General features: G+C 39.0%; 3 protein-coding genes across 3 annotated transcripts; 2 read left to right on the forward strand and 1 right to left on the reverse strand.

The window, feature by feature from the left end:
- Positions 1–17,921: 17,921 nt before the first annotated feature.
- Positions 17,922–83,286, forward strand: LOC121318560 (von Willebrand factor-like). Its single transcript, XM_041255356.1, has 52 exons — positions 17,922–18,089; positions 23,279–23,333; positions 24,028–24,201; positions 24,441–24,543; positions 25,860–26,068; positions 26,891–27,012; positions 27,958–28,174; positions 28,847–28,969; positions 31,150–31,261; positions 31,403–31,449; positions 32,871–33,007; positions 34,311–34,449; positions 36,812–36,912; positions 37,679–37,874; positions 38,813–39,025; positions 39,651–39,891; positions 41,207–41,301; positions 44,282–44,436; positions 45,466–45,569; positions 46,167–46,305; positions 47,204–47,338; positions 48,472–48,618; positions 49,368–49,508; positions 50,938–51,036; positions 52,038–52,194; positions 53,100–53,258; positions 53,359–53,494; positions 53,827–55,280; positions 56,559–56,678; positions 58,093–58,236; positions 58,905–59,048; positions 60,125–60,289; positions 60,506–60,552; positions 63,663–63,840; positions 64,708–64,928; positions 68,297–68,489; positions 70,018–70,362; positions 70,545–70,750; positions 71,917–72,019; positions 72,663–72,737; positions 73,394–73,498; positions 73,993–74,198; positions 76,023–76,172; positions 76,800–76,919; positions 77,384–77,567; positions 78,518–78,558; positions 79,808–79,924; positions 80,225–80,323; positions 81,701–81,829; positions 82,079–82,118; positions 82,553–82,650; positions 82,847–83,286. Exons 2-52 carry the CDS (start codon positions 23,279–23,281, stop codon positions 83,036–83,038), a joined length of 8,532 nt encoding a protein of 2,843 aa, XP_041111290.1. The 5' UTR covers positions 17,922–18,089; the 3' UTR covers positions 83,039–83,286.
- Positions 83,287–98,817: 15,531 nt separating this feature from the next.
- Positions 98,818–190,710, forward strand: LOC121318572 (anoctamin-2-like). Its single transcript, XM_041255389.1, has 28 exons — positions 98,818–98,965; positions 100,940–101,127; positions 107,219–107,557; positions 113,652–113,750; positions 114,460–114,614; positions 116,653–116,707; positions 117,243–117,297; positions 117,614–117,669; positions 121,032–121,067; positions 122,246–122,310; positions 122,987–123,121; positions 124,152–124,306; positions 126,093–126,175; positions 128,110–128,121; positions 129,117–129,210; positions 130,021–130,089; positions 133,252–133,271; positions 147,527–147,592; positions 148,234–148,435; positions 155,005–155,116; positions 158,203–158,260; positions 158,352–158,452; positions 166,987–167,135; positions 173,564–173,716; positions 175,650–175,702; positions 177,110–177,291; positions 187,467–187,572; positions 189,874–190,710. Exons 1-28 carry the CDS (start codon positions 98,818–98,820, stop codon positions 190,153–190,155), a joined length of 3,228 nt encoding a protein of 1,075 aa, XP_041111323.1. The 3' UTR covers positions 190,156–190,710.
- Positions 190,711–221,303: 30,593 nt separating this feature from the next.
- Positions 221,304–256,873, reverse strand: LOC121317838 (uncharacterized protein At1g10890-like). The gene is made up of 5 exons (XM_041253940.1): positions 256,825–256,873; positions 254,402–254,527; positions 253,679–253,738; positions 251,227–251,322; positions 221,304–221,363 (listed from the first exon to the last, which is right to left on the reverse strand). The coding sequence occupies exons 1-5, from the start codon at positions 256,864–256,866 to the stop codon at positions 221,304–221,306; spliced, it is 384 nt and encodes a 127-aa protein (XP_041109874.1). The 5' UTR covers positions 256,867–256,873.
- Positions 256,874–263,814: the final 6,941 nt, after the last annotated feature.

Below are 263,814 nucleotides of genomic sequence, written 5' to 3' on the forward strand. Positions count from 1 at the left end.
AAATAAAAAATATGATTTTGACCAATTCAGATTTGCTGCTAATGTATTTATTTTCAAAAGGTTACCCTTAGGTTGTGCTGTAGCAGTGCTGTTCGTATTTCTTTTCTTTTTTTTTAGGGGGGGGGGGGGGGGGGGGGGGGGGGGGGGGGGGGGGGGGGGGGGGGGGGGTGTCCTACTTCAGCCTTGCACCACGGCCCAGTAAATCCTAGTGCTGGCACTGAGCAGAGTTAAATAGAACACTGACTGTTGAGCTTTCTGTGGAATCAGGAAGTACTCAAAATGAGCTGGCAGCTAGGATTCTACTGGCACTGACACTTTAATGCCAGATGGTCTACAAAAACAACATCTACAGTCCTGGCACTACAATGGCAATGCAATATCCTGAACTTCATAGCTCCCATGTTTCTTCAACTGGGGGGGAGGGGGGGGGGTTCTGCCAGGGTTTACTTTGTGGTGCTACACTGGGATTATTATGGGATCCCTCTCAGGTTTTTAAAATGCATCTGTTTGATTACAGAGAACTCGTTAGCTGTAATAGCTAATAGAGTTAGAGTTTTCTCAGCATCTGAGCATGATCCCCAGGTTTCCACTTTGGGCTGTAATCACATCATCATTGACTGTACTGACTGTTTCTGTGAAAGACATCCTGTCAACTAGATACTATTCAGAATCCAACAAGTAGTAATTAACATTTTAACAAAGCAAGAAGCCAAACAAATCTGTAGACTCATCACAAGAGTCTTGAAAACATACATGTTATATATATATATATCTATATCTATATCTATATCTATATCTATATATATATATATATATATATATATATATATAATTATGATTTCCATTACATACTGATTTGAACTCGGCACCCGCCAAGATAAGCACCAACTAAGACGTAGCTTTACAGTAAACTAATGTGATCCATCTGCATCTCCTTCCATTTGCGTTGCTTTCCATCTGATGATGTAGATATCCTTCTGTCTGGTGTTGACGACTGATGTGTAATGTTGGCTCCAGGGATCAGCTTATTTTGCCTCCCCAGAGCATCAGCACACACAACGGCTGTGATGCTGGCTCTGGGGATCAACCCAGTCTGGTCTCCCCAGCGCATCAGCATGACAACCATTTGTATTGAGCTAAGTAGGGTACATCTCTGGGGTCTTCAAGTGGGCACCTTCTATCCTCGGTGTTTCGTTGACTAGCCCACGGCACCTCAAGAGGGCTCAACAGTGATTCTGGCCTCCCAGCATCCCCCCCCTCCATCCCCCACTCAGCTCAGCCCAGCTTACTTACCTGTACATCAGCATTGCTTTCTTTCTATTGTGCTTGAGATCCCCAGCCAGAATCTTTCCGTCTCAACCACAACCAGTTGCTGCTCCTTTCTGCTGCTTCAGATAAGTTATTCACTGTGCGACGCAACTCTTGGCCACTGAAACCGAGTTGTAGAGTGTGCCACAAATCCTTGACAACCCACCTCCACTGGGCAAACTCGGACTCTCCATCCTCGCAGTTTCACTTCATCAGCTAGTTGAGCATATCGAAGATTCTTCCTCTCATACGACTCATCCACAGCATCCTTCCATGACACTGTTAACTCTACCAGATGAAAAAGGCATGCTGATCCAGACCACAAGACAATGTCTGGACGAAGGTTAGTGGTGGCAATCTCAGATGGAAAAATAAGCCGTTGACCACCATCTGCCAGCATCTTCCAGTCTGTAGCAGTTTCCAGTTGTCCTGGGCGAGGCTTGGTTTTAACACATTTTCATAGAGGTTGCTCTCCTGGGCGGAGGAATATTGTCTTTTGTGTGTAATGCTTTGATGGAACTGGTGGCAACTTATTGGTCAGGTTACGCTTGCCTTCCAATGCTAAGGCCAAACATCGCATCACTTGGTCATGGCGCCAAGTAAACCATCCTTGGCTAAGACCCACCTTACATCCTGTCAAAATGTGCCTTAATGTTGCAGGTGATGAACACAAAGGACATGAAGGATCCTCACCCACCCACAGGTTTAGGTTCTGTGGTGATGGGAGAACATCTTATGTTGATCTGATGAGGAAACCGATCCTGCTCTGTTCCATTGTCCATAGGTCTTGGCAGCCGATCTTGCGTTGTTCCACACTCTCTCATCTCATCCATTCTCCCTGCTTGGCCAGGGAAATGGCCTTTACACACCTGATCCTTTCCTCCTGCTTTTGTACCTTGTTGACTACCATCTTCCTCCGTTGAGCTGGGGTTGCCTTGTGCCATGTAGGAGGAGCTGAACTGAGACCAAAACCTCCTTTTCCACGCTGAACTTGCCCCATAATATCTCCACTTTGAAGGGCAGCCTTAGCATCTTCCACAGCTTTCTTTACCATCCATTTTCTTCCAGTTTTCAACACAAGTGCTGCCTCCCTTACGCATTTGTCACGTGAATCTACTAATGTCATTTCCAGTCTGACTTTGGCGCACATAAACTCCTCGGTTAGAGCATAGAGTGGTAGCTTCAGTATTCCTTTACCATAAAGTCCCACTCTGCTGAGGCAGCATGGAACTCCCAACCATTTTCTGATGTATGAACCGATTAAAGAGTCCAGCTTCTCAACTGTTATCAAGGAAACCTCGTACACAGTCAGTGGCCACAGCAGTGTTGGCAGTAGACCAAACTAAAAGCACCAGAGTTTCAGTTTGTCCAGTAAAGTGCTGCTGTCTATGCTCTTCAAGCCTTCCACTGCTTGTTGCCTAACTTCTCCCACACGAACTGTGTCCTTTAGATCCCATCGTACCATCTCCCTAAACTTTTCACTGGCTTCTCGAACACTGTTGGTATTGCCTCACTGTTAATGTAGAACCTTTTATCTACTACTTTACCATTAAATATAGAGATGCTCCTTGATTTAGTGGGCTTGAATTGCATTTGTGCCCATTCAATGTTATTGGTTAAATTGCCCAATAAATGAATCATGCAGGCTACTGTTGTAGTCACTGTTGTCATGTCATCCATGTATGCTCGAATTGGTGGTAGTCACATTCCAGAAGCCAAGCGCTCTCCTCCCACTACCCATTTTGATGCCCTAATAATTACTTCCATTGCCATGGTAAAAGCCAGTGGAGAAATGGTACATCCTGCCATTATTCCAATTACTAGTCATTGCCATGTAGTGCTGAATTCTGAAGTTGAAAAACTAAATTGCAAATCTCCAAAGTAGGCTTTCACTAAATTTGTTATTGTCATCAGTACGTGTGACGGTGCGGTGGGTGTGGTGATGAAACAGATGTCACAGAGTCACAGGTCCAGGGGCAAATAACCCTAATACCAGCAATGGTAGAGGGTGTGTTTTAATCACCAAAGCAACAAAACAAACCAAATCATAAATCCCAATAGAGCGAGTCCCTCTCAGCTCTATTGTGCACTTGTGGGGTGGTGGAAAGTGCAGGTGCTCAGGTGATGACATGTCCAGTTCAGTTGTACGGGGTGTGTTGTGTCCAAGGTGAAAGTGCTGGCAGTAATGTGGCAGCTCCTTGCCCCGGTCCTGACAATAAACAAATCAAAAACATGTGGCAAAGAAACAAATGGCTCAGCAAACCAGGTTTCATGTTACCTCCAAAAGCCCTGCACTTGCAAAATGACAGCCCTTATATACCAAAAGACTCCGCCCCATGATCAGCGCAACTCAGCACACCTGCCAGTTGTCTAATGCAGCACAGCTGATCTCAATAATCTTGTCCCCTAATATGGTCATTCCGCCCTGCACCAAGATGGCTGACTACCTTTTCCACCCCTCTCTCTAAGCCGGCCTGTCTCAGTACAGGCATGCAAGTACCTCTGCTTAGTGTCCTCTTGGGTCGGGAGGGAGATTTACAGCTCAGATCCTCTCGCTCTCTGTCACAGTATGCTAAAAAAGTGTGAGGCCCTTGTCCCTTCTCCCTCAAGCATTTCATTCTCCCTTGATGAATTTTCAAACCCCTGACCGTTGTTGCCTTGCTCCAGCCGCAGACACAAACCTGGAGTTCCATGTCTTTGTTAACTGCAGATCTTGAACAAGTCTTTTGTTTCGATTCTCATATCCGTTTCCATTCCTAAGTCATTAACCGTGTTGTCCAACATTGAGTCATCTTCCACCCTGGCTCTTGCAGACTCTAGCGGTATTTTTTTCTTTAATTTCTTAGAAGCCTTGGGCGGGTGTCTCCAGCATCCTGTTTACCTTTGAAAACAAAGAGCTGAATACTGCCGACAAGGGTAGCTAACCCTTGGCAGCCCCAATGGGGTCTCTTTCCTCCTGTCAGCTGTCTCTCCATGCTGTCACAAGGTCTTTCTCTTGTTGCCAGCTGTACTATTCACAGCAGTCACTAGATATCTCCAGATCTTCATGATTTCCATTACATGAGAATAGATGTTAAACTTCATGCTGATTTGAACTCGGCTCTCACCAAGATAAGCACCAACTAAGATGTAGTTTTACAGTAAACTAATGTGATCCATCTGCATCTCCATCCATTTGCGTTGCTTTCCATCTGATGATGTAGATATCTCTGTCTGGTGTTGATGGCTGAAGTGTAATGCTGGCTCCATGGATCTGGATATTGGCGGGAACTGGAACAGGCTGTCGTACACATTGATCCAGAGCATCTCAAACATGCTCAATGTCTGGTGAGTATGCAGGCCATGGAAGAACTGGGACATTTTCAGCTTCCAGGAATTGTGTACAGGTCCTTGCGCTATGGGGCCGTACATTATCATGCTGAAACATGAGGTGATGGCGATGGATGAATGGCACGACAATGGGCTTCAGGATCTCGTCAAGGTATCTCTGTGCATTCAAAGTGCCATGGATAAAATACAATTGTGTTCATTGTCCATAGCTTATGCCTGCCCATACCATAACCCCACCGCCACCATGGGGCACTCTGTTCACAATGTTGACATCAACAACCGCTCGCCCACACAATGCCATACATGCTGTCTGCCATCTGCCTGGTATAGTTGAAACCGGGATTCACCCGTGAAGAACACACTTCTCCAGTGTGCCAGTGGCCATCGAAGGTGAACATTTGCCCACTGAAGTCGGTTATGACGCTGAACTGCAGTCAGGTCAAGACCCTGGTGAGGACGACGAGCACGCAGGTGAGCTTCCCTGAGATGGTTTCTGACAGTTTGTGCAGAAATTCTTTGGTTGTGCAAACACACCGAGTGACTGGTCTCAGATGATCCCGCAGGTGAAGAAGCCGGATGTGGAGGTCCTGGGTTGGTGTGGTTACACGTGGTCTGCGGTTATGAGGCCAGTTGGACGTACTGCCAAATTTTCTAAAACGATGTTGGAGGTGGCTTATGTTAGAGAAATGAACATTCAATTCTCTGGCAACAGCTCTGGTGGAAATTCCTGCAGTCAGTATGCCAATTGCACGCTCCCTCAAAACGAGACATCTGTGGCATTGTGTTGTGTGACAAAACTGCACATTTTAGAGTGGCCTTTTATTGTCCCCAGCACAAGGCGCACCCATGTAATGATCATGCTGTTTAATCAGCTTCTTGATATGCCATACCTGTCAGGTGGATGGATTATCTTGGCAAAGGAGAAATGCTCACTAACAGGGATGTAAACAAATTTGTGAACAAAATTTTAGAGAAATAGGCTTTTCGTGCATATGGAAAATTTCTCAGCTCAGCTCATGTTACAGCAGTACTAAAACTTGTATTTCTCAATAATTTATTAGTATAATCACTTGTCAGTATACTGTTCTCCACAAGGACCCAGCAGAAATGTTAAGTGCACAATGCAGGCAATTTCAAGGAGAGAGGAGAAAATAACTGTTTCTGCAAGTTTTCTGTTCATTGTGAAATTTCTCAATCATGATACCATTTTAGGTGGATTTACTACCTTGGGGGATTTTGATGGTTTATGATTTACCATTTTTCACTTAGCACAGTCACAAAGAAAAATGCAACACGGTTTTGCATTTACACTTTTAATTCCAAAATGATTCAAATAAATGTTTACTTAAGGAAATAAAACAATACAACAATCTGCTAAAACAATATCTCATTTCCAGTAACTTGATATACCAGCATCTACAATGTCACAGCAGCAACTTGGAGAACAACAAGAATGCCTTCTAATCAGTTGGACTAGGAAGCACTGGTAAAGTGATCTATACATATAATATAAATATAATTTATTTTAACGTTTTTTGTTTTGTTTATGGATTTTGCTATACCTGCACAGTGGGTGTCTTTAATAATATCTACAACATATCGACATAGCAATCAACATTTTTTTACAGACTTTCTAAAAGGTCTGGCATAAAAAAAAATTGTGGCTGTTAATTAAACCCTTGTAAAAAAAAAAAAAAAAAAAAAAAATGCTTAACTTAAAGAACAGTCCTACTACAGTAACAGTTGACTCTGGGTTTCTGATCGCATCAGATCCATATTTTTTTAATGCTTTGATGGAAGTATTCGGTTTACTTTTTATATTTTCTGCATACCAGTCTGCCAGAGGTATATGTACTGCGTGAAACAAATGCAAAGAATATCTAGATTTATCATTGACAATTTGACTGTAATACCGTCTGCAGAAAATGCATGTCTTGACCTATAGCATGGAAAGACCTCTTTTTTGTCCATTAACTCGAGTTCTGGGAGAATTCTAACCAATTTGAACGCACTCGAGTCAACTTGAGTTGGTTGTCCATGGTTTAGTTAAAGCACAAAGTGGTCTAACGTTTTCACAGGAGTGCCTATTGTTTCTATATCACTGATTACCAACACCCGATTACTGATTACTGAAATTCTCACAACCAGGGGGTTTTCATGCAGGTAGGTATATAAGGGAAATAAGAAACAAATCTTGAGATGTTCTAACAAATGTGCACATTACTGTATACATGAAGATTTTATATAGCATCCATTTACAACCAATGCTGAATACCACCTGGCTAGGATATTTACATTTCATCCCAAAATAAGAGTTTCTGCAATGGTGATGGCCAAGACTGCTACAAGAATCAAGCACACTATATCACACCGAGACTGTTGTCACAGTATTGGCAGAATCATTGAACATATGAAATGGTTGCTCATTAACATTTTCAGCATGCATAGTATTTAAAGAAGTGATGTGTGGCAAAGTGGTCTGCAGTGTGCAGGTGTAGAAGTGATGCAGTATTTAAAGAGATGACAGACAACAAAGCTCATGGTCCAAAAAATTCTTGATTGGTTTCCATTTGTGGTCCCAGTGGTTGCGACCGTAAATAAATATCCCAGGCAATACAAAGCAATGTGTATTGCATTGTTTTAACCCACAGGTTACAGTCCCAAAATAATAAGCACAGTATAAACACACACAAAGACACAAACACTATCACAAGGCAATAACGTGCAAGTGGTGTAATACAATTTATTAGTGCACAGTGGTGAAGTGTTGTCTGGATTGGTGCTGGCCTTAAGCGACAGCTCCTGGTACATGTTAACCATCCAACAAGAACAAATGAGTACAATTAACAATGACAAAACAAACAAAAACTAAACACTCACGGTTATTTTATTTTCCTTCAGCGGTCCTGAGTTTATTTATCTCGTGATCTTAACGTGACACATTTTCGTAACACTTTACATAAGGTGTCTCTCGTTACTGTGTTATTACATAGCAGTTAGTTTATAAATGCATGTATAATTACAATGTTACTATGTATAATTACAATGTGCTACATTGTTTGCATGATATAACCCTAATCCTAGCCTTTTCCCTAACTCTAACCCTAACTGTAAACCTAACCCTAACCCTTATCTGATCCAATTGTGTACGTTCACATATTGTGCAAAAATATTGACATATTAAGTACAGTGTAACTAATGATAACCTTGTAGTTACGTATAAGTACACATGTATTTACTAAGTAATTACTATGAAAATCCACAGGAAAGAAATCCATTAGAGACACTTAATGTAAAGTGTTAACCACATTTCTATTATATTTTTTCCACTCTTCTGAATGAGCAACTGTAGTTAAATGTGGAATCAAGCATAGAAGGCAATTACCACATTAGAGACCCCCCACCCCACACAAACACACTGCACAGCACATAAGCTTGTACTAATACAGCAAACAGATTTCCCTGGAGTCAAAGTGAAAAAACAAACCTTGACAATCAAAATCATAAGGCTTAGTGGACTTCCCCCTGATTAACACTCAACCCTTCCTCAACATTCATTCATTGCAGCATGTTTAAATGAGACTGTCCTGCTACTAACCTGCTACTAATATACCACTCCCCCAGCTCATCCACAGGGGCTAAACAGAAGATTCAGAGTGGATTAAGGAAGGTTAATGATATACACGGCACAAATAGCCTTGTACCTGTAATGACATACAGAACACGACACAAACAGCCTTGTACCTGCTAATGACATACAGAACACAGCACAAATAGCCTTGCTCAGTTGTATTGGTAAACAAGTGAGTGCAAACATTTTTTGATGTTTGAGGCCAAAGATTCCTCAACTTTAATTACACAATTGTTATTTTTCAGTATGTTGGGGTTTTGTTCTAAAAGTATAGTATAATTTAAAGCAGCATTAAAGAATTTAAAGGGGGTGTCATTTTGTTTTTACCAAGAAATGTGCCTGTTTTTCCTATCTCCCCCTCGTACATCACATGGACAGCCTGCGGATGAACAATAAGCCTCTTGTTTTATTGTCAGAGGCACCACTCAGGGCTTGAAAGAGCATTGTGCACAACACTATTTGGCTGTTTTGCAAGCTTCAGTGCTGTCATTTACAGTGGTGAAGTTTTCCGTTCTTTGGAATACAGTGAGGGACACTTCTGAGCATAAATTTTTTTTGTAGTTGAATCTTCCAAAGCACTCAAATTCACCAGACAACAGGCCTTGTAAAATTGCAGTTGGTGTATATCTGTTTATCCCCAAAACGTGCGAAAAGCCAATCAGCTTCCAGATCTAGCGGGCTTCTATTTTGCATAGATGCCCCCTGGAATATTGTAGTGCTTAACGGCAAATTTAATTTTAAATCAATTTGCCCATGAATACTGGCTTTTCCCCTTAACATTCTAATCAGATTACATAAAAAGCTACTTAAACATACTTTCTGACGCTGGTCTAGAGACAAGCAAAATCATATCTGTGACAGGACACTGTAATGAAGGCTCAATTTGCAGTTACCGGACAGCAAATCAACAGGAAAGACAAGATTGATCCACAATCCTGTCATCAGCTGGATCCAAACAACACCCTTCCTCAAAATCAGCCAGTCAAACGGCCGACCCTGTTTCAGTTCTTTGCTGGGAAAAAAATGCAACACACCACAAACACATTTTAAAAAGCATGTGCTGTACATGACTGACACACAACTTGAATGTTTCCTTTGCAATGGGCTTGTCTGCTTGCTGTCTGTTATGATCTGGTTATGTTTTTAAAGGGCTTTTGTCATGCGCAGTTGGTGACATCATGCTTGGATGACATCATGATTGTCTGTCGGCTTATGTCATCTGTTAGTGTCTGTGCTGGCAGATTAACAAATGATAATTTTACATCAGCTGGTGATTGCCAGGCTATTTTTGATCGGGCACTGAAGAGAGATAAACACACACTCTGATATCATACCATATGATTTGGTCTCACAGCTCCTAACCTTTTCACTGCCAATTTAAATATTGCAAAATGGTGCCAATAGACTTTGACCTAACCTTTATGCATGTATTGTTGTGGAGCTGGAAACACAGATGTGGCATCGCATTCATCACAACAGAGGTTAATACAATCTCTTTTCAATATAAGATCTACTATACTGTGCATGCATAACATTGTAATAACACAAACACAAAGAATCTTGAAACATACACACGTTAGTGTTCTGCGTGCTACTTTATACTAGGAACCATTATTTGCCATTGTCCTAATCTGATGACAGGCTACTTTGTAATTTTCTGTAGCATTTTTAACTGTTGTTTTAATTTTCTCTTTAACTATGTTATGATAACCTACTTTAATTCTGTTAACAGCAAAAGTTAAATCTAAATGTTACTGTTTATTCTGCAAATACAACCCTTCAGATGCTTTTATGAGCCTCAATATAAAATCAGAAACCGAAGCCTAAAATGTATACATTTCTTCTAGTTTTTGCTCTCCACAGTGATGCTAAAGCTTGTTTTCTGTGTTGAGCATCATGGCCGGCATGAAATTGTTCTGATTTGATTACGGGCACGTCTTACTTGAATGCCCTCAAAACAGGAAGCAGCAGTTTGTAGCCAAAACGAAGGATTTACATTTTTTTCTGTGGAGAAATATTGATTTAGGATGTAACAAATTCCATGAATACCGCTTGTGATTTTTTCCAAGTCATTTTTTTGATAGGTAATGTGTGAAGTGGGGTGAAAACCAGATGAATAAAGGATAAATGTGGGCGATCCTCATTGACTCTCATTATAATCTGTTCTGGACCTTTCAATGTGCTCATAATGAGTACAGGGAGTGACATTAAGAGGGTTTGACTTCACACTGTTCTGATAAAAGCTTTGTTTCAAATTACTATCAAATTATTGATGGAATCTAAAATGAAACACGTCAGTAGTTTACTAATAAATATATAGATTACATCGTAATCATGTGTTATACACGTGCTTTACACTTCTAAGTGTATTCCAAAGAAGAATGCTGAAAAATGATCTCCAGATCAGGTATTATTTTCAATATGCAAATTGTTCATATTTATTAGAAACAACAATTTCAGATTCCACCAGGGGTACAATACAATAATAGCAAAATCTGTGTACGTATGCACAATTCTGACTTTCATCCTTATCATTTTCTTAAACATAGATACATTTTGTGCCAGACCACAGACTCACATTTGTACAGAACAGTTTTTCCCCAGAAACCTAAGTAAAAGGTTTGTGTCCTTTAATTTAAATATTTGGTAACTGCTTTTAGAGGCATTCCTGGAGCACAAAGCTGAGAAAAATGATAAACACAAAGAGATGGTCCTCATAAGAGTACTCATGCAATCCAAAATGCATTGGAGGCTAGAAGTGTATGATAAATGTCTGGTGAAGACTGATGCAAAATCAGACCTAGTTATCATATTCACCAGTTATAGTGTGACAGACAGACAGACGGACAGAGAGCCCAGCAACAGAACACAGAGGAACAGTTTGAAATCAATTACCTCCAGCCAGCATGTATAGACTTCTTTTTTTTTTCCATGACATTGTTGTGACACATGGGTTTTGGTTTATTTTGCACATGCCTAACTGAATGTTCACAAAAACCTGGAGACATTGAACTAGTTGTTAGTTATTATACAGGTCTACTGTGTATGTAACACTTCATTATATATTTATTAAGCTTTTAAAATTAAAATAGTACTCCATAACCCAATACACAATGTGTTTAATTGTTTGGTGAATTCCTCTACTCATGTGGAATGCATTTTCTGTTGCAGGTTACTCTTTGCTTGCCTCCGTGATAAATAAACTCAACATGATTAGAAGTAGCCACCGAACACTTACAGTAATATAATAACATTTCACATGCATACAGAGGTGTGGAAGTGAAAGTGTACACATTACATAAAGTCTGGGGGGAGTCTGACAACATTACAAAATACGTTTAGGCAAAATCCATGTCAATGATCTGTTGTCTGTAAGGAAACTTTATTGTAATATCTAGTATGCCATTTTCTATACCAAGATTTCATTATTTATGCTTGGTATTGTTGGGAGTTGGGATTGTTGTATAATTCAAATAAAATGTACAGTACAGGTCAGTTGTTATATAATGTATGTTACAGTGGCAATGATAATTTCTGTAACAATGCAACAGGTGCAAATAACGGTATATAATTTCAGCAATAAAACAAACATTCCATAAGGTTACACATTATTTAAACAAGTGAATTCATCTCACTGATAACAATAAGTATAGAAAAGTCTTAAATATTTTCATATTTTTCATATCTAGGTAGTCTGTAAGAAATTAACCAAGATCCTCTCTCTCTCTCTCTCTCTCTCTCTCTCTCTCTCTCTCTCTCTGTATTCGGCGTCGCAGTTACGGTCTGTTTTATATCTGTTTCAAGGTGAGTTATATACTATTTCCTTAATTAAAACCCTCTTTTTCCAAATAAAAATGAACTCCTGATAAATTATGACAACACAGATTTCCTTTTAAATTCCCACACAAACCAAAGAAATAGTCGCTAGAAGCACTCCTCGTAAACATACTAACATAATTTCGTAAATCAACAATTTTGGAAATCACAAAAGCATGATTATTTAATAACAAAATAGCCATAACAAGCACTTGAAAATCTCCAAATCATACCCCAGATAACAAGTATACGTCGGGCCAACGTTGGCTAATGTTGGCATGGTCGCGGTGGAACTCTGATGTTCTCTCAACGTTGGCCCATATGCTAATGTTGGTCGGGATATTGTTGCAGTTTAAATGTCGCTCCAGCGTCGAGAAACGCTGTATTTGCCAACTTCCATATGATTATATTTACATAGGCTACTACAAATAAATAATTAAAATGTTATTTATTTTACAAAACTGAAAACCTTTCATACAATATTCACCAAATGATTACAAAAAAGAATCTCCGATTTGTTCATTAACACTGGACTTTTGAAAATACTGCCTGTTGTGTCTTACCGACACAAGTTAATTTATGTAACTTTATTAACTTAAAGCTGGCTATTTTTTGTTATGTATGTTTTGTAAAAATACTTATTTTGTTTACAGAGTAGCCTCTTTCTGCCTCTCCAAATGAGCTACCTGGGACTTAATGGGTTAAAACCTGAACATTTAGTCAAAACACATTTTACCGATTATATCGACTTACTAAAGTTCAATTAGTTCTGTTGAAGGGGTTAAAAGAAGGCTGTAAAAATATGACTTGCCAAAGATATTGTGTTGTTTTTTGTTTGGGTGCTTAAAAAAAGAAGTTGTGAAAGTGTCTCCAGAGCCATAGCTGTATATATAGTACAGCTGTATTTTGTTATACTATATTTTTGTAAATAAGCTTAGAATTGTTTTATTTTCTGCATTGTTTTCTTTATATTAATATAATAAAGGTCAAGGATGTGAAAATTGTTAGAATTTTGTGTTTATGAGTGTGTCAGTTAAGTGTACTGTACCACGGTTTGCCATTTGCTTCAAATCGTCAGAAACTCAGGCATAAACATTCTCATTTTTGACTCATGACTCCAGATCTTCCTGAGTACTTCTATCAGCCCACAGAGAAACTAGAGCTTGCATTTCCTCAGCATTCCAAGGCTGTACTTTTCTCTCATCACACTCGCTGCCTGCCATCTTTGTTGTTTTTCTTTCTGGACTGTACTGACTGATGCAACATAGGGAAGAAAATCCTTAACCTTGCCCCTGGCTCAGCTCGGCTCACAGCTGGATTCAGATGTCTTCCGAGGCCAGAGTTTCACAGTTTGGGTCTCGATCGGCTTGACAAACAGCCAGTGTAGAACCACCCATACCCATACCGTTATAAGCCCTCATGGTTTGGATGTGCCAGTGGAGAAGGGTTCATATAACTCACTGACTCAGGAGCTGTGGAGCTCGTCAACGCAAGACAGTGGCATCTACAACAAGCGTGACACTGTAAATAGCAATGTTTCCTTCTGGATAGTAATACAGAAGAAAAGATACAGATCATGAGGAATAGCCTATTTTCACTCACAATTCTTCATAAAATTTATAATAAAATTGTTATTTTGAATGCATTTAAAACCTTATTGTCCATCTTCATTCAACAAAGCGTTCCCGACTACCCAGAAGCGTTGACCTTTCAGTGACATTTTGTTTGAAAAAACAGAGGATGAGTTTAGATATGCTGCCTCACCAAGACCCTAGAGATGGGTTAACTGTGGACTGAGAAAGGAAATTACCTGCAAATTGCTGTGTGTAGATTGCCAGCCATGAAGAGTGCTGATTGGGCTGACATTTCTTTAGATAATTTACTGTGCGCTGTATAAAAGCCAGGTAAAGTAACAGGGGGTTGAATTGCTCAGAGCTTGAGAGTCACTGCAGAGAGGTAGAAGAAGGAGGCTTCCTGGCTGTTACAAGAGTAACCTGCTCTGCAATGCCTAGTCCTTTCAAAGGAGGGAACACAAAGCCACTCTGTGGCTTGGAACTTGGTTTCAGGAAACCAGGTTTCAGACCACTGCATGCCACACCAGGGGAGACTTGGGGTTTGATACAGCAAAGTTGCCTCAAACTAGGTCTCCTGGAACCAGTTTTCAAGTCACTGTTCCTAAAAAAAGTGGCTTTGTGTTCCATTGGCTTTACAGTAAAAAACTGCTTTCTTTAAAGAGTGTCTTTGAGGTCTGGAGAGTATGACCATAGTTGCAGATTAATGTTATCATATACTCCTACAAATGGGACACATTGCATATTTGTGCAGCTTCCATGAGCAGAGGAATATGGCATATGAGTATTACAATGTCTCCAAGCAGCACAAGTTTGTTTAGGTTCTGCATTCTTGTGAGGGGAAAGACACATCACATGATCCTGCATTGAAAATCAATGTACAGTATAACATGTCAAGATAACTGAAGGCCTTTTAATTTGGAGCTTATCGTATATAATACATAATAAATAATAAATCTCAATTTCTACTGGGAGATACCAATTTATTTTACTAATAACAGTATTATCAGCATTAATAGTATTCCTGATGGTTATCTAAGGTCCACTGGTCATATAATTAAAAACAAAGGCTTATCAATATATTTGGAAGACTGCAGGGATGGAAATAAGATTTATAACAGAGGTTTTAACACAAGCTTGATTAGAAACAGTGTATATGTAACAAGCTCAGTAAACTCCTAGTAAAACCACTAATGGATCAAACTGCTATGCAGTGGAAGTCTTTCTTCCATCCCTAAACAGTAATGCGACAAGGTGTCCAATCACTGACAAAGTTAAAACATCACTTTTACAGTATTTAAAGAGTCAAGAATTCAAAGAAATTTGAAAAATCCATTCCAGAACCTCTGCATACTGTACCTCCCCGCCAATCACAAGACCAGCATTTTGAGTGTCAAAGGTTGTTTGGCAAAAGTTACTCAGATTAAACAGCCCTTTCATTCAGACAAGGACAGACGAGCATTATAATGCGATAACAGAATGCTGTGTTTGTGCTGCGCTGTGTTGTTCCTCAGCTGGGGGGAGAGACAGAATCGCCTGGCTCTGCCTAGCTGTACTGTGCCCTCCAGATATCCAAAATCTCAACTAGGAGGGACGGGGGCACACTGTCAAAAACCACTCTCCATCTCTGCACATTTTGCAAATGCCTGCCCTTGACAAACAACAAATAAATAAATGTCAGCTTCGTTGTGATCTGAATGCATTTCCAACAGCCAAACCCAAAGCACTGAAAGCAAAACTTTGTATTTGTCTCAGTCAACAGAAATATTATATAGACTATGGGCTTGTTATTGTGAACTATGGGGCTGAGCTTGGGTTACACTATGAAGGAATGCAAACTAACACTTTACATTGTGTCTCTAATTACATTTAGAAATAGAAGAAGCTTAATACATTCAGTGACACATGTTTCGATTTGAATTGTTTTTTAATGTCTTTGACTTCTGGTCGAAATATTTGTTATTAAATTTAAGTTTCTTTTAGCATTTTTTTAAACAAATTCAATGAGAAAAGTTTAAATTTTAATTACTTTTCAATGCCTTCATAAAGACTACTAGTCGAAACATTTATCATTTAAGCTTTATTTATTAAGCTTCTTTAACAATGACACACTGCCTGTTTGTGAATTTGTCTGCCATTTTTTTTGTCCTTTAAACCGTTAACTGTTGTTTTTATTAAAATAATCCCAAGCACTGAAAGTGTCCCGTTTTGAAATCCACACACTAGAAGCTAGAGAATTATTCATCAAAGACCACGAAAACAAAAACACGGCAAAGAAAAAGGACTTCGACATTAACCTTTAAAGTCGTGGAATTATAGATTACAGACAATAACTAATGGGGCTGCAGTGAATCACTTTAGATTCTAATTGCATCTCTGGGTTCTGGTGAATTCATCATGAAGCACTCAAGCTTCGTTCTTGAGGTTTATGGTGTCACCAGAACCAAGAGATGCAATTACAGCTTTGTAATTCACTGCAGCCTCTATTGTATATGTGCATGTGTGAAAATAAAGCCTTTTATAACCAAACTGGAAAACAGTACATTAAAAAAAGCCCTGATTTGTACTGATTCAAAACTAAAAGGTTTGTGTCTGGCTTTCCCTTTGGGCTCTAGTGGGTTTTAAGAGTGTTTACAGAACACGCCTACTGTAAGATATCTTTATTCTATGTGCTCCCTTCAAAAAACAAACAGACCTGGTTTACTGGAACCCTTTTTCAAACCGCCCACACATGCAAGAGTCCTGCAAGCTTTGTTGTTGCAGTAACATTTTTAAAGGGCAGGACATTTGGCAAAGTGCTAAAGACGGCATCCCGTCAACACTGTACAAAGAGATCCTGTATCTGAAAGCACTGTGCAGACATCCTAGGCTAATTAATGAGTGTGAGTTCACTGAAACAATTGATTTGTGATCCTCAGACCTCTATGAGCACATGCAAAGTGTGAAAATATATCTGTAAAGATAAAAGTGAAATTGCAAATAGAGAAAATAAATATTCAGTCAAAAGAAACTAGCAACCTTGTTTAAGGTATATTTTGCTAAACATTTAACAAAATAAAATATGTAGTAGAGACAGGTACATCATTGTATAAAATAAAACAGAATCACCTCTCAAAGATAAGAAATTTAAAAAGAAAGTAATTGAACCAATAATTCAACACTTTACAAAAAATGAGCACAACATGAATGGCCTACAGTTTTTAGTTTAAGAAATAAAATAAGATAATATACAATACGTAGATGGGAATAGTAGATCGTTACATCATTAACTCTAGTAAATTACATCACAACACATTAATAGATTTAAATATAAATAAGTGAGTGTAGTTACCATGGCAACAAAAACCTATAAGTACCTCCACTGTTTGTTTTCAAACACTCGTTCACTGGACAAAGATATTTTTAACATACAGAAACATTAGAAGTTCGCTCTTTTGGGAAAAAAAGAGTGTACACAAGAGACTATGTTAGGGACTGGTGTCGCTGGATTGTATACTTTTTAATTAGAAACAAAAAACAATGAAACTGATACTTACTAAAGATTTCCACTTTATATTGAGAACCTGTTTCCCTGAGGTATTCATTGTCAAGTTCAAGAAAACTGTTTTCAACAGTTTTAACCCTGTAGTGCCCATTTCTGTATCACTTATAATATTTAGCCACCTCTCTACATATTATTATTATTATCTTAAATCCAGCCTCACAACCAGAATTGTTCATATGCAGCACATTATGTGTTGCCAGAAAGGAAAAAAAAGGTGTTTTATACAAGAAACCGAATCTAGTTACAGAAATAAAGTAAGATGTTCATTCTCATTTTTTCAACACTATAGAATTCTTATAAATACTCTTCAAAAACATTCCTTAAAAAACATTCCTCAAAACAGTTCTTAAAGTTCTGTGTTATAGGGCCACATACATTGAATATGATTTGTAGCAGCAACAGTACAGTAGCAATGGAAATCCTAATGAGAATGACCTTGTTGCAGCTCTAGACGGTCGGTACAGATTAAAGTATGATTATTCTGTATTTCACATGCTATTGGGGACCGCCCTGCTGTTTTTTAAAAACGTATTATCGTGCTAGGAATTGAAAATATTTCCCTTTTCTTTTTCAGCAAAGAGAAATCTGTCAGTCTGTTTTTGTTGTCTCATTTCCTTCCATTGTTTTGCTTCTAGCAATTAACTAGCCAGGGTCCTCGTCACCTCCAGGATCTAATGCTGCAATCATATCTCTTCCCAACTATTAAGCAGAACTTCCTGGCTTATATAAACTGACTCAAAGCCAGTCTGGTTCTATTCGTGCCCATTCTACTGGCAGGGAGAGCCATGGCCTACTCAGATTGAAGCTGTCTGTCAGTGGGACTGGACTACTACAGCATCTTAAAGAAAAGCTGTACTGCAGACCTGAACACATTTCACTGAAGTTTAAGGTAAGCTTTGATTCTTAAAAAGCCTGCCTCGTGGTTCCCTAAATGCTCCTATGAGAAGGTATTCTACCCTGAGAGACAGTGACTGCAGACGATTCCTTCTGCCAGTTCAGAACCTGTGGAATATCTGAGTCTCCAGTGAATCTATTGCATGGATGCTCGGTTCTATTTAACCCGAAACATATATGCTTTAGGAGTAACCAGGTTTAAATGTCACATCTTTATCATTGCAATTCCTTGTTTACTGGTATACCTGCCACTAAACAAACAATGTTGATCGCATGCACTGTATAAGACAGGCATTCATGCATTAGTTAACCCTTCTCACAATCCCCTGGTGGATGAGTGAGAGTGTATTCATTTAAAGTGCTTAAATAAATCCTTTTGTTCTTTTTTTCATTAATGATCCCATAGCCTACACATATAAGGGGAAAATATTTATATTACAAATATCAACACATGGTTTAGGTAGGTGGCTAGAAAGATGTGAAATAAAAAATGCATACAGGTTAGGATGAGAAACTAAAGTACATGCATTCATAATCTCTGGTCTTGATTATTGTAATTCCTTGTTTGTTGGTGTAGCTGCCTATAAACTCAGAGGCTTCAGCTAGTCCAAAATGCAGCTGCCACACTGCTTTCTCACACTCGTCTTTCTCAACATATTACTCCAGTGCTCAGGTCCTTGTATTGGTTTCCAGTGAGTTACGGAATTGATTATAAAGTTGTAATAATTGGGTCCATGACAATTCATCCCTGACAATTCGCCCTATCGACAATTCGTCCGTATTACTAGATGTACACAATATAAGAAAAATGTGTGTGCACTTTTAATAATAATAATCTTTATTTTTATATAGCGCCTTTCATAGTGGACCACCATCACAAAGCACTTTACAAGATATGAGACTAGGATCTGTGAACAATGCATCAACTGCAGAATCACTTACATGAATGCTTCGCCCAAAAGAAGGAGCACAAGGAGGTTAAGTGACTTCCTCGGGGTCACACAATGAGTCAATGGCTGAGACTGTTTTTAATGGGGGGGGGGGGGGGGGGGGGGGATATTTATGAATATTACACTTCAGTTATTAATGCAAGAGCAACTTCATGTCATTTTTTTTTTGTATAGTATTCTTGTTTTGTGATGTTAACTAGAGTGAGATGCAACAAGTGACAGTAGTAAATGTATGAGATTGAGACTGCAATGTAAAATGTAGGTCAGATTGTCAAACTGTATCACAATTTTTATGCAGCATCTGTTGGGCATGATTAGATTAGGGTTTCATTAACCTGTAGAATAATGTAACCATATACAACCCCTGTGGGTACGAATGAGGTGGAGCAGATCAGATCTTTTTCACAAGTCTCAAGCCAAGTTTATTAAATTAATAAGAAAAAGGGAAAGGGAACAGGGAGGTAATAAAATAAAAGGCTATGGTTAAGGCTAAGGTTAATGAACAAAGTTATTCGTAAACCCCCAGCGGCAACATACAAAGCCCAGTAAACACCCTAGATAACCCCCACAATCACACTCCACACATGCTCACAACATCCAGCCATTCAGTATTTGCTCCTCATTAAGACCCCTCTCTCCCACCTGCACATAACTGACATGTACCCCCCTCCCTCCCTCCCTCCCTCACCCGAACAACCAACAATACGCCCGCACAACAGGTCCCCCTACCCAAAACATCTCCCCTCCTACCCTCCTCCTGTTACATTAGTAATTGTGTTAGCTCTGTGCACAAAATCTTAAGTAGGCTACAGTGTAATTATCGGAAATTACGAAATACTGCAAAAACAGAGATCATTGTTATTTTAATCACAATAAATAAAAAGATACAATGACACAGAACAACATATCTTTCCTAAAAATGCAGTATTTACTAAAGTATAAATTATATAATTTATCAATTATATACTTTTACAAATGCTGATAGCTAGCTGTAATTTCTTCTACTGATATTTACTGAACAAAACATTGAAATAGTAATGTAAATACATGACTTAAACGAGTTTTTATTGATTTGTTACTATACGCATTAAGAAAATCAGAAAACTTTAAAAATGACACATACGCAATTCAGAATGTTTCAGACTGGCAGCTGACAGTGAAAGGTGCAGTTTTCAGTCTACTCCAGAAACAGTCTATGCCATTCTTATTATGGTTACCTAATAATGAAATCCACTCTGGTTAACTTCACAAAACAAATAAAAAATACCTGCTGTATGGATATATATATATATATAATATATATATATATATATATATATATATATATATATATATATATATATATATATATATATATATATTATAGAATATCTTTGGTATGGGCCCCAGCAGAGGCTGGGCCCAGGTGCAGTCACATGCCTCTGCTGGCTGCAGCTGTGAACCAAAGTTAGGATGCAAAGATCAGGAGTGACCTGCTAATTGTAATGCAAATAACTGCTGCCACCTTGTTAGCGGAGGCGAAGGACATTTTATCATCATACTGAAGCTGTGTAACAGCCTTATCAACGCTATATTAAATAAAGAAATCTATAAATAAATTATAATGAATCATAATGTACTAAATCCATGATAAGTGATGCATAATTTTACAATAAAGTTAATGTTAATCAATTACATTGAACTGACTGTTGATAATCCAGACAAATGTAAACATAGGACGTTGAAAATGTATTCTGCGCTGCAAGGTTTGGAGAAGGCATTTCTCTAAAAACTGCGTGTGAAAGACAGCAGCCAAGAGCCGCTGGTGCAGCAAGCTCTGGATAACAACATAACGCAGCATTTGAAACGTGTATTTTGTGCAGTTGACAGTTTCCTCAAAATATAGTATAGTTCAGAAAAAGACATTCCTCAGACATTTTGCTAAGGCTGCAAGTACCATCGCTTGATTTAGAAGAAGCGTGTTTGCAGTTGAAAAATGTGTTAACCGTTGTATAAAGCAATTACGACAATTGCTGTGTAGAATAAAAGGAACGGTATTAATACCATAATGTACCGAAACCGCAGTAAACCGAAAAACCGGTATACCTTACCGACCCAGCCCTATCTTTAAAACCACGTTCGATCTGGGCGGTGTCTGGAAAAGGCACTTGAGCGAAGCAAAATAAATAGGATTGAATCCTATTTTTTGGCGATTTGACACCAATCAACTAGGGCATTGATCAATCAGAGAACAGCTTCAACAATAGAAACAATAATACTTGCTGTTGAAAAAATACCCACAGCTTTATGATAAAGGGCATCGCAATTATATAGATACAGATTTGAAAGACAATAAATGGAAGCTGGATAAGCCTGGTTTGTATGATTTGTTACCAGATGTGTTGAAATACCGTCAGAGAAGACACTCGTAATTTCTACATCATGTTGACGAATATGTACCGGTCTTGTTCACAGTTTTGTCAATAGCAATTTTTAATAGTGTATAGATCTGGCAGTTTTCAAACGTGCCGCATCGCCTTTGTGTCGCTTCTGGTGGTTATGGTCATGTAGCTGAGAAAGTGCCTCGTCACCAGTAAAAAAATTACGTTCAGGTTTTATTACAAATCACAGGCAGTTGCAGTGGTTGGTGGCCGCCACTAGGGTACCTGCGATCCTAGTGTGGAAGGAAATACACATATGTGTTCATCATTACAAAAACACAAAACAATATAACAAACAAAAGTTTGCCATCCAGTGGCTCAGCACTGCTCCCACTAAAAGGAAGGTCCCACACCAGAAAACTTCTCCCTAACACACTCTAAATAAACTGGGACAGGATTACAATCCCCTAAATGAATCCCTATGCTGAGCACTCGGATCCAGTTAACACTCAGTAGCTTGTAGCTCACGCTGGTTCCACGCACAGTGGCGAAGGTTCTTCTCCCTCCCCTCCAGGCTGGTCAAAAGCGCCAAGCAAAAGAAGACCAAACAAAAGAACCAAGAGCTGGCTCTCTAGTCCCTTTTTAAAGGCAGGTGACCAGGGTTAATTGATGATCAATTCCTCAACTGAAACCTGATCACCTGCTGAACATTCCTTTCAGCTGTATAAATGAAACACATTTCTTTTAGTTACAAACAAAACCATACTATTTACAGGGGTAGGCCTCAGCCCTGTGACAAGAAGGCTTTACACTCTAATTACTGCAAATTTACATAGTAGTCACTTAGTAAATAGATTTGTAAGTACACATAATTACAATGCTATTATGCATAGTTGCAATGTATGTAAATCGCTTTGCATATATATATATATATATATATATATATATATATATATATATATATATATATATATATATATATATATATATATATATATATATATATATATATATATATATATATATATATATATACACATACACTGAATGTACAAAACATTAGGAACACCTGCTCTTTCCATGAAATAGATTGACGAGGTGAATCCAGGTGAAAGCTATGATCCCTTATTGATGTAACCTGTTAAATCCACTTCAATCAGTGTAGATGAAGGGGAGACAGGTTAAAGAAGGATTTTTAAGCCTTGACACAATTGAGACATGGATTGTGTATGTTTGCCATTCAGAGGGTAAATGGACAAGACAAAAGATTTAAGTGCCTTTGAACGGGATATGGTCGTAGGTGCGAGGCACGCAGGTTTGAGTGTGTTTTGAACTGCAACGCTGCTGGGTTTTTTATGCTCAACAGTTTCCCGTGTCTATCAAGGATGGTCCACCACCCAAAGGACATCTAGCCAACGGCAAGCTGGTGTTTGAAAACAGCTCATTGATGAAAGAGGCCAAAGGAGGCTGACACGAATTGATCAGAGCAACAGACGGGCTACAGTTAGTCAACTGAGAGTTCAGTACAACATTGTTGCCGAAAGACCCATAAAAGAATGCACAAGAAGTACAGTTGCAGTACCCAATTTTATGAGACAAGTTAGGTTTAGGGTTAAAGTTACAGTTAGCGTTAGGGTTATATCATGCAAAGTATTTTACACATTAAGTACATTATAACTGCTTAATAACATTGTAATTAGGTGTCAGTGTTGGGTGTCAGGAGTCACATGTGTTTACTAAGTAATTACTATGTAAATACACAGTAATTAGAGACACTTGATGTAAAGTGCTACCATCATATTTGTATTATTATAAAGTCAAATGAATTTACCTGCATTTATTTTGTGTGTTTTGTTTCCTATGCCTTACCTCAGATGGAATTCTACATGGAGAGGGTACTGGTGTGGGCTTTGGTCTTGCAGATAATAGGTAGGTGATTAACTTCATTATATACATTATAAGCCGCGCCCCCATTGGAACATATTAACATGAGCTACTCTTATAATGTTGCTGAGAAAGTAGATCTCGCACTCAGAATGTCAATGACAAAGCATTTGAAACATTAAAACCTCAAAAGAATCTATCTGAACAGATTAAATATGTTAATATCAGCTTTTCATCTGTTTTTTTATTTAGATTTAATGACTTATAATATGTTTCGAAGTGTTTGGTGGCTGCCTGTAATCAAGTGAAGAGTGTATTTTCTCTTGCACTCTTTGTGTCACAGCCTGACACATCAAAGAGTGTGTGAGAAATTCCTTCTCAGCTTGATTAGAGACAGCCACCGAACACTCAGAGGCACACATTACACAGCAGAGCAGGGCCTCTACACTGTTTTAAAAGGGATGTCATTTCACCCAGAGTTTAACTGCGCCATATCTGCATATGAATTTCTCTCCCCTAGCCCTCAGTTATAACTCTTTCACAACAGCAAAGAGGACTCCATTGGAATTAATTTGTCAGGAAAAACACACTGATCTCATAGGCCGCAATCAGCACGACGCTGCTTTAGGTAGTCCAAGATTAGTGCTATCCAACATATTTGTTACCCCAGGGTAGTTCTCCTGTAAACTTGTGTGCTAGACTAGTTTTCTTTTGATTTAACGATGCTTCCTCTATACAGACTGGCCCAGCTCAGCCCTGGTTTCTGGGAAGGGTAACGACGCCCTTACAGGCCGGTGCAGTCTCTTCGGAAAGGACCACATCCAGACTTTCGACGGGAATTTCTACGACTTCCGTGGAGACTGCAGCTACAAGCTGGCAGGGGACTGTCAGAAACGCTCCTTCTCGCTGCTGGGTCAGTGTGCATTATCACAGACTGTACCGCATGTGACAAGGCAGGGATCATTGTTCTGTTTCAATGTCTCAGTACACCTACAACCTGTGACTGGATTCTGAACGGGAGATGGCCTGGACTGTAAACCAAGAGCCTTGATGTTAAAACCAATATTTACTGCATGTCATGGGAGCACATTGAGACTGTCAATACTTGAGCATGAACTGCTGGTAGGTTATTTATTTTTCTCCTCTTTGTAGGTGACTTCCAAAAGGGGCAAAGAAAAAGCGTGTCTGTCTATCTGGGAGAGTTCTTTGAAATCCACCTGTTTTTGGACGGTACTGTCACTCAGGGGGAGAAAAGGTGAAACTAAACAGGAACAAAATCAAGAGATTTCTGTGATAGAACTAACTGGCTTTGAGATGCTTTGAGTTGCTGTAAGCTGCTTTGAGTTGCTGTAAGCTGCTTTGAGTTGCTGTGAGCTGCTTTGTGCTGCTTTGAGTTGCTTTGAGCTGCTTTGAGCTGCTTTGAGTTTGCTGTAAGCCACTTTGAGTTGCTGTAAGCTGCTTTGAATTACTGTGAGCTGCTTTGAGCTGCTGTAAGCTGCTTTGAGCTGCTTTGAGTTGCTGTAAGCTGCTTTGAGTTACTGTGAGCTGCTTTGAGCTGATTTGAGCAGCTGTGAGCTACTTTGAGCTGCTTTCATCTGCTTTTAGTTGTTTTGAGCTGCTTTGAGCTGATTTTAGTTGTTTTGAGCTGCTTTGAGTTGCTTTAAGCTGCTTTGAGTTGCTTTGAGCTGCTTTGAGTTACTGTGAGCTGCTTTGAGCTGCTTTGAGCTGCTTTGAGTTTGCTGTAAGCTGCTTTGAGTGGCTGTGAGCTGCTTTGAGTTTGCTGTAAGCTGCTTTAAGTGGCTGTGAGCTGCTTTGAATTGTTTGAGCTGCTTTGAGCTGCTTTGAGTTTGCTGTAAGCTGCTTAGAGTGGCTGTGAGCTGCTTTGAGTTTGCTGTAAGCTGCTTTGAGTGGCTGTGAGCTGCTTTGAATTGTTTGAGCTGCTTTGAGTTTTCTTGAGTTTTTTTTGAGCTGCTTTGAGCTGCTTTGAGTTGTTCTGAGTTGCTTTGAGCTGCTTTGAGTTGCTATGAGCTGCTTTGATTTACTTTGAGTTGTTTGAGCTGCTTTGAGCTGCTTTGAGTTGCTTTGAGCTGAGAGAATGATACTAACTCAATGTGGGAGCAGCCCAGAAGTTTGTAGGCTTGTGTTTCATCTCTTATAATTACAACATTAATTAAGTTAAATATAGGTCAGTACACATTATTTCTCTTGTCGAAACCATGTCTTTGAACTTATCTTTTGTACACAGACATTTCCACTTATCATTTTTATTTTCTATACATAGTTCACTGAGCACATAACTCCAACTTATCATCCTCCTAGAGCTAGAAAACTCCACTTACTGGTCCACTTGGTACACATGATCATCACAGACGGATTGCTATTGTAAAATATTAAAGGAAATGCAAAATACATAAACAAATAAATACAATTACATTTGAAACTAGTTATTCTTTAATAATTACAATGCGCAATACGATTTTAGATGTTCCTAGTCACGCTATAATAAAAGTAAAATCAAGTTGTTAATAATATTCAATGAATGAATTCCCTTGTCATGTTTTTATTCCCCAGGCTGTCACTTCCCTATGCCTCCAGTGGTATCTTCATAGAGATGGAGGCAGGATACTACAAGGTGTCCAGCGAGGAGTATGGCTTCCAGATGAAGATTGACAACAACGGGAATATTCACACGCTGCTCTCCACAAAACATTCCAACAGGACGTGTGGCCTCTGTGGGAACTTCAACGATGTCCCTGAGGATGACTACATGGCTCAGGAGGGTACGCTCTAGAGTTTGATGACATGTTATTTATTGACATAACTCACGGGAATATAGCCACATACTGTAATTGTTATGACTATCATTACTGTGTGATACATGAAATACATTACTTAATAAGACGTCAGGGGAAATGCAACTCAGAAAGAAAAGGTTGGTCTATTGTGGAGAATAATATGAACCAAAAGCATGATGATAGCACAGAGGAATATCTCTCTCTGTGATGTTTACAGCGAGGGTTACCAGATGTCATGAGAAAACCAGGATTGTCCCAGTTACAGCCTTAATTCTTTGCCCTGGTCAGAAAGTGTAAAATCGTTAAATCGTCCCAGTTTTGCTATTTTGTATTCACATTTTTTATAAGTGTAAAACTGTAGCAGTGTGTTCAGCAAGTTGACAGCACAGTCATTTATTATACACAAATAAAACAAAGACACTTATGGATTACTTGTTTAAAATTTCTGAATTAATATTATGCTTAACTTCCTGGACCGTGGCTATTTTTTATTTATTTTTTTATCTTGGAAGTACCACCAAAATCTAAATTACATTTAGTATCAATAAAAGAAAAAGAAAACAACAAGACTGATTCACTTCAAATGATATAATTTGCAACTTGAATTAAGAATCAATGAATGGAGTGTACATAAAACCATACGTTGATAATGACAAACTTCAGCTTTTTAAATCACCCAAAAAGTGACCTTACATAGAAGTTTTATTTCGTGGGCTGTACAATGCCTGTCGCGGTTCTGTGGGTCACTTACGTGCAACAATGACTCCTAATCATCTTTTAATCCATGATTTTTATGTTATTTTCCAGGCTTTTTAACAGAGAACAGCTACGACTTTGCTAATTCCTGGGCCCTTCATGGTGATGGAGCACCCTGCAAAAGGGTGCTGCCCCCAAGCCAAACCTGCAATGTTTCTACTGAGACACAAGAGGTACTGTGAGCACAGGGAACAGATGGCGTGTTAATCACTGAACTTCAAAATAGAAGTGCAAATAGCAAGGCGGTCACAAATGTAACATTTAAGTTAGCTTTAATACCATTAAAATGACTCATCTTGAGCAGTCTTGGGTTTGTTTTTGCAGTTATTTTGGCTCTCCACTGTGGATTACGATTGAATGTAAGTGGAGTCCAAAATGTGCCAATAAAAACACGCCTCCCCTGCACTGTGATTGATCCCCGGAGCCAGCATAGCAGCCATTGTGTGTGCGGTGCGCTGGGGAGGCAAAATAAGCTGATCCCTGGAGCCAGCATTACACTTCAGCCATCAACAGCAGGCAGAAGAATATCAACATCATCGGATGGAAAGAAACGCAAATGGATGGGGATGCAAGTGGATCACATTAGTTTACTGTAAAACGACATCTTAGTTGGTGCTTATCTTGGCGAGAGCCGAGTTCAAATCAGCACGAATCTGTAAATCTGGCTCGACCCACCACACTGTATATATTAGATTTCAAAAGCACATGTTAGTGTACAAGTTCAGGGTAGTACTCATGGTTAGGTTTCTGTCAACCCTAGATCAGTGTTTTGACTAGATGTATGCTATTTGGCAGATTTAAAATTTTATCTACCATGTTCCGATCCTTTAGATTTGTGACATTTACACCAGTTAAAATTGACATATACTACACCAGGTTACATCAGGTTAGTTGTCTAGTTTGAATTCTGGACCTTTTAATATTGAGGTAATATATATATATATATATATATATATATATATATATATATATATATATATATATATATATATATATATATGGCTTCTTTCTTTCACCCTCTCCATCTCCTCTTCACTCCCTCCCTCCCTTCCCCTCTCCTCCTTTTATCCCTTCTCTCCCTCTCTCCCCCCTACCCACCCTCTACCCGTCTCTCACAGGATCCTATGTCAAGGTGTCAGATCCTCTCCAGCTCTTCTGTATTTCTGAAGTGCGCTCACATTGTGGACCCCGAGCCCTTTGTCAGCATGTGCGAGGACGACACCTGCCACTGCCACGAGGGTCCAGAGTGCCAGTGCCACGCCTTCCTGGAGTACGCTAGAACTTGCGCCCAGAGAGGCGTGATCCTGAAGGGCTGGCCCGCAGAGAGCCACTGCCGTGAGTATGGGGGTGGTAATAAAACATTGTGACTGGAGCCTGAAGAAAATCAAGAGGGGTGTCTTATTACAGTGGCTCGAAGTGCAAAGAGGAAGCAAATCTACATAGAGCAGAGATCTAGCAACAACCAGGGGACTGAAGCAGGTGGTGACATCAAAGAAAGGGGTGGAGACATCAGAGAAAGGGGTGTGGACATCAGAGAAAGGGGTGGGGACATCTAAAAAACTGCAATCTGCTGTAACACTTTACATGTGTCTTATGACTGTTTATTTACATAGTAGTTACATAGGAAATACATGTGTACTTACACATAATTCCAATGTTATTATGCATAGTTACAATGTACTTAATGTTTGCATCTTTTTGCACAATATATGTAATACACAATTGTATCACGAAAGAGTTAGGGTTTAGGTTAGGGTTAGGGTTAGGGTTAGGGATAGGGTTAGAGTTATGATTAGGGTTAGGGTTAAGATTAGGGTTAGGGATAGGGTTAGAGTTATGATTAGCGTTAGGGATAATGTTAGGGTTAGGGTTAGGGTTAGAGTTATAAATGGGTTTAGGGTTAGTGTTAGGTTTAGGGTTAAGCTTTTCATGTAGGTAGGTGTATAAAGGATATAAATGACGACTCAAGGTGTTCTGATAGATGTACACAATCCTGTTCTGTTTCAGGTCCGCAGTGTCCCTTTGGTATGGAATACAATGAGTGCATCAGTCCCTGCAGCCACACTTGCCAGAGTCTCCACATCAATGAAGTGTGCAAGGAGGGCTGTAGCGATGGCTGCAGCTGCCCAGGTGAGTTCAGGATCCTAGCATGCCAGGGGCCGTTCCATTGAGAAAAACAAGTACACTCACTGGGTAGACTAGCAATGGGTGAGCTCGGATTGACAGTCAATCCCTGCTCATGGAAACTATTATTCACTGAGAACCCCAAAGCTGGCTTTCTTAAGCACACTGAGCTGTATTCCTATGATCTAAGCTGTGCTGATCTCAATTTCTTCACTCTTTAGTTATTATTTCATCCATCGTTTTACCTCTGGATTAATCTACAGCCCACTTAATGCAATTAAAATCCAGTGAAATAGGGTTTGCCCTTATAGTAATTCACCACAGTATTCCTGTATGGCATTTTGTAGTTTCACCCCTTGCTTTTCCCATGGTTATGCTATACATTTCCCATAGTTTCCCCTGATTTGCCATGTTTATAAATATGCTTTACCGTACCTTGTTATTCTTTACAATGCTTACCCAAGCCCCATTGCTTCTGTATGTTGTGTTCTGAACGACATGTTCACTGAGAAACTTCTGAAGCTGAATAGTTGCTATACTATAAAATATGATTTTGAGTAAACTATCCTTTTTTGTTTGTGATATATGTTTTGTTTATGTCTCTATACAAACTCACTGGTAATCAGTTAGGCTCTTTGTTGGACAGTAGCTCAACATGGTCCACTGATAATAAGAGTGCAATCTCTTGCTGTAAGTCATTACTGCAATGAATTGCATCAATTTATTGGGACAAAATCCATCATTGTTTCAAAATATTAATTCCAAGATCAAGTCACTTGAAAATGTGATTTTAATTGATTCTTTACCTTCCTAATGCTTTGTTATGATGAATGTATAGGTTTGATAGAAGGTATAACTGCAGTGTACAAAAATGAAAACAATGAAATTTAAAAGTTTTTTTTTTCCTTAGGTGAAGGTTTAAATGATTAAAAAATGTGTGTATATATATATATATATATATATATATATATATATATATATATATATATATATATATATATATATATATATATATGTATATGTATATATATATATATATATATATATATATATATATATATATATATATATATAATATATAATAGATATATATATTATACTTATATTTGTGTCAACATTTGTGATGGAAATGAAATTCCAATATAACTTCTAAGGAGAGTCTTCCTCCTAGTGGCCAGTACTGGAATAACATGATTCTGTAATTCCATTCATAGTGAAGCCCTGAAGTTCTAGTTCATTCCTTAGCTCTGTGGCACCTCCTCTCCCTAAATGATCAAGTTTCCATACCAACTCACAAATGACAGACTTGAATATTCTCCAAAGAGGGAGAGAAATAAAAGCCTTCTTGAATTGGAGGCTTATCATTCTATCATTTTGTTTTACCTAAGGGCTGACCTAGTATCAATTTACATGAAATGCCCCAAAATAGAATTAAGATTGATCATTCTGAACTCCAAAAACCTATTATCAAATAAATTAATACATAGATAAAAGATGACACACTCTCCTAAAGTGTAATTCCAATAGTCTCTGTAAGTTGCCTTGGATAAAGTCATTTGCTAAATAAACAAATAATCCATCCACTATCAATAACTGCTTAATCCTTTATAGGTTTGTGATAAGCCAGAGGCAGACCTGGCATACACAGGGTGTAAGGCAGGCCTATACCCTGGATGAGATACCAGTCCATTGCAGGACACCACACACACAATGAGAGCAATTTAGAGTGATCAATCAACCTGACCAGCAGGTCTTTGGACTGTGTGAGGAAACCAGAGTACCCAGAGAAAACCTACACAAGCACAGGGAGAACATGCAAACTCCACACAGACAGCACCCTAGGCCAGATTTGAATGCAGAATCCTGGTGCTGTGAGGCAACAGTGCAAACCACTACGCCACCTTGCTGCCAATAATAATAATAATAATAATAATAATAATAATAATAATAAAAATAATAATAATAATAATAATAATACAAAAAGATGACAGAAAGACTGACATGAACAAGGCCCTTTCTGTGCAGGAAAGAGCTCTAAACCCTATGAGGGTTTCAGCTCTGGTGCACAAGATTTCAGTCCCTGATCTGTCACAGTGTCTGTGGTGCTGTATCTGTCACAGTGGTACTGGATCAGTTACTGTCTCTCTGTTTTACTGGATCTCTCACTGTCGCTCTGTATTTGGCAGCGGGGAAGGTTCTGGATGGAGAGCGCTGTGTCGACTCCTCTCAGTGCTCCTGCATCCACACGGGCCGCCGCTACCCCCCCGGCTCCAGCATCGCCCAGGACTGCAACACCTGGTCAGTACACACAGCACTCTCAACACAGAGCAGGAAAAACAGCAGCATTCTTTAAATAGTGGCCCGTCACTTTTTTACTATTGTAATAGAACTATCATGAGACTTACTTGTTAAGGATGGAAATGTGCTTCTGTTTTACAGCATATGCAGACATGGACTGTGGGAGTGCAGCAATGAAGAGTGCCCTGGTAAGATTTCATAACAAAAGCTCATGATGGTTTCACCGCTCTGACTACACCCTACCTTTAAAGTGTGTGAGCGCTGCATCACCGCCTTGTGGTTGAAGCTCGCTTGCACCATCCCTGAGCGGCTGGACTAGCGTGGGTGCGAAAACTAACAAATGGCAGATCTGAAACTCCAACACATAATAAAGTTCAAAGCTGCAGGGCGTGGTCACGTGGTTCAAACAGCTGACCTGCAGAAAAGTGAGTGAACAGGACCAGGCAAGAACTGGGAATTAGAACAGCCATTTACTGGCTTCTTGTTGGTTACCCAGCTGGTAAATACAGTCGAACCCAAGCACAGGTTTACAGCAATTAGATTTTTTTACACAACAAATCAACCAACCTTTTCAGTATTGAAGCAATATAATGACAATACTTCAACAGCACGCATGGCAGTTTCTGTGTCATGGGGCATATAGTAATATTTAGTGAATGGCTAAACGTTTAATAGCAGTAAGCTAACCTACAGTGTACATTAATTATATGTATTTAAAACCTTGGTCAATAAACCTTTAAATTGAGTGTTTTTGTTTGAGCAGCAAATACAAAAGGCTTTGTGTTCATTGACTATGATTCCACCCTTCTCTATGCGTCTCTGCTATTCAGATGTAATATATAGCTCACTTTGTTCCTTACTGTTTTTGCTGACATAGAGATTAGATTTCAAGGGATCTCTGTTCATTGTACTAAAACCAATAGAATTCTGAGACCTGACCAGGTAAAATATCTTGCTAATGACTCAACACAGCACAGGTTTCAGGTTTCTCTACCCTTTGTACCTTAATTATGAAGGCACCGTTGAATATTGAAAAGGCACTTATACCATGCTGCACCTTTATTTCACATTCAACACTATGAAAAATGGACCTCCTAATTGTTTTATAAAAGGAAAGGCTCGTGTTACCTGGAACACAAAGCTGGGTTGATTAGCTTTCCCTTTAAACAGAAAATGTCATGACTAACTCTGTCCTACCTGTAGGGTTTTAATATTAGCTCTGTGGGAAAAACAGCTTGACTTTGAACAACACAAATGTGTGTGTGTTTCCTGTGGAAGTGTCTGTTAGAACATGACAGAAAATGTGTGCTATCCATTGTGTTCAAATCTCAGCTCAAAGTTCCCTTTCACTTGTCTACTTTTTTATGTTTTCAATGAAGTTTAGTGATTCTGTGCTCTGTTGATCCAATATTGAGGTATTGTTTTCTCACTCGATCTGTCTTTATCTGTCTGTGAGCTTATCTGAAAAACTCGCACTGCCAAGGACTAAACAGCCTTCCTCTCAAATCAAGTCACTCTTTGAAACTCAGACTGGATTATGCACATGGTTTCCATGAAAGCTGTGTGTTTATGAGCTGCAGACTTGCCTAACTCTGGGTTTTCCTTGCAGGAGAATGCTTCGTCACTGGGCAGTCCCACTTCAAGAGCTTCGATAACAAGTTCTTCACTTTCAGTGGTGTCTGTCAGTACCTGTTTGCGAAGGACTGCCAGGACAATGAATTTGCTGTCGTCATTGAAACAGTCCAGGTAATTAAAACCTCTTATTTCTGCCGGTGAGGCACGATCCTAACTGGGGCTGGCAGAGTCCCTTTTCAAACTGGGCTTATCTCGCTTTGCAGCCCATGGAAACAGACTGGGCTTGGTATCAGACTGATTTAAAAGCACAAGACGGCAGGTTTTTTTTTAAGCATGCTGCTATTTTAAGTTGAGCAGTTTTAACATGTAAAACAGCAGAGTACAGCATGTAGAACGCCACCGTATAAATAGTCCCATTTTGTATGTGAAGTTCTCCAGATATTTTCTCAGTCCCATTATAGTTATATTAAAAGGGTTTGCTCTTAAGCTGAGGGAACACAAAACCACTTTGTAGCTTAGAACTTGGTTTTAGGAGATTAGATTTCAGGCCACTGTATGACACATCAGGAGAGACTTGGGGTTTGATATAGGCAAGTTGCCTCATGCTAGGTCTCTTGGCCTCCTGGAACCAGGTTTCAAACCACTGTTCCTGAAAAAGTATATTTGTGTTCCTTCAGCTTTAGCAGATGTACAAAATACATCAGAAAGAAATACAAGACATTTCTATATCAACTTGGGGCAGACTGTTGCAGGGGGACAGATCCATACCTCTCTGTGCTTTATCACACTGCTATACTTTTACTATTGGAGACTTTATAAGGGATCAGCTGAACAGAGAGATCATGTTTGGGAGCACTTTTTAGTCCATAGAGGTGCTTTTTAAAAAAAAAAAAAAAAAAATGTCCCCAGGACATGATAAACAAAACAGAAAATGCTACAAAGTAATTAAATTAGAAAACTCACATGATACATTATTTATTAAAACATAGACTACACAACACTACCACATTATACATATTTTGCACTAGATTTTTTGGCCTTTGGCCTCACTGTTCGAGGTACCCCTGCCCATAAATTAGCTCAGATAAATGGAGAGGCTGACTGCAGAGTAGCCATGGGCAGGGGAGCAGGATAGCTGCCCTCCCCATTAGATAAAGTCAAGAAGCAGGTGGAGGCTGGGGAGGAGGCGGTGAACTCTGGCACAGAGCGGGGTCGTAATGGAATGAGGTAAGATATCCTTTCCTTGCTGATCACTGGCCGTATTGTTTATCGAAGGACAAATACTATTCGACTGACGATTTGATCTGGTATTAGAAGAGCCTATAATATGCTTGATGTTGACGTGATTTGACCCAAGTGAGTTGCCTGGCAGAACCGCTGCTTTGCTTGATTACTAAACAAGAAGAAGAGAGTACATTAGTTCAGATACATGAGTCTGTCCGGTGTATTAAAATGCTGAAATGTTTTCTCGTAGTGTGCCGATGACCAGGACGCAGTGTGTACCAGGTCAGCCACTTTGCGTTTCCACAAGCTGTCCAATGTCACCATTAAGATGAAGCACGGGGGAGCGGTGTCGGTAAATGGCCTGGATATTCAGACTCCTTTAATACAAGGTATGTAACAGAACCTGCTACTGTACCCCTGGGCTCATATGGCAATGCAGCGACCCTACACCAGCACTCTAATGGATCTGTAAAATGATAGCACAAAGATGGCTACAATGGGCTGAGTCCTTGTTAGAACATTTTCAGATTTTGACATACAAATAGTATCACATGGTGTGAACAAGCAATACACTCCTCAAATACTGCTTTAGTTTAATACTTTATTAGACTTACAGAATGCAGTATGCAATACAAAAAAGACATTTTATGTGCATAATTACCAGTTTCAGGGATGACAGTCCTTATTCGTTCCTCTGGTCCAACAGTGAAAACCAGTGGTTTTCAGCCTTTCCATCTCAAGTACCAGTGTTTCCAGCAGGGACCACCAGGTGTACTAGTAACTATGTGCAATCTTAAACGGCTGTTGTAAAACCGAGACCTATCCCATTATAGCCAGGTTTGTTGTGTCTGCACTCGTGTGTTTGTTGCCTCATTCTGCTGAATGGTTAATCTATGATGGCAATTAAAGCAGCATGTTTATATTTTAAATATTCTGTAAGTGTTGTGTATTGAATTGGTGACCGCACTTTTAATTGTGTCCAGTTGTTAGTGTGATGTGACAGCATGTAACACAGACAGCTCTTATTATTGCATTTATTTTTCAGTAAAAACAAGTTTAAATTGCAGTGAATTTATTCTGTTATATATATTTTTTTATATTAAATATACCACAGCAAGCACATTGTCATATATATTTTTAGATATTTTCATCACCACAAGCTGAGCGCTAAATTTAGTGATTATTTATTTATTTATTACTGCAATCAAGTAAACTGCAGTAAATGATTTTTTTTATTACCTTACATTTTCAGCAGTACACCTTCTAATTACAGTTCCAAGTATTTCTGGTCAACTTGAGAAAGATACTTTGTTTTCCCTGCAACAGCTGACACTGCTTTTGTACAAAACTCACGCTACTGTTTTTCATTATGGTAACGGTACTTGTGCCTGCTTCTTTGGCTGAAGAACTATCATCTTATCATCTAACCGAAAAACAAAACAAAACAAAAAAAAAACTGCTGCACAGTAAAATCGTCCTTAAACCCCTGGTGGTAAACAATGTAACTACACCTATTATATCTGGGATGCAAGATAACAGACGAGAAAAACTGTTCGTGTTGACTCAAAGCTGGCGCTCTGCGATATGACTGGCGAAACATAACGTTGGTTTATTGGAGTTCACAAAGATAACCTTCTTCAGCTCGGTATGGTAACCTTTATTTAGTTTAATTGTTGAGCTGTTTGCTGCATTTCAGCTCTCCATTAATTATTTTAAGTTTCCAGGACATGTTTGTTAATGGCACGTGTGCATTTTTAGTTTTTTAGTTTTTCGCTGTTCTTGTTCTACATTTCTTAAATATCAAGTTTAAGAAGTTAAACAGAGTTCCCGTATTCTGCTGGTGTTAATACAATACCTCTCTGCACTTACAAGCAAGTATTGTGACCTTCCTTCTGGCGCTTCAGTTCATTAAAACGTGATATGCGGTTTTTTTTTTTTTTTTTAATATAAACAGACTGACGTAATGTCGCATCCATAAGCATTGACACAGGCGTTTAAAGTGAGAGACAGCATTTGTGTGCCTAACCCAGAAAAAATAAAATAAAATGATGTCGTATTTGCAACCATTTATTCGCAGTTTGGAGGCCTGCATGATAATTTCTCATATCTCTGATTCAGTGGTACAAACAGATACACTGCTGTGATTGAGGGAGTATTCTGGTTGAGGAATCATATGGTCATAAACAACAATGCCGTTGCGTACCAGTTGCAAGCCCATCGCACCAGTACTGGTACACGCATCACCGTTTGAAAACCACTGTATTCTAAACAACCCCTTTTATACCTAACCTGTGGTTACAGCATTTCTTTCTTTTGTAACTGTTGTCAAGTGTAGTTTGGTACCCTTATGATCCTTCTAATAAACATCACTCACAATACACACACACATTACTAATAAGATCCATCACTACAAGAGATTACAACAGAAGACTACCAGACACCGACACCCTGTGCAAATGTGTCCTTACCAGTAACTTTCCACAAGCTTGCCTTTACATTGATTTTAAGAAGATACACAGACAAAGCACAACAGCAGATACAATAGAAAAACATTATACCACAGTACATTTTTCTCATAACGCTATGGAATTTGTTTGAACTTCACTCAAGGATCAGGAGGGTATACTGCATAGACAGATCCTGGTAATAAAGTGTGCAAGCTGTGCATACCAGCAGTGTCTTGCAGAAGATGGAGCACCAGGTATACGCAGCAGGTTCATTCTCACAGTAAGCGTGCTTCTTGCATTACAGGACCCCTTCGGATCCAGCAAACCGTCATGTCATCTGTGCGGCTGACTTACAATGAGGACTTTCAGCTGGACTGGGACGGCCGTGGCAAACTGCTGCTGAAGGTATCTTCACCACCTTTCAACTTGTAATCCACGCATATTTATTACTATACTTTTCAGAACATTACTCAAGTCACATTTATTACCATACTTTTCAGAACATTGCATGCACGCTATACACATTTTAGAAGCTGTACGCAGGATCCTGCCCGTATTAATGGACAGGCTTACGTGGCCCAGGCAAGGGCCCTCAGAAGGCTAGGGCCCCTTAATTATGAGCTTACATCTTTCATTGTCCATTTTTTTATTTATGGGGCCTTAAAACACACACACACACACACACACACATATATATATATATATATATATATATATATATATATATATATATATATATATATATATATATATATATATCTCCCACTATAAGTGCAGGAAATACGAGTCACAATTTTACATTTTTATTTACTACGCTTGACACCCCTTCCTTTAAAATGGTTTGAGTGTTTTTGACATGTGACCTGACATTTTTAGACAGAAAATGTCAGGATATTCTGTGCCCAGGGCCCTGACAGTTCTTAATCCGGTCTTATGCAGGCTTTCATATTGGGACTGCCTGACTACAAATTATTATTCCTTACTTAACCCCTCCTCTTTTAACACACTGGAGAAGCACGTTTTATGTGACAAGCACATTAAAAGTGGGGAGTGTTATATTAGGAGTGCACATTATACAAGGAATGTTATATGGTGAAATTATGGTGTAGAATTCACCTGTAACAGGAATCTGTATAATATGTTCACCTTGTTGAGTGTTCCATGTTGACAGCTAAGCCCAGCGTACTCTGGTAAAATGTGCGGCCTGTGTGGAAACTACAACGGTAACCAGGGCGATGACTTCCTGACCCCGGCTGGCCTGGCCGAGGCGCAAGTTGGGGGCTTCGGCAACTCCTGGAAGATAAACGGGGAGTGCGAGGATGTGACCAAACAGGATTTGGACCCCTGCAGCCTGAACCCTAAGCGAGGTGAGAGATGTGTTTACAAGCAACTGCAAGGTTGCTGATTTCAGTTCTTACATTGATAAATTAATAAAGTAGAAGCAAGACCGACTCCTGATTTAACTTAAACAGCATTACATGTCTCCAAGCACACATGCATAAGAAGAGATTAACATTAGACATGTTAAAATGGTCAGTAGCTTTAAGCAATAGTTAGGCAGCCGGACATATTACCTTCCCATTGGGAGTCAATTTGAGCATACCCCTGCACAATGTTCTGGGAGGAGAAAGCTCTCAGATGTATGACTCCCAATTTATACAGACAGATAAACAAGCTTGCAAGCTGTGTTAAACTTACCTCCTATGTCTACATTCTACTTTTTATTTTCTCATCATAGTTGTTTCCATAAAACTTTACTTTCATCACACTCTTACCACCTGTTATTCCATTTCCTGCTCGCTCAAGATTTTGCAGTTTGCTTACAGCTTAATTCTTTGTACTTTGCAACAGCTGAGCTAATGCACCAGCGTTGACCTTACACAATACACTCAGCTACACCAGAGGACAAGCAACGTACGCCCTTGTTTCCTTTAATATTGCTTTGTTTTATTTGTGTTCATTTATTCACACTTATTCTTGTATTGTATATTGTATTTGCAGCTGTGGTGAGAGGTGTGGATTAATAACACACTTGTTTAACCCATGAAATACCAAATACAATTTTCTTTAAAAAAAATCAGAACACAAGCTGTATTTATGTAATTTGATTACATACATTACATTTAGACTTAACTTTTACAGTAAACAAAGTTAGAGTAAGTTATCATAACAACACAATTAAAGAGAAAATTAAAATAACAGGTAGATGCCAGTTAAAAATGCTCCAAAAAATTACAAAGTAGCCTGTCCTCAAATGAAGACAATGGCACTTAATGGGTTAAGTCTGTATCGCTTTTCGTTTCAGTGCGGTACGCAGAGGCCTGCTCTGTGCTCATGTCCCCGGATTTTGAACCCTGCCACTACGAGGTGAACCCCGCTCCATTCGTGAAGAACTGCCGCTACGACGTCTGCTCCTGCTCGGACGGGAAGGAGTGCCTGTGCTCTGCTGTCTCCAGCTACGCTACCGCCTGTGCCAGGAAGGGGGTCTTGATTAACTGGAGAACGCCTGATTTCTGCGGTAAGGGAGCCATCACTCTGTAACCAGGCTTAAAAAAAAGCTGTTTTTCCATAAAAAGACAATAGAAGTTTCACTCTGAGACCAAACACATAACAGTGGCACCAAAAATGTTCTATTTTATTAGCCATAGTTCTTTAAGCTACAGTATGGTTAAACTGTGTAACAATACAACTTGTTAATGTTTCTATAAACTGCAAATACATGCAAATTCAGGGTGTATTTTTTATTAGAGGACACATATATACATTTGAGTGGTTTCTTAGCAGCTGTATTTAATAATAACAGTAAATCTGGCATTAGCGGCAGTTGAAAAATCTGTCAAAGTATGTTTCACGGGTGTAGGAGTCATTGTCAGTTCATGGTCTCGTTGTCAATTTACAGCCTCGTTTAGACAATTCAGAGTACAGTTAAGAGTATCAGCACACGAAATTCAAATATACCCCCTATGGCAGATCAATTAAAGGCGAAACAACATAGTATAATATTTCATTTTTGCCCATCACTACAGACCTTTATCCTTGAATTGTCTGAATAAGGTGTTGGCGCCACCATACCTCTGAGGCAGCCAGTTGAGAGGAACCTCTTGGCTCCCGTGTTTTCACTCATGAGTGGTTTTATCCCGCAGAGATGAGCTGTGCTGAGGACCATGTGTACCAGCAGTGTGGGAGCCCCTGCAACCAGACCTGCCGCTCGCTGTCTTTCCCTGACACAGCCTGCAGGGAGCTGTGTATGGAGGGTTGCTACTGCCCCCCGGGGCTCTACGCTGACGACCATGGGGAGTGTGTGCCCAGGGCCCAGTGTGCTTGCCATTATGACGGAGATGTTTTCCAGCCCGGTGATGTCTTCTCCAGCCACTTCACCATATGGTAAGAGCAAAGAGGCACACCTTTCTTAACAATGGAGAGCATACATACAGTTATGGACAACAGCTAGGCATCATCTTGAATTGTAGGATTGAGACATAATTAAAAAAAAAAAAAAACGATATGAAGATAATGTAGGTCTTTTATTGACATCATGTCAATGACATGACAACATGATATTGCAAAAGCCATTATTATAGAACAGTATTATGTACCATGCAGAGTATACCATGTAGTTCAATACAGCACGACAAGTACAGTACAAAACAGTTTACTTAAAACAATAATTCAAAATCAATACATGACCTTTCCAGAGGAACCGGATTGAATGCAATAGACACTATTTAATAACTTGTCATTTACAAGTTATTAAAGGCACAAGCTGTCATTGAAACAAACAGACACAGCACAGGCAGTAATGAAAGACCAGGAGGCTGCAGGTTAGACTTCTAAATCTGTACTTGAGGGAGGGGGGGAACAAACAGCAAAACTAAAGAGAAGCAGAGCAGTGATAACATTGCTTATTCTATTAAAAGGAGCTATAAGCAAGGCTTTAGTAGTGGCCTTCCGAAAAAATATAGCATTACACGTCCCTGTAGTTTAAATTTTTATTATTAACATCCTGACAACTTTTTACACTTATAACTTTAAAAAGTCTGTTTGAAAGCTCTTTGCAAAATATCTGCTTTAGTGCACTTATAAGGATTATCGCCCACATTGTCAAACGGGTAACACAACAATAATGATCCACTTTGTGGTACGGAACCGAAAAGCCAGAGCACTTGTTGCATTTATTTATTTATTTTTTTAGTGCTGTTCCTGCAGTGATTTTAAAGGACAGATCTCAAACCCCAGTGCACTAGAGCGGACATTTTGAAAAGAGCTTTGAAGCACATTTTAGAGTGTAAAAAGTTGTCAGGATGTTAAGAATGAAAAGAAAAATTGCAGGTTTGTTATTTAAACAGCTGTAGCAACACGTGGGGCCGTATAGAGCTATATTTTTCGGAACCTTTAAATTCTTGAAATTCCTTTTCTTTACTAACAAACTTGGCATCATCTTACTAACACTGACATTTATGAATAACCCTATTATCTTCATATTCATACTAGATTTATATTAATTCTATATAGCTCTGAATTATAATGTGTTCGAGTAAAGGGTGGACCAATATGAATTACACTGAAGGTAATATTTCATATGTGTATCCTATTGTCTATGAAATTAATAAAAAGAAGAAGCAATGCTTTAAACTGCATGTTGTTGCCTTTGCTTGGCGTGAGCGTCAGGGTTCCTACTTCTTGTACGTTTGGTTCCCAGTTCCTGTGAAGACGGTGCGATGCACTGCAGCTCCAGTGACCTCCCCAGTGCCATGCTGTCTGACCTCCTCATGAACAACTTGCCGTCCACACGAGGTATGGGGGTTTCCATATTGCATCGCTAACATTCAGTGGGCAGGATTTTCAAAAATTCGTAAATGATAACTCCATTGTTAATCAGCAAATCGTTGTGAGCATTGGTCGTGGCAATTTCAAATGGTCTCGTTATTTAATAATCATGCTAGCGTGATTTCTGAAATGATATTGATTTACGAAATCCTGTTAATATCTTAACAAGCAGGGCTTCATGTGACTATTTCCTTTGTTTGCATGGGAATTTAAAAGCAAATCCGTGCTAATTGTCATTTATCAAGAGTTAATTTGCACTTGGAAAAGGAGGCCAGACCGCGGCTGTGATGCTGACAATACAAAGATTACCTAGATAATTCAATATTTGTAGTTATAAAAATATTTTAGACTTTTATATACTTGTTGTTATGAATGAGATTTGCTCACTTGTTTTAACAATTTGTAACCTTAAGCCCGAACACACTGCCTGATGACATCGCAGGAAGGGATGCATGGATGCATAAAATGCAGTGGCAATGGGGGTGAATCAAAAGGCAAAAAGATAAGGCTATGGCAGTAATAAATATCTAAAATTTTGGCTAGAACTTGATCTACGTGATCGGGAAAACCACATATGACTGGAGACATGCATGTATTCTCTCTCTCTATTAAACACACACACACACACACACACATATAGATACCTATACTCGGTATTCCATTGGTTTGTATATATTCCCCTTGTCAATATTTTTTGAAAACAAGACTTGACAACCCACTTTGTTATTTTGTAACTGTTAGACAAAATATTGACAGAATACTTAAAAACTACTATTATAGCCAAGATTAATTTAATAGCGTTATCATTAAATTATACAAAATCACGTTTTTTATTTACATCGTTGTAAATAAAAACGTGATTTGGTATAGTTTAATTATAACGTTTGTGACAGTGTATCCGGGCGGTGACGTCAGGCCAGCAACAGACAACAATACACACAGGCAGGTACTCGAGTGCAAAGTGCACAGCGGCGCCGTGTTTATTTACAACAAAAATAAATCAAATATTGAAACAGAAAACACTGCTCACAGAGATAAAATAATTATTTAAACAAAAACAAAACCACGAACACTAAACACACACCAAAACCCCAGGTCTGGCTGATACAGGGTGAGCTGCAGGCTTTTATACTGATGACCATCTCCCGATTAGTAACAAATAAATCAATTCATTAACTCAGGAGATGGGCATCTACTACACAGGGTTTTGTGGGATAGGGCTTCCCCATCCACACTGCCAAACAATAATAAACATGGCTTCATATTTTAAATAAATACAAAATACATTGAAATCAAACAATATCAAAGAATCACTTGTTTTAACTAACACAAAATACAAACACCTATTTTAAATTAAACAATTACATTTTTGACATCACCAGTAAACACCAAACAATATATTTATTTACATGCAGGGCTTTGCCCTGCCACTTTTAATTAGGGAAGGGCTTTCTTCTCCCTGTTCAACTCTACTAACAATAAACAAATCATGCAGCATGGTCATAATAGCAGTTGTTAAATATTCTGTAAGCATTTCTTCTAATAGTTTGCTTTCAGAAGATATCGCTACGGACATGAATGGAATACCTAATGTGATCGAGATCATTGACATGGATTTTGCCTACAGACTGGTAATGCTGTCACACTCCCCCCACAGTGTATGTACAGTGTACACTTTCACCTTCACACATCTGTATGCACATATTATAACATCTTATAACACTGTAAGTGTTCGGTGGCACTTCATGTTGAGTGCATTTATCGCGGAGGCGAGCAAACAGTGCCAGAGAAAATGCATGATTAGAGGAATTCACTGAACAATCAATTATAAACAAATTGTGTATTGGGTTTGGGAGTTCTATCGTAATTTTAAAAGCTTAATAAATGTATAATGAAGTGTTACATACATGGTATTCATGTATAATAACTAACAGCTACAAACACAAATGACACATAAAACATATTTATTTATAGCTTACAATCGTACATGCTAAAATACATACTGTAAGTTGATGCCATGTACAAATGTACATTCTGCATGACAAAATGCACAATTTGAAATGAAGTTTACAAATTAAACACAAAATAGATATTCGCATTATTTATTTATTTATTTCATTTTCATGTGGCTGCTTCTTGCATGTGAGAGAGCCGTCTTGCTGTACTTTAGTAGTGTCTATAACAGATAATTATGCTTCCATTTGTTTTTCTTGATTTCGTTAACATGCATTTTGATTAACGAGTTCCACTTATTTAGTCGTTGAGACAGGAAGCGATGTACGTGACCTGCATCAATTAAGCTTTTTAATGAGAAATGTGTTCATTAATGACCTCATCGGCTCAATTTGTCCGCGTTAACAGATTGATTTAATTAACACAATTTGTTTGAAAATCACTTGCTGCTACAGCTCTTGTTTCTATACCACGAGTTTGATACAATAACACTGGTCTATGAAAATCCTGCCCAGTGTCTCTAATTACTGTGTGTTTTGCATCACCTGTGTGAAAAGTCCCCTTGTACTGGACAGAGCGATCTTTAGCAGAAATATTTCCAATCTTTGATGCAGCTGGTGTATTTTTTAAATGAAGTCATTTTAAAGAAATCATGCAGCTCTATGCAGTGTGTTCAATCATTTACTGGAAGCAAACTAAACCATCTGCCAGGTTCCTAAATGCAGTGTAACAGGTACTGCATCAATAAGGCACATGTTTGCTGTATTTATTTTTAAGTGATAAAAAATATGTACATGTACACTGTTCTTTCAGCAGTGGGAATTTTCACGGTGAGCTACTGTACATATTACATGGTTACAGTTGGTTATATTTCACAGAAATCGTAAAAAAAAAAATAATACATTGCAAATACAACTACTCAGAATGATTGCAAACCATATGAAAATGCCTCCTGATCTCTAACGTGGTATTGGTTGATGCGGCTGTCTGTCAGTGAGAAGATCGCTGTCCTGCAGACCCCCTATGATGAAGTCTGTGTGCAGGAGCCCTAGAGAAGAGGGGATTGAGTGCACCAAAACCTGCCAGAACTACGATCTGGAGTGTGTGAGCCAGGGCTGCATCTCAGGCTGCATGTGCCCTCCTGGATGGGTAAGGGACATTCTGCACCTGCTTCAGAGAACAGGAAGCTAGCTGTAATAGCATTTCTGCATCAGCCAAGCACATTGATTTTTGGAGCACAATTCGATGGCATCATTATATATTCTGCAAACTTTTATTCTCGGCATTTGCTAAATTAAGTTGTTGCTAGAACAGCATAGCAATGATTACCACATTTCCAGCCAAGACAAAGCAACTAAAGCCACGTCCAGACTGAGCTGATGGTGGGCAGGGGTGTCCAATCACAGTCCTGGAGGGCCATTTCACTCCAGCATTAACTACTTCAGGGTTTGAATGGAGGTTTACTTGGTTCAGTTATAAAAGTTAGAACAAGGCTGGAACAAAGCCCAGGAGCGGAAGGGCCAACTTTGGCCACCCCTGCTGTAAAGCAACCACATTGGCCAACAGAGTGTTATGATTGGACGTGCTGGTCAACAGTGTCTGCCAGCACTTTAGTGTCAGCCAACCCTGCTGGTAATAAAAGTGTGGATCCAGCTCATATTAAGAGAGAGAAGTTGGTATCACCCATACCATGATGTTAGGCAAAATAAATTAACCATTCCTTAACAAAATTTAAACAAAATGTATAGACATTAAACGTGACCTGGCAAAAAGTCATACTGGCAAAACACTAACACTTTAATGTGTTTTGGGAGCAGGTGTAACATGTTGGCATGTAGTCAGTTATATATGCTAAATATACTCTATTCACACTCCTACAGTATTCATCTTTACACAGTATTTTGTATGTTACTAACTAAAATGTTATTAGTTTATGAATTCCCTGCAGGAAAAGATGCATCTCCTTGCTGAAAGCTATTTCATGAACCTTAAATCAACAATAACATTTTATAACACAGTCCAGCTTTTGCCTTTTGAGCCTGTGCAGTACGTCATGTGACAATAGAGACATGACAAGGGGAGCTCATTGAAACCAATGATATCAGGGGACTGGGGTGGAAAGCCACTGTGTGAAAGAAAGTGGCAGCAGCACATTCTACTATATGTTTGTGTTTGTAGGTCCGACACCGGATGCGCTGTGTGGTCCCGGAGCAGTGTCCCTGCTTCCACAATGGTAGGGAATTCCGTCCCGGACAGACAGTATCCATGGACTGCAACACCTGGTAAAGCAATCAGACCCCACTGTTGTGCACTCACCCAGGCTGCTTTCACAGCTACAACCATAGGAGTGACTGTAGTTTGTTTCTGTTATCTTACTAATTACCAATGGGAATGAGCTATTCCTGTTAATTCATTCAAATGCAACCAACCACTAACTACTCTCTTTTACAATGTTACTGTGGTTAATTGCCATATTTTCCTTTCCAATACATGTCTGCACATGCGTTATCTCTCCAATTATTTTAAAGTTACCTTAGCAACTCTACTTATGCCAAACTGACCTCCAACAAACTGGTTTAACATTACCAACACATTTTCTTTCATATGCGCTTGCATACACAACACAACTACGGTGGGTGAGAAGTGCAAAGAGGTCGCAAATCTTCAAAGAGATGTAGCTCAACCAGGGTACTGAAACAGGGTTGTGACTGCAGCTGCATCAAAATAAAGGCAGCAGACGCAGCGTTTAGAACGTGTCTGCCGGAAGTTACATTTTATGCCAGAAATTACTTTTTTTTTTTTGAGAACCACTGTTAAAGACTACCCTGTTCGGATCTCCATCTGATTGTAACATGTTGTGTGTGTTCTGTGTGTGACAGCGTGTGTCGTGACAGAAAGTGGGAGTGTACAAACCAGGTCTGTGACGGGTCCTGCAAGTCCATTGGAGAGGCGAACTACCTGACCTTTGATGGAGTGATGTACACGTTCCCAGGACTCTGCCAGTACGTGCTGGTGCAGGTGAGCCAGGAGTCACATTTACACATGAGAGAGGAACACAGATCTATGGGATCAGCAGAGAGACTCCACTCACTCAAACGGGAAAAGCCTAAAACACAGTTTAGCACCAAAAAAACCTAGACCACACAAAAACATATTTCTCTTTATCGCTGTAATACGCATTTAATAATATAGCAACACCAAAAAAAAGACGCACTGGTTGAAAAACTCTTTAAGAAGTATTTACCGGCAGGTATTAAATAAATTCATTCATTAGCGTGTTTATTTCAAAACTAGAAAAGCTGTCCTTGCCTCACGTTTACAAGTGAGCACCAATCAATTTCAATTAACTTCCGCACTGAGTGTTTGAAAACAGATTGGAAGACTGTTTTCGTCTCATCTGGGGCGCTGTCATTTTTACTGTTATACTGGCACACCAAGTTTCTACACAGCCATACTGCAAACAGTTTCACCAAGTTTTTCTTACAGATATGCTTTTCTTGTAGGAGCCTAGGGGCTGCTCTTCAGTTCTAGTTGCATCTCATTTGAGTGAATTCAGGGGCATGGTCTGAATAATGTGTGCTATTATTTTATCAGCTGCGATAAACTTGACCACAGATGTAACAGTGAGATGAGATGAGGTTAAAAGCTCAAAAAGCATGAATGCAGATGAGCCCGGCTCTTGCATTGTTGTTAAGACACTCGCTTGCAGTGTGCAAGGTTATTGGTTCACACCCAGCCTCTGCCTTGTTACACAGACAAGCTATTTGAGTTACTGCAATTAGAATCACCCAGAATAATAAAAAGGTAAGGAGAAAATCCCATTAAAAGCGACTTGCTCTTTAATGATTAGACCACGTGGAAGCCATTCAACTTGCCCAGCTGTTACAGGTAACTAATGTGCATTTTGCCTCTTCAGGATTACTGCAATAGCAACGAGGGCACATTCCGCATACTGGTGGAGAACAGTGGCTGTGGCGTGCAGGGCCAGAGGTGTTCTAAAGTCACCATGGTGCTTTATGAGGGAGGAGTCATAGAGCTGGCCAATGGAGTGGTGAGGAGCGCATTACCTGTGGGGCGACTACCAGAAGTGGCCAAAAGTTTGCATCATCCTATAGAATGAGCTCATTTAGCTTCATAAAGTCAAATGAAACCAAATGTTACGTTTGCATATTAAGAAACATACTGCTTTGGAATTTTCCATATACTAAACGTTGTTTGTTGTGTTTTTGACTTTTTTACACTGTAAAGTTTTATGTTACACTTTTGTACTACTGTAGTAAACTTTTGCAATATCATTAGTAAAACATGATCAAACTAATATGTTACACTTTATTTATAATATATAATATATTTAGCTCAAAGTTTTCAGTCTGCCCAAACGGGTTTTCGATACGTTGTTAATAATATATCAATATATATATAATATATATATATATATATATATAATATATATAGATAGATATATATATATATATAATATATATATAATAACTGTTCTGACTGAATCCTGAAATTGTGATGTGATGCTAAACTTTTGGCCATATATAATACAGTATATATTTAATAGATTATTCAGTACCATTGAATTTAGTAGTTCATTTACAGAGCACCATGTCATCTAAATAAAGGGTTCAGAACCTGGGTCCAGGGTTACTGGGAGTGCACAATTAAACTTTATTTGCATTACAACTGGACTCCATGGTAATTTAAAAAAGGTTTTATCCAAGGGAATGGTCAAACTCTAGCGCAGGGACGGGCAACCAATCCAAGTCTTTGTTCCAACCATATCCTTAGTTAATTACATTGAATTAATTAAACCCCTGACTAGAACTCAAACTATTTGCAAAGAAAGATTTTTTTTAATTTTTTTTTTACAGGAGTTGACATAGTTGACAGAAATACTTTTTAAGTCCAGTACAAAAAGCAGGACACAAGGGCATTCTAGGAAATTAGGGCAGAGAAAAGGACACACTTCTTTACACAGAGAGTAGTGAGGGTATGGAATGGGCTACCTAGTTATGTTGTTGAGGCAGAATCACTGGGATCCTTTAGACCCAACTTGACAAAGTTCTGAGATCAGTCAGCTGCTAGAGATTAGACCTCCTTTCGTTTGTAAGTTTTGGTTCCACATTATTAAAACGGTTTAGCTTGTTTACAGTGTGGTTCGTTTTGTCCTGGGCTCAGGTGACGATGAAGAAGCCTGTAAAGGACGAGACGGAGGTGGAGATTATCCGATCAGGGCTGTACTTCATCCTGCTGCTGGGGAAAGGGATCTCCGTGACGTGGGATCTGGGGACAAGAGTCACGGTGCAGCTCAAAGGACAGTACCGGGTATGTGTGCTCAAACCTACCTCAACAGAGAGAAGTTAGTAAAGGTCCCATACTCTTTGAACCAAGTTAGACCGCAACGCAGCATTCGAAGCCAGGGTAAAGGTTGCGCATACGGACACCGATGGAAATTGGGAACATAGTTTTCCAGATTCTGCATTCCTCACAACCACATTCAAGCTTCCACGTAGTGGCGTTTGGCATAGAACTCCACGTAGAGGCGTGGCGTAGTTATGTTTGCGCATCGATGGAAAATCTCTTTTAGTAAGAGTGGATTTTAAAACCTTTGTTGACGCACCTATAGAGGAGGGCAGTGAAAATGTTGCTTGTGCTGATTGCAGGTAAAAAAATTGTATTTAAAGCCCTGGTTAGCAATCATTTAAAAGTGGACCAGTGACGATGTTGCTAGTGATAATAAGAATTAAACAAATAGATAAATTTGAAAGCCTTGGTTATCACTATCGGGTGGTTTCCAGACCCTAATAAGCACAAATCTTGAGCTGCCTTATGTAAGGTAACGTTATTGTCCATGATTGCTGCTAATCGGTTATGTGATGCAAGCCTTCAGGTATTTTGTAGTAGGTGCTTTCCTGTTTTCAGTGTTAGCGTTTTTTTCTATTTTTACAAACTGTTTTTTCTATTTTTAGTTTAATGGTTTATTGTTCTTGTGTGTGTGTGAAGCGCTTTGGGATCCTTGTGATGAAAGGTGCTGTAGAAATGGGAATTGTTGTAGTTGTTGTTGGTTCTTACAGAACAAAGTGTGTGGGCTGTGCGGGAACTTCGATGGAGTTCAAAACAACGATTTGCAGAGCAGCAACAACCAGGTGGAGGTGGAGCCTTTGGACTTTGGTAATTCTTGGAAAGTTAATCCCGGCTGTGCGGGCGCTATACAGGTAGGACACAATAATGACAAACTGCAGGCTAAAAAGTGGGGTGTCTGATCAACATGTCTGGACCTGCACTGAAGCTCAGGGCTGTTTCAGAGCAGAACCAGATCATAATTTTGGATTATACCCCATGAATTATGGGCCCCTATTGTGTACAGGGTTAGACACTCACACTAGCCCTGCAGCACCCAGACCTGGGTCTCAGAACTCCCCTTGTTTAGGTATATTATTGAGATGACCAGGTGGCAGGATTTTGAGCAATAATTCCCTGCTAACTGCTCTCAACTGATTGCATTTCTCGTCACAGCGTGAATAAACTCAAGAGTCTGCAGGTTTACTAATGTACTGTACTAATGTACAGCAGTGTGCACATGTATTATAACACCCCAGTGTTTCTGTTATTTTAATCTGTAACTGAATGTCTTGAAAAATTGTCAAAAACAGGCAAAGTAGTGATTGCCTAATTTAATTGATGACTTTAATAGGCCACACATGCAATTCATTTAAAATAGTAAGAGAAAGGGAACACTTAGCCACAAATGATACAAAGTGGTCGAACATTTTCACACACAAGTTGCTATTGTTTCTATATCACTGATTCGTGACAGGAAATTGAAATTCTCACATGCTGAGTTTTATTTAACAGGGGTTCACACTCCTGGCAATTTATCATTTAATTAAGGGTGCTTAATTACTAGTGCAGGACTAGTTTGAGTTTCTAACCTCAGTTGTGCAACATGTACTTTTTATATACAACTTTATCAAAAACACCATAGTGTATTAGAATATATTTCAAATAACCACAGTATACTTAAACCCTGTATTGAACACAGAGGTTATAAGAGTGCATGACATTTGTGTAGAACTACAGTAACCATAAGTTAACAAATAGTTTGAATGGACTGGAAAAGGATGTCAAGTTATGTAGAACAGCATTAACAACATTGCCATCCTTTTAATTACCTACATATGCATGTTAGATTTTGACACTGCATATCAAATTGGGTTAAACTCGATCAGGACATTCTTTAGCTCAAGTACTTGATAGTAGCCAGATTGGGCAGCATATTGAGACACCTGTCTGTCAGTCATACTTTTATAATCTCGCCAGGCTACTGTTGGAGAAGGCTGGTAAAGTCTGTTTAGGTACTGCTATTGTCCAATTGAAAAACATTTTCACTTTATACATGTTATCACAATGAGTATACAGTTGCTTTTAATAAAATACTTTATTTTACCATGTCATACAGCATACTTTTATTGTGACAGATTTAATTGGCTAGCTGGAAGTATTCATCTCGGATCAACAGTTATTTAAGGTTTCAGCACAGTGTGTAGCCTTTTGTAATCAAATTTACATTGAACATCCGAACGGTCTTATGAGGTTTATATACAAAGCAGTGTTGAGTGGTTTAATTGGAGTTGTCTTTTACAGCTGCCTTCCCAGTGCAGTGACAACACCATGAAGCTGGTTTCAGTGGAGCAGTCCTGCAATGTTCTGGTCAGCGAACTCTTCAAGGAATGCAACAAGCTGGTAAGAAACCTCACAGAGGGGGCCCCAAAGAACCCTGAACTCCGCAGTAAAATTGCTCAATAGTGACCCCACAAAAAAATATCGAATAGATCTTCTGTTTAGGTCTGCTTCTGTTTAGATCACATTATCTTTTCAATTATTAAACAGAGCAGGGCCAATAAGAGGTAAGTAGGCTCAAATGAAACTCAAAGCCAAGTGAAGGCAGATTTAGTGATCAGAGGAACAACACCCAGAACCTCTCAGAATGATTGACATAAAATAGTAAAAGTAAAAAGCGATTCCAGTGGTATTTGAAGTGACTTACTCTTTAGATAACCAGGCAGTCACACAGTAAACAGCAGGTTCCACAGCCTGATAACAGAGCATACTGCAGGAATGAAGAGAGGTGACGTTTCATTTTACACGCTACAGCTTTGACAAGCACATTGAGTTTAGTTTAGTCTAGCTGTATCATTTTTTCTCTAAATGAATTAATTTTATTTGGGTAACACTACATTAAGTGTCTCTAATTACTGTGTATTTACATAGTAGTGACATAGTAAATGCACGTGTACTTACACATAATTACAAAGTTATTGTGTATGCATAGTTACTATATACTTAACGTGTAAATCTTGTTGCACAATATATGATGAACCTAAAAAAAATCAGATTGCACTCTTCTGACTACTTCAGGGGATTTTATCATGTACAGCTATGGCCAAAATCGCAGGTGCCTCTCCTTGTGATAAGATGTGATTTCATTTGTTTTCATTTCATAGAGAATCAAAAAAGTGTGAAGTGTCCCCGTCTTTCAATTTTTGTCAGGTTTTTGTTAAGTATATGGAAAACTACAAAGCACTATGTAATTCAGTATGTTAACGTAACATTATTCAGCAGGTTTCATTCGACTTGAGGCAAAATGAGTTCATTCTATGCAAAACGTTTGATCGTAGCTGTAGATTTGAAAGACGAGGAAGCTGCTCCCATGCAATATAAAGACGAGGTTGTTTGTTTTCCAGGTGGACCCAGAACCCTACTGGGACATCTGCACCTATGACACCTGCTCCTGCCCGTCCGTCGGAGACTGTGTGTGTTTCTGTGATGCCGTGGCAGCTTACGCACAAGAGTGCGCCCAACACGGGGTCCTCATTCACTGGAGGTCCAACAGTCTGTGCCGTGAGTTTTCTCACCGACTTCATGAAAAACAGCAACAGTAGGCATATGTATTCTGTGCTTAAGCAATATGCACAACAGGGTGTGTGTCGATTTGGGATATCGTTAGCACAGATTTCATGATTTCCATGAATTAACCATTACCGTCCAATTTCGAAGTGAATTTCACTTAAAAAAATGTTTGCTTTACTGGCACACTGCCTGTTCCTTTTAGGAACCTGGCAGATGGTTTTGTTTGCTTTCAGTTAATTACTGAACTCACAGCATAGAGCTGCAAGGTTTCTTTAAAACGTCTTCACTATAAGACACCAGCTGCATCAAAGATCGGAAATATTTCTGCTAAAGATCTCTCTGTCCAGGTCGCTCTGTCCTTACTGTCAGGTAAGCATTTAAATATGTAGGATCATTTGCGTAATAACTGTAGAGAACACTGTACATTTTGAACACAGAAACACAATAAATATTATGTTTAATTGTGAAATATCGTCAAATACCAATTTTTAGACCATGAAATGCCTTGAAATAAGCCACCATAAAAAAATACATCCCAGGTAATATCCAAGAGCGATGCACACACTGGAGTGCTATATTGAGGTTATACAATGGCTATGAGGTCAAACAAAAACAGGTTTAAAAGTGAACCGATGTCCTGAGATATCTCCACAGCTATGACATCGCAAAACCTATTAAAATGAATAAGAGGACGAGCCTTACCGTTCTAGAATATAAGTAAATACCATGTGTGTAGGGTGTCTATTATTGTTATAAGATCTATTCATGTGCCTGTCATGCACCATACTTGTAGATCAGTGTGTACTGATTAAAGCAGCCAATAACTCCATTCTCCCAAGGACAGTTCCCCTAAACAATTATGCAGCTATTACTGTGCGCTCGTGTTGTGTTTGCAGCCTTGAGCTGTGACGAGCTGAATGCAGCGGAGCTGGAGTTTGCATGCGAGTGGAGGTACAATGTCTGCGCCCCAGCCTGCCCCATCACCTGCCAGCACCCAGAACCCCTGGAGTGTCCTCTGCAGTGTGTGGAGGGGTGCCATGCAAACTGTCCCCCAGGTTAGTATGGGCAGTGTTACCTCAAAACCGTCAAGTCTTACTGTATTACCTTTCTTTCAATGTCTAGTAAGTTGTTACTAAGTGTATGCTGTCCCAATAGGAAAGATTTTGGATGAGGTGGCTATGAAATGCATTGACCCCTCCCAGTGTCGCGTGTGTCTCCACGAGGGGAGAAGGATTGCCCATGGCAAGAAGATCATTCTGAACCGGGAGAATGAGAACCTGTGCCAGATCTGGTAAACTAGTCACTGTATAACTGTTCAGTTCACTGTCTTTTACGGGAGATCTTTCACAGCCAAGCAGCAGCACTTATTGGCAGATCAATCGTTCTATATGTAGGGGCACCGGGGCTGCTCCAGTTAAACATTGTAGATATACTTGTACAGTTTCTAGTAAAATATGATGCAGTTATTAGGATCAGGAGTCATTGAGTTTATTTTTAATATTTCAAAATTTGGTTTAGGATACTGTTAAGACCATTGCCCTGTTTGAAGACTACCCTAAGAAAGGTGTACTAATTTTCTGATTGAGCGTTGAGCTTTATGGTTCATTTCTCATTTCTTTGCAGTCACTGCGAAGGCAATAACCTGTCCTGTGAGTTCTGCCCATTGGAGTTAGTAACCACCCTGGCACCCACCACCTTCCCCGTCACCACTTCTTACAGAGACCTGGTCACGACTCCCGTCCCAGAGAACGTGTGCCGCCGCATGATGGACTTGGCTTTCATGGTGGATGGCTCGTCCTCACTGACAGAAGACGACTTCGAGACCGTTAAGGACTTCATCATCAATGTGGCGGAGCGGTTCCACATGGGCGCGGCCTATACCCGCATGACGGTCATGCAGTTTCACACGGGAATTAAGAGCTACGAGATGCAGGTGCAGAAACCTGTCTTCAAGAAGGTGGTGAGGGAGATGAAGTACAGTGGTGGGGAAGCAGCCTTCATCAACGAAGCCCTGAAGTACCTGGCGCTGAACATCTTCGACAAGGACAAGCGAGAAGATGCTTCCAGAGTGGCTGTTCTGCTGACGGCCAGCACCTCGCCGCGCAAGATCAAGGGTATGCTGAAGCTACTGTCCAAGAAATCCATTACCATGATCTCCATTGGCCTGGGGCCTTACATCAGCATGGACCAGATCAACCAGATCACCAGCAACTCGCCCAGTAACAAGGCTGTCATTCTCAGCAGCGTCAACGAGCTCCAGGAGAATGCTGAAGAGCTGACCAAATATTTGTGCCACCTTGGCCAGATACCTACAGTTCCCCTTCCAAAGGTGACCAAGTCTCCCAAAGCCCCTCCTACCACCACAACAACTGCTAGCTCTATTATCAGCAAAACTCTTGTCCCTTTAAACGCTGCTTCCTCTACTACCTCCTCGTCCACTGGTCCCACCACCTCTGCTTCCCAAGCGCAGATAGATGTCACCTTTGTCGTTGAGGGATCAGACAAAGTGGGTGAGGAGAACTTCAACATCACCAAAGAATTCCTGTTGAAATCCATCCAGAAGATGTCAGTTGGGGAGAAGACCTTCCACATCACCATCATCCAGTATTCCTACACCATCACCATTGAGTACTCATTCACCGAGAGCCAGAGGAAGGACGACATCCTGGAAGGAATCCGTCGCATGGAATGGCGAGGCGGGAATGCCACCAATACCGGAGCTGCTGTTTCCGAAACCACCTTAACAACTGCGCAGGGGAGCAGGGACCAGGTTCCTGATTTGGTTTTCCTGATATCAAGCAATCCCCCAAGTGATACCATCACAAAATCAGCCGAGCATTCCCAGACAAAGATCATACCCATCGGAGTGGGACCGCAAGTGAGAGAAGTGGACCTGGAACTCATCGGTCATCCTCAAAAACCCATAATAATTAAAGATTACAAAGATCTTCTTGAACTAGGGGTGACCACAGTGATTGAAACAATCAGAGCAATAGCATCACCATCGCTCCCTGCAACCCCCACAACTGCTGCCCTTCATAGCACACCAGTGCCAACCACAATGCTGCCCACTTCAGGTAATCCGCAAAGTGTTATAGTGAAATAAAAGCCCCCTTTTTATTTATAGGTATTGATCAGCATGCACAAGATGGTCTCAGTGCAAATCTGGAAATTTGCAGTGACAAGAGTACTGGACAACTCACTAGTTCGCCTTCTGTTAAGCTATGGGAACATGAAGCCACTTTGTGGTTTCAAACTTGGTTTCAGGAGACTAGGTCTCCGTCCACTGCATGGCACACCAGGGAAGACTTGGGGTTTGAGGCAGTAAAGTTGCCTCAAACTAAGTCTTTTGAAAAGTGGCTTTGTGTTTCCTCAGCTTCAGGCCCAAAACTGGACACCAAGCCTTGTACTCTACCCACTACTTGGGTGAACATGCAAGGGAGCTTAATACCAAATACAGCTCTTCAAGGAGTAGCTGTGCATGTGACAGAGGCTCATTACAGTTCACAATCAGGAACAGAAGCCGTCTGGAAATTTGAATTGAACATATTAATGGAATAAAACAAACCAAGTAAAAAAGATATGTTGCATATTTAGGTTTCCGCATTAAAATGAGCGAAGTATACTAAATTACTAAATAATCTCAAAGACCTAAGCTGTTGAATGAACAGGTTATTCATTAGCTTACTCATTATTTGAAAAGTTAATTTCAGCATTATATAACTGGCTGAAGATAATATTTACACTATTAGAAATGATTAGCTGAGAGTGGTATGATATCTGTTGCTAACTATAGATGGAACTGTGTTTAAGCAACGTAGAGCAGCATGCAGCACATGCATGTATTACGTTGACATTTTGGTTTGTTGGTTATTTTATTAAGTGGTAAATCATAGCAAAAGTAAAGTGTAAAAATGAATTACTAACGCATTATAAAGCACAAGCAAGTATGACGAGTTATTGAGAATAAGGGTGAAGCATGTTTAGCAAAGTCAAAGGTAAATGCAAATATGCAATCAAACCTCTATAGAGACAGAAACTTAACAGAGAGCAGATGTGCAAACAGCACACCCCTATGTCACATAGCTTTTACATATCCTGTTGCAGGTTCCCATTCAGCCTGAAATAGTGATTCATTATTATACGTAATCGCTATGCGGAACATAAACCTTACAAAAATCCTTATATTCCTACTGTACCGGTTACATTGGCAGTCGCATCTCTGTTATGCATTGAACTGATATTCTCTTTATGTCTGCGTATGTGTATGTGTTCTGTACATTGATTCAGTGCTTTTGGAGGTGTTGCAAGTGCACCAGTCCTGTTTCACGTCTACACTGTGCTTCAACCTCTAGTTCCCTGTGACAGACCAATGGATGTGATAATCATGCTGGAAGGGAGCGCAGGAATCCCACAACCACAGTTTGAGGAAATGAAAACGTTCGTAAAAGCCTTCATCAACAAAGCTGACATTGGTGAGTGACTAGCTGACACAGTGAGCACAGTGCCTGACCTTACCTGCCAGTTATGGAGGTAATGGTCACTGTGGAAGATGTTAACCCTTTCAGGTACAAGGGATATGTGTTCCACAAATACAATTATGCTAAGTCTGTTATTTTTGCAATAAGGTGCACAAAACAGGTTTTAAAATGTACTTCCAGGTTGGATCTGGTCATCCTAATGATCAGTTTCTCGTCGTGATACTTGAGTCACTCTCAAGTGTATTTTAAGAAGTGCCCCGGATGAGAGTAAAATAATCTTTCAATTGCCTTTTAAGTTGCTATTGATTGGTACTCAATTGAAAGACAGGTTTTTTTTGTTTTGAAATCAGCTCATTATGAATGGGTTTACTGGATACCTGGCTCATTATGAAATGGTTTATTGGATACCTGGCTCATTATGAAGGGGTTTATAAGATACTTGGCTCGTTGTGAATGGGTTTGTTGGATACCATAGATAAATACTTCTTAAAGACAACTATGAGTAACGAGTATACTGCACACCCCTAGAAATTACAGTGCAATCACAGACACTTCAGTGAAATTGTTACCTTTTTATGCTATTATAAACCAAACAAATGCTTTTGTGTATGAAGACATTATCTTATTTTGTTCATAGTTTATATCTTGGAATGGATCTCTTAGAATACTTATATCAATGTTAAAAATAGGTTAGCTTTTAGAGGCCATCTACTGCAGGATAAGACAGGATGCATTTGTTTCACGGTTATCCAGATTTCACGATTTCCATGAAATCTACCTATTGCCATGTAATGTACAATTCCTAGTTAAAATGCCAGAAGAAATTCTGAAAGAATAGTGTAAATTATACATATTTTTTTATCGCTTAAACATAAATACAGCAAATGTTTAACTTATTGACGCACTACCTGTCATGTTACACTGCATTTAGGAACCTGGCAGCCAGTTTAATTTGCTTCCGGTAAATGATTGAACACATTACAAAGAGCTACGTGATTTCTTTAAAATTTCTTCAACGATAAAGATACCAGCTGCGTCAAAGATCGGAAATATTTCTGCTAAAGATCACTTTGAATGGGGCATTTTATATATCTGTTGTTATTTTGTTCTCAAGTTTGATTGGGACAATGCTATTTTTTTCTCCTTTTAATAAATTTTATTTTTCGAAAGAAATACTTTCTAAACGGGGAAGTCAGCTATCCTGCCCCCCTGCCCATGACTTCACTGCGGTCAGCCTCTCCACTTATCTGCAAGTTCATTTATGGGCAGGGATACCTCAAAAGCCAAGGCCAAATAATGTAGTGTAAAATGTATAATGCAGTAGTGGTGTCTAGTCTAAGCTTTAATAAATAATCTGTGGCCTGAGTTTTCTGACTGAACAATGTATTTTTCTTTTGAAACATTGCAGGTGCCAATGGAACCCACTTGGCTGTCCTTCAGTATGGAAGGAGCAATAGTCTTGAAGTGTCTTGGGTGGACCGTCAGAATAAAGAGAGTCTCCTCACCAGTGTGAACTTAATGCAGCAAAGGGAAGCGGCTCCCACCAGATTAGGTAACGGAACTGAATCAGCCTCCTGCAGTTTATTTATGTTGATTACTTGAAGGGCAAGACTCAATTAAAACTTTTACTACCTTTATCAAGGAGACATAAAAAACTACTAAAGGCAATAGCCAAAATGTTTGTGTACTTGACAATCAATGGCAATTAACCACGACATTGTCATTTAAATGCAGCTGGGAAGAACATTTTGGACATTTATCACTGCAATACATGTGTTCTTATACATAATTACAATGTTATTATGCATAGTTACAGTGTACTTAATGTAATATTTTTGCATGATAGAACCCTAATCCTAACCCTAACCTTAAATCTAAACCTAACCCTAACCCTTTTTTGATACACTTGTGTACTTACATATATTGTGCAAAAAGATTTACAAGTACATTGTAACCATGCATAATTATATTGTAATTATGTGTAAGCATGCACATATTCACTTTGTAACTACTATGTAAATGCACAGTAATTAGAGACATTTAATGTAAAGTGTTACCAGACATTTAACAGAAATCGGGGAAATGAATGCTTTATGAGAGGATTACACTGTACTTTAGAAAACTCCCAGCTTATCCTTGTTCAGAATGTGTGTTTTTGTCGCTGCTCCTTCGTGGAGAGTCCATTGTTTTCACAAGCTGTTTCTTTGTGATGTGAAACAGGGGACGCCCTGCGATTCACCGTTCAGAGCGCAGTATCGGAGGTGCACGGGGGGCGTCCGGGGGTACCCAAGATCGCAGTGCTGATCGTGACACGCCCCTCCCAGGACCCTGTGGAGGAGGCTGCCAGGGAAGCACTGACTGCAGGTATGTAATCAGCACTGAAACAGACAGACACTCTTTGTATTACAGGCATGGATAGACATGGAGTTTAGTAACTGGGTAATTAACAGGAGGAAGTACTGTCCGTTTTGGTCACCTCACATTATTGCACTTGAGATGGTACAGAGAAGGGCAGCTAGGGAAAGAGGGGACTTGTTTGAAGTCTTTAAAATCATAAATAGTCTAGATAAAGTTAACCCAAGACACGACTTCAAATTTAGCAGAGAGACGAACAATAGGGCATGAATGGAAGCTGAGTAAAAAAAAGTTTAGAACCAAAGGTAGGACGCACTTTTTTACACAGAGAATTATAAATGCATGGAATAGCCTACCAAGTGAAGTAGTAGTATCTAAAACATGGGAACATTAAAAAAAAAAAAAAAAAAAAAAAAAAAAAAAGACGTGATTGTGTGCTTTTTAATATGTTCCTCTCATTAGGGGAGAATGGTGTTCTAATAAGGGACAATCCTTGATGGGCCAAATGGTTGTTTCTCGTTCCCAAACTTTTCTTATGTTCTTATGCACTATGTAATTACATGGAGATGGTCTTGTGATGTTATTAGATGGTACAGGCCATTTCTATATAATCACACACATGTTTCACCAGTAGTTACCATGTAAAAGCAGGTTTAACCACTGCTGTTTGCATTTTCATAGCTGTACTTTAATGTGATCAAAATGTTTGTATATTGAAACGTAAAGGAGTGATTTATTTTAAAAACTGGAAGAAGACATCATTGAATTTAGTATTTTTCTTTTGGTATTTTTTAGATGTAGCATTATTTTGTTATTTATCCAAAACTTCAACAGAGCACAATTTAGAAATACTCAAAAATTCTACATTCACTGACAGACTAAATTCAATGACAAACATTTTTTCAGAGTGTTTCTCATTGCCTTCAATGTTGTCAGTAACTATTGTATTGTTATGGATGTGATATGATTAATAAGAGAAAAGTCTTGAAAGGTGGTGCTATAGCTTACCAATGAATGGAAACCAAGAGCTCTTTCTGCACAAGTTATTTCTACACATTGATGTGCTGGTCTCTTGCCCTGCCTAGGAGTGGCAGTGTTTCCCATTGGAGCTGGGACACAGTTCGATGAGAACCAGCTGGTCACAATGGCAGGACACGCCATGAAAGACAACATCATCCACCTCCATCGAGTGGAAGACCTCCCCACCATGGTCACTCTTGGGAACCAGTTCATTGACAAACTCTGCAGAGGTAATCCCAGGGTCTCGATGCTACATTTCCATTCAGGACAGTGCTATATATATATATATATATATATATATATATATATATATATATATATATATATATATATATATATATATATATATATATATATTAGTTAACATATTATAGCACGCTGTTTGAGATGGTTCATAGACACTGTATGCAGTACAATGCTGATCATCGTTTTCTTTTCTCTTACAGTTGGACCACCTGGAGTGTGCGTGGATGATGAAGGAAATGAAAGGAAGGTAATATGTTCTGTGAACATGCCACTGTATAGTCAACCAATACCCCAATATGTAGCATTTCATTAAGCAGTGATTTCTTGTCAGCTCTTCCACTGAAGATTGTCTTCAACTAAAGCCCTTTGTATTAATTCAGGGGTGGCCGACCCTGGTCCTGGAGAGCCACAATCTTCCAGGCTTTCTGGGTATCTTTAAATCATCAATGGCTAAAGACCTGGAAAACAAGTCAGTGCTGACCAATTAAGAAGATGATTGGTTCACTTAAGTAGTTGGGAAATCAGATGAAACGAGCACCAGAAGACCCTGCAGGACTAGGGTTGATAACCCCTAGCTTTATTTGAAGACAATCTTCAGTGATTTTATGGTACAGATCTAACAAACAGCAGAACAATAGTTTAAACACTTACTCCTGGGTCATTCCAGCCAGGACCTGATTTAATATCTAAAAACAGTCAGGTCACTTATTAAAAATGCTCAAGCTATTTTAAAGGAAGGTGTGTAAAGTGCTATTAAATAAAAAAAAATGTTTAATTGAATTGTTACTTGTATTTCCTGTGATAATTGGAATATTATATATGTGTGTGTGTGTGTGTGTGTGTGTGTGTATGTGTGTATGTGTATGTATGTGTGTGTGTGTGTGTGTGTGTGTGTGTGTGTGTGTGTGTGTGTGTGTGTGTGTGTGTGTGTGTGTGTGTGTGTGGTGTGTGTGTGTGTGTGTGTGTGTGTGTGTTGTTTACAATAAAATAAATGCCAAAATATGTAAGCTCATAATTAAGAGGTATTTCCTGTTTGTGGCTGATCATGGTAGATGGGCAATATGTGTATATATATGTACATACACACACACACACACACACACACACACACCACACACTACCGTTCAGTAAACAGATGTTTAGTTTTAGAACATCCCCATTTTTCCAGTTTTTATTGAAATTTAAGCAGTTCAAGTCCAGCGAATAACCTGAAATGGTACACAGGTAAGCAGTAAGCTGCCAGGGGTCAAAAAAAAAGTTTAAGTTACCAAAGACTGAAAAATAATGTACATTTCAGAGTTATACAAAAAGGCCTTTTTCAGGGAACAAGTAATGGGTTAACAACTTACAGCTGTTCTGCAGCAATGGAAGTAAATTAAGCCTTGAAAGTTGATGCTAACAATTCCTACAGGTGTCCCAACTTTTGTTAATTACTTACAAACCCTCTGTCTGTATAAAAGCAGTGTTGGAACAGACTCTGTTACTACACCCTCTTAAGCATTATTTGGACAGTATTGTACTGCAGGAAGTAGTATATTGCTATCATAATGGCGAGAAAAAGGCAATTAACAAAGGAAGACAGACAGACCATTATAACCCTTAAAACTGTAGGTCTTTCCTTTAGAGAAATTGCAAAGAAAGCCAAGGTGTCAGTGAGTACAGTTTCCTACACCATCAAAATGCACTTGGAAACTGGAGGAAACTCTGACAGGAAGAGGTCTGGCAGACCCAAAGCCACAACAGAATCAGAAGACAAGTTTCTGAGAGTCAACAGCTTGCGTGATAGGTGGCTCATAGGACAACAGCTTCAAGCACAGCTTAACGCTGGTTGAAATAAGCAAGTCTCAGTTTCAACTGTGAAGATAAGACTTCGAGCTGCAGGTTTGCCTGGGCATTGAAGCACCGCCAGTGGACTGCTGAAGACTGGAAGAAGGTCTTATGGACCGATGAATCAAAATTTGAAATCTTCCGTTCATCACGTAGGCTTTTTGTACGCTGTTGAGTAGGCGAAAGGATGGTTCCTCGTGTGTGACACCAACTGTCAAACATGGAGGAGGAAGCGTGATGGTCTGGGGCTCTTTTGCTGGATCCAGAGTCGGCGATTTGCACAGAGTGAGTGGCACCCTGAACCAAAACAGCTACCACAGCATTTTGCAGCGCCATGCAATACCCTCTGGTATACGCCTAGTTGGTCAGGGGTTCATCCTACAGCAAGCTAATGACCCAAAACATACCTCCAGGCTATGTCAGAACTACCTTAGAAGAAAAGAGCAAGACGGTAGGCTTCAAATCATAGAATGGCCAGCACAGTGTCCAGACTTAAACCCCATCGAGCTGGTTTGTGATGAACTGGACAGAAGGGTGAAAGCAAAGCAACCTACAACTGCAACACATTTGTGGGAACTTCTGCAACAGTGTTGGGAAGAACTTTCCGAACAATATTTGATTTCCATTGTAGAAAGAATGCCACGAGTGTGTTCGGCTGTTATATTTGCAAACGGTGGCTACTTTGAGTCAAAAATTTAGATTAAATTTTGTTAAATAAAATGATTCCATGATTTATTTTTTATTGTTTATTTGTTCTATGCTTTAATTTCAGAGTACACTGAGACATTAAACTGCGTAAATTGCAATACAAACTGGAAAAATTGAGGTGTTCTAAAAGTTTTGACCGGTAGTGTGTGTGTGTGTGTGTGTGTGTGTGTGTGTGTATATATATATATATATATATATATATATATATATATATATATATATATATATATATATATATATATATATATATATTCACGTAAGCTGTTGATGTCGTGGTCCACTTGAACTGGAACATAAATAAATTGTTTGTTGCTAGTTTTAGAACCGCTCTCAATTGTTTACAACAGTAATACTGAACTCTGGCCCCTGAGATCCAATCCAATCCAGGTTTTTACTCCAAGCAGGTTCTAATGTAGTTAATTGTATCTGCTAAGAGGCAATTAACTAATTGAGCTGGTTGTAATAAAGACCAGGACTGGAATAGATCTCTAGGGCCAGTTTAGTCCCATGTCACTGGTTTAGAACATAAGAAAGGTTAGGAATGGTTTGTAATGTTCCCAGTGTTTCAGACCCTACTGCTTCACCTGGTAGACTATTCCATTCACTTATAACTTATAACCTTTGATTTTAAACTTATTTTTACTCAGCTTTCAGTTATGCCCTCTTGTTTTTCTCTGTGCTAAGTTTGAAGTAGAGTCTTGAGTTAATTTGATCTACACCATTCTAACATGCTTTCTTCAAACTTGCTTCAAACCGGGTCGGGCCCGTTGTAAGTTGGACTCGCCTGGTTCTGGTTAATGGTTTTGTTCCTGTGTGTTCCAGCCCGGTGAAACCTGGACTCTGTCTGACCAGTGCCACAGCCTCCTGTGCCACCCCAACGGGGCTGTCACCATCCAAAATCACAAGGTGAACTGTGAGAAGATGCAGAAGCCAGCCTGCAAGAACAACCTGCCCAGTGTGAAGATCCAGGAGACCTGTGGCTGCCGCTGGGCCTGTCCCTGTGAGTAACAATCCCCCAGGGATCGATGAAGAGGACAGGACGGGTTCTATCAGTGCGATGCAGAGCTGCACTTTATTACCGCCTAGTAGAACCAGAGCAGCATTATCACTGGTTTATTCGTTCATTCTTTAACCAAGAATAAACCCACTGAGGCCGAGGCCTCATTTACAAGGGTGTCCTGGCAAGGTGGCCAACAGCAGACAGCACTAATTGCATATTCCTAAAAATAACATCATGCATTCAATCTGGGATCAGAAACATTTATACTCGAATAGATCTTTGGAACCTGCTCATCAAAGTAAATTTAATCTAAGTCATTGTTCTACCTATCATATGCTGAGGGTGTATTTTCATACAAAGACTTGTTTGTGGGCCTAACATGGCAAAGAGTACATGAGAAATATACTTTCAGCTTGATTAGTGGTAGCCACCGAACACTTAGAAATAGAAATACTCTTCAAAATATGGCCCGTAACACTTTACATGAAGTGTCTCTAATTACTGCTTATTTACATAGTAGTTACTTAGTTAATACATTAAGGACCTTGTAACTATATGTAAATCTCTTTGCAAGATATATGTAAGCACACAATTGTATAATAAAAGGGTCAGGGTTATAGCATGCAAAACAAATTATACATTAAGTACATTGTAACTGTGCATAATAACATTGTAATGATGTGTAAGTACACATGTTTATTAAGTAACTGCTATGTTAATAAACAGCAATTAGAGTAACGTAATGTAAATTGTTAGTGCATTACCTAACTCTAATTTAAAGCACGCCTTCACCTGTATTTTATTGTAGTTTTTTTTTTAATTCCACCCGGTGTGTCCTATTCCTTCAATCGTTCATTTTTCACACAGGCATGTGTATGGGGAGCTCCACCAGTCACATTGTTACCTTTGACGGTCTTGCCTTCAAGTTGACGGGGTCCTGCTCTTACACGCTCCTCCGCGATGCGGCGCATGGCAGTGACATCATCCTGCACAACGCACCGTGCCCAGCAGACCCCAAGCAGAGCTGCATGAAGTCTATAGAGGTGAAGCACGCTGGCACCTCCATCGCACTGCGGGATGACATGAAGGTACGTTCGTCCTTTACCTAAAGCTAAGGGAACACGAAGACACACTGTGGCTTGGAACTTGGTTTCAGGAGACTAGGTTTCAGGCCACTGCATGGCACACCAGGGTAGACTCAAGGTTTGATACAGCATACTTGCCTCAAACTAGGTCTCCTGGAATCAGGTTTACGTTTTTTCTAAGAAAAACATATTTTGGTAATTAATGGGTTAATACAATAGCCAAGACACGAAGGTATTAAGCAAATCTGGTGAACTGCAAAAGCTCTTTGGCGCAATCTGCTTTGATTTATAATTAAACGCACTGCAGCATCACGCAGTACATTTTCAGTTAGCACACACTTTGACACATTCGTATCAGGTACACAATGCCCCACATAAGCTACATACTAGGTGTTTTATGCATTCAAAAAATAAAAATTACATATGATATTCCAATTTAATGCGTAATGATTACTCGTAGCAATTCTGCTGCACAGCTTGAGTTTGCATGATATCAAGCTTTTTGTACTTCGTTGGTTCCCAGCATTTCAGTGGTCAATTGTGAATATACTGCATGCTGTAGCTAGAGAATGGATCATAGGAATGCTGGGACAGCAGTTTCCAGAAACACATGACCAATAAGCCTGTTGAATCCACTCACTTGAAATGCGTGTTTGTGACTGGTGAACAAGCGACTGGATTTAGGATTTTGAATTCTGGATTTCTCAGCGCCAACACTGTGTCCCTCGACTAACCTATCAATTTGCCTATCTGTCAACTGAATTTTTGGAAAGTAAATCTATGTAATAAATACTTTATTATAGCAAGGCGATCAATAAGGAAAACAATATTATTATTTCTTTAGAAATATGTAGTATGTGCATGCAGGCTTTTAAAAATCAGTTTCTGTGTTTATTTGCTTCACAGCCATATTGTTTGTGGTCAATAAAGCAAATAGGAATAAATGTTTTTGTTTTTATTGTAAGACCAAGTTTTTGCACAGTAGTTCAAGGTAGTATTACAGTTAAAATGTAAGGCTGTAGTTAATGCAGACCCCAGAAGTTTAAAATAGGTAGAGTATTTATTGAAAGTACTCATGACTTCAAGAAATGTTGCATTTTACTCACCCAAAATACATTTTACTCACATGGTGGTCTATGCACTAAGAGCCGGCAAGTGCAAGTAGATGCGGGTGCGTATTTAATTTGAGCTGCGCAAGTGCACATCTCAAAGGTTGCGGGCTATGTAATAACTGCGAAGTGTTGAAAACTGCAGCTGTGCATCTGGATGTGGGCCGGAGTATTTAAATTAAGTGAATGCTCTGCGCATCAGAACAGTGTCGGCTCTGGATTTGGCTGAAGGGGGAATTGTGTGGCTGTTGCTTGAAGTCCTGGCACCGTGTCCAATACCCCTTTCACACACAAATGTGTTACTGAGCCCTCTAGGAGATGTTAAAAATACCCATTCAAACAGTACGGAGTTGCACAATCGATGCCGTTATAATACCGTCATAACCATTTCACCCAGGCAAAGGGATCATGACATTCAACAGATAGTTCTCATGGCTACAGAAACTTCACTTCAACAAAATCTTTTTTTTGCTTTCAACACCCTGCAACGCAAATGCATTATATTGCTTACTGCATGTCATTTAAAACAATTATGAAACACCCTTATTTAATTTACAGCTATCTATTAATTTTCATTACGATTGTTAAACCATCTCAATTACTGTACCTCATGACTATCAGGCGATGATAAAATGTAGAAAAAAAAAATCTAGCTATACATTCCTTGAACAAAGGTGTTTGCTTTCCTCTCCCTGTAAGGAAGATGTAGTGACTTCAATACTGTACACAACTTGTTTCAGAAAATAGATAAATTCTGCCTGGAGACTAACTCTTTTTAAGATTAGCAAATGACAAAAATGCAGAATTTCTGCAGTAAATGTCAACTAATACTGCCGAAAACTTAAGGTACTATTTCAGTACATCTTTCAGCACTAAGGAGTTACAGTACACTACCCTAGGATAATTAAATAAACAGTATCCATATAGTACTGGAAAAAATGAAAACAGCCGTAGATGTACACATAGTATATGAGATCAGTTTACTGCTGTGTTATGTTCCTAGACCTATATACAGGTCTGCAGTGTTGAAATAGTTAAAACATAAAATAGCTTTACATGGTCTGCCTACATCATTAAACGGCTATCTAGTGGTAAAATGCATTACACACATATTGGTTACAAGTCTGATTAGCTACTTATTTAAACAACAAGTTTAAATATAAAAAGCACAAGAACACGAAACTGTTAAAATCAAACTCATGAAAGTGCACTGATTTATATTAATTCATACCGTTGTGTCTGGTTCATTTACTTATCTACATTCCGAAGATGGAACTCTGTAGACACCTGTGCGCTGATTTTTTAAATTATTACTTCATTATTTAGCAGACACTTTTATCCAAAGTGACAAAATCAAACACAATATAAAAGTATATAAATTACAGGCAATAAAAATGCAAAAAAACCACATATACAGTATATACAAAATAAATTAAAATAAAGAAAAATGCATAGGAATTTACAAATAAAGATTGAATAAGTGGTTTTTGAGAAGACAGCAGAAAGCAATAAAAGATTGAACAGTCCTGAGGTTAACCGGTAGCTGGTTCCACCACAGAGGGACAAGGGAAGAGAACAAGTCGGCCAGTAGAGGATGAAGGGAGAGGGCGAGAGGGAAAGAAGAGGGGAGACACGAGGGATTTGAAACAAATCACAGTCCTATTAAACAATTATTGAAAAATGAAACAAATTATACAAAACAGAAGCAGTCGTCACTAATGGCTGCTGGGCTGATTTTTTCTTTGTTACTGTCAAAAAAAACATTTGGAACTGGCGAGAGTGACGAGCGACAAAGGCATGTGTTTAAAACAGAATTAAATATGTATATACAGTATATTACTGATGTATGTATTCTTGGTATAAACGAGATGTTTATGTTATTGCCACATCTGCCCATGACAGAAATTGTATGTCATGGCTTTTCATGACTTATCTCTATCTGGAGAACACACTCACACAAGCACGCCTTGTTGTAGCTCCGTCACATCGTTTACAGCAAGTCCTAAGTGGCACAAAGTTAAGCATGTTCAGGTAATGGAGCTATGAGATGCTCACTTTCGTACATATCATTATGCACAGGTGCATCAGGTCTGCATGTGTAATCGGGAGCATCTCGGCAACTTGATATTTGTGCATGCACAACGCTCAGTAGACAGGCCTCGTAGTGTCTATACTGGAGAGTAAATTACTCAGTGAACCTAACCCTTCTGTGCAGCACTGACTCATTCCCCACACTGTGGTCTATACCTGTGTGTGTTTCAGGTCACAGTGGATGGCATGGAGACTGCTGCTCCCTTCAGCTCGAGGGGTGTTGAAGTGACGCTGTACGGAGCTCTGATGCACGAGGTGAAGATTCCCAGCCTTGGCTACGTGCTGACCTTCACCCCTGGCAACAATGAGTTCACAGTGCAGCTCACACCCACGCTGCGCACAGCCAAGACATCCGGCCTGTGCGGTGAGACATCACAGACTTAGGGCTTAATATCAGCAGCTTCAGGAAGATCATACCTATATATATATATATATATATATATATATATATATATATATATATATATATATATATATATATATATATATATATATATGTGTGTGTGTGTGTGTAAATTCAGGGCCGGAAATAATGCAGAAATGGATACACACTGAAGAGACAGATAGCAGTGGGCTTTGTAACCTACCCTAAATAAATGGGTAACGGAGGATTAGAGTTATATTATATGCATTAAGTACAATGTAGTTATGTGTAAATGCACCTGTATTTACTAAGTAATTACTATATAAACACACAGTAATTAGAGACACTTACTGCAAATAGTAAATAAACTATAGTCCAAAGGCTGCCGTATCCCTTACCAAAGTCAGAAGGTCCAGTGTCAGGATTTCACAGTCCTAAATCTTTCCTCTAATACCTATATATATATATATATATATATATATATATATATATCTATATATATATATATATATATATATATATATATATATAAATTAAGAGACCACTGCAAAATTATCAGTTTCTCTGGTTTTACTATTTATAGGTATGTGTTTGGGTAAAATGAACATTTTTGTTTTATTCTATAAACTACTGACAACATTCCTCCCAAATTCCAAAAAAAAATATTGTCATTTAGAGCATTTATTTGCAGAAAATGACAACTGGTCAAAATAACAAAAAAGATGCAGTGTTGTCAGACCTCGAATAATGCAAAGAAAATAAGTTCATATTCATTTTTAAACAACACAATACTAATGTTTTAACTTAGGAAGAGTTCAGAAATCAATATTTGGTGGAATAACCCTGATTTTCAATCACAGCTTTCATGCGTCTTGGCATGCTCTCCACCAGTCTTTCACATTGATGTTGGGTGACTTTATGCCACTCCTGGCGCAAAAATTCAAGCAGCTTGGCTTTGTTTGATGGCTTGTGACCATCCATCTTCCTCTTGATCACATTCCAGAGGTTTTCAGTGGGGTTCAGGTCTGGAGATTGGGCTGGCCATGACAGGGTCTTGATCTGGTGGTCCTCCATCCACACCTTGATTGACCTGGCTGTGTGGCATGGAGCATTGTCCTGCTGGAAAAACCAATCCTCAGAGTTGGGGAACATTGTCAGAGCAGAAGGAAGCAAGTTTTCTTCCAGGACAACCTTGTACTTGTATCTATATATATATATATATATATATATATATATATATATATATATATATATATATATATATATATATATATATATATATATATAGTAGATTGTTACATCATTAACTATGTGGTAAATGACATCACAAACACATTAATATATTCAAATAGAAATAAGTGTTTTGTATTCATTAATTGCTAAAAAAAAAAAAAAAAAGAACTAAAAGTTTGCCATAATAAATGCATCTTTCATAATAAGAAGACCTACAGTAATTCATTTTAGTAAGGAATTATGTTATTCTCCCAATGCCCTTTAATAAATGGTGGTGCTTTTTTTGAGCGTGTAGGTTTCTGCGACCAGAACGACATCAATGATTTTGCTCTGAAAGACGGCTCGGTGACTCTGGAGAGCCATGTGTTCATCAAGGAGTGGACCATTCAGGACTCAAGTGGCCCAAGCTGTGAGCCCGTGGCCAGCCTGACCTGCACCCACCAGGCCAGCGACCAGTGTCTGGTCCTGCGCTCCAGCATGTTCCAGCGTTGCCACGCCGCTGTGCCCCCCGCGCCCTACATCGCCCTGTGCCAGGAGACCAGCTGCCACGGACAGGACCTCTGTCAGGTTGTGGCTGCCTACAGTCACCTGTGCCGGTTGCAGGGAGTCTGCATCAATTGGAGATCCGCAGGCTTCTGTGGTGAGCAGCAAGTCTTTATAGGGGGAAAGTGACAAAAAAACCTCAAACAATTTAATGCTTCTGTTTTGTTAATCTGGTCGGCTTGTGGTTATGCCTGTGTGTTGTTAATCAGGTCAGCGTGTAGTTATGCCTCTGTGTTGTTAATCTGGACAGTGTTTAATGCTTGTGTCTTGTCTCTGCAGCCCAGCAGTGCCCCAGCTCCATGGTGTTTGACAGCTGTAAAACTGGCTGTATCCAGCAGTGCGCCAGCCCCTTCAACAGCACCCTGTGCATGGACACACCCACTGAGGGCTGCTTCTGTCCACCAGGCAAAGTGTTAGACAACGGAGAGTGCGTCAAGGAGGAAGCCTGCTCACAGTGCCTTGATGAGAACAGAGTGGCCCACAAGGTATGCTATTATTAGTAGTGTTAGTATTAGTATTATTAGTAGCTGTAGTCATAATTCAAATAAATTGATTGGGCAGCCAATGATGATGGGGATCAATAATAATAATTCTTCTTCTTCTTCTTCTTCTTCTTAGTGGTAGTAAAAGTGCACATGGTGAACAATAATTAACGTTTTTCAGCACAGTGGTGGTGCAAGACCCGTGTATAATAAGATTGGGCAATGGCACGAGACCCATATATAATAAGACAGCTTGTGTGTAGTAAGACTGATGATAAAACTGCTCAGCTCACTTAAAGAAATGAATGTTACTAACCTGTTAATGCACTAATAGCTGTCTAATACTGCCCTTTGGACCACAGTCCAGTGGACAGTAATGCTGTTCAGTCACCAGATAACTTCAGTATTAACCTGTGTGATACAAAGGATGTTAGCCACACTGTCTAGTACTGCTATACATTGTTTTAACCAGCGCTGCACAAACCGATTATTCGGCTTGCTCTCTCCATATAGATCAGGCGCTGACAATCAGATGAGGGTCATTGCTGTTGATTCGTCTAGTTTACCATTCAAAGTGAATCAGGTGAAGAAACAGCTGCTTGGGATTGTGATGATTGCTGCTTTTCTTAGACTCTGGAGAACAGCAATCCGCAAATACCCAAGCAACTGCTTATTCACTTGCTTCACTTGAAATGGTAAATTAGCCCAGTCAACACTAATGACCCTCACTGTGGAGAGCTTGAGCCAAACAATATAATAACAAAATAACTGGTTTGAGCAGCTCTAGTTCTGAGAAATGTTTTTTAAAGGTGGAAAGCAAGAATTTTAAAGACTGTAGGTCACAACTCGCAACCCAATGCATTGTGGTTTATCCTGTCTCAGGTACCATTCTTACCTTTAAGAGACACAGGACTACACCTACCAGAATGCACTGGGTTGTGAGATGAAAAGCCTGAACTGTCCCAAACAGTCCTGCTGAACACGGAGCCATATGGTTACCTTAGTTTACGAGGATCAGGCAGTCATGTAACTGAGAACGATAGATGTCATGAATGGTGTTTTGGGATGTTTTGTGGTGTACATGACAAAGCAGACACCCTGACTGGCTGAACTATCCACAGCGACCTCTGATATTACAGTGAGTCACTCACATGCCTTGTTTCCTTCAGCATCTGGAATCCTGGATTCCAGAGCATGATCCTTGTCAGATCTGCATGTGCTTGGACAACAGGAACATCAACTGCACTGCGCGGCCATGCTCCAGCACCAGAGGTGAAGAGGGGAGGAAAATGCTGTCTTTTTAACTGGCTGTCCTTGACTTGTCCTTAACTGGCTTACAGTGCTCTCTGTCTATATCCATCACATATAGGGATCCTTATAGGCATGTAGTGGAGACGCCCATACGTATGCTTTAGAGTATTAAATATATCTAGAGAAATGCTACTCCAATTGTGATGAAACTTGGTAAGGACATTCTTTTGCACAAGTATGTATCGCAATGTATGGATTGATGAGAGTATATGGAGGAGCCTTGTATGTACGTACATAGATATAGTACATACTTTCCTTTACGCTTACATTGTTATCTGTGTTTGTAATGAATCGGCATCTCAGCCCACTGAATTGAATGGAAAGGCAAGGGCCGGTCGCAAACTGCAAACCATACAGTTCAAAGACAAATGCCTTACCATTCAATTAAAGAGCAAGCTCTGTAGTTAAGTACAGGTCTGATGCTGATATCAGTATTTACTGATTAGCTGCTCGGCGCAGATTCATTGCATGCAGTATGCACTGTGAATGTATTGTCATGGTGACCTTCTTTTTCATGAAACTCATATTTTGTATTTATACCCGCAGAGGGACTGTGTTGCTGTGCCACTTGTTTCTCTGATGTTGTGTGTATTTGTATTCCCAGCACCGGTATGTGGTGCGTGTGAAGTGCTCACCAAGAAGAAGGACTCAGACCAGTGCTGCCAGGAGTATGAGTGCGGTAAGGGTTAGGGTTGCAGTTAGACTTATGATTGCGGTTTGGGTTAGGGTTATGAGTACTGTAAGGGTTAAGGTTACAGTTAGGGTTATGAGTGCTGTATCTACCGTGACAGCTTGAATGTAACAGGGTTGAGGCTGGGGGCGTCTTAACCACTGTACAAAAGAGCCGGGCTTGTCTGCATTCGTGGTTATCTCATTTCACTAACAGGGAACAGAATCCCACAACACTGCCCGTTACACTTACTGGTAATATTGTACATGAAACACAGACAGCGTTGATCTTTTTAACATGATCTGATAATGCAGTTTAAGCTATTCTCTGAAATACACTGTTTACTCCAGTCTTTAATTAACTCCTGCTGTTTCGAAAGAGGTAAAATGCCTGTTAATTTTACAAAACTAGAACCAAACAACTAAGTAATATAGTCCTGTTAAACACCTTACAGTGGTTTTGTTTGCCATTTTTTAACATTTGCATGTTTTTTTTCCTTTTAAAAAGCAGAAAATTTGGCCCGTAGGGTACAATGTAAACTTTCAACAGCATGTTTAGGACATTACAGGAAAGTAGACTCAGAGGAGGGGCTATTTTCTGTGACACAGAGATGGTGACACACAAAGGATGCAATGATTCTGTCTTTCTCCCTCCTTCCTCTGCAGTGTGTGACCTGGTGAGCTGTGACCTGCCTCCTCTGCCCACATGTGCAGACGGGATGAGCGTTGTGCTGACCAACCCAGGGGAATGCAAACCTGTGTATGAGTGTGGTAAGTGGACATGAACAGGTCCTTCAACTGCCTGCCTGGTGATCAGCTTTCTAAATGGAACCACCACAGAATGTATTTGCTGATCTTGTCTGTTGCCACATATAGAATCCTATGTATGCCCACTTGTGAAATTTTAAGAATTTTAAGGTCTCCTTACATCACACACATTTTTTTAATATGCACTCCATCTGTAAATAACTTCAGACTTCATTATGAGCTTTGCTTAAAGATGGTGTTGCATTAAAAAAAATGTAGCAAAGTAGAAAAAAAATGTAGCAAAGGATTGGATACATATGGAAGAAATAACAATGTGTTAATAGAGAAGTTCATTTCTCCAAACACCCCCTATGTTAAACGTAAAACAACTTCCGTGATATTTCAATATCTCATTTTCGGCTGTCGCTTGTAGGAAAAATGTCCAGCCCATCTCAAAGCCCCTTGTCCTTTCCAATGATGCACACTACTATCCTGAACCTGTGCTTGTATCTATCAAGCTTGCAAGAAAGAAGTCTGTAAGCTGGAGCCCAGGCCGAGCTGCCCCCCCCACCGCAAGTTCAGCACCAGAGAGACTCAGTGCTGTGATCGATACGAGTGCACCTGCAACTGTGTCAACTCCACAGTGACCTGCCCACCAGGCTACCTCTCCACATCTGTGACCAACGACTGTGGCTGCACAGCGATCAGCTGCCTTCCTGACAGTGTAAGTGATGACTAAACACGCAAGCTGTGTATCAGAGAATGGCCATTGGGGGTCCCCGAGTGGCTCATCTGTAGTGTTCTGCAGATTGAGTTTATTTTACATATATTAAAATAGGGATAAAATCGGTAGTAAATAGTTTTTAATTGAATCATTGGTAAAAATTGGGCAAGAAAAATCTCAGTACACACACTTCACACGTGGAATATGATGCGTAGCAGTTCTGGTTTCTTATAAAGTTTACTGTCCCTGGCATGTATGTTGAAGCAGAATCTGTGCAAGTCAAGCCACATCCCAAGTTAGCTGGTACTTTGAATGTTCGGGCTGTCCGCTGTCGCTGTCCTGACGGAAATAGGATCTACAGAAGGTATGAACATGACATCAGCACAAAACAAGCCAGGTTTATTCAACATAAAAAGAAAAAAAAATTGACGGAATTGGGCAGTGCAAGCCATCGGAAGACACGTCAAAAATCACACTGGATATTTCCATCAATGCGTTCCATAAGTTTACCAACTAAAACATCACCATTGTCTGTCAAATATTTACGATTAAGATTGTTGGCGTTAGACAGTGTTTTAGCTGATGGACAGCATTGTCACACAGAGTTGCCAACATACCTCTGTCCAGCAAAGCACAACGCTCTGACAAACTCATTGACAGTCATTCTGTGCTCTCTTTTATTAAAGTGCATGTAAAAGCCGCATAAATGGATTGCTTTTCTCTCAGTTCACTTTCTTGTTTTAGTTTAATCTGTAGCTTATTTTTCAGTATTTTCTTTTATTGTCGGCGTGAACATGTACCTCAGTGCAGCAGTATTTGTAGCGCTATGCATCCTCTGTCTCATCTGACCCACTTCTGCTATTGTTGCTTTTTGTATACTTCAAAACATTAGTTCTCTTTCAAATATTCACAAACTGATTCTCCCCATTCCTCATCCACTAAACATATTATATTTTCGTGCAAGTATTTCAGTTTAGTTTTTGATCAAGGTAATAGTTACTACACCGAGCAGTTGCCACAATTATCAGGTGATAATGTGTTTGTGTAGTGACAGAGAACCACGTTTGAATGTTATTTGATCCTGTGACATCTAAATGTCTGCTGTATTCTAGGATACTGTGTTGGGCTGCTTATTACATTGTCGGAGTCAAAATAAAACAGCATTTGAATCAAAATATTGTGCATTTCCTGGAAAATAGTACTGGGAAAATATTGAGTAATAGACAAAAATTGGGTATAAATCAGTAAAAACCGACATCCAGTTAAAAGAAAATCCTGTAATTTTTCGGTAAAATTTGGAACAAACCAGAAACACGGAACACTGCTCATCTGGTAAAAGCACGGCCTTGTGGTGTGCAGGGTGGGTCATACAGTCAGGCGAGTGCAGGATCAATTCCTGGCTGTGCCAGTCATCGCTGGGGATTCTGGAAGAAGCGTTGCATTGGCTGTTTTACTCCTGCGGGTTTTGGAGGCAAAAGAGACTTTCTCCTCATCGCTCTACAATGGAATCTACCAGCCAGGTGCTAGATCTGTGCAATTAGTAAAGAAAGGTTAACAGTATTATATAGTAAGAGTAATTCCAGGGTCCGATCTTAGTACTGCAGGGATCATAGGCCAGGATATTATCCATTAGGCTACATCAGCAAGCAACTAGGGACAGACTTAGTTACTCATATCGGTGATAGTACTGCAAGTAGCAGACTGTATGCATTATGCACCAGCCCTAGTGGCGGACTACAGCTTGCTGTATACAAGCGGAGAGTCCTCCGTGCCTGAATTTCAGTACTTTCTCTTTCTCATGCTTTCTCTATGAAACTCCTCTAGGTGTGTGTCCATCATGAAGTTGTGTATCAGGTTGGAAGCGTCTGGGAAGAAGCCTGCAAGACTTGCAGCTGCACTGACAAGCAGGACAAGGTCACAGCGCTCCACATTGTCGAGTGCACAGAGAAAGTGTGCAATGAGATCTGCCCGGTGGTAAGTGTGTGTCAGTTCAGCACGGCCTGCCGTACCTGAAAGTATGGGCTATTCAATGAGAGTGTATTTCGTACACAGGACTTCTCACAATCAGAACACAGAGCAAAACCAAACAGTGCCTGCAAATTCAGAGGCACATTTATTCTCATGTTTAGTATGCCCAAATCCATACAACAACAGCAATTCACATTTCTATAGCGCCTTTCATCACAAGGATCCCAAAGCGCTTCACGCACAAATAAAGGAACAATGAAAGCATTGAATTAAAAATAATATAGAATTAGATCAAATTGAAATTTAAAAGCAGATTAAAAAAAAAAAGTGGTTTTAATTGTACAATACAAAACCGAAGATAAAAAGCTAGTTTGTAGAAAGAGTCTAAAACAATTTTATAAAAATAATTAAAAAAAATATTTTAATTTTAAAATAGAACAATTAAAACAGTCTATTAAAAAAAATGTAAAATAAAATTATTACCATATCCACGCTGACTAAGTAATGCGTGATCATTACGTGATTGCTGTTCGTTTTATTTGCAGTCGTGTTTGTGAACCGTGAGTTTTAGGAGGCGTGAGTAGGGTATATAATGTTTTGAGTACTATTTCATGTAATTGGTTTCTTTTACAGGGGACTAGTTACACCACAAAGGACGGCGAATGCTGTGGAAAGTGTAAAATATCTGCCTGCCAGGAACACTCAGTTGGGGGGCCGCTGGCCGACATGGACAGTGGGGGCCGTTTACGACATGTAAGCTTGTGTTTATTTTTATTTTCATATTTTCTTTTAAATTTAAATGAATTAAAAAGATAAATGTATTCAATTGTACTTCCTTTCCATTTCAAAGAACTGTTTTCTATTTCCTTTGCTCCTCAATTAAATAGGTAAGTCAATTTTCTTACCTCTTACATCTCTAGTGAGATTGTCAATGGTAAATTACATTTTGAAAAAAAAAAAAGAATTACAAAAAAACATAATCTGAGGATTAAACAGAACTTTATTACGAGGCAATCCTTTCAGACCAGATGAAAGGGTTAAATAATTTTCTAAAAGTAAGCTGTGCATTGACACTGTAGCCCTTTATATGGGGACGTATAGAAGACTATCAAGCAAATGCATGATAATCTCATATGAGGATACCATTTTTCGCCATATAAAGCAATGGAAAAAAAAGACACATGTTTCAATGAAAATACTATGTGTTATGTGTGCAGGTGGGTGAGAGGTGGCGCTCTGCTCAGAACCCCTGTGTTATCAGCGAGTGCGTGCAGGTGAACGACGAGGTGTTTATAAACCAGCAGAACCTCTCCTGCTCCCAGTTGGACACGCCTCACTGCCCCCCCGGGACTGCCCTGCAGTGCGACACCTTCACAGACTGCTGTCCCTCCTGCCACTGCGGTACAGTTCAAAGCACTCTTACCCAGAGTCAGGCAGGGCCCCTAGAGGATGAAAATGTAGTGGAATCATATGAGAGTGAAATGTATTAATAGAATTTAGGGTTAAAATGTGTGCAGAGATAAAGCATGCGCAGGAATGTATGGAATGAAATATGGTAAACAATTATTCACGGTAACTTTGTAAAAGAGATTGGTTAGTGTTTGGTTGCACTTGAATGGAGTAACAGCTAAAGGGCTAAATTCTATTGAGAATTAGTAAGATAACAGAATCAAACCCCTCCTGATCATCTCCTAACGAGCCTGGCAGAGCCTCCCCAGGCTTGGTAGCATCAAGACGGTCGTTTTGCTAGGCGACACATTCGAATTGGGCTAAAACAAAAAGGGGGGAAAATGTATAGAAGTTTGGTCAAATTTGTGTGAATCTGAAATTTGTGAACTCTGCTTGCACTGTGTTTTCCTAACAATATCTAAACACTATCAATTTCTTCACATGAGTTACAATGCTGTTACAGATACAGAACGTACACAAAGTCAAAAGTACCCCAGTTTATCAGTTCTTTGTCTTGAGGAGTAAACATCTCTCTGTTGAAAGCAGCACACCTTGCTTTTTAATATTTGTTTAACCTTAATTGACCCTATATACAGTACAGAGTGGGAAAAGTACTGCAAACCAGGATCAATGGATTTGTTCCATACTTCCTGTACAGACATGCATGTCGCTTGGTTTGTGGTATTGCTACTGATTGGAATTGGGTGCTAATTATCTTTTGCCATGCTTGAGTTCTTGTAAATATTTCCTTACTGTGAAGGCAGCAAGTAGAGATTGTGCATCGTTAAGAAGTGGATACAGAATTGCAGTGTCAGTAATGTTCACATGAAAGTGGCAGCTGTATAAGCAGTAGGGTGGATTCAATGTGGAGTTGCTTATTGTGCCTCTGCTCCCACTTCTAGCTCCCATGGATGGCTGTGTAATGAACAATACCGTCATTGGGGTAAGACACTCTTCCTCTATTCTATTCTATCACTCTATTATAACCCAGATTATTCTGTTAATTTGCTTCCCAGTGTCCTGTAATTTTGACATTGAGAAAATAGGCATTAAATAGGTATGGGAACATACCTAGGACAGTAAAGGGTTAACTGCCTGGCATTATTATTTCCTTATAATATATCTCGCCAACATATTTCACATGTACAAAAACAGCAGGTGAAAGGGGATCAGGCAAATAAAGATCAGGGGCATGATTTATCGACTGTGCGTACGCACAGATCTGTGCATAAACTGCGCACACTCGATTCCACGCAAACTTTGTGATTTATCAAATTTCAACTTGACGTGGAAAAGTACGTACCTCTACGCAAACTTCTGACCACCCATACGCTACTTCCAGTGGCTGAAAAGTGATATTGCACACTTGAAGCATGTTTTGTTAAGTAAAATAAGATATTGGGCGTTTGTACAATAGTTATTCAAGGGCTATTGTTTCACTGCTGTTAATGTCCGAATAAGTATATTAGCATATAAATGCATCAGCACAAGTGGATAACCAGTCTGTGATAATAGCGTATGGTTAATATAATTACGATGATGCGCATCCAAAGAATAACATGATGAACACATTTAATGACTTGGTGAAATTATCAACTCAGTTGATAATTGGTGACATTATCCACTCACAACTAGCTAGCCTTATTGACATATTATGCATTCCTGTAGTTCACACACTTGTTTTTGTAGCCACAATGCGCCTTTTACCCTCAACCTTCATGTCGGACTATTTCTTTTTTCATGGTCATGGTCTCAGAACTCACTGATTTTACAGCAGCAGTGACCTCCTGCCAAGCTACATTTTTTTGTTTGACAGGCCACTACTTAAGCTGCCGAAAAGGGAGGACTTTTTAGCCTCCTCATCGCTTAACAGAACCTCAATCTCACTGTAAAAAAAGCTGATATTTTAACACAGGTTTACAATAAACTTTGGAAATATGAAGAACTGTTTTTTCAACCCTGTGGGGTATACAGATATGGCCAAAAGTTTTGCATCTACTGAAAGTTTTAGGATTGAAACATAATAAAAAAAACTATATGAACATCATTTAGATATCTTATTTAACATCATGTAACCAAAGAAGCACTACAAAACAATAGTAGTACAGTATTTCACGTTAGATTTCAAAATGTCACATTTTAAATTTTTTGTCCATAGCTGTACAAGATTATTGCCTTTGTTCTGTGTTCAGTCAGGAGAGACCTTCTTGGTTGATGAGTGCACCCGATGCCAGTGCAGTGTGGAGACGGGCGTTATCAAGAGATATCGACTGCTGTGTGGGAAAGTGACCTGCGCCCCATGTCAGGAGGTACATCACTGTGCTGGAGTAACCTGGGCTATTAAAGGGATTGGAGCTGGATAACAGATACAAACTTATATCCTTTATATACATACCTGCATGAAAACCTCTGGGTGTGAGAGTTTCAATTTCCACGGAGTAATCAGCGATATATTTACACTTTGCAGTGCTGTTACTATGAGAAACATTTAAGAGGGATTTTATTTCTTTACAGGTACATTTTCAAGCATGCAGCAAGCAGTTGGTTGCATTCTGTGCTGTTGGTTCCTTGCTGAGAAAAGATTTACATGGCTTGTCTTTTTTACACAGGGATATAGGCTGGAGAAGGTGAACGGGTCTTGCTGTGGGAAATGTGTAGCAACCACTTGCTCTTTCTCGCTTAAAGATGGAACAGCTATTCGCCTCCAGGTGTGTATCTTTCTGTCTCCCGATCATCTACAGTATCAGATGTTCTTTCCATCTCTCTGAACGGAAGGGCGGTTCCTGCTGTCCGTGCCTTTGCATTTGTACTTGCTCATTCTAGTGGGCATAAATAATGGGATTACACACATTTTAACTAAATTATTTTAACCTAAATTATGAACTTCTACTGTATCAGTGTAATCCAGAATAAAAATATCACAGACAAAAGTATTGGCACCCCACACGTAATATAACATAATTCAAGAATACATATAAAATTCTGGAAGAAAACGATAATAAAAGTTCTGGAACCAAATCTCAATCCGATAGAAATGCTTTGGGCTGATCTTTGAAAAAAGCTGTAGCCAATCACTGTGTATCCAATCTGTCTGAGCTGAAGGAAATATGCAAGACAGAATGGGCCGAGATTTCACCACCAAGATGTAACATACTGGTTAAGAATGATCATAAACGTCTGAAAGTCATAATAAAAGCAAAAGGAGGACACACAAAACACTAAAGCAGAGGTGCCATGCTTCTGTCACGAACAAATACTTTAAATGAAAGAAGTTTGTTGGTTTTTTTTATAAAGATCGCTTGTGACACTGTGTTCAACAGCAGAAAGATGAGATGTGTGTGTTTTGATAGTTATTTTTGTGTAGCTTTGATTCATATCATTAAATACATTGAACAGCATGGAATAACACAGGGGTGTAAATTAAATGCACCTGCTATCTCGTCCCTCAATCCTTTTCAGAATCCTCAAATAGCATGTCATGTGCTTGTCATCGTTTAAACCAGGGGTTCCCAAATGTTCTTAGCTTAAGCCCCTTCATAATATCAAGCATACTGACTGAGGACCCCCCTCTATAGCAAGAACTTCTACCGACAAAACCTACATTGGCATTCATTTCTTTATTATTAATTTTTTGATGTTATAATTATAAAGTGCATTAATATAGTTTAAATGCAGAGCATCTCAAAACGCTTTACAATATAAAACACAGCAAAGCTCAATGTAAAGACACAGCAGGTACACAGACAATACATGTTTTTAGCTCAAGATATAAAACAAAGCAGTACACAATTTTGAATTACTTAAAAACCCAACTGTGATGGAATGGTGATAGATAAAAATGCATTTTTAGTTGTTTCTTGAAAATATCTTTGGTTTTAGTTCTTGATTGCCTGTGGGAGATAATTCCAGAGCCTGGGTGCATAGCAGCAAAATGCTCTACAACACATAGAACGAAGCTTAATTCTAGGAATTCTTAAGACCAGAGGTTGCAGAGTGCCCTGAAACCATTCCTCAGCTCTCAGAGGTCCTGGGCCCCAGTTTGTGAAGCCCCAGATTAAAAGTTTTCCCCCATGTCTGTTTTTCAGGCAGGTGAAATCCGGGAAGATGGGTGCACTACTTCTTTGTGTAAAGTCAACGAGAGAGGAGACTTTGTGTTGGAAACTAAAGTGACCAGCTGTCCCCCCTTCGATAAAGACAAATGTGCGGCTGATGGGGTAAGGAACTCAGGGTTCCTACTGGGTGAAACAGAAACTCCACTCTGAATAGCAGCAGTGCTTAAATTCCTTCCCTCAGGTGCTGGTGAGCTCGCCAATGCAAAATGCTGTTGTTTTAAATAACATAGTGGAACTTACTCTGTATAGGAATGGCAATTCTGGTAGTGATGCTGGTGGTAAGATTGACAGTGGAGTGTAATGTTTGATTGTAATGTGGAAATACAATAATTTCTCTTTGTTTTTATACAGGGTAAGGTTGTGCAACTGGGCAAAACCTGCTGTGAAACATGTAAGTTGGATTTTTAAACATCTTGCTGCATACTGATTCAGACAATCGTTGGAACACCAAATGTGGTGATGAACCTCAACCCCTGCGAGGGATCATTTTTACAGGGTTTTTTTTTTCTTTAATGAAGAAGCTATTGAAATGTAACTGTAGATGTCAAAATGTGCAACCTTCTCATAAATTGACACCATTGTTTATACTTTGTAGAAAAGCAGGTAGTAAATTCTGCCAAGTGTGGTGTCAGAAAATGCCACCCTTGTTTATAGAGTCACTGAACACCACTACAGTTTGTTGAAAAGTAACAAGCCAGTGCGGTTAGGGGTTGAATCACCACAATACAATGCTGGCAATGCAAAGTCTGTAAAACTATTCCACTTCTAGCACGTGTGAATGTGGCATTGCGATCCAGAAGGATGAGTGTTGTTCCTTCTTTACAGGTGCAGAGCCGGAATGCAAGCAGACTGTTGGGATTCTGAAATACATCAAGATCGATGACTGCATGTCTGAAAACCAAGTGGACATTCATTACTGTGAGGTGAGCAGATGAGAGATCCATTCCACAGTGCTGGTGGACTGGTTCATTCACCTTAACCGACAACCACTAATTTGCCTATTTTAACAATTTTCCAAGATTTTCAGTTACAGTGGTTTGATTTCATATAGAATTAAAACTACAGAAGCAACGTGGGTTTTCTAATAAATGCTAAAAGCATTTCTTCTCTTCCTATCAGGGGAAGTGTTCCAGCAAGTCCATCTACTCTTTGGAGCACCATCACGTGGAGAGTCACTGTGTGTGCTGTTCAGCCACAGACACGGAGCCCATGGTGGTTCCTCTGAGGTGTGCCAATGGGACTGTGCTGCAGCACGAGGTGCTGAATGTCAAGCAGTGTGACTGCTTATCCCACGCATGCGCAGGAGAGTGAAAAACAATCACGTCTGTATGAATAGATACAATACCAAGCATGGAATGCACTCAGACTGTATCACACTGTAAGGTAGTCACAATTCCACTGTTGCCATAGCTGCTTCATTATGCTATCTTCCATTATTGCACTAAACAGATTAGTTGTACAATATTTACACTCTTGTATACTGTGGACTTATAATAGCCAATTCCACGTTTTCCACCTGTAGTAAGACTTCTCTTAATAAATGTTCATGTTTTTTCAAACCTGTTTTATTATTGTCTCTCTCACAACAAGGGAACACGAAAACCACCTTGAATTTCCACAACATTTCTCCAGACTTTAATTATCAACTAATGATCAGGATCCTTTCTGTGTAAAGAAAATTAAAGACGTCAACGAGTATTCGAGTAGTGGACTGTCTGAAAGAGGTCTTAATAGACAAGTGGTCTTTATATTCATGTGTTTAACATTGGAAATATCATTGCCTTTGGATCAGCAACCATGAAATCTTTCAGATTCCTAACCCCCTTATTGTCCAAACTGTTGAAGAGTAAGTAGCAGGGTTTCGAGAAATATAGCATTACACGTCCCCACATGTTGCTACAACTGTTTAAATAATGCTCCTGTAATGTTTCTTTTCATCCTGACAACTTTTCTTTTTTTATTTAGTAGTCGCCAATTCATTTTGACCCTGTTTTTCTCTCAGTTTGAAATGCCCAATTGTATTTAGACTCAGCCCACCGCTACTACCCCTGCACTGACTCGGGAGCTGCAAAGACAAACACATGCTGTCCTCCGAAGTGTGTGCCGTCAGCCGACCACTTTTCATTCTGCAGACCCGCCGTGCAGCCAGCCCAGAGATACAGCATCGGAGGACAACGTAGCTCTGGGCAGCTTACAGGCAAGCCCTCAGGCGCCTGGCCAGTCTACAAGGATCGCTGGTGTGCGGTGATCCTAGGACACCCTGGCATTCGGACAATTGTGGGCCGCCCCCAGGGAGCTCCTGTCCATGGTCAGCAGTGGAATAGCCTGGACACTAACCGGCAACGTCCAGGCTATAGGGCGCATCCTTCACTCCACGTGGAGCGCCTTTACCGGGTGTGCCACTTGGGAGCCCCCCCAACTTTTTACATTTATAACTTATATAGGTATGTGTACTCTACTGTCCAAACAGTCTGTTTCAAAAGTCTGTTTCAAAGCTCTTTTCAAAATGTCCGCTCTAGTGCACTGGGGTTTGAGATCAGGGGTGTGTCAAGCAAGTAACACAGCAATAGCGATCCATGATGTGATACGGAACACACAAGCCAGAGCATTTATGTTTTTTTTTTAAAATTTTTTTATTCCTGCAGTAATTTAGAGAACAAACCTGGATACAATTTCAAGGTATGCAGTTTATTTTATAGACCAAAAGTAAAATAAATTAAATAACTGTTAAAAACATTACGATTTTATAACATAACCTAACAGGAAATTATGTTTATTTAGTGTCTATAAAATGTTAATGTAATCCTGTCATGGAGAATGTCTGCTCCGGTTTTGTTATAATGTTAAACCTGGTTTCACCCACACACCCCCCCCCCCCCACCCCCCCCCCCCCCCCCCCCCCCAAAAAAAAAAACAAAGGAGCAAGTAGCTATAACATTACCATGATCCAAGTAACGGCTTCCTTGCTTTATCAGTATAGCAGATTAAATAAAATCCTGAGGTGCATTAATTTATCTGTCTGTTTCCTTTTTATAATAGATTATAACTACCTTGCATACTTCCCCTGTTTAACTAGTAAATTGTGTGTTTTAACAAACAATGTTATACAAACTATAACTTACACACATAGCTAACTAATGTGTAATAAAACAACCCCAGCACTTTTATCCCTTATTGATATCCCTTATTACTTCTTTCTTAATTTCTTCAAAATTGCACAGCATTTAAAAATCCAGTGAAAAGGCAGGGTGTGAGCTGACATATTTGTGAACAAACCAGTGAGTATAACACATTGCATGACTCTTTTAAGTGTAATGATACCATGCTGGAATTAGCTTTCATTTTCAAAACAGCTCGATTGTGATTGTAACCTTATAATTATAATACATAAGGTCATATCAGGTCATACAATGCAGAATTCAACGATAATGTGTGTGATTTATTAGTTAACAAAATCTCAATCAAAAGGATAATTTCTTATCACTTTATTGGCACTGATGAAACTTAACCTGGTTAACCACACTGACTGCATATCATATGCTTAGATGGCAGGTATGGTTGCATTCTTTAAGGAATTTAAGGATAAAACAAAATACATTTCAACAAGGAATTGCATTAGTTCAGTTACTTAGTTGAGCACAAGGTGGTTTCAATAAATACTTTCTGATTTAAATATAGGCCTACTATGTGATAGCTTGGGATATTCAGTCTATCTAAAACAGTAGGTAGGTGTTTATTTTTTTAATTTTTATATATAATTATTAGTCGAATAAACTACCAAATAATACCATTTTACTACCTACTTTCCAAGCTGTTGATAATCCATTTTCAGTGCTATAAAGACTCAAGACTAAACAGATTATCAGTAATATCATGATAACCAATAAAACAAAAATAAAGTGAAATATTTAAGATTGTTATAACAACCTTAGGGTACACAAGGAATTGAGCGCTTGTTCAAGTGGTTTCTTTTTAAAATATATTTGAAACTGACAATTTGGATGTCAACACATTTTAAACCCTGTTTCGTGCACCTCACTGTAAAAATAAGAACGTTGGCATCATAGTATTTGTGAAACACGTATGTTCTTTTTACCTTAAGGTAAAATTAACCTAATTAATCCTAATTAACTATAATTAGCCCTGAGTGTTTAGCAGCTCTCTTTTGCAGTTTAGTGGGAAAGCTCAAGACAGGCAACCCGTCTCCCCGGCAGCTGTGCCTCTGTTAGTGGGTCAGGTTTAGGTTGTTATTTGAATAGGAAGTACTGAGCAGTGTGAAGTCTAATCAATGAAATATATTGCTCTACTTAGTCATGCCCTTGAAAGGTTTGTGAATGAAGGTAAACATGGGATTAACTTCTTTGTTATGCTATAATGACACCAGATTATGTTTCAAATTAACAATGTTTACCATTTATTAGTTCTAAATACCCACATTGCATTCTACATTTAACATTATTGTTTAGCTTCAATATGTGGCACTAGTATTAATAGAGTTAGACAATTGATCAGATTACCTGAACCCCTCAGACTGATTCACTGATGGTCCATGATGATCCTGGAGGTATTAGAGGCTTCTCTGTCTGTGTTGCCTCTATGCCTGGTATTTATACTATAGTATGCTCTGAACATATGTGACAACAGTTTATTTCTGTTATCTTACTAATTATCAATGTGAATTAGTTATTCAGCTGTTACTCCATTCAGGTGCAACCAACCACCAACTACTCTATTTTACAAGGTTACTGTGGTGAATTGTTTACCATATTTTCCTCTCCCACACATTTCTGCACATAATTTATCTCTCCAATCAATTTCAACCTAAGTTACCTTAGAAACTACTTCTGCATAAATCACCTCCAGCAAACTGGTTTAACATTGCCAATAAATTCTCTCATATCATTACTGTAGGGACCACATTTTAAATAAAGATTCTCTGAGAATTAATACGAAGCAGCAGTTTTATTAAATAGAATTCTGGAGAGACAACACGTCACAATCAGTCTGCTATTGCTTCTCTGACACGTATTTACAAGGTGCAGCTTTTTATAGCAATGCACAAACAAGACAAAATAGTATGTGCATGCAGCAGAACATATATTAATCTTAAAATGAAACAAAGTATCATAAGATGTTCCTGGTAAACACAAGATGTTCTCAGCACACAGCTAAAGTGTGATGTCCTTGTAAAGTGCTGACTTACCTATCTATATAGCTTACACAGACATACTCAAGCATTTTCATACTACTTCTTTAACTAATATTTATTTTAATGCTTCACCCCCCACTTTTGGCCCATGGCCAATACAGCCCACGAGGCCAACATGAGACCATATTCTGTGCCCCCTGTCAGAGGTTACCATCACATGACAGTAAGTGTCTTTTTACTCGATTAGGAGAGTCCATTGAGTGCGTTGATATCGACGGAGGGTGCAGCACATTCGACAGTAGAGAAAGAACACCAGAACAAGGGTGACAAGGGACCCCAAGGAGGCAACTCGACCATTGCCCCTGGTCCAAAACCCCATCCAGAGGATGAGGCATGTGACCTCAGCCATCATTGCTTCATGTTGAGTATTGTCCAACAGCTTTCATTTTCTTTATCGTTTGGAGGAGGGCTGAGTGATCAAGAGTCCACATATAAGCACGATAAAGCATATATGGTTTTAGAACCTATGCAGTATAAGATCTTGGTGGAACATCGCCTATGTTGTATCAGAAGTAATACACCAGTGAGTACAGTTCTGCTGCATGACCTGCTCAAAGCCTTTAAGAGGCCTAACAATAGCAAGCAATGGCTAATTAGTATAGTGTTAAGTTTCCCATCACAAGTACGTACAATAATGTCATTAATTATTACCCACCCAACCTACAGTGGCTAACATATGTACATGATTACCTTGTTGCATAGCTAACGGAGAGACAGCCATCATTGCCCTCGGTTGTAAGTTTGTGGTGTCATAAGGGCCCCGGAATGGATGGGTGAGTACAGCGTCCCATACTTCAGCAGCCCATTCTATCACTAAGCCACCTTCAGTGTTTGCTCGTAATAACACTCTAATAGATCCTAACGTTATATTTATTCAGCATTGCTGTTTATAGCCATAGCAGCTTCTGCTAATCCTTTAGCTGCATTTGTATGTGTGCTGTCATCGTATTGATGTTGAAACTCATTATTTAATGTATTGATTTCACAATTATCTTTTATTTCACAAACCATTCTCTGCTCTTCATGACTCAGAATACTTGACCAACCATCTTTCTCTTTAATTGCAGAGTTTTCGCTATCATGTACTCGTGTATCCCATTTTCAACCATGTTGCTACCCTGTTGTCTCTACTTAGTTTTTCTCTACCAATATATTGCTCCAATAGCATTCTACGAAAGCAAAACACACTCTTTTTCTCGACATGCACTTTAATGCAAAGTATTTTTGTTAAGTGGTTTTGTTTCCTTGCACATTAAATTTACACTTTTGTATGTGCATTTATTGGCTTTAACTGTAGTTTATGATTCAATTACTCCTTATCAGTTCCAACTGGTGTGGATAGTTACACTATCGGCTTATCCTATGCCATCCTATATACTTAATTTTGCTGTTTTATTACTCCAAAAGTACACATAGTTTAGTGCACTTGTAGCAATTCATATGCTCCATAAAATGGGTGTAAGTTTCACCCACCTGTCCCTTTTATTAAGGTCAGTAGCCTGGCCAGGTTAAAACTCAATTTCCCATAGTTCCTTGCTATCATCCTCTCCCCTCATTTGGTTCATTCAGATTTCCACTCCTCCAAACTCAGAGCTCCTTGGAAGCCAGCACCTGTATTAAAGCTGGTTGGCTAGGCCAGGAGGAATCCATTATACAAACAGCATATTACTTAACTACAGTGTAACTTTAACTTTATTTTAGATAATACATGTGCATCCATTTACTCTTTTGTTAAAATCTTGTACTTTGCCTAAACCTTTCTTTTTTGTTTACACTGTTACTTGTTTAAGTTTAGTTGCTGCTCGAGGTCTGTTTAGGAGTTGTTTTTTTTTTTGTTAGTGTGTTCAGTCTCTATTTTGTTCCTGATCCTCCTGATTTTTTTCAAATGGCTGTTCACCATTCAACCCGGTACTGCTCGACAGACTCATCATTTTCTGCGATCTTAATTTTTTCATTAACCTACATCCATCATCATCATCAGTTCAGAACTCTATTGTAGATTTCATTATTTGTTGGTGAGATTATTCCTTTTCTGCTTGCTGGCTTTTTCTACTTTACTTTGATACTTTGGTTCCTGTAATTTTGGTTTTGTTCTTTTGTTACTTTGGATTACGTGAGCTTTGCTTCACTGGACTTCACTCATCCATTGCCATCAAGACTGACTTTGTAATTGGTTTCCCTGTATAATTATTCATTCAACTTTGACTTTTTTGCCAATGAGTGTGTTGGCTTTGTATTGGTGTGGTGTTTGTGTGTGTGGGGGGGTTTACTGGAGGTCCACCGGACACTGCATTCATTTCATTTTAGTGTTATTTTGTTTGGATGTTTGTTTAGTTCACTCTACTTTCTTACTTACCTGTACCTTTCACTTAATGAACTGTTCTCTGCAGTAAGTTGTTGTCCTTGTATTTCATTTATTATTATGGTTCACAACAATAAACCGTTTGTTCATGAAACTGACACCTCTGACATCCCTGCTTTTGCTGTCTGTCACTCTTGCTGACTTAGTTAGTTATAGATATTGGGCCAGTAGTATTTCCTTAGGGAGGACAGTACAACTGCTTCTCCAGATGGGCAGAGTGATCGGGCTTTAACTAAAGTTTATGCCAATACCTTCATCTGCCCCACTATTTGGTGGCAGTTATTATAACAGGTTTATCCTATTACCTGATGGTGACAGCGAAACATATTGCAACTAACTTCAAAATATCCTTAGGTATGATGACACTGTTCTCTTTATCAATGAGTCTAATTAGTCCATTTTTAATTGGCTCAGCTGGTGTGCTCAAAACCAACCAATATTCTCAATTCATTGATCACCATTAGACACAGATTACATATACAAACATATATTCAAACAATATGAGTATTCCAGCTACTTCACATCCTTACACTACATATGTATTTAGTTCAGTGGTCCATGGGGAAACCTCTCTAGCCCACCATGATCTCTTATCCCGTACTTATGATGTGATACATGTACCCTGTACTGACGAATCTCAGTACCCTGTACTTCTGGTCCTCACTATGATCTCTGTACCCCGTACTTCTGGTCCTCACTATGATCTCTGTACCCCGTACTGACGAATCTCAGTACCCCGTACTTTGGATCCTCACTATAATCTGCGTACCCCGTACTTCTGGTCCTCACTATGATCTCTGTACCCCATACTTCTGATCCTCACTATGATCTCCGTACCCCGTACTTCTGGTCCTCACTATGATCTCCGTACCCCGTACTGATGAATCTCAGTACCCCCTACTTCTGGTCCTCACTATGATCTCCGTACCCCGTAGTTCTGATCCTCACTATGATCTCCGTACCCTATACTGACAAATCTCAGTACCCCGTAGTTCTGATCCTCACTATGATCTCAGTACCTCGTACTTCTGATCCTCACTATGATCTCCGTACCCCATAGTGTCGAATCTCAGTACCCCGTACTTCTGATCTTCACTATGATCTCCGTACCCTGTACTCATGAATCTCCGTACCCCATTCTTCTAATCCTCACTATGATTTCCATATCCTGTACTGACGAATCTCAGTACCCATTACTTCTGTTCCTCAATGGTCAATTGACACAACAAAAACACACAAAAAAAAAAACAACTATCATACAACTCAAGAGAAGTCCCACATTTAATTAGACACTGCAATACGATCAAAAAATGTGTCAAAACAATAACAGAATTGCTATTACTCAGCCTTGCAGTACTGTTCAAATGCACATCACAAGGACCAGAGACATCTCAGACCGCAGTGCAGTAATCTGCCGACAAAGCCAAATTGCAGGGAACAAATTATAAAGATTCTCAGAGAATTGATACGAAGCAGTAGTTTTATTAAGCAGAATTCTGGAGAGACAACACGTCGCAGGCAGTCTGCTAATGCTTCTCTGAAACGTAGTTACAATGTACAGCTTTTTATAGTAATGCACAAACAAGATAAAATAGTATGTGTGTGCAGTAGAATGTATATTCATCTGTAGAAGGGTGTGGATATTTACTGACACGGGACACAGAAAGGTGTATTTAGAAACACCGCACAGGTGTCCGGTTTTATTTTTTTTTTCTAATGATTAATTTAGCCCGCAGAGGGTGCTGTTGTCCATGGCCTGAATACTGCCTTCAGTAAACGAGACCATGCATTTACCAATTCAGGTACAAGGTCCTGTGCACATGCAAGTGCTGAGATAATAACGAAAACAAAAGGCGAAAGAAAAAGGGAAAATAAAATAGTAATAAAACTACAAAATAAAGGTGCTGCACTTGGCAGCGTTACCCCAACCATCGCTATCCGCATGGCCCAGGACTCCACCCTACACTACTGTGTTCCCTCTACCTATACATGTTCGGGGTCTGCCCAAAGATTCCCTGATCTCTACATTCTTTCTTTTCAATGTATTATTTATTTCGCCTGCCGGGCTCGGTCCTGCAGCCCAGCTTCCGCCAGCTGGCTCGTTACATCTTAAAGGGGCAGCCTAAGGGAACACAGGGCGTAATCTTTATAGGGCCAGCAATCTCCCAAGGCCCGCCTCTCAGCCACTCAGAGAGAGGGAGAGCCACAGAGTGACTGCCTTGACCGACAGTCGGATATTGTAAGGCTGCTGCCTTCCTCCTGCAGCACTATGAATGGGCCAGAAGAGTCAATACAGGTCTCCCTGTGTTCTAGGCACACAGCCAAAGTGTGATGTGTGCCTGTCACAGAGACGGCCGAAGTGGGCGGCGTCAGAACCAGGAAGAGGAATAAAATACACAGACAGGATGGATGAGTTGAAATGATGGGGACGCTTGCTTGCGCCGGTTTATTATAAATAAAAGGTTTAACAAACACAAACACAGGACAGGGCACTGGTAGCCAAAATAAACAGAAACAAAAACGGACTAAACTTAACAAAACGGTGCACGGACAGACACACTGACAAACATGATGAGTTTTGAACATACAAGTATCGTGCTGGTCCCACCAGCACGCAATAGCAATTGTAATTATCACTCTCCTACTCTCTCTCCCGTTCTCCACTCACCGAACACCCAACTGCGAGTATGTGAAAACGTGCATCTATATATACTGTTGTGCTGGGATTCAATTACTAATTAATTATTCACTTGAATCCCAGCACGTGAATTAATAAAGTGCAATTCCCCGTGCTCACATATTACTACATTTTACTTGCACGTGAAGTGCTGTGCAATCCTCGTGCCTAAATACACATATACATTTTTAAACACTCGTGTTACACAGACCCGTTTATATCCCGTGTACCAATGTCTATACGCCAACATTTAAACACACCACACGCAACACATAAAAAGGTAACAATAATCAGTAACAATGTACAACAGAATAAAAACAAAACATTAAAACAAGCAAGACAGGGTAAGAAAGCATTTTAAAATATACAAGCGAGATTATAAAAATGTGTTTTTGCATCTAATTTTAAAGGCAGCAACAGTGGGAGCTTTGCTTACAGGGCTAGGCCGGTCATTCCATAATGTATAGCTGAATGCTCTACCACCTGTCTTCCTGTCCTCCTGTGATTGGATTGAGCGACTAGGAACATATGGGGTTAAAAAATCATTAAAATAGGGCAAGGCCATCTAAAGCCTTATAGGTTAAAAACAGCACCTTAACATACATGCTAAACTGGACAGGAAGCCAGTGCAAATATGCCAGCATAGGGGTAATGTGTTCATGTCTCTTAGTCCCTGTTAACTCTAGCATCAACAAGTTGCAGATGAGAAATAACATGACTATGAGTACCAGAGAATAGGGCATTACAGTAATCAATCCTTGAAGATACAAAGTCATGCATCAGTTTCTCAGCCTCTGGTAAACTATGGTAGATGTATAGTATAACCATGGGGTGGGGGGACTGCAAAATTACTGTGCAAATTTACCGTGAACTTTTATAAGAGAAGTTAAAGTACCCTCTATACCATCAGGTAATGTGTTATTTCCTAGGTAATGTCACCCTCTTTCATGTCATTAACCAATCAGCTACTTCCCTTTTTCATTGACATGTTTTATAGCCAGTAACTTGCATGACCACAAAAACACTCCCGAGGTGAAATGGCTTTCTTTAAACAAGTGTAGTGCCAGACATCATTCGAGACATGTGTATCTACTCGGAGCACACAAAGGTTACGCAATGGAATTATTTTTTTGCTACAAACAAAACTACACCCTATTGACAGCCCTATGGCAGGTGAATCAGTCTCATGGTGTAAATCCTATTGACAGTGCTATGGCAGGTGAATCAGTCCCATGGTGTACACTCTATTGACAGTGATATGGTAGGTGAATTAGTCCCATGGTGTACGCCCCACAAAACTCACTTCAAGCTTATGATAAACCTCCTATTGTTCCTGTCATTGGTCTGGGTATTTGCCTGGTATATTAGCTTTCAATATATGCTGACTCTACTGAACTAACCATGCATATCATAGAGTGCACCGTCAATGTAATCGTGAAGGTCAATTGATGTGTATATGATATGGCTCAACAGGATATGTGGGATTACTGCTTTTCAAACCAAATACTAAACATTAAGTGCCATTGTCCTCATTTTTGGATCATTTTTAACTGGCATCTCTTTAACTGTATTGCTATGGTAACTTACTCTAATTGTGTTAACTGCAAAAGTTATGTTTAAATGTAATGTATCAAATTACATAAATACGCTTGTGTTTTGATTTTTTCATATAAAAAATGCATGTGGTACTTATTGGGTGACCAAGACGCCAATCAAGCAGAAACCATCAATACAAAGAGGCTCTGATTATCTCAGTCATGTGCAGAACGAGATCTTTAGAAGTGGAATACTGCTTTGTACTGGCTTTGGAAAAATACAAATAGAACAATAGTGCCTACAGGATTTGCAAACCTAGTTTTAAATATATTTTTATGTGATTTAAAAATGCATTGTGGAAAAAAAAAAAAAAAAAAACTCCAAATGAAGTAACTAGTCCCCTGGGAAGCTGTTTAAATAAACCTGCTGATACCACCAGCTGTTCTCTCAACAATAATTAGAAAGAGGCAAACTTAAATACACCAGTAGGCCTGCCTTTAGTTTATACTTCTGGCGCACTTGGGAAACGTTCTCCAAAGGTTGTTTAGCCACAATATTTCAAATTAGTTAATTAGTTTGGTTGTTATAGGTATTCGTAAAAAACATACCCCTAAATGTTATCGACATTTTGAACTACATAATGAGTAGACCAAATATATCAAATTAAGTGCTGTCAAAACCATGTAGGTATAGGGCTTGATTGTATGAGGAATGGACTCATACTGTCAGCGCACTCATTTGAGAATACTATTTAAATATGTTTTGAATCAATTAATAATAAGCAAATCCAAACACCAGCTGTTCTCTCAACAATAATAGAAAGAGGCAAACTTAAATAGTAGGCCTATATATATATATATATATATATATATATATATATATATATATATATATCGTAAAAAACATACCCCTAAATGTTATATATATATACATAATGAGTAGACCAAATATATATATATATATATATATAGTAAAAATAAATAAATGAAACCTTTGTTATTTTAATATATTTTCATGCATTAACAAAAATATGTAACGCTTCTAGACTAGGCCTACTTGTTTTTGTTATGATGCAGAATTAGCTTTTTTATACTGGTACCCTACCAGTACTATCCAGCCATGACAACTTCTTCTTGCGACTTTTTGACCACACGGGTAGTTGAGCAAATTACTCAGGAAAGGGAGAATTCGTGGACACTCCCTCAATGTAAGTGTACACTTATCTCTATTCAACATTAACAGGACCTATTTGTTATTTATCTGAAGAATTTTGTTTTTTGTTTTTTTTGTTTTTTTTTTCATTTTGTGTGGCAATTTTTATTTTTATTTTTATTTGGAATGTCGAATTATGTTTTTTCTCCTCACCACAGTGGGCCTCCACACAGCACAGATATTCTGAGGACGTGTGAGAGCCCTTCAATCTCACAGGCCTAAGGCCAGAATTTCTTTTACACAGAGCAATCCAGAGCAGAGGTGGGCTGGCTGCCGATCCCAGAGAACAGAGACCAGCCCTGCTTTTTATCCACTCTCAATGTGCTCGGTGTCTGGCCAGTAGGGTTTGCTGGTTTCTAATCGTAGGGAATTACCACACCATAATGAAGGTTTTGCATTACATTGTCTACAGTGGGAACTCGGCTAACAACACAGTGCCTCCCTCACTCTCTTATGTTATATATATATTTCTGTTGGTACGTACTTTGTTGAAATATAAGAAGAGTTAAACTTACACAGCAGGCTTATTTATTTCATTTTAAAGTAAAATAAATAACAGAATTCTATTTTTTGTTTGAAATCCCAGAAAACTAGCAACACTTAGCTACCATTATTTAATATTAATACGTTGAGTAAATTAGCGATAATACCTTGTGATAGTTCTAACTGCTAGGCACGCAACTTAGTTTATAGGAAAATTGTGATTGCTGATGAATTGAATAGCTTATTCCTGTCATAAAATGTCTTATAATCTTGTAGCTTTGTAGCATTTTTAATTGTATTTATTTTTTATTGTTATTATTTATTAATTATGGTAACAGAAACATCTAGGGAAACAGGGTTGGAGGTGCATTGCATTTTGAAAAGATTTTGCTAGTAGTAAACTGTCAAAGTAAACTCATTTTAGAACATTCTTCTGTCTTTGTAATATATTGTACTGCATACATCTCCAGTAAATGCTAATTTGGTTTACATTACTAGTGTATTGTATTCATGCATTCTAGTCACACGCAATGACACCTCATTTATCTACGGATTTCATTGTGTACATACAGTGCCTATAGAAAGTCTACACCCCCTTGAAATTTTTTCACATTTTGTTGTGTCAGAGTTTCCTGCGTTTAAATGAGGATTTTTTTTTTTCCACATATCTACACACCATACTCCACACTGTTTAGGGGGAAAAAAGTTTTTATTTAGAAAAAAATTAGATATTAAAAATACAAAACTGAAAGATCATAATTGGATAAGTCTCCACCCCCCTGAGTTAATACTTGGTGGAAGCACCTTTGGCAGAAATTACAGCTGTGAGTCTGTTGGGATAGGTCTCTACCAACTTTACACATTTAGATTTGGCAATATTTGGCCATTCTTCTTTACAAAACTGTTCAAGCTCTGTTAAGTTCCTTGGGGAACGTTGATGGGTAGCAAACTTCAAGTCATGAAATTTTTGATTGAATTTAGCTCAGGGCTCTGACTGGGCCACTCAAGGACATTTACTTTTTTGTTCCTTTGCCACTCCAATGTAGCTTTGGCTGTGTGCTTTGGGTCGTTGTCATGCTGAAAGGTGAACTTCAGTCCCAGTTTCAGCTTTCTTGCAGAGGGCAGCAGGTTTTCCTCAATGACTTCTTTGTACTTTGCTCCATTCATTTTCCCTTCTATCCTGACAAGTGCCCCAATCCCTGCCAATGAGAAACATCCCCATAACATAATGCTGTCACCACCATGCTTCACAGTAGGGAAGGTGTTCTTTGGGTGATGTGCTATGTTGGGTTTGTGCCAAACATAACACTTTACATTTAGGCCTAAAAGTTCCATTTTAATTTTGTCAGACCAAAAAACTTTTTGCCAAATTGCCACAGAATGTTTTTTTTTTTTTTTTTTTTTTTTTTTTTGCATACTTCAAACGGGATTCAAGATGGGTAGTGGCAGAGTATGGGGAGGAGAAGAGATGTAGTCCAGAATGGAGCTGCAGGACTTCATTCCCCAGAATTCCATGGGGTTAACGGAAGCCAGAGTTGAATCACCATTTTAAAGTGAAGCACCTGAGGCTGATTAAGCCATGGATAAAGGTAGGGGAAACACAGAGCTGAAGGAGGAAAAGTCACGTGTAAAGCAGACCTGTGTGGTTAAAAAAAAGGTACTGTGAGAACCTTAGAAATTCTTTTACTTGTAAACTGTGTGAGAAACAAGTGGGGTTTGATGGGTAAACAGCTTAGCTGTCTGGTGTTAGTTAGTTCATTACATGTGGAAGTCAGATCTGATATACATACAGCAAGAGCGCTTGAAATGTAAGGTGTCCGATGTTACAATTCGCCCCATGACCAGTTGTAACAGGGAGTGGGGTCAGATGTAACATTCTGTGAACAATAATAATAATAATAATAATAATAATAATAATAATATTATTATTATTATTATTATTATTATTATTATTATTATTATTGAAAAATAGAAAATTTCATATAAGGCTATGACAAAGGGTGGCTTGAGTGGCATGGTAGGTGATGTCAGCATCCAGATATGAATAGGTATTGAATTTAGTATGATGTAGTAGAAGTAGTGGTAATTATTGTAGAGGTGGGGCAGCCACATCCAGACAATGGGCAACATGGACTGAGGAGAGGGATGGGATTGTACTTTAAAATGTGAGTGACTGTGGGAGAGTGCTGTATGTGGAACGGACCAATGGTGTGGGGCATGGGTGGAGTTACAGTTATACAAATGGGCACTGCACTGCTGGCTGGTTGTTGTCTGATAAGCCGTCAAAAGAAGATCTAGAAACCATTTATCCTGAGAGAGAGCACTGAAAGAGCATTGAAAGTATAGTAAAAGTAGCAGTTGTAACTGCTTTGACTGCATGCTGTTTCCTGTGTTTCATTTGATCCCGCTGAGAACCTGTGGAAGTTCAAACACTCTATTATTATTATTTATTATTATTATTATTATTATTATTATTATTATTATTATTATTATTATTATTATTATTATACTATCCAAATTTCTGACCCCTGAGGACCTGGTCTCTGTCTTAAACTTGAACAGTCCTGGTCTCTGTCTTGGACTCGGACAGTCCTGGTCTCGGTCTTGGACTCGGACAGTCCTGGTCTTGGTCTTGGACTCGGACAGTCCTCGTCTCGGTCTTGACAAAAACTCAGATATGGTGGACTCAACACTGGTTCTCATCCTTCCAGGCCATTTTTTATTTTTGCTTGGAAAAAGTAAGAAAGTAAAAATCCTGCCACAAAAAACCCTTCACGATGGCTGAAAAAGCTTTGCTAATCAGGACCACTTGGCGGAAAAAGAGGTGTCAGTATAGAAGTATAGAAATTTGACCCCAAAAAAGCGAAAACTGATGAAAAACTGAAAATGATAATCAATTGAATTATTGTTTTTTTAGTGCCCCCATCAGGGCAGTTTTATCTTGGACCAGTTTTCACCCACCCTCTCTGTTTTTGATTCACTAATAATTTTATACTGCTGTCCTAACCACATGAGTTTTTAAAATTATTATTTTTTGCTACTACTACTACTACTACTACTAATAATAATAATAATAATAATAATAATAATAATAATAATAATAATAATAAAATAATAATAATAATAATAATTAAGCATATTACTTGTCCTAATTGCGCTACTGATTACAAGATAACTGTTTAAATATTTGAACAGGAGTGATGCATTTACATATGTTGAAAGTAACCTGAGATCCGAGGTAAGACTATAAATACTTTCCTTTCTGTTCAACTGAGGTTAGAAAAGAAAAAGCACCCGAGTTTGAAATTGTGCTCCACATTTTCTTTGGATTTAAATGGTTACTCCGTGGACTCGCAAATGTGTTTTTAACTATTTATCTGGATGCTTACACATTGTCTTTATTATTATTATTATTATTATTATTATTATTATTATTATTATTATTATTATTATTATTATTATTATTAGTAGTAGTAGTAGTAGTAGTAGTAGTAGTAGTATTATGATGCCAAGGTTATTTGTGTGTCTGTGTATATGTGTTTGATGAACGAAACAGAAGGTCAGGTTATTAGCTGAAGTTCCTGGCTTGCCAAAAACCTGTCCAAGTAAGGATGGAATTAGCAACCAGAGCCGTTAGCAAATTAAGCCACTGTACAACGAGGAGCAGATTGTACACAGTAACGACTCAGCCTCATCCTTTTATCAGCCACTCGGCTCAGAACCTTCAACACAACATGGAAGACAATTCCAGAGCCAGCGGTAAGTGGGTCATTCTTTACAAACACTCAATCAACTGTATTGGGGAAGTGGCACGGGAGAGGGTTAAACAGATATGTTGCCGCAATTATGACTCAAGTGAGGGTGATAATTTTATTTTCGCACTTGTTGTATTGGATAATAGCCATTTCACTTAATATAGGTTTCGCCAGTACTTTTTAAAAATATAGTATTTTCGGCATCGACGCTTAGGCTTTATGAATTTGTACACGTGTTGCGGTGTTGTGTTGGACGCCGCTAGTGGGTTTTAAGTTAGAATTGAGACTTAATGAAAGCATATGCTATTGCCACATAATCGCAAATGTGAGCAGGCTTGTTGATTCTTTGTTCCACGAGTGCTACCTATAGTTTATGGTGCACAGGTACAAAAGCCAAAACAAGTACAAACTTTAAAAATGAACGTGCTGAATAGTGTCCCTGTCCTAATGTCACGGTTTGGTTGATTCAAATGCTCAGATGATACTCGGGTTAATATGTATCTAATATATGTATTATATGTATATAATATGTATATATTCTGTTCTCGTATTGAAATCAGGTATGAATATAACCTAGGAAAACATACAAGTTTAAAAATGTCCACAGTGATGGCTTATGAAATGTAACTGTCGATTTAACAACGTAATGCAAAGTATCTGTTGTTTTAAAAGTGTGTATACATTGAGATCCGCAATATTACCTGCGCATCAATTCCTGGGCTCCAAACGCTAAGAAGTCAATTAACAATCAAGATGGAACAATGTATTGCAATTATTTAATTAAATGACAACCTGTATATCATTATTATTATTATTATTAGTAGTAGTAGTAGTCGTAGTAGTAATAGTAGATAGTCGTAGTACTGTAATTATTATTATTATTATTATTATTATTATTATTATTATTATTATTATTATTATTATTATGATTTTTAGTGATGTAATCACAAAACATTACCACCATATACACAGGAACATAAACAACTGTTACATGTAAAGCAAGAAACAACTAAGGTGCATTTAGAGGCTCTTAAATTAATCTCCTGAGTTTTTCACTTGAAGCTTTTTATATTAATATTTCGACTTCTTAAAAAAAAAAAAAAATAATTATATTGGTATAATCTTGGAATGAAAAAAAATGGAAAATGAAAAAAAAAAATGATGTAGAATTTATACAATTCTAAACAATAAGTCGCTTGGGAGATCTCAGAGCAGCTCCGAAATAGGAGTTTAAAAGCACACCTCGCGAGCTTTTCAGGAGCAATACCAGGCGTAAATGGAATTTTATGGCAGTGGCCTCATACTTGCTATGATCAGGATTGTGCATCACCGAGGGAAATGGACGGAGCTGTCCGCAGTACTGTGGTGCTGAACCGGGGAAACCTCCAGTTGACGGCTTAAATTTCAAACTGTCAATAATATCATTATTATTATTTTCTTGACAAATTGATTAAATGACTAAACTGATTCATTTTCTCCAAAATATTTGTTCTTTTGCTAGAGAAATGTAATTGTATTTATTTTATTTTTAAAACTATTTACTTTATGCAAATAATATGCATAGGCCTACAGTGCTCCAGATAATGTTTTGGGTCATCGAGTAATATATTCTCCAGTTTAGACACTGAGTAAAATGTATTTTGGATGAGTAATGTTATTTGAACTACTGTACAAAAACGTGTGTTTACAATAAAAACAACATATTCTTATTTGCTTTTTTGGCAACAAGCAATATGACTGTGAATCAAATCAACACAGAATCAGAACTACTTTTTAAATTCCAGAGCTGCAGATGGAATATACTTAAAAAAGGCTTATATGCACATACTATATATTTCCAATATTTATTTTTAAAACTGCAACAATACTGCACAAATGCAAATAAAGAAAAGAAAATATTACATTGCTATAGTAATATATGAATGTGTATGTGTGCATTGTGTAATTCGTTCCTGTCTATGTCCATATTGTCTCTCAGACCCCCCAATAGACACCGCGCAAGTGGAGTATCGAGAAGCGGTGGTCGTGGCTGAGAGCGAATCCTCTTCAATACACAGTGAACAGTTCAGTACAGTACCGCTACCACAAAACCTCTCTCAGGGCAACTTCAACACAACTGAGTGTTCTTTAAATGTGTCAGAATACTTTGAGGACCACCGCAGAGCAGTAAGTAACCCAACTCGGTGATAACGGGAACCAATTCACAAATGTGCACTTCACACTTTCTATGTTGCTTATTCAGCCATCATAGCAAAATACGATTTACTCAACTGTGTGGTTTGAGGGAGCACTTTGATTGGCTAGCAATATTTTGAAGGGATAGATTAATCTCTGAAGACCACCGGTTGCAGCCTCATCACACATTTAATTTAACGCAACACTCCGCACTAAGTATAATTGTTATAATGTATTACAAATAAATTAATTTTAAAACAATGCTTCCCTACTGATGTCGAATGTATTTATAAGTCTTGATATGCTGGCACAGCATACCAATTGTTTCCTGGTTTTCAGAAATGTTTACAGTGGCTTGCAAAAGTATTGACCCCCCTTGGCATTTTTCCTATTTTGTTGCCTTACAACCTGGAATTAAAATGTATTTTTTGGGGGTTTGTATCATTTGATTTACACAACATGCCTACCACTTTGAAGATTCAAAATATTTTTTATTGTGAAACAAACAAGAAATAAGACAAAAAAACAGAAAACCTGAGCGTGCATAAGTATTTACCCCCCCAAAGTCAATACTTTGTAGAGCCACCTTTTGCAGCAATTACAGCTGCAAGTCTCTTGGGGTATGTATCTATAAGCTTGGCACATCTAGCCACTGGGATTTTTGCCCATTCTGCAAGGCAAAACTGCTCCAGCTCCTTCAAGTTGGATGGGTTCCGCTGGTGTACAGCAATCTTTAGTCATACCACAGATTCTCAATTGGATTGAGGTCTGGGCTTTGACTAGGCCATTCCAAGACATTTAAATGTTTCCCCTTAAACCACTCGAGTGTTGCTTTAGCAGTATGCTTAGGGTCATTGTCCTGCTGGAAGGTGAACCTCCGTCCCAGTCTCAAATCTCTGGAAGACTGAAAAAGGTTTCCCTCAAGAATTTCCCTGTATTTAGCGCCATCCATCATTCCTTCAATTCTGACCAGTTTCCCAGTCCCTGCCGATGAAAAACATCCCCACAGCATGATGCTGCCACCACCATGCTTCACTGTGGGGATGGTGTTCTCAGGGTGATGAGAGGTGTTGGGTTTGCGCCAGACATAGCGTTTTCCTTGATGGACAAAAAGCTCAATTTTAGTCTCATCTGACCAGAGTACCTTCTTCCATATGTTTGGGGAGTCTCCCACATACCTTTTGGCGAACACCAAACGTGTTTGCTAATTTTTTTCTTTAAGCAATGGCTTTTTTCTGGCCACTCTTCCGTAAAGCCCAGCTCTGTGTTGTGTACAGCTTAAAGTGGTCCTATGGACAGATACTCCAATCTCTGCTGTGGAGATTTGCAGCTCCTTCAGAGTTATCTTTGGTCTCTTTGTTGCCTCTCTGATTAATGCCCTCCTTGCCTGGTCCGTGAGTTTTGGTGGGTGGCCCTCTCTTGCCAGGTTTGTTGTAGTGCCATATTCTTTCCATTTTTTAATAATGGTTTTAATGGTGCTCCGTGGGATGTTCAAAGTTTCGAATATTTTTTTATAACCCAACCCTGATATGTACTTCTCCACAACTTTGTCTCTGACCTGTTTGGAGAGCTCCTTGATCTTCATGGTGCCACTTGCTTGGTGGTGCCCCTTGCTTAGTGGTGTTGTAGACTGTGGGGCCTTTCAGAACAGGTGTATATATACTCATGAGATCATGTGACAGATCATGTGACACTTAGATTGCACACAGGTGGACTTTATTTAACTAATTATGTGACTACTGAAGGTAATTGGTTGCACCAGATCTCATTTAGAGGCTTAATAGCAAAGGAGGTGAATACATATGCATGCACCACTTTTCCATTATTTATTTTTTAGAATTTTTTTAAACAAGTTATTTTTTTCATTTCCCTTCACCAATTTGGACTATTTTGTGTATGTCCATTACATGAAATCCAAATAAAATCCATTTTAATTCCAGGTTGCAAGGCAACAAAATAGGAAAAATGCCAAGGGGGGTCAATATTTTCGCAAGCCACTGTACATATGAATACTATGTATAAAGTAGAATTAACACAGCGGCTCCGAGGAGTTGGGCACAGGACAAGGAGCGCTTTTAGCCTGGAAGAGCGTGTTGAGTGATTGCGAGTCAGAGCACCATTCAAACCACTGCGTTATAATATACATACTTTTATATTGTGGAGGATTCACTTGTAGTGTAAACATTATTCTGAATGAAAGAGAATGGGACTTCATTTAAAATGATCAATCCCTCATGATCTGTGCTCATGTAATGGGCAGTGTTGTGTGATACACTGTCGTTATGAATCCTGTCCTGACCCCTGTAGGTGAAAAATCCGAATGCAGACAAACCCGGCTGTATGATACGCAAGAAAGATTGAAAGTAAATGATAACACCGTGTAACAAAATTTTATTTTTTTTTGTTCCTGGGTAGTAAGTGTTATTTCCTAATTGCTTATGCCTCAAAAATATTGAAAATGGCTATTATTCCCCACAAACTTTGCTTTTGTGACCAGGACAGTGATATTTTGAAATTTACCTATTTTCCAGAACATTCCAGATAGATTCAGTGCTGAGTAAACTTGAAGTAAATTCTAGAACTTTCTAGAACTTTCCAGTAATATAAATAGTAGTATAAGTACAGGGGCCTTAAGCCCACCAGTTCAGTTTAGTTCCAGCTAAGTGGATACATATCTGCATTTTTTTGAGATGGCATCAAGAGGCTGCAAGCATCCGTCAGACGCATTTTGCTATGTCTGCGGCCAATTTATCAAGACAAGAGCGAAAAAGTACTCCGTGGAAGCATCTGCTAAGATGTGTGAGGCCTACAAGGCATATTTTGGTATGCCTGTCGGGATCAAGACAAACCCTGGGCACCTCATTTCACCTGCGAGCACTGCAAAAAACTCTGGAAGGTAAGATGGACAATTGTTGCTTGGAATTTTATGTTATAAAATTTGTTAAAATTTTTAAAATTGTAAAAGTTTTTAAAATGTTTTACAATTTTCAATGTTATTGAAAAAATATATCATATATGAAAAATGTTGCGAGAATCTCTTACACATTAGTCATGGGTGAAATAAATGTATTTTTGTAGGATAGTACAGAGGGGAAAAGAGAGCCATGAAGTTCGCTATCCCAAGAATTTGGTGGGAACCCACTGACCACTCAAGCAAATGCTACTTATGCATGGTGGACTCCTCCAAATGTCGGACTGGCAAGAATGCACCTGTTATCACGTATCTGGACCTTCCTTCATCCATCGCCCTGGTGCCACACTGCCATGAGCTCCCCGTACCCACTCCTCCGGAGAGAGAGCAGCCTTCTTTAGAAGAGAGCAGCAAGTCAGAGAGCGAGGAAGACGTTGTATATCCAGATGACAATTTCAGAGGTGGAGCTGAGGAGAGAAACCCATACTACCCCAACCAAAAAGACCTCAACGACTTGATTAGAGATCTTGGTCTCACCAAGTCCAATGCTGAGCTTTTGACGTCTAGGCTCAAGCAGTGGAACTTGTTGGATGAAAGTGTGCAAGTCGCAGATCAGAGGAAGCATCACCAACCTTTTTCCAGCTTCTTCACCGTCAAGATGGGCTCTGCTTCTGCCACAATGTGACCAGTCTGTTCGAGGCTATCGGAATCGCCTGTAACCAGAATGAGTGGCGCCTCTTCATTGACAGCTGATCCAGGAGCCTCAAAGCCGTGCTGCTCCATAATGGTAACAAGTACCCGTCTCTTCCCCTGGCTCACTCGGTGCACCTCAAAGAGGATTACAACAGCATCAAGACCTTGCTGGACACCTTGAAGTATGATGAGTACGGCTGGGAGGTCATAAGAGACTTCAAAATGGTGGCATTCCTGATGGGTCTCCAAGGCGGTTTTACCAAGTTTCCCTGCTATCTTTGCCTTTGCGACAGCAGGGACACCAAGGCGCACTACCACAGGCGGGACTGGCCACAGCGGACCGAGTTCTCTGTGGGGAGGAACAACGTCAAGTGGGAGCCACTGGTGGACCCCTGGAAGGTGCTGATGCCACCACTGCACATCAAATAGGGCCTTATGAAACAATATGTCAGACCTCTAGTTAAGGAGTCGGCAGCCTTCAAGTACCTTCAAGACTTCTTCCCTAAGCTGTCTGAGGCAAAGGTCAAAGCCAGAGTCTTCGTCGGACCACAGACAAAAAAGATCTTGGAGTGCAATGAATTCCCCAAGAAGCTCACTAGTAAGGAGAAAGTGGCTTGGAACAGCTTTGTCGCAATGGTTCGGGACTTCCTGGGCAATCACAAGGCCAAAAACTATGTGGAGCTGGTTGAGACTGGGTGAAGAACTACGGCACAATGGGCTGTAGGATGTCCCTCAAAGTCCATATCCTTGATGCTTATCTTGATAAATTCAAGGAGAACATGGGAGCGTACTCGGAGGAGCAAGGCGAGCGCTTCCACTAGGATATACTGGACTTTGAACGCCATTACCAAGGACAGTATAACGAGAACAAAATGGGAGACTACATTTGGGGGCTGATTCGTGAAAGTGATTTACAGTATAATCGTAAATCTAGAAAAACTGCTCACTTCTAAATCTTTTGTAGTCATTTTTGTATTACTTTATTATAAATACATTACACCTAATTTGGATTCATATGTTGTTTTTTTCTGACTTTATGTGAACGAAAAGACACAAATTCGCCCGTTTTCTCATTGGAAATAGGTAGGTTTCAAAATATCACTGTCCTGGTCACAAAAGCAGTTTGTGGGGAATAATAGCCATTTTCTATACTTTTGAGACATAAGCAATTAGGAAATAACACTTACTACCCAGGAACAAAAATTGTGTTACATAGTGTAATATATTCATTCTCTACACCTGCTTCAAATACCAGTTTCTCCAGCCCTAGCAACAAAAGGTGCAGTATCAGGGTCTCATTATTTATAAAATAACTACTTTCGGAGTCGCCCATTGAGAAAATAAAACCAAACAATAAAATAATATTTCTTGATTTTAGATTTTTTTAAAAAAGTTGCATAAACCAATTACAGCAGGTGTGAATAACAAGAGATAATCACACCACTTTTTGGGGTGTGATTAGTTCATGTTAATCACATCTCCTGTCTCGTTTTTGTGCTCAAGACTCACCCCTCCCCATTCAAGTGAAAAGCCTATAATGAGCAACCTGTTCAGAATAACAGGTCCCTCGTGGTACCCAGCTGCGCTCATCAGTTCAGGAACAACGCCCAAACCAGGTCCAATTGCACACAGCTCAACTGGGAGAGTACCCTAAAGCTAGCATCATATTTTTACTTCTTACACGCAGTGGACCAGTGTTGCTTTAAGGAGAGAATGCTGGAGCCAATAAAACCACCTGTAAGTTATTTACTAAATGACAAAAGTAAAGTGTTAATTTTTGTATTTATTTTATTTTATTGTTTGCATTTTTGGAGTGCTACCTTATAATATACCTTTCTTTTAAGTCAATATCATAACAGTGTAACTTTTAACTTATGTAATAGTTATCAATGATAAATATACACTTAAAGTATGTGGTGAATATTTGGGTAATACACATCCTTGGTATAGAAAGAAGGGTTTATTTTTTCATAATGGAGTGCCTAGATCAGTCTATTGACAGTAAGAGACTCCTAAACACCAGTCAGCCAGTAGGCCTGGAGAAAGAATAAAACATGTAGGCATATATTTTATTGGCCTTTGATTTAATGAAAGTTCAGCTTGGTAGTTACATAATGTTCTGTACAGCTACTGGCAGCTGCCTTAGTGTCTGCAAAACCTAGTGGTGTTAACATGTTTTGTTGAATTCTAGCAGTAATGGATAGGTCTACGTTTTTTGTTTGCAACTCAGATCATCAACTTGATCAAAAACACCTTCAGAATAAGCATGCAGAGTTTTGTAAATAAATACCACAAGGTGATTTTTGTTTTGAAAAATGTTTTTATTGCAATCAAAAAATTAACATTAGAAGAAAAGTGTTGTCATTTATAGCTACATTTTTAGGTTCTGTGTTTCATTACTTAAAAAAAAAAAGTGAGACGTGTCTTTTTTTGTATTTATTTTTCACAAACGATAACACTTTCCTACGTTATTTCTAGGTTCTTAATAATTTCATTGAAGGGAACCAGCCAAACACCAAGAACGGGTTGTACTTTAGAGATGGGAAGAGGAAAGTGGACTATGTTTTAGCATACAACTACAGGACACATGTCTCTATAAAGAGCGCCTTGGTTTCCCAGGGACTGGCGGTGATTTCGAATGGCAGCACTGTAAATCCAGAAGGGAAGGCCCAGGTGCAAACCTTACAGTCTTCACAACACGAGCTTGCCGTGGAAGTAGCTCCCCAGGACTTGCTGGAAGATGATAGGAGATGTCGTAGGGAGGCGTTTGAGCGTAACTTGATGGAGGCTGGGCTCGAGATCGAAAAGGATGAGGAGGTAAGATTAAGATCTTGTGCCTTGCATGATGATGATGATACCCAATTACAACACTTTTATAACCCTAGCATGGAAAAAAAAAACAAACAAAAAAAAAACACCAAAAAAACTTGTTGACTTGTTGAAGCAGTTTCATTATTATACTTTAGCATAAAATGAATTGAACATGACTGTGGAGCACTACCATTTTAACATGCCTTCATCCATATCTTACTGTACTGAGCAACAATATTATCTTTCTATATTAAAACTGGGCAGCAAATGTGGAACACCTCATATATCAGCCAAGTTTATGCAGATGAGCAGTGTTTCATATAACTGATTAATGATGACAGCAAACGGTAATATATACAAGCTGCATCTCCCATCACTATCTGGCCACTTTATCAGGACTTGTCTGACTGATTGGATTTGGCATAGTTGTACCATCAAGTAACCCAGATGGCAATGGCTACTTTGAAAACAATAATGTGCCCATCCACCGTGCCACAACTGTGCGTGAAAGCAGGTGTGGAAATAAGACTCCTGCTGCATAGTAGGTTTTGCTATAAGCCACAGTATACAAGTAACAAGCTCAAGTGAATCTTAGGCAACTCATAGCAAAACCAGGAATGGATTAAACTGCTATGCAATGGGAATCTTATTTCCATTCCTGGAATAGTTTGAGGAGCATGACAGATACTTCAGTCACCTGATCTCAATCCAATTGAACATGTCTGGAATGAACTTGTACAATGCATTTTTCATCATGATCCTCTACCTACCCCTTTTCACCAATTGCTTGAAATTCTAATGAATGAATGGATTAACATCCCTTGAGATATTTTCCAGCGCCTTACATTGGAGTCTGAAGATTATGACCAGGGCAAACAGTATGTAACAAGCTCAGGTGTGTCTTATTAAACTGATAGTCAAACCAGTAATAGATCAAACTGCTATACAATGGGAAGTCTCATTTACATCCTGTACTGGGTGCTCATGTGGCCAGCAATCCCCTCCCCCTGGATACATACCCTCAGCTACACTTGGCATGGAATGGCTCATTGCAGGACTGCAATGGGAAGTTATATAAGGTAGTATAAGTAAACACAGTATAATTGGAACATGACATTTAAACAAATCGGCTTTTAGGCTCGTTAATGGGTCTTAAGGCTTAATTGCCTGGGAGAGGTGACACACGTGTGATCAAATAACATCCAGTGATCTTTGTTTTTCTGGTTTCTGTGCATGGTCCTGAAGGATTTCCGGGCCCATTTAAAGCCGTGTTGTCCTGCAAACATTTTCAGTTTCAGATCTGATTGACAGCAAAGACCAACCAAATGTCATTTTAACCCTGTAAAAGCTGCCTATTTTCAATATGAGAAAAGCTACTTTATGTAACTAGATTCCCTTTATTGTACAAACACAATATTTTTTTGGCAACACATAATGTACAGCGTATGATAAATTGTGGCTTGTATCTTGTTATGCAGAAACAGGCATTACAGGGTTAATTTCTTTTTTTATGTGTTACTGTTAATGGTGTTTGCAATCACCCTGAGTATTTCTGGGTTCTTTTGCTCCAATATTGCCTCTGGATCCTTTGAGCATGACTGTAGTATCCTAGTTGCCAGGACTTGCATCCTTTCCCATTCCATTCTAATAATGTGGAAATGTATATTCTCAGTTCTTTCAACCCCCCCCCCCCCCCCCCCCCCCCCCCCCCCCGTGTATGTTAGGCCTATTATGTGGTTATCTTTCCTAATCTATTTACTTTTTGCTGTGAGAGGCTATCTCCGGGAGACGAGATGCTTCAGCTTCTCTTCAGCCCCGCTCCGGCAGTCGAACCTGGGGCAAGCCCATTTCCTCTTCCCTTCTCCCAACTCTCCTTCTCACCCTTGGTTTTCCCTTCTGTCGCTTTGAACTGAACTCCCGATCGCAGTTTAGTCAGGCTATTTATAGTTTAAAAACTGCTAATTAAAAAGATCCAAGAGTGTGAATGTTACTTTTTTTTGTTTTTGGAACAAAAATAAAGCTTTGATTACATGGTGCTTTATCCATGGTTAATTCACGGAAAGGTACATTATTTCCTTCATTATATATGCATTATAGATATTACAGGGGTTATTTTATTTTGCATTTTAGTCAGATGTGTGTTGTTATGTGTCATGCAGCACCCCCACCCCCTCCCCCGTTTATAACGCTGTTTGGTTATAATGCTCATATTGAGTGTGTCCCTACCCGCTTTATATATATATATTATATATATATATATATATATATATATATATATAATATATATATATATATATATAATATATAGATAGATAATATATATTTATATAATATATATATATATATACAATATTTTCAAATGATTTGTAGCAAAAGTTTACTAAAAATTGGTTGAAGAAAAAAAGCAAAAAAGTTGTTTTTCAACACTAAAAATTGGTTGAAGAAAAAAAGCAAAAAAAAATTTTTCAACACAAAATTGTTCCAGTTCATTAAAATTCTGAGGACTTCTCTTTGTTTTCCAAAGAGTGGCTTTTTCCTTGGCCTGCAACCATTGAGGCCTTCACCATGCAATACTCGACCAATGATTGAAATGGAAACCCCAGTCCCACTTGCAGCCAGTTCACTTTGTATGTCTTTGGCAGTCAATCTGAGATTATTATTATAATCTGTTATTAACCTTCCTCAGAATTCTTTTACTTGTTCTTGGTGAAAAAATGTTCTTTCTTCCAGACTGAGGGAGCATTGTGACAGTATCATGAGTCTTGTACTTTTTGATAATAGAAACAATAGTTGAAATTGGGATACTCAAATGCTTGGATATCTTCTTGTTTCCTTCTCCAGCATTATGATAATAAATAATTTTCTTCCTAATGTCTTCAGATAGCTGTTTACTTTTTCCCATATTGACTTATTGGTAATGACAGCAATCATCCTATGCCTAACCCTTTTATACTCTCTAAGAATCTTCACATACAATCCAGCATTTTCTAGGCTTTTCTAGAATTAGGTTCTGCATTTTCATATGAAAGTTCTAGCACCTTGTAGACAATAATATCATAGCACCAAAGGGTATGAATACTTTTGAATTTAGCATTTTTGTAAAACAACTTAAATAAATAATTATAGACATCTATTTTTTATAACTTTTTTTCCTCATCCACAAAAGCAAAACTTTTGCTAGAAAAGATTTTTCCTAAAAGTCTTTGTTTTCGAGAAATTTTCTGGAGCATTTTTTACTGACATCTAACTGTTGTTCACATTTTCTCTTTAACTATATTGTTATGACAACTTAAGTTTAGTCTAAATGTAACCTTTCATTCTGAAAACATAGCCCTTCAGTTGCTTTTATGATGCCTCAATATAAAATAAGAAACTGAAGCCTATTGTACATTTATTGGTGTTTTCCTGCCCACAGTGATGATAAAACTCCATTTAGTATGGGCTGAGCACAACATGAGACACACAGAGGTGACGTGAAGCATTTCTTGTAAACTTTGCAGGGTGTTCTGATACACTAAGTGAGCCAAATTCTGTGTTTAAAAAACACTTTTGTAAAACTTAAGATTTTAGTCTGTAAATATTGGTAAAATAAAACTGAAGTTCCTTTAATAAAGTGGTGTATAGATTAAAACTTCGGGTAACTGCCTGCCTGTACAATGTAATCTGAATAGGTCTGTAGTAAATGCTTTGATTCCCCTATACAATGTTTTTCTTCCCTTAAAATAATTTAGCGCACTGATACATGATCAGTAATCCTTTGGCGCTATAAGTACTATATCTCCATGTAGAAACAAGCTGTATGCTGTAGGCCCTATGGAGGAACCAGCTGTTGCATAACATTACCTCTTGACTACAACTTTGTACAGTCTTCCAGTCTGCAGTCTGGTGCCAATGGGACAGTGTGCTGGGTTAGGGTTACAGCTTTAGCTGCCCTGCAGTTTAAATGATGCATTTTTCATGTACAATTTGGTTGAAGAGCTGCGTGCTCGTCTGCAGCAAAGAGACTTATTTAATTAAAGGATGCACTGGGGCCTGACCTGTGAAGTTTAACTGGCAGCTGGTTCCTGGGCTGAGAAACTGGATCCCTGCAAACTGAGGATCAATGTAGTATTCACCATAAACTAAGCTGGCTGTCAACTTGGCTTGGAAAGTCAGTTTCTTTCTTATGTCTGTTCGAAAACAATAAATATCCTACAGTGTATAATTCAAGAATATAGAGCCACTGTAGTTAGGGTTGAGTAGGCACTTTAACATCAAACCCCATTTTTTTTACTTTAATAACTTTGAAACAAAAAACTTTTGCTACAAAAGATTTTTCCTAAAATTACTTGTTTTTGAGAAATTTCTAGAAACTAAAAATGTTTTCATTTGGGTATGCAAACTTTTGACTATAACTATATATAGGTTCTGGAATGGCCTGGTCAAAGTCTCAATCTAAATCTGATTGAGAATCTTTGGTATGAGTTGAAGAAGGCTGTGCACAAGAGAAGTCCTCAGAATTTGAATAAACTGGAACAATTTTGCATTGAAGAATAGTCAAAAATCACTCAAGAATCATGCCAAAAACTCATTGACAAATGTCCGAATCATTTAAATGTTTATTATTATTTCTAAAGTTGCCTTAGAAATAATAAGAGGTTATTATTGCTAGTTACCTCAACTAGATATTAATTTAATTTTCCTTATCAGGGTATGAATACTTTTGAATTAGAAAAAAACAATTGCTGAAATAAATAATTGTAGACATCTATTTCTTGTAACTTTTTTTCCTCATCCACAAAAGCAAAATGTTTGCTTCGAAAGATTTTTCCTAGAATTATTTGTTTTAGAGAAATTTTAAATTTCCATTGGGGAATGTAAACGTTTGTGTGTGTGTGTGTGTGTCTGTATAATACATGGATGAAGGTTATGTTTGCATCTTGAGTAATTTGAAAAAAAAGGCAAAATACCACAATAGTGACGTCAAAAAGTGATAATTCTTCTAGAGGAAAATATACTTGAACTTTGACCCATTTGATTCTTCAAGAACATCACTTTCAATTCAAACACAAAATGTCTCATTTTCAATCGCTCAGCAACACCCACAGTACAGAAATGTTCATTAATGATCAGCAAAATGAGAATATGTTAAAAAAAAAAAAATGATGTAAAGCTGGTCTCTCAGAGAATGGAAAATTAAAACAAGGTAAAGGCAATCATCCAAATAAAGCTGAAGCACTAACTGATAACTTTTTTCCAAGTCAATTATAGAAGCCACACACTTTGAGGTGTCTTAACAATTGATACATAGCTGTATTCTATGATTTTCTATGATCGAGTTCCATTACAGGTGTTGTCCAGTAAATGTGAACCATTTCATTGCTATGTTTTTTAATCCTTTCACCGTATTTCAGAAACATTTATACTTCTTCCGCTGCTTAACCCCTGCTAACTTTTTTTCATGTTCCCACAAACATCTCTTTCTTGTTTAAAATTATTGCTAAGGCTGTATTTACATTTTTTTCATAGTGACAACTGATTTCACAATTTCAGTGAAATGTACCCATTGCCTTGTAATATGTAGTTCCCCAGGAACATTCCCATTTCTGAAAGAATTGTGTAATTATGCATTTTTTTTTATCACTTAAAAATAAATACAGCAAATGTTTGCCTTATTGACTCACTGCCTGTTACACTGCACTTAGGAACCTAGCAGATGGTTTAGTTTGCTTCCGGTAGGTAAATAATTGAACATGGCATAAAGTTGCATAATTTGTTTAAAATGTATTCTACAAAAAGGCACCAGCTGCATCAAAGGTTGGAAATATTTCTGCTAAAGATCACTCTGTCCAGTACAAATAGAGGACATTCCACGTGTCTGCTTTTGTTTTTAAATTTATTTATGTTTAAATTTTGTTTGATAATTCACTGATGGTGAAAATAGAACGTCTTTAAAAGGTCGACATAAAAAATGTAATATTCTACAATTTAGCATTTACATATTTAGGAACATTTCTTGTATAATTTTTTTTTCTGCTTTATTACATGTCCTGTTTAATTGTGGAATATGTTGTCATACCTAATGAAATAAGTCCTAATTATTGGTGTTCTTTATTGACAGATCAAAAACCAAGGAATTGGCTTCGTCCGAATACATGCCCCTTGGCACGCTCTGAGTAGAGAAGCAGAATTCCTCAAAATAAAGGTGCCCACAAAACAGGTAAGTGCAGTAGAATGAACGAACTGACTGGTCAACTGAACACCCACTTTTCAACCAGAAATATGCAATCACTCAATCATGCGTGCAACCAGACAGGCACTCCTATAAGTGACGTGTTGGTCATGAAGAAGGCAAACTTACTGTACAAATAAATGTGTCCAGTCAGCGGTGAGGCAAATTTCTTTGGAACATTTTAGTTTTAAACAAAGCACAGGTTTTTTTTTTTTTTTTTAAAGCCAAAGGAGTGGTTGAGCAAGCTGCATGACTGCATTTTGTTTAAAATAAAATAAAAACAAGCGTTACGTTAACCCATGCTTTCCTGGACGTATAAATCTGGGTTTTTGCTACAGTTACAATTTCAGTGGTAACTTAACTTTAGCCTTTTCCCATTTATATTACTATTTTAAAGACACCATAACAATACGAGTGTTGCATCATTGTGTTGTATCCTTGTATTATTCACCAGATTAAGGGTGTAGATAGCAGGTGTACACATTCATTAAAACCATTGAAAACTCATTTTCAGAGCTACAGACATTTCAGACTAACTAACAACCTCTATTCCCAAGGTGTGCATGACTCTAAGGGTCTACTGTAATCAAATTTGTTTTTCTGTCTTGTTTTTTTTTTTTTCTTTTCTTGGGTGTCCTTACCTAGTTCACGTTCACCTGTCTTAGCAATCATAATGGCCACACATTTTGTTTTTCAGGTCTATGAAGTAAAAGAAGACGATGGCATTGTAACTGCACTTCATAAAGTTTGGCACAAGATCACAAGGCCTTTTGAACCCAAGGTGCAGCACATGGAAAATGACACCAAGACCAAGCACATCTCTTATGATTTCACCAGAGAAAAGATCCACCTGTAAGTATTCACATGTGCTGCCATGTTGATCCCTATAGGTAAGGGTTGGGGTGAATGTCACCTTTACATTTAAACACAAGCCAAGAAAACCACTTCTCCAAACTGTGATGAAACTTTGACTTTTCTATGTTATTTGTTTAGTATTCACTGAGGCTCAAAAGCTGCATTGATTTCTTGCAACATTAGACACACACATTTGTATAGAAACGAATTTCTTTACTGATCATTTTGAAAGGTTTCCTGTTTTTTTGGTAGGCCAGAATATTTTCTTTTGCAAATTGCAATAACTAAGTGGTTCTTATTCCAAATACATAAATGTTGTATTCTTCTTCTTCTTCTTCTTCTTCTTCTTCTTCTTCTTCTTCTTCTTCTTCTTCTTCTTCTTCTTTCTTATTTCTTCTTATTATTATTATTATTATTATTAGTTTCCTGGTATAGATATGTATAACATTGACAAAATCAGCAGTGTCTTTTTAGAATTTAGTGATCTACCAGTTTAGTTGGTTGTTTCTTTTGTATTGTTAATTAATGGAGCAAAAGCTATACAAAAGCTGTATAAAAAGGTAGTGGATTAGTGGAGGGTGTACAACTAAGCATCATGTTGCAATAGTTTTTTTTTCATTTAAAATAAATATTTCTATAATATATTAATAATTTGTATATGTGCAAATGGATCTGCTGGGTTATTTACACTATTACATTATGTAAAATGTTTTTATGGCAAGCCAATGAGAAATTGTATTTTAAGATACCTTGAAATATTTAAAGATCTCGCTAAATCATTTTGAGATATCTCAAATTGAATTACAGATTTCTTTAATTGCGCAGTTTTCCAGATATCTAAAATTAATTTTTTGATATCTGTAAATCAATTAGAGTTATCCAAAAATGAAATACAGATATCTCAAATTGATTTACAGGTATCTTTAAATGCTATGGAAACCATAAGGATTTTTCTAGCATGGTTTGCTAACTGTCATTTAGAGATATCTTAAAATTAAAACATTTTGAAGCTCTCTCTAAATCATTGGAAGATATCTCTAAATGACTTCCTGTTCATTTAAAAATATCGCTAAATCATTTGAAGATATCTCTAAATGACTTCCTGTTCATTTAAAAATATCACTAAATCATTTGAAAATATCTCTACATACTGTTCATTTGGAGATTGAATGGGCAGGAAGGCAGTTCTCTCGAAATGGCTTCTGTTCAAAAACATTTTGAAATATCTTTAAAAGATTTAAAGATATCTCAAAACGCATTTTAGATACCTCATTTAAAGATCCATTTAGAGATATCTGCAAATCAATTTAAGATATCTCTAAGTGTATTTTAGATATCTCAAAATGATTTAGAGATATCTTTAAATATTTGAAGATATCTTCAATTATTTAGAGATATCTTTAAATATTTAGAGATATCTCAAAATGATAATTCGGCTTGCCATATGTTTTATGATACATTTGTTCAGGTTCTTTACAGTGTTACATCATGTAGAATATTTTGTGACATGTGTTGATTGAGCTCGGGAGAGGCTGTATTCAAAGACACACTGTGTTCTTGTTTTGAAGAGTGCAAATGCTGTTCGTACAATTGAATGGAGTAAAACATAGCCCTTTATTAAAGCTTATATCAGCCCTTCTATCTTAAGGAACCCGGAAAGGATAATCTGGCTGCAAACCGTACATAATTGGTGCTTTGCCTCAAAGTTGAACTTTTCTCCTTTTTCTCATTCAGCTACAGTACAGTTCAGGCTTTACAGTATATTTTTTCTCTGCATTTTTAAATGGATTCGTCTGTTGAGAAGAGCTGTGAGTACTGCTGCATTTATACAGACCTGCAAATCAAAAGGGAGAGCCAGAGAAAATAAACCTGTAACAGTACATGAGGGTAGTATGCACAAGATGGGGCTTTCAAAGTGCTTTTGGAATATCTTCTTGAGCGTCTTTCCCATTTCTATCAACTTGACGGAGGTGAAACATGTTAAGCTTCACTGCCTCTACATACCTGACCCTATACCTCACGTGTTGCTTTTCAGATACAACATCAAAGACAAGGAGACGTTCTTTGACAATGCCACGCGGAGTCGAATAGTAAGTGCGCTGCCAGCTCAGTGCTTCTCTCTGTGTCTTGAATCAGCTGGATTTCGGCACACTGACTCTGTTTCTTAGCAACGCAGGAGTAGACAAGCAGGTGCTTCTTGTCCCTGGTGATTAGGGAGCTGCTCTCGTGCTCTGCTTAAAAACATGCACTGACCTGTAACATGCAATAAGAAATAGCTGTTTTATCATCTACCCTGTGGTAGTTTAAATGAAGAATCAAGTTCCATAGTAAATGTTTCATTTATTGCCATTGCTTTGGTGAAACTCACATTTTATAGACGCTTATTCCTTCAAGAATTTGGTTGCTGGGAGTCCTGAGATGGTATTATGTGGACATCTCGCAGTGTCAGCCCAATTTGCAGTAGTGTTGTGTTTAATTGGTCACTATGCTGTTGCCAGTAGTAATGAGTGTGGATGTTTAATTGGTCACTGTGCTGTTGCAGGTAATGAGTGGACGTGTTTAGTAATGAGTGTGGGTGTTGGCTGCACTCTGAGTCAGCTGGTTCTTTGCTTTCTACTTCAACAGGTCCATGAAATCTTGAAGGTCACAGACAGCACCAGAGGACAGTATGGCAGTAGAGGTGAGTGTCCTGGGAAACGTGTAATTCCAGGAGATCTGAGATATCATCCAAGGAAACCTGCTTGCTCTTACTAAACGATTTCTAAGTATGGTGAACCAGAATGACTCGGAGTGGGACATGTAGTGCCCTACACGTTAAGTACATTGTAACTATACATAATAATATTGTAATTCTGTGTAAGTACAAATGCATTTACTAAGTAACTACTATGCAAATACACAGTAATTGGAGACACTCAGTGTAAAGTGTTACCAGATGAGGCTTGAAGCAGATGTTCAGTAACATCTCCACACTTGCTGTTTGTTTCTCTCTTTAGGTATTGCAGCTTTAATAGCGAATGGCACCTACGATTCAGCCTACCCACTTCATGATGTGAGTATACACAATGATAAAAACACAAGAAAAGACTATCCAGATGAAGCTTCTTGGAAATGGTGTCCTTTTTTCAGAACATTTTGGGGAATATTATGAAGTACTTCAGAAACCACAAAACTCATCTCTCCAGTCTTTAAACAGTATATTAGTATTTAAAAAAAAATACTTTATTTTATTATGCATTCCGGTTGCTGTTTTCAAAGAGCACCAACCTGTGAAGTAAACACAACACTTGAAGCCAGAAATCAAATAACACTGCTCACAGGCCCAGGTTAAACACTGGTCATAGGCCCAGTTTCAACACTGCTCTCAGGCCCAGTGTTGAACCTGGGCCAGGTTCAACACTGCGCACTGGCCCAGGTTCAACACTGCTCACAGACCCAGGTTCAACACTGCTCACAGACCCAGGTTCAACACTGCTCACAGGCCCAGGTTCAACACTGCTCCCAGGCCCAGGTTCAACACTGCTCACAGGCCCAGGTTCAACACTACTCACAGGCCCAGGTTCAGCACTGCACACAGGCCCAGGTTCAACACTGCACACAGGCCCAGGTTCAACACGGAGCACAGGCCCAGGTTCAACACTGCGCACAGGCCCAGATTCTTCCTGGACATGTCCTCTGTTTTGGCCTTCTGATCTCTGTCCGGGCAGACTTTCCAAAAATGAACAAATGTCCGGGATTTCGCCTGCTCGCCCTTTTGCTGCTGCTGATGCTTTCAGAGCTGCAATTCCCGGACTGTCCTGAAGTGTCCTTTTTTCAGAACATTTTGGGGATTATGAAGTACTTCAGTTCAAAACTCATCTCTCCAGTCTTTAAACAGTATATTAGTATTTAAAAAAAAATACTTTATTTTATTATGCATTCCGGTTGCTGTTTTCAAAGAGCACCAACCTGTGAAGTAAACACAACACTTGAAGCCAGAAATCAAATAACACTGCTCACAGGCCCAGGTTAAACACTGGTCATAGGCCCAGTTTCAACACTGCTCTCAGGCCCAGTGTTGAACCTGGGCCAGGTTCAACACTGCGCACTGGCCCAGGTTCAACACTGCTCACAGACCCAGGTTCAACACTGCTCACAGACCCAGGTTCAACACTGCTCACAGGCCCAGGTTCAACACTACTCACAGGCCCAGGTTCAGCACTGCACACAGGCCCAGGTTCAACATATAGCACAGGCCCAGGTTCAACACTGCGCACAGGCCCAGATTCTTTGGACATGTCCTCTGTTTTCATAGCCCCAGAATTTTTCCCGACATTTCCTCCACTGTTTGGCCTTCCTGATCTCGTCTGTCCGGGCAGATTTTCCAAAAATCACAAATGTCTAATTTAAAAAAATACCTTTTTTTTTTTTTTTTTTTTTTAATCTTTCTGTTTTTTGATCATCACTAGAAAAAAAAAATGAAATAAATAAATAAATACACATTATATAGGCTTATATATTATATACATATTCTTTAACCTTGTATTGCCATGTAACATTTGTAAGTCGCCTTGGATAAAGGAGCCTGCTAAACAAATAAATAAACAGGAATTAGTTCATTCAGTTGCCCTACACAAATAAATCAAAGAGATTTGCATAACAAAATCACTACCTGTATGTATTGTGTTGACAAATTGCACCAATTTTCATGTTAAAATGTGCTCTTTATTATTCCTGAATGCTAGAGCGAGTGTAGCATAATGTAGATTTTAATGAGAGGTATGAGAATTCCCCTTAAAATATATTTCTGGAAACACTGAGGTTTAAATACTGGTACGTAAGATAAATACAGTTTGCTATTAAAATGCTACCAGCACTGTAATTGTATTTAAGAAAACTGTATTTAAAAATACTTTGAAAGTTTCAGTTTCCATCACTTAAAATACGTAGATGTTGCTTGAACGTCAAACTGCAGCAAGGCACACATGATAATGTAAACAACACGAGCTACAATGACTTCCAAATTTAAACTGTTTTGTAGTTTAGGTAAGTACTTTGCAATCTCAAGAAATGTGTGGAAGGTTGTAAAAGAGATGAAGAGTTCAAGAACTTGCTAGCACTCCACAAATAGACCAAATATTTCGATATAATATTTCCAAAAACATTGAATGTCATTCAGCACTGTTACAGTACATACTGTATTGCACAGTTCTTTGGTGTTCCCTCTCACAATGCAAATGTAGAGCAAGTTTTTTCACTGATGCAAAGCCAATGGACAAAGGAAAGGAACAACTTGACTGTTGAGTCTCTGAAAAGGATCCTGCTGGTACAGCACAACTTCAGGCACACATCTTGCAAAGATTTATAGAGCTACTTAAATCACTGCTGAGAAAGATACACTCTGCAGTAAATATGCATGGGCACAAAAAGAAGCACAGTATAAAATGGATGTTTGGTGCACAGATTTGAAATATGGTAAACTTATATTATAACTCATTAAATCTAAATAAAAAGAGTGCATAAATCATAATTAAAAAAAAAAAACTGAGAAAAACTAATATTACTTAATCTGCTTCTATAGAACCTGTTGTGGTTGAAAGATTTACAATGCTTTGTTACTGACATTCTGAGTGGAAGATCTACACTCTCAGTGAATTTCTAAAGCTGAGGGAACACAAAGCCACTTTGTGGCTTGGAACGTGGTTTCAAGAGACTAGGTTTCAGGTCACTGCATGGCACACCAGGGGAGACATGGGGTTTGATACAACAAAGTTGCCTCAAACTTGGTCGCCTGGAACCAGGTTTCAAGCCACTGTTCCTCAACTTAAGTGTAGCTGCTGTTAATAGGATTCAATTGGGACGTGACTTATAATACATTTTACAGTTACAGACATTTCAGAGCAACTTTAGTTTGAGTTGTGTTTGTAAGTTTGCAGTTCTGCTGCATAGGGGAGGATGTGTGGGGCTTATAGACCCAGTCAGTAACTGATGTGAGGAAAGGGGTGTGTGTGTGTTTTATAAGTGCGGGAGTGGCTGGAACCAGATAGAAAGTGCATTTTCAGTTAAGCACTTTTTGACCAAAATTATACAACTTGAAATAAAAGAACACAACACAATCAAATTAAAATGTTGCCTTGGAGCAGGCAGAACAAACACTATATCTTTACACACTTTTTTCCAGGAACAGTGGCTTGAAACCTGGTTCCAGGAGACCGGGAGATCTAAGCCACAAGTTATATATAAGAAAGAATAGTAAACCAGACTGATAAATTGATTGGCAAACCAATCAAAGCCCCAGGTCCCCCATCTCAGCCCTATTGCAAAGCAGGTGGAGGGGATTTTAACCCTGTTGCATTTGTTTATTACACTTACAATATTGCTGCAGTGCCCTGTTGAATGCTACAAATGGAGTCATGTCTTGTTTTTCTATCCCAGGGGAACTATGAAGGTACTGAGGCGAATGAGCGGAAGGTAAATTAAGCCTTTCTCTTTTTATTTTGTATTTTTCTACCCCTTTAGCTGGTATTATCTGCTTTAGCTTACTCTCTGAGGTAAACACAATGTCTAAATAACTTATTTCATCATTTCAATATTGCTTTGAAGGGACTGAACATACTTTGGGACATTAAACAGTGTTGGCTTAACCAGGGGTTCACCAATAACCCGGCAAAACAAGCATTAAAACACAATGTTGATACAAAAAAGCATGGCTTTTCTTCCTTGAACTCCACTTACATTAGCAACCACTAAATACTTCTTGATTTACTGTTCTGTGGTAAATCGGTTTGTCTTTTGTTGTCTTTACAAAGTTCATTAAAACATGTATTTTCATCAACTACGACACACTGTAATGAGTAAAACATTCACAACATATACATTGCATGTCTGTACATCAGATCATTTAATTTAAACAGCAACTTTCTTTCACATGCACTGTCTAACACTTCTTTATGGCTCATTCCTTGTTAATTGATAGACAAATGTCACCATAAATCTGTTAAACCCCCAAAACATTGATATCTGGAATATTTTTCTACATCACTTAGAGCCTGATTGGATTAAGACATATCTGCTATGACTTGTCTTTTTTTTTAGAGCATTTTACAGAACTGGGAATCCCCCCCTCTAGAGCACACGATCACCTATTCATATATTAATTCCTGTGGTAATGAAGAACATGCCCTTTTAAATTATCTGTGCTCAGCCAAACAAGAGCAAATAGCGATATTAATGAAAATAGGTTGAAAGCAAAAACAATATATAAATATAAGAAAAGATAGAGAAAAGACCCACCTCCTCTAATGCTTTGTGCAAGTCTGTAGTTTAACGATTCTTTTTTAACAACCAGTATGTTAAGGTAACATGTATGTCACCATACAAAGGGTTTACAGCCAAACGCAACATTTTTAATTCAGTTCTTATACACCAGCAAAAGCCCTCTCCGACTCTCTGTGTTTTTTGCTGCTTTCCAACTTGACAAGGTGTGCTTCTGAATCCACTCAGCTTCTGTCGATAGGCTATTCAATCCCTTGCACAAGCAGTACAGATTATGGTTTGGATTTTATTATTATACACAGTAATTAGAGACACTTCATGTAAAGTTTATCCTAAACTATTTCTTGCTCAGTAATTGAATCTTCTTTTTTAAGCTGCTGCATGAAGAATGGGCCAGATATGGTGCTTTTTACAAATACCAGCCGATTGACCTCATAAGGTAATGCAGTCTGTACACGTCTATTGTTTTACTGGAAATTCTGCTCAGTGTGGGATGTTATGCTTAGATTACTCAGACTATGAAGAAAATTGCCATTATACTAGTTTTTTTTTTTTTTTTTTTTTACATTTCCCTTTATTTTACAGTGTTTCATTTTGCTTGGTACAGTCACACCAATACCCTTATATAAGTTTGACAGAAATTAAGCAGTTTTCACATGCTTTTCCCATGGTTACTTTCCCAATGCATTTAACATAGTTTACCCTGGTTTACCATGTTTTGTAATAAGCCTTAGCATACCTCTGTGGGGTTTACAATGCTCACCTATGCTTTAATATGCTTTCACTGTGCTTTATTACACTTTTTTGATACTATGGGTAATACTAAGTGTATTAAGTCCTTTTTTATCGTTTTTTTCTCTAACTCTCTGCCTTTCCCTAGCTTAGCGCTTGTCTGGAAAATCCTAAAAGCTGCAACAGAACAGTGTTCCTTGTCTATTAAAATCATGTGACAATGTGACCTTTTAACTTTTCCAGCCCCATCTACTCAACATTTATTGGGGAGAGTTGAAAGGTCACATTGCCACATGGTGAGGAAGGAACGAGGAAGTCTCCATTAAGTCATTAAAATAGACTTCCTGTTTCTAACTCAGTCTCTTTACTTATTCCTTTGACAGGAAATATTTTGGAGAAAGTATCGGACTGTACTTTGCATGGCTAGGCGTGTACACTGAGCTTCTTATTCCAGCATCAGTCGTGGGAATCATAGTGTTTCTGTATGGATGTGCAACATTGGACACCAACATACCAAGGTAACCAATAGGGTCGTACTGGTACCCATACTCAGAGTTCTAATTACCTTTAAGAAGTATTTATTTAGCAGGTATTAAATAAATTCATTCATTAATGTGTTGACTTCAAAACAAGAAAAGCTGTCCTTCCCTCACCTTTACAATGGAGTACTAATCAATGGCAATTAATTTCCACAGTAACTGTTTTAAAAGCCGATTTGGGTTTTAAAGCTGACAGCAGGGCAGAATAAGTGACCCAGATTAGGGGAAAATGGGCTTTTAAAACACTCAATGCAGAATGTTGCCACCGTTAATTAAGTTTGAGAGTGTACTTTCTCTTGCACTCTTTGTATGACGGACACAGCAAAGAGGTGACTGCTGAAATCCACGGACTGACTCCAATCTGCATATGCATGTTCATAGTCAAATATTTGTTAGGTTTTGGATCAATAATAAAAGGTAAAGTCTAGCCTTGATTTATAAAGCCATTACATTTTGAAAACATAACTATTGGAAATGATTATTGCTATTGGGGACCTGCAGGAAAGCAGATTATACTGTGTGTCTGAAACAGTTGAATGGAGGGAATTTTAAGATTTTTAGGCAGTCATTTGATTTTATTGTCGTTTAAATGGACTCTGAGCTATAGCGTCAATGGGTTTGATCCAAAATTCGAAGACTGACCCTTTGTTCCTCTGACCCTCTAGTCAAACAAAGTTGAAATTTGACCATATAAAACAAACCCAAAGAAATTGGGCAGGAACATGAAGAAATAATAACCTTTTACTTTGCTTGCATATGCAACAGGGTGGAGGCTGGGCAACAAATGGTGTCCGAGAACACTGCAAGCGAATGTTTGAACCACAATGCAGTAGAGCTGGTTTCTTCTGCACTCGTGGATATAGAACTTTTAACCCCATCTCATCTCACTGACGGGACAGAATCCATAACAGCAGTGTGTCACACAACACTGCCCTTTTCACATTTGACTCTCATTCCAAGCTCTGTCCTGCTAAACCCCTATGTTAATACTGATTCTCTGTTTCCGTAGCCTTGAGATGTGTGAGTACAACTTTACCATGTGCCCCCTGTGTGACCAGTACTGTGATTACTGGAACCTCAGCACAGCCTGCTCCACTGCCAAAGCCAGCCACCTCTTCGACAACCCAGCCACTGTCTTCTTCTCTGTATTCATGGCTCTCTGGGGTAAGAACTGAGAGGATATGGGCAAATGTGTGCTTAGTCATGCTTAACTAATGCTAGTGTTAGGGTTAATGAATTGTTTATTCTTTTGAATTACAGACACTATTCCCTCTTGCCCAAGTCTGCTCTACAATCCACCTTGCAGGTGTAATGGAACCCCAGCTAGTAGGCTTGTGCTATTGAAGAATGACTGACATAATACATTCATAACAATAAAAAAAAGAACAATTTCTGAATTCCAACACTGATTTTGTAGTGTGACCTGAGCTGGACTTCATCCCAGGCCTCTAGAGGAAAAAGGCAATGCAACTTTAGTGAATTAGCCTAGTACACCACCTAGCCCTGCTTACGTGCGACATAAAAAAAAAAAAACTGTTCCGTCACTGATCCGTGAATCCTGCTTCCACACCCTACGCAAAGAAAGTAAGTGGATAAGCATCCTCAGATAGGGGGTATGGGCAATCTGCTGACAAAGGAAAGCTTCAGCTAGTCCAGAAAACAGCTGCCAGACTGCTTTCTCAACATATTATTCCAGGGCTTAGGTCCTTACTTTGGTTACCAGTAAGTTTCCAAAATCATTTAGAAGTTGCCGTAATAATTTACAAGGTCATTCATGGATTAAGGTCATCCTATCTCTAAGACTATTATGGCGGTAGCTCTCTCTTATAGTGACACCCTCCGCCAGGACACGCCGACCAGCCGACCAATCTTTAGCTATGGTAGCGTCTCACAAGTGGCATGTCTATCTCTCTCCTGCAGACACCCGGATGCAAGTGAGAGGCCATTGGTTGTACGCTGTCCCTGTCAGACACCCCCTTATGAAGCTGTTTAATTACTGTCCATTATGTTATACTCGGTCACGCTGCCTTGCCATTGCTAGAACAGTCACACTGTGTGTCATCTCGGCTGACTGACAGGCCCATTGTGTCTGCTTAACGAAAGCAGCTAGTCTTACGCTGTCTTTAGGAAGCACTCCATAAATCAGCTTTTGTGAAATGAAGGGATGGGGACAGCGGCATGCATTATTACTGACACTTGGAGTCCGGGGAGGGAACTCTTGGTTATCCACACTCTATTGAGCTTGTCCGTGCCCCAGAGAGGGCCCTGCACAACAATCCACCTATTGTGGACATATATTATGTGGTGGCTATAGCTTGAATGGAAATCTACTCATGTTACTGTTTTTGGTGTACAATTAAAAGGCTTAAAGCAGTCCGTTGGTAAATCTATTTCTTTGCATGGCCTGGTACTGCTCGGATATTGTATATGCTTCCCAATGCTTTCATTCAAGAATACTTTTACCTTTTTGAACTTGGTGCAGGTACTGTAATGAAACATCACAGTTATTAGGTTGTGTAGGATAATTTTAATTCTGTTTTAATCATTGCATCCTGGTGACTTTTTTAAAACTCAGAAGTTGAAAGCACCCCTGCGGCATCAATACAGCTCTGAAACACGTCACCTCTCAAAGGACAGCTGGTACACCAGAGTGTAACCATAAGCCTGTCCCCACTGTAACATTCTGTTCCATTTGTTCTACTGTATGTAGTGTTTCTTACTGATGTGTTTTTTGCGTGTTGCGGGCATTCATGTTAATGGTTACACTCTGGCATGCCAGATGTACTTGGGGGTTAGATATGATTCTGAGAGCTCTGTTGAGAATGCAGGGATTATATAGGCATCAACAGTTTCAAAAATAAATCAGATTCAGACGCTAAAACATACTTTATCAAGGCAGCTTCAACAGGAGATGTTACACTCAGCTGTTCATTTCTCATTTTTTCAACAGCTACCATGTTTCTAGAGCATTGGAAGCGGCGACAGATGAGGCTGTGTTACCAATGGGATCTCACTGGGTTGGAGGAGGAGGAGGTGAGTGCTACTATGCACCATTAACTAGCAGATCAACAGCAGAGCAGCTGTGAAGTCAGGGGTTCTGTGATAAACAACAGAGTAGCTGTGCAGTCAGGAGATCTGATCAACAGCCTAGCAGCTGTGCAGTCAGGGGATCTGTGATCAACAGCAGAGCAGCTGTGCAGTCAGAAGCCCTGAACAACAAGAGAGCAGCTGTGCAGTCAGGAGCTCTGATCAACAGCAGTGCAGCTATGCAGTCGTGTAGTCAGGGGTTCTGTGATCAAGAAGGAGAATGCGACGTAGTTAACAAAGTGCATTCCGCTGTGCGCAAGGTGTTCCTGAAGTCATCTGACCAGCTTATGGATGTTCTAGGGCAGGGGTGTCCAATCGTTGTCCTGGAGGGCCATTCCACTCCTGGTCTTTGCTCCAACCCTGTTCTAAATTGTTTAATTGAACCAATTAAACCTCCACCCAGACCCTGAAGTAGTTAATTGTCTCATTCTACCTGTTAAATCTGGAGTGGAATAGCCCTCGTGGACTGTGATTGGCCACTCCTGCGCTAGGGGAAAGCATGCATCTGTAATGCAGGTAATATGAAGAAACAGTATTAGTGGGCTTTTACAAAATGCACATTTGGTTCTGTATTCAAAATGCCCCAAACAAATTATAGCCCCCTTACATCCAGACATTTATTTAAAAAAAAAAAAAAAAAATTAAAATAAATAAAATTAAAAAAATTGTGGCAGCAGAGTTCTTTTATTTTTTTCCCCCCAACAGTATAATTATTTGAATATTAATTTTTACTTAGGTAAACTGAAGAGATTTTTCTAACAATGTAATTATTTAATCTATATGTATATGTCACAAAGACGGCCAAGTGGGCGGCGTCAGAACCAGGAAGGAATGAAATATACAAAGACGATGATGTGAAATGAAATGATGAAGACGCCTGTTGGCGCCGGTTTATTACAAAATAAAAGGTTTAAACAAACACGAAAACACAGGACACGGCACTCTACGCCAAAATAAATAGACAAACAAAAACAGACTAAACTTAACAAAACGGCGCACGGACAGACACACTGACAAACACGGTGAGTTTTAAATAAACAAGGATCGTGCTGGTCCCACCAGAACGCAATAGCAATTGATATATATCCCGAACACCCAACCCCCGGTATGTGACAACGTGTATCTATATATACTGTTGTGCTGGGATTCAATTACCAATTAATTATTCACTTGAATCCCAGCACGTGAATTAAATAGTGCAATTCCCCGTGCTCACATATTACTACATTTTACTTGCACGTGAAGTGCTGTGCAATCCTCGTGCCTAAATACACATATACATTTTTAAACACTCGTGTTACACAGACCCGTTTATATCCTGTGTACCAATGTCTATACACCAACATTTAAACACACCACACGCAACACATAACAGATAATATACACAGGGGCGGGCACTTTGTCACAGTATAATACTCATGCAGCTCTTCATTTTTGGTTTTTATTTTTATCACGTGATGTCCCTTTAATGTTATTTTGAGCCGACTTCATTTCTTAATCAGACTTGGAAAAGTGTTGATTTGTGGAACAATTATCATTTAAAAATGTTGGCCACCATAAAAGTTAACTTGGCCACCAGCATATATGTGTGTGTGTGTGTATATATATATATATATATATATATATATATATATATATATATATATATATATATATATATATCCCCTGATTTTTGACTCTGAAAAGCCGGTAACCTAAAACGTAACCAACTTTAACACCTGAGTATTGCTTGAATTGTATTTTATACACAATGTTGTCTATAATCAAGGTGAGCTGTCAGTGTGCACAATAGGCAGGTCAGGTGTTTGAGCTACAATGCTCCATTATGTTTAAAATATTGTGTTTTGTATCTTTCTCCTTCTCACTACCTAACCTGCAAGGAGCGAATAAAGGTTTGCGTTTATTTTTATCAGCTAAAACCTGCATACTGTGTGTCTGTGTTCAAGTCTACACATCCTGTTGTTAAACCTTTAACGGATTCAGTGTTTGGAATAGGATTGTCTGGACAGTTGACTTTTATGTGTTTTTGGTGTGATCCAGATCTGTAATGATATCCATACGGAGGCATCAAAATTATTCAGACAACAATTTATTTCAATTTATATATATATATATATATATATATATATATATATATATATATATATATATATATATATATATATATATATATCGTAGCTCTATAAGTGTTCACTAAGGTTTTACAATCTTTCATTAGCAATATTATCACTGGCCCCTTTTTCTTGTGTTTAATAGATCTTTGGATTCACTTGTTGTATCGTGTAAACTGGTACTTCAGTTTGGAATATGCAGATGGCAGCATTACAGATAACAGTTGCAAATGCATCTTACTTCAGACTCCAATGGACCTACAGCTGACATAAAAAAAAAAAAAAAAATTTAAAAGTGAAAAAACAAAATAATCTAGCCGCAGTAAAAGGGGGATCATAATGATAATGAAGAAAAGTGATTTTAAAGTGTCCCTGTCTCATGCCTTTCTGATGCCCTTTTATTCAGACTCCACAGATTAGTCACATGACACAGCCTAGATTAACCCTTTCACGCATGGATAAAAAAAAAAAAAAAAGCTCTTATCTAGTCTTTATATGAGGACATATCAAAGACTAGCAAGCAATTTGCCACATAGAAAGTAATGGGAAAAAAATCAATACAATTCAATAAAATATATTGAATGTGTCCAAAAGCTTTTTTTTTTTTTTTTGGTAGCTATTTGTAATATTTCATGCATGACAGGGTTCCAAGCATAATGTGTGTGTTAACTTTTTGGGAAAATTAACCACGGATATTGAAGTGCATCTGTCTGAATAATTCTTGGCGATACTGTATAATTTTAGTTATTATATTTGCTGCTCTTGGCACTCTTTAGGAGCGTCCACGACCAGAATATGAAACAAAACTGTTGCAGAAGAATCGGAAGAAGAGGAAACAGGGAAATAGAAAAAAGAGCAAGACTGAGGTAGGTCAAGGGGGACTGCTATCTTATAACATTGATGTCCAACTAAATACTAACAGGATTATCTAGATTTGATTATTTACAGTTAATGACCGTTGTGAGGGGGATTACTGCTCTTATGAACTGAGAACATGTTTTTTGCTATGAAGACGTGTTTTAAATATGTTTTGGACTGGATCGCTTAGGCTGTTTGAAATTTACTTTGCCGGTAAAATCTAGTTTCAAGATTCTAAAGTCCTGTTTTGCTTTAAGAGGACATCCACCTGATGGATAATTACTGTGGTCTAGAACTGGAAAGAGGTAGCAAATCTACACAGAGACTTAGCTGCAACCAGCGAACTGAAATGGGGCAGTAATTCTATTTTGAGTTTCTAGTGCTCTCATGATTTATGTCAGCAGAAACCCTTGATAGAATTATATCCTTATTATCCACAGTTTGGTGTATATTATTATTATTATTATTAGTTCATTTAGCAGATGCCTTTATCCGAGGCAACTTACAGAGACTAGGGTGTGTGTGCTGCAGAGTCACTTACAACAACGTCTCTCCCAAAAGACAGAGCACAAGGAGGTTAAGTGGCTTGTCAAGGTCACACAAATGAGTCAGTGAGTAAGCTGGGATTGAACCGGGGACCTCCTGGTTACAAGCCCTTTTCTTTAACAACTGGACTACACAAACTCCTATTAAAGCATAAGATGGTCTACTGTTTTATTTAGTGAAAACGCTATAAACTAAGCACTATAGCAATCCATGTGCATTGCAAACAGTGTCCTCTGTTACTAAATGTTCATTTTCATATGCTGCAGGCCAAGAAAGAGGAAGAGAATAGGGATTCTTGCAAAAACAAATGGAGAAAGAAAGTCCTGTCTACCATGGGAGAAGAAAGCTTGGTAACTAACTGGTAGCTTATTTTGACTGGGGTGTAGTACTGTAGACCAACAAAGTACAGAGAAGTGTAATTTAAGTGATACAAAATACTGACAATATTCTTTCAGAAATGGAAATTTTCACTGGGAACTACATGTTTCACAGCAATGTGTAAATTACAGGGAAATCGTGAAATCTGTGATAACTGTAAAAACAGTACTGCAGCTCAGAAAGATGCCTTCCTTGAATTTTGAAACCACATACCCTAGGGGGAGATTACCTCTCTGATTTCAGGGATGTCCAACTGGGTCCATGCTTGAGGCTTATGGTCGATACTCAAGGTATTAACTGACAACAGAGATATAGCCTTTGATGTTCCATTTCGGGCAGAATAAATACTGTGGATTCCACACCTCAATGTTCTGGGTATCGATTCACTTCTGACATATCTCTGTATCATGCAAACTGCTTAATACAATCATTGGTTAATAGAATCAGCCAGCATAGTGCAATCAAAAGTCTCATTCTCAATCCCTTTGCTGTTCACCTAACTCACAGCTCAGCTGAATCAATACGAGTCTCTTGATTTGTTATCAAGCAATCACTCCTTCAGTGTTAAAGGGCACATAAGGACCTTTTTATTTGATTGTGTTACTGTGGCAATGTGCCCTGCCCCTGTGTGTATTTTTGTATTATATGTTGCGTGTGATGTGTTAATGTTGATGTATATGTATTGGTGCACGGGACATAAATGGGTCGGTGTAGCACGAGTGATTTAAAATATATAGTTGTATTTTGGCACTGGGATTGCACTTCACTTTACATGGGTTTCACAAATTAGCTCACATGCTGGGATTCAAGTGAATAATTAAGTAGTAATTGAATCCTGGCACAACAGTATATATATAGATGCACAGTTTACTCACTTGGAGTTGTGTGTTCAGGGCGAATGAATGGGAGAGAGAGGATTGTAAAATAAAAAAAAGGTAATACAAAATCAATTGCTACGTCGTGCCAGAGGACCAGCACGGTACTTGTTTGTTTAGTGTACGTCCTTGTGTGTTGGTGTCTATTCGTTTTGTTTGTCTGTTTATTTTGGCATCAAGTGCCATGTGCTGTTTTTGTTTAAACCTTTTATTTTTAATTAAAACACTGAGCGAGCCATTGCGTCTCAGTTTCAACCCCATTACTGGCTGCTTGTGTGATTCCTTCTGGCCTGACATCACCCCTACATCCAGCCTGTTCACAGTTACATGTTCCCATGTGTTGCTACAACTGTTTATGTGAGGTGTGTGTATTGTTTTTTTTGTTTTGTTTTTTTTAACATTTTATCCACAAACAACACATGGGAGCATGTAACACAATAAAATGAAAAGGTCCATATGTGGCCTTTAACACCCTAAAGAGATTTCCTTTCCTCTTTCAAACACAGCCTTGGTAAACAAAACCACACTTAACATTGACATGGCTCGGTTTTAAGGCTTGTCCGTTTGCTTGAGACACTTAGAAATTTTGATGGACAAGTGCTTCCAGAGTACTGGGTTGTCTGTAGGATAAGGCATTCATAAATATATTTTAACAACGCCTTGTATAATAAGAGTCTAAATATTCTGTGTGAAAGATAACGCTACCTGTATTGGTGTGTGCTAGCATCTATGTAGTGGTACAGCAGCTAAAGATCATACAAACCCTGGAATCCCATGAAAGCCCCTTCTGTAATGTACATAGCAACATGCTTTACCAATCAAATTGCAGTTTGTCAGCCATGAGCAGTACTATTATGGGATGCAGAGCGTGTGTGTAGGCGACTGTACATCTACACAGGAGTTTTATTTTGTTGTTGTGGGATGAATTGTAATACATTTATACATTTTACATACATTTATTTGATCTTCTTGACATTCAAGTCAAGTGACATGAATACAACTATTTACTGTGCAAGTTCTGTTGCTTTTTTCAATTCCAAATCCACAGCTACAAGCGCCTGTCGTCTTGAGCTAACCAAGATATGTGGTTACCAACAAACTTGATTCACTTGCCATGCAAAACATCAACATTATACTGTTAATAGCATCAACTTCATCTGCACTGAACAAAAATATAAACGCAACATGTAAAGTGTTGGTCCCATGTTTCATGAGCTGAAATAAAAGATCCCAGAAATTTTCCATATGCACAAAAAGCTTATTTCTCTCAAATTTTGTGCACAAATTTGTTTACATCCCTGTTAGTGAGCATTTCTCCTTTGCCAAGATAATCCATCCACCTGACAGGTGTGGCATATCAGGAAGCTGATTAAACAGCATGATCATTACACGGGTGTACCTTGTGCTGGGGACAATAAAAGGCCACTCTAAAATGTGTAGTTTTGTCACACAACACAATGCCACAGATGTCTCAAGTTTTGAGGGAGCATGCAATTGGCATGTTGACTGCAGGAATGTCCACCAGAGCTGCTGCCAGAGAATTGAATGTTCATTTCTCTACCATAAGCCGCCTCCAAAGTCGTTTTAGAGAATTTGGCAGGACGTCCAATTGGCCTCACAACCGCAGACCACGTGTAACCACGCCAGCCCAGGACCTCCACATCCGGCTTCTTCACCTGCGGGATCGTCTGAGACCAGCCACCCGGATAGCTGATGAAACAGTGGGCTTGCACAACCGATGAATTTCTGCACAAACAGTCAGAAACTGTCTCAGGGAAGCTCATCTGCGTGCTCGTCTTCCTCACCAGGGTTTCTTGACCTGACTGCAGTTTGGCATCGTAACTGACAAATGCTCACCTTCGATGGCCACTGGCACGCTGGAGAAGTGTGCTCTTCACGGATGAATCCCAGTTTCAACTGTACCGGGCAGATGGCAGACAGCGTATATAGCGTCGTGTGGGTGAGCGGTTTGCTGATGTCAATGCTGTGAACAGAGTGCCTCATGGTGGCGGTGGAGTTATGGTATGGGCAGGCATAAGCTACGGACAACGAACACAATTGCTTTTTATCGATGGCAATTTGAATGTACAGAGATACCGTGATGAGATCCTGAGGCCCATTGTTGTGCCATTCACCCGCCGCCATCACCTCATGTTTCATCGTGATAATGCACGGCCCCACGTCGCAAGGATCTGTACACAATTCCTGGAAGCTGAAAATGTCCCAGTTCTTCCATGGCCTGCATACTCACCAGACATGTCACCCACTGAGCATGTTTGGGATGCTCTGGATCGACGTGTACACCACATGTTCCAGTTCCCGCCAATATCCAGCAACTTCGCACAGCCATTGAAGAGGAGTCGGACAACATTCCACAAGCCACAATCAACAGCGTGATCAACTTTATGCGAAGGAGATGTGTGACACTGCATGAGGCTAATGGTGGTCACACCAAATACTGACTGGTTTTCTAATCCATGCCCCCTTTTTTTTAAGGTATCTGTGAACAACAGATGCATATCTGTATTCCCAGTCATGTGAAATCCATAGATTAGGGCCTAATGAATTTATTTCAATTGACTGATTTCCTTATATGAACTGTAACTCAGTAAAATCTTTGAAATTGTTGCATGTTGCGTTTATATTTTTGGTCAGTGTAGATGTCTGGAAGAGTTTACAGAAAAAGAGTTTACAGAAAAACCAAGCAAGCCAAATACTGTCATGCATGCTTACATCAGCTGTTGTTATTCTCCAGGGATGGAAATAAGACTCCTATTGCATAGCAGTTGCACCCATTCCAGGTTACTAGAATTTGGTTACATTTTGGATGTATAACATTTTCTTTCCTGGCACAGTGTTCTGGCTGAAACATAAACAGCCAGATGATTCCATTACCAGACCCATCTTTCCTCCTTTACAATGCAGTGACGGTCACATATGAGCCAGTGAAACTGAAACATGGAATCTATACAGAAGAGGCTCATTTAGAGACTAACGAGAGACAATAAAACACCTCTCAAATGTACTTTGTGACCAGATGGATCTACTAAGAGATTGTGAAGACTCTGATTATTCTAATGTCTGAAAGCCTTCCTCTCTAGGTTCAGTATGCCCCTCTACCACACTGATAATCTCCTTATGAAAAGCGATTTGAAGTGCACTTGAGGTTAATACAGCCTTTGATGAAGCCGATCCCTTTCATTACACAGACATAAAACGGTTGTGATCCCAAATATTCAGGCTACTGCTTCTAGCACCTGTTTGAAATGGATGTCATGGGCTTGAACTCAAAGAAATTAGACACTTTCTGGGTTTCAGATTGTTAGAATGTTTCAATGTAGTGATTTTGTTTTTAGTTTAGTCTTGGTTGTATATTTTATTATTTTTATTTTTAGTTTGCTGTTTTTCTTTTTTTTGGGGGGTCTGAAAAGTGTTTCTGCTTCACTGATTGAGTTCAAAGCCTCCATGTTCCTTTGTTCTGGAAAGGAAATTGAGGCAGATTTGAGTGAGTGAGTGGTTTTAGGTGCTGTTATGAACTATCAATTACTTAACTAGACCCTTAATTGAACTGATAATTTGCTTAACTAGACCTTTCATTATTTTCAGCTTTTACAGTTGCAGTGTTACTTATATAAAGTTACTTATAAAATGTTATGGCTAACTTTAATTATCAGTTCAATTTAGGGTCTAAATTAATTCAAAGCTCAGTAGGAATGAAAACCAGAAGACACAGGGGTTCCCCAGGAAAAGAGGTTGGGAACCACTGATCCAGATCACCTATAATTCTAATTGCTTTGTAATTGTTTTGTATTTCCAGTCTAGTAGTTTTGTATTTGCCTGTCTAATAGCAACACGGAGTCAGAGGGTACCGTTAGAATGGTATAGTAGTGCAAATGTATTAGAACACCCCATTGCTTCTGTAGTCTTGATTTGATGTGTATATGACATGACCACTGTTACTGAAAATCTTGGAAAATTGTCAAATATATTTAGGGGCTCAATCAAATGCAGGAGACTTTTTAGAAGTTGTTTAAGATGCCTAATTAAAGCACAAAGTGGTCTAACATTTTCACACAAATGTTTCTATATCACTGATTACTGACTGGAAATTGAAACTCTCACACCTTGAGGTTTTCATGCAGGTTGGTTAATACACATCTTGGGGTGTTCTAATATATGTGCACACTGCTGTACCCCATACCAAGATCCCAGGCTCCAGGGATCAGCTGCAGGGGACTCTTTAGAAAGCAATCCTGTTTAACTGGCACAGGAGCACAGTCTTCCTCTGCAATCACCAGAAGCTGCTTATACATCCTGAGCATCCTATCCTCTGTTTATAAGCAGGGCTTATTGTCAGATCTGGGAAAGGGGATGACCATTTGGATCATATTCTGAGCTCCACCCTGGCACGTTATTATCAGGCAATAAGTGCACATTTTAAGAGAATGCCTGCTTATCTGGTTTTCATGTTTCATTTAGGTTTTAAGCAAATGCCACCAATTCACAAGTAAATTCAATTGCAATCCATTGCTGCTTTTGTTTTGTTTTTGTTGTTTTGAAGATCAAACCCCTGCACTTCTGTACTGTAGTACTGGGTGTTATTTTAGGAATACTTTAGTAATAGTTTTAGTAATATTATTACTATAAGTCATGCAATACTACTAGGGGACATATTTGAAATACAATGTGCTGTCCTGAAGAGGACAGCACCACCTGCTGGTTCTTTAGGGGACTTGTTTTACAGAATTTGTATAGAAAGAGAGTTACCCCACTAAATAATGCTTACCATGGTGCACTACAGAGGCACAATATAACACATTACAATGCATCTGATTTGGTGTTATAAAAGAGTGCATTGTAAAATGCAACTTGAGAAAGGTCAGTGAAGTGTGCTATACACAGGGTGCTCCTAATATTAATAAATGATTGGGGTCTGCAAGTGGCTCACTCTGTAAAGACATGACCGTGTGGTGTCATGGGAGAGAAAGTTTATGTCCTTGTTGTGAGAAGTAAGGATTACAAGGATGGAAGTAAGACTCCTATTGCTTAGCAGTTTCACCCATTCCAGCTTGATAAGCCAGTGTATAAGTAACAAGCTCAGGTTTGTCTTATTATTAAACTCAAAGACAAACTAACAATGGTTTAAAGTGATATGCAATGGAAGTCTTATTTTCATCCATGCATTAGCTCTAGTGTTCCCAGCAGTCACTAGTCAAGGCTAGGTGACTGGGCTGAAAGTGGACACCTGCAGGGCTGCCCTTTGTCCTCCAGGGGCTGGTAGCTTGCCAGCATCCACTGTGGGGCTCTGGGTGTAAAGAGGTGATTAGCTTGAGGATGGGATCGGAGGATGGCCACTGATCTTTAGTTTTCCTAAGCTGTTGAGGGGAGTCAAATGAAAAAAATTCCTAGTATGGAAAGTCTGGAAACTATTGGGTTTTTATTGTCTGTATACTGTACATTTAACACCTTTTGAAGTAGCAGCATGTGATTTAATTGGGGCTGGCCCACTCTGCTCGCTGTGCATTTTAATCAGATAATCTGGGCTCTGCTGGTCCAGCATGGATTGTATCTTCTTTGTCTGGGTATTACGTGCTGCTAGAGTCATGTTTTTCAGATGTTGCAGTGCAGCATGGGGCTTTGCCTTCGAGATTGTCTCTTGTGCAAGTTTGACTGGCTGTGCGTTTGTTGGGCTGTTTGAAAGATGGAAGGGCATTGTTATTTTAATTCTTTTTTGTTCCCTGTCAGCATTGATAAACTATCTTTTATTTATGAACCCTTATAGTATCTTAAAGTATTTTAACATGCTTTTAAAAAGGCTTTAGCACAAGTTGTGTCCCTTTCTGTTGTGATGATGTTTGCAGTCATTCTGAGGTCCTTATTGCAATGCAAACCATATTGTAGTGACTCATATTTTTTGTGTGCTTATTTTTTTTTTTTAGTGTGTTATTTTGTCTATGAGTTCATACTCTTCTTCTGTTCTAGTTGCCTGCCATAGACATACATAGGCTAGATCAGCCAATGTGTCTTTATATTAGTAAGCAGCAGCACCCTCTTGTAGCAAACAGTGTATTGCCAGTAAAACAATAGGAAAAAAATCCAAAGTGAAAGATTACCACAGTAGATGGCACTGGCTCTTTCTTCTATAAAGACATATCAGCTGATCTACCAGGTGTCCTATATTTATGACAGGCAACACACATACATATAATGTGTCTTTAGTCTTTTTATATATGGCTGACAATGCCACACACACACTAATTTTAGACACACTTTTAAATACGCGCTAGTGGAATTCCTACAAAGTCATTTTTTGTTGGGTCATTCTTTGGCAATGTGCTGTCCTGCATCTCTGGTTGTCTCAGAGATTAAAATGCATCACTGTGAGCGTCTGATTTTAAAGAAGCAAGCCACAATCTAACCCAATTCCTGGAGATCTGTGGGTGACACATATGCATGTGATACTGAGAAAGCACGTTTCCGCAATTCTCTGCACTTCAGCATTTTCCGTTTACATAATTGACACTGTATAGAAAATGACTGGCAAAAACTCTTCCATTCTGGGGTAACATTTCCATGTACTGAAGCATCACAGCAGAGGAGTTTGAGTTGGGGCTTGTGGGGTGCAAAATAACCCATTTCAGTTTTGAACTCTACAGTAAATTTGGTTACAAAAAAGGATTTCTAAAGCCTTTGTACAGTAAATGTCAGTTTATCACTTTTTCTATGCTTTGTTGAATGGTTGCTTGGCAGGTAAGTCGTGAACACTAAATTGCAGGCGCTACAGCCTTGGTTAAATGCTGGGGAGTGCACTTGAATTTATAAAAAACAACATATACAAAACGAAAAAAGTGCTTTAAGCAGTGACGGGAGTTTGCTATATCCACCTTACAGTGACCTGGACAGAGAGCACAGACACGCAGGTTGAACTGAGGAGATGTCTCCTATCTCCTCTATACATATGGTCAGACTAAATTGAAATCACCAGGCTCCATGCTGCTTCAATGAGCTAATTAAAGCAAATGGAACAGCATGGGAAATTAAGCCTCTGAGTGATGGACAACAACGCCCCCTATAGAGTTGGTGGTGTTTGCCAGTTTATAGTGCAAACGGAGCATTCTGGGACACTCTTGAAAAACGAGATGTTGAATTATTATAACCCTAATAGAATTTTGGACACTGCTTCAGCCAATCAAGATTCAGCACATCAGTTCATTATCTAGCAATAAAGCCCTGCTAGTGTAAATGAAAAGCACCAGCACTTTTATTACATTCAATTGCATTAGTCCACCACAGCTGTAGCCTAAACACCGAAACTCAAAGCAAGGGCTTTGGATTACAGAGTTTGAAGATCTTATTCAATGGAAATTAGTTGGAAACATTTTAATAATATGTTAATACGTTTTAATAAATACTACTTTTCTGCGAAACAGGCATTCATCACCAGACAGATGTATAATGTAAGAGACGGAGAACTACAAAAAGCAGCGTACAGATTATTCCCATCCCACAGGTTAAAACTGACAGGGGGTTGGGAAGGGCAAGCCACAATGCAATACAATTTTCTTCCTTGGCTTCCTTTCCTGTTACGGTAACTATTTATTTTTGATGAGTACTGAAATGCATGCATAGTAAATACATATTTTTTCAAAGATTGTGTTTGAGAAGGAGCTCCCCATCGGTCATTATCGCTGGAATAAAACGAATATTCTAGCAACTGCATCACATTATATAACGAACAGAGGGAGGAGGTATCAGCTTACTAGGACTGACCCTCTGCTGATTCTTATATCCAGCCACGGGTACTTTTCCATGTACAGTCGGTAACTAAGTGAATATGAGTAACGAGGACACATCGTGGGTTCAGTGCCAACTCTACTCTGAATCCAGCAACCAAACCCCAAGGTTCCCAGAATAACAATCTTGTGTTGTGCTCAGTTTCAGTCTCTTTCTGCTTATCAGTTTGAATCTAATGCAAGTGTATTAAACCTTCATATTGTTAAATTGTTTGTTTAAAAAATTGCTTCTCTTGCACTTAGAGGCATTTTAAAAGCAGCTGAAGTAGCGTTCCTCATTTAAAAAATGCTTGGACATTACAGGGTACTCCTTGAAATGGACATTATCGTAAACTTTAACTGACAGCTCAAGTTCATAGCACTTGAATTTTAATAAGAAAAAGGACAGTGTTTCCAAATGAGGTAGAAAGGGCTATGCTCCACCCACATTTTCCAACTTCAGGAAAAACTGCAGCAGCCAAAGTGTTAGTCAGTATTGTAATAAAACAAAATATAAACTATGACAGCAATATTCTAATAATCTTGCATAATTCCAGTGACCAGCACAATGACTATGCAGGTCACAGAGATACAGTAATTGCTTTTTGTTGTTGCATGCTGGTTTCCTGTGTGTGGGTGGTCAGTGTGACGTGACACAGACCGGGGAATTGCATGCTGAAATTGGGCTGAGTAATGTCTTCTGGGATAAGGATCAGTGGTGTGGAAGAGGGATTAAAGAACATGTCAGATGGGGTGCTCATCAGTTTGGCTTCCGTCCCTCTATAGCTGAACACTTTGTTTATTCACATGCACTTGGCTCTTCTGTAATCATTTTAACAGAAGCAGGAACAGCTTTTGAAACAAAACACTACAAAGCGAAACAGGAAGAGTGGAGGGTCATGAGGTATTATCCTTGTTGTTATCTAATGGGTTATTGTATGTCACTAAGGTTACCTGCTGCTACGTGTCACATACAGTACTGGGATGAAAATAAGACTCATATTGTATAGCATAGGGGTGTCCAATCACAATCCTGGAGGGCCATGCCGCTACAGGTTAAAAATGAACCAATTAACTACTTTAGGTCTGGATAGAGGTGTAATTGGTTTAATAAAACAATTTAGAACAGGGTTGGAACAAAGACCAGGAGTGGAAGGAACAACTTTGGCCACCCCTGACATAGCAGTTTCACCCATTCCAGGTTTTACTACATGTTTCTAGGTCAGCAAGTAGACAGGTATCAGGTTTGTCATATTAAACTCATAGTAAAACCAGGAATGGATCAAACTGCTATGAAACGGGAGTCTTATCCCTGCATACCAATGCTTAAACAAAATAATTCCAGGTTTTGCCACTAAGCACATCAATTCATTATACTTTTCATCTGGAAAGTGAAATTGTCTCCCACCCCTTCTGGACCTTCTTTTATGTCCGTAACCAACTAGCTGCTTCCCCTACATGCTTTGCAGCCGATCAATCAATCAATCAATATTGATTTTATATAGCGCCTTTTATAGTGGACCACCATCACAAAGTGCTTTACAAGATAGTAAGGAACAATGCATAATACATTAAATACAGTGAAATACACAGCATAACATTAAATAAAAAGGCTAGGATGTCAATTCTAAACATTGTGGATTCATGTCTCAAGCAGAATCATACAAATAAGATGGAGTAAAAAACCTGAAATAGCAATTTAGACAACAGCTAATAACAGATATCAGACTTAAAAAGCATTGAAAGCAAATAAGAACAAATGGGTCTTGAGAGTTGATTTGAAGCGAGTGAGTGAGTTACACACACTAAAGCTGAGTGAGAGTTATACAGAGTCGGGACCATGAAGCTAAAAGAGCGCTCTCCGAGTGTGGTGCACTTTTGCTTGGGTATAACAAGCAAGCCAGAGTCAGAGGACCTCAGATTGCATGCAGAGACATAACAGGTCAGCAGGTTGGAGATATACTCTGGACCTGTGTGATGAAGGGTCTTATAGGCAAGCAGGTGAATTCTGAAAGCAATCCTGAACTTTGCAGGTAGCTAGTGCAGCTGGCCAAGACAGGGGTAATGTGATCATGTTTTTTAAATCTATAAAGGATCCTAGCAGCGGCATTTTGAACAAGCTACAATCGGTTTATGGCGTGTGGTGAAAGACACCATAGTCGAATTGCAATTTTGACTGATGATGTGTTTGGATTGTTAAAAGGGAATTGAAATTGGAATTGGAATTAGGAATTGGTTTTAAAAAGGAATTGGAAGTGGAATGTCACATCTGATAACACGCAGGAACACTCTCGGTACAGCGAGGATCACAAAATATAGGATTACAAAATCTGGATCCCCGTTTTCCAGTTTAAAAGTTATGAAAAACCGGCCCCTGGTGATAACATTGTACTGGTTACCACCAAACTTAAATTATTCTAAAACGCTATGAAAAATGTTTGTAAATATAATAATTTGTATTGTATGCTGTTCAATGACATTCTCTATATAGGTCGCAGATGAGCAGTTTATGAAAAAAAGCACAAATGTTGTAGCAAGTATGCATTTTCATTGTAGCCCCTTAAGGTACACAAGAAAGTGAATGGTTGTTCAAATAGTTTCTTCTTAAAATACATTTGAGAGTGAGGTGGAAACTAACATTTTAAACTCAGTTTCGTGTCCCTCATTGCAAAAATAAATAAAAAAAATTGGCTTTGGATTGGAGGAGGCCAGGTTTGTTGTTTAGCAGTCTTTGGTTTGTGTTGATCGGGGTCTTCAAGAACTTGTGATCAAGGTAGCTGAGGGTGAACTGTGCATGGGCAGCTGGTGTGAGGTGTTGTGGTGGCTAGTCCATCACATTTACTCAGTGGTTCTCAACAGTGGGGGCAAAAATGTATATGTATATATATATATAAAACAGATGTTTTGTTTCCTTCAAAAAATAAGAGTTAATTAAACAACTGGACTTTGAAGCGTGGCCCAATAAGGAGTCTCAAATGATTGTGACACAAATGCTGGATATAGATTGGAAGTACTTAACCCATTTGCATTTTTATAACCCATTATTAATAAAAATACCAAGCACCTAAAATACTCCACAGATTGTGACTGTCTCTGCTCATAAGATTCACGAAACCAGCAGGATTTATCGTTGCACCAGCAGTTGCAGAGCACCCCAGCACCCTCTAGTACCCATGCTCCTGAGAGAGATTAAAGTCCTGTAACATTCAAGTTCGAAATACCGCCGTCTAAGAAGGGCTGCCCAAGATTTTTAAAAACCATGTCTTTCTTACTTCTTACTTGAGCCAACAGTATAATTCTTATTAATCCCTTTTTGGTTTTTTGCTTGTATTTTTTAAATTTGGAATATGCAGCTATTCTGAAGACAATCCTCCAGATTGCTGCTTCCTCATTGCACAGTGTAGTTCTAATTCATTCCAGTGGAACCTCCTGCTTAACTGCTGAAAGAACAATAAGAGATTCTGAGCACAGTACAAGGGGGACCGGTATTGCTTAAAAGATGTATGAAAATGGATTTAAAGCACTTTACATTGAGTGCCTCTAATTACTTTGTATGGACACAGTGGTTACACTAAATACATGTGTATTTACACATAATTTCCATGTGATTACATTGTTACAATGTACTTAATGTGTACATTATTTTGCAAGATATAACGCTAACCCTTCTCTGATACAATTGCGGACTTGCATATGTCGTGCAAAAATAACTACAGTATGTAAATGCACGGTAATTAGAGACACTTAATATAAAGTGTTACTGATTTTAGCACTCCTTTAATTTCCCAATTCTTTCTCTTCCTGAAATATTCCTGAAATGTGTTTGGGACACCATTTAGCTTTTCTTTTACTTTCGCATTTCCGTTTTTATTTTTATTTTAATGTATTTTTTTTTTTTTGACGTCCCTCAAATCATTTGTTCCCTCGAGTCTTGAATTGGAGCCAGTGGTCTGAGAGACTGCTAAATAATTCAACAAACTGGGTTTTGTCAGGACACAGCAGCTTAGCAGCGATGAGAGATAAATAAATAATTCTAATTAGCCAGAGGTTACATTTCATACAAAGGAGTTCCGGTGCCTTCTTGGGTGTCTGGGGGAGTTGTGTTTAAAAAATAAAAACGGCTCCAAAAATATTGACAGCTAAAGCGTTAAAGTTCTGTTTTCTTTTTCCTTAAAAAAAAAAAGTATATTGCTGCTATAGAATTCCATTATAATGTATATTCACATATATTCATGTATTGTATGCATGTCCCCCTTTTCCCTATGCAAGTAACCTCCTTATGCAATGCACAAGTAGCTGGCACACTGTTTCCTCTCTAAACCTGCACAGTTTCACATTGCCATTGCCTTACACTGTATAAAACACCTCTTTCCACATGGCTAATGATCCGCTCCATACAGGTTAATTCACAACCTTCATATTAAATCAAAATGCTTTTCCCCCGATTTCTTTCTCCAGTAATTGATTTGAAAGCTTGTTGTACTCTGATTGATAGAGGCAGACAGCTTTTACTGCGATAAAATAATTGTGCCTGTAAAAAGCTTGAAAGGGATGGGCGTGTGAGTTTTTGATTTAATAGCACTTTAACCACTTGAGCGTCGGACGATGATGGCTTTTAACACAGTTGTGATAATTGGCATGAACAAATAAGAGTGGTCTCTAGGCTGTAACCCTTAAAACACAACAGAAATATGTAACTATTTAATGGGAAGTCGCAGAATCAAGAAAATGTTTTTAATGTTCCAGTGTTCCTGGTAGGTGGCACCAAAACACCATTTAAAATCCAGGCTGTTCGCTATTTGGCTGCATTGATTGTTAAAGTATATACCTCTGTCTCTGGACTATAAAGTGAAGTCCTTTTTATACATGTAATGACTGAAAAAGTCTTCAATCATTCAGTCATGTCAACTTCAGCAATTTAAAAGCAACCTCTTATTGATTTGAGTATAAAACAGATGACACATGTATTAATGCATTTTGACATGCATGATCTTTAACACTCTACTCTGCACTGAGATTTTGGTTTAGCCAGTGCTGAGAGATGGACAGGGAGGCAGTAGTGGAGATTAGGGGAGGAGAGATAAACTCTAAGTGGGTTTAAATTGACCTGGCTTTGATTGTTCATTGCTCTGCATTATCTAGATCCCCTGCCAAATAATACTATAGGATTCTCATTATTATGTTTTGTGAAAATTAATTTTGCTCAATACAAACACAATGTGTCTTTTTTTTTTTTAATAGTTCTGCTTGCTTTACACAGGAACAGGGTTAGACTCGAGGGTGGACACTGTCCATCTCCTTTTTTTTTTAAAAATCAATGCATAAAATGCCCGCGCTAAATAGTATCCTTGGTTCATCCAGGGTTTCTTTCTGTAAATAACTTCAAACTGCATCAATTTTCCTCGCTGCTTTCTGTGTGACAAAGTCTTGACAAAGTGACCCCTCCCCCCACTCCCGTAATAAGAAATAGAAGTCCATTTTATCTTCATCAACAACCGAAATTATTTGCAGGAAACTGTTGTCTTATATTTTATGAACGAAGTAGGCTACTTACTAAAGTGACCATATATGATGAAGAGGAGTATCTCAGATTTTTGTTTGTTCCTGTGAGTAAGATTATAGTGACACAAGATGATAAAAGCAAACAATTTTGTGCTTCAATTTGCGAAACAGCAGATCAATCAGTCCTGACTGTTGGGACTCCAGTCAGTGTGTTCATTTTTCATCCAACTACCCATGTAGAGTGTCCATTTTAGGACATCCTCAGTCATCACCCCTCCTCGAGTCAATCCTCACCCCTCCTCGAGTCAGTCCTCACCCCTCCTCGAGTCAGTCCTCACCCCTCCTCGAATCAGTCACTGCCGCTAATAAAGGTTATGATGTGCAATTTCGTTATTTGAATTTGTTTGGATTTAAATTGTAAGGCGTCAGACATGACGCATCAGACAAAACGCATGCTCCAATCAACAGCTACACTGACATTTGTTTCATCTAATGGAAGCACCAAACATTTTTTTGCTCTGGTTTGATTGGGGGATTCAGACGACTCCATCCAACCCCTCACTCTCCCAGAAAAAACAAAAAACAAAAAGAGGATTGATGCCTGATTATTGACTTGAGGAGGGGTGAGGACTGATCTGAGGAGGGATGAGGATTGTCTCGCCGATGGGTGAGGATTGACTCGAGGAGTGGTGACGACTGACTCGGAGGGGTGAGGGTTAACTCGAGGAGGGACTGACTCAAAGAACTGTTAGGATTGGTTCAAGGAGGAGTGATGACTGAGGATGTCCTAAAATGGACACCGTAGCCATGACTGTTTCCTTCAAAAGGTTGTCTCAGATGCAGCACATGTCAAGATACAAACAACTTGGGAGTGTCAAGATCACAAGGGATAAGCATTTCAAAGAATGGAGTTTGGGAACTGTAACTTCTCATGGGAATTCAAAGTCTGAAAAGCTGTCATATTTGCAGAAAAAATGCATAGACACAAGGCATCTGATTAAGGCTTCCGAAATTCTTGAAAAATCACAAAAGAGGGAATTAGAAACAGTGATTGTAGAACAACAAATAGTTGTTTGCTTCAACTGCAAAAGTGTTTCAGACTGCATATAACTCTGCAAAAATGAATAGGCCATACACACACTTTCGTAATTAATTAAGCTTCAGGTTGCAAATGTTGTTGATGTAGGTCGTATTTTGTATGGTGAGAAGTCTGCTGAACACATCCACAGCACTGCAGTTCAAATCAGAAAAAAAATATGCAAACAAATTGTAGATAAAGCTGCACAATTCAATCTATATAGATGAATCCACTACAGTGTCAATTAAAGCTGTTTTAATTGTATACATTTGCGCTGCACTGAACAGTGAAAAACACGCTGCTTTTTTTTTCTCAGTCTGCTTCAACCTCCACGTACAGAAGCGAATCACATTGAAAATGCATTGCTGGGTTGTTTGTTGCATCACAGATGCATTCAACCATGACTTTTCTTGCACAAAACTGGATTGGTATTTGTAGTGATGGTGCAAGCGTTATGTTGGGAATAAAATCAGGCATTTTACATCTTAGCAAGAAATACCCCAGGCTTATCAAGTGGCACTGCCTCTGCCACAGAATTGAATTAAGCATTTCAGATGCTACTGATTATGTTGCAGGCTTCTTTTCTGGAAAAATTGTACAGTGTTTACCATCAATTGCTGAAAAAACATCAAGAACTATCGAAAAGCTCTGCCGAAGTAGGAATTCAATTACTTAAAATTGGTTGTGTTTTTTTAGTAAGTTGGATTGCTTTGAGCAAAGGGGCTGTCAAGGCTGTGCGAGAATCATTTCCTGCTCTCCACAGACACTTTGTACCGGCTGCCACAAGTTCACAAGATGCTAAACAGCAGTCAAATTTCAGCGGACTTAACAAAGTCATGGCATACGAGGATTTCTTGCTAAAAGTAGCTTGTGTAGCTGATAAGTTGGGGAAGTTGGGACACTTTCTGAGATCCTGCAAATAGATGACGTGACACTGTCAAGAGCATACCAAGTGATCAGTTGAATGGCGAGTGCAATTGAGAAATTGAAAGAAACTCCAGATAAACGTGTTAAAGAGGCTTTAGAAGCAATTGAAGTTGGGTCTTTCAAGAGGGTACATCTTACAATGAACCAAAGTTACTCAGGACAAAAGCGGGTGAATCTTCCAGTTCTACCAGAATTTATCTGGCAATCTGCGATCTAGACTGTATGTGATGAGCTTGTCGCATGTCTCAACTACAGCTCTACTGACAGACAAGTTCAATGACCTAATAAAACAACTTGACATTTACACAAATGGCCAACTGGAATAGATTCTCCATGGATTGAGGGCAAGGAACAATTGCAACGGTTTTGCAACAAGTTCCACTTTGACTTTAAAACCATACAGGGAGGATTTCAGGATTGCATTGCTGATGGAGGCCAAAGGATACCAAATGAACTCCAGCCAGCAATAACAGTGACTGAAAGTCTCCCTGTGACATCTGCTGACTGTGAACGTGTGAAATGATTATTGCGTAATAAAACGATGGTCGCTTTTCTGTTGAATTTTTCTTTGGATTTTTAGCACAAACTGTGGATTCATTAATCAACAATATATCTGCCCCTCACTCCCTTTCTTTTCACACCCACTTTTCATTAGAAGATTCGTTCCATTAATCAATCAAAAAATGTGACGTCACAGAACTGTTTTAAAGACTGTTAATAAGCCAGCAGAAGTCTTATCTTGTCACACTGGAACCTCACGGGACTCCCAGGTCCCAGTCTGAGATTTTTTTGTCCTGTTCTCATGTATGCTTAATAAAGGAGTTCATTTATCAAGGAGTTTGTAGCCAAAACGAAGGATTTATATTTTGTTCCTGTCAAGGAATAAAGATATAGAATTGATCAAATTATATAAATACAGCTCCTCTTCTGATTTTTTTTTTTTATCAAAGAGAAATTAATTTGGTACTTAATGGGTTAATACAAGGTGTGAGCCTTTACACAGGAACACGTGAGACCTAGGAAGGAAAGGACAGTTACTACAATTTTGTAAGAATCCCTGGTGTGGTCTGTACTTCAATACAGGCATAACAATGAGAGGAGTAAGAGCTCCAGTACAGCAGGGTCTGTGAAGCAGTTGCAGACTGGTGTGTACCTGTGTTCTAGATTCTTACTGAACCCGTGCTGTCTGGTTTTGTATTGGTTTGTAATTTTAATGGTATTTCTTTCTTTTCTTGGTGTTTGGTGAACAGGAGAAACTGACATGGAGAGACCGGATACCCGGCTACTTTATCGGTCTTTCCTCCATTTTGTTCATGGTAGGTGATCAGCAGCCTTTTGCAATGTACTTTCAAGCACAGTTTAAGGACTGGTTTGATTAATTAAATCAAGTTTGCAGTAGACAAAACCTTTTAACTGTCTGAAAATAAAAGTTTATTCAAATGTGTACTATTTAACCTAAGATAATTTTTATAAACAGCCCTAAAACAACATTCCTTTAAAACTGTGAATGAGGGCCGTAGTGAATTTATATTAGGCATGTTTAATTTTACAAAAAACAAATCCTTAAAAACTTAAAAATTTAGAGAATGCTTTTTTTTTATTTATACCAAGGGTGTTTAATTGTAAGAAAACAGCTACTTTGTAATTTTTGACTGGCATCTACTGTACCTGTTATTTCAATTTTCTCTTTAACTATATTGCTTAAAAGAAAAAAAAAATAGTGCTTAACCCCAGAAGGGACACAAGGAAATGAGCACTTGTTCAAATTGTTTCTTCTTAAAACACATTTGAGAGGGACTCAAGTATCACGAGGAGGAAACTGATCAAATTTAGCCTGTCGGTACGTTTTGAAACCCTGTTTCGTGCACCTCCTCATTTGCATTTGTGGGACCTGCATGTCCCTAGTACCTTAAAGGGTAATGTGTTAAGTGCCTATGTTGTGTCTGCTCTTCTTCAGTTTGGCCTGACATTCTCAGCTGTCTTCGGAGTAATCGTCTACAGGATAACCACGTCTGCCATAATGTCAATGAGCTCCAATCCGAGCACCAGGGAAAACGTCCGAATCACAGTGACTTCCACTGCCGTCATCATCAACCTGGTGGTCATCCTGATACTGGATGAGATTTACGGGGCGGTGGCCAAGTGGCTAACACAAATTGGTAAGTACTGCAGTGAAATATCAGACTGCAGCTCCCTCTCCACTGCCAGTGTCACTGCTATCAGGGGCAGGCTGTGTTCTTAACAAACACGGCATTCCTGAGCAAAATGTATTCTTTCCATCAACAGTCAAGATCAAACGTGTGATTAATTAGAAACCTGTGCAAAGAATTGGAAGTTACACGTGACACTGAGTTGTCTAAACAGTTAAGGTATTGGACTGATTTAATTTCAGTTTGAGCATTTCACATTAACCTCTAAATGAACCAAATCTACCTGAGATCACACTAAAGCCCTGGACCACATGTGAACGCAGTTTTAAATAGTACTGCTTCAGCAATTCCTGTAGCCTGCTGTGCACAGAACTTTGAGAAGGGGAGAAGTACATGTTTCATAGGTCTATATCCTTCCACCACAACCAAGACACTTTGGACCACATAACATGTCTCCTATGTTTATTTTTCAAAAGAAAACTGCGATTTTAAACTTAAAATGTATTTTTATCGAACGTATCAATTCGTTGGGTCAGTGTTCCCCTTTTCTATAAATAGACAGTACAACCTTATTGCGCTGAATTAATTATTTTAAAAAATAATCATAATTAATCTCATCTTTAAAAAAATTAATCTTAGTTCTCGGTTTTAATCGCATGTTAAATTGATACAAATACTACATCCATCTAATTTAAATTTGTTTTATTACTAATGCTATTATTATTATTATTATTATTATTATTATTATTATTATTATTATTATTATTATTATTATTATAGCTTTACTTCGAAATAAATTAAATGGTTTAAAATGCATTTATATATTTTTTTTAACCAGGAAATGTACACATTGAGTCCTTTAAAAGTTACTCTGGTAGTGGTTTAGAAATTACAACTACAACTAAATCACAATGAACTACAACCAGCACAATAAAAATTAGTTTTTTTAAAAGTAAAATTATAAATCTGTAGCTACTGTAAGCACTTCTAGGAAATGAACTGTTAAGTGTGAAGAGAACATAAAAAAAAACTGTTGTTAAGTTCAATTCTTCAATTTTTCTTACGATCGTTCTAAATTTAAGATTTCTTAAATATTCTCTTAAAAAAAAAAAAAAAAATTCCTGAGTAATATAGGCCCAAGTCAAACCTAATTTAAAATGCAGTACATGTATTGTGATTTAGCTAAACAGGAGTAACATTTTAATTAATGTATGTGTATTTATTTATGTATGTATTTATTTATTGATTTATTTATAGATAGATATTAATAAAAGAAATACATAAATAAATCAATAAATAAGCCACACAAATCGATCCTTGTTTAAGTAAATATTAATAGAACACAGACTGATTAGTTTCATCTGAGTAATTTATTTTGATCCTTTCATACATTCGGGCAAATCTAAACAGAAATAAAACAACAATACAATAGAAAAACAATACTGACTATTTCAGTAATTGTCAGTGACAGGCATTTTTTTAACTAAATGGGGATGCTGTGATTCGTGTTCTTGTAACTCGACTTAATAGAAATGCAGCTATAAAAAATGTATCATAGCCCAACTCCCAGCAGCAGCACCGAGCTCTATTTTTTCACTGGCTGAAAATCGTGCTTCTACCTGGGGAACTGCTCGCACAACCTCAAAGGGTAATGGTTGTCATTCTCTTTTCAGGGAACCAGGGTTATGTTAATAGCCTAACGTTCCCTTTCAATTCGAATGACAACCGTTACCGAATGGGAAAGCTGTACCAAAGCTGTATTAGCTCCAGATTACCGACAGTACAGACCCAGGGCGATAGCAACAGAGCCCACATGATGCCTAAGGGCATGCCACCTGCGAAACTCTAGAGCCCAGAGAGGGTCCTTTTTGGTTTGTCACATCAAGGCAGTAAAAACGCACAAATGTCTGACTACCTGTCCATATAGCAGCATTGCATAACTCATCTAAGGAGGCACCATGAAGGAAAGCCCACGAAGTTGCCTGGCCCCTGGTAGAATAGGCCGTAATGTCCCCCGGTAATGGGGAGTCTGTCTGTTCATACGCCAAGCGTATCGCATGTCACCCAGTGCGCTAGATGTAGCTTTGTTAGGGCCTGGCCTCTAGAGCAGGACCCATAGCAGACAAACAGCTGGTTGGACTGTCTCCAGGACGCCATCCTATCCAAATAACAGCGCAGAGCCTGAACTGGGCATAGCGTATGTTGTCTATGGTCCTCCTCTGACTTGTAAGGGGGAGGTCTGAAAGTTTGCAAAACCACTGATTGGTTAATGTGGAATGAGGATATCACCTTTGGCAAAAAGGATGGATTTGTTCTTAATATTACCCGCGAGTCACTTCCAGTGAAAGCCATACATGTGTCATCGATGGACAGCGCATAAAGCTCACTTACTCTTCTGGTAGACATAATGGCCACTTTTAATGAAACAGGGCGCTGTTCTGCTGATTCCATGGGCTCAAAAGGGGGACCCATAAGGGCCCGGAGTACCAGTTCTAGATCCCACTTGGAGACCATACTTTTCATGGGAGGACGAAGCCTTCAAGCCCCTTTAAGAAATTGCACTGCCAGGAAATGTGCCCCAGGGGACACCGAGCCAATTTTGTCAAGGCGCACTGATATTGCTGTCAGGTATACCTTCAAAGTGGACACTGATTTTCCTGCGTCAAACAGGTGTTGTACAAAGGTTAATATCGTCTCAAAATCGGGCAAGTCGCCGGATTGTGACCTTCGGCAAGGCACCAGTCTTGGAAAACTTTCCATTTATATGAGTACTGGGCTCTAGTGCTCAGCGCCCTAGCAGACTGTAGAGTTTCTACTACTGCATCTGGAAAACCTTGTCTGAATAGACGGCTCCGTTCAACAGCCAGACCCAGAGTTGGAGCTGGGCTGGGTTCGGGTGTCGTAATAGCCCCTCTGCTTAGCTCAGGAGGTCCTTGCATAGCGGGAGCTGCCATGGCTGATCCGACAACATGTCGGAGAGGAGAGCAAACCAGGGGCGTCTCGGCCATCTGGGTGCAACCAGCATAACCTGTGCTCTCTCCACCCTGATCCTCTCTATTGTCAGGGGTAGTAATGGTTGCGGGGGGAATGCATACAAGAGCCCCGGTGGCCAGGGGTGAGCTAACGCGTCTATTCTCAGGGGGCTTCTGTCTCTCTCCATGAGTGGCATTGAGTGGACTCGACTGTGGCAAAGAGGTCGACTCGTGCTAGTCAAAACCTCTCCCAAATCTGTTTCACCACTGTCCCTTCTACTGACCTCTTATTTCTCTTCCGTTCCAGACCACTCTGGACCACTGTCTGCAGTGATCACTTCCCTTCTGTGAGGGGATCCGAGGGGAGGTCCGAGGCGCAGATTGCCGGGGCTGAGCCACCACTCCAGTGTCTTCCGGCATTGTCTGGACACTCGCACCAGCCCGTACCGATCTCGGATCGGGTGCACCTTGAGCGTATTCACCCAGGCTTGAAGCGGGCGCATTCTCATCAGCCCTAGTGGAAGGATTCTCAAGGTGGCTGCCATCAGCCCCAACAACCTTTGGCGTACTTTGACTTGTAGGAGAGCGTCCTCTCTGAATAGGGTGAATGTGGTCTCCAACAACCGAATCCTGTCTTCCGACAGTGAGGCAAACATGCTCACGGAGTTCAGTTTGATCCCCAGGAACACTGTGGACTGTAAACCAACTAATTGTCCAGATAGCTTATGATCCGAATACCCTGCAGCCTGAGTGGAGCCAGTGCTGCATCCATGCATTTTGAAAATCTGAGAGGTGCTAGCGAGAGGCCAAATTCGTACGTGTTGCCTTGAAAGGCGAAGTGCAGATATTTTCTGTGCGCGGGACGGATCGGGATGTGAAAATAGGAGTCTTGCAGGTCGATCGGTCGCCCAGTTGGACGGACTGGAGGATACACTGTGCTGTCAACATGTTGAACTTCCTCTGCTTGAGGAACAATTTGAGGACCCTGAGGTCCATAATTGGTCTGAAACTGCCATCCCTTTTGGGCACCAGGAAGTACCTGGAGTAAAAGTCGCTGAGGGCATCGCTTGGACTTACCAAGCGTACAGTGTTCTTCCTTCAAAGATTGGTGATCTCCTGTTGAAGGAGTATCACCCTTGCTGGTTCGACGGTGGTGAGGAGCACACCCTTGAAGGGTAGCGTACCTATGTGGAATTGTAGAGCGTATCCGTGTCTCATAGTCGATAACACCCAGGAGTCCTGGGTGCAGCCTTGCCATGGGTCATTGCCATTGGTTAGTCCAGTTGTGGGGGGGTTTGGTGGCAGCCGGGGCCCCTCAGGGGCAGTCTCCCTTGGGCTTGGGAGGGGGCGCGTCTTTCTTAGGCCCCGGCCTTGGTCTCCAGCCGGAGAACTCATTACCCTTGACCTGCGGTGGTCCCCTGCCGCTGGCCCTGCCTCTGCCTCTGCCTGCTTGTCTACTCTGGGGTGGAGGGCGATGTTCAGACCCTTTTACCCCAGAAGGCTGCATATGCCACCTTGGGCGCGACTGTAAGCCAGAAGGCGCGAGATCTTTGAGGCCACTGCAATTGCAGCCGCGCTAGGAAAGCCCGAGGATTGAAGGGGGCGCTAGGCCCGAACTGTTTTTTTTTTTTTTTTTTTTGGTCTGTGACCGATTAAATCTGTGTAGAGGACGACGACGCGAGCCCGCAGGGTCTCCTTACAGCACTACAACAGCTCTCACATGGAGAGTAATGGCCGCTTGCTAATCCCTGAAAAGGGTCAAAACCAGCTCTAGCCAGAAAACTGACGTGTGAATTATAGCGATAACAGTGTTACCAACGCTCGAGAGCGTGATTACCATGGATTTTTTAAAAATGTAATTTATTTGGAAACCAAATAAATCAGCCAAATTCGGAACACAAATGCAGAATCAATTTACAACATGTCTCAGAGAGATGAAAAAGAGGTGGGCGGGACTTCCCCCCCCTCACAACAGGGCCTTGATAGGGCAGCTTTTGTATATTTGCTCAGAGATTGACGATCGGAGAAGATCTTCCCATTCGGTAATGGTTGTCATTCGAATTGAAAGGGAACTGCGCTGTGCAGGTCTACTGTTCTCAAATAACTGCATTTTTCTTTATAATAACCATATATCATCATTTGTCTACGATGCGATTTTACTTAAGACACCGTTGGAATAAGTACGAATAAGTAATTCTCTTTCGGTTCGCCAGTATGAAACCAATTGGTTCATCGAATTTAAATGAAGTACGTCCCTAACGCGTACTTCATTTCAATTGAGTTCGACATGCCTCTGGAGCATCCATCTGAAACAAAGACAAAAAAAAACTCAAGACAAAGCAATGTGATTAACACGCGTTGAAATAATTAATCTCCAAAAAAATTAATGCGTTAATCGCAGAAGTTAGCAGTGATTAATTGACAGCCCTAATGAATATCTATTTATCTATCTATCTATTTATATATAATGAAAGTAGAGTCTCTACAGCAATGCAAAAGTTTTAAATTCTTTCAGACAAACTTTCAGTTTAGATGGCTTACCAAAAGAGTTTCCGTAGAGACATTCATGGTCGCTCTCTCGTTATTTTGCTTCAAAAGGATCAATTGTATAACTCCTGCTTGTTTATTTTCTTCAAAATAAACTCTATTAGTTTAAAACACGACTAGAAAAACAAACAGCTTGTTTCGACTCTACCGTGTCTTCATCAATTTCAACATTAATGTGAATTGAAAGTTGGCATTACATTTATACCAATTATATTAATTAGTTACATATCTTCTGTCTGTGTCAGTTAAATAACTCATTTAATCAATAAACATTGAATAATCCTTGCCTCGAAAACAATTTAAATCTAAAACATCAATCAACAATTTCAATGTTAACAAATTAATTGTACTTGAACCATCGAACAATTATCTCTAATCATTTAAGTAATTACAGATTCTACAAATAGGCAAGCAAACAATTATGTGTATTCTAATTTCATGAAACAATAAAATAACCCTTATAAAAAATGTATAATATTAACAGGCTATTTATCCTAAACTTCAAAAAGCGATAACTTGCCATTTGCATTTTTGTGAAGAAAATAAACAAGCAGGAGTTATACAATTGATCCTTTTGAAACAAAATAACAAGAGTGCGACCATGAATGTCTCTATGGAAACTCTATTTTGGTAAGCCATCTAAACAGAAAGAATTTTGAACTTTTGCATTGCCGTAGAGACTCTACTTTCACTATATGTAACTGCCTTATACTGCTCAGCACCTCGTTAATATCAAGCATTGTAGTGCACAAATGACCTTTCTTGTTTTATATATATATATATATATATATATATATATATATATATATATATATAACATATATATATATATATATATATATATATATGATTACTATAACGTTAAAGTACTATTTGCAATTTGATGTTTGACATTACCACTACTGTTTATTTCAGTACAAGAATGGTAAGTTTTTTACTTTTTTCCAAACGCATTACCTCATTGCCTGTGTTTGTTTCTACTGTGGCTTAAGGCAGCTTGCCAGCCACCACTTAATCATGAAATCAGCAGCTTAAACAAAACATTCTTCTCTTCCACAGAGATTCCTAAAACGGAGAAGTCCTTTGAGGAGCGACTGATAGTGAAGTCCTTCCTTCTCAAATTCATGAACGCTTATGCACCAATATTCTACGTGGCGTTTTTCAAGGGAAGGTAGGCCTGGCTTTCATTCTCTAATTATTATTATTTATTATTATTATTATTATTATTATTATTATTATTATTATTATTATTATTATTATATTTACAGTAATGGCAATTGTTGTGAAAGGTGTTTGATTCATTATTTTAACATTGTCAGTATTTGTCCCACAAGTCATAGTATTATTTACAATAATAGTGCAGTAGAACCTCAGAGTGTCGAACACCAAAGTTACGAACTGACCGGACAGCCGAACAACCCTCCTTCAACCAGAAGTATGCAATCACTCAACCAATGCGTGCAATGCAAACAGATAGGCACTCCTAAAAGTGACGTGCTGGGCACGGAGAAGGCAAAATTATTGTACCAACAAATGTATCCAGACCAGATTTGAGGCAGATTTCAAAGAAAGTGTGGGCAATTTTACTCAGAACATTTTAGTTTTAAACAAAGCTATATATTTTTTTTCAAGCTAAAGGTGGCTGAATGATTGAGCAAGCTGCACGAATGTATTTTGTTTGAAATAAAAATTTTAAAAAAGTAACTTTGTTAACTCATGTTTTTCTGGACATCTAAATCTGGATTTTTGCTACAGTTGCAATTTATTTGGTAACTTAACTTTAGCCTTTTTCCATTTATAGTACCATTTCAAAGACTTTAGAACCGTAACAATATAAGTGTTGCATTACTGTGCTGTATCCTTATATTTGCCATAATAAGACTGTAGATAGCAGGTGTATACATTTATTCAAACCATTGAACTCATTTTCAGAGTTACAGACATTTCAGACTTAAGAACAACCACGATTCTTACAAATGAGCTCCTGTATTTTAGAAAGAAAGAATGTGAAAGTGTTGACATTAGCCCTCAAACCAACAGCTACCAGTTGCTAGGAGTTCTCTCTATTGTATTATCCAATAACGAGATTGGTTTGACTCTTCGTGTGGGAACCAGAATAGAAGCATTCGGTTCTTTTTGTTTGAAGGCAGAATGTCAAGGGTAACATTTTTGACCATTTTATTAAAGAAAGGAAGGAATCATGTAAAACTGAATCATGTAAAATCTTTTTGAGGGATGTCTGACAAGATGTTGACAAAGGCTCGACTTGAACTTTTTGGTTTCTTTAAAATAAAGGACAATGCAAGCTTTTCAGAATGATTTAAGGTGTTTTATTTGAGCTTTGAATCATTGATTCAGAGATAATAGTTACCCAAATGGCACGTCTTGGAAGACTGCAGAAGCCTTTGCGTGTGTCATGCTTAACATCCTCTCAATGCAGGATTTTATTCCGGAGGGACACTTTTTGCTTTTATGCCCAGTCGTGTTTTTTGGAAGTGCTTTAGGCCATTTTACAGTTGACTGATTTCCAACTTCTTATGTTGTGAAACTTGTGGGAACTAACTCCATAGCTGTAAACTAAGGCCCACTGTTTTCAAAATAGCTCTTCTTTCTTAGAGCTGTTGTGTATTATGTAATGCTGAAAGGGTTTAAAGGAATCAGGTAAAAGATAAGTGATACAGCCAGGGTTGTTGTCAATTCCAGTTTCTCAATTCCAATTCCCATTACCATTCCCTTTTAATCAATTTCAACACATCATTGGTCAAAATAGCAATCAGCAGTATTATGTTAAACAGTGACCATAAATTAATTCAATTGAAGTCACTGTTAGTCAGTTAAGTGGGCTTCAAATGAAAGCAGTTGAGCAATCACAACAATTATTATGTCTCAAAAATTCCAATTCCAATTGGAATTGGGAATTTATTTAAAAAATAATTGGAAATGGAATTGGAAATGGAATTGGAATTGAAAAACAGGAATTGACCCGACCCTGGAACACAGCAGCACTTAGAATCGTGCCGTTATTACAGAATGACAACACACCCTGTTCAAAACTAAGGAGCATGCCGCTGTGCAATCCTCAACCACAAAGATACTTTCCAAAAGCTTCTGCCTGCAGCATACCATAAAGCAAGCCTATTTTAAAAAAAATCTAATTCATTAAATGTACATATGCTGTGATCAGCGTTTGTCCCCGATCTGGGGAGTATATGGAGGCTAACTGTCAGTCATCCTGAACAGTGTATGTCACTGTGGCAGGGTGGCAGGGTGAAAGCCCTGCAGTGCACAGGTGTGGGGGTGTGTGGTGAATATTGGGTTGGCAGGGGTTGGTGGGTTAAATGTCTCCCTCTCAAAACACTTGTGAATGTGGCTGGTGCAGACAAATCAATACATGATTAAGTGATTAATTAGGCTCCAGCCACGGGTGTATAAAATCATTATTTACAGGTGGTACTGAGAATTGATTAGAATTGATGTTGGTGATAGAGGTGGAGGTATGTGTTCTGTGTTCCGTGATTACGTTTCGTGAGTTTTTTGTAGAACCTTTTGTTTTGGCTCTTGTGCCTTTTGTTTTGTTAAGTGTGTTTTTGTTAGTACCATTTTATTTTATGCATTTGTTTAATTAAAAGGCGCATTAGCGCATTTAACCGTGCAGCTTTCTGTGTCTGAGTCTCTGTCCCTGCCGTTAACATCTGGGCTAGGAGGCTACAGTGCCAATGTCACATTTACAGTTTTTTTCACTAGAAAAGTATTTATTTGAATCAAAGAAACTCGGTTTGGTATTCTTTAGAGCAAGTAATTGAGTGTAAAAGAAATGGTGTATATGGGGGCATATGTTTGTCTGTGCATCAAAATTACAATTTGCATCTGCTTACTCGTGTTACTGATGACGGCTCAGATTTTGTATTCGTAGCCACGGAGAGATATGAATGTCACTGAAGTGCTCATTCAAATTGTTCAAAACCGGCACCCACTGTACATCATTTATAAGCTTGCAATTAAGAAAAAAATCTAATCTAAAAACAAAATAGTACAGCGTGTTTCTATGTCAGACCACACAGAATGTCTTAGCTAAGGTTTATTGTATTAACAAATATTAATCAGTAACAGATTGTCCTTGTTTTTTTTTTTTTTTTTTTGAGGCCCGCGCTAGTATAAATAAACAGCTCACGCATAGTATTAAGAAAATTGACATGAACCAACCAAACTAAGAAAGACTCCAGTTAAAAATGAAACCCCATGTGGCTTGCTTTGCAGATTCATAGGCCGGCCTGGGGACTATGTTTATGTTTTCGACAACTACCGGTTGGAGGAGGTAAGTGCAGAGAGTAGTGAAGCTGCCACGTTCTGCCATCCCCAGTGACTCTCTTGCTGGTAGTGATTTGCTTGTTTGTTTGTGTTGGCAGTGCGCTCCTGGAGGCTGTCTGATGGAGCTTTGCATACAGCTGAGCATCATTATGCTGGGGAAGCAGCTCATTCAAAACAACCTCTTTGAAATCGGCATCCCGTAAGTACTGGGTTCACAGGTTTTCCGGTTCCAGCTCAAATCACATGTGAATGAGGAAATGGTGCCAGGGTAGGGGTGTGTGTGTGTGTGTGTGTGCACAAAAGGTGTGTCGTCTACCACCCCCGCCCCAACATAAAGCGGAGGTTTCTGCAGGTGGTGCACATTTTGATGACCTATGATTGTATTTTTTCCCCATGTGGGGCTTTACAAGAATTTTTCAAGGGCATTCCATCAAAAAACAAGAATCGATGTAATTCACAGACATGTGAAGCCCATTTTGATTAATAAAATCAAGTTCAGCTCAGTAAACATTTTCTCAGTGTTTTTAGGATGGCTTATTAGTTTATTCTCATTTTCAAAGAATATTTCAACTCAAATGCTGCATCTAAATTATGCTGAAAAGCAGTTAGCAGCTGCAGTTATCATGAACACCATAATAAAGCGTATCTACGATTGTGCACAACTGGATTGACTACAATAGCAAATATGTCTTTGGAAATTGTTCCTGGGCATTGCTCCAGCAGCACAGGGGACTAAACTTAAACCACTGCCAGACCCAATGTTTTCAAATGAAATCTGGCTTTGGCTTTTTGAGTGCCATCACAACCACATGTTATTTAAGGCTTAGGCTGGCAGGTTAAACTGGCGTGTTGTAAGAGTTGCTGCAAACAATCATGAACAAAATATTAGGGTCACCTGAGAGGCTCACTTCATAAAAGCACAGCCGCGTGGTGCACAGGGATTCATTCAGCGCAGGTTCAATAGCACAGCCGCGTGGTGCGCAGGGATTCATTCAGCTCAGGTTCAATAGCACAGCCGCATGGTGCGCAGGGAGTCATTCACCACAGGTTCAATAGCACAGCCGCGTGGTGCGCAGGGAGTCATTCACCACAGGTTCAATAGCACAGCCGCGTGGTGCGCAGGGAGTCATTCACCACAGGTTCAATAGCATAGCCGCGTGGTGCGCAAGGAGTCATTCAGTGCAGGTTCAATAGCACAGCCGCGTGGTGCGCAGGGACAGTCATACAGCATAGATTCATAAGCACAGCTGTGTGGTGTGCAGGGAGTCATTCAGCCCAGGGATTCCAAAGGGAGCGGCTCTGGCGCTCTTGTGGGTTAGGAGCGTTCAGTGAGCTACAGCACTCCATGAACGTTTATGGAGTGGTCTGTATTATTATTATTATTATTAATTTATTTATTTATTAGCAAACACCCTTATCCAGGGCAATCTTACAGTTATACAAAATATCACATTATACAATGTCACAACACAGAATGTCACATTACAGATAAAAACAGTTAAAGTACAGTAAAAATCAATAGAAAATAAGATCAAATTCAAATAAGAGCAAAATACAGTAAACTTACATTTAAGAGAGAGTTCTACTAAGAGCAGTTAAACTTATAGTAAACATATCTGCTTATACGAGTAAAGCAAATGCTGTAACAACAAATGACAGATGTTGGGAAGATTTCAAAGCAAGTATGGGAAATTTTACTAGGAGCATTTCAGTTTCAAACAAAGCACAGATTATTTTTTCAAGTCAAAGGAGGCTGAATGACTGAGCAAGCTGCACGAATGAATTTTGTTTAAACTAAAATAAAAAAAAATAAATAAAAACAAGCACTACGTTATTCCAGAAATTCCTGGCTGTTTTAAATCTTTGTTTTTGCTACAGTTATAATTTCAATGATCACTTAAATACAGCATTTTTCCATTTACAGTATTGTTTGAAAGACTTAGAATCATAGCACGATGAGTGTTGCATTACTGTGCTGTACCCTTGCATTATTTCCCAGACTTGAGAATGTAGATAGCAGGTTTTACACATTTATTAAAACCATTGAAAACTAATTTTTATAGTTGTGGATGTTTTCAGACTAACAAATGACCTCTGAGGTTCTACACTGTACAGTGTTTAGGAGGAAAATAAAAGTTTATTTAAAGCTATATGTAGCAGCTAATATTGGAGAATTGCTTTCATTAGATCAAGCTCTGCCTCTGCTTGGCATTGGATTTGTCATTGGATTTGAATAAATGCAAGATAGATTCCACAATGAGATATATTCCCTAATGAGACACATGACCATTTACAATCTGCTTTGGTCCTTTTTCAAAAACAATAAAAGCACATATATTAACATAAATAGACAATTCCACTTAAAAAAAACAAAGAACGCATTAGATAATCATGTAGTGGGAAAATGGCTTTAACTTAATTCATAATTAATGCATGGTGCTGCGAAGTGAACAAATGCAGTTCTTTAAAAATTCAATGCCAGTAATGCTTTTCTAAAAGCTCCCCAGTGTTTCCAGTTCGTTAAATTATTAAAGTGGTAAAACTGTAGGCAATCAAAGGTTAGATTATGAAACATATTTACTTCAAATCATCGTTTGCAATCAAACCAGAAAAAAAAAAAAAAAAAAAAAAAAAACAACTCCTGGGTTGGCATCCGTTCCTGTTTTGCGATTTCTAAAAGTATGTAGCATACATGGGCTCCTATCCTGACTGGAGATTCCTAAAAGCATTCTGTATGTGGCATACATGGGCTCCTATCCTGGTTGGTATCACCAAGGCTCAGTTCTTTTTCCATTTAGAATGGATCACTGTATAAGGTGCAAGGATGGCAATAAGACTCCTATTGTATAGTATTTTGATCCAGTCCTGGTTTTAGTTTAATAGTTTCAAATCCGGCCTTTTGTACATTTAACATGTATTGATTAGATGACAATAGAAAGAAAGCAATGAGCTGTTATGATCTGCAATAAATACACCTGATGTTTAATTTTTAAATTATGATTGTGTTATTATGGTGTCAGAAAAAAAAAAAAAAATACATCCTAGTTTTTCACTCTGGAAATCGGTAACCCGTAGGCAGCTAAGACAACCCTAAGGGAATCATCTGTAACTCAGAAACACTAAATCATAAATGCAGAAGTAAAACTATGAGCTGCTCTAAGCATACAAACATGTGACTCATAGACGTCAATTACATGTAGCTATGCAGTGCATTGTGGTCCTGTATCAGAATATAAACAGTACACGTGTATATTATTGCTTTAAAAGGGACTGAATCAAAACTGGTGGAAATAAACAGGGCTGACTTAATCAGGAGTTCACCAATAACCTGGTAAAATAAACGTATTAAAACACAGAAGAGTTATTGCAACAAATAAGCATTAAAACACAGACGAAGTAATGGTACAGCAAACATGCCTGTTTACTCAACTTGGAAGTCAAGGTGCTAGATATTGCAGTGATTACAATACAAACTGCTGAATGTACAGCCTTCTCTATGCTGATTTGTGTTTCTGTATTAATAGTCGGAACATGTCAGTGCTGTACAGCAAGTTCCTGACGTGCAAACGAGATAATCTTGTGCTTCTTGTTTCACAAAGTGATATTGGGTGGGGCAGAAATAAGTGTGTACAGTTTCAAAAATAAGTAATTAACTACTTTGTTATGCTATAAGGATGAGACCAGACCATGTTTCAAATTTTAACAATGTTTACCATGTTAGTTCCAATTACCCACATTACACTCTACATTGAACATTATTGTTTAGATACAGTATGTGCCACTAGTATTAATAGAGATAGGCAATTGATCAGATTACCTGAACTCCTGGAGAGAGCTCTCAGACTGATACACCGATGATCTGGAGGTATTAGAGGTTTATCTGTGTGTGTCGCCTCTATGCCTGATATTTATACTCTAGTAGGCTCAGAGCATGTGACTACAGTTTATTTCTGTTATTTTACTAATTATAATAGGAATAAGCTATTCAGCTGTTACTTTACTGTGGTGCAACCAACCACTAACTACTGTATTTAACAAGGTTACTGTGATTTATTCTTTACAATATTTTGTCTTTTCTAATACATTTCATGACCTGCTTTATTACTTCAGTCATCCTAAGCGTAAGTTACCTTATCAGCAAAGTCACCTCCAGCAAACTGGTTTAACATTACTAACACATTTTACTCTCATGTAATATTAACCAGTGTGCCAGGAACCAAAGTGATATTATCAGAATCTTTTCCCTGTTGATTCACATTATATACTGGCATTCGGGACATTTGTTCCAACTGTACCCAAAATTGTTTAATTAGACCATTAACAATTAGCTATAGCACCACATTAGCGGAGCACAACACAACAGTGTACTATCATTTCTGTTGTATTCAGAATAAAATAAAACATCAAATAGCAACCTAAATATTCGACATGTGTTTAATTGTAACAAAATACTGTTAACTAAATAAACATGATTTTCTTTTCTTTATAGTTTTACCTAAGATTTAAAATGGAGTGTTTTAAATTTGTGGGTGTACTTTTGCTAAATACAATACAGCACATTATTTTCTTAAAGTAAGTTAGTTTTTATTTCTTTTCATACCCAATCGTCTTCATTTTCATAAGAATAATAATGTTAATAAATCAGTTTGATTGTATTTGAAAGCATAAGTCTTCAATGTATGTATTTATTTTATTTACAAAGCAACCTATCAATGAATTAATCAATTTTTCTTTAATAATTATTTATTTTTATATAGTGTCTTTCATGACAATGCCATCCCAAAGCGCTTTACAGGAAAAATACAAAAAAAAAATGCAAAGTACAATGTCATAACTAAAATAAAAACATAATTTACAAAATGATTTACATTCAAAACCCCTATTGCCAAAAGCTAGGAAAAACAAATGTGTTTTAGCAGTGCTTTACATTTCAAGAGAATGAGAGCCTCTAACAACTAATGGCAACAAGTTCCAAAGTTTAGGAACACCAGTGGAGAAACTAGTGCCGAGTGACACACTTGGTCAAGGGAACAGCCAGCAGCTCTGAGCATGAAGCTGATGCCTAGGGATGCAGCAAGTCCAGACAGCCAGGGCCAGTTCTCCCTGACAGCCTTGAAGGTGAAAAGAAGAATCTCAAAAATAACCCAATATTTGAAAGGTATCCAATGCAAAGTTGCCTAGACAGATGTAATATGTTGTGGCAGGGTGTAGTGAATGTGGGTGAGTTTGGTGTGTAATGTTTGGTATGTGCCTGGACCTAATGACATGTGAATTGCCCACCTGGCTCCAGGCACCTGTATACAAGGAGAAATGTGTGGGCAGTGAGTTGGAGAGTGTTTTGGGGAGTGGAGTAAGTGTTTGAGGTGAGAATTTGTATGTTTGGTGTTCTTTTTTTGTTTATCCAAAATTGATGTTTTGTTGGACGCCTTTCTTTTTTGTTTGTACCTTTGTTTGGCCCTCGTGCCTTTTTGTTTAGTGTTTTTGTAACTAAGTATTTTGTTTCACTGGATTTTCTCGACTCTGAGTCTTCTCACTGCAGCTGTCCTGTCACATATGCACTTGTATTCTTGCAGCAGCAGCATTCTGGACCAGTTGTACTATTCAGATTATTTTATTAATGTTATTATTTGTTAGAATAAAGGTTGCTATTTTAGGTGTTATTTTATTCTGAATACAGCAAAATGTTGAACTCTTGTGTACTGCTCAGCTAATGTGGTACTGTAGCTTTAATTGGAAGACCAATTCGCACTGTGATGTTGCTGCTCACTGTTAGGTTGTGTCTTCGGATGATCTTCTTCATATCGGGTTCGGGTTAAATAAATTTTCTGCATCACGATGGGATCATTCACAAGACAAACCCACCCCGAACACGAAAAGATTTCAGGGTTCAAAAAATGTAAATTAACCCTAACCGAATGTGGTCAGCCCAATCTAGATGCAGCATATTTCAGGTTGGGGTACTAATATATATCTATAGACATAAATATATATCTTAAATTGGTCAATAATATTATTATCTTTGCAATCTCTTAAAATGACCATTCTAGTCTGGCAATCTAAAGTTTACTGCACTGTGTTTACTCTTCTTTCTACACAGCTGAAGAAGGGCTCCTATCCAAAACAGCCTGAAATAAAATATATTTTTAATCTTTAAACCTTTTCTGTACTTCCAAAAAAAATATCATGTCATATTAATATACAGTGTCTATAGAAATTCTGCACCCCCTTTCAAAATTGTCACATTTTGTTGCCTTATAGTCTGGAATTAAAATGCATTAAAAAAAGCTTTTTTTTTTCATTTATCTACACATCCTACCCCACAACTTCCAAGTGAAAAAAATATTCTAGAAATGTGTTGAAAATTAATTAAAAATAAAAACTGAAATAGCTTGGTTGGATAAGTGTCCTCCCCCCACTTTTAATAGCAGTCCTAAATTAGCTCAGGTGTAACCAATTGCCTTCAAAAATCACACACCAAGTTAAGTGGCCTCCACCTGTGTTAAATTTTAGTGATTCACACAATTTCAGGATAAATTCAACAGTTCCTGTAAGTTCCCTCTGCTGGGTAGTACATTTCAAAGCAAAGACCCAACCATGAGCACCAAGGCTCTTTCAAAAGAACTCCGGGACAAAGTTGTTGAAAGGCACAGATCAGGGGATGGGTATAAAAAAAAATACCAAAGGCCTTGAATATCCCTTGGAGCATGGACAAGACGATTATTAAGAAGTGGAAGGTGTGTGGCACCACCAAGACCCTGCCTAGATCAGGCCGTCCCTCCAAACTTGATGACTGAGCAAGAAGGAGACTGATCAGAGAGGCTATCAAGAGGCCAATTGCAACTTTGCAAGAGCTACAGGCTTTTATGGCCGACTGGTCAAAGTGTGCATGTGACAACAATATCCTAAGCACTCCACAAATCTGGTCTGTATGGTAGGGTGACAAGAAGGAAGCCATTACTCAAGAAATCCCACCTTGAATCCCGTTTGAAGTATGCAAAAAACCACTCAGGAGATCCTGATAGAAGGGAAAATGAATGGAGCAAAGTACAGAGAAGTCCTTGAGGAAAACCTGCTGCCCTCTGCAAGAAAGCTGAAACAGGAATGGAAGTTCACCTTTCAGCATGACAACGACCCAAAGCACACAGCCAAAGCTACATTGGAGTAGCTAAGGAACAAAAAAGTAAATCTCCTCGAGTGGCCCAGTCAGAGCCCCGACCTAAATCTAATTGAAAATTTGTGGCAGGACGAAGATTGCTGTCCATCAACACTCCCCAAGGAACTTGACAGAACTTGAACAATTTTTAAAGAAGAATGGTAAAATATTGCCAAATCTAGGTGTGCAAAGTTGGTAGAGACCTATCCCAACAGATTCATAGCTGTAATTGCTGCCAAAGTTGCTTCCCCCAAATATTGATTCAGGGGGGTGGAGACTTATCCAGTTATGATCTTTCAGTTTTGGATTTTTAACATATAATTTTGTTCTCAATAAAAACCTTTTTCCTCTTAACAGTGTAGAGTATGTTGTGTAGATAAGTGGAAAAAAATCCTTATTTAAATGCATGAAACTCAAGGGGGTGTAGACTTTCTATAGGCACTGTATATGTTAAGGGCGAAACCTGGCAAGTCTAGTTTTGCCCGGGCCAATCTAGTTTCACCAATGCTTCTGGGCGAATCCTGAAGCTACCACTTTTTTAGGCACACATCCGCATCCAATCGGGCAAATCTAGATTGGACCAGAACTTCAAAAAGACGACTGGGTGAAACCCATTTTTTCAACAGTTTTCACTGAATTTTTGAGCTAGCCTGGGCGAGTCTAGTTTCGTCCAAAGCTTCAACATCGATGCTGGCCCAATCTAGTTTTGCCTATGCCAATTATTTGGGCGAGTCTAGTTTTGCATTTCAACAAACTCCTCTGCCAGCTTCCAAGTGCGTGTCGGGGTACCTGCCTCATCTCCATTTGTCACAACAATGTAGCGACTGGGTGCTGGTTTTCCAGTGGCAGTGCAGAAAAGGCAGGTCACCAGGGCTGGTTTTAAAAGTGGTTAAAACCACTCTATTATCTCTCTCTCCCAAAAAGAGAAGTCAAAAAATCTCATTCCTCCATATGTGCAGGCAAACTCGACACAAACGAGAGACAGAGAGAAACGATAAAGTGCAGGCAAACTCACCACAGACACACACACACAGCCGAGAGAGAGATCTTCATTTGTTTCGTCTTCATTAAAAGATTGTAACAGGGTCAATAATGCCTACAGGGGTTTCTGGTGCACAGTGAGCTGAGGACACCCTGGGTGACCCAAACCCCCCTGTGTGTGTGTGTGTGTACCAGCCTTACAGTTTATATAAAATAAGAGAGAAAGAGATGGAGGAACTATATTTATGGAACACTGAAGCTGATTCAGGTCAATGTTAAAGTGCTCTAATTGAACAGCAGAGCTTTTTACTTCCATCCCAAGTCCCATTTTAATCACTCGCACTTAAAAAGACACATCCATTAAACCGGGAAAGCCATCTAATGAAATACAGTGACCACTTCAATTACAGGTCAAAACCGAATATTGAAAAAAGAAACAAAAACGAAGAAAAAAATAAAAAAGAAATGTCTTTACATTGGATGATCAATTCCAATTAGTATTTTTTTTTTCCTGTTTTGAATCTTTTCATTTCTTTAATGTTGACACATTACACTGTATTTAAATCTGACAGTGCATTGACTCCCTCCCTGCTGTCTAGGAAGCTAAAGAAATTGCACAGAAAGCTGAAGGGTAAAGGGACCAAACCTGAAGAAAGCAACACTAACCAGACCCGACCACCCCAGCAATGGAACCTGGACTATAACCTGGAACCGTTTACTGGCCTGACCCCGGAGTACATGGAAATGAGTAGGCATACAGCTGGCTTATGTTTTGTTTTGGTTTTTACATTGTGATTTAAGGGGTTGATTTGATCATCCTTTAAGTCATTGTTGGATTTAAGAGACTTAAGAGTGATTTTCCTCACCTGTCACCCCCTGTTATTCACTCCTGGGCCACCCTTAAATAGAGACTGATTGTTGCGGGTTTGTTTTGGGAAGTGGGTTTCAAAATACAAGCTTAAAAACTTCAGTGTCCTACAAGCACACACACAAGCATATTAATAATTTATATTTACCACATTCTTCCATAAATGATCACAGACACATAGATAACTTCAGAGCTTGGCGCTTGTGGTTCACTCTGTCAGCAGAACCCATCTATTGCATTGCAGCCTTATACAGTATATAGTTGGGCGTACATTTGGTTATTCTGGTTATCAGATAACCAAGCAGCGGTACTGAGTTTCCTGAGAGTATATTTTTACATGGCTGGCATATATTACATGAGCTGCAGGCAGTTCTCTATTCTTTGAATAAAAAATACAAATGTAGGCAAAACGTAGGTTTCAGTGAAACAATGTGGAGACGTGATCATTTATGCAGCTGCTGTGGGAAACTGAGTAAAAAGTGGTGGTTCTAGCCTTCAGATAACCTCTTTGGTTATAAAACTCTTATGTTTTTGTTGACATCCGGGGAATTTCAAGAGGTGATATAACAGGACCTTTCTAATTGAGCAACTGTGCATGCACAGCTGAGCTGTGGAAAAGAATTACTCTGTTCAATTACATGGTTCTTGGAAGAACAAATCATAGCAGAGCGCACAGTGTGGTTTCCATTAGCAATACTGCAGTGATGGCACAGACAACCATTTTGCGTGAATTAGATTATGCCAGTGCTGCATCACAGACAAGCCCAAATAAATCAGACAACTTTACCTGGGTCAGGTGACTTGGTGGTGCAGATTGAAGACACAAACCAAGTTGTAGTTTGTGTAATTGTCAAATCAAGTCAGTGTTGTCATTAACAAGAATTTGGTAACCACAACATTGGTTACGCAACTGCATTAACCCATTAATACACATACCTTAGAATTTCTACACCAAATGCAGAATCTTAAGTGCAGTCCTCATGTTTGAATTTATCAATCTCTGCATAGTTTAAAACAGCATATCAAACATTGTCAATCGGACCAAGATTTGGAGATTATGGGGCCCACTAGTGGCCGTGGTTGTGGTCGTGATGCTTGTCCTTGGTGGTAACAATACTTTAATGAAGACCATTGTCACATAATAGTACAATTGCAAAGGCAAAGGCAGTTGTAAAGGTTTAAAGCTGTTTCTTGCCAGTTTACCATTATCAGGATTGGAAATAAGACTTCCATTGCACATTAGTTTGATCCATTCCTGGTTTTACTATGAATTTTTAATAAGATGCACCTGAGCTTGTTACCTGCACACTGACTAATCAAGCTCATAGTAAAACCTGGAATGGGTGAAAACTGCTATGCAAAAGGAGACTTATTTCCATCCCTGGTTAGAATTATTGTATATCTTTGCCATTTAGTGGTCTCTCATTGAAAGGGATCACACTACCAACGAGAACATAAAGTGGTCTCTGCTTCCCAGTCAAGTTTAATAATGGCGCATTCTCACTGGAGCAGTATGGATCGGGGGGGGGAGCTCTGAGCTTTAAAAGGTCACATGCAGAGCCTGCTCTCTAGCACTGGCACGTAAATAAATCTATAGATATTGACAGCTTTAGAGCCACAGCTGAGATTCATGAGAAAATCCATGGCCCCGTTTTTCCATTTGAAAGTGTTCAAGTCCTGCCTCAGGGTCTGGAGCACTAACAAAGTCATTGTCAATTACTATCTAGAGCCTTTTCATCCACTCAGTCTACACTGGAGGGGAAGAGAGTTTCATCAGCGTAAATAAATTACAGTGTTGTATTAAACACTAATTGATGGGTGAATGTGACTTCCCTGTTTGCATTTCCCCTGTCTATTTAGTCTCATCAATTCACTCTGGAATGTGGCAACCCTTTACTTTGCTCATTAATTTGTAAAATAATAAATATTATGTAACTGAGCTAAGTACAGTAGAACCTCAAAGTTACAGCGCACTTAGGAAATGACCCGTCAACCAAATAGCAACCAGCCAGTAGACATTTTATGAATACCGTATGCATGGATTAAATCACTGAAAAGAAGACAGATGCAATAAGAGTTTCAGGCATATGGCAATGCTGATTCCATTCCCGACATCTTAACACCAGTTTTGGTGCAACAAGCCATATTTTATTTAGCTGTATCATTTTAAGGGATGTGGAGTTTTCACTGCACCCTTGCAAATGCATACGATTAAAAGGCGGGTTTAAATGGCTTGTGAATGGTGTTAATCAACTAATCCCCTCGTTTTTCGATTATCTTATTTCCTGGTACAATGCATGCTTTGACTATGAGCTTGATGGCTCAGTGCCCCGTCGAAGATTATGGAGAGCCCTGAGTATTTCATAGAGATGGTGTGACCCAGGGAAATTGCTTTTGGTCTTTGCTGGTTTTACAGGGAATGACAAGCATGATTTTCTATGAAGAATGTGCATCATGAGGTAGTTGATTGGGATGATCTTTGTAAATTCTGCCAGATTTTTGCTGCAAGATGTTTTATTATCCATCTATTCATTCACTAAAGATGAATTAATACGCTCTTTCCTCTCATGCTCTTTGATATGCACTTGGGCATTATTAAGTACATTTAGAACTCAACACAGCACCAGATTTACAATGAGCAAAAACAAGTGGACAGGTTTGTTTTAGACAACCTGACACTTCTTCCAGGACAAACCGAAAAGGCCAAATGAGAGAGAGAGAGAGAGAGAAACAGGTTTGTCACAAAGACGGCTACAGCGGGTGACGTCAGACCAGAAACCAGGAAATAAACAGAGTGGTGGAGTCTGGTGAAGCTGAGCGATTGGTTTCGCTCTATTGCTATTCAATCATTCAATTGGATTCTCGGTACAACTGCATGTGAATTAATAAAAGTGCAATTCCCTGTGCTCACATATTACGTTTTACCTGCATGTGAAGTGCTGTGCAATCCTCTTGCCTAAATACAAATATACATTTTAAACACCTGTGTTACACAGACCCATTTATATGCCGTGTACCAATGACTATACACCAACATTAACACACTACACGTAACATACAACACAAATAAATAGGCCAGGGGCGGGGCACTTTGCCACAAGGTTCCATAAAGCAAATTGCAAACAAAACCTAGAAGAGTAATCCCTTTTAAAGAATTTGTTTTGTAAAATGTTTAGGTGGAAATTATCTCTGAGAAGTGTTATGCTAGAAAGAACTTTCCCTCTACCCAGATACTTGAAATAAAGCATTTTGCTAACAACACAAAAAAGCAGGAAGGCTGGGATTGTATTACCTGACGCAATACCTTAACAGAAGTCGGATGTGTGTGTGTGTTTGTCTGTGTGTGCGTTTGTTTTTATACGTTTGTCGGTGTGTGTTTGTATGCATATGTGTTTGTCTGTGTGTTGTATGTGTATGTGTCAGTTGCCTCAGTATTTTAGTACTCAGAATTTACCAAAGTGATTCTATGGATTAGCAGTGCACGCCTTCTCCTACCCAGTTTCTACAAAACTGACAGTCCATTACTGAACAGGATAATTACAAAGTGTTCTACAAAGAAAAAAAAAAACATATAATAGTAAGTTACAAAAGACCAGCACTTTATAAATGCAGGTAAAGTAAAACAGACAGTACGACCTCCAGTTTGGGTCACCTCGCTCCAAAAAAATACATCATTGCACTTCAGAAAGTACAAAGTACAACTCGACTGATCCCAGTGCTCAATGGCATGAGCTAGAGTATGTGGACAGGTTAAAAGAATCCACTGTAAAAAAAAGGGGATACATGGTACAGTTAACCTGTGTCACTATGCACATTTAGCAGAGTAGGACAAGAGGGCGTGGAGAATTAGCATTTTTAATAGAAGGTAGGAAGCATTTTTTACACAGCTACAAGCTCATGCAATGGCTTACCAAGGGAAGCTGTACCATCTAAAACACGAGGAACGTTAAAAAAAACCCTCTTTAATCAGAATCCAGTATAATCTCCAAATTGGTCACATTAGATTTTATATTATAGGTCAGTATGCCCAAATCTATTTTTAAGGATTGTTGTTTCTGAGAGCCTAACAGCAAAACTTCATGTTTCCAGACTTATAAAACAGTGATAAAACAGCTTCCATCTCCTTTCACGCTAGTAAAGGAAGGAAGTGGCATTGTTTTTCAAAGTCAGGTTAGGATACGTTCCACCATCTGTGGCAGGTTTTCTTGTGCTATCAGCAAGCTGCTTTTTCCGGGTTATCAGAGTTTAATTCACAGACCAGCTTCTGGCTTTCCTGACTGACATTTAATGACTGCACTGCGCAGTCCAGAGTCAGTCAGCCCATTTGGTTGGCAATACAAAGTCAAACCCGGTTCATTTAAAATAAACACATTTTTATGCTTGATTATGTTCTGGATTTTACCTGACCTGTAAGTCAGACCCCTGGCAAGTGACACACGTGGAAAAAAGTAACTGCACTTTATTTGTGCCAAATTATACTAGACTTCTACTTGAAACCTGTTTTTACTCAAGTTCTGCTCTTCTGTACCTTAATGACATATCTTCAATGTATTAAACCAGATGCTTCAGATAAATAGAAACCCGTAACCAAAATTAAATATACATTTCTGGACTTTTCGTTATAGAACCCTTTCATTTGCATTGAATCCGGTGCCTATTATCATATGCAAACCAGGCCGGGGGAGGTGATTAACCTTGATGAACTTTGCTGCTGGTCAAGTCAACCCCTCACAATGCTGATTGTCTCCGACAGTGTTGTCTGTGATTCGAGGAAGACTTCATCTTCCTTGGCCAGCATGAATCCTTGATTTCAATCCAATACTGCATCTTTCGGATGGACATAAATGCTGAATGTATGTCTGCAGTCTTCTGCCAATCCCATTGACCCACTGACTCACAAATCCACACCTCCAGGCTGTCATTGAGGCAAAAGGAAGGCTGGGCTAGCATTCTATTAGGTCGGGTGATCTTAAAGTGTAAGGAATTTTGTTTTTTGATCAAATTTGGTTGATTGCAAGCAGGGGTTTATGGTTTTAGGGATCTTTTTTTTTTATAGCTGTAAATGCAGATTAGTAAACTATACTTTACATACTACCAGGTAGGAATAAAATGTAATTGTTTTACCAAATGTACTTAATTACTACTAATATATGACACTACTCTTTAGTATGACAGAGGTACATACTCTGTCATAGCTTTTTGCTAAAACTGCATTTCCAACCCTTCCCTCAAAGCCCATGACAGATTTGCCATGTCTCACGGTAACAGTATTATATTGATGATGGCACTCATAACATGACGGACTCCAGGGGCACAAAAAACAAATCCTTGTGCAGCACAGCACTTAACTAGCATATTATAAAAACAAACATTTTCATTTTACAAAGAGAATATGTATTAAGAAATACATAAGGGACAGGCACATTAACTGCTTACTATCACTGGCACATTTTAAAAGATACTGTGGGATAGCCACAGGCACCTTTCTGCTGCAAGTTCTCATATATCTTGTATAGCTAATCTGAATACCTTATGCAGAATGCTGTTAGGATTGTACACTGGGTGAATTTATAGGACAAATCACTAAATACCAGGGCTTGTAACTGGCACTAGTCCCGCTGCACCCCTTGTTAGGTAACTTATCGAAATGACCAGGTACTTGAAGATTGATTAGTCTAGACAGAAGTAAATGTACTCTGAATGAACTGATCACAATTGATCACACCTGAGTCTGCAGCTTTATTAATACAGGTCATTAATGCAGCTTAAATGGAGGAACATTTTATTTTAATAATAACTGAAAGTCAGGACTGGGTGCAGTCAAAAAGGCTCTGATTGTTAAAACACTCAATTAGCATATAAAAAGAGAATATTCATGTCCTGAATACACACACACACACACATACATATATATATATATATATATATATATATATATATATATATATATATATATATATAGCGTCACAGCACAGAACAGGAAGGGCATGTTAAGGTGGAATTCAGCAAATGACAAGCAATTTTGATGCTTACAACTTGTTCAGGGAGTATTAATAGCAATGCATGAGACAATCAAACAAGGATCAATTCCAATAAAAACTTACTGTTCTATAATTATACAATTGTTCTTGCTCAATATTAAGTGTACAGAAGACTAATGGCAAGTTAATCAATGGAAATCAAGTGGGATTTGTTTTACACTTGGTCAGTAAAACAAAGCAGGACCTTTTTAAAAACACATTTTTCAAGGTTTTGTGTGATTGTTTAACATGCCCCTCTCTCTGTCTCTCTCTCCCGTTTTGTTTTAGTTATCCAATTTGGGTTTGTCACTCTTTTCGTCGCTTCATTCCCACTGGCTCCTCTGTTTGCTCTTCTGAATAACATCATAGAGATACGACTTGATGCCAAGAAGTTTGTAACCGAGCTGAGGAGGCCTAACGCCGTGCGGGCGAAGAGCATTGGTATTTCTGGCTGTTTCTTTATTTTTTAATTGATTCATATAATGTTTCTACCAATTTAAACTGCATGAATTCGATGACAAACCTTTCAACAAAAAATCTTCTCATTGTCTTCAATTTTGAAATACAGAGATGGAAATAAGATTCCCATCGCAAAACAGTTTGATCTATTCCTGGTTTTATTTTAAGTTTAATAAGACAAACCTGAGCTTGTTACCCATACACTGTGATTAATCAAGTTTGTTGTAATACATGGAATGGGTGAAACTGCTATGCAATAGGAGTCTCATTTCCATCACTGAAATAAATTTTGATTCAGGTTCTTATATCTCTGGGTGGTAACACTTTACATTAAGTGTCTCTAATTGCTGTGTATTTACATAGCAGTTACTTAGTAAATACATGTGTACTTACACATCATTACCATGTTATTATGCATAGTTACCATGTACCTGATGTATATACCCATAGCTATGAATTAAGTGTTTCTACAAATTGATTTTATCTCCTCAGTTTGTAGGGAAGTGAGGTGGAGAAGTATTAGTATTGTGCAGTACATTGGAAAAATTGCTCCTGAAAAGAATGCAGCTGACTGTGGGAGAAATGAGTTGGGGAAGCATATCAGTGTCACACAGAATGAATTCAGTAGGCTTCCCCACAATCAGCATTAAGGAGTCTTTTTCAGAATATTTTTTTTTTGCTGGAACAATTTAAACATGTTAATTGACAATATGAGCAGAAACAGCACCAGTGAATCATACAGTACTCCCACTAACAAGATAAGTTGATGTCAGGAAAGTAGATCAGGATCTTCTAGTTTTAATGTTAACTGAAAGACAGAGTTATTACTTGCAAATATTTTGTTCACAGTAAAAATTGCTTATTTCGCTAAAATTAGGTATTTCAAGATATTTCATAAGCAAACATAATATTTATAAAAACAGTTACTATACAACAGTTGTTCCTAAACATTTAAATGCTTACCTGAAAAACGGTAAATGCTAAATTGTACAATATTTATTTTTATGTCCAACTTTTTAAAGACATTCTACTTTCAGCATTGGTGAATTATCAAACAAAAAAATAAAAAATAAATATAGAAATAACAACAGACTCCTTGTACTGGACAGAATGATCTTTAGCAGAAATATTTCCCATCTTTGTTTTTTTCATTGAAGACATTTTAAAGAAATCATGCAGGCAAGAATAAAGTTCTAATTTTACGGCAGTATCAGAGTTTGTATGTTAGTGATATACTCATTGATAAAGTATAAGCCTCAATAGCTCCCTTCATCCATGTTTGATACATGATCCTACCAACAAGGAAAGGTGGCCCCTAAACTTGTCAATCAGTCCTAATAGAACACTGCTTTGGGTTGCATGGACTCCAGCTCCCATTACTGTAGACTGTGACACTAACTGATTGCAAAACAGACCCCAGAGCATGCAAAACCTCGAGGTATGTGCAGATCCTGTTACCCTGGAATGTGAGCTGTTCTCCTGCGTGTGATAAAGACTTGTCTGATGCACTAGCCCTGCCTAAGTGGCTTGAGTGGCATTCAAATGCATAGACTTCAAATCCTGAATGACTGCTTTGTAATACAGAGTTCCAAGTGCTGCTCTTGGAGTGTAGGGTGAGTGATGCAAGATTGGGTTGAATCCTGGTTGCGCCAAGTTGCCTCTATTGGTTGGTGGCCTACAGGGAGCACTGCATTTGGTCTTAGCACTCCTGCGGTTTGGCTTAATGACAGAAACCAAGCCAAGTACCAAGTGTTTGTAGTGTACACTGGAGAAAAGTGAAGCACGTGTCTCCTTGACTGCGTTTCGTAGAGATTTACTCTGATTGGAGGTTTTGAAGTTGTATAAATAATGATGCTGTACTATTACTTTTCTATGACTCTCAACTTACTCCTGTGTCTCTGATTCCTCCACCCAGGTATTTGGTACAACATTCTCAGTGGCATGGGCAAGTTATCTGTTATCATTAATGTAAGTGCATGCTTTTATTATCATTATAACAAAACATAGTCTGCGCAGGTTTCCAGTTATCAGATCCACCCCCTAGTTTGTTCCCTTATACCTGGTATGCGAGAGGGAGATTAAATATGTAACTGGTGCTCCTGCAGGTAGCAGCAGAACTGTCCCTAACTTGTCCTCTACTTTCAGAATGGAAACAAACAGCACAGTATGTTGCATAGTATGTTTCTGTATTTGTATTTGTGATTTATTGCTGGGTTGTTTAAAATAGAGTGTTAATGTGGGTAGCTATTTTATGTTACTTTTTAGCGTAATTTTAATTAGAATTGTCATTACTGTAGCATAATTGTAACTATATTTGTAATTTAACAAAATAGCATTGTAATTGTAATGGCATCTCCAGAAAACAATTCTGCTGTAATTGTAATTATAAATTGACCCTAGTTATACTAAAACATTTTTTTAAAGGTTTAAGTTAAGAGTTCAGTTCTAGCTGCCTGCCAAACACATACATAATCAATGCTAGATAAGCCAAAGAGTCTTTTTAGGAACAGCTAGCGCCATCTAGTGGTCTGCTACTTTGGATCAAGTTTCTTTTTCTTTTCCTGACAGTATACTGTTGTGCACTAGTCATTGCTCACTGACCTGTTTGTTACAGACCCTTAATTATTTCCTGAAAGCAATGACAACATTAAACATGCCCTGCTGTCAAGGGCACATGGACATCTGTTCACGGTTATAAACTAAGAATGCCAACAACTACGAAAATGTGTTTCAATGAATAAGTGTAAGAAATTGTGTAAACGGTGCAAAAAAGATTGTATTTGATATGTTATGTCTATATCAGCATCACTTTACTTGTTGTTTCTCTCGATGTGAGACTGGGGAAGGTTTTTAGAATTGAACGTCAGGGCACCCCCGTTATATATATATATATTAATTCAGACAGTAAATTAGGTGGATTTGCAATCATCCTTTAACCTTTTCAGTTCTGCAGGATCTCAAGGCTGATGTGTTAATAATACTGACATCATCATAAGACATGTACTTACCTCACCACTACAGCGCTTGCTGTTCAGTTGAATTGTAAGACGTTCATCTTTGAACCACATGGTTTGCGTTTCACGTCCAGTCCTTGCCTTCCCATTCTGAGATGCAAGGTCATTACAACCTGCAAGCTCTAGAATTCGCTTTTTGAAAAAAAAAAGTGGAATTGGGGGGTTTTGTAACTAGTCCTGCTTTTTAAAAGATCACAAAGCTCTACATATGTCAAACGAAGATGATGTAGTAAAAAGAATGATCTTCAGCACAGCGCTTTTATTGATAGTGCTGATAACAGACATGCAAGCAAATTGTCAAGCACTGTTTATTGCTCCCTAATCCGTGTTGAAAACCAGTAACAGTCTTCCTGTCTCCTAGGCCTTTGTTATCTCCTTCACCTCGGATTTCATCCCCCGCCTCGTCTACCAGTACTTATACAGCGAGACTGGCACCATGCACGGGTTTATCAACCACACCTTGTCATACTTCAATGTCAGCCACTTCAAGCCTGGCTCCGCTCCTGTGTCCTCTGAGTTCCACAATCATATTGGGGTCTGCAGGTACAGCATTTGATTTCTAGCTGATATCCATCTTTGTTAGAAATGCCAACACTGGACCTCCGCAAACGTCTATGCCCTCTTGCATTAAGTACAGTAGAACCTCGAACACCTTGGGAATGGAGATTGTTTGTAAGTCTGAAATGACCATAACTCTCAAAATTAGTTTTCAATCATTTAAATTAGGACTGTCAATTAATCAGTTTATTTCAGAGATTAATTTTTTCTTAACATGCATTAATCACACTCCTCTGTTTTGATCTCTTAGCACATGATAATTCATTCCCTGAGGCACCAGTTGTAGAGCAAAATACTAAACGTCTAATTGTATTTACAATTAAGGAGGGTATAACCATTACTCAATGAATGCTTTGTTTTATTTAGACAATTTGGTGACACTATATTAAGGTGCTGCTTATTACTGTGTTAGAAATATATAATATGCATAATAACTATGTTAGAGTGTTAATAAGCACTATCGATGGTTAATAACCATGCAGTAGCCATAACAGAATTATGTTTAAACATTCCAAAGTACAATAGGTGGTTAAAAACTGCCCCCTTTATAAAACTGTAATTCCATCTATGGCTATTGCATGGTTATAAGCCATATGTAATACTTTATTAGCATTCTATAGCACAGTTATTAAGCATGTATTATATTTATAAAACATTAATAAGCAGCACCTTAATATAAAGTGTTACTGACAATTTTAAGTTATTAATAAAAGAGGATACTTTTTTTTTTTAAACGGCAATAAACATCAGGGAAGGATACCCCTTTAAAGGAAACTGATAAGAAAATACAGTATAATAAGTGCAATAAGGTGAGTAATAAACTGACTCCATTGTGATTTAGCAATTGGTTCAAACAATTTAACAGCAAATGGAGTTTTTCTGTATAATTCTGTGTAGTTAAATATAAAACTATGAAGGAGCAATATTATTAATCCAGAAATAGGACCAATGTTTTTTTTTTTTATTTTTTTTTATTTTTTTTATGCTGGGTTGTTTTTTGGATGATGATGATACACTCACAATACAATACAAATGTAACTTATATAGCACTCTTCATGCAAGCACTCCATGGCACTTTACAAAATAAATATAATATTATATTTATTTATAAATAATATAATCCAGCTACAAATAAACAGACCCTGGCAAATGCCCTGGCTCTGACAGAGTTCAAACTAATTTTAGAGACTGTCAGAAGATTAACATTTTCCGATCTCAGGGAACGACCAGGAACATATGGGGCCAGCAGATCTTGAAGATAAGAAGGTCCAAGACCATGTAAGGCCTTATAGGTAATAAGAAGAACTTTAATAAATAAATAAAAATAAAAATAATTAAATAAATTATTATTATTATTATTATTATTATTATTATTATTATTATTATTATTATTATTAATAATAATAATAAGTAATGTGTAATAAAACAAACTTGAAATGGATGCAGTAATTATATCAATTAAATATGCAATTAAAAATAAGAGTAACTAAGATTACAATTTCTAATCACAAGATTAATCGAGAATATTATTTTTAAATCACTTGACAGCCCTAGTTTTAATAAATGTGTTTACCTGCTGGCTACACCCCCAGTCCGGTGAATAATACAATAATACAGCACAGTTATGCAATATTACTATTATTATGGTTTTAAAGTCTTTAAAACAGTACTATAAATGGAAAAAGGCTACATTTTAAGTTACCATTGAAATAAGTAACTTTACCAAAAACACAGATTTAAAACGTCCAGGAAAACTTGGGATATAGTAGTGCCTGTTTTTAAACATAATGCATTCTCGCAGCTTGCTCAGTCATTTTGCCTTCCTGGTGATTTGTGTTGTGGGGTGTTGGGTAGACCAGCTATGTGTGTGGCTTACCTGACAAAGGAAGGAGTGATGTGCAGGTTGAGTCGTACAATCAGGGGAGCGAATATTCACTTCTTGACTGTGTGAAAGTGCTGATCTTCACTGGGGATCCCATAGGGAGCGTTACATTGGCTATGGCACTACCACGGGTTGGGGAGGTAAAATCCAGAGGGACTGTATCTCCCCACCGCACTGCAGCCAATTCAAATGGCAAGGGCTCTGTTGGCTCAAAGCTGATACCTGGTGCTGGCCTTTATCACCCATAGCACACTAATATTCTCTGTCAATATCCTTGGTGTAGAGAGGCAGTTGGCTTTTGTCACAGGATCAGGGGACACACTGACCTTCAGTTCTTCTGAGCTGTTTTGCAGCATTTCCACAGGGAGGGGAAAACATTTGTACATTGGTGTGACAGGCTGGCGAGTGGATTGAGGCTCAGAGACAGAGACAGAGTAAACGCAAAATAAAGTTCTTTATTAAATAAAATAATCAAATAAACAGGCACAAGGGCCAACAAAAAGAGGTTCAAAAATAAATAATCAAAATAAACTTACAAAATAAATGATCAGCTTCTAGGTCTTTAAACAAGATATTCCTTTCTTTTAAAAATACAAAACTCTCCAACATAAAAGCAAACTCCAAACAAAAGAACACACCCCAAACAGAAAACACACACACTCTTCACACTGCCAACCAGGGCCTCTCCCCTGGCTTTTATCCCCTGTGGCTGGAGCCCAATTAATCAATAATTATTCAATTAGAGCTCCAGCCACATCCTCACATGTTTTTCTGGCAGGGAGAAATTTAACCCCCTCCCTGCCAGTTCCAAACATATTCATAGACGGGAAGTTCCCCGTCACAATTTGATATTGGACAATGGGCACACTACTTTTTAAAAATTATTCTATAAGACTAAAGCTTTCTTTTCAAGTAAGTCTTAAGTCATGTATTCTAGTATCTGCAGATGTTGTTTTTCTGCTGTCTGTTGCTAGTCATCTTGCTAGAACACCCTTATAAATGAGGCGTTGGTCTTAATGGGTTTATTCCTGGTTAAAGAATGAATGAATACATACAATTAATACATACAATCAACAACGCTTTCCCCTGCAACCACACCCAGAAAAAAAACAGACCTTCACTGCAGACTGAAACCAAAAAGTTATTAGCGGTCGTTTATGTGGTTGCATTGCTGCTCTGTCATCGTACATGCATGTGGTTATGAGTAGGCGAGAATTTGCCGAATAGTCTTTTGGATTTATTTTGCACTTCTGGCCATTGTCCATACTTTGCTTATTTTGTATGGGTAAAAAATAGCATTAAATTAAAATAGAGTTTTAATTTAATGCTGGTCTTTTATGAACTGCTAATGATATTTCATGAAAAAGAAAAAGTGTGTTTGTTGAACAGACCCCAGGGATGTCAATGTTATTCCTCCAAGCTGGTTTTGCTGGCAAGATACATTGGGAACGAGCTGACCTTATTGTCCAGAGGGCCCCCTGAGAATTGTGGCAGCAAGGAATCTGGGTTTCATTCAGCCAGTGATGGAAATATTTAAAGAGCTGAAGAAATGATGGTGGGCTATCCCTTATAAAAGTTCACCACAGTAAATATTTCAGTTTTCCATGGATATACCATGTATTTACCATGGCGTGCCATGCTGTTTCATATGCTTTGCAACACCTATGTACCTTTACAATGCTTACCTATGCTTTGCCATGTTTACTATGCTTTAATATACTTTGCTATGCTTTTACTTAGGGAAACTTTTATAAGGGATACGGTCATTCCTGTCTACATTTTTAATTGCAAACCTGTAACTGGATAGCATGAATTGAATCCATCGCTACAAATAAAAACATGCTCTAAGATGGCTTAAACAGTTGGCACAGAACTGAAGTGCTTGGTACTGCTTTGACCTGATTTATGTATTAATAGTAACACAAAAAGGCTTTTCTGTCAATTGAGAACATATTCTCACTTGGAATGACCTGGCAAAAGGCTCACACCACGACAACAAGCATAAAACACAATAAATAAGGAGTAAAACAAACACACATAATCAATCATAAAATACAAAACTCAGCAACAACTAGCAGGTACAAATGTCAGTCAGCAATGATTCGACCCTACAGCTAAAAGCAACCTCAGATATGAACCGTTTTAATTTGAAGTTTAGTTGAAACTCATTCCAGTCATTGGCTGCTGCAAACTGAAATGAGTGACAACCGGAAACTGTTGATACCCTGCAAGGTAACAACCAGTTTAATACATTTATTGGATCTTAAGTTGTACAAAGAAAAGGAGAGCTCCAGTAAACTATACAAGTAAGCAGGTGTTTTCCCAATGAAAATTCACGAGATGAAGACAGAGCAGTGCTTCAGTCGTCTTGTATGTAGAGAGGGCCAATAAATCTGATTGTAAAGCTCACAATAGGGACACATAGCAGAATGGTATAAAACATCTAGTTTCATCAATAGTCTGTTAAAACCTGGAGTGATTGCAACTGCTATGCAACAGGAGTCTTATTTCCATGGACAGGCACCCACTGTGGCCAAGGTCTTGGAAATTTTGTAAAGGAATCTAAATCACATTCCCCAATTCTGCTGAATTCTACATGTGCAGTTATGTGGTGGTGAAAAGAAACCATGGCTCAAATGCCATGTGTTAGCAATTTTCTTTTTAACTTGGGCCAGACATGATTTTTTTTTTTAGCAAGTTTAATTTTAGCTTTTGTGTGTGTTTTGAGTTGATACTTTCTCTCAACATGCTGCAGCAATTGGAATAGTTATTAACTGTACCATACAAGCTACTCTGCAAAAAGTTTTGAGATGAATGCAGAACGCAGCTGCCAGACTACTTTCTCACACTCATCTTTATAAGCATCTCTCTCCAGTGCTTTTTATTTAATTTTGTTTTCACTGCAGGTGCCTTAAACTAAAAGCGATTGTTTATGGGTTTTGGGGTTTTTTTGGACTAAAGATATTCAGAGTGTGTCGTGCTACATGAAGTGACTGAAAACTGGGACTTTTTAAAAAAAATAGCAAAATGTCTGGATACTGGGTCCTTTGATGGCTAAACCAGGATGTCTGCTCATCAGTTGGGCCTCATTTACAAAAGGGCACTAAGTTTGGAGTTAGTGCACACATAACAGTGAGCCTACCGTGAGCGATACATCTAAATGTACTGCCCTATTTACTAACAGAGACCGCACTAATTTAGCTGTACAGTATAAGGCTAATTTACATACCATACTGTGCACACTACATGTATTGTGAGCGTTAATTTCATGTGCACGATAATGTCAGAGACTTACCCATGACCACCTTGATATCAAAAGCCCCAGCAGTCGAGGTGTATCTTTTGGTCAGTAGCTTATTGTGAAGGTGGAGGTGGCTTACATTGACCGAAAATGAGCGATCAACAGACACAGCACTCAGCAACAGGACAGACAGAGGCAACATAAAGTGAAATTGCACTGCTTACCTTTTAATTTGAACTGTTCCCTCGCCTAGGTAAATAAAAAATAAAAAAGCCATTTTCCTTTCTCCTTTAATGCATATACAATAAAAGTCATGTTGTGCAATGGCAAGTGTTTCTTTTTGTTCTGCTTACCCAAGGAATGCAGATTGAAACTTAGACTCAATACTCTTCCTTGTCGGCATTGTCACCATTGTCATTGTCGGCTATGTGAGTATAGCACACATCCTGTAAACCTGTCGTACATTACGATATATATATATATATATATATATATATATATATATATATATATATATATATATAATATATATATATATATATATATATATATTTAAATTTATTTTTAAAGTGCAGCCCACCAGTCTTAACTTACATGGCCCTTGCAAGATTTTTCTGATCCAACACATTTTTATATCCAAGTAATTCAACAAGATGTATTAAATTTCACGTTAGTGAATCAGACGAACAAATCTGTTAAATGTCACTAAACTGAATTAATAAAATGATGGAGTCAGTAAAAAGAATCGAACTGAACAGCACTAAGTTTTAGGCCAGAAAAATAGGTTAAAACAGCGCCTATCAGTGGCAAAGCCTGGTGTCCAAACAAACTAATTATCACTCACTTTAATATGCATTATTCAGAGTAGGGTGCCTAATTTAAATACATTATCATACATAACCATACAAATCACATATTCATTCTGATTACCATAGTGCGGCACAATAAAATCAATATGTGTCATAATATGCCCACTATTTTGCATGATAATGAACAATTGCAGTAGTAAATACTGAAATCATTAACATGCACAGTAATTGCAATTATTGTACACCTAAAGTTTAATGCTCTTTCATAAATGAGGCCCTATGTTCTTATTCATTCCTTGAGATCAGAAAATACAGAACCTATTAGTTCTAAAAAATCATCTTACATTAACTGAAACCAGAGCTTTTTTTCTGTTATGCTCCTCTATTCCGGTTGACATTAAGCAGGTTGTAACACTGGATTCTTTTAAGTCTAAATTGAAAACATACACTTGAGTGTATTGTACATCTGAGCTCTCTTGTTTTGTTTTTAATTTTGTACAGCGCTCTGGGATGCCATGGCGTGGTGGGTGCTACATAAAAAACACATTTGTAATGTATTATTGTATTTGTTGCACATCGTTTGTCCTTTTTAATTCGCTCAGTCCTGTTAGTTGATAAATATTTAGTTGTCCAGGAATGTAATAGTTCCATCTTTTAACGGACAAGCTGACTCGTTAATGCAGTGGTACCCTATCTGTTACTCCGTTCATAATGCAATGAAATAACTAACAGAAATAATGAGACCAGAGCTGGCACTAGGATTCACCGGTGCAACTGTGAAATTGATAAAACTGTGCAACTGTGCAACCGGTGCAACTGTGAAAGTGAAAACATCTCAGTAGTACAGTAGCCTGCAGTACAAATGCATTTGTAACTCATAAGCGAAAACATAATTCTATGAACACACTTAACAAATTAATATCACGAAAGCATGTTCATTTAAGAATATCACAGAAAACTTTTGTTTGAGTCTATGTATATTTTAGCTGTGTAAAGGAAAAAAGTACAGTACATGCAGTAGTCTACTGAAGTAAATACTTTGCTGTATTTCAGTTGTCTGTGCACTACATAATTAATTACTGATAAGAAAAGATTTCAGTTTGTGTTTAATTAAAGAACTACAATGATTTATTTCCGTATTTCCCTTCATTAATAAAGCATCTTAACATATAAAAGAAACCAAAACATGCTATTTAATAGACTATAAATAATTTTTCTTTTTGGTTTATTTTTTATTTTAAGGTGCTTTATTTTAAGGTAACTAAAAGGCTGGAAGCATTTAACCAGGAAGTTTCACTTACGAACAGATAGTTGAATCTATACCAGTGAGAGGCATGCATAAAATAACAGGCACAAACTGAAGTTGTAAATCAGGAAAAAATGATAATACATCTAGGGTAAGTGTGAAACTTCGATATTTTAATGAGATTCGTACATTTGCAAACGAAAATAGTTTGAAACAAACAGTCAACTAAACTACTGCAGCAGGGATGAAACTAAGTTACAGAGTGAAAATGACTTTAATACATTGCAGGTAGGTCTAAGAAGTCACAAAAACCAATGAAAAATTAAGATATGAAAGAAAAATCAATGATACATAGAGCCCACTGTGAGCACACTTGTTCCATGTTAAGTTTCCTTTTTAGGCATCTATTTGAATGCATAATGTTTTTCTCAAAGTTATGGCAGTGCAACTTCACAAACTGTACAGAGTTCACAGAAACTCTTTAAAATGTTCTGAAAATGTAAGAAATTTGGAAACAGTGATAACTTCAACATCCTGTCTTATTCAGACCTCTCCTGCATTCCTGGATTGCAAAGCAAGGCTGGCAAGTGTGCTTTACTGCACATTGTTGTTCATTTTGGAATTTGAAACATGGAAATCTTGACAAGCATGACAAATAACTTTGCATTACTGTTGTGTGCTGCTTGCAATCCTTCTCAGAGGGATTAGTTGGTCCAGTGTTGCTTTATCATGTGTCTCTAAACCTGCCTTCATCTGCCTTTGAGCTGCTGTGAGTTTGTCTGGAGAATTCAAATGGCCTACACTGTATCATTGAACAGACTTCCACATTCCATTCCAATCATGTGTACGGTATCCATTTTAAGGCATCCTCAAACCTCACCCCTCCTCGACTCAATCCTCACCCAGCCTCGACTCGATCATCAAACATCAGACCTCACCCCTCTTCGACTCAATCCTTACCCCTCCTCGACTCAATCGTCAGCCCGCTTCAAGCCATACTATCCCCTCCCCTTTTTTACTGTTATTCCTTGAATAGCTGGACTGAAATTTAACAGTACAGTTTTACTTGCTAGAGAGACCAGTGAGTATTACGATTTTTAAAAAATAAAAAGTAAAAATTCTCAAATTAAATAGGCCTACATTAATACACGTACACAAACATACGTTAATAGGTCACCGTAGTGCAGTTAAATGTGTTGTGCGTTAATTTGAAAGTACGTTAAAGAAACTACATAATATATTGTAACGTATGTGGGGTCTGTGACGTACAGGAGCACTTGAGGTGGGAGGGGCTATTTTTCCCATCGGTCCAGCAGCCTATAGGCGATGGGCACAGACCGCAGGAACTGCTCGTGATTGGTCATAGAGTTGGATGAGGCGAGACTGGCTGGTGCTGCAGACCAGTGACAGGGGGAGTGTTTGTTGTTGTTGTAAGTAGAGAGGGAAACGAGTAAACAGAATAGTTCTACCCTGAGATTTCTTTTTAGTTCCACCCTGAGATTTATTTTTGTTATTGTTTTGTTTTAACAGCGCAGGTTGTGGGCCACGGCAACCTGTTAAATTGTTAGTTAACCTTGTTAAATTGTCTTTGATCATTTATAATTGTAATAAATAAAGATTGAGTTTGGACCTGAAATGGACTGAAGGATCATTATTATTTTTGTTACAATATGTATTCACATTTTTTAATTACTTATAATATAGGTTGTGTGTGTTTTGCAATGTTGAAAATCAGACGATGGAAAACCACAACCATATCCTTTAAATGAAAACATACACCAATAACTCCTTCATAATCTTACTATTATAATTTCATTTTATTGTTAAAAGGAGTTTGAACTTTGAAAAGGTTTTATGTCTAACATTGTACATAAGAGGGTGGGTTTATGAATTTAAACAACCAAAATCAAAAGGTGGTATAAATTAAGAAAAAAAAAAAAAAAAGATTTAACTGTACAAATATACGTTTAATTAAAATTGACTTTTTTCTCATAGCCATCTTGGATTTTCTAAGTAGGCATACATGATTAATTTTTTGCATTTTATTTTATTTTTCTAACAATAACCTTAATTATTTTATGTAATTGTAAGTCATAATTGTGAGATAGTAAGTCGAAGTAATGAGATACTAAGTCAAAATAATGAGATACTAAGTCAAAATAATGAGATGAGATAGTATGTCGAACTTCTAATTTATTTTTAGAATTTTTTTGTTTTTTTTTGTGGTGGAAATGGGCTACAAAGTTTATTGGCTTCCACGTTGCCTTTTTAGCTAATATTACGTTTCAGGATTAGGTGATCTGAAGTACGACAATAGTGAAAGACTTCTGTAATTTAAACAAATCAAATATATTACCTTTTATGAGGTCAATATAATTACATAATTACAACCAAATCAAATGTTTTTATTTTATGTTATTATATTACTTTATAGGTAGCTAGCCAGTATTAGTTTAGTAAGTCATTGCTTCAGACCTTCAGTTATCTTTAGCCTACTTATTTATACATTATTTTCACAACTATTTACATTAACATTTCAAATTAAAATAATGCAATACATAAAGCAAAGTATGCATGTTATTTAGAAAAAAATGAGTTATTGGTGTATGATTTCATTTAAAGGATTTCCGTCGTCTGATTTTCAACATTGCAAAACACAAGCAACCTATATTAAAAGTAAATAAAAAATGTGAAAACATATTACGTAGTTTTTTTAAACATACTTTCAAATTAACGTATAACACATCTAACTGTACTAACTCACGGTGTCCTATTAATGTATGTACTTTATATTTACATGATTCTTTCAGAAATAGGAATTTTCACAGGGAAACTACATATTGCATTGCAATGGGTACATTTTATGGAAATCGTGAAATGTGATAACTGTTGAAAAAAAACAACTACAGCCTTACATAAGATTACCAATACATGTTGCCCTACATCATACTCTTTAATAAAGCAGCATGTTCTCTGTTACAGGTACAGGGACTACAGAGAACCACCTTGGTCATCAAACCCGTACGAGTTCTCCAAGCAGTATTGGTCTGTGTTGGCTGCGCGTCTTGCCTTCGTCATCCTGTTTCAGGTGAGTATCTCTGGGGAACCTGGTTTCCCAGGATCATAAATACCATGTTGTTTATCTTACACTTGAACTGGAAACGAACTGCTGTTTGTGTGCATTTAATGCAATACAAAACATGCCTAGTTAACAACAGGATCAATGAATCATCTCAATTATGCATAGCGAGCTATGTTCAAGGTACTGTTTATTTAGTTACAGCAGGTGCTGTGGTTTCACTGCTTTGTTAAATCCAGACACCTGGGGTGTGTTCGATAGGCAGAACACTCCAGAGCGTTACATGATGCTTTCTATTGAACAACCTGCCCACCGAGAGCGCTTCGTAACATTAGCTAACCTTGTGAGGAGATTACTCAGTAGGTGTTTCAAAATGGCGGAAGTACAATACCAGTGCGGCAACTGTGGTGTAATTTCTCCAAGTATTGGACTTTGACCAACATATCTGTGTGCATTTGTTTTCATAAGTTTAATTAACAGTGTAATTATTTCATTATTTTTCCTTCTAAACTAAGTGAATCTGCAGCATCGCCTGCAACATTTGAAATGCTCAGCGTGTTATTGTTTGTTTGGTCGGCCTTACATTAAGGAATAGTTTCTTAACTGCATTAAAAAGAGAAATAACGGACGAGTTGCGCAGTGTTAAAGGTGAACTGCATGTAACGCTGTCGACAAACAGTTCGTACAGGAAACGGCTAATTTCGAGAGATCAGGCTCTCACTGTGCCGAAGCTGAAACGTAGAGCCGACTTTTTAGTGACACGTCAAATCCGATGTGTTTTTTTTTTGCAGAAAGGGGACATTAAATAGCACGTCTTTCCCCTGTAATATATAGGTCTCTTTTGCAGATTTACAATTCTATGAAAACCAGACCATGTGAAAGATAGATTGTACTAACACCGAACATAAAAAAAGTTACCGCCACCTCCCAATGACGCCAAACATTTCATGGCGGTGGAGAGTTAAAGTTTGTAAACTCAGGGCGGTGAAGACTGAATAATTTCATAAACTCATCGTGACTTACTTATCGTGACACAATTTCCAAACATATATATATATATATATATAAATATATATGTATATACACACACACACACACACATATATATATATATATATATATATATATATATATATATATATATATACACACACACACACACACACACACACACACAGTTTTACTATTTCTGTGGCTTCACAGATTCTATTGCAGTGTCACATTTCTATATAACCAAGAGCAACATTATAAATAAAAATATATATGTTGTAAATACTACAAACAGTAGTACTTCAATTGTAAGACTTTGCAGAGAAACCGAAAAGGCAAATGCAGGAGCTTGTGGAAATGTAGAAGGTTGCAAAACAAAGAAACTAACTGTTAAAGTCATTCACAGATGTATTTAAAAAATCGTTGAAAAAATTATTTCTTTGAATTTATTTTTTATTTATTTATTTGCTGTATAAAAGTTATTGGGTTGAATATTTGTTGAAAAAATTAATTTTTCTATTTTTGGACAGTTTAATATTATTTTGCCATAGAACAACATTTACATGTAACGGAAACATTTTAATTGCAAGCGTAAACTGCACTGTAGCCACCTGTAAATAAAACATGCAATTTACAACAATCACAGTACTAAGGAACAATGCTCTCAATGTAGTTTTCAGTCTGTACAGGACTCTTGCATGTGTTTGAATCCACTGTGCCTAAAGCCATGGTGTTGGTTCTCAATGCAAGTGCAATAAAAGCATTAAACAATTTTCCATAAATTCATCCAAAAACAACACTAGTGCTGTATTTTCCGCTATCTTGAAAGTTTCCTCTTTTTAACACACTGTTCAAAAAAAGCTAGCTTATGTTATGTGGTGCCACGGCAAAGCACTCTGCCTATTAAATGCTGCCCACTATTCAATGCCGGTTGTTTCTTGACACAGCACCAGGGGTTCATTTGTGCTGGATCACAGTGGACCCGGTATCGATTTTGGTCTGGCAGGCGAGAATTAAACAGATTTCAAATGATGAACCATATACAAAACAGTATGGTGGCTGAGAAGTGCAAAGAGGTTGCAAATTTACACAAAGCCCTAGCTGCAACCAGGAGACTCTAATGGGGTGGTGATATCCGAGAAAGGGGTGGTGACATCTAAGATTAAAATTCTTGTTCAAATTGTATTGATCTCAAAAAGAACCAATGATTGGGTCTTGCCCAATGATCTTCATTTAAATCCCTGTGCATAGAGGATCTGTTTGGGGTCATGTGGGAACCCATAGGCACTGCTGTTGGCTGAAGAGCAGTTTCTCTTTCAGAACCTGGTGATGCTGCTCAGTGAGGGGCTGGACTGGATAATCCCAGACATCCCTAAGGACATCAGCGAGCAGATCAAGAAGGAGAAGACACTGCTGGTGGACGTGTTCCTCAAAGAAGAGCACGAGAAGCTGCAGCTGATCCAGAACTTCCTCCTGACAGACCGGCCCGCTCAGCCAAAGCCCAACCTGAAGTCCTTAGCCCCCCGGAGCCGAGCGACCAGCCTATGCCAGTTCAGCCCGAAGAACAAAACTAGCTATGGCTCCAGGCACACTGACGTGTGAGGTCCCCTCTCCCTGAGAAACGATTCTGCAGACAGACATGCAAGAAGCCAGCGGAAATCTTGGGGGTGGAAGAAAGTTATTTTCTTCACCGAAGGGCTACAGAACAGACATTATTTCGGGTGCAGAAACATTTTACCAAATTAACTTTTACTGCTGTAATGGATTTTGCACTCTTCCTGTTTTTATAACATCATTTTCTTTTGTCGTGTTATTGGATGGCAAGGAAACCTTGCCACGGAGAATATTACTGTACTCTTTTCATGGATAGCCTGTAACTTGAACCTTAAATCAGGAATGTGGTGTGATAGGATCATTATTAGTTAGTCAGGAGCTTCATTCTGTCTACGCCATGTGATTTTCCTCTGGGGGTAGAAACCGTGTCTTAATTCCTATACTTTGTTAACCCTTTGAGTAGTACGAACATACCGGTACGTTCACTGCTTTCTGGTCCCCAGGGAGTTCGAACATACTGGTATGTTCTACAGCTTTAAACTTGAATTACTGCACCTACAAAACCCCTGATAAGATGATATTGTAACACAATGTTTCTATAACACCTTTTATTGGTCCCTTGCAGCCTCTGGTAGATATTGACTGAATTACATATAATTATCCCAGTCACAAAAATGTCAACAGTGTTTGTAAACTGGCGAAAATCGCTCAGGGTGAGAAAGTATTAGTAATAATACTGAATTCAGATTCCAGTTTAAATTCAAATACATACAATTCTTCGACTGAATCAGATGTCAGCAAGTATGTCAGTGAAAACATAAACAAAGAATATTTACTATCAACATGAAGTGAGAGCAAAGAGGCGGAGCTCCATGCTTCAAGGAGTATCATACTCTGAAGCATTAGACACTCTCACTCCCTCCTCCCCCACAACCAGTTTACCCGAATATGATTTATTCATCTCTCTCTCTCTCTCTCTTTCACTCTAGTTCAACCTTTTTTGTTAGGATGTGTTGCTGTGGTTGTTCCACCCCACTGTTTATTGTTTATTGCCTACATGCACTGTATAGGTAAGAAATGGTTATTACTCGCTGTTCACATCTACTTTTTCAAAATAGTCCCAATAGTTTTGACATTTTCACTTGCGAAAATCAGAAGTGGAATGCGTCCGAACACAATCCATGCAATGATAATGCTGGTTTTTAGCTACTATTCATGTTGTATTCATATGTTTGTATGACTTGGGCTTTGAACTGTTTTGAAAAAGACCATTTTCTAAAGTCTCCTGCACTTGAGTGTTCCAGGTGGTGGATTTCAGAGACTTTACCCACCATGACATCTCTTTAAAAATCCAAAACTGGTCAGGTCCTGCCAGCTATTGCCATATTTGATCTTTCGAGTTGTACTCAGACTTCATTCAAGCAATGGCATTCGGAACAATTGCAAATATCAGAAAAAGGGAAAGTAAAGTAATTTGTAGATACTAGTCTGGCCTCTATTTACTTTTCTTTTTTCTGCATTAATTCTGTACACTCAATCTCATTTAAGTCCAATATAAAATTCACCTACCCAATAATTTCTCTGATGGTCTTGTGAATTGCTAGCACCATGCAGGTGTTCTTTTTGACCCCCATCCTAGCACCTTTCGGATTGGACAATCCTTAAGCTGAGGAAACACAAAGCCCTTTTTTGAAATCTGGTTCCAGGAGACCACTGGGAGACCTAGTTTGAGGCAACTTTGCTGTATGAAACATTTGTCTGCCATGCAGTGGCTTAAAACCTAGTCTCCCAAACCAAGTTCCAAGCCACCTAGGTCAGGGTTTTGAGAAGTTTGTAAAAGATAACTCCAGTGTTAATCAAGAAAACAGTATGTAGCATTGATTTTGGTATTTTCAAGCAGTCGTTATGACTTTCATTATTAAATAATCATCCTAATGTGATTTCTGAAAGTATGTTAATTTCCGAAATAATGTTAATATCTTAACCAGCACGGCTTCTTGCTACTATTTCTTTTATTTGCGTGGGAAATTAAAAAGAAATCTGTGTTAATTGTGATTTATCAGGAGTTAATTTACACTTCAAAAAAGAGGGTTTTAATTAATGAAAAAGTATATAACACTTTGAAACAGACATTTAACAGACCGCATCTGTGACGTCGACGATTCAGAGAGAGAGTGTACAGGATCAGATTTATTTCTTATAGGCTACCTTGATAATTCCATATTTGTAGTTATGAAAATATTTTAGACTTTTCTATACTTGTAGTTATGAATTAGATTTATTCACTTATTTTAACCTTGTAACCTTACGGAATGTTTTGTTGTATTGTTAAAATGATAAACAGTTATTTGCACCCAGTGTAATGTTACTGTCAAGAAATTATCAATGCAACTGTAGCTTATTTGAATTCTGCATATGTACACTATGACAGCTGACCTCTACTGTAGATTTTGTTTGAATTATACAACTGAAATCTTGGTATAGAAAACGCCATATTAGATATTACTATAAAGTTTTCTTAGGTGATTGCAGATTTGCAATGAGTCCTTGGCTTTTAACACCTGTGTCTTATCCACACAAGAATGAAGAACAGGCATCAAGAACACATAGCGATGCACAAGGCATGTGCCTGAGATCATTGACATGGATTTTGCCTAGATGTATTTATAATGTTGTCAGACTGCCCCCACACTTTATGTACAATGTACACTTTCACACGTTTGTATGCATATAAAATGTTCTTATAATACTGTAAGTTTTCAGCAGCTGTGTTGAGTTTATTACAGAGTAAATGCACGATTTAAGGAATTCAAACAATTAATTATACACAAATTGGGAATTGGGTTAGGGAGTTCTATTGAAATTTTAAAAGCTTAATATATATAATGAAGCGTTACATACATGGTATACATGTATAATAACTACAAACACCAATAATACTTGAAACATACGTATTTATATATAACCTACAACCATACATACTAAAATACTGTAGCAATCCTGCATGGAGTGGAGAGAATTAGGATTGTGTGTGTGGGTATGTGTGTGTGCGTGCAGGGGTTGCTTTGTGTGTGTGTGTGTGTGTGTGTGTGTGTGCGTGTTTGCATGGGTTGCTTTGTGTGTGTGTATAAAGGGGAATGGAGTTGCAGGAAAGAAGTGGGAAGCGGGGGTCTGGGGGAGTAAGGACACATAAGGGGTTGCATGGAAAAGGCCCGATTCATGGAAGACAAGATAGCGAAGGGTGTGCGTGGAGAGATAGCGAGATAGTTAGAGGGGGAAAGTGTATAGGGAAAAGCAAATAATTGTAATCATTTATTTTCATTTTCGGCTCCAAGTTCCCTTCCCTCACTATGAATTTATTTTATTAATTATTGCTGTACCACAAATAAAGGGCTTGAGCCTTAATCTACTCACAGTTGCAATCTGTCCCAAAAAGAGAAAATGCTACAATACATATAAAAGTAGATGTCATCATAACAAAATAAATTCCAAACAATATAATATTTATTTTTTAATCAAAAAAAGATTGCAAAATGCACATTAAAATATTTGTATATAGTAAGCTGTGGCAAAATATCCCCCCTGAATGAGGGTAAATGACAAGTGGGGTTTAATTTTTATTTATTTATTTTAATCCGTGCCATCTGATTTTTACTCACATGCCAGATAATTGTAAGTCAGCATTTTATATGTGAAGTGTTCTAAATAAATGCATAATTTAAAAAAATTAAAGTTTAGAAATTAGACACAAAATAGATCATTATACTCAAGATAGATGTTAACATGCATTTTGATTAACAAGTTCCCCTTATCAAGTCGTTGAGACAAGAAGTGATGTATCTGACCTGCGACAATTAAGTTTTTTAATGAGAAATGAGTTCATTAACGACTTCATTGGCTCAATTTCAAAGCATAAACCGATTGATTTAATTAACACAATTTGTTTGAAAATCACTTGCTGCTAAAGCTCTCGTTGCTATACCAGGAGTTCGATACAATGACACTGTCTTTTGAAAATCCTGCCCATAAGGCTTTGTGTTCCCTCAGTTTAGCATCCTCTAGCACTGCTAACAAGTTCATACCCTGTCCACACCACCTCGATAACTGGCAACCACTAGGTTTCAGTGCATGTTGGTGGCACATTATTTAGTTAGCCTAGCTAGGATCGTAATGAGGATGATTTCTGCCAGCAATCTAACTGGGGCTGAGAGACCTAATTCTATTTGGGATGATATGCCAATGGAAACGCTTGGTTTCAAGGTGAGCTTGCATGAGATAGTAAGGCTATTTTTTCATGATGACTTTCTGTTGTGGAATAAAATACTACATGAATAAAGACATCTTTACAAAAGATACTGTGGTGTACATTGTATGTATTGTCTTGTATTAAATAACTGTTGATACCTGGTATTGAATTGTGAGGGATCCAAGGAGTGGTGTGTGGGGCATATAAAAATTCTAAATTTCAAAATGAATTTATTTAACCAGGATAGAACCCGAGATATACCGTTAAGTTCCAATGGGGTCCTGGAAGAAAAGGCAGCAAAGAAATAACACATTATAAAAGAAACAATTAACAGAAATACAAAAATAAAAACACTGGAAAGTAAAGAATTCCAATTGACATGATCCTGGTCATACTTAGTGTTTAAAGGGTTTTTGCAACCTTGGTCAGAGATTATATTTACATACATATATATATATATATATATATATATATATATATATATATATATATATATATATATATATATATATATATATATATATATATATATAGTGGTTTTTACAGAGGTATTGTAAAGAGGCCATTTTCATGCTTGAAGGCAGTTCATTCCAGAGATGAGATGCCTGATCTACAAAGTCACATTGGCCCATATCGGATATCATAGGCAGCAACTTTTGTTTCTGCCAGCAAGTGAGTTCACCGATGTCACCTCTCTCTTTAGCCCTCTGGATGAAATTGTCAGCAATCATATTCACATCTGGATCTCTGGTAAAGTCTTAATGAACATTAAGGTCAGCAACATGATTCAGCCTCATTTGTCCCATTGTTGACTGAAGATATTTCTTGTCTTCTGAGGCTGGAGAATGAGTGTCCTGCAACGCAGGGTGAAGTGGGTGCAGTCAGAAGGACTCTTAAACATTTGCAGCACTCAGGTAGCATCTTCTGCAAGTATTCATTTCCTTCGGGTTTAATCTCTGCACATCAAAGTCATTTGCATAAGACTCCATTACTTGCTCAATGTTTTACTTTTTAACAGCTATAATAGTTTTGATTGTGACTCATCCACAGTTTGGTGGGGAGGGTGCCGAGCACAGGCTTATTATACCCATGAGTGTTTGATCCTCGGACCACCATGGAGTTGGCACCTATGCTTTACATTACCCCACTAAGGGGAAAATTAACAGTGAAGTTCGTATTAGGAACAGCTGTAAATACAAAGTTAGTAAATAAATGCAAGTGGAAAGCAGATAAACGGGAGTATTTCAAGAAAACGTGTGAAGCTAAATCTGTCAAGCACCTTTTAATAGGTGTTGAGCTACACATGTAGAAGTGCAGTGCTGTTTCCTGGCGGCATGCCTTGTGCTTTTAGCTTCTTGTAGTCGGTGACTGCATTAATCTACATAAAGATTATGAATGCAGTCCTAGATGCTACTTACAGTAGCTTTAGCAGGTAAAGGGGAATTAAATAAAATCATTAAATGGTCATCCATGCATTTTGAAGATTTACCACAATACAGATATTGACAGACGTGTGTGAAGGAAATTAATTACATGAGGATGCCTGCATTTCCAAGATGTGAATCATCGCTATAGAGGTGTAGTTCATGAGAAAAGGAAAACAGAAATAAATGTCAAGTTCATGGGTTTAGCATGTTTGTGGTTATGATGTATAATCAGATAATGTAAAGGAACCAGTATAACGCCAGCATACCTCTGAGGTCAATGCAATTTGGGCCCATCAAGGCTCATAAGAATCTAAGAAAAGTTACAAAATGAGGGGAGGCCAGTCGGCCCATCTTGCTCGTTCAGTTGATAGTAGCTTATTGATCCCAGAATCTCATCAAGCAGCTTCTTGAGGGATCTCAGGGTATCAGCTTCAACAACATTAGTGGGGAGTTGGTTCCAGACCCTCACAATTCTTTGTGTAAAAAAAAAAAAAAAAAAGTGCCTCCTAATTTTCTGTTCTGAATGCCCCTTTACCTAATCACTAGTGGTCCTTGTTTCGTTTATTAGATCAAAAAAGTCCCCCGAGTCAACATTGTCATTATCTTTTAGAATTTTGAATCTGATTGCCATTTGTTAAAGGCTGAATAGATTAAATTCTTTTAGCCTGTCTGCATATGACATGCCTTTCAAACCAGGAATAATTATGATTGCTCTTTTTTGCACTCCTAGAGCAGCAATATCCTTTTTGTAGAGATATGGCCAGAACTGAACACAATATTCTAGATGAGGTCTTACTAATGCAGTGTAAAGTTTTAATATTACTTCCCTAGATATAAATTCAACACTTTTCAGGATATATCCAAGCATTTTGTTGGCCTTTTTTATATCTTCCCCACATTTGAGCCAACAAACTCCTAGATCTTTTTTCATAGATTCCTTCTTCAATTTCAATTTCTCCCATATGGTATTTGTAATGGACATTTGTATTGCCTGCATGCAGTACCTTACGCTTTTCTATATTAAATGTAATTTGCATGTGTCTGCCCAGTTCTGAATGCTGCAGAGATCATTTTGAATGACCTTTGCTGCAAAAGTGTTAGTCCATTGTTAGCCCACCAGTCTCCATACTGGTGTGCAGGGTGTCATACAGTCAGGGGAGCGCAGGGGTCCCGAAGTGTCTCCCCTGGTTCAGGCACGACTGTGCAGTCATGGGAGTGCAGGTTCACGTCTTGGCAGCGCAAAGTCACAGACCTTGACCAGAGATGCTGTTTTGAGAAAATCTTACAACTTTTTTTTTGAGAAAGAAAGAAAAAGAGAGAGAATTGAAAAATTGTTGGATTAGTGGAATGTAACCATAATGACAGCATATTTTTAATTGAGTTGCAAATTACAGTGCTCACATGTTTAAACCTGACTCACAGTCAGACTTACCTCAGTTAAATGGGGGTTAGCACTTCCAGTCCAACACATAAAAGAAATTCTACATTTAAGCCAAACATGGTGGCTCATTTAGTGGACTGCATTTTTTTCTTTATTAAAAGAGGGGGGGTGCACATTATAGAAAAGGTCACCCAAGTCAAATAATTTCACAGACGTCGCAGACTGCGAGAAAAGGGGACCCAACAGAAGTTGCTGCTAATGGAGGGGTATTAGGGTACGGTGGGGTAAGACGCCCAGTTGAGGTAAAAAGTCCATGCCAAAAAAGTCGCCCTATGCACGCGTATAGAGTTTAATAACAAACTGTACTGGCAGACACCATCGTGTGGGGTTCTGTGATTGCATGCTTGCAGCAACAGGAGGCAAGAGTACGTTTCGGTAAAGCTTCTTTTATTTTCACCCCATAATTACTAATTCTGTGACATTTTGTTTTTCTCCTGTAATTGTCAAAATAAAGGCTAAGCAGAGGATGCCACGGTTATTAATAATCAAGTCATTTATGATTAACATGACGGTAGTGTTTCAATGATAACATAACTACTTAATGCATTATGGGAAATGTTTGTTCTATAGCTCAAATGGGCTCACATATACATTTTCTATTTACAGGCTGCAATGGTTACAAAATACAAAAGAAAGACTGAGAGGGGAAGTTATTGAAGTGAGCAACTGTTTGCTGCATTAAAGGCCATAGAGGAGGGGGTCTCAATAAGGGTCAGCAATAATTTTGGCATCCCCGCTCATACTTTGAGGCGGCATAGAGACATGCAACAGTAAAGCTAGGTCAACATCAACCAATATTTCAAGAGAGGTTGAAATAGCAATACATGATCACATCCAGTACATGGAAAGGCAAATGTAAGGCTTGACTGCTTTAGATGTACGATGGTTGGAATTTGAAGTATCTGAATTTTGGAGTGAAACATCCCTTTGATGAAGACACCAGAATGGCAGGAAAAGACTGGCTCTCTTGCTTATTTTCTCATCATCAAGATCTAAGCAACCAGTCTAGTAAGAACCTCATTGCCATGCCATCTGGAAGCAGTGCTAAGCTTAATGAACCTGGTTCAGCTGAGGAACATATCGGGTCTCTTTCCCCAAACCGTCTGCTGCATGGGCAAGAAAAAGAAAAATCAGAGTCTGCGTCCCTGTTGACATCTTCACTGTACAAACAAATACTGAACAGAAAGAAACTGTCAAAAATGGGAAAAGCAGCAATTGGCGAGTGCCCAAAACAAAGAAAACAAACCAAAGAAAAAAGGTTCCCATGAAAAAAAATAAAAGGGCAAAAACAGCTTAAGAGGCAAGGCAAAGAAAGCAGCAAAAGCAAAGAAAACAGGCAGAGATTGTGAAGAGCAGGAGTGGCCTGCCTAATATGTGGAGAACCCTTTGCGTACAATAAGTCACGAGAAGTTTGGCTACAGTCCAACAGTGCAAAAATGGGCACATGAGAAGTGCACCCCAGGCATGCCTTATTTTTATTAATGCTAGACAGATTTGTCATCATCTGAGGATCAATTGAGCATATTTAGGCATGAGTTCTTTCTATATTGTTTTTGTTCTTGGAAGTGCTTTAGCACTCAGTAAAAAAAAGAGTTTATTTCATAGCAGTTTGTGTGTATGTGTGTACTTTTATGTGAATGAAAATGAAATAAATGTAATATTCAAACTTAACCTTCAAGCAAAGACTGGGGCAAAATGGCTACACATGGGCCATTTGCCACATGAATGAACAAAAAGGCCACTTCTTTGCCATAATGCAGGAGCTAGATCAGTTGCACTGGAGAAAGCGGGACTCCAAGATTCATATCAACGACTATACAAAGTGCTTCCTATAGAAGGCCTTTACAAAAGCATCAGCAGCCAGCATTTCCATACCAAAGACAATACTGTAGCAAACCCAATCCTTAAGCAACATCCAATAACTAGTATTTTGTGACAGAAATACAAATAAACTACCCTGAATATAACTCTCCAAAGGAGTAGGATTGCGTGACAGAACCAAGAAAAATTGCTGGGTAAGTCAGGATTGTTTACAACAAATAGAAAAAATAATAAGACAATTAAACCAGAAGGCAACACCAGAATTCAAAGAGCAGATGTTATTGAATATGCGTAGATTATAATACTTGTAGACAGATGTATCAAACATTTGGTGTACATGAGTTTTACTCAGACAGCATTTGAACCATTCAAAATGTTTACCAGAACACACATTAATACCAGTCATATAGGACAGACGTAAGCTTTCTATAACGTACAGCCTAACATAGCCAATGTTGATTAAAGTGTTTACCACTGAGTCCATCAGGCAGTCCTTATAGAAAAAAAAATGTCCATGAAACAACCACAAACACCAATACTTTAAAAGTCCCTAGATGTTATATCTGATCCATATTGAGAATGCAGTTGAACCAGAAAAGTTTGAACACAAAACAAAACTGAGACTTCTGTGCTGGGTCCTCGTTAATCCCCAATAAATAAACAAAAATGATAATAATCCAAAACAGTCAGAACAGCCCAGATAATCCAGCAGCAAAAAATAAGATTCCTCCCCATTAGGAGATCTCACCCAGTTCTTCCTTGGTCCTGTAGAGCTTGGAGTTTCCTACCAGGTAAGAAGACAAATTTGGATGATTTGGATAATAACTGGATTAGTCACTGTTGTTGTTCTTAGGATCCAAATAAACAATTTTAATGCTGTGGATAGTTTCAATTTGGAAGGAGATTAGATAACTGGTTACTTTCAAACTGGAAAAATGGCAGATTAGAGAAAATACACTGTTTCTAACAACCAGAAGATTATTGCTTCCTGATTTCCCCTTTACAGACCAGCAACCTCCCTCTTCAAACACTCTGCATCCACAAAAACCACACATGAAAAAAAAATCACCCCAACAAAAAAAAGGAACCACCCCCATTCGCAGGAAGTAATAGTCCTATTTAAAGAGCCACCAATTAAGATACTTAGACTTAATAATAAATCAAGCCCAATAAGACCTTTGCCAAGGCAATTAGCAAAACACCTGAATCTAATTAGAATTTCCATGTGGAAATTAAGGAAAAGATCATTCAGTAGAAACAGGAGAGAAAGTCCAGTGCAGAGACAAACAACTTACCAAAATTTAACAGTAAATTTAAATAGCTTCACATAATTTTACCTTACGGAATCTGAAAGGCCCACTTTAAAAATGAGAACAAAATTACTTATTTAGCAATTGAACAGATAATTCAATTAACCTGGCCAGGTATTCTGATACTCAATTAAGAGCAGCAGGCAGCAAATTACTTATGCTGCATTCATGTAGCTAGTGCTACAATACTGAACAGGTGAATGAATCGATTGTTATGGAGAGTTGTTTCAAAGCAAAGGATGAAAAGGCACGATTATCCATGGCACACGATATGACTGCCATTGCATAGCCGTTTGATCTATTCTTGGTTTTACTGTGAGTTTAATGCTTCCATGGCTCCTAATGGTCAGGTCAGTGATATGAAGCAGAACCCTGCAGTCGTGCAGAGATTTCTGGACTCTTTGTCACCCAGACAAACTTTCTACAAGGTTTTTTTTTTTTTCAAAACTAACAATTTATTATTGAAATCATGTCAATTGGTTTGCTAGTGTATGCATATCCATTTAGTTTGGACATTAATACTGCTTGCATGCCACCAAGACTTCCTGTCCCCACTGCATGTCTGGATTTGTGGCCAAGATATGTGTAAGGCCATCAACCTACTACTCCCATTCGCACTAGAGTAATTACATAACAAAGCCCACAGGATTGCTTAATTGCTCAGGGCCACCTGCCTACCTGCATTAACAAAGCTGTCAAACTCAAGCACCAGCACTGACATTACATTCTCTTCCCTTTTGTTCCATTCTTTTTCACACCGCATTCGTGCCATTCCATCGGAACCTCTGTAAGGCATCACAGAGTTGCCAGTGTAAGGTTTCTGAATGAAGGTAAATGTGGAATCATCAGCTTTTTTGTGCTGTAAGGACCAGACCATGTTTCAAATTTGAACAATGTTTACCATTTATTAGTTACAAATACCCACATTACATTTTACATTGAACGTTATTGTTTAGATACAATACGTGCCACTAGTATTAACAGAGACAGGCAATTGATCAGATTACCTGAACTCCTGGAGAGAGCTCTCAGACTGATACACCAATGGTCCACGATGATCCTGGAGGTATTAGAGGTTTCTCGGTCTGTATTACCACTATGCCCAGTTTTTATATCACATGGGCTTAAGACGTGCATGACTACACGCATATCCTTGTTTTCTCTTATTGATTTGAAATGTAATATTAATAAATTAAGACGGATTCATCTTTGCTCAAAATTTTCTCAAGGTAGGAAACCCCAACCACTCTCCGTCAAATAGTCTGGACAAGCATGCCAGTTCATGAAACTTGGGACCTATGGATTAAAAGTTCAAAACGCAGCATATCAGTTTAGTTTTCAAGCTGAGAGAAGGGTTGACTACAGTCATGTTTCAACAGGGCTAACTGCCCCAAGCTACGAGAAGGCAAGCATATTTCAGCAGCTTCATATATAGAGGAGATGTGGCACTATAATGGTAAAACACATGCTGTTTTGAGAAAATCATATGAAACTTGTTTTTTTTTTTTTTTTGTTTTTTTTTTTTATGGTCAATTAGAGTTGCCAAGAAAAATTGCATGTGTACCTCTGGCCTTGGAAAAGTAACAGTCATCACAAATCCAAACAGCTGTTTCTTTACTTGTTTTACTTTGGATGGTAAATTATCCCCATCCTCACCAATGACCTTCACATGATTGCCAGTGCCTGATTTCTGTGGCAAACTCAATCTGAATAATCGAATAATCAGTTTGTGCAGCTTTGCTGTGTGTCATCATTCTGATCTCCAAACCTGATTGGGCTTCTGGGTTGTGAACTTTTAGTACAGTAAGCAACACTTTTGTAAAGTAACATGTTTTGTGTTCATTTCATGCAAGTTGAATTTGTTTGCTTTGAGGATTGTTGCATGGCCTGTTGAGTTCTGTGGCATGTGTTTGAAAAATACTGCATGTGTATCGTAGTATTGAACACAGTGAATTAGTGCATGGCCCTTAAATAGTGAAATATAGTACATGTTTAATTTACTGTCAACTAGGACTAACAGTGAAATATCCAATTTAGTGAATTATAGAATTGTGAAATAAGCATGGTATTATTATTATTTTTTTGTATTGATTTAACTGGTTTAGATTGTTATTGGTTTATTTAACAACTGTCCAACAAGCTTACTGCTTACAAACCAGGCTTACAAACCATAATCTTTAGATATTAAACCTTTTCAGTGACTGTAACGAGAGGTCTTGCCGTTTTTACTGCCTCCTAATGAGCCAGTGGCGAAAGGTCATGTCTTAAATATGCTGTTAACAGCATCCAGCCTAATAAAAAACACATGTGGTCTGTTTAAAAAACACATTCCTCTATCTGGCCTCGTGGGGTTTATTTTGATCTTGAAGTTGAAATGTCTTTGCTTGGGTTGCTACAGTAACGTGCGTGTGTGGCACTCATTAAAGTTGGTCCCCCATTGTCTCCCCTGATAAAGGTGCACGGTGTGCAGGGTGTTGTACAGTCAGGGGAGCACAGAGGATCCCAGGGGTCTGCCAGCGTCTCCCCTGATAAAGGCACAGGCGCAGGGTGTGCAGGATGTTGTACAGTCAGGGGAGCACAGAGGAGCCCAGGGTTCTGCCAGGGTCTCCCCTGATAAAGGCACAGGTGCATGGTGTGCAGGGTGACGTACAGTCATGGAGAGCACAGGGGAGCACAGGGAAGCCCAGGGGTCTACCAGTGTCTCCCCTGATAAAGGCACAGGCGCACAGTGTGCAGGGTTGTCGTACAGTCAGGGGAGCGCAGGGATCCCAGAATGTCTCCCCTGGTTCAGGCAAGACTGTGCAGTCATGGGAGTGCAGGTTCACGTCTTGGCAGCGCAAAGTCACTCACCTTGACCAGAGATTCCACAGTGGAAAACATCCAGATGTTGTTTTGAGAAAATCAAACTTTTTTTTGAGAGAGAGAGAATTGAAAAATATGATATTTTGTTGGATTAGAGGAATGGTAACCATAGTGACAGCATATTTTTAACTGAGCTGCAAATTACAGCGCTCTCATGTTTGAACCTGACTCACAGTTAAATGTGGGTTAGCACTTCCAGTCCAACACATAAAAGAATTTCTGCATTTTTTAAGCCAACCATAGTGGCTCATTTAGTGGACTGCATTTTTTTCTTTATTAAAAAAAAACATGACAGCATAATTGTATTTATTGTGCTTCAGGTATTGGGCCATATTCACAAAATGTTTATAAAGTAGAACCAAAGATCATGATTTTAAATAAAAATGAATCAGGCATGTTGGAAGAGTGCACGGGTGGGTGGGGGGCATATTATAGAAAAGGTCACCAAAGTCAAATAATTTCACAGACATCACAGACTGCGAGAAACGGGGACCCTGCAGAAGTGGTTGCTAATGGAGGGGTATTACTGGTACACATTTGTAAAAATATACAACCTTAGAATTTTTACAGAAATCATTTCCAGATTTTTGTGTTTAACTTTACTTTTATTATTGATTTGTCATAGATTTTTTTTTTTTAATACAGTTAGACCCGCTCTTACCTGACGGGAGGACTGTGGGTCCACAACCACGGGGGGGGGGGGGGGGTGGGGGGGGGGGGTTGGGGGGGGGGGGGGGGGGGGGGGGGGGGGGGGGGGGGGGGGGGGGGTATCTGGGGGGTGGGGGGGGGGGGGGGGGGGGGCCTTGATGCCGGGCCTGTTTTGACTAAACTTTCCCTTGATGCCGGGGAAAACTGCATTATTTGAGACCAAAGGGAAGTGCCAGGCATGTACAATGTATGGAATTATGTGGTTAGCTACATCCACTTCAACTAATTAATATGGGTTTAAAAATACCTTACTCTGAATAGGTATTAGTAATCCTTAGATTTATTAAATGCTTAATAATAGATCGAGTGGTTACAAGCCACATTGGATCCCTGCTAATAGGCAGCCTGGGTGATTCCGGTGACTTTAGAACTTGAACAGCATTAATACTTCAATATGCTTAGCCTTCAGGCTATAAAATGCAAAAAGCTAAACAGCCCACCGCTAAATCCTACAGCATACAATATATCACTCTCTTAAGAGTAGAACATAATTTCTATACGTTATAGATATGCATCCAATATAAATGAGATATAAATTCAAATATATGCTTACCTTCCAGTATATGGAAGTGTAGTGTAGGGTATATTGAAAAATAAGAACTGTTTTCAAAAGCCGGAGACTCTAAATACGATCAAACAGCAATCAGTTATTGTGACGGAAACATGAGTTCTGGTGATGAATCTTCCTCCCGACCTGTGAGGGTGCTAAAGAACGAGAGGAGAAGTATCTGGAAGGGCTGGCCTGACAGTTCGTTTCCGGGTCAGGGAAGTGGGTCAGCCTGGAAAGAAGCGCGATTCTGTTGTAAGACCGTATTGATTTGAAAGGTAAACGAGAAGCAGCTGCAAGTAATAAGGCAGCTGCAACCGTTTACCTAGATATCATGCGGGATTACATATAGTGGCCAGGGTAACGCTGATCTTTTCCTTCGTTTGGGTAACGTGAGGAGAGAAGGACTGAGAGAGGAGCTCTCAGAGTGTATTGCGTGTTGTGTGTTGTCTTTGTTTATAATTGTCTGTCTTTTTCGCACCACGTAAAGCACAATCCGGAGCACCACTGCACAGAGCACCTGCACGTTTGAATATCACCCAGGACTGGTGACCGTTCCTTTGTTTGTGTTTGAGACTGTACTGTGTTCACCATCCCCGCGCTTTACACATTGTTGTGTACTACCGGGGATTTATTATTTGACGGTCGCCAGACCTGGAAACAGCACAAATAAACACTTGTTCACTGAATCACTGTTGTCTGTTCATCACTCCTGCGTTGCATCACCGCTACACCTGTTCCCCTTACCAACCACTTTACCACAGTTATTCAGAGACCCTTAGAGCATGGGCCATGTTAGCTTGCTAGATCAAGTTCAATGGTGGTGAATGAGGTCTTGCTCTGGGCTTATATAGGGTTTTCCCTCCATTGAATACATCAGGAGTCCCAATTAAATCTAATCATCAATCTGCCTTGACAGTTCTTCTCTTTGAGTTAATGATATATTCTAGAAGGATCCGGTCAGCTCTTTTTAAAACTAATTGAAGTTATTAAAAAAAACAAAAAAACATTCAAAATCAATTGGATGTAACTTCTTTCCAAAATATTGAAACATGATTTCATAGTTCTCATTATCAACCCCTCCTTTCTCTAAAAAGTTAGGTGAACCAAAGTTCACAAGATCCCTGCTATAATACAATACAAGTTTATATGTGTATTAAAAAGAGATTCTTATATATATATATATATATATATATATATATATATATATATATATATATATATATATATATATATATATATATGTGTGTGTGTGTGTGTGTGTGTGTGTGTGTTATGGACCGTTGTAGAAATCGGGCAGTTGCTGTAATTAGTTGGCGAAGTGCCCAGCTGCGGCGGGCAGATGCCAAATTAGCTTCAAATTTTATGTAGTGGTGGGGGGAAGGTCCAGAACAAAATGCAACAATATTTTATTTTATTCTTATTGCAGTTATAGTGGCTAGAAAATAACATGTGCTTTAATATTAAAGTTTCAAGTAAACAAGCCACCCCCTTAATTATTATTTTTTCTTTTCTTTCCTGCTTCGCCATTCTATGTTTCATTAATGAAAAACAATACTGTAAAACATTGTCACTAATGATTATTAACAGTATGTTTGTTGATTGTCATATACAATTTACAAATAACAAGCTATGCTGCTGATAATTAATTGTATTGAAACAATGAAAAGTTTGAATATTGTGTGCAAATGTGGCACAATAAACCTGATGCCAGATGGAATAACAACATAAACCTATGTTTCCTCTATTTATTTCAATTCAGTTACAGGACCTGGTCAGATGCAGATCTGGAACCTGTAATAAAACTTGAGGGCTCATCCAGGATTGATGTCGCAGATTGATGGTCGACGATCGTTGAAGAACTACGAGAGAGATGTGAGGGAGAAGACGCCGTCTGTGAGGCTACAAGATGGAAAGAGTTTGTGAGAATTGGCAGCAGTGCAGGACTGAAGGCCACAGGTAGCGCATCAGAATGGCAAATGCAAACTCACATAGAAAGCTTGTGTGGGACTGTGACGGAAAGATGAGTTCTGGTGATGAATCTTCCTCCCAACCTGTGAGGGCGCTAAAGAACGGGAGGAGAAGCATCTGGAAGGGCTGGCCTGACAGTTCGTTTCCGGGTCAGGGAAGTGGGTCAGCCTGGATGGAAGCGCGACTCTGTTGTAAGACCGTATTGATTTGAGAGATAAACGAGAGGCAGCTGCAAGTAATAAGGCAGCTGCAACCGTTTATCTCGATATCATGCGGGATTACATATAGGGGCCAGGGTAACGCTGGTCTTTTCCTTCGTTTGGGTTAAACGCTTGGAGAGAGAAGGATCGAGAGAAGAGCTCTCGTTGTAAAGAGGAATTGCGTGTTGTGTTTGTTTTGTAATTGTCTGCGTTTTGTACCACCAGACAGTTAACTCACCGGTCCGGAGCTGTCGACCAGGGTCAGCACAATCCGGATCACCACTGCACGGAACCGTCACGAAATACAGTGTCTTCACCCACCACAAGCACGTCTGCACTCACCCAGGACTGGTGACCGTGTGTTCGTTTTGTTCGGGACTGTGTCTGTGTTATTGCTATCCCCGTGCTTTACACATTGTTGTGTATAGCCGGGGATTTATTATTTAACGGTCACCAGACCTGGATTATAAATAAAAGCACCTTTTCACTGGAAACTGTTGTCTGCCTGTCACTCCTGCATCGCATCACCGTTATACCTGTTCCCCTCCACTAGCCACTTTGCCACACGTGGTGTCAGAACACGGGACTATGGACCGCAACGCGCTGGCGGAGTTGCTGCAGGCACTGGAGACCAGACGGGATGCAGAGGAGAGACGGAGGGAGGAGCGCTATACGGCGCTCATTGAACGGGTAGGGCTGATCGTTGCTGCAGGAGCGACCCCTACCGGAACATCATTGATGTCGGCCCCGAAGGCACGGGCCATGAAAATGACGGCGGAGGATGATCCGGAGGCATTTTTGGTGGCGTTCGAGCGGCTGGCAACCGCGGCGGGATGGCCTCGGGAGTTCTGGGCAAGCCAGCTAGGACCTTGCCTGATCGGGGAAGCGCAGGCAGCTTACCAAGCCCTGAGCGACCAGTACGCCACTGACTATGACCTAGTCAAGCAGGCTATCCTCCGTCGTCTCAACATCACCGCGGAGACCCACCGGACGCGGTTCCGCGAGTACCGGAGAGCCCCGGAGACACGCCCCAGGGTGGTGGCACAGCGGTTGTGCGACCACATGGTCCATTGGCTGACCCCAGAGAAGAAGACCGCTCAACAAATGGGGGAAGCCATTGTGGTGGAACAATTCTGCCATGTGGTCGGCGCCGAAACTCAGGCGTGGGTACGGCGCCACAACCCTGACACCCTGGAGGAGGCGGTCAAATTGGCCGAAGATTTTGAGGACTCTTTGACGTCAGCCCGGGTCGGGATCCTGTCAGCCCCTGCCCTGCTCAGGAACCAACCTCTCCCTCCCTCTCCTCCAACACCACCACCATCACCCTCGGTCCCGGCACCCAGACCTCCCAGACCGCCGACCCCGTTGGGCCCCCTTGCCTCCCCCCCATGGAGACCGAGGATGGCCCCCAGCTGGGGTAGAGGTGTTGCCCCTGCCCCGTTGCCCTACCAGCAGCGGGACAGATATTTAACCTATGCCCCCTCTGTCCCTCCACTCTGTTTTAGGTGTAACCAGCCAGGACATAGGGCCAGGTCATGCCCCGCTGCTATGGAGTGTGACGTGGCTGCATGCAACTGGACACCTGGAACGGGTAAGCAGGGGGAAAACGGTTGGGAGGGGCCCTGTCTGATTGACGTGGTTTTAGGGAATGTGAAAACCCACGCGTTAGTGGACACAGGGTGTGAGCAGACCTTGATCAGGACAGCTCTCTTGGGCGGTATGTCGTGGCGGCCACAAGGTCAGGTGGCCATCTCCTGTATCCATGGAGACACGGCGGCATACCCCACCCTAAAAGTATATTTATCGGTAGGACCGATAAAACGTCACCTTGTAGTCGGGGTGGCGGAAAGGTTGCCGCACCCAGTTATTCTGGGCCGAGACTGGCCAAAATTCAAAGAATTGGTGCAAATAATGGCAGTCTCAGCCACACACGTAAACGTGGCAGAAAAAGGGAAAAAGGAACGGATTGGTGATGTGTTTCCTTTTCATCCTGAAATGTTTTCCCCTCTGTTCCGTCCTAGAAAAACAAATAAGGAGAGACGGACCGCGAAATGGGAGGGAGCGTCTTTGAGACAAGGCTGGGGTCTGGTGGGAGAGTGCTGTAATGGTAACAAACGCCAGTCGAAGGGAGTGGGAACGCAGTGTGACCGAGAGAGCGAGGTTACTGGGCCGACTAGGGCAGAGGTTATTCCAGCCCCTCTCAATATACCGGACCCGTGGTACTCAAGCGCGGACCTAGTGTGGGGCCAAAAGAACGACCCGTCACTGGTGCACGCTTGGGGGCAGGTCCGGTCCATTGAAGGTAAGGATGTTGATGGCGCTGGGCCGCTAGTATATCCACATTTCAGTATAAAGGGGCAATTACTATATAGGGTAAACCTAGCCGCGGGCACAGGACAGCCTGTAACACAATTATTGGTTCCCCCGTCTTGTCGGACCGAGGTCATGAGGCTGGCGCATGATATCCCTTTTGCGGGGCACCTCGGAGCCGAGAAGACGAGGGAGCGAATATTGGCTCGATTCTATTGGCTCGGTCTTCATACTGATGTGTCGAAATATGTAGCCACATGCCCAGACTGCCAGCGAGTAGCGCCAGGTCGAGTGCGCCCCGCTCCTTTGGTCCCACTGCCGATTATTTCCACTCCGTTCGAGCGCATTGCAATGGACATAATGGGCCCTTTGCTACCTTCTGACTCTGGGTATACGCATATATTAGTAGTGGTGGATTATGCAACGCGATACCCAGAGGCAGTTCCATTGAGGTCCACTAGTGCAGCTGCAATAGCCACCGAGTTAGCGCAGATTATGGCTAGAGTAGGGATCCCCAAGGAGATTTTGACGGATCACGGAACCAATTTTTTGTCCAATACGTTACAGCAGGTGTACAAAATATTAAAAATACGTCCCATCAGGACGTCCGTTTATCATCCACAATCGGACGGTTTGGTTGAACGTTTTAATCAGACCTTAAAGTCGATGCTGAGGCGATTTGTAACACAGGAGCAGAAACATTGGGCATCGCTTCTTCCCTACCTCCTTTTTGCGGTGAGAGAAGTGCCGCAGAGTTCAACGGGGTTCTCCCCCTTTGAGCTCCTGTACGGCCGGCAGCCTCGCGGCATTCTCGACCTGCTGAGGGAGGGGTGGGAGGAGCACAAAGGCTCGTCTAAAAATGTAGTGAAGTATGTGCTCCTACTAAGAGATCGCCTGGATTTGGTCGGTCGTTTGGCCCAAGACAACCTCAGATCGGCTCAGCACCGACAACAGCAGCATTACAACAAAAATGCACGGATTCGAACCTTTCGACCAGGGGACAAGGTAATGCTGCTACTTCCCTCATCTGAATCGAAACTGTGTGCTAAATGGCAGGGGCCGTATGAGGTGATTCGGGCTATAGGGAAAGTAAATTATGAAATTAGACAGCCCGATCGCCGAAATGAACGTGAAATTTATCATGTCAATTTATTAAAGCCCTGGCAGGCAAGGGAGGTCTTATTTATAGCCCCAGGCAATATGGAGGATGATTTAGGTCCCTGTTCAGAGACCCCGAGCACAAGAGCGATTTCTATGGGGGAACAATTGGTTCCGGATCAGCAAAGAGAGCTGCGTAAGCTTATTGAGGAGTTCAGCGATGTTTTTTCTGACGTGCCCGGCAGGACAAACTTAGTTGAATATGACATTATCTCTCCACCAGGTGTCACAGTGCGAGAGAGACCGTACCGGATCCCGGAAAGTCGACGAAGTGGCGTTCGCAAAGAGGTATGGGATATGCTCGAGCTTGGGGTGATTGAGCCTTCCAGGAGCGAGTGGTGCAGTCCGATCGTCATAGTGGCTAAGAAAGACGGCACCAACCGCTTCTGTGTGGATTTCAGAAAGGTGAACGCTATTGCTAAGTTCGATGCATATCCCATGCCTCGGGTCGACGAACTTTTAGACAGACTGGGAAAAGCGAGGTTTATTTCCACTCTGGACCTGACGAAGGGATACTGGCAAATCCCTTTAACCCGCAGCTCCAGAGAGAAAACCGCATTTTCAACACCAGAAGGGCTGTTCCACTTTAAAACCATGCCGTTTGGGCTACATGGTGCGCCCGCTGCCTTTCAGAGACTGATGGACCAGGTTTTACGCCCACATCATGAATATGCAGCAGCGTATATTGATGACGTGGTGATTTACAGCTCCACCTGGCGAGAGCATTTGGCTAGGGTTGCAGCCGTTCTTCAGTCTCTAAGGGCAGCCCGGCTGACAGCTAACTTGAGGAAATGTGCGTTTGCCAAAACAGAGACTCAATATTTGGGATTTTTAATGGGGAATGGAAGGGTGAGACCTGTAGTCACCAAAATCCAGGCTTTGGTTGATGCAGCGATCCCCAAAACCAAGACTCAGGTGAGGTCACTACTGGGATTAGCCGGTTATTACCGCCGCTTTATCCCCGAGTATGCCACAGTGGTTAACCCGTTAGTCGACCTCACCAAAAAGAGTGCTCCAAATTTAATTAAATGGTCAGCTGAGTGTCAGGGAGCGTTTGATACTATTAAGCGTACACTTTGCCAGGCCCCCACTCTTATTACTCCAGATTTCACCAAGAGATTCATCCTCCACACCGACGCATCGAATGTAGGTTTGGGTGCAGTCTTGTCCCAAAAAGTAGCTGGAGTAGAGCACCCGATATTATACCTCAGTAAAAAAATGTTACCTCGGGAACGCAACTACTCCGTAGTCGAAAAAGAGTGTTTGGCCATTAAATGGGCTACTCACTCTTTACGATACTACCTGCTGGGACACTCATTTGATCTGGTCACAGACCACGCCCCACTCAAGTGGTTAAGCACAATGAAGGACAGCAATGCCCGGATAACTCGGTGGTATCTGGCATTGCAGCCCTTCATGTACCACATGGTACACCGTGCGGGGAAAGACCACCAAAATGCGGATTATTTTTCCCGGGAGGGGGGAGTAATGGGGAAGGTAGATTTAGCCGAGTGTTCCTTCGGCTCCACTCTGAGCGGTGGGATATGTGACGGAAAGATGAGTTCTGGTGATGAATCTTCCTCCCAACCTGTGAGGGCGCTAAAGAACGGGAGGAGAAGCATCTGGAAGGGCTGGCCTGACAGTTCGTTTCCGGGTCAGGGAAGTGGGTCAGCCTGGATGGAAGCGCGACTCTGTTGTAAGACCGTATTGATTTGAGAGATAAACGAGAGGCAGCTGCAAGTAATAAGGCAGCTGCAACCGTTTATCTCGATATCATGCGGGATTACATATAGGGGCCAGGGTAACGCTGGTCTTTTCCTTCGTTTGGGTTAAACGCTTGGAGAGAGAAGGATCGAGAGAAGAGCTCTCGTTGTAAAGAGGAATTGCGTGTTGTGTTTGTTTTGTAATTGTCTGCGTTTTGTACCACCAGACAGTTAACTCACCTGTCCGGAGCTGTCGACCAGGGTCAGCACAATCCGGATCACCACTGCACGGAACCGTCACGAAATACAGTGTCTTCACCCACCACAAGCACGTCTGCACTCACCCAGGACTGGTGACCGTGTGTTCGTTTTGTTCGGGACTGTGTCTGTGTTATTGCTATCCCCGTGCTTTACACATTGTTGTGTATAGCCGGGGATTTATTATTTAACGGTCACCAGACCTGGATTATAAATAAAAGCACCTTTTCACTGGAAACTGTTGTCTGCCTGTCACTCCTGCATCGCACCACCGTTATACCTGTTCCCCTCCACTAGCCACTTTGCCACAGGGACATTCAAAATAAATTACACTGATTAGCTGAAGACAAGTTATACAAAATTGCAGAATCACTAGAATGGGACGGAGGCGAAGATGTTCCTATTGTCAGTGGTGCCAATGAACTGGAACTCTCTGAATACATTGTGTAATACATGCAAAGTGAACATCTGCGTAGCCGTGAGGATAGGGATGTGTCTTACCTGCTCCGCTTACAGGACCTTGTCACTGTATTGTTATAAGAAAGTCACAATACACATGATGTAGGGGCTCCTAGCATTGAATCACTGGCCTCACCATGTACAAAACACAGAAGACTGATGGTCTGGTGAGATTGAAATTTGTAGCAGCCTATCTGCCTCGCTGAGAATTCAAAATACACGGTGGGCAGATAACTGATTCAGGCTCAGACATAAGTTTAGTAACATTTGTAAGCAAATTGATGAGGGGCTGAAAGAAAAGTATGCTGGATCAGAAATAAACCAGGTACATTCAAAGAGATGTTGACCGACAAAGAGGATCTAACAGTAGTGAGCTAAAGCGCTTTCTAAGGTCACATCTCCTAAACAAAAGTAGCACTGAGCTTTTACAGGAGCTTATCAATGCTAAACTATATGATAGAGACCCCTCAGCAATTTGTATATAGGATCATGGGACTGAAACAAATTGCTCTAATCAATGTAGACAATCTCACTAGCATCCACACAAAGCAACTTCCAATTCCCCAGTAATGTCAGTTCCACCACACACACACACATGAAACAACAGCCCAGCACACCAAAAGTTAAACGTGTAGCTCAATTAATCGTGAATAAGTGTTTGCTGTCTTGTTCCATAAATGGAGTACTTTCGCAGGTCTTGTTGGATACAGGGGCTCAGGTGTGCATTGTGGGAAATAGTTGGATACAGCAGAACTTGCCGTCAGTCAGCATTCAGCCCATTGGAAGTTTGTTAGGAGTTGAGAATCAGCTTAATGTGAGTGCAGCCAATGGTTCACCTATACCGTTTGATAGGCGGATAGAAGTAGTTGTGGAAATCCACAGCATTATCCATGGCTAGTTATCTTTTCAGGTTCCTATGCTAGTGAGCCGTAGTTGTATGGACTGTCTGCTGTTGGGGTTCAATGTCATTGAAGAACTCATTAAGGGACATTGTGAGCAAACTGGTTCCGGTGGTATTGACCTGAGTGCAATGCTAGGTGAGGCCATGAATATAAAGAAGGACAAAATTGAAACGATCATATCCACTGTAAGCTCTTTGGTCCAGAAGACACATACCTTAATTTTGTTGTGAAATCGGGCAAGAGAAGTGTGATGATCTCAAGAGGTAAGATTAGTGAGGTAAAGTGCCGTATTCGATTCGGGCCTGAGGGTGGGACAATGATGTTTGAGCCAGCCATTGAGGGTCATTGTCCAGATGGCCTTGAACTGTTTCCGGCTCTTGTAATGGTACCACCTGGGCCATCAAAGGTCATCTGAATTCAAGTACAAAACCCTACCCACAAAGAACAGTTTTGGGAAGTATTGAGCCAATATCTGGAGTATTTCCTCTGGTTACTGCAGTCCTGCAGGTAAAACAGATGCTCATAGTGGGGAAGGTGTTGCTCTGTATGCAAACCAACTGACAATGAATGAAAATAAGCAAACTGGTGTGAAAGATGCTACTTCTCTCTTGGCAAATGAAAATAGGAATACACATGTGGAGTTGCAGAACCTTAGTGTAAAAGAACAGGAGGTGGTTAGATGCATGCTTTATGAAGAATCCTATGTCTTTGCCCGAGAAGAAAGGGATATAGACTGCATTCCAAAATTTAAGTTTGAAAATTAATTTGAGAGATGACTCCCCTGTTCAGAAGTCTTATAACTCCACCCCAAAACCTCTCTATAAGGAACTAAAGGAATACATACAAATCTTGCTGGAAAGAGGATGGATAAGGAAGTCCAAATCTTCCTATTCATCTCATGTAATTTGTGTTCACAACAAAGACTGTAGTCTTTGTTTAAGTGTGGACTTCAGAAAGTTAAATAGGAAAACCATTCCAGACCGACATTGGATCCAAGACTTATGGGATAACTTAGGGGGCTACTCATGGTTTTATATCCTGGATTAGAACTGTGCATACCATGAAGGTTTTATGGCAGAGGAATCAAGACACCTTACTGTATTTACTACACCATGGGGACTATATGAGTGGCTACATATCCCATTTGGCTTGATGAATGCCCCATCTGCTTCTTAGAAGTGCATGAAGGGTGTTCTGGAGGGAATTCATGATGAATGTTGTTCTGCCTACTTAGATGATGTGCTCTGCTACTATAAAACTTTCCAGAAACATGTTGAAGACCTTCAAAGAGACCTTTGTCAGATGAGACAGCATGTCATAAAGTTAAGATCACAGAAATATGAGCTGTTTAAGTGGGAAGTGAGGTATGTGGGTCATTTAGTGTCTGGTGATGGAATATGGATTGACCCAAAGGACTTAAAGGCAGTGCTGCTGTTAAATGAGAAGGCGCTGCATACTGTAGGAGAGGTCAGGAAACTGTTAGGCTTTCTAAGCTATTACCAGTCTTTTATACAGGATTTTTCCAGATTTGCAAAACCTCTTTATGAGTTTCTTCAGACCAGAGTGAAAGCAAGTGAAAGTAAATTAGTAACAAAATCATCTAAGTCTAAAGGTCAGGTTAAAAAGAAAAATACTGGGCAGTTACCATCAAAAATACCAGTAATGTGGACTAAGCTGGTAGACCTGTTAACCCAGCCACCAGTATTAGCATATTCTAATTTCAATGTATCATTTGTACATCATACGGACACATCCAATGAAGGGATTGGGGCAGTGATCTATCAACGCCAGGAGGGAAAGCTACGAGAGATCGGCTATGGATCCAGAACTTTATCCCCAGCTGAGAAAAACTTACACTATGACAAAGTGGAAAATTTGTGATAAATTCAGGGATTATTTATATTGTGCACACACTTTCACCGTGTATGTGGATAACAATCTGCTTACATATGTATTGAGCACAGCAAGATTGAACGCCGTTGGACATCGTTGGGTTGGAGAACTTGCTGATTTTCATTTTGAAATAAAATACCAGCCCAGTAAAGCTAATGTGGATGCTGACACATCCCAGAATTCCTCTAGATCTGCAGCATCATGTCCCTGAATACGCTGAAACATTACCACCAGATGTTATATCTGCTGTGTGGCAAGGAAGCAGAGCTGTGGTAGATGATGATGGACTGTGGGTGCCTACCCTTAGTCTGAACCCAAATGACATCCGTGATAACAGCATGCAAAATGAAGAACATACTCCAGTTCTGTCCAGGGAAGACATGAGGACTGCTCAAAAAGACAAGAAAACCATCACAGATATGATGATGTACAAGGCTAGGGGGCGAGGACTGCCTGACAAGAATAGGAAGACCATAATTAGCAGGCCAGAAAACTTTTGCACAAGAGGAGCAGATTACTGATCAAAGATGGAATCTTTTACCGAAATGTTGGAGATAGAAAATAGTTGCTTCTCCCAGCAAAGCTGAAAGATACTGTCCTGAAACTCCTGCACAATGGCATGGGACATGTTGGGACAGACAAAGTGATACATTTGGTTAGAGAAAGATTTTACTGTCCCTTTATGCAGCAGGAGGTGAAATATGTCACCTAGAAATGTTCATGCATAAAGCAGAAATTTCCAAACATTTCAGAGAAAGCACCCTTGGGATCCATCAAGACAGGTGCTCCATTTGAATAAGTATCAGTTGACTATCTTCATCTTGATGCCAGTAAGGGAGGCTTCTAATACATATTAGTTTTAGTTGATCATTTTACTTTTTTTAAACAGGCCTACCCAACCAAAAATTATATCAGGAAAAACAGCAGCAGAGAAGATTTTTCATGATTTAATTCCTCGCTTTGTGTATCCTGAGACGCTCTATCATGATCAAGGCAGAGAATTTGAAAATAGTCTTTTCAGAGACTTCAGCAGCTGACTGGATTTGCACATTCACGCACAACTCTGTATCACCCCCAGAGCAACCCAGTTGAATGATTAAACAGAACACTTCAAATGTTTCAGACCCTGCAAGAAGAGAGAAAGACTCAATGAAAAGACCATTTACCACATATTGTGCATGCCTATAATTATACACAGCACGAGGCAAAAGGCTACTCATCGTTTTTCCTGTTGTATGCTGCCTGCGACTTCTAATTGATTTACTATTTGATCTCAGCAGCAAAGAAAAGGAAACGTCCCATCAGACATTTGCAAAGAAGTGGGCTACAAAGATGCATGAAGCATGCAGTATTGTATCAGAAAACAATCAGAAGTCTTCTGCAAGAGGAAAGAAATATTATGACCTAGTCTTGAAAGGAGTAAACCTCCAAACAGGAGATCATATCCTCATGTCAAGAAAAAAAATGGTGCCAAATAAGAGTCAAAGTGATGCGAACAAAAGTGAGTCTGAAACCTCTGATGAAGACAAAGAAACTTATGCTTACCCATCCTGAATATTATGTTACTATAGTACTTCAACGACCTCAACAACCAAGATCTGTGAAGTTGAGAGTTATAGCATAAGAGTTCCATTCAGTACTGTAGGAACCACAAAAAACTGAGACCACTGAAGCACTACAGTACCATTCAGATACAGAGACATCAGTGACTGAAGTGCCTTCCGAAGCTGAAAGTGATATGGATACTGATAGTGTACCAGTTCAAAGCCCTCAGATGCCATCTACAACTGAAGAAAGGAGTGACAACAGAACGGAGAGACATCCAGAAGTTAGAAGACCTCACCGAACTGCAAGGTCCAAAGAAATCTTGACCTATGAAAGTCTTGGACAGCCAACATACAGAGCTTGGACACCAGCAATAAATGTCTTACAATATCAATCACATGTAGTCAGATATCCATGCTTTAGCAATGTGTATTGTTGGCCACCTAGACCAGTATGGAATTGTCACTAAACAGGCTATTAACAGTGTTCATTCATAAAAAAAAGTTTAAAATAGATTTCCAAAATCACAGTTGCAAAATGATAAGGTATTGCCTACCGTTAAAATACTTGAATGTCAGGAGACATTTGAATTAAAAGAGGGAGAGTGTAGCAGCTAGAAAATAGCATGTGCTTTAACATTAAAGTTTCAACTAAACAAAGCCACCCCCTTAATTCATTTTTTTATCATCAATGAAAAACAATGCACTCTTATTGTTGTTGTTTAGTGTGTTCTGTAGAGGGTGCAGTAGTTAATAAAAAAGAGGAAAGTAGTTATTCCTGGCACAATAACCTGATGCCAGAAGGAACAATAACATACAACTGTGTTTCCTTCAGGTCGGTGATGCATTATTTTTCTCTTCAAAAACTCAATTTATTTAATTATGAAGTATTCAAAACAATGTCATGTTTATTGTTGTAAGTTTATGACAGTATAAATCAATATTTTTGTGTTTAATAAACCGAGTGGGTTTTACTATGCACGAGTGTTTCATAGAGGAACGCGGTTGGGGAAGGAAAAAATTGTTGAAATAATTTATTTTACTGCAAATGCCAAAACGAAAGTAAAGTTACTGACAGTAAACCAAAGATATGTGTTTATATTGTGGAAATATAATTGTATTACATGGTTTTCGTGATGATTATTTGATTTATGGTGCTGTTAAAAACCACGAAATGGTGGACACATATCTAAATACCCGATTATTCTTTTTCAATGCCATTTTGTTTAAAATCTGGTAATAATTATTTAGTTACCCTTGTTATTTAAATTATGCATGAATGTATTTTTACTTTTCAATGCTTTATTGTTGTTAATATGATTGTGTGACAGAAATACAATGAGTTCTGGTGATAAATCTTCCTCCCGACCTGTGAGGGCGCTAAAGAATGGGAGGAAAAGTATCTGGAAGGGCTGGCCTGACAGTTCGTTTATGGGACTGGGAAGTGGGTCAGCCTGGAAAGAACTGAGACTCTGTTGTAAGACTGTATTGACCTGAAAGGTAAACGAGAGGCAGCTGCAAGTAATAAGGCAGCTGCAACCGTTTACCTAAATGTCATGCAAGATTATATATAGGGGCCAGGGTAACGCTGATCTTTTCCTTCATTTGGGTAAAGGCTCAGGAGAGAAAAGGACCGAGAGAGGAGCTCTCGTGCAGAAAGAGAAAAGCGTGTTGTGTATTGTGTATTGTCTGTCTTGTAATTGTCTGTGTTTTGCACCACCAGACAGTTAACTCACCAATCCGGAGCTGTCAACGAGTGTCAGCACAATCCGGATCACCACTGCACAAAACCGTCGAGAAATACCGTGCCTTCACTCACCACAAGCATGTCTGCACTCACCCAGGACTGGTGACTGTGTATTTTTTTTCTGTTCGGAACTGTGCCCTGTTTGTTATCCCTGTGCTTTACACATGTTTGTGTATTGCCGGGGATTTTTATTTAAATGGTCACCAGACCTGGAATACAAATAAGGAGCACTTTTTAAAGGATTATAAGTTCCCCCTTTACCAGTAGAGCAGGTGTGACGCAAAGGAGAGAAGGATGGAGGAGCGCTACACGGCGCTCATTGAACGGGTAGGGCTGGCCGTTGCCGCAGTGACGGCCGTTGCTGCAACACCACTGATGTCGCCCCCGAAGGCATTGGCATTGAAGATGTCAGCAGGGGATGACCCGGAGGCGTACGTGGTGGCGTTCGAGCAGCTGGCAACCGTGGCGGCTTGGCTGCGGGAGTTCTGGACAAGACAACTGGGACCCTGCCTGACTGGGGAGTCTCAGGCAGCCTACCAAGCCATGAGCAACCATCACGCCATCAATTATGACCTGGTCAAACAGGCTATCCTCCCCCGCCTTAATATCACCATGGAGACCCACCGGGCGCAGTTTAGGGAGTACCGGAGAGCCCCGGAGACACGCCCCAGGGTGGTTGCAGAGAGGTTGTGCAACCACATGGTGCATTGGCTGACCCCTGGGAAGAAGACCGCCCAACAGATGGGGGAAGCCATTGTGGTCGAGCAGTTCTGCCATGTGGTCGGCGCCGAAACCCAGGCATGGATACGGTGCCACAACCCTGACACCCTGGAGGAGGTGGTCAAACTGGCCGAAGACTTCGAGGACTCTCTGACTTCTGCCCTGGTCAGGATACTGTCGGTCCCTGCCCTTCGTGGTAGTCGACCTCTCCCTCCTTCTCCTCCAACACCACCACCACCACCCTGGTTCCCGTGACCCAGACCTCCGAGAATGCCGACCCCATTGGGCCCCCTTGCTTCCCCCCCATGGAGATCGAGGTTGGCCCCCAGCTGGGGTAGAGGTGCTGCCCCTGCCCCGTTGCCCTACCAGCAGCGGAACAAATTTCTAACACTTGCTCCCTCTGTCCTCCCTATCTGTTTTAGGGGCAACCAGCTGGGACATCATGCCAGGTCCTGCCCCACTGCCATTTAGTGTGATGTCGCCACGTGCAATTGGGCACCTGAAACTGGTAAGTAATAGGGAAAATGGTCTGATTAATGTGGTTTTAGGGAATGTGAAAACCCACGCATTAGTGGACGCAGGGTGTGAGCAAACCTTGATTAGGACAGCTCTCCTTGGCGGTGTGTTGTGGTGGCCACAATGTCAGGTGGCCATCTCCTGTATCCATGGAGACACGGCGGCAACCCCATACTAAAAGTATATCTATCAGAATGACCGATAAAACGTCACCTCGTAGTAGGGCTGGCGGAAAGGTTGCCACATCCAGTTATTCTGGGCCAAGACTGGCCAAAATTCAAACAATTAATGCAAATAATGGCAGTCTCAGCCACATGCGTAAATATGGCAGAAAAAAAGAAAAGGAAATGAATTGGTGATGTGTTTCCTTTTCATACTGAAATATTTTCCCCTCTTTTCCATCCTAGAAAAACAAGGAGAGACGGACCGCGAAATGGGAGAGAGCATTTTTAAGACAATGCTGGGGTCTGATGGGAAAGTGCTGGGATGGCAACAAAAGCCAGTCGAAGGGAGTGGGAATGCAGTGTGACCGAGATGGCGAGGTTACTGGGCCAGCTAGGGCAGAAGTTATTCCAGCCCCTCTCAATGTACCGGACCTGTGGTACTCAAGCACAGACATAGTGTGGGGCCAACATAACGACCCGTCACTAGTGCACGCCTGGGGGCAGGTCCGGTCTATTGAAAGTAAGGATGTTGATGGCGCTGGGGCACTAGTATATCCACACTTCAGTATCAAGGGGCAATTACTGTATAGAATAAACCTAGCCGCAGGCACAAGACAGCCTGTAACACAATTGTTGGTTCCCCCGTCTTGTCGGACCGAGGTCATGAGGCTGGCGCATGATATCCCTTTTGCAGGGCACCTCAGAGCTGAGAAGAGAAGACAAGGGAAAGTATATTGTCTCGATTCTATTGGGTAGGTCTTCATACTGATGTGTTGAGATATGTAGCCACATGCCCAGACTGCCAGCGAGTAGCGCCGGGTTCAGTGCGCCCCACCCCTTTGGTCTCACTGCCGATTATTTCCACTGCTTTTGAGCGCATTGCAATGGACATAGTGGGCCCTTTGCTACCTTCTGACTCTGGGTATACGCATATATTAGTGGTGGATGATTATGCAACGTGATACCTGGAGGCAGTTCCATTGAGGTCCACTAGTGCCGCTGCAATAGCCACCGAGTTAGCGCAGTTTATGGCTAGAGTAGGGATCCCCAAGGAGATTTTGACCGATCACGGAACCAATGTTTTGTCCAATACTTTACAGCAGGTGTACAAAATATTGAAAATACATCCCATCAGGACATCCATTTATCATCCACAATCGGACAGTCTGGTGGAATGCTTTAATCAGACCTTAAAGTCGATGCTGAGGCGATTCATAACACAGGAGCAGAAACATTGGGCATCGCTTCTTCCCTACCTCCTTTTTGCAGTGAGAGAAGTGCCACAGAGTTCAACGGGGTTCTCCTCCTTTGAGCTCCTCTACGGCCAGCAGCCTCGCGGCATTCTCGACCTGCTGAGAGAGGGGTGGGAGGAGCACAAAGGCTCGTCCAAAAATGTAGTGAAGTATGTGCTCCTACTAAGAGTTCCCCTGGATTTGGTTGGTCGTTTGGCCCAAGACAACCTCAGATCGGCTCAGCACCGACAGCAGCAGCATTACAACAAAAATGCACGGATTTGAACCTTTCGACTAGGGAACAAGGTAATGCTGCTACTTCCCTCATTAGAGTCAAAGCTGTGTGCTAAATGGCAGAGGCCGGATGAGGTGATTCAGGCTATAGGGAAAGTAAATTATGAAATTAGACAGCCCGATTGCCGGAATGAACGTGAAATTTACCATGTTAATTTGTTAAAGCCCTGGCAGGCAAGGGAGGTCAACCCCAGGCAATATGAAGGATGATTTAGGCCCCTGTCCAGAGACCACAAGCACAAGAGCGATATCAATGGGGGAACAATTGGTTCCGGATCAGCAAAGAGAGCTGCGTAAGCTTATTGAGGAGTTCAGCGATGTTTTTTCTGACGTGCCTGGCAGAACAAACTTAGTTGAATATGACATTATCTCTCCACCAGGTGTCACAGTGCGAGAGAGACCGTACAGGATTCCAGAAAGTCGATGAAGTAGCGTTCGCAAAGAGGTTTGGGATATGCTCAAGCTTAGGGTGATTGAACCTTCCAGGAGCGAGTGGTGTAGTCCAATTGTCATAGAGGCCAGTTGTAAGACCGTATTGACCTGAAAGGTAAATGAGGGGCAGCTGCAAGTAATAAGGCAGCTGCAACCATTTACCTAGATGTCATGCGGGATTAAATATAGGGGCCAGGGTAATGCTGATCTTTTCCTTCGTTTGGGTAAAGGCTCAGGAGAGAGAAGGACCGAGAGAGGAGCTCTCGTGCAGAAAGAGAAAAGCTTATTGTGTATTGTCTGTCTTATTATTGTCTGTGTTTTGCACCACCAGACAGTTAACTCACCAATCCGGAGCTGTCAATGAGGGTCAGCACGATCCGGATCACCACTGCACAAAACCGTCAAGAAATACTGTGTCTTCATTCACCACAAGCACGTCTGCACTCACCCAGGACTGTTCGGGACTGTGCCCTGTTTGTTATCCCTGTGCTTTACACATGGTTGTGTATTGCCAGGGAGTTATTATTTAAATGGTCACCAGACCTGGAATACAAATAAAGAGCACTCTCTAAAGGATTATAAGTGTCTGCCTTTCACTCCTGCACCTCATCACCACTACACCTGTCCCCCCTTTACCAGCCACTTTGCCACAGTTTGATACTGAATTATCACTCTGAAACAATGGTTTACTAATACTGATATAATATTCTGTGGGTAAAGTACTCATACAACTTGTACTACGTTGCTTTATTTTTGTAACTTTAAACTAAAGATTGCATTAAGTGAGTTAGGCTAATGTGTATATGTAATCAATATTGTAATGTCTAAAAGACTTTTTGTTTAGTTGAAGATAGAAACTGAACTAATTCTTAAAATGATTAAATGAAATGCTTGGTCCTGCTATTACAGTCTAATTGTATACAGTAGAGCCTTAAACAAGCAAAAACACTTGTTAGTTTAAATATTCAGTTTCTTATTAGATCAAAATACTTAAAACATATTATTTCTCTTCAGAGAGTTTTGTCACTCTATTAATAGTTCAGAATACTGTATTTAAAACCTCTATGCTTAGTAACAACACAATCAAATAAAATCAAATAGGTATTCAGTTTAGTTTCAAATATTTTTATCTAAAAAGGGTTACTTTTTTGTTTTTGCAAATTTGCAATACATAGCCTCTGTGTTTTAGTTCTTTAAAAATGATGGTTAATTTTCAAACTAATTAAAAGAGATGCCTGCTTCTGCAGCAGCAGGTGTTTTTTGGTCAGCGTAACCTCAAGCTAGTATTCTTTTTTTTTTTTTTTACTGTTATACTGGACTTTTTATGTGTGTGTGTGTGTGTCAAGCATGTGAACACTTCTGTCATAATAAACATGTAATATGTTCTTTCAACAATAATGTTTTTACCTATATAACAGTATAACATGTATTTGTAATTCAGAGACTTCAATATAGCAATCTCTTATAGATTTTAACTCTATTTTACTTCATTGACATACACAAGAGGTTAATTTTTAATTAGGCACCTTTAATTAGGCATCTTTCAGACCTTACACAAACGTATTCAAAAGGATACAAAATACAGAATCCTATAACATTACTATTAGCAATGTATTTCATTCTATAGCATCCAATCCATGAGCCAGATATCTGCTATTAGCTGCTGCTACTATTTCATGTATTATGTTATCTTTCCACTGTATTTAATGTATTATGCTTTTTTTTGTGTATATTATATATTATGCATTTCTCTATATTTGTATTATGGATTTTCTTGTATTCACTGCATCTTGTAAAGTGCTTTGTTATGGTGTTCCACTATGAAAAGCATTATATAACTACTGGTCATGGCGCCAAGTAAACCGTCCTTGGCTAAAACCCACCTGTCAAAATGTGCCTTAATGTTGCAGGTGATGAACACAAAGGACATGAGGGATCCTCACCCACCCAGATGTCTAGGTTCTGTGGTGATGGGAGAACATCATATGTTGATCTGATGAGGAAACTGATCTTGCTCTGTTCCATTGTCCACAGGTCTTGCCAGCCGATCTTGTGTTGTTTCACACTCTCCCATCTCATCCATTCTCCCTGCTTGGCCTGGGAAATGGCCTTTACACACCTGATCCTTTCCTCCTGCTTTTGCACCTCATTGAATACCAGCTTCCTCCATTAAGCTGGGGTTGCCTTCTGCCATGTAGGAGGAGCTGAACTGAGACTAAAACCTCTTTTTCCATGCTGAACTTGCCCCATAATATCTCAGATTCGAAGGGCAGCCTTAGCATCTTCCATAGCTTTCTTTGCCATCCATTTTCTTCCAGTTTTCAACAGAGGTTCTGCCTCCCTTACGCATTTGTCGCGTGAATCTACTTATGTCATTTCCAGTCTGACTTTGGCACACATAAACTCCTCAGTTAGAGCAGAGATTGGTAGCTGCAGTATTCCTTTACCATAAAGTCCCACTCTGCTGAGGCAGCATGGAACTCCCAACCATTTCCTGATGTATGAACTGATTAAAGTGTCCAGCTTCTCAATTGTTGTCAAGGAAACCTCGTACACAGTCAGTGGCCACAGCAGTCTTGGCAGTAGACCAAAATCAAAGCACCAGAGTTTCAGTTTGCCTGGTAAACTGCTGCTGTCTATGCTCGTCAACCCTTCCACTGCTTGTTGTCTAACTTCTCCCACACAAACTGTGTCCTTTAGATCTCCATCATACCATCTCCCTAGACTTTTCACTGACTTCTCGGACAATGTTGGTATTGCCTCACCATTAATGTAGAACCTTTTATCTACTATTTTGCCTTTAATTATAGAGATGCTCCTTGATTTACTGGGCTTGAATTGCATTTATGCCCATTCAATGTTATTGGTTAATTTGCCCAATAACTGATTAGTGCAGGCTATGGTTGTAGTCATTGTTGTTATGTCATCCATGTATGCTCGAATTGGTGGTAGTCGCATTCCAGAAGCCAAGCGCTCTCCTCCCACTACCCATTTTGATGCCCTAATAATTACTTCTATTGCCATCGTAAAAGCCAGTGGAGAAATGGTACATCCTGCCATTATTCCAACTTCTAGGCATTGCCATGTAGTGCTGAATTCTGAAGTTGAAAAACTAAATTGCAAATCTCCAAAGTAGGCTTTCACTAAATTTGTTATTGTCATCGGTACGCTGAAAAAATCAAATGCTGCCCAAAGAAGTTCATGTGGCACTGAACCATATGCATTAGCCAAATCCAGGAATGTCACATGGAGCACTTGCCTCTCCTTTTTTGCTGATTGAATTTGTTGCCAGATTACGCTAATGTGTTCCAAGAATCCTGGGAAACTTGGAATGCCTGATTGTTGTACTGAAGTGTCAATGAAGCAGTTCTTTAATAGGTAGGTTGACAATCTCTGAGCAATAATGCTGAAGAAAATCTTGCCTTCTACGTTTAATAGGGAAATAGTACGAAAATGGAAATAGGACGAAACTGACCGATGCTTGTAGAATCCTTTTCTTCTGGTATATAGACTCCGCCTGCTTGGTGCTATGCTCTTGGTACAACCTGTTTTTCCCATACCACTTTCATCAATTTCCACAAGATTCGTAGAACTCCAGAAGCACTCTTGTACACTTTGTATGGAACTCCATTAGGCCCTGAAGATGATGGTGCCCTTACTTTTTTCACAGTTTGCTCTACTTCTTTCCACTTAGGTGCACAGTCCTCCATTTGGTATTCGGGTGGATTGATAGATGGGATGTCTGAAGGAATTGACATAGACTCCTGAGGTGTGAGTGGTGAATGGGATAAAATAGCCAACAAGTGTCCCAGCCCTAGTCTTTCAATAGCTACTGATCTGTTCCAAAAACCTACTTGCTGTAGTATTTTGTTTACACCAATGCTAGTAATTGGATAGGAACTTAAAATGGTCATGCTAAATTAAACCTGTCCTTATTCAAGGTCCAAACCTGACCTTTGTCTTATCCCTGAACATCAGGAATGATATCAAATTACAACTTTTCAAATGCACACCAGATGTATTTAACCAAATGTTTCTAAAGCAATCCCCCTTGAACCGTGCAGATGGAGGAAAAAGCCATTGGATGCAAGGAGGTCTGGAAATGATGGATTTCAAAGCTATTTGAATTTACACAAGCCTAGATAGACCTCACTTGTGAAGCTCATAATACATTGAGCTGCATGAAAGGGTTGGAAAAAACGACAGTAAAAGACTATTTCTATAATATAATTTGACCCTGTATTCAATACAGATGTTTACCATTAGTCTAAAATAAAAATGAACAAAGAAAAGTCCTGATTGTACAATAAGTACTGACACGTATACGATGTGTCTTTGAAATGTGGTCTGACCTTCTTTTAGATTTATCACAGCTTCTAGACGACTTTTCAAAGTACTGAAACGTCCAAGTCTCAGGGATATCGTTTGCCAGCGTTCTCATTTCAGACAACTCACAAGTTAAAGACTGCAACCCCTTCACCTTGATCATGCAATGCTCAAATTCAGAACCCAGTTTCTTGATGTTAAAACAGTTAATCAAAATCCACATTTATTTTGTAACTTCTAAAGACATGTTAACTACGATATTTTTTAGTACGGGAAACATTCACCTGTCACCATTTTGTTTTGCCTGGGAGAATACATTCATACATTCAAGTACAGTTAAAAATAAATAAATAAATCAGATACAGCACAGCACCATAGATTTAAGGGTTCTGCAGTAATTTTTTACCATGGTAGACTTTTATAAGTGTTAGTTACCAAAGGTTTGTTTTTAATATGCTTTATAATATCTTGCTATTCTTTACAATGCTTACCTATGCTTTACCATGCGTTCACTGTGCTTTATTGCACTTTGCTATGCTTGTGCTATGGGAAACTTCAATAAAAGAATCTGAAGCCAATTGTCTAGCTGCAAACAAACAATGTGCATAGGGCACAGGGTGTGATTACCCGACCGGCAGCAGTTAATCAAAGTGTATTACATAGTAGACCCAGATACTGTTATGATATATCCATCTGCAATGTCTTTGTATCAGATGGAAATTACATCATATTGACATTAGCTGTACTGTTTAATTATTCTTAATTACAAAAAATAGGGTGCTGTGTAGTAATCCTGCTGACTTTCACTCACTGGGTCACAGTGGACAGTATGGTAAGGTTATACTGCTTAACTGAAATATAGGTTGAAGCACCCTAACACCCTGCTTGTAGTAGGAATTAAAAGCCTTCTGTTCCACTTTGCAAATGCGAAGCAGACGCTGCACTGGAGCTCAGTAAATCTAGCCCTGTACCACTGAACCACGAGAATCGAAAAATATCTTATATTCAGCTGGTTATATTATACAGAGTCTCACCTCTTAAAATCATGTAGTCTGAATATGATGCATAGCTTAGGGCTGGTTTGTGAAGCTACAGTCAAAGATCTTACTAACAGTCTTGCAGGATTATATTGTATAACCCTAACCCACATTCTTTTTATTACTGAGTACAAACCCTGTGTATTAAACCCCTTGTCGGACTTCACAAGCACTGTGAGCGATTTACCACCAATCATCGTCAGCTTCAAAAGAATGGAAAGAGGGGACTTGAATGAAGTCTTTAAAGTCTATAAAGTTAATCCAAAACACTACTTAAAATTTAGCAGAGAGAGAAGAACAAGAGGACAGAAATGCAAGCTGAGTGCAAGTAAGTTTAGAACAGAAGGTAGGAAGCACTTTTTTACACAGAGAATTATAAATGCATGGAATAGCCTACCAGGGGAAGTAGTATGATCTAAAACACTGGGAACATTTTTAAAAAGACTTGATTCTGTGATTTTAAATTAGATCCTTCCAGTAGGGGAGATTGGTGTGCTGTGATGTTGTAGCTGTGCTTTAGATGATTTCCTGAGACGTGTTTTGTAACTCCCAGTCACTTTACTGGGCTTAGGAAAGACATGTCTTGTAGGAACCATCTGTATGCAAATTCCTAGTGTCTATTGATCCTAAAAATGACTGGCCTGAAGCAAAACAGCATTCATTCCATGTGATTATAACAAGCTGCTAGCGTGTACCTGCGTGACAGTCAGCACATACCAGCTACAAGATATCAAAGGGGTTCCAAGCCTACCTTCAGAACACACCCCTGAAAAAACAATCTATTTCCAAAACCCAGCGGAGAACAACAATAAAAAGGCCAACAAAAGAGGAGTGCTGAATACAGAGCACCCAACACATTTAAGCTATTTAAAAAATACAGTTTTGCATTGCCCTATAGAATTAGCACATTGTGCTTCATATAGTTGAATAAAACCTGCTTAATAATGTGTATTGGATTACATACCGCTTTGTAGTTCCATGTACTTAATGAAAAATATGACATTTCGAAATCTAACATGACATACTCAACTACTATTATGGCTTCGGTAGACACTTGTGATATCATTTTGTAGTTTCTTTGATTGCATGATGTTAAATAAAATATCTAAATTATGTTCATATAGTTTAATTTTATTTTTTTGTATTATGTCTCAATTCTAAAATTCTAAGTGCTGCAAAATTTTTGGCCATATATATATACACATACTGTGTGTGTGTGTGCGTGCATGCGTGCGTGAGTGTGTGTGTTTTACAAAAATGAAACAATATAAAATATTGTAGCGTCGGGTCAAACAAGACATTGTTGCCATGGTATACCTATACCTCCACTGTTTGTTTTCAAACACACTTTCCCTTGACAAAGGTATTGCAGCACTGGGGCAGCTGTTTTACAAGACAGTGTGGGAATGGACCTGATTATGGACTGGGGAAAGGGATGGGAGTACTCTGTAAATAATGTGAGTTTCTAAACTGTGTTATTCTTGTGTTTTTATGTTTTGGTGCTTATGTGACTAGAGATGAAAGACAGCCTGTGTGTGAGTGCGTCACAGATTTTTTCGTCTTCCTTCCGATCAGGACCCACTGCTACAGCAATTGACTCGAATCTGCAACCCGCTGCAACACCATCTTCTTACCCGCGACCCGACCCGCTTTAATAAGATCGCAACCCGACCCCAACCCGCAAGTCTTTGTCCTTTACCTACTGTCTGCATCAATTGACTCTCTCACGTTCTGACATTCACAAAGATAAGTCTACCATTCCCCACAGATTCAGTTTATACAATAGGCTATAGAACATGGTAGCTTTCTCTATTGCAGTGGTGCGCAAACTGGGGGGGATGGGATGGAGAGTCACTAAGGGGGGCATGACTATGACTAAAGGGGCAGTTCTGTAAAAAATAATAAATAAATAACAGATAGAACATTTTATTACAGTGTGAACAGGATGGCTTTGCAGGGGTGACGTCAGACTAGAAATGTAGACTCCAAACAGTGAGGAATGGCAGTGTCAGTGTTTTATTAAATAATAATAATAAACAAATGATTTAAACAAAAAACAGCACACAAAAACAAGACACGGAACTTGCGGCCAAAATAAAAAGGTAAACAAAACCGGCAACACTAAACAAGACAGTGGATCAACAGACAAACAAGTACCGTGCTGGCACTTCCAGCACGCTGTAGCAATTGTTATTTTTTATCCAAAAACTCCTCTCTCTCACCCGTTCCCCACTCACAAACACACAAACCGAGTGCGTGAAAACATGTTGCTTTTATGCAGCTGTACCGAGACTCGATTGCTAATCAATCATTCAATTGGAGTTGCGGTACAACTGCACGTGAATTAATAAAATTGCAGTTCCCCGTGCTCACATATTATTTTACCTGCACGTGAAGTGTTGTGCAATTCTGGTGCCTAAATACAAATATACATTTTAAAACACTTGTGCTCATAACCCATATTTATATCCCATGTATTTTATATATAAACACCAACGTTAACACACTACATACAACATAAAACGCTAATAGACATAAAGGGGCGGGAAACCCCGCCACATACAGCTAATTAACCTTATGTGGTCCTATTTTGCCCAGGTGCGACATTACAATTTTTCCTTTCCAGTCCGATGTCGGACCCTGTCTGACATTATTAAAAAGATGTCAAGCACAGGTCTCTAGTCGTTTTTTCTCTGGAAAAAGCAGAAAAAACTTTTCAATGGTCGAGTGAGCGATAGGAGCCGAGAGAAGCAGAAAAAAAGGGAGGGGTGTCTGAGCAATACACATAGCCGCTGCATCACAGAGATAACATGGACACAAACAAAGGAGAGAGCTGCTTCTGCATCCAGCGCTCAAAGAATATCACGGACATTTGCAGAGCTTTTTGAGATGTTACAGTAATAAAATAATGACTTGGATCGCGTTATTGAGGAGTTTGGTGATAAAACGACTGATCAGGAGAGGATTTATCAGTATGCACGACTATGAAGAGGTATGTGAAAAATACAGCGAAACAGGGGTGGGGCTTTGCTGGAGATGCAGTACTGAGTGTCATTTTGCAATGCAGTGCCTTTTTAACTTGTTTTACTCAGAAAAAATTATTTTAAACAACGCGTGTGAAAATAAATTGGACCTGACGCGCCTGACAAGCGCTGAATAAATGGACCGCAAAGGATTAAGCCAAGTTCTTCCCTTTCAAATGAGTCGTTGACGATCATTTTAGTACTTGTATAACCAGAGAAATTATGTTTTAAGTGGCAAGTGTGTCAGTGAAACTGCAGTGTACAGTGGTGACAAGTGTAAAAGAAAGCACTAATGTTAGCATTTTTTCCAGGATTTAATGTAAGTCGCATATTTTTTCATAGATTTAACAAAAAAAAGTCCAGATTTAGCTAAATATATACATGTTAACAAACACATTCTTAAAAGTCGGAGTGTAAATGCAGCTCTGCAGCATACAATACCAAATCAAACGCGTCAATGGGCACGGGCCTGCATGTTAAAGAGCTGTGCACACAGGCTGCAAGCTTGTGAATCAGAAAATATTAAAACTATTGACTTAAATGGAGAAATGCACAATGCAAGTGAAGTGAGCAGCGCAAATGAAGCAAGCAAATATAGAAATACATTGGTTTTATTTTCTATTTTTCTATGCGCTGTTCGTGTCACAGTTGACCAATCAGAAACAAGGCCAAAGGTAGTGGCTGTCAGACTGTCAGTGTCTCGCGCACGTAGAGATTACCACAGAAATAAAAAAAATTGACATTTGAATTTAGTTATTGAACACATTTGAATTTAGTTATTGAACACAAAAAATATAATGTTCTTTATGATGCCAGGGACCGTGGTCATAAAGACAATAAAAAGATGGACGCCACATGACAAGACACAGCAGAACAATTGGAAATTGATGGTATTTCTATCTCTCTTTATTTCACCTTAATTTTAGGCAAAATGACAGGGAGCACCAGACACTGTTTTTGTATTTCTGTAAAATGACGCTTCTTGGTTTTAATAATGTTGACCAATAATACTAATCACGTTAGCTCTATAACAAGCTACTGGTATTCCCCGAACTGTTTTTTTTTTTTCTTTAGTGTGTGGTGTACCCATGCTCTTTTGTGTTTTATTTTATTTCATCTCCACAAAAGAAGTGACTAGCTACATGTTTTATTTTGTACTTGTGCTGTATTCGTGTTGTTTTTTTCATTTTGTGAAAAACCAAGATTTAATTGCTGACTTGCCAATTGTAAAAAGAATATTTAAATTCACTGATTTATTTGTTAGAAATCCAGTTTAACATGTCAGCTAAATGTTCACTGTAAAATGTAAAAAAAAAAATATTAGCTAAATCTAGACTTTTTGTGACTAGAGAAAAAATACGCAATTTACATGAAATTAGAAAAAAATACCTGTTAAAAAATAAAGTTAAGGTCTAACATTTTGTTATGCGGGGGGGCCATGACAAAATGTATGCTAAAAAAAGGGGGCAGTATTTAAAAAGTTTGCACACCACTCTAGTGGTCTGGATATATTTTAACCATTAGCAGGCCATTTATTCAGCGCTTGTCAGGCGCGTCAGGTCCAATTTATTTTCAAATGCGCTGTTTATTTTACACACGCTGTTTAATTTTTTTTTCAGAGTAAAACAGGTTTAAAGGCATTGAAGCACAAAAGGACACTCGGTACTGTATCTCCAGCCCCACCCCTTGTTCGCTGTATTTTTCTCATACCTCTTTATAGATACAGTGGCTCTCAAAAGTATTCAGCCCCCTTGGACTTTTCCACATTTTATTGTGTTATAACATGGAATCAAAATGGATTTAATTAGGAGTTTTTCCCACTAATCAACACAAAAAAAGTTCATAATGGCAAAGTGAAAAATAAAATCTACAAATTGTTCTAAATTACTTACAAATATAAAACAGAAAATAATTGATTGCATGAGTATTCACACCCTTTGCTATGACACACCTAAATAAGCTCTGGTGCAACTAATTGTCTTTATAAGTCACATGATTAGTTGAATGGAGTCCACCTGTGTGCAATTAAGGTGTTTCACATGATTTCACCTGTCTCTGGGAGGTCCCACAGTTGGTTAGTACATTTCATAACAAAAACTACATCATGAAGATGAAGGAACATTCAAAGCAAATCCGGAATAAGGTTCTTCAAAAGCACCAATCAGGGGTAGGATATAAGAACATTTCCAAGGCATTGAATATCCCCCGGAGCACAGTAAAGTCCATTATTAAGAAATGGAGAGAATATGGCACAACAGTGAATCTGTCTAGAACAGGCCATCCTCAAAAACTGAGTATCCGGGTGAGAAGGGCACTAGTCAGGGAGGCCACCAAGAGGCCTATGGCAACTCTAAAGGAGTTACAGTCTTCCATGGCTGAGCTGGGAGACACTGCATATGGCAACAATAGCCCAGGTGCTTCACAAAACTGGCCTTTATGGGAGAGTGGCAAAAAGAAAGCCATTGTTGAAAAAAACTTGCATCAAATCTTGGCTAGAGTTTGCCAGAAGGCATGTGGGAGACTCTGAGACCAAGTGGAAGAAGATTCTATGGTCTGATGAGACTAAAATAGAGCTTTTTGGCCTCAACGCTAAGCGCTATGTTTGGTGCAAGCCTAACACCGCACATCATCCTGAGAACAACATCCCTACCATGAAGGATGGTGGTGGCAGCATCATGCTATGGGGATGCTTCTCTGTGTCAGGGCCTGGAAAGCTTGTGAAGTTAGAGGGCAAAAAGAATGCAGCAAAGTACAGAGAAATCCTGGAGAAAAACCTGTTGAAGTCTGCAAGAGACCTTGGATTTGGGAGAAGATTCATCTTCCAGCAGGAAAATGACCCCAAACATACAGCCAATGCCACTCTGGAGTGGCTTATAAACAAAAAGGTCAATGTCCTGGGAGTGGACCAGTCAAAGCCCGGACCTCAGTCCAATTGAGAATATGTGGGAAGAGTTGAAAATTGCTGTTCACCAAAGGTCCCCATCCAACTTGACGGAGCTTGAGTAATTTTCAAAGAAGAATGGGCAAAAATTGCAGTGTCCACATGTGCAGAGCTGGTAGAGACTTATCCAAATAGATTCATGGCTGTAACTGCTGCCAAAGGTGCCTCTATCAAATATTGAGTCAAGGGGGTGAAAATTATTTTCTGTTTTGTATTTGTAATTAATTTAGAACAATTTGTAAATTTTATTTTTCAATTTGACATTATGGAATTTGTTTGTGTTGATCAGTGGCAAAAACTCCTAATTAAATGCATTTTGATTCCATGTTGTAACACCATCAAATGTGGAAAAGTGCAAGGGGTGTAAATACTTCTGAGAGCCAATGTATGCATACTGATATGCAACCCTTTCCTGATCGTTTGGTTTTTTAAAGGTTTTCTTGGCTTTTTTCAGAGAAAAAACAGACCTGTGCTTTATATCTTTTTGACTAAGCTAAGGCTTCTATAGAGTGCAGTCCCTGCGAGCGGCCATTTTGTGACTTGTATACATTTTGATTCAGCCATTTTATGGCCGGACACAATCCACTTAAAATCTCCACCCTCCTATACTTTCCATCAATCACCCTAACCTAGATATACAGTATATGTAAGCAATAAGGCACGACATTGTGTGGGATATGCTCCGGGTGCATTATAAGTCACGAGGTACACTTCAGTTTCAGTTTCAACATTTACATAAATCTCGTCAGTTATGTCCATTGAGATAAATTCCAATATGTCTGCCGTTTTTGTTTTTAAATTCTAGTGGTATGGATATCTGCCGTTTTTGAAAAAAAGTGCCGACCGATGGTGATATGCTGTAATATGCTATAATATGTGACCTGTTTTGACCAATCAGGATAGGGTATTTAAAAATACCCACGATGGTGATATGCTGTAATATGTGAACTGTTTTGACCAATCAGGATAGGATATTTAAAAATACCCATTATTATATATATATATATATATATATATATATATATATATATATATATATATATATATACACACACACACACACACACACACACACAGTGTCTATAGAAAGTCTACAACCCCTTGAAATGTTTCCACATTTTGTTGTGTCATTGCCTCAGAGTTTCATGCATCTAAATGAGGATTTTTTTCCCCACTTCTCTACACCATACACTCTTAAAGGGAAAAAAAGTTTTCATTGTGAAAAAAAAAAAAAATTAAAAATACAGAACTGAAAGATTGGATAAGTCTCCACCCCCCTGAGTTAATACTTGGTGGAAGCACCTTTAGCAGAAATTACGGCTGTGAGTCTGTTGGGATATACTACCGGTCAAAAGTTTTCAAAATTACCGGTCAAAAGTTTTCAAAATTTCAACACCTCCATTTTTCCAGTTTTTATTGAAATTTACGCAGTTTAATATCTCAATGTACTCTAAAATTAAAGCATAGAACAAATAAACAATTGGAGATAAAAAAGAAATCATGGAATCGTTTTGTTTAAAAAAATTTAATCTAAATTTTTGACTCATCAAAGTAGCCACCTTTTATATAACAGCCGAACACACTCGTGGCATTCTTTCTACATTGGAAATCAAATATTGTTAGGAAAGTTCTTCCCAAAACTGTTGCAGAAGTTCCCACAAATGTGTTGCACTTGTAGGTTGCTTTGCTTTCACCCTTCTGTCCAGTTCATCCCAAACCAACTCAATGGGGTTTAAGTCTGGAGACTGTGCTGGCCATTCCATGGTTTGAAGCCTACTGTCTTGTTCTTTTCTTCTAAGGTTGTTCTGACATAGCCTGGAGGTATGTTTTGCGTCATTATCTTGCTGTAGGATGAACCCCTGACCAACTAGACGTATACCAGAGGGTACTGCATGGCGCTGCAAAATGCTGTGGCAGCCGTTTTGGTTCAGGGTGCTACTCACTCTGTGCAAGTCACCGACTCTGGATCCAGCAAAAGAGCCCCAGACCATCACACTTCCTCCTCCATGTTTGACATGTCACACACCGAGGAACCATCCTTTCGCCTACTCGATGGCGTACAAAAACCCTGCGTGATGAACCGAAGATTTCACATTTTGATTCATCGGTCCATAAGACCTTCTTCCAGTCTTCAGTAGTCCACTGGCAGTGCTTCATGGCCCAGGCAAGCCTCTTTTTCTTATTTTGCCATCTTAGCAATGGCTTTCTTACTGCCACTCAACCTGTCAAACCTGCAGCTCTAAGTCTTCTCTTCACAGTTGAAACTGAGACTTGCTTACTTCGAACAGTGTTAAGCTGTGCTTGAAGCTGTTGTCCTGTGAGCCACCTATCACGCAAGCTGTTGACTCTCAGAAACTTGTCTTCTAATTCTGTTGTGGCTTTGGGTCTGCCAGATCTCTTCCTGTCAGAGTTTCCTCCAGTTTCCAAGTGCCTTTTGATGGTGTAGGAAACTGTACTCACTGACACCTTGGCTTTCTTTGCAACTTCTAAAGGAAAGACCTACACTTTTAAGGGTTATAATGGTCTGTCTGTCTTCCTTTGTTAATTGCCTATTTCTAGCCATTATGATAGCAATATACTACTTCCTGCAGTACAGTACTGTCCAAATAATGCTTAAGAGGGTGTAGTAACACAGTCTGTTCCAACACTGCTTTTATACAGACAGAGGGTTTGTAAGTAATCAACAAAAGTTGGGACACCTGTAGGAATTGTTAGCATCAACTTTCAAGGCTTAATTTACTTCCATTGCTGCAGAACAGCTGTAAGTTGTTAACCCATTACTTGTTCCCTGAAAAAGACCTTTTTGTATAACTCTGAAATGTACATTATTTTTCAGTTTTTGGCAACCTAAACTTTTTTTTGTAACCAGTGGCAGTTTACCTCTTACCTTTGTACCATTTCAGGTTATTCACTGGACTTGAACTGCTTAAATTTCAATAAAAACTGGAAAAATGGGGGTGTTCTAAAACTTTTGACCGGTAGTGTAGGTCTCTACCAACTTTGCACACTTAGCTTTGACAATATTTGACCATTCTTCTTTGCAAAACTGTTCAAGCTTTGTCAAGTTCCTAGGGAGACAGCAATCTTCAAGTCATGCCACACATTTTCAATTGGATGTAGATCAGGGCTCTGACTAAGAAACTCAAGGACCTTTACCTTTTTGTTCCTTAGCCACTTCAGTGTAGCTTTGGCTGTGTACTTTGGGTCACTGTCATGCTGAAAGGTGAACTTCCGTTCCAGTTTCAGCTTTCTTGCAGAGGGCAGCAGGTTTTCCTCAAGGACTTCTCTGTACTTTGCTCCATTCATTTTCCCTTCTATCCTGACAAGTGCCCCAGTACCTGCCGATGAGAAACATCCCCATAACATGATGCTGCCACCACCATGCTTCACAGTAGGGATGGTGTTCTTTGGGTGATGCGCTGTGTTAGGTTTGCGCAAAACATAACACTTTGCATTCAGGCCAAAAAGTTAAATTTTAGTTTTGTCAGACTTTTTGCCACATGGCTATAGAATCTCACAGAATGTTTTTTTTTTTTTTTTTTTTTTTGCATATTTCAAACAAGATTCAAGGTGGAACTACTGAATTTATCTTGAAATCTTGTGAATCACTACAATTTAACACAGGTGGAGGCCACTTAACTTAGTGTGTGATTTTGAAGGCAATTGGTTACACCTGAGCTAATTTAAGATTGCTATACAAGCGGGGTGGACACTTATCCAACCAAACAATTTCAGTTTTTATTTTGAATTAATTTTCTACAAATTTCTAGAAAAATGTTTTCACTTGGAAGTTGTGGGGTAGGATGTGTAGATAAATGAAAAAAAAAAAAAATTAATGCATTTTAATTCCAGGCTATAAGGCAACAAAAGGTGACAATTTTGAAAGGGGCTGTAGACTTTCTATAGGCACTGTATACTGTATGTGTGTATGAGTGTGTGTGTGTGTATATATATATATATATATATATATATATATATATATATATATATATTAGAGCTTCTAAACAGTAAAAAAAAAAAAAATCTTAGTTAATCTTGTTTTTAATCGCATATTAATTAATACAATTACTACATTCATCTAATTTAAATTTATTTTATTACTGATGCTATTATTATTATATTTATCTGTAAATAAAATTGGTTAAGATGTATTTCCTTATGCATTTGAGACTGAACGCGGTACCCCGGTGTACCCTGTGCCAATTCTTTGTCGAACTATTTATTTTTGGCATTGGCCAAAATGCGTAAAGCAAAAACAATTTTAGCACGCACCTGCCAATTCTTCCTGAGCAACATACAAAGAATCCGACCCTTCCTCACCAACTACTCCACTGTTATCTGCCCTTGAATTACCTCAATATCAAATCTTACTGTGTTTGTATTTGGTCTTATTAGGACTGAAGTCATTGTATTTTGTATCTTGCTCTTAATTGTACTGTAATAACTGTGTGGCAGTGCGATTGCCCTGCACAGTGGTAAATTAGTGTTGGTGTGGCCTATATGTGGGAATGGGTTTATTTTGTGACGTTTTGGTACTTGATTAGTTTGATTGTATTATTCTTTACAGACGGGCGCTCGATTGAGACTTCCTGCCTGCTATGCTTGGTTGAGGGAAGGGCAGCAAGTGATTGGCTGTGCTGGTCCTCAATCAACAGGTGGGCGGGTCTCGACAGAGTGTCCGTCAGTTTAAAAACATCTGCGGGAGATTGCTTGGGGCTGCTGCAAGGCCTGCCGTTTTCACGGCACCTTTTGAGTTATAGTTTGGGGTATTGTGTTTTATTTTGCACTTTTTGTACGGTTTGCTGTATTTGTCCTCTGTGCGTTACCATCGCTGGTAACGTCACATGACCGCCTTTATTTTACGTTCATTTTCTGTTTTTTGTTAATAAATCCTGCGCGCCTGTGCCGGCGTTTCAACACCAACCTCTGTCTCTCTGTATGCTTGAACGGCGGCGACCCACACGCGTGACTCGAGGAAGACCCTGTCACAAACTGATATGTATTTTTTTGTATACCACTGTAAGTTGCCCTGAGTAAGGGCATCTGCTAATAAATAAATAAATTTAATCAAATAATAATAATAATAATAATAATAATAATAATGCCAGTTTATTGCCTGCAATGTTGTGTGGTGTAAGCAAATAATTAGTACAAATAGTTATAGTTATATAAAAAAAGATGCATTCCTGTAAATACTTTGAAAACTGTAAATTACTTGTTGAAATATACTCAAGAGAACAAGCAGGCAATCCTCCCTAGACAAAAAATAAATACAAATCAAGCACTAGGATTAGCCTTTTCAATTTTTAATCACTGGAAACAATTTACAAACTACCTGAGCTGTCATGTGTTTTTGCTTTACCAGGACAAACTGCAGAATGCTGGCTTGTTTTGGCTCACTTGAACTTGTGCCAGTTTTTTTTTTTTTTTTAGGTTGTCTCCATGCACCCTGTGAGAAAACGTTGAGTTGCTGAGTCTCTGCAATGCTTTTTATAGTTTTTGTTGATGTGTCTGACAAGTAGTATTTCATTTATGGAATAGTTCAGCGCAATTATAAGATGATGCAAGTACTGGTATAATTGGGTGAATAATCTATTTCACAGTGAACCCACAGAACCCAATGCCTAGTCATTTCTACAGAAATTAGCTGTAGACAAGATTAAAATCCCTGATACAGTAAATGAAATCATTTTAGTAATAAAATCTGCACTTGTACTTTTCAAAGCTTTTGTTCCAACAAGCAAAAAAAGGATGGATTAGAGAGGAGTCAGCAGGTGTGCTGGTTTTACAGCTTGAGACAGTGTGTTGGTGAGTGTTGGCATGGGGCCACCTCTTCTTGTGCCTACATGATTGCATGTTACTTGGAACCTTCCTCCATCAGTGCACAACTAACACAAAAATAAGAGCGGCCTCTTTAAGCACATGCTGCCTCTAGCACCTAATTTCCGTGAGCAGGGACTGACCACCAATGCGAGCTGATCCAGGTACCAGGATGTGATGACTATGAGAACAGGAAGCCAGGGATGTTTTAGAGCTTTCCTTGACGGTTTTCCACCAAAAAACTATGAATTGACTTAAGCAACTGAGACACGGGGTCGAGCAACTCAACCTTGTTTGTGCACTACAAAGTAAATCTTCTTAGACTGATTTCTCGTACATCTGGCACTCATTTGCTCCACAGACACACCCGACTCAAATCCCAGCCTCTACACTCCCGCTGTGCCGTGACTCACAAGCCCAGAGTGAAAAGGAATCAATTAGTTACAAGACATAAAAAGAGCTGAAAGACCTGTTTTACTCTAAAAAAAATCATTTAAACAGCGCATGTAAAAAAACAGCGCATGTGAAACTAAATTGGACCTGACGTGCCTGACAAGTGCTGAATAAATGGACTGTAAAGGGTTAAAGGATCCCAGTGATTTAGCTTCAGCAACATGGCTAGATAGCCCAGTTAAAACAATGACCATTCTCTGTAAAGAAGCGTAGTAGTAATAAAATAATGACTCGGATAGCATTATTGAGGAGTTTGGTGATAAAACAGGAATGATTTATCAGTATGCACTGCTATGAAGAGATATGTGATAGATACAGTGATCAAGGAGAGGGGCAGGGCTGGAGATGCAATATTGAGTGTCCTGTTTATATGCAGTGCCTTTTAACACTAGAACTGACATGCGGGTCATTGTGACCCATTTTGCACATAAAATGTTAATTATTATTCCGTTGTAAGTCATATGTGTATGTCTGTTTTTGACTTTTCCTAAATATATGAATTAAATATCCTGACAGTGTTTGATAGCTGGAATAGTAAAAATTGTTCCACAAATGCAACTGGGAATATATCAGAAGGAAATATTTAATATTGAAAGTAGTCATTTTGATTGGAATATGGCAAGCTGCACTCAGATGCATACAGCAAACTGAAATGACAGGTAGGATAACAACCTATGTGCCTTATATGAAACGTATTTTATATATTCTTTTTTTATATTACTTTTAGAAAAAGAAACATTTTGGTTTTACAAGTTTGTATGTACAAGTTTACGTGTTTACACAATAGTGTTCAATGTAACTGTGTCTGTGTTTACAACACAATTCCTGGATGCAGGCACAGTCAGCTGGCAGACGTGTACGCACCTCCATAGAGTACAATGCAGCCCTCATACCAGAAGTAGTGTCATATTTTCTTTTTATGTAGTATTAGAAACAATGATTTCGGTTTTATTGTTTTGTGTGTACATAGACCCCTTTACACCTGTACATGGGTATATGTACTTACCCGTTTCTTTTGAAATGTGTATTTTATTATATTTTTTCACTGTTTGTAGTCGTGCTGTATATGCGCTCATTTTAAAAATAAAGCATTTTCATTTAAATACACCGTTTCTGTGATGCAAATGTTAGGTATGATGTTCATGAATACAACTTTTCAGTTGTATTCGATAGTATGTCTTTCCTTTTCATAACGAAGCAGTTTAAAAATGTATGGGTCAAAGTACCTGTGTGGCAGTTCTAATGTTAAATGGTTGAGAATACAACAAAATAAATTCATTATACATAAGCATTGCTGTTTTCTCAAGTTGACAGAAAATGTCTTAACTCTTAATATCCAGGAATATAACTAGCAAACTTTTGATTATTAACAAAGTGCTTCACTTGCCACATATAATTTTACAGCTTGTTTTCTGTGTACTTAACTTAATAATAAGTTAATAACAGTAACTGTTTATTTATTATTTAATTATTTATTTATAACAATAATTTTTCATTAATTCTCAATTTTCTCCCAATATTGGAATTTCCAATTATTATTCAACCTGGCTAACCTCTGCAAACCCTGAATTAACTCGGAATTGCATACAGGCAGGCCTACAGGCCCCCAGCCAGCCACAGGGATCACTGGTGTGTGGTGACAAGGATTGCCTAGCCAACCTAACCCCTCACTCCCCAGGCAGCGCTTGGCTAATTGTGCGGCGCCCCCTGTAAACTCCCACCTCTGTTCGGCAATGGTATAGCTTGAATTTAAATCAGCGATCTCCAAACTGTAGGGCGCATTCTGCACTCCGGTCAGCGTGTCTTTACCTGATGCACCACTATGGAGTCAGTACCTGTTTATTTTGAGTGAAACGTGGATCCAGCAATATAATCGACTGGAAGGTTTTTCTGAAAAGCAAGCAAAATGTAATGTTGGATTTCATTAGCTGGCTGTGCCCTTATACAAGTTTACCATAGTATTTTTGCACTTTCACCATGGTTTTTCCATGGTAATACCATATATTAACTATAATTTACCCTGGTTTAACATATGTATTAATATACTTTACCATACCTCACTGTTCTTTACATTGCTTTCCTATGCTTTACCATGCTTTCACTATTCTTTATTAAGGTTTCCTATGCTTCTACTATGGTTAACTTTTATAAGGGTAATGTAATGCTTTGTCGTTGACCACTGAGGTGTAAGATTATCGGAAGAGCACTATTTTCAAATTATTGTATCTTTGAAAAAAAAGGAAAGAGACAGAGAGAAGGGGAATGAAAAAAAAAACTGTTATTAACCCATAAAAAATCTTGAATATCATTTTCATTCTAAATGTAATCAATTAACTTTGTTTCGTTTTTTGTTTCTGTTCCATGAATAAATGTTGGGGTTTTTTTGTTTTGTTTTTTTATCATTCAGGTTTCAGTTCTGTTTCAAATCCCTGGTTGCAGTACTATTAAAAATATTTTTTTTAAACTTCTTGCAGTGCTGCCAGCATTGCAACATCGTGTTGCTAGGGAGGCTGCTTTTAGTATTGCCAGTCGCTGGAGAATCAGCGCACTTCTCTATATGAGAAGTGTCTGAAACACACTGTCTCCGTTTGGTTTAACCCGGCTCTTATCCCGAACGTTATTTCCATCATAAAATGAAACACTTTTCTGCTGTTTTCCAACTGGTGGAACGGGTAAAATTTACATAAAAGTGGCGGAATAACTATTCCATATTTAATGAGAAACCTATATGTTAATGATATTTTGTTTTGTTTTTTTTTAACTTTCGTGTTCCTTCTCTCCTCTGAATTCCAGACACAGTCCTCATCTGAACACTCACTCTGAGCGTGGAAAGCTGCAGGCTTTAACAAATAATTACAAACACTCAAACAATAATTAAATTAACGGCACCATCCACATTTTCACGAGCGGTATGGCAGATACGAGCTGCTACCATCACATCTGCCAGACCCCACTTAAACCACACAACAACAACAGAGCAAAAACATTGTATTTTTAAATAATCATATATTAAATACATAATTCATCACAAAAATACAAAACAAATATACAATATGCACAGGGACGGGGAGTATCCAGTTCTAAAATAAACAGGGCTTTGCCCATCCCCCTCTCATATGTTTCCTACTGCCCTGCCACAGTACCATTAAGTTGGATCAACAAGTAGGGAGAAATAATACACAAGGAAGGGAAGTGACTTGGGATGAATGGTTTCTTCTTATTCCTAAACTTATAGTACAGTATGTTTGCATGTTCCTCATGTTGTGATCCTGCTGCTGGTAGTTGAATAATTAAAGGAAAATAAAATACATTACACTGTTTCAGGCACCTGGAACTACTTACCGAGGAAATTAATAGATTTTAACTGGTAATTACCAACAAGAGCCACATGGTTGAACTTCTGTTATTTGCCTCATTAGAATGCTTTGTTTAAACCAGGGGAGTCCAATCCCGGTCCTGAAGAGCTTCAGGTTTAATAGGTAAGTTGAGATCATGAACTACTTCAGGGTCTTGGTGGATTGGTTCAAATAAGTAATTTAGAACAAGGTTGACACAAAGACCAGGACTGGAAGAGCCAACTTTGGCCAGTGCTTGTTCCAGCACTTCCCCAAATGAGTTTCTAACATTGTCACTGTTAGATCAATTATTTCGTTTGTAAATGAAGCCGTTGAAAGTGGTAAGGCCTGTGGTAGTGCTTGAAATTAAGTGTCTTTAATTACTGTGTATTTACATAGTATTTACTTAGTAAATACATGTGTATTTACACATTATTACAATGTTATTATGCATAGTTATAATGTACTTAATGTGTACATTGTTTTGCATGATATAGCCCTAAAGCCCTTGTTACACAAGTAAATTTACTAGCAACTTTTATAGCCTGCGACCAAATCCCATGAGGATTGCCCCATGTAACAGCCCTCACAACATATTGTCAATGTTCTGGCAACTGCCTGGCAACGCGATTGCTTAAGTTGACAGCAATTCTACTACAGGCAACAAGTTCCAGGCAATATCCAATCAGAGCACTGGTGTGTGTCATGTGATTCTGTCTGCTACAGTGAAAACAATAGTTAAAATGGACACGAAAGCTACAATTACCTGGACTCAGGACAAAGAAATGCTTCTCATAGAGTTTTATGGAGGTTGGTTAATACATCTTTAATTTGCTAGTATTTTGATAACAACCAATGCTGGAAGAGTTACTTTTAACATTTTTAAAACTACTTAAAACCTTTGGTCCAACTATTGTTAACTATAGGGGAATAAAAATGTAGCTACTGTAACCGATGTCCATATTTAGTTATTTCGTTACCTTTTTTAAACTGCAGCACTGTCATAATATAACCATGAAAGGCCGTTTTTTATTATGACTGACAAAAGAAAAAAAACAATCGCTTTCTGTACATCCCTGTGTAGTGTATATGTATATATACATAGATATAGATAAATGGCCACTGCCAATAAATAAATGAAATATATTGTACTTGTTCTCAACTCTGTAACTAGTTGTATCGTCGCTTTGAAGCTCATTCAGTAAACTAAAAGCAGCCTTTTTCCTGTTGCTGTAAGAGCCACTTCTTAACTCAAACGCTCTAGAAGTGCACTTATGGCTAGGGCTGGGATTTAGTCACGGTGGTTGCGGGTGCCAAGGATTCCGTGACTTTTGCTGATGTGCGTGACTTGCAGGGATGTTAGTAAATTGTGTTCAATCTGTATGTGGTTTTATTGGAAAGTGTTTCTCCTTAACATTAAATTTCACGTTTAGAAAAAATGTATTTATCATTTATTAATTCGAATAACTAATTACATATTTTAGCTCCAACACCGTACTTGCTGTCCTTTTTTATTTTTTTATTTCTTTGGAGAAGAAAAAAAAAATTCTGAATCAAACTAAGCTCTTCGATTAAATACTTTGTGATAGTTATGTTAACAGTTCATAAATTCAGTGTGTCTGCGTGTGTGTGTGTGTGTGTGTGTGTGTGTGTGTACTATACTAACTGCCAGCATTCACTGCGGGACATACATTGAACAGTTTCCTCTTTTTAATTAAAATTATTGTTCCACTAGTTGTTTAATTGTTGTGGGGTTGCACTTAATTAATGTACATCTCTTGTCAGCCCCACACCCTCTTTGTGTGATCCTTGTGTGTATTTCTCGCCGCCAGTGTGTTATGCTTGCTGTCTCTTACCCTTTCCCCTGTTTACGTCTTTATTCTCTGCTTAGTTCAGCGCTTATAAATGCTACTGTTAGTTAGTAGTCACTGTTGCAGAGCAAATAAAAAAGCAACACATTGAAATTTCATTTGCTCATCTCGTGCTTCTTTGCTGAACCTGTGCGCACAAACACTGCAGTATGCTTTTATTAAAGACAGTTATTTTATTTATTTTTTTATCCTCCTGACTTTATTCTCCCTCTGTCATTTTCTCTGTGATTTTGATCGCATTGACTATGACTTCTCTGTGATTTACGTCCATATTTTCCATGGCAAACTCCTAGCCTTACTTATGGCCCTTTTTTGTTTAATGGCTGCCATTTCAAACTGTTAATTTACTGTTAATTCCAGAACTACGTGACATAGTTCTTAACAATGATTGGCTATTGCTTGGATTAAATGCAATTTGTATTGAATGTGAGTTGCCTGTTCGTTGTATCGTGTAACAGGTCAAATCCCCCGCTGTGACATCACAGGCAACACGTTGCTACAATTTATGTTGCCAGCTCACTGACTCGTGTAACAAGTCCTTAACTCTTAACCTAACCTCCTAACCCTAACCCTTCTAACCATAAACCTAACCCTTTTCTGATACAATTGTGTACTTACATATATCATGCAAAAATATTTACACATTAATTACATTGTAACTATGCATAGTAACATTGTAATTATGTGTAAGTACACACATATTTATGAAGTAACTACTATCTAAACACACAGTAATTAGAGACAATGTAAAGACTTACAAGTTTCATTATGTTTCCAAAGGTACTACAATTGATCTTGACATATTAACTCATAATTTAGGATTATCTCTGTGATTACATTTTGATTGCACTCCCACATTCCTTACTGCATACCAAATAACAAAAAGAATTATAACTTTGTGCAATTGTGATAGGGTCATGTGCTACTTATACAGAGCCCTGTGTTATTTCACTAAGCACACTGCCACCACATTTCACACATGACCCTCTTTATAAAACCCACCAGGTTAATCCCTAAATCAGCCTTCCCCAATTGCAATGAAAATGTCACAGAACACTCTGCAGTGTTTACTAGAAACACATCCCATTAACTTTGTTGTGTCCTGTGTTGTCCGTATTGCAGCGTTATATTTTTAAATATATTGCCAGCTCTTTTGAAATCAAATGGCATTATATACAGGAAAATATTTTTCTTCTTCTAAGGATCGCAGTAAGAACAAGTTTCTTTCTTCTTGAACATTCTTGAGTAAAAGCTTCAAAAAAGTATTTCACTCATTCAGGGTTTCCCAATCCTGATCCTGGGGACCCCTGTGTCTGCAGGTTTGGGAAACCCTGCCCTAGTTTATTTGCCTGTGATGTCTGAATTGGGAATATGTTGAAGAAAATGGATGCTTTAACAACATAGGATATGGCAGGTAAAGTAATATGTATTATTTAAACACAGCACAGTTGTAAACAATTAGTGACAACATCAGTTAAGAGTGATTCAACGTTGAAGTATATTAAAGCAAATAAAAACAAATATATATGATGTGCAAAAAAATATTATAATACATGAAAAGAAATCATTTTAAAATTACCACATAATATTAAGGGTTAACAGGTTAATTAGTCTAGAAGAACCCTTATTTAATTCTTATGCTGCTTGCAATGCCATAAAACATTCAATATCTTTATCGTTACTTTATAGCGTATTTTGTTGTTTAGTACTCACTATAAGTGCTCTGTAATTAGCACTTCTTCCTTATTCTCAGCTTGAATGATTGGTAAAGACAGTCCAAATCTGCTGTAAAATATGCACAAAAGCTGTGGAAATTTTAAGTAGACATCTGCAGTGTACTGTGGAACATCTTATGATGTTAAATTCTCAAGAGTCTTCTACCTCCTTTGAGTTCTCTCCAGAGGACAGGCCAAGCTCCTCTTCAAGAACTCGCCTTTGAAAATCCTACGGAAGTTGCAAACATTACAATTAAAATACAGGAGTTCAGTTGAGGAGTTCAGATTTCTGTTAAAACACATTTAAATTCCTTCATGTTTAACACTAGAACTTTAGGAATAATTATAACCGTGGCAGTTCTAGGGTTAACCAGCAGGTTAACCCAATGAGATTTACTTCTTATTTCTGAGGTCCCTGCAAGACACCAGAGAGACAGCACACAATGACGCTTTACATTTCTCCTCTCTCTCTCTCCCGTTCTCCACTCCTGAACACACAGCCCCGAGTGAGTGAAAACATGCTGCTTTTATGCAGCTGTACTAAGACTTGACTGCTAATCAATCAATCAATTGGAGTCTCGGTACAACTGCACATGAATTAATAGTGCAATTCCCTGTGCTCACACATTACTACATTTTACCTGCATTTGACCTTGTGCCTAAATACCAACATACATTTTAAACCACTCGTGTTACACAGACCCATTTATATCCCGTGTACCAATGACTATACACCAACATTAACACACTACATGTAACATACAACACAAATAAATAGCTCAAGGGCGGGGCACTTTGCCACAATGACCATCACAAATAATTTTTGGGATTATATGAAGTTGTGGGAACCGATGCAAAAATGCTGCTGTGGGTAATCAAAGATGCTTTGATTTTTGCTACCTTTAGCATCACAAAAGTCAGGGGGCAGTGTTATGATGGTGCTTCTGCTATGGTTGGAAAAAAGTCAGGTGTGGCATAGCAGATATCTGATGCAGAGCCAAAGGCATTGTTTGTCCACTGATATGGACATTCCTTAAACTTGTCATGCTGTGATGCTGTTAACAAGTGCAAATAAATCAAAGAGCTCTTGAGGTAACTCATGAAATAACAAAATTGATGAAAAATTCTACCAAAAAAGGAACTTGCTCCAAACCCAGAAACTAAAAGCAGAACGTTGGGTGTTTCTTCTTTGGATTTCCTATTTGGTGCTGCCCTTGGTGAGGTTTTATTTCATCACTGTGATAACCTCAGCACAGCTCTGCAATCTCCAGAAACATCTGCATCAGAAGAACATCATTTAGCAATAATGACTAGTAACTTTAAAATCTCTGAGAAGCAAGGCTGAATTTCAGAAGTTTTGGAAACATGTAATAGGAATGGCCGAGGAAAGCTGCTTTCAGATTTGAAGAAGGTACAGCAGCATTTCCCAGTTCAGTTGAAGACCACTTTTGCCAACCCTACATGATTGCATTTGATGTTGTAACATCTTGCATAAAAGACCATTTGGAGCAGCCTGGATATCAGACATATCCTAAACTAGAACTGCTAATCTAAAACACCGTCAGTGGTGAAGAATTCTTTGAGGAGTTTCATGACATCACAAAATTGTATGTTAATGATATTGATGCTTCTTCACTGCGTGCACAACTGCAAACCCTTGCTGCAAACTTTACCAGCTTGCGACTCAAATGTAATTGACTTCACGAAGAATCTGTCTTCTGCTGAACTGCAGTGTTTTTCAAATGTAAATGGATTAAGTTAATATTTGTAATACCTGCTAAAAATGCAGTGAATGGACTTTTAGTGTGTTGAGAATAATTAAACATTATCTACATACAACCATGACCCAGGCCCAATATATCTGCCAAATTCAGAGGAGGAATGAGAGTGAGCGAGTGAGAGAGGAGAGAGAAATTTAAAATAATAGATTCTAGGAACAGTGACAGCAACTACCAAGCCTGACCTAGGGACTTAGGATCTTATTATTATTATTTTGTGTTCGTGATTTGTTTTTGTTTGAATATTTATTTTCTGTGCTCTGTGAGCAGTTTTTGTTAAAACCTTTTATTTATTTGTTGTCTAATAAAAATGGAGCACCACACATCTTTTTAGACTGCAGTACTTGCCTTTGTGTGTCTCTTCCTACTTCTGGCCTGACATCACCACTTAGCAGTCCTGCCACAGCGCTTTATACAATAAAGATTGTTGCATTGACTTGTGATTTCTGCTTATTTATATCACTTTCCTTATTGACATTTACAGTGCTTGCTGAATATGCTAAAACATATTTTTACATATGTGCTTTTCAGCATTTGTGTTTTATAATAGAATAGAAATGGTGCTCTCACTATATAACTACGGGAGTGGGAAGAAAATTAACTGAAACAAAATATACAAAAACTTAAACGTAAAAATAATGTAAGAAAACATTTCCAAAAATCTCAAAAGGGAGACAAAGCACTGTCTTGGGAAACAATCACATTCAGTTAATAAAGGAGAATAAAATATAAAATAATACAAATATTAAATAGATAATAAATAACAAATGCATTTTTGAGTGTTTTGAAAATGACAATTCACAACAATAAATCTCCTTATTTTTTTCAGTAATTCTTAATATAAAATCTCCATTCTAACAGAAGAAACCCAGTATTCAATGGCATACTTTATTGCTGTATTAGCTACATGGCTACATTTCGCTATTGGCTCACGTGGTATGGCCTTATCACTTTCAAAATGCTTCCTGTGCTTCCTGACATAGTGCATGCATAAGACAAAGGACTGCACAACAAAGTATTAACTCCACTCATGTTTTGCCAGTGCTATGTATGGTTCTTTCAAATGTAGGTGTCTGTTTATTATGTCAAGTCTCTGTATAAGCAATATACTCCATGAATACTGTGACAGAAATACAATGAGTTCTGGTGATAAATCTTCTCCCGACCTGTGAGGGCGCTAAAGAACAGGAAGAGAAGTATCTGGAAGGGCTGGCCTGACAGTTCGTTTCCGGGACCGGGAAGTGGGTCAGCCTGGAAAGAAGTGAGACTCTGTTGTAAGACCGTATTGACTTGAAAGGTAAACGAGGGGCAGCTGCAAGTAATAAGGCAGCTGCAACCTTTGACCTAGATATCATGCGGGATTACATATAGGGGCCAGGGTAACACTCTTCTTTTCCTTCGTTTGAGAGAAGGATCGAGAGAGGAGCTCTCGTTGCTAAAGAGAATTACGTGTTGTGTTTTGTTGTGTTTGTCAGTGTAATTGTCTGTGTTTTTCACCACCAGACAGTTAAAGCACTACCCCAGAGCTGTCGCCAAGGGTCAGCACTGTCTGGAGCACCACTGCACACCACACTATTTGTGTTTGCACTAACCACCATCACGACTGACCGTCTGTCCATTTTGTTCGGGACTGTGCCCTGTTTATTGCTATCCCCGCACCACTCCAGCTCCGCATCACCGCTACACCTGTTCCCTTACCAGCCATTTTGCCACAATACACATAGTGTTTGTTGGTTATTCAGTCATCTTCATTTATACATGACGTTCATGGAGTATGCTCTAAAATGCTTCTAGGGCTTAGGTATCCTCCGCTTAATGATTTGTGGTGGTAGTCTAGTATCTAGGCTATTAGTTGGTGCTGCATAGTGGTATAGCTGTGTGATGAATGTTGCTTTTTTTTTCCACAACAGCAGTGCAGACTCCCATGAAAAATTACCTGCAATATAAGCTGTTGGTTAACAAGTTTCCAAAAAGTGTCTCTATCCTTAAATATTACAGGGCCCTAGTCTCAAAACATGTTTTACTCTGTTGAATTCAGAAGCCACGCTTAAAAACCCAGTTACTGTTGGTCTCACATTTATAAAGCAGGATTACCTTTGAATGTGTATAACAGTATGAACCTGTTTTAACCCTTTGCAGTCCTGTGTCAGACCAGGTCCGACATTATAATTTTCTCTTTCCAATTCGAATGCACTGGTAGCATCCAGGAGACATCAACTGCATCATATAAAAAGAGTGGAGTGATCAGGAGAGGACTTATCAGTATGTACGTCTATAAAGAGGTATATGAAAAATACAGCAGGCACAGGGTGGGGCTTGGGTGGAGATGCAGTACTGATGTCCTACTGCCATGCACTGCCTTTTAAACCAATTTTACTCTGAAAAAAAAAAAATTAAACAGCGCGTGTAAAATAAACAGCATGTATGAAAATAAATTGGACCTGACGAGCTGAATAACTGGACGGCTAAGGGTTAACATTTAGACGCGGTTAACCAAAACAGTACAGTAGAGCTTGTTAAAGGCATGATGGCCATCGCTTTTGGTCACACATATGCCAGTCAGAAAACATTATTGATACTGATACAGAAAGGAGCCGAGTTATGTACATATAATAAAAGTCTTACGTTGAATTCTGTGAAATGCTGCATTTCTGTGTGTTTGGGGCCTCTCATCGAACGTGCAGCCGAACCTCCCACTGATGGACAACTACCAAGGACCCCTCGCAGTGACCCCCTCACATGTGTGTGTTTGCAGGAGAGAGCCAGACACTCCACCTGTGACACACAGCCATCTGTGTTTGTTTACAGGGAATCGGAGCTGGGGATTGGTCGGCTGTGTTTGTTTACAAGGGATTGGCCTGCTGTGGTTTTGACCTGACACGCCCCCATGCGGACAGCCAGGACATCTTTCATTGTTAATGCCAATACACACATCACCTCATATCCATTCCTTACCCGAAACTGCTTAAGCCGGTCGGCTCTCTCTCTGAGGTTTCTCTCCTGTGCGGCTGCCCTTGTGGCTGCCTGGTTTCTCCACTGCTCCTGCTTCTCCTGTGATAGAGTATACATACTCAGTACAAACTATATAACATATTAACCAGCTAGATGAGTCAAGACTCAATTAGTGAAATTACAATTAAACATTGTTTCTGGCTATGCAACTAGACTGTACTAAACATCATAAGAGAAGATCCAAAAATGATTGTGAGAAACAGAATGGTAAACAATAAGACTCCCACATTTACAAATAATGTTAAGAGAGGGGGTTTATGCCAAAACACCATGAGCTCTGTTCATAAAGGGTTAATGCCTGTTGAAATAAGAAAACAGGAGTACATGATTGGACATAGCCGCCTGTTTAATGACAGCTGCCATTCATAAGAGATAACTGAGATGCATCGTTAAGCCCCAACAATTTTCATCTATGAATGCATGCTTTAAACACATTGAGATAAAGCTTAACAGTTACCTTATTAGCATAAAGTTTTCATCAGTCCTGCGCGTCAACCTGCTATTCATAAGAGTGAATGACAGCAAAATGCTGTCGATAACTAGGCTTTATTGAACGCTTTCTACAGTCAAGTCTAAACTAACGACAGCCTATCCAGACTCTTTTTTAAAGACATATTTTATTCTACACTTGCTCTGTTATACAGTTTGACATACCTGTGATTAACACTGCCTATTTTGAAAAAATGTAAAAAAAAAAAAAATGTGTAGCTCTATATGAAGGAAAATGTTTAATATAATTATATACTCACATAATAATGTATTGTCTGGCATAATCATTTTGATACAATGCTGTGAAGTGGAGAGCAAGTGAGAGACTGAGAATAGACAGTTATTTTATTATTATTATTTCTTTGCTGTGATCCTCGGCTGACAGCGGTCCTTTTCTTTTTATTTCTTTTACCTGTGTTCACAATAAACAGTCTGGATGAATGCTGCCTGTGGGAACCTGTTTATTTTCATGGAGCGTTACAATATACAGTATACCAGCGCAGCTGATGAAGTTGGTGGGAAATTTGGGCTTGCTTGGTATTGCAAAAAACACTGATCAATCCTCAGTGCGAAGGGTGTCTTTTTTTCTGTGCACCACAAAATGATCCATTTTGTGTACAGTGTGCAATACGGTGTGAAACTTCCCCTGATTCATAAACATAAATTCACCCCTGATTGATTCCCTGCTTTAAGCTGGCTTTATTATTATTATTATTATTATTATTATTATTATTATTATTATTATTATTATTATTATAAGAATTACAGTATTATTCAAATGTCCTCCTTCAGTGCTTTTTGTTTATTTTATTTATTTAATTTGGTCCTGCAGTTAAGAATGGAAATCGTATGTGTGTGTATGGAAATGTGTTTACCAGCATTGCCAATCAAAACAAATCAAAACTTTTTTTTCTAAATTATGGCTTGTCCTGAATTTTTGGCAGACGTGACAGGGGCATCGGAATCGGGTTTTTCAGACTGCCCGTGACTGGCAGCTGCAGACTTGGGTTTCTGTAGTAGGCTACTGTCGGTTAATTCCATTGTATTTTTTGCAACAGCTACCATCGCCACCCAGAGAACATCAATAATGCTGATGATGTCATCAAAAAGAAGCAGATTTTCGTTCTTGAACAACTATATACCCATTCAAAAGTGCCGGTTTGCTCAGATCATTATATGAATAGCAATATGGGCAACTTTCATTAGTTTTAAACAAAATTCATTTTATTATGGCAGTCGGCAAGTACTTTTATGAATAGGGCCTCATGCCAACTACTGTACTTTGATAATGTACTGTACTTACTGTACACTGGTAGCTTACTGTACACTGATATAACTGTACATTCAGCACAAGCTTACACGTTTATTGTACACAAAACACATATACTACAGTGGACTGTAAATAAATGGAAAGAAAACAAATTAGATTTTATTACTTGCATGCTTGTCTACTGGAACAGTATTTCAAAACAAATACTGTTATATTAAAGAAATAAACATATTCTAAATGGTTGCAAAACCAAAGGCATTGAAGAGATTTGTTTTAAAACATATACAAATATAATAGTATAAAAAATATAGATTTGTGAATGCATCAATATATTTAGTTAGCAAACCAGTAAGAATTTATTTAGGATGGGAGATATGAACCTTGTGAACACTTGTTACTTGGCTCACTACATGGATAATTATCAAGCATAAATTCCCTATTTTCAATATTATTATGAACCAAAAAAAAAACCTGTATAATTTGGTTTATAGCATCCTTTGTACCACTTCTACAGATGCAATAGATATAATTGTTTATATTTGATGCCGAAACATCAATGTTACCCAGTTGTGGTAGGTTGCATCTACCATACCATTCCAATACCCGATGGCAGTAAAGTGTTACTGACAAAATTACCTTCTGCATCTCTTCCAGTTCTCTTTGTCTCTCTTTTTCTCCACACTCCCTTCGCTGGACCTGAGTAAAGGTTACAAAGCTAGATTCACTAATATTAATGATAAAAGTGTACAAATTGTCTGCTTGGGGTCTGTGTGAGAAGCAGGGCACTACAGCTTCATTTCCACTGACACAAATCCCATTCTGAACCCCATTCTCTATGAGCATTGTGCTGTTCCAGTGATTGCCCTCCCCTCCCTCTGCAAGCAGGTTCATTCAGATCTCAGTGTGGAGGATGAGTAGTAAAGCACTGTGCAGTTCCAGTGACAGCCCTCCCATCCCTCAACATGAATTGACCTGTCTTACATAGGCGATCAGCATCATTTGTTACAAAGAAACATGGAATGAATTAGTGTAATTAAATCCATGTGAATTAACAGGGCTGGATTCAAAAGAAATTACTTCAGAGGAAGTGCAAAAGATATTCAGATGTTATTCCTGTGGGATTCACCTGAATGCATTCTGAATTTCCAGCCATTATTTTAAAGTGTTACAATAATAATAATAATAATAATAATAATAATAATAATAATAATAATAATAATAATAATAACACTTGGCAACATTATGTGTCAATAATTGTCTTTCTGTTGTATTTTCTAAACAATATCTCTTAGAAATATGCAATGTTAATAAAGGGAATTTCTAAAATGTTTGTATTTTTACTGTCATCAGTTTTTGTACCTGTTTCTCATGCCTTTCCTCCAGTTCCTTCTGAACATCCTGGATTTCATCCGATGCCACGTGTCGTTTCTCATCCAAGCTTCTCAAGAAGGCATAGTCCTCTTCTTTGCATATAGCTCTCATAGCCTAAGCAGACAGAAAAGCAACAGCATTTAAATTCCTTTTCCATCTCCATTTAACTCTTGGATGGAAACCAATAAAAGAAAAACTTTCTTTTAAACCTCAGAATATGTGTATCTTCCTTGGTGACTGCCATCTTTAAATGCCATGTCAGTCTTGGCATTCATAGCTGCAGAATGGGTGAGACTAATCACCGCTTGCTCTTCAACCTTTAAACCCTCCTCGCTTGCAGAGTAAAAATGTATTGGTAATCATATATAAGAAAATGTGTTGGTAATGTTAAACCAGTTTGCTGGATGTAACTTTTGCTGATGAGATAACTTAGGCAGAATGATAAAGCATGTTCATAAATGTTTGAGAAAGGAGAACATATGATAAAGAATCAATCACAGTAACCTTGTAAAAGAGTAGTTAGTAGTTGGTTGCACCTGAGTGGAGTAACAGTTGAATAACTCATTTCTATTATAATTAGTAAGATAACAGAAATAAACTGTAGTTACGTAGTTTCTAAGCTTACTAGAGTTTGAATACCAGGCATACAGGCGACACAGAGAACCTTTTCAATACCTCTAGATCATCTGGACCATCAGTGTAACATCTGAGGCTGTATTAACACTTCTCACAATCCTATAAGGAGTTCAGGTAATCCGATCAATTGCCTATCTCTATTAATACTAGTGCCACATATTGTATCTAAACAATAATGTTCAATGCAGAATGTAATGTGGGTATTTGGAACTAATAAATGGTAAACATTGTTCATATTTGAAACATGGCCTGGGCTCATCCTTAGAGCGTAACAATGTAGTTAATTGCATGTTCACCTTCCTTTTTTTTCTCTGCCTGGGGTTTAGTGGCCTGTTGACCTGTGCCACAGGAAATTAGTGGACCAGGAAAAAAGCAGATCTCGTCTATAGGTTTAAAAATATAACAATGTGATACAGACAGCATGGGAGACAGCAAAGGTAAAGGAAAACATTTCTTGTAAACTTTGCAGGGTAACACTTTCATTTCAAATATTTTTTTAATCTAAATAAAAAGTGCAAAATAGTGACATTATGTTGCCTTCAATAAAAACAGTAGTTTTACAGCATTTTGGTCTTATAGAGAGGTAGTTTAACAGTGGCTTGACATGTCTAGAACTGCACATGGTGGCTTTAACCACTTCAACTTCGGATGTAAAAATGAAACCCCTTCCCAGGTACCAGATTTTGAATAATAATAATAATAATAATAATAATAATAATAATAATAATAATAATGTTTTTAAACCTGTAATTGCTATAAAATGTTAACATATGATGAATAAAACACAAATGACCTAAACTGTGTTTGTTTGTACTGTACTGAACTGTACTGTACTGCACTGTACTACTAAAAATGCATAACTAATGTATTTGATCTAAAAGAGATGCTTTAAATTAATTATTGGCCAAATCTTGAATAGAAGAAACAATTTTGCCTGAATTCCAGGGAGGATTCATTTTTGTGTGGTGTGTGGTTCAACCCCCACCCCACATACCAACCCCCCACTCCACTACTAATGCCACATCTGGTAACCTTGGGCACATTCCTGCCAATACACTGATTACAGGGCTCCAAAGAAGAGCAACCAGACCAATCCCCCAGGGTTTCTATTTAAACCAGAACAAAGAAGAAGGGGGGGGGGGGGGGTTTAATCTTAAAAGGAGTTGACATTTAACCAGATCCAGTTAGTGCAGTACAGAAACTAGTAGTTTAGTAAAGTAAACATTGACTCATTTTACATAACCATATTATGCATTACATACTGTACAGCACACACATTCTGGGTAGGGGCTATCCTGTGTGTTATGTAAATGGTACCCCTGACCATACATATGAGAAATAGCGTACGAGTGGGCGGGCAGTGCAGTCTCATAAGGGCACAGCCTGTTGTTTTGTGATAATTGTGATTATAACACAGCTCTACTGTATGTTCACTTTATATAAAAACAAAAAAAATAGCTTTTAAACTTTAAGGGAATTCTTACTTTAATGTTCTGTATTATCTAAAAACTGAATTACAGCAACAATAGCGGGCTGACAGATAACAGTCGCTCTGCATCTAAGACTTAATTCGTTAAGTCTTACATGCAGAGTGGCTGTTATCTATCAGCCCGCTATTGTTGCTGTAATTCAGTTTTTAGAATTCGAGGTGAACTGGAGGAATGGTCCTTCCAGGTCAATTCATCAAGTCCAAAGTAGTCCTAGCCATCGTGTCTATGCTACACCCAATTGACAGTGCTGTGGCAGATCCATTAATCTCTCTCCTGGTATCTCACCTTTGACATCAGAATCCCTTTGAATCTTTCTGTGTGGTCCATCGCATCCACTCCTAAATAAAGACAAGAAAGCAGTTTTTAAAGGAAACAATAAAGAAATGAGACTACAGTGGTAGCCAAAATGAGCTATTCACCTGTTGCGATACTGCCGCACACAGAAATGCCACAGCTTTGTAATCATGTTTTTTCTGACCACCATTGACTCAGCTGCACTCAATTAGTCATGCCACCAGGTGGCAAAATAGAGCAGAACATGCATTAAACAAAACCGCAGGGTGCGCTACAGATTTAAAGCTTTTAAAGCTAAAAGATTTAAAGACAATCATGTATTTTGTCAGAGCACAGCTAAGCTACAAATAATTAAGCACCAATGTTCTATACTGTTCTTCTCACAGGCTAGATAATTGTCATTAGGTATCTGAAGCCAAAGGCATTTTTAGCTTATATACAGAATCGCTTAAAACAAGTTTTAAGATTCTAAAGTCCTGTTCTATGTTTCTAAATGTTCGGTGGCTACCTCTGGTCAAGTTGAAGGTCAGCTTGTTTAGAGGTGGTGGTTATCTCTAATGAAGGTGAGAGTGCATTTATTAAACATGCTTTAACCCTTTAAAGTAAAGGGACATGTGTCCCACAAATATAATGATGCTAACTTTCTTATTTTTGCTATGAAGTGCATGAAAAGGGGGTTAAAATGTACAGACAGGTTGAATCTGGTCATCCAAATAGTGATTTTTCGTGATACTTGAGTCACTCAAATATATTTTAGGAAGAGCCCGTTTGAACAACTGCTCAATTCCGGATGTACCTTAAGGGTTTAGGAGTGCAAAAGAAAGGTAGCCACCAAAAAACTTACAGTAGAAACATATTATAAGTCAATAAATCCAAAAACAAATGCAGACAAAAACCTGAGATTAATTTATTTAATCTGCTTCTGTAGTACCTGTTGTGGTTTAAACATTTCAAGATCTACACTCTCTTAAGTGCAGTTGCTGCTAAGAAGTTACAATAGGGACTTAGCTTATAATAGCTTTTAGAGGGCATCTACTTGTGGGATAATGACCACCACTACTAGAAATCAGACTGGCTGAGACGATGCATGAAGGTTATAATTAATATTGAAATTATTTAAATGAACGCCAACGCATATTGTAGCATAGGCATCCCACGATTTATAGATAAACTTAGACCACTTTGAGCCCCAACAACATAACAGTAAAATAAGTGGCCGACACTACCGATGAACACATGTGGGAAACATGGTTCTAATTAAAATGATATGTAAGATCAGTGTTTGGGGGATGTAAAAAACGGAAACGTGTCATTACACCGTGTAACAAATTATTTATTTTTTTTGGTTCCTGGATAGTAAGTGTTATTTCTTAATTGCTTATGCCTCAAAAGTATAGAAAATGGCTATTATTCCCCACAAACTTTGCTTTTGTGGCCAGGACAGTGATATTTTGAAATTTACCTATTTTCCAGAACATTCCAGATAGATTCAGTGCTGAGTAAACTTGGAGTAACTTCTAGAACTTTCTAGAACTTTCCAAAAATATAAATAGTAGTATTAATACAGGGGCCTTAAGCCCACCAGTTCAGTTTAGTTCCAGCTGCCTAAGTGGATACATATCTGCATTTTTCTGAGATGGCATCAAGAGGCTGCAATGGTAGTATTCCTGATGGGTCTCCAAGGTGGTTTTACCAAGTTTCCCTGCTATCTTTGCCTTTGGGACAGCAGGGACACCAAGGCGCACTACCACAGGCTGGACTGGCCACAGCGGACAGAGTTCTCTGTGGGGAGGAACAACGTCAAGTGGGAGCCACTGGTGGACCCCCGGAAGGTGCTGATGCCACCACTGCACATCAAATTGGGGATTATGAAACAATTTGTCAGAGCTCTAGATAAGGAGTCAGCAGCCTTCAAGTACCTTCAAGACTTCTTCCCTAAGCTGTCTGAGGCAAAGGTCAAAGCCGGTGTCTTTGTCGGACCACAGATAAAGAAGATCCTGGAGTGCAATGAATTCCCCAAGAAGCTCACTAGTAAGGAGAAAGTGGCTTGGAACAGCTTTGGCGCAGTGGTTCGGGGCTTCCTGGGCAATCACAAGGCCGAAAACTATGTGGAGCTGGTTGAGACTCTGGTGAAGAACTACGGCACAATGGGCTGTAGGATGTCCCTCAAAGTCCATATCCTTGATGCTCATCTTGATAAATTCAAGGAGAACATGGGAGCGTACTCGGAGGAGCAAGGCGAGCGCTTCCACCAGGATATACTGGACTTTGAACGCCGCTACCAAAGACAGTATAACAAGAATATGATGGGAGACTACATTTGGGGGCTGATTCGTGAAAGTGATTTACAGTATAATCGTAAATCCCGAAAAACTACTCACTTCTAAATCTTTTGTAGTCATTGTTGTATTACTTTAGCATAAATACGTGTTAATTTGGATTCATATGTTGTTTTTTTCTGACTTTATGTGAACGAAAAGATCGTTTTCTCATTGGAAATAGGTAAATTTCAAAATATCACTGTCCTGGTCACAAAAGCAAAGTTTGTGGGGAATAATAGCCATTTTCTATACTTTTGAGGCATAAGCAATTAGGAAATAACACTTACTACCCAGGAACAAAAATTGTGTTATATAGTGTTATCAACATATGATTGTAGTTCTTAATTCAAGTTGCAAATGATATCATTTTAAAGTAATTTGTTTTTTTTTGTTGATTTGAAATATTTTTTTTTTTTAATATAATTTAGGTCTGATTAATCATTGTCTAAAATGTTCACAAGGACGGGTGTATAATGATCCTTTTTAAGGAATTGCATGCCTTTAAGGTACGTCATTAGCTCTGATACTGCGTGGTGACATCACTCCCTGATGTGCATTTGCACGGCGAGTGAGAACGTGGGTGAAGTGTGGAGTGCTTAGAGCAATGTGGATGAGCCTTGAGGATAATCCAGAGTAACATGGGTTTATTGGTAAAGCGCCTGACCCTGTAATATGTATGTTATGGGAAAGGAGCCGTGAGACCTGGCTACATATGGTCTGAATTCTACAAATGCCTACGAAATGTACTGTTTGTACCCAAAACCATTAACTTGGACTCCCTGTATTTATCTCCAGCATGTGATCCTCACTGCTACCAGCCAAACTAATGGTACAAGGGGGATAACGTGATAATAACAGAGACAGGAATGAAATAACCATAGAAACATTTGACCTTAGTTGATGTGGCCATTCCCTGCAACACAGCAGGCCAACGGACATTTTGTATACAGACAAACTCCAATCAAATGACACAAGAATACGATTCTGCACTGTAATTCAGACACCAAGGAGGTGTCTCTCACATTTTTCACAGTCAATAAAGGTAAGTACACATATACATTGACACCCTGTACAAAAATGTTGTACAATATTATGGTTCATTTTAAAACATAATATTATGTGTTAGACACATCAAACACATTTGCCTTTCCTTGATTTCCTAGCCTGGATTAATCAAAGCATACCAGTTTACAATAATGAGAAAAGAACACCAGGGGTCCGAGTAGCAGTTTCCGTGCAGGAAAAAGGTATCTAGATATATTTTAAAAAAACCTGTAAAAAACTTTAATTTCAGTCAGGAAACTCATGCAATATATTATTTATTAAAGCATACAACTACATTAAACATATTTGCACTGCATTTGTTGGATTCGCCTTTCGAGGTACCTAAATTACCTTACAGACAAGTGGAGAGGCTGGCCGTAGGGTAGCCATGGGCAAGGGGGTATTGTAGCTGCCCTCCCCTATTAGACAAAGCCAAAAAGCAGGGGGAGGCTGTGGAGAAGGAGGCGACCCCCCCCCCCCCCCAAAAAAAAAAACCCTGTAATTTCTGTGCAGGAGGATCCCTCCCCAATATCCTACCCCAAAGTCTTTTAGGGTTATGATTAGGCTTATATCATTCAAAAAGATTTACACATTATCAATCAAACTTTACTTTATATAACGCCTTTCATAGTGGACCACCATCACAAAGCTCTTTACAAGATGCAGTAACATCAAGAAAATCCATAATAGTTTAAATACAGAGAAATGCATAATACATGAGGTATAGCAAACAAAAAATATCTTATACATTCAATACAGTGTATAATACAGCATAATACATTCAATACAGTGGAAAATGCATAATACATTACAGTAGCATAATACATGAAATAGTAGCAGCAACACAGCAGCTAATAGCAGATATCAGGCTTAAAGAGCATGGAAAGCAAAAGAGAACAGATAGGTCCTGAGAGTTGATTTAAAGCGAGTGAAAAGTAGGAGCATCACACACCAAAACTGGGAGAGAGTTCCAAAGAGCCATGAAGCTGAATAAGCGTTCTAAAAGTGTGGTGCACTTTTGCTTGGGGATAACAAGCAGGCCAGAGTTGATGGACATTAAGTAGGTTGTGACTATGCATAATATCAAAGTAATTATGTGTAAGTACACTATTTGCTAAGTAACTACTATGTGAATATACATTATTTTTATAATTACTCAATATAAATAGCTCTTCTGTTTGTGTCACATAAGATTACAATACAGCATGTTCTCTCACTTCAGATAAAATACAATTTCTAGATCAAGTTTTGTTGGCGGAAAACCCCTTATAAAAATGTACCATGATATTTTTGCAGTTTTATCATGCTTTTACCGTAGGTTACCCTATTAACATGCTTTACCATACCTCTCTGTGCTTTAAAATACTAGGGTTACCTAGTCCTACCTAGGGTTGTCCTGTCCTAAGATTGTCCCAGTTTTCAGCCTTCGTTTTTTGTCCCAGTATACTAAGTAATTTATTCTACAAAAATAAAATAAAGAAAATTATCAGTTACTTGTTTAATAAAGCTGGTTATGTGTTTATTAATTAATATACTATTTAACTTCTTGGACCATGGCTAGTTTTTTGTTTATTTATTTATTTTGGAAGTGCCACCATTCAGTTAGCCTTTTAAGTTTCCATTCATGTCTTGATTAACAAAGCCATTTTCATAACTGATTTTATATTTTATATATGTTTAATTATGATTGTGTTATTTGTATTATTACATACAGTTATGTTAACGGCTTCAGAGTTGCTACAGCTTCAACAAATTAAAGAATAAAGAAATCCTGGTATTTCACTCTGGAAATCTTGTAACCCTATACAAATCTTAAATGCGTTACCATGCTTTCACTGTGCTGTATTACACTTTGCTGTGCTTTTACTATGGGAAACTTTTACAAAGGTTAGTTTATCAAGGTTTATTTTTTAATATGATTTACCATACCTCTCTATGCTTTACAATGCTTACCTATACTTTACCATGCTTTCACTGTGCTTTATCACACTGCTATGCTTTTACTATGGGAAACGTTTAGAAGGGTCAAGCCTTGATTCTAAGAAGGACTTGACTTTATAATTGAGTTTCTAATAATAATAATAATAATAATAATAATAATAATAATAATAATAATAGCAACACTGCACAATGCACTCATTATGCAAGTTGAATTGGACTCACCTGCAGCAAGCTGTTAGAGATCCAGTGGCTGCAAGGCTGCCAGTAGTTCTGGAGGTCGAGCTTATTAGTTTATCAGTGGCTTGACAATGACAGTAAACAACTATTTCAACAACTCCCTGCTGAAAGTGACACTGTGCTTATAATAAAAACTAGTTTGATAAATGATTGTGTCCATTGCATGTGGTCTGCAAGTTTGCCAATACTGTAACACAATGTGCAGGGTCAGCGCAAAGCAAAGAGCTGGCTCAGCTGTCACTGTAATGTAATTATCACATTATTTTCTTCTCTCCTCTGATAATCTGTTTTGTTAAGTAACGTGCACTGAGTTGGGGTCTTGCAATTGATGTAAACAGCAGGAGATCGAAAGGCTGCCACCAAATTGATCCTTTAAATCGAGGATGTTTAGTGAGTTTGAACATCGTCTAGCAGTGTGTGATGTGACTCTCTTTAGAGTATTTCAGTAAAATTGTAGCTTTAAGGAGCTCTGCAGAGAGGAAGCACCATGAACATTCACTGATTACTACGGTGACTAATTGAGGACATGGAAAAAAATGTAAATAAAAAATTGTTGTCTAGATCCCAAGATAATTGATCTTGTCATCTCGATATAAATTCATAATGGCCGCAAATTTATTCTGCTCTGTGTGTTATTCTTTCATGTTGCTTCTTTTTTTTTTTTTTGGCCGCTCAGTCGAGCGCTGGGAAGCTGAAATGGGAGTTGACCGCTTAGAGCCTGGAGGAAGGGCTGCCCTCAGACATGGATTCCGTGAGGTTTCCCCCTAAAAAAAAAAATGTGAGTAGGGGTTTTTCCTTACTTCAGTGCTGAGAGGTTCATATTTAGTTCTGCAGTGTGAGTGGTCTTGTTGGAGAGGTTGGGCTCTCTTCCCCGGCGCAGTCATGCTCTGGGGGACAGGTTGTGTTTCAGCTGCTGATTTTCATTAAATTCAATATTTGGGAGATAGCTGGCAGTGCACCACTGTAGGGCTCATTAATTATTTGTTATTATTTTATTCATGGTTTGGTGGCCTCGTCTTTTTGGGGCTAGGTGGCCCATGGTCCTATCTGCAGCCCTGGGATGCATGTAGCTGTTCGTGTTTATCCAGCCGGCTTCTCGCAGGTAGCCGTCAGGCACCCATGGACGAGGCCTCCGGCCAAATGTATGTCTCCATTGTGGGGTGCTGTCACAAAGACGGCCAGAGTGGATGGCGTCAGACCAGAAACAGGAAAATAAACAGAGAAATGGAGTTTGGTTGAGCTGAGCGAATGATTTCGCTCAGCATTTAATAAATAAACAGAACAGAAAATAAAAAGAAAATAACAAACAAAAAAACACAGGACATGGCACATTCGCCAAAATAAACAGACAAACAAAACAGACTAAACAAAACACGGAGAGCAGATATATTATTATTATTATTATTATTATTATTATTATTATTATTATTATTATTAT

The sequence above is a fragment of the Polyodon spathula genome, chromosome 7, assembly GCF_017654505.1.
Source record: "Polyodon spathula isolate WHYD16114869_AA chromosome 7, ASM1765450v1, whole genome shotgun sequence".
NCBI classification, from domain to species: domain Eukaryota; kingdom Metazoa; phylum Chordata; class Actinopteri; order Acipenseriformes; family Polyodontidae; genus Polyodon; species Polyodon spathula.

Bases quoted from the DNA above. Each gene is read 5' to 3' on its own strand.
- LOC121318560 (XM_041255356.1), top strand. From the start codon at position 23,279: ATGGAATTCTACATGGAGAGGGTACTGGTGTGGGCTTTGGTCTTGCAG. The intron at 31,262-31,402 runs GTCAGTACACAC...TCTGTTTTACAG, and splicing joins GCCCAGGACTGCAACACCTG to CATATGCAGACATGGACTGT. The intron at 68,490-70,017 runs GTGAGACATCAC...TTGAGCGTGTAG, and splicing joins CAAGACATCCGGCCTGTGCG to GTTTCTGCGACCAGAACGAC.
- LOC121318572 (XM_041255389.1), top strand. From the start codon at position 98,818: ATGGAATTAGCAACCAGAGCCGTTAGCAAATTAAGCCACTGTACAACG. The intron at 133,272-147,526 runs GTTTGGGATGCT...TTTGGTGAACAG, and splicing joins ACATGTCACCCACTGAGCAT to GAGAAACTGACATGGAGAGA. The intron at 147,593-148,233 runs GTAGGTGATCAG...GCTCTTCTTCAG, and splicing joins TTTCCTCCATTTTGTTCATG to TTTGGCCTGACATTCTCAGC.
- LOC121317838 (XM_041253940.1), bottom strand. From the start codon at position 256,866: ATGGACCACACAGAAAGATTCAAAGGGATTCTGATGTCAAAG. The intron at 254,528-256,824 runs GTGAGATACCAG...CTGTCTGCTTAG, and splicing joins AAGGGATTCTGATGTCAAAG to GCTATGAGAGCTATATGCAA. The intron at 221,364-251,226 runs GTAAGGAATGGA...CTCTCTCAGCAG, and splicing joins ACCGGCTTAAGCAGTTTCGG to GTCGAGAATGCCGCGAGGCT.